Here is a 288,358-nt window from a genome sequence, read left to right as displayed (position 1 = left end):
TCTCAATCTGCCAACCTTTATAATCTCTATCATCTTTCTCCCCCATCCCTCTCTTCCCCTCTGTGACTGATTGTTCACATCTTTGGCAGGTACTGTAGGCTCCCCTGACCTATTTCAACGACAGGAAATACATGTTTTGATGTCATTTCATCAATTCCATAAGGCAGTGTCTTCTTCTGCTCCTTCATAGCCTCTGTTTCCCTTCCGTTTCTGATTTTCTGCTATTGCTCTAACAATTCCCCCAGTTTCATTATCTGCTCTGGCCTCTAGCTCTCAGACGTCTATTTTCCTTTTTCTCACCCAGTCAGTCTCAGCTTTAATCCTTTTTCTCTGCATCTTCCTAACTGTCTTTTTTTGTTCTCTCTCACTCTCACTCTCTCTCTCTCACTCTCTCTCTGTATCTCTCCTAATCTGTCTTTCTCCTCTCCTCTGGTGGGGTTTCCTCCCGGCTCTTATGGCTCTACTTTTCTCTCCTTTATCAAACAGGAAGTGGCTCAAAGTGGCATCCTGTCCCACATACACCAGGCATGAAAATACTCAAGAAAATAGGTTGACAACTATTTATGAAATATTCAGTGGACACTGCCAAGAGCTCACTCTAACACGGCTTCAATATTTAAGAGCCATGCGTTACAATTATTTTAAGTAATGCACATCACAGAGTTGCACAACTCTACAAATATTGTCTGTTTATACTACTCTGTTGTGGCTGACCCAAGTTTGAATGTTTTATAGATTTTTGATAGGTCATGACATGTTTTGAAATTCAATAGCAGAAAATTCAACAAAGACAACATGACCTTATGGGAAAAATGTGGATTGATCAGTGTACTCTTCTCTGTGCTGCTGTGTGAAATCAGACAGATGTAGCATTCAACAAGAGGTAATTACTTTGCCCATTATCAATTCCATCTCTGTTCCCATAAACCAATATTTGTCAAATACTGGGACCACACAGGCATGCCAGCTATGCTGCACGCACAGACCAGCTACAGGCTGAATCAAGTCTAATCAACACACTCTGGCAGAAGGAAATAAAGAGTGAGGAGATAGAGAGACAAACAAAACAGAAATTAGGAGAGAGTACACCTATAAGTACACAGGCAGAAAACAGAGACATTGTGAAAAGCAAAAATAAGGGAGCAGACAAAATGTAGTGGTTCGTTGCTGATTCAACATGCATGGTATTTTCTGTCTAAGAGGAGTGCAGAAAGTAAAAAGGGTTGTGTGGGAGGAGGGCTGTGGTTGATAAGGAGGAACAGAGACAGAAACGTTACAGAAACCAGACCTCCGTCATGAGGTGGAGATAGTTGGAGACAGAAGGCTAGTCATGCCAAGGAACAAAACAAAGTCAGCCCATATCTAATGCAATTGGGATTCGTCTTTCCTTCCAGCTATTCTTACGTCAGAGTGACGCTGGCCAACAGGTGAGTCAGGTGACCCATGTCAGGATGAGTCTAAGGAGTGTGTGTGTGGGGGGGGGGGGGGGGGGCAGTTATGGTTAATGGTGACTAAGCAGGATATAGATCAAATCTATCACCTGGCTAAAGTGACGTTGGACTAAGAGAGAGAAGAAGAGATGAGCTGCCTGTGATGTAGACAAATAAGTTCCGACCAGGACAAAAATCCCACCATGATGAAAATGACATTTGGCAGTCCTCCTTTGCCTTGGGAGATGAAAATGATTACTGTAGCACAAGCCTTTCATTCTGTCCCCCTAACACACACACACACACACACACACACACACACACACCCTACCCGGTGAAATTCCACACCTTCCCTCTGTTTCTGCCTCAGGTTACACTGCAGCATATGAATAGTCTTTCCAGTAAAAGCTGATGACAAAAACAAATTAACAATGTACACATTAAATTGCCCTCACTTCGCCAATAAACATGTAGCAGAGAACATTTCATAACTTGTCATGCGGATATAGTCTGACAACATAGTACAGCTCAATGTCTGACTAATCTACAAGAGGAAACATACAAAATGTATTCAACAATAATGATTGAGCACTTTATCCATAGTTTCTTCATTATTGTTGTGTAGACTCAACATGATCTGTGTTGTGACCAGAGAGGAGAGCTTACTGGGACTGCACCAGCAGCAGACAAACACACACACACACACACACACACACAGGAGGCACATATACACACGCGGCTGGTATAGCTGGACTGTTATTTCAGCCTCTTTCTGTCTCTCTGTCAACACCTGACCACATGACCCCTGACCCCACAGCCAGCTTCCTGCTTCATGGATTAGAGCCCAAATGGAGTCCATCTGACCAGGAGATAGAGCTGGATCAGAGCCCAAAAGGAGTCCATCTGACCTACAGCTTAAATTTCCCTGTGACATTATGAGATGGGGAGGGTATTCATTCTATTCTGATGCTCGACCCTGAGACGGGAACAGTATGTAAGTCTCCTTCCAGTATCTTCTGTCATATCAAGGACCAACATTAAGAAATATGCAACACCAACTGAAAGATTGCTATAGAGGATATGGAAAGCCTCCCTGATCTTTGTGGTTGAATCTGTATTTGAAGTTCACTGCTCGACTGAGGGACTTTACAGATAATTGTATGTGTGGGGTACAGAGATGAGGTAGTCATTCTAAAATCTTGTTAATCACTATTATTGCACACAGAGCGAGTCCGTGCAACTTATTATGTGACTTGTTAGGGAAATGTTTACTTAATTTAGGCTTGCCATAACAAAGGTGTTGGATACTTATTGACTCAAGACATTTCAGCTTTTCAGTTTTTGTTAATTTGTTAAAACAAAATCAAAAAACATAATTCCACTTTGACATTATGGGGTAGTGTGTAGGCCAGTGACACAAAATCACAATTGAATCTATTTCAAATTCAGGCTGTTATACTTTCTGAAGGCACTGTAGGTATTTCTCTTTTCCTGGTGGGACAGGGCAGTGTGCAGTGCAATGGCAATTACGTGGTCCGTGGATCTGTTGGGGAGATACGTGAATTGTAGTGGTTCTCATGTGGAAGAACAGCTGAGATTACTGGTGGGAGAAGAGAAGGAGAGATTATGGTATTGGTTGTCCTGCTGGCTAATAAGGGGTGCTAACCCCGCTGTACCAATCCTCTTACTGGCAACCCTATGTAATACTCACCACCCAGCACAGCACACAACAACAACAGCAACCAAAACTGGAGCATGAACGCCTCCAGAAAAACCATAGTACTTAGTCAGCTCTGGTGAAATGCATACATTTCCATCAGGAACACTCATGATTTGGTTAGTGCTCTGACCATGTGACTATGGGGTTGTACATAGTCTACAAAACTCCAGTGATTCACAAACGGGGATTTAATTTTTTTTTTTTTTTTTTACAAACGCTCATTTTAATCAATAATAGCTGAATCATTGTTGTTTGATCCGTATTAGTAATTCAATGACTCACCCTATGCTCTCACTCTGATTGCTTGTGATGTATAAATCAATGAGGGGGAACGGATGTTTATGTCTAATTCATGTAACCGTTTTCATGACTAATTCAGCCTCTGGTGCAGTTTGAAATAGCAGAGGCCCAACAGTATTTCAGAATATCTTCAGGAACGGCAGCACAAGAAAAATGCACCCTCTCCATTGCCTCGCAAAAAAAGGCACCTATTGGTAGATGGGTAAAATAAAAAGTAGACATTGAATATCCCTTTGAGCATGGTGAAGTTATTAATTACATGTTGATTGTTGTATCAATACACCTAGTCACTACAAAGATACATATGTACTTTTTGCTGCATACATTTTCCCTGACACCCAAAAGTACTCATTACATTTTGAATGCTTAGTAGGACAGGAAAACTGTCCAATTCACACAATTATCAAGAGAACACCCCTGGTCATCTCTACTGCCTCTGATCAGGTGGACTCACTAAACACATGCTTTGTTTGAAAATTATGTCTGTGTTGGAGTGTGTCCCTGGCTATCTGTAAATAAATAAAAAAACATGAAAATGGTGCCTTCTGGTTAGCTTAATATAAGGAATTTGAAATTATTTACACTAACTTTTTAGACTTAAGTATATTTTACCAATTACATTTACTATTGATACTTAAGTATATTTAAAACCAAATACTTTTAGAATTTTATTCAAGTAAAAGTCAAAAGTTTGGACACACCTACTCATTCCAAGATTTTCTACATTGTAGTAACCAAAAAAGTGTTAAACAAATGAAAAAATATATCATATTTGAGATTCTTCAAAGTAGCCACCCTTTGCCTTGATGACAGCTTTGCACACTCTTGGCATTCTCTCAACCAGCTTCATGAGGTAGTCAACTGGAATGCATTTCAATTAACAGGTGTGCCATGTTAAAAGTAACTTTGTGGAATTTATTTTCTTCTTAATGCGTTTGAGCCAATCAGTTGTGTTGTGACAAGGTAAGGGTGGTTTACAGAAGATAGCCCTATTTGGTAAAAGACCAAGTCTATATTATGGCAAGAACAGCTCAAATAAGCAAAGAAAAATTACAGTCCATCATTACTTCAAGACATAAAGGTCAGTCAATCCGGAAAATTTCAAGAACTTTGAAAGTTTCTTGAAGTGCAGCCGCAAAAACCATCAAGCGCTATGATGAAACTTGCTCTCATGAGGACCGCCACAGGAAAGGAAGACCCAGAGTTACCTCTGCTGCAGAGGATAAGTTCATAGAGTTAACTGCACATCAGATTGCAGCCCAAATAAATGCTTCACAGAGTTCAAGTAACAGACACATCTCAACATCAACTTTTCAGAGGGGACCGTGTAAATCAGGCCTTCATGGTTGAATTGCTACAAAGAAACCACTACTAAATGACACCAATAAGAAGAAGAGACTTGCTTGGGCCAAGAAACACGAGCAATGGACATTAAACTGGTGAAAATCAGTCCAAATTTGAGATTTTTGGTTCCAACCGCCGTGTCTTTGTGAGACGCAGAGTAGGTGAATGGATGATCTCCGCACCGTGAAACATGGAGCATGGAGGAGGTGTTATGGTGTGGGGGTGCTTTGCTGGTGGCACTCTCTGTGATTTATTTAAATTTCAAAGCACACTTAACCAGCATGGCTACCACAGCATTCTAAAGCGATACGCCATCACATCTGGTTTCCCCTTAGTCCCTTTATCATTTGTTTTTCAACAGGACAATAACCCAACATACCTCCATGCTGTGTAAGGGCTATTTGACCAAGAAGGAGAGTGATGGAGTGCTGCATCAAATGACCTGGCCTCCACAATCACCCGACCTCAACCCAATTGAGATGGTTTGGGATGAGTTGGACCCCAGAGTGAAGGAAAAGCAGCCAACAAGTACTCAACATATGTGGGAACTCCTTCAAGACTGTTGGAAAATCATTCCTCATGAAGCTGGTTGAGAGAATGCCAAGAGTGTGCAAAGCTGACATCAATGCAAAGGGGAGCTACTTTGAAGAATCTAAAATATATTTTGAATTGTTTAACACTTCTTTGGTTACTACATGATTCCATATGTGTTTTTTAATCATTTTGATGTCTTCACTATTATTATACAATGTAGAAAATAGTAAAAAATAAAGAAAAACCTTTGAATGAGTAGGCGTGTCCAAACTTTTAACTGGTACTGTATATCAAAGTGTCAAATATCTAAGTTGAAAACTGAATCAGCTTTTCCTCTATGATTTTGCCTGTGCTTAGCTCTATTCTGTTTATTTTTATCCTTAAAAAAAGTCCATAGTCCTTGATGACAAGCATACCCATAACATGATGCAGCCACCACCATGCTTGAAAATATGAAGAGTGATACTCAGTGATGTGTTGTGTTGGAGTTGCCTCAAACATAACACTTTGTATTCAGGACATAAAGTTAATTTCTTAGCCAATTTTTTTGCACTTTTACTTTTGTGCCCTATTGCAAAAAGGATGCATGTTTTATAATGTTTTTATTCTGTACAGGCTTCCTTATACAATCTTTATGGGCTTTCAGTATAGTTGTCTAATGTTGGTGGAGCAGGTTAACCTCTTGTATTTATACTCCTGAATCACTATGATCAAAACAAGTTTATCTTGAGTGTACTTTTAACAGAGCTGAGATTTACTTTAAAGTGCATTCACTCTACTGCTTACAGCCTTATACCTAGCAAGTTGTTTCATGACAGGGCCTAACTATACTGGCCCATATACCATGTAGAAAAAACATGTCATTGAATTTTTAAAATGTATTTAATCAGATACACTACATGACCTGCTCGTCAAACATCTCATTCCAAAATTATAGGCATACATATGGAGTTGGTCCCCCCTTTGCTGCTATAGCCTCCACTCTTCTGTGAAGGCTTTCCACTAGATGTTGGAACATTGCTGCAGGGAATTACTTCCATTCAGCCACAAGAGCATTAGTGAGGTCGGGCACTGATTAGGCCTGGCTTGCAGTCAGTGTTCCAATTCATCCCAAAGGTGTTCGATGAGGTTAAGGTCAGGGCTCTGTGCAGGCCAGTCAAGTTCTTCCACACCGATCTCGACAAACCATTTCTGTATGGACCTTGCTTTGTGCATGAAGACATTGTCATTCCTGAAACAGGAAAGGGCCTTCCCCAAACTGTTGCCACAAAGTTTGAAGCACAGAATCGTCTAGAATGTCATTGTATGCTGTAGTGTTAAGATTTCCCTTCACTGGAAGTAAGGGGCCTAGCCCGAATCATGAAAAACAACTCCAGACCATTATTCCTCCTCCACCAAACTTTACAGTTGGCACTATGCATTGGGGCAGGTAGCGTTCTCCTGGTATCTGCCAATCCCAGATTAGTCCATCAGACTTTACACAACTTCGGCAGACGCTTGGCATTGCGCATGGTGTTCTTAGGCTTGTGTGCGGCTGCTCGGCCATGCAAAACCCATTGAAGCTCCCGACGGGCAGTTCTTGTGATTAAGTTGCTTCAGAGGCAGTTTGGAACTCGCTAGTGAGTGCTGCAACCGAGGACAGGCGATTTTTACACACTACGTGTTTCAGCACCTGGGGGTCCTGTTCTGTGAGGTTGTGTAGCTTACGACTTCGCGGCTGAGCCGTTGTTGCTCCTAGACATTTCCACAATAATAGCACTTACAGTTGACCGGGGCAGCTCTAGCAGGACAGAAATTTGACGAACTGACTTGTTGGAAAGGTGGCATCCTATGAGTTCAAATCACAGGTGAATATGTTGAATAATAATTACTGTATAAATGAACATGCACATTGTAAGATCTATGTCAAATGTGTAAGTTAAAAGCACTGTGTGTGTGTATTCCTAACCTTGCCACTAGACAAAGATTCATGAATGGATCAGTGGTTCACCAATCAGGGCCTTGATTGGCTTGGCAACAGGTGTAAGGACCCATACATTTTTGGGAAAACATTTCTTTGGGACCATCAGGCAATGTCCTGACAACTGATACACAGAAATGTTCCTGCAACATTCTCATGAAACGTGTCTAGAACATTAATATCTTATATTCTGAGAACATGGCAACTGTGTTCTGTGTGTGTGTGTGTGTCTGGTAGGACGTTGATGGAATATTCTCCTAACCCTCAGAAAACTGGACACATGAATGTTCTTGCAATGTTCCCATAAAACATTTCTAGAACATTAATATCTTAGTTTCTGAGAACATGGCAACCATGTTCTATGTATGTTTGGGAGGACGTTGATAGAATATTCTCCTAACCCACAAAAAACTGGGCACATGAATATTCTTGGAACGTTCGTATATCTTAAGTTCTAAGAACAGGGTAATGATGTTCTGGGTAAGTTCTATTTGACAATAAGTGAATAGTCTCTTGGAACTTGTCCTTGCACATCATTCCTATGAAAACGTTAGTTAATGACCTAATGAGACTCTTAAAGGAATGTTCTGTAAAGTTGTGGGAATGTTTGATGTTAGCTGGGAAGACTCATTTACAGGATCCCAGTTCACCTGACCTGGTTCCATCACATCAGCCAACCATATGCATGCAGAAGCAATGCATTCACAGCATTTCCCCGTCTCCAGTTTTCAAGCGCTACTCACAAATGATGCCCTTCCCCCAACACACACATGCATGAGAAGACAGATTTTATCACGTGCTCCAGCTCTCACCCCATATAATCTACCCCCATTGTGTAATCGCCTTTACATTTTAAAATATTTTTTAATGATCTTTATCAAACTTTTTTTTCCACATTTTACCACATAATAAATTTATTCATGTAAACACAAATCTGTTTTCACATCAATACATGACTTCATTATTAGGCTACTTAACATGAGTTACATATTTAATAGTGTCCTTGGAAGTTAGTAGTAGCTTTCTTTTTCTTTTTAATTCCGTTTTGATTTGTTTAAAAATAATGTTCTTAGGGACTGGCCTTTACCATGCCCATATGAACCCTAGTCTGTTTCTCTCCTCCTCTCCTCAGATCCCCACAGCTTCACCACTGGGTGGGTCCATACCTTACATATTTCATGACTCATATACGCAGCCGAAGTCTTAATGGAGAATCCTAGTCGAATTATGGGCTCTGGGGTACAATGTCTCACAGATGCACAAGCGCTGGTTAAGACTCTCTCTCTCTCCTCTCTCCCTCTCTCTCTCCTCTCTCCATCCTCTATCTCTCTCTCTCTCTCTCTCTCTCTCTCTCTCTCTCTCTCTCTCTCCTTATCAATCAGTAGCTTGACCATTGGATTTAGAAGGCCCGGGGGATCTCACCTCTAAATTGTTCTAATACCTGTAACTTGGGCTATTATTGCATGCTGTTATGTTCACATGTTAGAGAAAGCTCCTAACTATCAGACAGGCTGGGGGACGCTTAATGGTGTGACACCTTCATTAAAAGGGACATTAACAAAGCCATGTTATTACCCTCCAGATCCAGAAGCCTAGGGTGCATTTTGATTTATTTTCCTCAACATTCAAGGCATTGCATACCTGATAGTCAGCCATGATAAGGACAGTATAATTCAAATCTAAACCAATTAAATTTTGTCATTCTCTTCCCATTTCCTTGGTGACTCTTTACTTTGAACACTGTGATCCTAGAGTATATACAGTACCAGTCAAAAGTTTGGAAACAACTACTCATTCAAGGGTTTTTCTTTATTTTTACTATTTTCTTGATTGTAGAAGAATAGTGAAGACATCAATACTATGAAATAACACATATGGAATCATGTAGAAACCTTTTTTTTTTTAACAAATCAATATATATTTTATATTTGAGATTCTTCAAAGTAGCCTCCCTTTGCCTTGATGACAGCTTTGTACACTCTTGGCATTCTCTCAACCAGCTTCATGCGGTAGTCACCTGGAATTCATTTAAATTAACAGGTGTGCCTTGTTAAATGTTAATTTGTGGAATTTCTTTCCTTCTTAATTTGTTTGAGCCAATGAGTTGTTTTGTGACATGGTAGGGGTGGTATACAGAAGATAGTCCTATTTATGTCAAGAACAGCTCAAATAAGCAAAGAGAAACGACAGTCCATCATTACTTTAAGACATGAAGGTCAGTCAATCCGGAAAATTTCAAGAACTTTGAACGTTTCTTCAAGTGCAGTCACAAAAACCATCAAGTGTTATGATGAAACTGGCTCTCATGAGGACCGCCACAGGAAAGGAAGACTCATAGTTACCTCTGCTGCAGAGGATAAGTTGCAGCCCAAATAAATGCTTCACAGAGTTCAAGTAACAGACACATCTCAACATCAACTGTTCATAGGAGACTGCATGAATCAGGCCTTCATGGTTGAATTGCTGCAAAGAAACCACTAATAAAGGACAACAATAATAAGAACAGACTTGCTTGAGCCAAGAAACACAATCAATGGACATTAGACTGGTGGAAATCTGTCCTTTGGTCTGATGAGTCCAAATTTGAGATTTTTGGTTCCAACTGCCATGTCTTTGTGAGACACAGAGTAGGTGAACAGATGATCTATGCATGTGTGGTTCCCACCATGAAGCATAGAGGAGGAGGTGTGATTGTGTGGGGGTGCTTTGCTGGTGACACTGTCAGTGATTTATTTAGAATTTATGGCACACAGCCAGCATGGCTAACACTGCGACAATACACCATCCCATTTGTTTTTCAACAGGACAATTTATTATTTTATTTTTTTATTTCACCTTTATTTAACCAGGTAAGTTGTCATTTACAACTGCGATCTGGCCAAGATAAAGCAAAGCAGTGCGACACAAACAACAACACAGAGTTACACATGGGATAAACAAACGTACAGTCAATAACACAATAGAAAAATCTGCATACAGTGTGTGCAAATGAAGTAAGGAGGTAAGGCAATAAATAGGCCATAGCGGTGAAGTAATTACAATTTAGTAATTCACACTGTAGTGATAGATGTGCAGATGAGGATGTGCAAGTAGAAATACTGGTGTGCAAATGAGCAGAAAAACAAAAACAAATATGGGGATGAGGTAGGTAGTTGGATGGGCTATTTACAGATGGGCTGTGTACAGGCTGTGTACAGCTGCAGCGATCGGTAAGCTGCTCTGACAGCTGACGCTTAAAGTTAGTGAGGGAGATATACTGTAAGTCTCCAACTTCAGTGACCCAACACACCTCCAGGCTGTGTAAGGGCTATTTGACCAAGAAGGAGAGTGATGGAGTCCTGCATCAGATGACCTGGCCTCCACAATCACCCGACCTCAACCCAATTGAGATGGTTTGGGATGAGTTGGACTGCAGAGTGAAGGAAAAGCACCCAACAAGTGCTCAGCATATATGGGGACTCATTCAAGACTGTTGGAAAAGCATTCATTGTGAAGCTGATTGAGAGAATGTCAAGAGTGTGCAAAGCTGTCATCAAGGCAAAGGGTGGCTCCTTTTGAAGAATGTAAAATATAAAATATATTTTGATTTGGTTAACACTTTTTTGGTTACTACATGAATTTTGTAGTATACTGGAAAATACTATACTACTACTGTAGTTTCCCCCTCGATCGTGTAGTGCTTGCCATAGAATGTTGTAGTATACTGTAGAATATCATACTACACACTTATCTCTTGATCATGTAGTGCTTACTTTAGAATGTTGTTCTATAATGTGTTTAATACTATACTACACACTGTAGAATCCCTCATATACGTAGTGTTTACTTAATTTTTTTGATCAACTGATTAAGCTTTACTACTAACTGCTAGCTTTGTCGATGCTGTTTTGATTTGAACGTGAGGTCCTTGGGGAGATCATGCCAGGGATTTCCTCTGAAGTTCCCCCTCGATCGTGTAGTACTTATTATACATTTTATTTGTAGAATGCTGTAGAATACTATACTCCATATTGTAGTATCCCTTGATTGATTTTATTTGATTATTTAAAAGCACAATACAACCACAAATGCATTTATACATTTCCATAACACAAAAAAAGTTTACAATTTATTTCCATTGTGGTCCTAGTTCAAACATCAAACATGTTACACATTTACAGCTAACCCACATGAAAAAAATGATATAGTACACTATGGTCTAAATACTGTTGTATTACTATATTTATAAACTCTAGTATTCACTGTAGTGTTTTTGTGGACATGACTGTAGTACACTGTAGTATCAAATCACATTTTATTGGTCACACACATTTTTAGCAGATGATATTGTGGGTGAAGAGAAATGCTTGCGTTCCTAGCTCTAACAGTGCAGTAGTATCTAACAATTCACAACAATACACACAAATCTAAAGTAAAAGGACGAGCAATTTCGGAGTGGAATTGACTAAAATACAGTAGAATATAATACGGTATATACATATGAAATGAGTAACACAGAACAGTATATAAACATTATTAAAGTGACTAGTGTTCCATTATTAAAGTGACCAGAGATTCCATGTCTATGTACAGTGGCTTGCGAAAGTATTCACCCCCCTTGGCAATGGAATTAAAATAGATTTTTGGGGGGTTTGTATCATTTGATTTACACAACATGCCTACCACTTTGAAGATGCAAAATATTTTTTATTGTGAAACAAACACGAAATAAGACAAAAATAAACTGAAAACTTGAGCGTGCATAACTATTCCCCCCCCCCCCCCCCCCCCAAAGTCAATACTTTGTAGAGCCACCTTTTTCAGCAATTACAGCTACAAGTCTCTTAGGGTATGTCTCTATAAGCTTGGCACATCTAGCCACTGAGATTTTTGCCCATTCTTCAAAGCAAAACTGCTCTAGCTCCTTCAAGTTGGATGGGTTCTGCTGGTGTACAGCAATCTTTAAGTCATACCACAGATTCGAAAATTGGATTGAGGTCTGGGCTTTGACTAGGCCATTCCAAGACATTTAAATGTTTCCCCTTAAACCACTCGAGTGTTGCTTCAGCAGTATGCTGAGGGTCATTGTTCTGCTGGAAGGTGAACCTTTGTCCCAGTCTCAAATCTCTGGAAGACTGAAAGAGGTTTCCCTCAAGAATTTCCCTGTATTTAGCGCCATCCATCATTCCTTCTATTCTGACCAGTTTCCCAGTCCCTGACGATGAAAACCATCCCCACAGCATGACGCTGCCACCACCATGCTTCACTGTGGGGATATGGTTCTCGGGGTGAGGTATTGGGTTTGCACCAGACATAGTGCTTTTCTTGATTGCCAAAAAGCTACATTTTAGTCTCATCTGACCAGAGTACCTTCTTCCATATGTTTGGGGAGTCTCCCACATGCCTTTTGGCAAACACCAAAAGTGTTTGCTTATTTTCTTCTTTAAGCAATGGCTTTTTTCTGGCCACTCTTCCGTAAAGCTCAGCTCTGTGGAGTGTATGGCTTAAAGTGGTCCTATGAACAGATACTCCAATCTCCGCTGTGGAACCTTGCAGCTCCTTCAGGGTTATCATTGGTCTTCATGGTGCTGCTAGCTTGGTGGTGCCCCTTGCTTAGTGGTGTTGCAGACTCTGGGGCCTTTCATAACAGGTGTATATATACTGAGATCATGTGACAGATCATGTGACACTATGATTGCACACAGGTGGACTTTATTTAACTAATCATGTGACTTCTGAAGGTAATTGGTTGCACCAGATCTTATTTTGGGGCTTCATATCAAAGGGGGTGAATACACGCACCACTTTTACGTTTTTTATTTGTTTCATTTCACTTCACCAATTTGGACTATTTTGTGTATGTCCATTACATGAAATCCAAATAAAAATCCATTTAAATTACAGGTTGTAATACAACAAAATAGGAAAAACGCCAAGGGGTATGAATACTTTTGCAAGGCACTGTATATAGGGCAGCAGCCTTTAAGGTGCAGGGTTGAGTAACAGGGTGGTAGCTGGCTAGTGATGGCTATTTAACAGTCTGATGGCCTTGTTATAGAAGCTGTTTTTCAGTCTCTCGGTCCCAGCTTTGAGGCACATGTACTGACCATGTCTTCTGGATGGTAGTGGGGTGAACATTCTGTGGCTCGGGTGGTTGATGTCCTTGATGATCCTTTTGGACAGCCTGTGACATCAGGTGCTGGAGGGCAAGCAGTGTGCCCTCGGTGATGCGTTGGGCAGACTGCACCACCCTCTGGAGAGCCCTGCGGTTGTGGGCGGTGCAGTTGCCATACCAGGTGGTGATACAGCCTGAAAGGATGCTCTCAATTGTGCATCTGTAAAAGTTTGTGAGGGTCTTAGGGGCCAAGCCAAATTCATTCAGCCTCCTGAGGTTGAAGAGGCGCTGTGGCGCTGTCGTCACCATATTGTCTGTGTGGGTGGACCAATTCAGATCGTCAGTGATGTGTACGCCACTGCGGTCCCATCGACGTGGATAGGGGCATGCTCCCTCTGCTGTTTCCTGGTGTCCACGATCAGCTCCTTTGTTTTGTTGACGTTGAAGGAGAGGCTATTTTTCTGGCACAACTTCGCCAGGACCCTCACCTCCTCCTCCTCAGGCTGTCTCGTAATTGTTGGTAATTAGAGCCCACAGTCCTTGGGAGCGAGTCACGTCGGTGGCACTATGTTATCCTCAAAGCGGGCGAAGAAGGTGTTTTGCTTGTCCGGAAGCAAGACGTCGGTGTCCGCGACATGGCTGGTTTTCCCTTTGTAATCCGTGATTGTCTGTAGACCCTGCCAAATACATTTGAAGTCGGAAGTTTACATACACCTTAGCCAAATACATTTAAACTCAGTTTTTCACAATTCCTGACATTTAATCAGAGTAAAAATTCCCTGGCTTAGGTCAGTTAGGATCACCACTTTATTTTAAGAATGCGAAATGTCAGAATAATAGTAGAGTGAATGATTTATTTCAACTTTTATTTCTTTCATCATATTCCAAGTGGGTCAGAAGTTTACATACACTCAATTAGTATTGCCTTTAAATTGTTTAACTTGGGTCAAACGTTTCAGGTAGCCTTCCACAAGCTTCCCACAATAAGTTGGGTGAATTTTGGCCCATTCCTCCTGACAGAGCTGGTGTAACTGAGTCAGGTTTGTAGGCCTCCTTGCTCGCACACGCTTTTTCAGTTCTGCCCACAAATTTTCTATAGGATTGAAGTCAGGGCTTTGTGATGGCGACTCCAATACCTTGACTTTGTTGTCCTTAAGCCATTTTGCCACAACTTTGGAAGTATGCTTGGGGTCATTGTCCATTTGGAAGACCCATTTGCGACCAAGCTTTAACTTCCTGACTGATGTCTTGAGATGTTACTTCAATATATCCACATCATTTTCCTCATTTTCCACAATAGTGATAGTGATAGTGTATATTACTGTAATCCTCACTCACAGCAGGGCTCCACCTCCCTGGCACGTAGGGGCAGTACAGAGACTCTATGCCCATAAACTGGCACCGAGAAAGGGATGCTTGGATCCCATGGTAGGGGTGGAAGCCGTGGAGAGAGTCAGTGAACCACCGGCCAAGAATGGTATCTAAAATTTGAGAAATGGGCACAACATCTGAGATGGGATGAACCAACTAGCCAAGCTTGAACATTATCATAACACACTGAGGGTTCTCTGAGGGTTCTCTGAGCTACCATATTGTGTAACCCCAGCCCAGTGTAGAAGTGGTTCTCAGGACAAGGTTGCATATATGATGCATATGTATTTCAAGTGTTTATTCTAAAGCTAAGCACATGCAAATGAGGACATAACTCTGTGTGTGTGTGTGTGTGTGTGTGTGTGTGTGTGTGTGTGTGTGTGTGTGTGTGTGTGTGTGTGTGTGTGTGTGTGTGTGTGTGTGTGTGTGTGTGTGTGTGTGTGTGTGTGTGTGTGTGTGTGTGTGTGTGTAAGAGACTTATACACACAAGCCTTCTATAGAAGAAGAAGGCAGACCAGCTTTAGAAGCAGTCTTACGGACATTAGCTGGAGCTGAAAGTGGGGTAGATTTTGCAGCTTTAATTACTAGAGGGATTTACCCCTGAAAGGCTCCTGCCTGAATTGAAAAGAAGGAAACAAAGAAGAAAGAAAGAAACAAAGAAGTTGTTTGTTGATGTTGCTGTTACTGTATTATTAGTACTTGCTAGCACGTAATACCCTGTGCATGTTTCTCTGTATGTCTGTCTGCTTGTCCTCTTCCTGTGTGTGTCTGTCTTTTTTGTTTTCCTATTTCTCTGTTTCTCAGTATATCACAGTCCCCCAGTGTGTGTGAGTATCTGCCAGTGTCTCAGTGTTTATCAGACTCCCCCATGATATTCACTCACAGTTCAGAGTCCGACCCAGTGGGCAGCTGCTCACGCCTGTCTCAGTCCAGGGCACCAGCTGTGTTCCAACGGACCACTAGCCTACTAGGACAACTGGCTCCAGCAAATCAATGGAGCTAACAAGCTAAGGCTCTCATCCAGCTGCAACTCTGCACACATGCTGTCCTCTCCATGGACATGAATGAATTATTCAATACACTCCAGTCCTTTTAATTTAGCTTTTTTCTATTTGATCCAGCATGGGGCGGCAGGTAGCCTAGTGGTTAGAGCGTTGGGCCAGTAACCGAAAGGTTGCTGGATCAAATCCCCGAGCAAAAATTGGTCATTCTGCCCCTGAACAAGGCAGTTAACCAACTGTTCCGAGGCTGTCATTGTAAATAAGAATGTGTTCTTAACTGACTTGCCTAGTTAAATAAGAAAATATTCAATGTTTATTGAAATCTGACCTCTGGAGCCTTGTTGTTCATCAACTCAATCACTAAGGGCTCGATTAGGAAATGACGTACTTCTCAGTAGTGCTGAGATGTGCTGTGACAGTCCATCTGTGCATATCTAGAGTGCATTATAGTGCACTACAACAACATAATAAAGTATGTGGTAATCATCACTATAAAATACAGTATAGCATATTACATCATTATTGACATGCTTGTACTATGATCTGGGTAACCAACAGTACTGATAGGTTGGTCACTCCCAGCCTGTGTTAAAAAGACAAACCCTGCCCACCTTTGTCAAGAGAGTAGTTCATTACAGGACATAGAAGGTCAGGGTTTGCAATAACAACAGGGTGGGAGACTTCCTATCAAACTTGTGATGTCAGTCAAGGGATTTTTCAATGAAAGAGGTTAGATAAACACAAGCAGCCCTGGAATTGCCCAACTCTGGCCTGAGGTACTCTCAATATTTGGCATCCGTCGTGGGAGGGTAAATCCGTTGTTTCCGTTAATTACGGCTCCTGGCCTGACATTGTTATTGTCAGACAGTGTAGGGTTGTGAGGCAGACAGGTCAAAGTGCAGAGGAAGACACATCTCATCTGATTGGCTGGCTTTCTCCTTATCTCGGTGATTTAAGGCCTTTTACGGTACATATTTCCAAACGGAAAGTCTGAAAGTTTCCCAGAAAACAAAATGGAAAGACAAGCACCCGAACCGATAGACACATACACTCACACATTGACCCTCACTGAAATAATAAAATACCTCAAGAACGTAATAAACAAAAGGAAGCTCATATGGTAAGAAATTGAAGTGATAGGACCATTTTTCTCAAGTGATGCTCTACCAGCCCAACTAGTATTGTTTGAGTGTGTCTCAGATGTTTTTTCTGCATTCACCTGTTCGTTTACGAGCTTGATACATTATTAAAGGAGTTGCTTTGCACGCCTCCTAAAGTGACACGTTGGTGTCTCTGAATGCCCTGTCAGAGATCCAACAGAAACGGGTTTAGGCATGGCTCTGCACTCCTGCCCTCCCACGCTATGACTTTACTGTTGCAAAACAGTAGCAAGCACAGACACCTTACTAATAACCTTGTTTGCCATCGTCATCTAAAACATGGGAATCTTCCTTTCTGTTAGTGGTTTAGATAGGCTGACGTGTTATATTGTCAATATGTTTTACACAATCTATAAATATCCTGTTTCGCCGGCATCATCCGCCCTATATCCCCTGCCAGACTGGCACTCGTTCGTCCCTTTCAGCTGATCTAAAGATGGTTTCACAGTTCAGCTTTTAAAGATTATGGTTAGAAGTTGCTGATCTGACTGCAACGAGAGCCATAGGGGCTCTAGTTGCGTATTGTACTGAACAGTACCATTTAAAGGCTGTATTTGTATGTACAGAAAAGGCTAAATATGCCTCCGCGTAGCAGGTAAGTGTAGCAGGTAAGTTGTGATGTGATCCATGTGGAGTGCTAAGTTAAAAACCACACTGTTCCCCGGTTTTCCCACAGGAAACAGCACCCAGAGCATGTACACTCACACACAGAGACCCCATCTGCCCCTTGTCCCTAATCAGCTTATCACTGTCTGTCATCCTCCCTCCCGCCGGTGGGTGAGTGTGTCAGGGCTTGACATACATTAGCAGAAGCCTTCTTATAGGAACTAGGGCTCAGGAAGTCTTCAGTTTACAACACCAACTCCCCATGGCCCCCTGTTTAACCCAGGCCTCATAGTCTAAAGTCAGACTCCACACACACATACACACACCCACAGAACAGAGACATACACTCAGCAAACATGCAGTACACACTAAGACGGCTACATTTCCACATGAGTGTGTGTGATTGTGAGCAAATGCAGATGTGTGTGTGTCTGTGTGTTTTCCCCTTCCAGAGCCCAGCTGATCTCTCAGTCAATATGGACATATGGCCTCCTCTATGCCTTCCTCACTCACTCTGCCTGAGAGCTAGCTGATCCCGTTTGTTTGTCTGTCAGTCTAATGGGAAACGACAGAGCATGGGAAAACACAGGAAATATGCTTGAGTTTACTCCCTGTCCTGCACTCCTTCAACATTCGCCTTGTGTCTTGAAATGGCACATTTCACGTCATAGGATCCTCTACTTTTGAAAAGCTGTTGAAAGAAAATTTGAGGGGCCAATAAGGCATACTAAAAACACAATGGCAGTAGTCCCTGCCTTGTCTGTTGTCCTTATACCTGTGTTCCTTACGACATCAGTTGTTTACTAAACAAAACACTGGTCTTCCCAGACCAAGGGAGTCTGCTCCTTCAGTATAAGCCCTAAAACCCAGCATATTGGCATGCAGAAGGTGCACTCTCTCGCCCTTCCTTTCCTCCCCCACTCCTCCTCTCTCTCCACTGAGGGCTGGACATGAATCACTGCTGACCAGAGTGACAGGTGGTTGGTGCCACTGGGCGTCATCCCAGCCTCAGGGACAATATTTATCGCTTTGTTTATGGATCCATAGCACATTGCTGCCCCAATACCATCAACACTATAACCCTCCCCAAAACTACTTAAACCTGCACCCTAAATCAGAACACATCCTTGGGTGAGGAGGTGATGTTGAAGTAACGTGCCATGGGACAGGGTTTGGCAGGCAGGGCCACTGTGGAATTCAGCAGAATTCAGCAGCTGGGTAACAGCCCCGACTCGGCCCCCTCCCCATCTATTCCCTATTCATCTTCCTCTCCGTCAGTATGGAGAAATGCTCCATTGAAGACAACTGGGTAAAGTAGGCAAATAAGCTTCCGTAAATGGAATGTAATTCCCTTTATATGCGCTTTTCTCTCTGTGTATTCTGATCTTGAACTTAAAACCTTTTCTCAATAGGGGGGCGCTATTTTCACTTTGTAAAAAATCGTGCCCAAATTAAACTGCCTCGTACTCAATTCTTGCTCGTACAATATGCATATTATTATTACTATTGGATAGAAAACACTCTCTAGTTTCTAAAACCGTTTGAATTATATCTGTGAGTAAAACAGAACTCATTTTGCAGCAAACCTCCTGTCAGGAAGTGAAAAATCTGAAATCGAGGCTCTGTTCCAAGGCCTTCCTATTAATTTGCCTGAAATCTATGGATCTACATGCACTGCATACGCCTTCCACTAGATGTCAATAGGCAGTGAGAGGTGGAATGGGGTGTCTAGCTTGATCTGAGGCCGAACAAGAGCTTTTGGAATGACGTGACCAGAATTTTCATTGTCTTGGAAGGCGCGAGAAGGGACCCCAGATTGCGTTCTGAAAAGCTTTCGCTATAGACGTTAGATATCTCCGGCTCTGATTTTATTTGATATGTGTTAAAAACATCATAAAGTAGTTATTTTAAACCGAGTTATATCAGTTTATTGAACGTTTATTGCGATTTTCGGCATTTTCTTTTCTTTGCGATTATGTGAAGTTGGGCACGTTTGTGCCACATGGCTAGCTTTGGTTGCTAATTCGACAGGAGAAGAGGACATTCTACAACCAAACAACGATTATTCTGGACAAAGGACAACTTGTACAACATTCTGATGGAAGCTCATCAAAAGTAGTGTTGTAGAATGTCCTCTTCTCCTGTCGAATTAGCAACCAAAGCTAGCCATGTGGCACAAACGTGCCCAAGTAGAAACCATTTATGTTACTTCGTATTTCTGTTGAAAATGTTTAGTCATATTTTCCGCCCTGATTTTGGGCGCTGTCTCGCTATAACGTAAGCTGTATGTCGTACTAAAGTTATTTTTAAAAATCTAACAGCGGTTGCATTAAGAACTAGTGTATCTTTCATTTGCTGTACAACATGTATTTTTTAGTAGAGTTTATGATGAGTTATTTGATTAGATTAGGTGACTCTCCAAGATTTCTCCGGACAACTTTTTGCAATTTGACTACGTATTCACATTGTAAAACCACGATTTGTACCGCTAAATATGCACATTTTCGAACAAAACATATATGTATTGTGTAACATGATGTTATAGGACTGTCATCTGATGAAGTTTGTCAAGGTTAGTGAATAAATGTATATCTTTTGCTGTTTTTTTCGCTATCGCTACCTTTGCGGTGAATGAATGCGGTTGTGTGGTTGGCTATTGTAATGCTATATTGTGTTTTCGCTGTAAAACACTTAAAAAATCTGAAATATTGGCTGGATTCACAAGATGTTTGTCTTTCATTTGCTGTACACCATGTATTTTTCATAAATGTTTTATGATGAGTATTTAGGTATTGTAGTTATTCTAGCTGCTTTGGTGATATTTGTGATTGTAGCTGCAATGTAAAACTATGATTTATACCTGAAATATGCACATTTTTCGAACAAAACATATGCTATACAATAAATCTGTTATAAGACTCATCTGATGAAGTTGTTTCTTGGTTAGTGACTAATTATATCTTTATTTGGTCGAATTTGTGATAGCTACCTATGCGGTAAAAAAATATGCGGTTGAGTCTTTTGCTATCGTGGTTAGCTAATAGAAATACATAGTGTTTTCGCTGTAAAACATTTTAAAAATCGGAAATGATGGCTGGATTCACAAGATGTGTATCTTTCATTTGGTGGCTTGGACTTGTGGTTTCATGATATTTATATGCTAGTATTTACTTGTGGCGCTATGCTAGGCTATGCTAGTCAACTTTTTTACTGATGAGGATGCTCCCGGATCCGGGATTGTGACCAAGTAGAAGTTAAGCATGAGAATAGCTTATGCCGTATTCTGACCTTGACTTAATGCCCTAATAATTCTACCACCTTTACGCTCGAGGAAACTATGAAAAAAATCGAATTTATTTTTCAGATAGAAATAACACCATTCTCCGTGCACTGTAATTTACAAATTCATAAGAGTTATTGATAAGAGCTATGTAAATGAGTAATGCATTTGGATAAGGGGATTGTAAAAAAATAATGACAATTTAGATCTATTTTACCTTCTGATCTCTGGAGACAAATGTGAAACCAGTCATATGGCAGCAAACTGAAGCATATCAACTTTCCCACAATAAAGTTTATGAAAATGCTGTGCCATTATGCATAATTTAAATTGTACGGTCTTAACTTGGAAGGATGGGCCCTCTCGAATGACTTAATTATAGGCTACCCTGACTTCCTCTGTTTCTATCATGTTAAATATTAGCCACTGTCAGTAGGCCTAATAACCACACATACTCAACTGCCAATTTACTGTTAGTTCCCTTCAGTTGGTACAGCCTACATAATCATATCATTTATTTTGTTCTTCTGTTTAAATCCCGTCTCAGGCATGTGGTTGTTTCTGAGGATCATTAGTAATAGTTGATAATATAAAAAGACATGTAGGCTAATTAAATCATTATGGAGCGGAGCGCAGACCAAGCCATAACAGTTTGAAGCCAACGCACGGCGCAATATTTTGCTGTGTCAAAGTTCCATGGTTAGTGCAGGCAATAGACAAGGCTATAGCCTACTACTGTACACTAGTCTCCCTATTACAATTATATGTACACTAATCTTCCAACATTACCATGGGTTGAAGAATGCAGCATTTTTCAGAATGAATCAAACCCTTTTCTTTTGTGCATGAAAGCTCTCCTAACCCGTTTATGATTCATAAATACTTTCCTAACCCTAATAAATCTACAAGATCAGAATATTTGTAAAAGTACCAATTGGTGCTGAAACGAAGATGAATGTCTGTATTTACATGGCTTTCTTTCATTGATCCCTAATATTCTGAACCTGTTCTCGAAATATATTCTATTGAGTGTGACGACAAAAGTCTAACTAAAAAAGGTACACCATGTTTAAAAGGAATGGCTTAAGATAAATGTACTGAAAACACAGCAAGTGGGACAGTTTAACAGTTGAATTATATTTATTCAGCACGCGCAAGGGAACCACGTCTACAAAGGTCATTACGCACCTGCATAAGGTAGGTCTAAACACCAACTAATGAGAAGTGCGTAGGAATGGCGAGCGTAACAAAGGCAAAATGTTCTACGGCGGAATCGGGCCCAAACAGCACCAACACTCTTCTGGACCTGTGCCATATCAGGAAGAAAATAGAACTGTAGCATGATGTACTCAATAAACAGTTTTTCATTCTAAATAATGGATGAGAGACTATAGAAAAACAAAATAAATAAAAAACAAACTTGTCAAAAGGAACATGGGAGTGCTGCTGTCAATTCATGCAAAAAGGAGATTTAGAAACAGCTGTGGGTGTTCCTCTGGACCCGCATCACATTGAAAATCTCAGAACTCGGCAAAGCTGACCTGTAGTCTCTAAAAAACAGAGTCTATGTCCATATGCCGTCACAACGACCTTAAGACATTCAACACCATTGAATATTTTGGTAGGCATTGAAAGCATAATCACTGACCAGGGAAATAGTTTTTTCCTAAAACTTTATTCTTTATTGACATGTTAAGAAAGACACCATGTTGCAAGTTGTAGCTTGACTCTTCTTTGGGCAGCCAGACACTGCTGACCTCAAAAGCACATCAGACTGTGGAGCTCAGTCCTAGACCCACACATCATCTCACCACTGAGCCCTCCATCAGTCTCCTCAGAGGAACAGGAAATCACATAAATAAACAGCCTCCCCTCTTTTCCCTTCACACAGAGCAGAGTGCCAGGGCTGGGGTCAATTCCATTTCAATTCCAGTCATTTCAGGAATTTGAAATGGAATTGACTCCAACCCTGCAGAGTGCATATTATCATTACACATACTTCAGAATTCAGTTACACACAACATTCACACTACTGTTGTGCGGGTGGCTGGTGCCTGGATTTTGTGTGCGAGTTTGTCTGTGTGTATGTTCACATAGATACAATCAGATTGCACTTTTGTACAAAGCTTGAATGCTATGCACCAGTTGTTGAATAGTACGATTACAATAGTTTTGTAACAACTTCAAATTGCATTTTTAAAAGACATATTGGTCCATCTTCTCTGCAGGCTGTCGAGGACACGCAGAACCGAAGTCACCTTCTGTTTACTTTCAGAGAATTCCCTCTTTCCTACTCCAACCATCCTGATCCCCAATCCATTGAGCAGTGACCTTCCTCACCCAGACAGCACCCCTACACTTACCACAAGACTCTCATCCGCACCCAGACATACTTCTTCACTGAATAAACAGAAACTGCACCAATGCTTGATTAGAGACCATGTTCACCTGCAATACAGAAGGTGACAATGCAGTACACAGCTACAGACGTTACTCCGTCGCAGACCTGAACACGTCTGTTTTCACGGTGTATTTGTGAGTACAGGTGATTGTGCTTTGTTGAGATGACCCACAAATATATTGACTTTCACTTGCATGCTGGAAAGCAACATCAACGGTATTAATGAACAGTCTTAGAGCTAAGGTAAAAAATAAAATAAAAATACATTTTGTGGAAGGTTTCATGTTTCACAGTATCAATGTGGTTCTTGCAGTATCAAGTCTTACTTGCTCTTCTCACACACACACACACACACACACACACACACATGCAGCCTATTCTTGAATCATCAGACTAGCTCCAACCCCAGTGCAGACACAACTGGGCTCTGGGACCCGCTACACAGCCTCCTTAGTACCTGTGTGACAGACTGACAGACAGCAGGGACCACAGCATCACTGGTCTACGCTCATCAACATCATCCTCAGCATTCAGTCATTTCTATCCCTGACATGATTGCTTTCAATGTTTGTTTGAGAAGTGTGATTGCTGGTCCTGCTCTTCTAGGGAAGCAGTCCTGACCTGCAGCCCAGATGAATTCATGTGCTCTCCAACTTTGAAAGATTGATGGTTCAAAAATAATGACCACCCCAAAAAGGTATATTCAAAAAAATTACATAAGGCAACAGAATAACAATGTCGTCCTTGAAACAAAAAACAATATATACCAAAGACCCCTCAATGGTCTGTGGGATTTATCAATAAATAAAAATAAAAAACACAATGTGGGGCAGGCCTGGGTATCATTCCAGAGCCTCCCTGTCCTGTCTCTTTCCTCTAAACATTGGACACAGTATTGGAGTCCCGCGCCTGGCGGATCCCGTATAGCCACTTGATGACGCGAGCGTTCCTCTCGATGACAGAGATTCCGTAGGGGACACGCTCCCCGGGTCGGGCAGGACCCTCCTCGTCCTCCCCCTGTTCCCGTGCCTGCTCACACTCAGAGCTGGGGGTGCTGACACTGCGCATCTTGGACACAGACACAATGTCTGAGCTGGCCCTGGCGAAGCGCTCCACTCCCCCCATGCCCTCTACCTCCTCTGGGTGCAGCCCACAGTAGTTGAAGAAGCGCTCCAGGTCGGCTGTGGCTCGTGAGTACCGGTCGCTCAGGTCAGACTTGGAGCGGTGTAGGGAGGGGTGTTTACGGGCCGAGCCAGGACGAGACCCCCTGGAGCTGGCTGAGGACAGGCGGGTGAAAGCAGGAGAGGCTGGGGGCATCATGCCGGCCCCAAACACCATGGGGCTGGGAGGCAGGTAGGGTGGGGAAGAGGGGAGAGCCTGCATGGGGGTGGGGGACAGAGGTTGAGTCTGGGGCTGCTGTGGAGATGGTGGGGCCTGTGGCTGGGCTACCTGTGGCTGGGCAGTCTGTCTGGGCTTGATCGGAGGCCGGAGCTGGGTCCTCAGGGGCTTCCTCACCTCAGCCTGGGGCCTAACATCCACCCTGCGCACCGTCACTGAGTTTGGAGTGCTGTAGGGCACTGGCACCCCCACCCTGATGCCCCGTGCTGGGACAGGAGGTGGCCGGCGGCTGGGCTCGGCAGGGGAGGCCTGGCTGTTGTTGTTAAAGGGAGAGGTGGAAGAGGAGGATGTGGAGGAGGTGTTGCAGTTATTAACATGTTTAAAGTCGTTCAGGACTCTGTTGCTCCTCTCCTGGTCAACTAAGAGTCTATTCCCCATGCTGTTCCCCCCTGATGGAGAGGAAGGGACGGGAGACGGGGAGCAGTGCAGGGGTCCATCACACACGTTGATGAGGTTGTTGAGGATATCCAGGTTAAGAGGGGGTCCCCTCCGCCACCCTACCCCTCCTATCCCTCCTCCGTTCTCTGAGTCGGCCGGCCGCCGCGGGACCTTTCGGGCCGGGGGGGCGTTGATCCGACACTGCAGCATCATGCCTGGGGACAGCAGAGGCTTGCGGATGATGGGTGGTTTGACAGGCTCCTGCCTGGTGAGCACCACCTGCTGGCTCTTCACATACTTGGCCTTGTCCGCCTCCAGACGCTCCACCGCACTCAGCTTACGGGCTCCAGGCTCCGCGGGCCGCCGGAAGTAGTCGGGTCCCTTGTTGAGGATGCGGAAAGGCATGGCTGAGGTGAAGGGGACCCCCACCAGGCACCCGTCTGAGGGCCGGAGGGTCTCTACAGGCATTCTGGGGTCTGAAAGAAAAGCAGAGAGAAAGGTAAAGAGTGTGAGACAGTAATGGTCAACATCCTTTTCGTGCTCACAACTGTCTTAAACCAGAGAAAATAGGTGTTTTGCATGGCCCCTTTTATCCCCCCCTCCATCCCACCCAAGGCCCAATTAACTTTCTTACCGGTTTATCTGCTACTGCTCTTACTTCTCCTTTTCTTCACGTCGTCCCTCTGGTCTATCTGTCCTCTTCACTGAAAGGCTAATTGTGGGACAGGGTCACCATGGTTCACATTCCACATCAGTCCGGCTTAATGACCCAACGGGGGCAGGTCCTGGGGTTAGCCTAGCCTAGCGGCCGCTGGTTGGTAACTAGATCACACAGGCAAACTGACAGAGCAACTCAAACTCCTGATCCTTCTGTCCGTCCCGGTAAAGCAACAGATCAACTGGCAGCTCCACAGATTCTCAGGGATCCTGGAGTGAAGCTCCAGCAGGGCTCCTGGAGAGGAAAGAGCGAGAGAGAGGAAGACTGTGTCAGACTAACAGGAGAATCGCCCTGTAACGTTACTGCTCCACATTAACAAACGCACACGGGAGCACTCTTAAGCAAAAGGACAGCAGACCGGCCGGCTTTAATACGCCATCCGACTCCTCCCCTAAACACACTCACTGCCTCCGGCTGCTGGGTCCCAATGCAGCCAATCACAGGCCAGACTGGGAATATCAGCAGGGCAGGGAGGGGTGGAGGTTGGAAGCTACGCTGCTATTGGCTTTAGTCAAAGGACTCTGACCAATTGCACCCCTCCCCCACTGACAACAAAACAAACTGAATTTTCATTCAAATTAAATTATTTGAAAGGGAGAAGAAAAAAGGGGGAGAGATGTGGGTAAAAAAGCTGCAATATTTTACATCGAGTTGCATCAAACAGGGTCTTATTTCAACATCCTCAACTGCTCCACTTGTTCTGCTCTTTGTTCAACACTATAGCCATACAGTGAGAAAGTATGTGAAGAAATATGAGACGGTAAAGACATCAGCTGATCATGTTTTATATCCACTCCAAGCCTCAATCTCAGGAGCATCACATCTTCCTGGTAAAGATTTGACTTTAAGTACTCTTAAATACATGTGGAGAAAGAAGAGAATTGCTCCCTTGTTGTTCCCACGTCTATCCTCACAGCCGATTACAGCTGCTCTCGTCCACCAATTCTGTCTCCTCCTTTCTTGATCCCCAGTTTCAGAGGAATTGAAAAGCAATTCCGAATGTAATTTTTTTTCATTACAGTTACACCATCAAAGCCCCAGATTACATCACACTGAGTGTTACTGCTGGCTGGGCTCATCTCTTTCCCCTCATCATCATCATCATCACTAACACCACCACGATCATATTCCTCAGTACATTTTTTATTCATCTTTTAATAGCCTTGCTGTCTCCGAGCCCATGTCCCCCCTCTCCAGCAGCATCAGAGAGAGAAAGCAGGACCGACAGGCAGCAGCACATACTACTGTAACACACTGCTCCTTCCATCCTCTGACAAACCAAAGGAGAAATCTCCACCGAAATAGAGCATAGAATACTAGTAGGAAATGCCTCATCCTGCTATAAAATAATAATGTAAAATATAGTATGACCCTGAGTCTACCAGTCAGCTACCAAAACTTAGGGGAATGGATAGATAAGAACATAGGAATGGAAAGGTTAGTGTACAGTACAGTGTGTAAAGACTCAAAGGGTCTGTATAACAAGTGAGCCGTAGGGAGCACGGAGAGAACAAAAAAGAAATAACAGGAAGGATGTGACTGTAATCATGACAGTGGCACATAAAACAAGGTTGCATTGCCTTGTGCAGTTCAATCTCTCCTCACACACAGCTGTCTCGAAGAGGCAGGTCTGTTAATAGCTGGCACAGTTGCTCAGGCAGAGGGGTGAGGAGGCTGGCAGGCTCTCTGGTGTCTGTGCTAGACCCCGACCCAGTCATCATTCACATCCACAGTTACAGTACAGCTCTTCAAACATGCAGGCGAGGCTGCAGCCCTACAGAGCCACTGACATACACATGAGGGCAGGACACTGTCAAACACTCCAACACAGCAGCTGCTGGTCAAAGGCTAGAAAATCTCAGAGAGTACCCTTTCCAGAACCCATATTTTCATTCAGACAAGAGACTCAGTAACCCCCCTGACCTAAATCAACTGCCCAATTAACTACCACAAGCCTGCTAGGGTCTGGTTACCATTATTGTATGGTTACACATACTGGATGTAATCACACAAACAAATTGTTGTTCTGGTAATTATCATAAACCTCTCCTGTTCCTGGTGATGAGAGGGTAATCATTTTCTTCCTGGACAGTGCCACTGCCTACCACCCATATAAAACCCACCCTAACAGATGGCATAATCCTGAAATCCACTCTCCATCCCCTCGCTTTGTTATCTGTGCCCCCAGCCAGTGATACGGCTATGAATCCCAAATGCTGTGTATTAACAAGGAAGGTGTCTAAACACAACCTACCCATCGCCTCCTGAAGCACCAGCAATTGTCATTCAAAGGTAGATCCACGGTTGTTGCCGCATTTACAAAGTGAAGATTTACCCCAGTGTTTTACCCAAAAGGCTCAGACTTTTGTTTCCATCACAGGCCAGCACCCGTGTCTCACTGGGCCATGGATCCAGCAGACCTGCTCTAACTTGGAGCCCAGGCAAGGCCCTGGGTACTTCAAAGCTGGCATCTACATAACAATACGGCTAAAGTTTTAAAACCCGTCACAAAGAAAAAGTCTTGAATGATGCAGAGGTTGTTGATTCTGGTCGCCACAAGTCTTTAGTGTAACACTCCTGATGGAAACACAATAACACTAGCGCTAACATTGACATAAAACACTAGCGACGCCCTGGTGTGGGGATAAAGGCGTTCCTCATGCTTCCCAGAATCAGTTCGGAAGAGTTTGTGCATATATTATGACGTGTTTGTTCGTTTTGGGCTTCGGACAGGGTTGTCGTCAGCTGTTCGGGCACACAAGGCAAGCCAAAGTTAGGCAGCCGAAGTCTACGACCCTTTGTCTGATTGGTCAACAGTAGGGATTCTTCAATAAAGTCTGTTGTCCTTCAACGAGAGACGACTAGTTTATGTAAAAATTTTCATTGAGAAATCCTGCACCAAACATCTTAGTTGTAAAATTGCACGACTAAGATCTCCTTGGCAAAAAAGCCAATTAATGACAGACTTCTTGAGTTCTTAGATTAATTGTGACTATTTTAAGGAAGTGTCCTGGCTACAGCGTCTCAAAATGGACAAACAGTACTATTGCCACTTTCTTCTCATTTTTCAAGCGACGGTGTTTTAAGGGAGTATGTGAGCCACTCGTTCGGGTAGCCAGCTGAACTAAAGCAGTCTCATTGAAAAAGCACCAACACAGTGCAGGTCCATAACCTAACAATGTATTTTGGGTTTGGTTGTGTAAAAGTCAATGTCATACTGTTAAAAAAAATCTGTATTGTTTATCACTTGTTTTCTTTGGTGCAAATAAATTCAACTTTAACTAGTTCCTGCCCCAGGCTGAGGTGTGAACTGATCTAATAACAAGAGGCCCTGAGCAACTGTACAGGGGGGGGGGGGGGGGGGGGGGGGGGGGGAGAAAGGGCCAGGAATACCTCCTGTCAGAAACAAAAACGCCTCCAATAGCATGGCATGCTGCCTGCCTGGCTGAACATTCAACTACATCACTCACTGTGGTTGGAACGACCACAGACATGGAGAATGGAAATAGCCTGGTTAAGGAGAGCACAGCTAACAGCAATATTCTACCTCTGTTTCGTTGGGTGTACAGTTTTTCCATCCAGCTGATGATTAGTGGAGAATGCTATGCCTTATGAGAAAATCACATGAAGCCACAGGTGCTCCATCCATCTGTGGTCAGCGCCAACCCAGTAGGCTCTGGCTGAAAGGAAAAAGCAGCCCACAGAGTACATGGCAAGAGAGCCATGAGGGGTAATTACAGGGGAATTATGTGACTGGAAGCAATTTGCTTCTCCCATAATATCCATCACGTGACAGAGACAGACAGAGACAGAGAGCAGGGGGTTTAAGAGACAGTGAGGAAGAAGGCAGGACTGAACAGAGTTATGTTTACAGAGGAATTCCTGAAGAATACAGCCTTACAATTCATATGCTTCAAAATAAAAGGGCCTCCGTCAGGCAGTGGTGCTATTGAAAAGGGTTAAAGTGGCAGACAGTAGTCTTGGAAAGCAGTTTCAAGTCAGGAGCCAAGCGAGCCGGCCAATCAGGAGTCAGTTGGTTTCCCCCAGTAGCCTTGGCCTGCTGGACATTGACCTCAGAGTGAAGGACAACAACAGGGGTGCCACCTTCTACAGAAGAGTCACCACAGAAAGAGGGGGAAGCGAAGCTGCCATTGGCCGTGGTTTCTCAGGTAGGCTACATCCCACATATAGAAGGAAGCAGTGACACATTTCACAACAGGAAACGTGACCGAGATGGATATACAAACAAACACAGTGAGATGGTGTGACTGACTGTCTGTCCTGCTGGACTGAGAGGCTAGAGGACCCTGCAGAGCTGTGAACTCACCTCACTCTGCAGAGCTATGTATGTATAGGCCTTTTCCACTAATCTAACAGGCCGACTACAGAGCAAGGAAATGTATAAAATGTCAGACTTGATAACCTCACTCACAGCAACAATAAAACCTGTAAAAAGACCAAAACCAAGATAGCTCTACTAAAAACAACCATTGGCAACCCAATGGATAGCACAGAGCCTGATTGTCCCCACTAACCCCACCACCAACTGTACTCCAGATTTATGGTCACCCAACAGTTCAGAGGTTATCAACCACTGTCTCCAGGGGGTGATTTAAGAGGTTTAACTGGAGTAAAGAAGATACGTTTTCCCAGGAGAGGACTGCTGCTGCAACTCCACAGTATCAGCAAATCTCACAGTATCTAAAACCTCTAACCTTATGGCATAGGGTCAATGTCTATATCCTCCACACACATGCTGAACTGCATTAAAGTTAGACTAATGCAGATTGGGCTGAGATGGATGGCGAGAAACCCCATACTAGAGTGTCTGCCACTCAGGGTACAAGTACAGATGTTCTGTGCCTGCCAACACCCCCGCCCGCCCTAACAATCACACTCCCAGCAGGACAAAGTCAGAGAGTCAGATTAGAGCTAGTCATTAGAGCATAACTCCCCCTCTAACCCATCACTGTCTGTCTATGGCTTCAGGATACAAAATCCCATTCACAATTACATACACTGGAGAGCCCAACTGACCGTCTAGTCTACTGCTCCCCACCCCCCTCACACAGACAGACGTCGCACGCAAACATGCACACACAAAATACATCCTTCACACAAATACACACTGACCCATCTCTCGCTAACCTGAGCAGTGTGCAGTGTATAACCGTGTGTGGCCTAGGCTAAATGAGGTAATGAAACAGCAGGTGGTACAGCGCTCCCTAGGGGAGCTAAGCTCTGTAGCGCAAACATACAAAGACATCTGTAATTTGTCCACATTAGCCCACTAGGAAAAAAGAGAAAGGGGTTCAAAGACAATTCTGAACCAAGAGAAAAAGAAAGTAGGCCTACGAGGAAAAACACTCATCAGTCATGTTGACAGAGGATTAGACAGTGTTCCATATAGCCCTAAGTTGCCCTAAGTTACCCTAACAAATCAAAGTGTTCCAACTCAATCTCAATTGTCATCTCTCTGTTATAAATGTTCACAAGCATTCATGTTTCTCTGAAAACCCTAGAGCTCCGTGTTCAGCCCCCTGCTGAGCAACCTTACGACCCTGCGTCACTCCTCATCATGACTAATCTTAATGTTAGATAACACAGTATAGACAACACAGCCGTGGCCTTTACTGTGGTAGCTCAGCCTAAGGGGAAAGAGATAGGGAGTACAAATCCCCCCTCAGCAATGAATGCATTCCAAAATGCAGGCGCGGGCACAATCACATAGACATGTCCCTAGCCAGCCAGCCAGTAATCACAGAGACGTGATGCTGGGGAAGAGAGTGGCCGGGCTGTCGTCGGTGGTGCCTCAGTGTTGGCTTTGGCAGAGAACCCCACTTTCCCACAGATACACACACACGCTTCGCAGTCATCCAATGATTAACCCCTGGAATCCAGGGTTGTTTTGCCGTATGCAGGCAGAAAGCTCAAAGTGCCCCTGAGAGAGTGGGGATTTTCTGTTTGTTTTAGCTGAAGGCCAGAGGAGATATGGCCTCTATACACTAGCCTATACACACAGGCTGACAGCAGAGACAAAACATTCACCAGCCAACATGTGATTCTGACTTAAAGCGACATTATCCCAACTGCCCTACATCATCATGGTTTTCAACATGCTCATTCTCAAATGCATTGTTGGCAAGAATGTGTTTACTCTTATTCTTCCACACATACTTTCACCCAATTAGGGCCAGAGATGATTGTCTTGGAAGCAGAGCTGACAATTTTTATAATCAAGGCCAGTATTTAGGTTAGGAAAAATCAAGCAACCATGAGACCACAGGAGCCAGAGAGGATGGACAGCTGCTGTGTCTTGATGGATAGAAGTCTCCATACATTTGGTTTTCACTACAGTTGAAGTCGGAAGTTTACATACACCTTATCCAAATACATTTAAACTCAGTTTTTCACAATTCCTGACATTTAATCCTACTAAAAATTCCCTGTCTTAGGTCAGTTAAGATCACCACTTTATTTTAATAATGTGAAATGTCAGAATAATAGGAGAGAATGATTTATTTCAGCATCACATTCCCAGTGGGGTCAGAAGTATACATATACTCAATTAGTATTTGGTAGCATTGGCTGTAAATTGTTTAACTTGGGTCAAACGTTTCAGGTAGCCTCCCACAATAAGTTGGGTGAATTTTGGCCCATTCCGCCTGACAGAGTTGGTGTAACTGAGTCAGGTTTGTAGGCCTCCTTGCTCGCACACGCTTTTTCAGTTCTGCCCACACATTTTCTATGGGATTGAGGTCAGGGCTTTGTGATTAAGACTCCAATAGCTTGACTTTGTTGTCCTTAAGCCATTTTGCCACAACTTTGGAAGTATGCTTGGGGTCATTGTCCGTTTGGAAGACCCATTTGCAACCAAGCTTTAACTTCCTGACTGATGTCTTGAGATGTTGCTTCAATACATCTACATCATTTTCCTTCTCATGATGCCATCTATTTTGAAGTGCACCAGTCCCTCCTGCTGCAAAGCACCCCCACAACATGATGCTCCCACCCCCGTGCTTCACAGTTACGATGGTGTTCTTCGGCTTGCAAGCCTCCCCCTTTTTCCTCCAAACATAACGATGGTCATTATAGCCAAACAGTTCTATTTTCGTTTCATCAGACAAGAGGACATTTCTCCAAAAAGTACAAACTTTGTCCCCATGTGCAGTTGCAAACCGTAGTCTGGCTTTTTTTAATGGCGGTTTTGGAGCAGTGGCTTTTTCCTTGCTGAGTGGCCTTTCAGATTATGTCGATATAGGACTCTTTTTTTTATCCCCTTTTCTCCCCAATTTGTGGTATCCAATCGCTAGTAATTACTATCTTGTCTCATCGCTACAACTCCCGTACGGGCTCGGGAGAGACGAAGGTCGAAAGCCACGCGTCCTCCGAAGCACAACCCAACCAAGCCGCACTGCTTCTTAACACAGCGCGCCTCCAACCCGGAAGCCAGCCGCACCAATGTGTCGGAGGAAACACCGTGCACCTGGCCCCCTTGGTTAGCGCGCACTGCGCCCGGCCCGCCACAGGAGTCGCTGGAGCGCGATGAGACAAGGATATCCCTACCGGCCAAACCCTCCCTAACCCGGACGACGCTAGCCCAATTGTGCGTCGCCCCACGGACCTCCCGGTCGCGGCCGGCTGCGACAGAGCCTGGGCGCGAACCCAGAGACTCTCGTGGCGCAGCTAGCACTGCGATGCAGGGCCCTAGACCACTGCGCCACCCGGGAGATAGGACTCTTTTTACTGTGGATATAGATACTTTTCTACCTGTTTCCTCCAGCATCTTCACAAGGTCCTTTGCTGTTGTTCTGTGATTGATTCGCACTTTTCGCACCAAAGTACGTTCATCTCTAGGAGACAGAACGCGTCTCCTTCCTGAGCGGTATGACGGCTGTGTGGTCCCATGGTGTGTATACTTGCGTACTATTTTTTGCACTAATGAACGTGGTACCTTCAGGTGTTTGGAAATTGCTCCCAAGGATGAACCAGACTTGTTGAAGTCTACAATTTTTTTTCTGAGGTCTTGGCTGATATCTTTTGATTTCCCCATGACATCAAGCAAAGAGTCACTGAGTTTTAGGCCTTGAAATACATCCACAGGTACACCTCCAATTGACTCAAATTATGTCAATTAGCCTATCAGAATCTTCTAAAGCCATGACATCATTTTCAGGAATTTTCCAAGCTGTTTAAAAGGCACAGTCAACTTAGTGTATGTAAACTTCTGACCCACTGGAATTGTGATACAGTAAATTATAAGTGAAATAATCTGTCTGTAAACAATTGTTGGAAAAAGTACTCGTGTCATGCACAAAGTAGACGTCCTAACCGACTTGCCAAAACTATAGTTCGTTAACAAGACATTTGTGGAGTGGTTGAAAAACCAGTTTTAATGACTCCAACCTAAGTGTATGTAAACTTCCGACTTCAACTGTATACTGAAAACTTACAAATTATATGCATCTAGTTACAAATGGAATGTGCTTCAGGTTGATATAAATATCATTCACATTCTGGAGTACAAAAGTTATTTCCCTTGAGTCAGTTTGGTTACCTAAAATAACAACCAAGCACCTGGTGTAGAAGCAAACACAAACCACGTCTAAACACTCCGGCTGTTTGGTCAGCTCGTCCAGATAATCCTAGTTTACTTACTTGTGTGTGTTCACAAGCGGAATCCTCAGCTGAGTCGCAAAGATCTGGACCAGAACACTGGAGAATCAAGCACTCTAGAGTGAAAGCTGACTATGAGAATGTAGAGCATGCATCTGGGTCCTGAGTGAGTGTGTGTATGCGGAGTTCTGACTGAACACAAACCTGTAGAGGCTGGTTCACTCCCTCACTGAAATACTCCTCCTCCTGCGCTCACTCCACCCTTTGCCTTGAATCAGGAAGAGCCACTCTGGAGGCAGGAAGCAGCCAGGCAGGGCCTCTTCCTCAGTCACGTGAGATCCCTTACACTTTCTTCCCATTTAAAGGCTTAGCCTAGACACATTTTCCTTTACCTGTTACAGATTAGCAAAGGAATGGTCCCAGTGAAGGATTCCAGTAAACTGTCAAACAATTTAAAGCATAATTTTTAACCACCATAAAATAATTTGTCCCTAACAAACACATGAACAAATAATCTCTTACCCGTTCTATGGATTTTCACTTTCCCCAGAGGTTATTCCAGCTGAAAAACACCTCTGGTCTGTTAGACACAAAGTGATATACCTCAAAGAGAAATCTGGGTGAAAGACAAGAAAATCACGTGCCGGTGTGGCTGAGGATATATCCCATCATTAATACTTCGTACGGCTAGGGGTTCCTTGACAACATGCTGAAAAGGTAGAGCGCGAAATTCAAAAATATTTTAGAAATATGTAACTTTCATACATTCACAAGTGCAATACACCAAATTAAAGCTTAACTTCTTGTTAATCTACCCATCGTGTCTGATTTCAAAAAGGCTTTACAGCGAAAGCACACCATATGATTATGTTAGGTCAGCGCCTAGTCACAAAAACACATACAGCCATTTTCCAGCCAAAGAGAGGAGTCACAAAAAGCAGAGATAAAATTAATCACTAACCTTTGAAGATCTTCAGATGGCACTCAATGTTACACAATACATTTGTTTTGTTCGCTAAAGTTCATATTTATATCCCAAAATCTGTTTACATTGGCACGTTATGGTCAGTAATGTTGTGCCTCAAACATCCGGCGAATTTTCAGAGAGCCACATCAATTTACAGAAATACTCATAAACTTTGATAAAAGATACAACTGTTATTTACAGAATTAAAGATATAGTTCTCCTTAATGCAACCGCTGTGTCAGATTTCAAAAAAAAAAACACACCATGCAATAATCTGAGTACGACGCTCAGACACAAAAACAAGCCATACAGGTACCCGCCATGTTGGAGTCAACAGAAGTCAGAAATAGCATTATAAATATTCACTTACCTTTGATGGTCATCAGAATGCACTCCCAGGAATCCCAGTTCCACAATAAATGTTTGTTTTGTTCGATAAAGTCCATAATTTATGTCCAAATACCTTCCAAACTCACGAGGCATGGGCAAGTCAAGGCGAAAGTTCAGATGAAAAGTTCAAAAAGTTATATTACAGCTCATGGAAACATGTCAAACGATGTATAGAATCAATCTTTTGATGTTTTCAACATAAATCTTCAATAATGTTTCAACCAGAAAATTCCTTTGTCTTTAGAAATACATGTCGCTCTCACGGCCATGCGCGTGACCAGCTCATGGCACTCTGCCAGACATCTGGTTGAAACAGCTCTCATTCCCCCCTCCTTCACAGTAGAAGCCTCAAACAAGGTTCTACAGACTGTTGACATCTAGTGGAAGCCTTGGGAAGTGCAATATGACCCCATAGACACTGTATATTAGAAAGGCAATGAGTTGAAAAACTACAAACCTCAGATTTCCCACTTCCTGGTTGGATTTAGCTCAGGTTTTCACCTGCCATATGAGTTCTGTTATACTCAGACATCATTCAAACAGTTTTAGAAACTTCAGAGTGTTTTTTTTTTATCCAAATCTAATAATAATATGCATATATTAGCTTCTGGGCCTGAGTAGCAGGAAGTTTACTCTGGACACGCTTTTCATCCGAACGTGAAAATGCTGCCCACTTTCCCAAATAGGTTTAAGCCTGGTTGGCCTGTGTTACAGCAGCAGTCCTACTGGGAATACATGGAAATGACTAGGCTATGCACCCAGCCCTGTGTGAGTTGATATATCCAAGTCCATTCATATCAGCAGCTTTATGGCTTCCTGTAAGCAAGGCCCAGACTTTACAGTACTTCTCTTCTACAGTCCAAAACATGCACGTGTTGCTTATTTATGGCCAACCGATGTGTAGGGTGGGGTGCTATGGACAGGGCTCTGCGGGTAGAATTATGAAACTACTCATTTTCCTGACACAGCACAGTGAGAATCGCACTGGCCTTCCACTCAAAAATCACACTAGCTAGCTGTGTGTATGGTAAAGAACATCAACACTAAAATAGTGTAATATTTATGTCATGGTTTAAAAACGTCCAGTTAATAACATTTTATTCCACCAAATAATGTCCTCTATCTCAGGGGCCCATTAAAACAGAGCACAGCGAGACCAGTCCGATCAGAGAAATCTGTCTTGCCTCTCCGAGTATGTCATCTGCAGAACTCCAGCGACGAACATCCCTATGATCCCACACCGCCTCCTAAAGCTGAACCCCCTGCAGACAGACCGTCAAGTTACCTCGTCTCTCCTCCATCCTCTGCTGCGTTGAAACCGACACTGGTGCCAGGGCAACAAGCTCAGCAGAACAACTACTGAACATCAATAACAACTTCCAAAGTGTACCCAGTGGCTATGGTAATGTATCACCATGGGAACCCAAGTGTAGTTGAGCGTACCCGACAACTGCTCCTGTTCCACCTGCGCTAGCCGCAAGGTAGGTGTCGGAGAGGATTAAATAGAGTGAGTCTATGATTGTTATAGCGGGAGAATACCAGCTTATGAACAGCTACTGTATGGCTGACTGCTACTGCTCTATCAGATTCTCCATAACAATCCATGTTCTGCATTATTTTTTTAGTTGAGAGTGAAAAGGGATATGGGGTGCAGGTTTACTATTAAAGCAGCACCAGCCCAGCCCAGTTCCCACACCAGATAAGCCTGGCCTCAGGGCTCACACACACACACACATTCCACAGGACAGACTGTAAACCAGTCTGACGTGCTCACATTACTGTTCCATATTACACATCAGCATGCCCAAGCACGCCCTAGCTCTAACTGCTGTGGAACACACACACAACAGCTGTGACAGTCATTGAATATTGGATTATGGTAGTTGACCAGCAAAATGGCTGTGGCCACCACAATAACCGTCCGAACATCAAAAAAAAAAAAAAAAAAGTTTTTTTATATATAAATAAATGGCCCGGAGGCCGGACATCCCCAACCTTGTTTAAATGGACCAACAAAAAAAAGTGCTTCTCTTTCAAAAACAAGGACATTTCTAAGTGACCCCAAACTTTTGAATGGTAGTGTGCATGCACACACTACATTCAGAAAGTATTCCAATCCCTTGACTTCTTCCACATTGTTAAGTTACAGCTTAATTCTAAAAAGGATTAAATATTTCTTTCCCCTCAATCTACACACAAAACACCATAACGACGAAGAAAAAAAAAAACAGGGTTGTAATAACTTTTTGGCAAAAATAAATATTAAAGACCCTTTGCTATGATACTTGAAATTGAGCTCAGGTGCATCCTGTTTCCATTGATCATCCTTGAGATGCTTCTACAACTTGGAGTCCACCTGTGGTAAATTCAATGAATTGGACATTATTTGGAAAGGCACACACCTGTCTATATAAGGACCCACAGTTGACAGTGCATGTCAGAGCAAAACCAAGCCATGAGGTCGAAGGAATTGTCCGTAGACAGGATTGTGTCGAGGCAACAGATCTGGGGAAGGGTACAAAAAAAATTCTGCAGAATTGAAGGTCCCCAAGAACACAGTGGCCTTAAATGGAATTAGCTTGGAAGTACCAAGACTTTTCCTAGAGTTGGCTGCCCGGCCAAACTCGGTCGGGCGGGAAGGGTCTTCGTCAGGGATGTGACCAAGAACCCGATGGTCACTCTGACAGAGCTCCAGAGTTCCTCTGTGGAGATGGGAGAACCTTCCAGAAGGACAACCATCTCTGCAGCACTCCACCAAGCAGGCCTTTATGGTAGAGTGGCCAGACGGAAGCCACTCCTCAGTAAAAAAGGCAAATGACAGCCCGCTCGGGAGTTTGTCAAAAGGCACCTAAAGGACTCTCAGACCATGAGAAACAAGATTCTCTGGTCTGATGAAACCAAGATTTAACTCTTTGGCCTGACTGCCAAGCGTCAAGTCTGGAGGAATCCTGGCACCATCCCTACGGTGAAGTCCTTGGTGGCAGCATCATGCTGTGGGGATGTTTTTCAGCGGCAGGGACTGGGAGACAAGTCAGGAGAGGGTAAGATGAATGGAGCAAAGCACAAAGAGTTGGGCGAAGGTTCACCTTCCAACAGGACAATGACACTAAGCACACAGCCAAGACAACGCAGGAGTGGCTTCCGGACAAGTCTCTGAATGCCCTTGAGTGGCCCAGCCAGAGCCCGTACATGAACCTGATCAAACATCTCTGGAGAGACCTGAAAATAGCTGTGCAGTGGCACTCCCCATCCAACCTGACAGAGTCTGAGAGGATCTGCAGAGAACAAATGGGAGAAACTGCCCAGGGTATGACACCTCAGCTTGGCACAAGAAGATTCAAGGCTGTAATCGCTGCCAAAGGTGCTTCAACAAATCACTGAGTTTAGGGTCTGAACACTTATGTAAAATCATTTTTTTTTGTAAAAAAAAACATTTTTGGTTTGTCATTATGGGGTATTGTGTGTAGATTGATGTGGGGAAAAAACGATTTAATCAATTTTAGAATAAGAACGTAACAAAATGTGGAAAAAGTGAAGGTCTGAAAACTTTCCGAATGCACTGTATATACAGTACCAATCAAAAGTTGACACCTCATTCAAGGGTTTTTCTTCCTTTTTCTATGTTCTTCATTGTAGAATAATAGTGAAGACATCACAACTATGAAATAACACATGGAATCATGTAGTAACCAAAATAAGTGTTAAACAATTACATTTTAGATTCTTCAAAGTAGCCACCCTTTGCCTTGATGACAGCTTTGCACTCTTGGCACTCTCTCAACCAGCTTCACCTGGAATGCTTTTCCAACAGTCTTCAAGGAGTTCCCACATATCCTGAGCACTTGTTGGCTGCTTTTCCTTCACTCTGCAGTCCAACTCATCGCAAACCATCTCAATTGGGTTGAGGTCAGGTAATTGTGGAGGCCAGGTCATCTGATGCAGCACTCCTTCTTGGTCAAATAGCCCTTACACAGCCTGGCGGTGTGTTGGGTCATTGTCCTGTTGAAAAACAAATGATATGCCCGCTAACCGCAAACGAAACGGGATGGCGTATCGCTGGAGAATGCTGCGGTAGCCATTGATGGGCAATTTCTTCAACACACGATCATGTCTATCTAATGATCAAACATACATATATGTAGTAGAAAGGAAACATACTCTTTGTTTAAGTATTACAATTCTCCTTTAGTAATACAATTGTAGGCAGTAGTTGATACAGAGTACAGTATATGATAGCTCTCCCCAGGTTCTGCAAAGTGTCTAAGACATCCTGTAACTTATATAGCCTCCCCAGTTCCCCTTGCGTGACTTTCCTTGGCAACATTTTAATAAATCTAACCTCCCCCTGACAGCAGCAACCATCTTGTCAGCAATTAAAAGCTCAGAAGTGGGTTTGACCGAAACTTGAACTTTCATGGCAAGTATAAGGTCATAACAAGGTGAACGAGTCTAAGCATCTTCTGGCAGCTGGCTGTTTTCATCAGGTCTGCGGCAGCCTTGTGTTCTCAGAAAACCAGTAGTATTCTCAGAACCTCAGACAGCCACAGTGGGGCCCAGACAGGAGTATGAGAGTAGGCGGTTTCCACCTTCTGATAGTGTCTGAAGGGCACAACTCAAAACAGGTGTTCACACACACAGAGAGGTCTCCTGAGAGGAGACCGTACACTATCATAAAACAACTTATTAACCCTTTAAAAATGGCATGAGGCCTTGGTTTAAGCCCTTCACCATGCTGGTTAAGTGTGCCTTCAACTCTAAATTAATCACTGATAATGTCACCAGCAAAGCACCCCCACACCATCACACCTCATCCTCCATGCTTCACGGTGGGAACCACTCACTCGGAGATCATCCATTCTCACAAAGACACGGCGGTTGGAAACAAAAGTCTCAAATTTGGACTCAGACCAAAAGGACAGATTTCCAACGGTCTAATGTCCATTTATTGTGTTTCTTGGACCAAGCAAGTCTCTTCTTGTTGCTGTCATTTAGTAGTGGTTTCTTTGCAGCAATTCAACCATGAAGGCCTGATTCACACAGTCTCCTCTGAACAGTTGATGTTGAGATGTGTCTGTTACTTGAACTCTGAAGCATTTATTTGGGCTGCAATTTCTGAGGCTGGTAAGTCTAATGAACTTAATCTCTGCAGCAGAGGTAACTTTCTTTCCTGTGGCGGTCCTCGTGAGAGCCAGTTTCATCATAGCGCTTGATGGGTTTTTGCGACTGCATTTTCAAAGTCATTGACATTTTCTGGATTGACTGACCTTCATGCCTTCAAGTAATGGACTGTTGTTTTTCATTGCTTATTTGAGCTGTTCTTGCCATAATATGCTTCTACACCTGCATTGCTTGCTGTTTGGGGTTTTAGGCTGGGTTTCTGTACAGCACTTTGAGATATCAGTTGATGTACGAAGGGCTATATAAATAAATTTGATAATATGGACTTTGTCTTTTACCAAATGGGGCTATCTTCTGTATACCAACCCTACCTTGTCATAACACAATTGGCTCAAACGCATTAAGGAAAGAAATTCCACAAATTAACAAGGCACACCTGTTAATTGAAAAAACATGAAAAAATTGTCATGACGGGAAATCTAAGTATTTACACTGAATAAAAACTGTCCCATGTTTCATGAGCTGAAATAAAAGATCGCAGAAATGTTCCAAACTCACGAAAAAGCTTATTTCTCTCAAATTGTGTACACAAATTTGTTTACATCCCTGTTAGTGAGCATTTATCCTTTGCCAAGATAATCCAAACGACAGGTGTGGCATATCAAAAAGTTGATTATACAGCATAATTATTACACAGGGGCATCTTGTGCTGGGGATAATAAAACTGCACTCTAAAATGTGCAGTTTTGTCACACAACACCACAGATGTCTCAAGATGAGGGAGCATACAATTGGCATGCTGACTGTAGAAATGTCCACCAGAGCTGTTGCCAAAGAATTTAATGAGCCGCCTCCAATGTCATTTTAGAGAATTTGGCAGTACATCCAACCAGCCTCACAACCGCAAACCACGGGTACTGCGTTGTGTGGGTGAGCTGTTTGCTGATGTCATCATTGTGAACAGAGTGCCCCATGGTGGCGGTGGGGTTATGGTATGGGCAGGCATAAGCTAAGGACAATGAACAAAATTGCATTTTAATCAATTGCAAATGAAATGCACAGAGATAGCATGACAAGATCCTTAGGCCCATTGTCCTTCCAGTCATCTGCCTCCATTACCTCATGTTTCAGCATGATAATGCACGGCCCCATGTCGCAAGCATCTGTACACAATTCCTGGAAGCTGAAAATGGCCTGCATACTCACCAGACATGTCACCCATTGAGCATGTTTGGGATGCTCTGGATCGGTGTGTACAACAGCTTGTTCCAATTCCCGCCAATGTCCAGCAACTTCAGTCATTGAAAAGGAGTGGGACAACATTCCACAGGCCACAGTCAACAGCCTGATCAACTCTATGTGAAGGAGATGTGTTGCGCTGCATGAAGCAAATGGTGGTCAAACCAGATACTGACTGGTTCTGATCAACACCCCTACCTTTTTTTAAAGGTATCTGTGACCAACAGATGCATATATGTATTCCCAGTCAAGTGAAATACAGATGAGGGCCGAATGAATCTATTTAATTTGACTGATGTCCTTATATGAACTGTAACTCAGTATAATCTATGAAATTGTTGCATGTTGCGTTTATATTTTTGTTCAGTATACCTGTGACTTGGCATTCTTGCATTCCCCACAAAATAATCTTCAATACATAACAGATTTTTATGCCTAGACTAATCGTTCAGTAGATAGTTGTGGGTGTTTTGTTATCACTGTTGCCATCTTATTCGCCCTTCAGTCAAAGCTTTAGCCATCTTTTCGGCATGTCATTATAACTATAATACATTCTGTTTGGCTTACCTCTGATACAAGAAAAGAGAGATGCAAAAATAATCTCAAACTCCAAACTGAGTAGGGCAGTAGACAGACAATCTCCTCGGTCCTCAGCTCAGTGTCAAGGGCAGAGTCACTGACCCCATTCCAAAGTGTTCATAACTTAGGAGGGTGAGGGGCCATGAGACCACTCCTCTCTCCATGCTGTAGTTAGGGAACCTATTCTTTACCCTCAGCCTGCCTGAGAATGTTGTATAGGAATCACTAAAAATGTATTGAATAGGGCAGCGTTGGAGTGTGTTGGGATGTTTTACGGGTGGCTTTTAAAACATGGTGTGTTTTAATCTGACAGTTTAGTAGTTAAAATTAAGTTGCATAATGCTGTGGTGAGTGGACTGGTGGATTACTTGGCTGCCAGCGCAATCTCATCACATGGTAGATAACACAGACAGAGTCAGCAGCACTGACAACAACCAGACTCAGTCAGAGAGAAGGCCAGCCTAACAGTCAGCCACTGAGTGATATGACTAACATCTTCACATAACTATTACCCCAACAGAAATGTGGGGGATTTCCTATTCAATCCCACAAAATGACAAATCACCCACACTTTTTCTAATAGCCTACTCTGTCCCATTCCTACTATGTCAAGTGGAGCAGAGCACAGAGTTTGAAGTCAGGTCTTTTTTAATTAAGTCTGAGCTCATAGGCCAGAAGGTCAAAACAAGCAAGGTAATAACCCAGATTGTTAGTTACATGTTGATATTGTGAAATCTGGTTGGGTTACCCCAAAGACAAAATTTTACTCTGTGTGTGTGTGTGTGTGTGTGTGTAGTTATTCAAGGCCCTAACAGTGTGTGTGCGACAGTTATTGTAATAATACGGACATCTGCTACAGGCTTTAATCTGACAGGATTTAGGACAGACAGGCCAGAAATGTGTGTGAAAAGGATACTACTGCAGCTCCAAAAATTCATTACTAATCAACTGGGCCAGAACGATACCAGTATCGAAATATTTTTTCATGCCAAAAATGAAAACAAGCATACCAAACTCTTTCTTCCTTTGAAAAGCTACTGTAAGTAAAATATGTTGTTCTAGATCTTGAAAAATAAAAGAAACGTGACTCGATGACAACATAATGATGTATGTTTGTTTGCACCATTAGGGCTGTGTTGCTAAAAAAAAGTTAAATCTGCTTCGTTTCCCCCCTCCCCACGATATTAACAAGTACCGTGATACTGGTATCGTCCCAGACCCACTAAAGAAAGTACAAATATTTACTGTTGTTAAAACTGAGCGTGCAAATCCAATATAGGAAAGATTCTGCCATAAATGAATTCTAAATAACATCCATAGAAATACACTGTTGCAACTTGTCTGTGTGTAGGCTACATTATGGCTTAATAAAGCTTTGCTATGGTTAACGTTAATTGCTAAAGCTCGGAATCACTCTGGCACTTCCCGACGAGTTAAAACATCAAAGGTTCCTGATAAAGTTAAGAAAACACATGTTGGTACCCAGTCTCACCACTATTGAGGACGTAGCCAGCAGGCTCCCTTCTAGGGAGCAGAACTTCAGCCCTTGCCTTACACAGAAACCAGCGTGCAAATATACCAACGGGGACATTGAGAAGTAACGTTAGGCCTAGCCTAGTCCGCTTCCTTCCCGAAAACACCCCATTCATTTGACACCCACCTAATGTTCTGCATGGAGGTAACACCCAACACACCTATCCCAACAGTTTGAGGATAACAAGTCACATAGAACACGCACCATAAAGGAATGTGTTAAATTAACCTACCTATATGGTCCACTACTAATGCCAGACACACAGGTCACCTTTCCAGTCAACACAAGTTAGCCAGTTGGCTGACACAAAATTATTTTATACCTTTCTCTAGTCCATTTGCTTGGAAAAAGGTGTGCAATCACAAAAACATGAAAATAACACAATGTAAATATGGTTCTAAAACCCTACTTACTAACGTTAGATAGCCCCATTCTCATGCCTACAGTCTGTCATTCATTCTGCTTGTAGAAAGCTGAATTGGAATGCAAGGAAATACTGTGTAGATAATTTACTCACTGTGTGTTTTCGATGCTTTATCTTGCTACAGTAGATTTATGTAAAGGAATTCCAGACTCGTATGATAACGCTACAGGTAAGTATCCATCGTCGGCGTGGTTGTAGATCAAGTGCATAAGTACGGGTATTCAATATTGGCGCGGAAGATACCAACTCAAGTCCATTTAGTGGCAATATAAAAAAAAGTCAGGTGTAATTTGTCTTCAATAATCAAAACCCTACAAATATCATACATATGTTTTTAAGAACAAATCCGATGGTATTGCTTTAGATTAGGACTAAATGTTGTAAATATTGCATAGACGTTCAAGGCATGGGATCTTGTTCACCCCTCATTATGTCCCAATTTGGTATGCCCACAATCCGCCATTGGTCAGTTCCCAGTTTGGAAGATGCATTGTCGACTGCTAGGAGACCGCTCTGCGCAATAAAATGGCGTAAAATCAAAGTTTATTGGTTGCATACAGATTTGTGTTATCGCATTTGCAGCCAAATACTTGTGTTTCTAGCTCCAACAGTGCAGTAATACCTATAGCAATAATATAATTAAAATAAACAATATACAAATCCATAAATGTGTTTAAGGAAGAAAGAAATTAAGACATAATAGAATGAGCAATGTCAGAGACTGGAATAGATATATACAGTACCAGTCAAAAGTTTTGACACACCTATTCATATAAGGGTTTTTCTTTATTTTTTACTATTTTCTACATTGTAGAATAATAGTGAAGACATCAAAACTATGAAATAACACATATGGAATCATGTAGTAACCAAAAAAAAGTGTTAAACAAATCCAAAAATATTTTACATTTTAGATTCTTCAAAGTAGCCACCCTTTGCCTTGATGACAGCTTTGCACACTCTTGGCATTCTCTCAACCAGCTTCACCTGGAATGCTTTTCCAACATAAGGAGTTCCCACATATGCTGAGCACTTGTTGGCTGCTTTTCCTTCACTCTGCAGTCCAACTCATCCCAAACCATCTCGATTGGGTTGAGGGGTGATGGTGGAGGCCAGGTCATCTGATGAAGCACTCAATCCCTCTTCTTATTGGTCAAATAACCCTTACACAGCCTGGAAGTGTGTTGGGTCATTGTCCTGTTGAAAAACAAATGATAGTCCCACTAAGCGCAAACCAGATGGGATGACGTATCGCTGCAGAATGCTGTGGTAGCCATGCTGGTTAAGTGTGCCTTGAATTCAAAATAAATCACTGACAGTGTCACCAGCAAAGCACACCCACACCATCACACCTCCTCCTCCTTGCTTCACGGTGGGTACCACACATGCAGAGATCACCCGTTCACCTACTTTGCGTCTCAAAACAACGTCTGGGCATACTGCCAAATTGCAGCTACTGATAAGTGAGGATTTGTACAGTCAGCCACTTGCATGAACAAATAAATTGGTTTATAGAACAGCACATGAATATAACACAGAAATTAGTTATAAGAAAAACACAATCATTAACATTTCCCTTACAAGACCAAAGGACAGATTTCCACCGGTCTAATGTCCCGGGTGGCGCAGTGGTCTAGAGCACTGCATCGCAGTGCTAACTGCGCCACCAGAGTCTCTGGGTTCACGCCCAGGCTCTGCCGCAGCCGGCCGCGACCGGGAGGTCCGTGGGGCGACGCACAATTGGCTTAGCGTCGTCCGGGTCCGGGTTAGGGAGGGTTTGGCCGGTAGGGATATGTGGATATTGTAAAGTGTATATTGTAAAGTGGTTGTTCCACTGGATATCATAAGGTGAATGCACCAATTTGTAAGTCGCTCTGGATAAGAGCGTCTGCTAAATGACTTAAATGTAAATGTAATGTCCATTGCTCGTGTTTCTTGGACCAAGCAAGTCTCATCTTCTTATTGGTGTCCTTTAGTAGTGGTTTCTTTGCAGAAATTAGAGCATTAAGGCCTGATTCACGCAGTCTCCTCTGAACAGTTGATGTTGAGATGTGTCTGTTACTTGAACTCTCTGAAGCATTTATTTGGGCTGCAATTTCTGAGGCTGGTAACTCTAATTAACTTATCCTCTGCAGCGCTTAATGGTTTTTGTGACTGCTCTTGAAGGAACTTTTAAAGTTATTGACATTTTCCAGATTGGCTGACCTTAAATGAAGCTGACGGATGATCTAATGTTTTGGCAACAAACTGCATTAATTAACTAATTGAAAATTACCTAAACTCAAATAAGAGAGCGATGCGACCTTCATTATTTACCTGCGTACAGAAAGGATGGAACAGAGAAAAGAACACTTGCTTCTCTGTTCCTGTGGGAACAATAGATGTATTATTCTCAGCATGAATGTGTTTCTTGCTTCCGTTATTAGATTAGGAAGAGAAGCAAAAACATTTGGATAAGGGAGCCTAGAAGACCTTTGCACAACAACGATGATGCAATTAGTATGTTTGCCACATCAAAGAGTAGACAGGATAAGGAATCGGGGAGTGTGTGTGTGTGTGTACCTCTGTGGAGAACTGCATCAGATACTTATGGATGTATCTATATTATCTTATTGGCCTATTCTTGTTCAGAGTGGAATGGAATGAATAGCTTTATTCCCCTAAAAAAGGCCTGTAGTCTCTGCCCTTAAGGAACCTTTGCCATATTGCCCACGTCTGTAGCTTCAATTGATTATCTAGACACAAAACAGGAAAACAATGGAGCGCCAAGTCTAGGACCAAAAGGCTCCTTAACAGCTTCTACCCCCAAGCCATAAGACTGCTGAACAATTAATCAAATGGCCACCCGGACTATTTACATTGACCCCCCCATTTGTTTTTACACTGCTGCTACTCGCTATTTATTATCTATGCACAGTTACTTTACCTCTACTGTACCTACATGTACACATTACCTCGACTAACCTGTACCCCCGTACATTGACTCGGTACCAGTACCCCCTGTATATAGCCTCACTATTGTAATAAAGTTTGATTTGATTTGAATCAAGGTGATTATGATGGATGAGCATGATGATGGATGAGCATGGAAAGAGGAGTGGCAGGGCTGATGTTGACGACCCCACCTACCTCTTGCAATATGGTTTAGAGTGCTCATTAGTGGGATGTGGGCTACTGCCATGGAGCCCATTGTCAACAGCAGTCTAAACTGTAAGGAGGACAGCCAGAAAGGACATGCCTCTGAGAACCACCGAAGACAAAGCACTAAGTCCCCAAGGTCCTTGGTCCTGACTCCTGGCTGCCAAACCCCCTTCATGATATAACACATATCACCCCCTCCAAAACCGGCACAAAACTAGACACAATGCTCTCTGGACTTACACAGTAGATGAGGAGGAAGTTGCATGTCTGGGGAAATACTGGGGATTTTAGGTCATTTAGAGAAGCAAAACATAAAAGCATTGATATTTTATGTAATCTGGATGGTTAAATCTATCACTGCTGTTTGTCCAGGATAGGGATGTACAGTACTGTACTTCCTCTTGAGTAGAATATAATTCAGTGACAGGCAGATCCTCATTTTTTGCGGTTACGTAAGGGATAATCAAGGAGGGGCGTTGCGTTCTATGGAAAAATTATGAACAACGTGTAACTAACCTTCCATGGAGTTGCTTTATTTTCCAGAGAACGCATAGAGCCACAAGTTCATTATCCCTTTTATACCATGTCTATAACTGAACATATTTGCCCCTATACATGTGTTAATTTGCTTCTAGAAATGTGTTCAACATCCACTGAAGTGGCTAGCAAGTTTACCAGATAGAGACAGTGGTTGCCTCGGTAACCAAACAAACATATTTGCTCGTTTAGTTAGCTAACCAAATTAGTCTTAGCTCACTATTATGAGAATCGAATTCAACAAGGGCAATGTTTTAAATTCCACTTTTGCTTTCAAAAGCAGTTTGAACATAAACATGTAAGAATGAACTAAAGCCATTGAATTCTACCATGCAAATGTACTGTGCGTTCTAGAATGTTTTTCAAGCCAATCAGAAACGAATATTCAACAATGCCATGGTATAAATTATGTCATGATCTTTTGTTGTTTTATCTCCCCCTTAAAACACATGAACATTGGACATTCTTTAGAAATATTTCAGAAATAAAGTGCTTGGTAAGGTTAAGAAGATACAGGACAAAACTGCGACAGATTCAACAAGTTAACTCACATCAGTTAATTCCTTTCTTAGGCAACACATAACTTAATCTATAAAAGGAAAACTCACAACAACGATATTGACATAAAGCACCACTATTTCCTTTCTTAGACCGACACAACTACATCCAGCTATAAAAGGAACTTATTCCACACACACATCCAGTCGAGGACCAATAAAACACTTGGGGGCCTAGATATTGTTTACAATGCACCTAAGCCAGATGATTGTGTTTTCAATGACTTCCAGTTAACTGGAGGGAACCTGCTTCCCGGTTGACCTAGAGCCAAGCCGCTGGACATCAGAGAGGAGGAAATCCTTCAGGCACTGTGCGGACACCTCGTCATCACTTCTATCAACACGGCTGTTTCTTTAAACCCCCAGCGTGTGACAAACAGGTTTCTCACATACAATAGTTTTTATTTTGATTCCAGAGAGCTGCTTTCGCATGAACCAGCACTCTTCACATCTCACAAATACATAATTAGTTAGGTGTTGTAATAAGAAGATGTATGTATCTCTAGCTCATAATCTTGGGCACTTAACGATGGTTAGCAGTTTCCGGGATAACACACAAATTCCTCTTGCACTACAGTATGAATGTGTAGATTTATGGCCTAAATAAAACAATGTTTACAGTGGAAAAAGTTAATACATTTTGTATCACTGTCAACATACTTTCCTTTAGTACGAGATTAATCATATTTTAGACATCCCAGAAATCTGGTATCAAGATTTAATTGAATTGGGGCCCATGCTTTCTAACATGCTGACCAAACCTCCGGTGTGGTGTGCGCGAGTGTTGCAAAATAAATATTTTTCAATAATTTCATCAAATTGCTCACGAGCGTTTGCTTAGCCAGGCTCGAAAATAGAACTTGGTTCTATATTAGAACTTGGTTCTATTTTAACAATTGATGTGCTGCATGTCCGACTCTCCCATCTACTCATTGGTTTTTAGGCACATACTAACCCACGTGGGTGATTGAAAGATGAATGAGGTCCACACTCCAGTCCAGTTGATGGTTGTAATGGTTGCCAACCGCCATATAAAATCTGCAGAAGAAGAAGAAGGAATGAAATAGGTTTCCCCTTTAATTTGTGGATTAATTGTTGGAGTAGAGAACACATGATTTTGTGTGACTCAAAATGGATCAAAATTCTACAAAGATCCAGCAAAAAAAGGACCATATGCATTTCAGGTAAAATGACAACCCAATGTTCATCTCCGAGGACAAATTAGCTAGCAACAGCAAGCTAGCTAATTGCCCTGGAATATTTCATGTGTATTTCGACCTGTCCCCAAATTCATATAGTTGGATCACAGTTGGTTTTGGTATTTTAACCTGTGTGTCATGAACGAGCCAGTTTGGTCAGCATGTGAGTTTGTAAAGCATGCAATCAAGGATAATGGAAAACAATTGACATGATGGGGAAACAGGTCTAGATGTGTACAAAAAAAGGTGTTTTTCACAGTCCATTAGTTTTCCTTGGAAGTGAGAGGAAGTATGAATACTTTCCATTGTCGGGAATAGAGATATGATCTGGGCATGGATCAAAACAAGTTTAGCCAGGCCTGGCCTGGCAGAGGCCTACATAGGGCGGTAAAATGTTGGTAACTTTCCCAAAATTCCCTGGTTTTCCAGAATTCCTGGTTGGAGGATTCCCGGATTTCCTGTATATTCCCTCGTGATTCCAGGTATCTTCCAACCAAGATTTCTTGAAAACTGGGGAATTTGGGGAAAGTAACCTGAATTTTGCAACCCTAGGACTACATAAATCCTCCCGGCGATGCCCTGTTCCTTGGTAAGCTGTGGTATGCTTCAGCTTTCCAGTCTGATCAGGTTTTCCAGTTATACTTCTACCAGCAGGCATCAGCAGACAACATCAGTCATAGGCATGAACTACAGGACTAGAGTTACAAAATTCCAGTAACTTTCGAGAAATTCAGAGGTTTTCCAGAAATCCAGGTTGAAAGATACCGGATTTCCTTGCTTATTCCCTTACAATTCCGAGAACTGGGATTTCAGGAAAACCAGTGAATTTTGGGAGAGTTAAAGAATTTGAAACCCTATACAGGACAGCCCTAAGCATAATCTCATCTGCCATAATGCAATCTGGAAAATCATAATGTAATGATACATATCTAATAGCACCTCTTTCGATGCGTGTCGCCTGTTGCTCCCTTTTCTATCTGTGTGTTGTTTTTATCTCTCCACTCCATCAGGCCTAAACCATCAAAGATATTTATAACTCTGCTTTCCTCGTGTTCTCAGGCTGTGTGGCCGGGTCTGAAGGCCAGGCCGGGACGCTGGTACTCTGTCACAGCAGACAGCTCCTCTCTCTGTGAGCTTCCGTCTGACTCACAACCCGGTTTTCTCCTTTCTTCCCATAAGATATTTATAGTATGTACTATAAATGCAGGTTAAAAATAATGTCTTTGTTTTAATATTGTTTTTATTCAGTTATATAATCACAAGAAGTGACAACTTTTCCTGGATATCAATGATAATATTCTTGGAATCGGCCATTCTTGGAATCTAGCATAAATATTGCTGAGTTCTTGTAACACCCAACACTTCCCTTAACAACAAGGAGTCTAATGTGTGTTAAGCATACCACATCATGCAATTATTGGCCAGGTACTATTACTGGGCATGACAGAAGAAGAAATATAACAACACATTGACTCAGTATAAACAGAGCTGTGAGAAGAAACAAGATATACAAGAAAATACAGTAACACTTAATTTTAAGGGGTTCTTATTACAGTGTAATTACACTGTAACAAGTATTGTAGTCCATTGTAATAATATATAGTTACACTGTAATAACAACATGTAACTGGAGCTAATTGCAACCTTTAATTAGAGGTAACAAAATGCTTATTACCCTGCTTGTTACAAATGGGCAAGTTTCCACTAAATTCCCCAATTTAGTGTTTAGTTCCATCTCAGCTGCATCCGATTAAGTAATAATTGTCACAAGGTTGTATTCTCTTGTGGACAGATGCGCTGGGTGTCCGAGATTACAAAGGTTGGAAGCTCAATAGGTTCTAATGACCTACCCAGGAATGTGGTCTACCATACGGGTGTCATCCCAGATTATAATAACAAATAATTTATCATTAATGTGTACGTTACCCATTATGATAACTTGAACCTCCTTGCCATCCAAGTGAGAGGATGAACCCACAAGTACTGTAACGGCTTTCGTCGGTGGAAGGAGAGGACCAAAGCGCAGCGTGGTTAGTGTTCATCTTAATTTAATAAAAATCAAAAAACAGAACACTTCAAAATACAAAACAACAAAAGTGAAAACCGAAACAGTTCTATCTGGTGCAGACACACAAAGACTGAAGACAACCACCCACAAAACCCAACACAAAACAGGCTACCTAAATATGGTTCCCAATCAGGGACAACGATAAACACCTGCCTCTGATTGAGAACCATATCAGGCCAAACAGAGAAATAGAAAACATAGAAATACCAACATAGACTGCCCACCCCAACTCACGCCCTGACCAACTAAATAAAGACAAAACAAAGGAAATAAGGTCAGAAACGTGACAAGTACACAACAAAGTAAAGTGCATTCGGAAAGTTTTCAGATCCCTTGACTTTTTCTCAATTTTGTTACTTTACAGCCTTATTCTAAAATTGATACAATAATTTTTTTCCTCATCAATCTACACAAAATATCCAATAATGACAAAGTGAAAACAGGTTTAGACATTTTTGCAAATTCATAAAAAATATATATTTTTTAAATACATGATTTTAATTAGTATTCAGACCCTTTGCTATGAGACTCAACATTGAGCTCAGGTGCATCCTGTTACCATTGATCATCCTCGAGATGTTTCTACCTGTGGTAAATTCAATTGATTGGACATGATTTGGAAAGGCACACACCTTTCTATATAAGGTCCCACAATTAACCGTGCATGTCAAAGCAAAAACCAAGCTCTATGGTGGTGGCAGCATCATGCTGTGGGGATGTTTTTCAGCGGCAAAGACTGGGAGACTAGTCAGGATCGAGGGAAAGATGAACGGCGCAAAGTACAAAGAGATCCTTGATGAAAACCTCCAGAGTGTTCAGGACCTCAGACTGGGGCAAAGATTCACCTTCCAACAGGACAACAACTCTAAGCACACAGCCAAGAAAACGCAGAAGTGGCTTCGGGACAAGTCTCTGAATGTCCTTGAGCGGCACAGCCAGAGCACAAACTTGAACTGAATCGAACATCTCTGGAGAGACCTGAAAATAGCTGTGCAGCGATGCTCCCCATCCAACCTGACAGAGCTTGAGAGGATCTGCAGAAAATAATGGGAGTAACTCGCCAAATACAGATGTGCCAAGCTTGTAGTGTCATACCCAAGAAGACTCGAGGCTGTAATCACTGCCAAAGGTGCTTTCACAAAGTACTGAGTAATGGGTCGGAATACTTATATTCATGTAAAATTTCAGTTTTAATTTTTTATACATTTGCAAAAAATTCTAAAATCCTGTGCTTACTTTGTCATTATGGGGTATTGTGTGTAGACTGATGACGAAAAAAATAAATGCAATCCATTTTAGAATAAGTTTGTAACCTAACAAAATGTGGAAAAAGTCAAGGGGTCTGAATACTTTCCGAATGCACTGTACATCTGCATAAGTACAATGTAATTGCTAGGTGTTACACAGGATTGTCACGCCCTGGCCTTAGTTATCTTTGTTTTCTTTATTATTTTGGTTAGGTCAGGGTGTGACATGGGGGATTTATGTGTTTACCTTGTCTAGGGGTTTTGTATGTTTATGGGGTGTTTTCTAGTCTAGGTGTTTGTATGTCTATGGTTGCCTAGATTGGTTCTCAATTAGAGGCAGCTGTTTATCATTGTCTCTGATTGGGAACCATATTTAGGCAGCCATATTCTTTAGGGATTTCGTGGGTTATTGTCTATGTATTTGTTGCTTGTGTCTGCACTTTATATATATAGCTTCACGTTCATTTTGTTGTTTTGATTAGTTTGTTTAAGTGTTCTTCGTTTCGTTATTAATAAATAGAAGAATGTATTCGTATCACGCTGCGCCTTGGTCCTCCTCTCTTCCACATTATGACGAACGTGACAAGGATTTAGATAGTTAAAACAATCTAAGTCAGCTTCTGAAAGCGCCTTCCAAGTGAGAAAATAAACACACTAATACACCATAGAGTAATATCTGCATAAGTGCAAGGTTGTCGTTAGTTATTAAACAGGATTCAGCTATTTAAAGTCAAGTGTAACTTTATTGTTACCTATTGAGCAATTTCTATATAATTACTTCATTTGTCACATGCGCCGAATACAACAGGTGAATACAACACCTTACCGTGAAATGCTTACTTACAAGCCCTTAACCAACAATGCAGTTGAAGAAATAGACTTATGAAAATATTAACAAATGAACTAAAGTAACACAATAAAATAAAAATAACGAGGCTATATACAGGGGGTGACGGTACAGAGTCAATGTGCGGGGTTACAGGTTAGTCAAGGTAATTTGTACATGTAGGTAGGGGTAAAGTGACTATGCATAGACTATAAACAGCGAGTAGCAGCAGTGTAAAAACAAAGGGGGGGGGGGGGGTCAATGTAAATAGTCCAGATGGCCATTTGATTAATTGTTCAGCAGTCTTCTGGCTTGGGGTAGAAGCTGTTAACGAGCCTTTTGGACCTAGACTTGGCGCTCCGGTACCGCTTGCCATGAGGTAGCAGAGAGAAATTGTCTATGACTTGGATGACTGAAGTCTTTGACAACTGGACCGTACGCACTACCCTCTGTAGCGCCTAACGGACGGATGGCGAGCAGTTGCCATACCAGGCAGTGATGCAACGGGTCAGGATGCTTTCGATGGTGCAGCTGTCTACATTTTTGAGGATCTGGGGACCCATACAAAATCTTTTCAGTCTCCTGAGGGGGACAAGGTTTTGTCGTGCCCTCTTCACAACTGTGTTGGTGTGTTTGGACCATGATAGTTTGTTGGTGATGTGGACACCAAGGAACTTGAAACTCTCTAACTGCTCCTCTACAGCCCTGTTGATGTTAATGGGGGCCTGTTTGGCCCGCCTTTTCCTGTAGTCCACGATCAGCTCCTTTGTCTTTCTCACATTGCAGGAGAGGTTGTTGTCCTGCCACCACACTGCCAGGTCTCTGACCTCCTTCCTATAAGCTGTCTCATCATTGTCGATGATCAGGCCGACCACTATTGGGTCGTCAGCAAACTTAACTTCTCTAGGGTATGTGGGACGGTAGCGTCCCACCTCGTCAACAGCCAGTGAAACTGCAGGGCGCCAAATTCAAAACAACAGAAATCCCATAATTTAAATTCCTCAAACATACAAGTATTTTACACCATTTTAAAGATACAGTTGTTGTAAATCCAGCCAAAGTGTCCGATTTCAAAAAGGTTTTACGACGAAAGCACACCAAACGATTATGTTAGGTATGAGCCAAGTCACAGAAAAAGACAGCCATTTTTCCAGCAAAAGAGAGGAGTAACAAAAAGCATAAATAGAGATAAAATGAATCACTAACCTTTGATGATCTTAATCAGATGACACTCATAGGATTTCATGTTACACAATACATGTATGTTTTGTTCGGTAAAGTTTATATTTATATCCAAAAATCTGAGTTTCGGCGGGACGCTACTGTCTCACTTGGCAAAAAGCCAGAGAAAATGCAGAGCGCCAAATTCAAATTAATTACTTTAAAAATGACTATAAAAATCAAACTTTCATTAAATCACACATGAAAGATACCAAATTAAAGCTACACTGGTTGTGAATCCAGGCAACATGTCAGAATTCAAATAGGCTTTTTGGCGAAAGCAAACGATGCTATTATCTGAGGATAGCACCATTGTAAACAAAGAGAGATAAGCATATTTCAACCCTGCAGGCGCGACACAAAACGCAGAAATAAAAATATAATTCATGCCTTACCTTTGACGAGCATCTGTTGTTGGCACTCCAATATGTCCCATAAACATCACAAATGTTCCTTTTGTTCGATTAATTCCGTCGATATATATCCAAAATGTCCATTTATTTGGCACGTTTGATCCAGAAAAACACAGCTTCCAAATTGCTCAAAAGTGACTACAAAATATCTCAAAGGTTACCTGTAAACTTTGCCAAAAAATTTCAAACTACTTTTGTAATACAACTTTAGGTATTTTTTAACGTTAATAATCGATAAAATTGAAGACGGGATGATCTGTGTTCAATACAGGATTAAAACCAACTATAGCTCGCTTTCTGGTCACGTGCTTCTATCTAACAGGACACCTCGAGTGACTCTCGTTCAAGATGGCCGTACTTCTTCATTACACAAAGGAATAACCTCCACCAATTTCTCAAGACTGTTGACATCCAGTGGAAGCGATAGGAACAGCAAGCAGGTCCCTTAGAAATCTGGTTTCCCAATGAAACCTCATTGAAAAGAGAGTGACCTCAAAAAAAAATCTGAATGGTTTGTCCTCGGGGTTTCAACTGCTAAATAAGTTCTGTTATACTCACAGACATGATTCAAACAGTTTTAGAAACTTCAGAGTGTTTTCTATCCAAATCTACTTATCTTCTGGGGATGAGTAGCTGGCAGTTTAATTTGGGCATGCTTTTCATCCAAAATTCCGAATGCTGCCCCCTACCCTAGAGAAGTTAATGATGGTTTTGGAGTCGTGCTTGGCTACGCAGTCATGGGTGAACAGGGAGTACAGGAGGGGACTAGGCACGCAACCCTGAGGGTCCCCAGTGTTGAGGATCAGCGTGGCAGATGTGTTGTTGCCTACCCTTACCACCTGTGGGCAGCCCGTCAGGAAGTCCAGGATCCAATTGCAGGGGGGGGGGTTTAGACCCAGGGTCCTTAGCTTTGTGATGAGCTTTGAGGGCACTATTGTGTTGAACGCTAAGCTGTAGCCAGCTTTCTCACATAGGTGTTCCTTTTGTCCAGGTGGGAAAGGCCAGTGTGGAGTGCGATTGAGATTGCGTGATCTGTGAATCTGTTGGTGCAGTATGCAAATCGGAGTGAATCTACGGGTTCTGGGTTGATGGTGTTGATGTGAGCCATGACCAGCCTTTTAAAGCACTTCCTGGCTACGGATGCGAGTGCTACGGGGCGGTAGTCATTTAGGCAGGTTACCTTCGCTTTATTGGGCACAGTGACTATGGTTGTCTGCTTGAAACATGTAGGTATTACAGACTCGGTCAGGGAGAATTTGAAAATGTCAGTGAAGACACTTGCCAATTGGTCCACGCATGCACCGAGTACACCTCCGGGTAATCTGTCTGGCCCCGCAGCCTTGTGAATGTTGACCTGTTTAAACGTCTTGCTCACTTGCTCACATCGGCTACGGAGAGCGTGATCACACACTCGTTCGGAACAGCTGGTTCTCATATGGATACTTCAGTGTTGCTTGCCTCGAAGCGAGCATAAAAGGCTCACTGGGCAGTTTGCGGCTGGTTTCCCTTTGTAGTCCGTAATAGTTTGCAAGCCCTGACATATCTGACGAGCGTCAGAGCCGGTGTAGTAGGATTCACTCTTAGTCCTGTATTGACGCTTTACCTGTTTGATGGTTCGTCTGAGGGCATAGCAGGATTTCTTATAAGCGTCCGGATTAGTGTCCCTCTCCTTGTAAGCGGCAGCTCCAGCCTTTAGCTCGGTGCAGATGTTGCCTGTCATCCATGGCTTCTGGTTGGGATATGTACATACGGTTACCGTGGGGACGACATCGCCGATGCACTTATTGATGAAGCCGGTGACTGAGGTGCTATACTCCTCAATGCCATTAGATGAATCCCGGAACATATTCCAGTATGTGCTAGAAAAACAGTCCTGTAGCGTAGCATCCGCGTCATCTGACCACTTCCGTATTGAGCGAGTCACTGGTACTTCCTGCTTTATATTTTGCTTGTAAGCAGGAATAAGGAAGATAGAATTATGGTCAGATTTGCCAAATGGAGGGCGAGGGAGAGCTTTGTATGCATTTCTGTGTGTGGAGTAAAGGTGGTCTATAGTTTTTTCCCCTCTGTTGCACATGTGACATGCTGGTAGAAATTAGGTAAAAACAGATTTCAATTTGCCTGCATTAAAGTCCCTGGGCACTAGGAGCGGCGCTTCTGGATGAGCATTGTCTTGTTTGCTTATGGCCTTGTACAGCTCGTTGAGTGCGGTCTTAGTGCCAGCATCGGTTTGTGGTGGTAAATAGATGGCTACGAATAATATAGATGAAAACTCTCTTGGTAGATAGTACCTCATGATAAGCTGTAGACCACACTACCTCAGGGGAGCAATACCTCGAGACTTCTTGAATATTAGACATCGCGCACCAGCTCTTGTTGACAAATAGACACACACCCCCACCCCTCATCATACCAGACGTAGCTGCTCTGTCCTGCCGATGCACGGAAAACCCAGCCAGCTCTATATTATCCGTGTTGTCGTTCAGCCACGATTTGGTGAAACATAAGATATTACAGTTTTGAATGTCCCATTGGTAGGATAGTCTCGATCGTAGATCATCCTGTTTGTTTTCCAGGGATTGCACGTTGGCCAATAGAACAGATGGTTGAGGTGGTTTACCCACTCGCCAAAGAATTCTCATAAGCACCCTGACATCCGCCCCGTATTCCGTATTTTCTTCAAGCGAATGACGGGGATCTGGGCCTGATCTCGGGGAAGCAGTACGTCCTTTGCGTTGGACTCATTAAAGAAAAAATATCCGGCCAGTTCGAGGTGAGTATCGCTGTTCTGATGTCCAGAAGCTCTTTTCGGTCATAAGAGACAGTAGCATCAACATTATGTACAAAATAAGTTACAAACAATGCAAAAAAACAAACCAAATAGCACAGTTGGTTAGGAGCCCGTAAAACGGCAGCCATCCCCTCTGGCGCCATCTGTTTGAGACCTTACCAAGTGAAAATACCTACAAAGAAAAAATGAGCTTCTACTTTAGTCAACTTTATTGCAACATGTAAAAATACCTTACATTTCTTACAAAATAATAAGGATTTTAAAAAATGGGATTGTTTTTTCTTCCCTTTTTAACATTACAACTAACAATAGAACTTACAATCACCAACTCTGTCTGTCACGCCCTGACCTTAGAGATCCTTTTTATGTCTCTATTTTGGTTTGGTCAGGGCGTGAGTTGGGGTGGGCATTCTATGTTTTGTGTTCTATGTTTTCTATTTCTGTGTGTTTGGCCGGGTGTGGTTCTCAATCAGAGGCAGCTGTCTATCGTTGTCTCTGATTGAGAACCATACTTAGGTAGCCTTTTCCCACCTGTGTTTTGTGGGTTGTTTTCTGTTTTGTGTTTGCACCAGACAGAACTGTTTCGTTTTGTTCCACTTTGTTATTTTGTTTCAGTGTTCAGTTTGAATAAATAATCATGAACACGTACCACGCTGCGCTTTGGTCCACACCTAATTCAACAGACGATCGTTACACTGTCTCTGACTGACTTCATCGGTTTCTTTCTTGCAATCGTTTTCATATCTTGGGAGAATCTGTGGTAGTGAAAAATAATGTATGACAATTTAGCAAAGACACTACATAACCCATAGTTATTATCATGATTTCTATAGTTTAGGCATATAGTTAGCTACCTATCAAGTTGTTGTGTTCAGATAGCAATAATAGTGCTTGCTAACACTAATAAGTTAGCTAATGTTTAGCTACATTGAAAGGAACTAATGTTACTCATTGTGTGTTGACACAAGTGGCTAGCTAATTAGCTAGCGTTAACATGCTGGGTGTGTCTCACGTAATACCATTGGGTAACGGATATCCTGAGAACAAGGTTCAGGGTGGCGCTCTATCTTTATATCTTGACAGTAAAATAAGCAAGGAGATAGACCAGATGCTTTTCAACTTTCTTTGGAGAAACCGTACCCATTACATCAGGAAAACTGTTGTAATAAACACTTATGAGAATGGTGGACTGAATTTTCTGGACTTTACTACTTTAAATAATACTTTTAAGATTGGATAAAACAATTCCTAAGAAGACCCACTTCTATCTGGAATTTTATTCCTCATCATGTCTTCTCTACTTTTGGTGGCCTTAACTTCATGTTGTTTTGCAATTATAATATTGACAAAATTCCAGTGAAACTTTATGCTTTTCATCAGCAGGTTTTCTTGTCATGGTCCTTAATTTATAAACACAATTTTTCTCCACACTGATATTATATATGGAATAATCGGGATATATTGTATAAAAATACTTCTTTGTTTTTGGAATATTGGTTCCGAAATAATATCATATTGGTGAGCCAACTGGTAAATGCAGAGGGTCTTTTACTCAGTTATAAGGAATTCTTATCACTTTACAAGGTCCCTGTAACACCTAAAGATTTTGCAATTGTTTTAGACGCCATTCCCTCAGGTGTTGCTCTGTTATTCAGGAACGTGTCATGACCTGACCCTCAGAGCCTATCTTCTATTGACCCTGTTGACTCATCAGTAGGAAAGATTTGTTTCTCTTTTGGTCCATTCAACAACAGAGCGATACGGATCTTGTTTCAGCAGGATGTTGTATCTATACCTTATGTCATGCCTTATTGGAATGGATTTATTGATAATATCTGTTGGAAAAAAGTTTGGATGTTGCCACACACATACCTACTTGTTAACAAAATTAAGGAAGTTTCCTTTCAAATGATTCATAAATATTATCCTGCCAACCACTATATGAAGAAGTTTAAGGAAAACATCAACTCAAATTGCTTCTTTTGTAATGACCTCCCAGAAACAGTGTTGCATCTTTTTTGGCATTGTATTCATGTAAGAAAACTGTGGCAAGACATCAGTAGATTTATAATTGAACACATTTATGAAGATTTTACACTATTGTGGAGAGATGCACTGCTTGGATTCTTTACATACGATAGAAATAAGCTGAAACATTTTTATGTAATTAATTTCATTATTTTTGGCCAAATTTCATATACACAAATGTAAATTTACAAACAAAAAACCACACTTTCTTACCTTACAAAAAGAAATTGAACTGTATTTTAAGACAGTTAAATACTCTACTAACAAAAAAGCTGTTAGAATTGTAAGTTTATGTATGTCCCTTAATTAAGGTCCTTGTGTAATTGTAATGTGATATTGTACCCCCTAGCTCGATTGTCCATTATATATAATCTATATATACTTGTGTTCCCTTATGTACTTTCTGTATTGATTTGTTGTTAATAAAAATATATATATATAAAAAAATAAAAAATAAAAAAAGAGAACAAGGTTCAGGGAAGATAAGACCATCGAGCCCAGCTAACGTTAGCTAGTTAGCTAGTTAGCTAGTTAGCTAGTTAGCTAGTTAGCTAGCGAGTAGCGACCATAGCATATTTGCCTGTTTAGCTAGCTAGTCAAGTCCAAATGTTGGAATGTTCCAAATGTTGGAATGTTCCTCAACAGTGAAACCCTTGCAAGGTTGTATGATGGAATAAGAGCTTGTCAAATGACCATTTTAAGTGCATTTATAAACCACTATTCAACCAAGATAAATAGGCTTACAATTCGTTTTTTTGATGGTTAATATAATTTATCCATTGTCAAATGCACTGTTAAATGATTTAACAATTTAAAGTATTTTTGTATGTGAACCATTTGTGAACCCATGTTTTTGGCATTGGGCCTGGGCATCAGACTCCAGAGCCCTTTATTGCAGAGTTGTGTCAATGAGTGGTCAGTTTACAATTGGCTAACACTTATCACCTGATTTGTACACGCAGAAATATGCTGCGTTGTGATACTATCCGAAACTTTGACATTTGTAACTAGCATGGTAATGTAACAGTTTAACTTTACGTCCGTCCCCTCGCCCCGACCCGGGCGCGAACCAGGGACCCTCTGCACACATCAACAACAGTCACCCACGAAGCATCGTTACCCATCGCTTCACAAAAGCCACGGCTCTTGCAGAGCAAGGGGAACCACTACTTCAAGGTCTCAAATCGAGTGACGTCACCGATTGAAACGCTATTAGCGCGCACCACCGCTAACTAGCTAGCCATTTCACATCGGTTACATTAACAAACATTCGTTGTTACACCCCTGTAATTACAGACTGCAATTACCACCAGTTACATGCTATTACAGTGTAACTATTAATTATTACAATTAATTACACTCTAATAAGGACCCCTTAAAATTAAGTGATGGCAGATTGGCAGACACTTGATACAAAACTGACAGACTTTCAGGCAAAACAGAGACAGTCCACACTAGAGCTGAAGAAACGTAATGAACTTGGTTTGGGTTTCGAAAACCTGAGCAGAGAAGAAAATGCCCCAGCAGCAGAGCATCCCAGAGAACCTGAACACAAAGTTCTTTAGGGTTTTATAACAGCAGTCCATTACCTTCCCACTCTGGAATGGGAGAGAATAGAAACACTGACATCACACAGTTCTACAGCCACTCATTCCAGCTCCACTAAAACTCAGAGGCATATAAAAACCAAAACAAGCTTACCAACATGTGGGAACAATGTTGAGGGGATTCTGGCATGTTCTGCTATGTGTTGGAACCCATTTTCTGGTATTTATTTCACAAAATAAGAATCCTTTGTTCAATTATACAGGTAGAAAGACGCAATACTTTCTCTCCCTTTAATATCCCCATGCTCTGCCCCTCCCCCCTTCTCCCTCCACCCCAACACCTCAGTATCCCTCTCTCTCTCCCTGCCTGGGCTTGGGCCTGCCCTGGTCCCTAGGGGTCTTCACCACACAGCCCCAGTGGAGGGGGTCAGCAGATGCTAAGCTGCCAAGGCACACTCTGAATTAAACAGATTCACCCACCCACTCCCCCTATCATCACAGGGACCTGGGGAGGAGGAGGGGCTCAGAGACAGGGCCTACAGAGACAAAGTCAAAGCTGCTGACTGCTGTTGTGTTGACATTATATCCACAGTCAAGGTACTTGAGTGTCTCTGTGTGTGTTTGAGACTTTGCACGTTGAGGGCTACTGATTTGTGTGCGTGTGTGTGTCTCTAATGGGGTAACAGACCATCAGGCCTGCTCGTTTGTTGGCAGAGTAGGAGGCTGGGGGTAAAGGTCTTGTCAGTTTAGGGTCAGGTGATCACAGTTGCGACAGATGGAGATTTACAGCCAGTGCAGAGAGGTATGAAGATAGTTATGGATAAATATCTACATTGCTACAATCTATTCCTGTAATATGTCGAAGTTCTAAAAATATGTATTTAGTGCTGTAAAGCACAAAAACCCAGAAACCCATCAAATACACAATTTCTCTGAATTTCTGTAGAATTTGAGTCAGTGTTTCTTATCATATTTATATTTGCATAAATGTAATTAAAACAGTGGCTTTATAGATGATGAGAAGCCTACAAAGAGTGGTGATACATTTAAATCTACTTAGCTAAAGAGCAAGCCAGGGTGACTCAACATCTGACAATAGCATAAAACTGTGCCAAAGGTTAAAACAAAGTATTTTTTGTTGTTGTCCATCCCTCTCTTTTAGCCACACGCCCCTCAGTGCCTTCCTGCTATCCATCCACCTCCACTTTCCTTCTCTCACCAGACAACCAGCTGCTTCTCCACACCTCCATATGGGCAAAAGCAGTGCCCCAGGAGAGAAGGATGAGGGGATAGAGGGAGGGATCGGATGGGTGTGACTAGACGCCTCAGGTTCAGAGGTCAGACCTGCATTCACCGGGGTTCTTTGTGTTCTCTCTCTGTGAAGTCACTGAACCCCCCCACACACACACTAACACACTCCGGCCAGACACACACACCCACAGACACTCATTACTGGGTCGATCAGCAGAGACAGGGTTCAGAACCCAGGGGACTGGGCCATGATCACAAAGGGGGCCCGGGAAGAAAAACGTCATGATGACCCCCTCCATCCTCACCAGAACACTTGCCCTCATCCCCCAATACTCTCTTTCACTCTCGCTCTCCCTACTTTAATATGGGACAGATGTGTGGCTGAAGCTGTCGTAAGGAACAGTCGAGACTCGATGCATAAGGACCCTAAACCAAATGATGAATTATGGATGATAAAGGAATGAATAATAGATCAGAGATAATATATTTGTCCTGAAGCTGTGTAATTATGGCTGACACTCCACTATGAACGCCACTGAATCAGCACTGAGCAGTGACAACAGTGCGGACAAGTTTGGATTGGATACTTGTTTATGACCTTTTAAGCCATTAGTTCAGCCAATTTCATAATATCTGCTGCACCTATACTTCACTAATCTTTGGAATTTACAGCAGAATCCCAAAGGAGTGCGTGTACAGAATATCATCAGCTCTATTTGCTGACCTGAATAAAAAACCTTAGCAACAGAAATGTATTGCTTTTATAAAGATTATTCTCATCACTCATGTCAATACTATTGCTTAAATCCACAGTTGACAGTCAAGGCACGCAAAGCGTAGAATGATTGACTAGAATAAATTACAAGAAAGAAAGAAAGAAAGAACTAGGCCACTCTATGCAGCAGACAGACCACATTGCACAGTAGAGGGGGCAGGGGGTTGTTCACAGGAAGGCCATGAAGTCAGTAGGCCTAATCCTGTACCAGACGACAGGGAAAAGGTCCGACTACAGAGATATGACTGCAGAGATGTGACTACATGTGTTAGAGGAAGCACATAGTTTACCAAATACAGGCAGAGGTGAGATAGGAGGGGGAAATTAAGATGAATATGTCTGAAAAACAGCATTTTAGGGGGTAAAGCAAAGGTGTCTGAATGGTGAGAAAAAGAGACTTGGTTCATGCGACTGTCTCCTGACAGCCCCACAGGACACAGTCCTATAGACCGAGAGCTGTCCCATTCATTTATTCTTTGGAGAATTCACTATCCCAGTAACCAGACTAATGTGTGAACAATTTCATAATTGAGATACAAAATGAAGCAATAACATGCGACACATACAGTACCAGGGTCTTCCCATTCTAGCCCGAACCACATTGGGCTGTTTGCAGCCTTTCCCAAGCTCCTGATCTCTCTCCAGGTCACCTGTCTCAAAGTGATCTAATGGCATTCCACAGAGAATTCTTGGCTATTTCCCAGATACACCTCTTCTCCTTTATGTTGTGTGGTGAGTGGGAGGTGCCAACATGTGACTGTGAGTAGAGTGCTTTTTAACTATTTGTTTGAGTGCATTTAAGTCAATGTGAGGGTACACCGTACAACACCGTAAATACATGTCGAGTGGCTGCCTTTATGTGCACGGTGGAATACGATAAGCGAGTGTGTGTGAGTCTATGAGTGTATATTTTTTGTGTATTAATAGATTGTTGTATTTTGACACCCAGGACCAGTTCAGTAGGTTCAAAATCAAGCCCCTCTGACACAGAAACTGTGCAAACAAATGAACACATGCATGGCACAAGCACACACACACACATACAGATACGCAAACACACACGCCCTGGAGCAGTGGCCTTGTTTGCTTCTGAACCGACAAAGTTGAAAAAAATATGCCATGTTCGCTAGCACAACAGAAGAGCAAGCAGAGTGTATATTGAACATATATTTTTATTTTTGCTATCCACACTTATTCTGTACATACAGCAACATACCAGTGGCCCCCATCGCTATTGCAGTGACATCCTGACCTAACTCATCAGTGTCTACAGGTGTGCAGGAAGACACTCAAAGAGCTGCTCCAATTCTGGACATAACCCAGTGACCATACAACATTCCTTCTCACTTTAGGGAAATCCATTACCACCAATTAAATTAAAGCTGATTCATTTCCACCATGTTTCCTTCTTTGAACCCATTTAAAAACAAAGAGTGACAGAATGGGTGGTTTGTCCTGTAGATTAATTGGGATAAAGATTCTCCAGACCCTCTGGTGCTTTCCCCCTGCATTGTGTCCCAGGTGATTATTCAGAGGCACAGGACACTCTCTGACACCCAAAGGAAGGCCCCTAACTCTAAGGCCATGCACAGAATGGACCTTACGCTGCCTTGGCAATGGACACAAGTCTGCAAAGACCAACTCGTCTGAAATACTAAAGGCTGAAGAAAAAAGTCCAACTGCCACGTTTTACTTACAAACTAATTTGATTTGGTGCAGAAGTTATATTGTTTTGAAGTTTATCTATTTTATTGTGTATGATGTAATACAATGTAATGAGATAATTTCATGAGTTAATTTAATGAATTAATAAAAATCGATGAAAAACAGTAGCCTAATCCGGTATGGCACAGCACTTGTTGCCAAATATTTTAGAGCCACATCAAGTAGAATGAAGGACGCTAGTCTTTGCCCTCAGGCAAGATGCTTAACCCAATTTGCGTCATGAGGTAGATCATATGTAAAACTGCAAACTAGGTGACTTGCCCTGGATAAGAATGACAACTGACAATGTTATTGTGGTGCACCAGAGCTCCCCCTTCCTCTAGTTTATTTTAATGAAGAGAAACCAACGCAACAAACAGTGATGAGGCACTAATCGAGGTCTTCCCTAGACTCACAACAGTGGCTCCATGGCACATTCATCATTATCCAGGTCCACATCCCCATGCACGCATCGATATCCCCTTAGAAAGGGGTTCCAGGGAAGGGAAGGGAAGGGAAGGCACAACCCGAAAAAGAGCACAAAGCAGCAGGGCAGAATATGGCAGCAGAGGGAGAACAAAAATGAACCAGCCTCGGGATGCTTATGATGGGAATTTGACCCACTTACCCATCAGGCCACCGGGCTTCAAAGGAGGGGACAGTCCTGTGCTGCCAGGGCCAGGGAGCCAACATGGGAACAAGCTCTACAGGAGAGACGACTCAGCTAGCCTGTGCATGTAGGGGCCACCATGACAGCCTCAGCTAGAGCCAGAGCCAGGTCTGCTCCCAGAGATAATGTACTGTATAGTCTGATGAAATCTCATGGATGACTGAGGCGGACCACACAGACGTGTGGAAGAAAACCTATAGCACTAGACCCATGATGTATTCTCTGTCTCTGGGATGCTGCTTACCTGTGGTAATTTGGTGCATGCTCGATTCAGTGTACATCACAGAATGTGTGATGATAAATTGTGACTTATTTCATAAAGTACTGGAAATAGAGGAAGTCATTAACACATTGCCAGGTTGGGGTTGACAATTTCCTGATGTACACAGACACTCCACATTTTTAGTATCGGTATTCATTCTATAAAACTGGAAGTTGCCACAGAAACCAAATTCTCTAAACAGGGTAAATAAAATAAAAGCAGTATTTTTTATGAATAAGGACTAGATAATGGATAATGGAGATAATGGAGAACTTTAGAGCGTTGCCCTTATAGCAGCAGTCACTACGCAGAGACATACGTGTCAGTAACCAGTGGGTTGAACATTTATTATCTCTTCACATCAGATGGATGTTGTAGTGAGTGCGGTTTAGGGATCTGCCTTTAGGGTGGTTAGCAAGCGTGGCGTCTGTCATTTGCTTGTGTGCCAGATTGACTTCAAACTGACAGTCAGGGGCTAATTCCTCCTTCAATCTTCATTTCTGCCTTTTTATTGTTATAAAAAGAGACAAGAGAAACGTGAACAAAGAGAAAAAAAAATGCAGAATGGCATCCGTGTTTCCTCTGGAGAGAGGAACGCTCAAATCTAAAATTCTAATGGGGGAGGCAGTGAGAGGCAGGAGGTCACAATAGGGGGGTGGGGGGTGGACAATAGGGGAATCGAATGGGGGGTGGGGTGGATGTGTGCACCGTCACGGTTTATGCTTAGTTTCCATGAATGAATCAGGGGGACACGTGCCGCATGCATGCATGTGTGTGTGTTAGTGGGGGTCCATGGCCTGTGACGTTTATGTCAGCCCTCTGTTTTGTCCTCGCAGCTGTTGTTAATTTCATGCCCAACAGCCAACGTAACATACATGTCATAAAGAAAACCCCAAAACCCTCACCTCTAATATCACCACATTCACATCCTGTAGCTGTACCATAGAACAAGAGATTATTTATGAACATGTGTGAGCATGTGACTATGATGAGTTGTGTGCGAGTGTATGCCTAAAATATCTATTCTAAAAAGAAAACTCAAGTGGATTTTTAGCTCAAAGTTGAACCTTCCATGTAAGACTGAGACAGAGATACAAGTAAACCATCTACAGTGCCTTCAGAAAGTATTCACACCCCTTGACTTATTCCACATTTTGTTGTGTTACAGCCTGAACTCAAAATGGATTAAATTGATTTGTTTTTCTCTCACCCATCTACACACAATACCCCATAATGACAAAGTGAAAACATGTTTTCAAAATTTTTGCAAATGTATTGATAATTAAAAACAGAAATATCTCATTTACATAAGTATTCACACCCAAGAGTCAATACTTTGTAAGAAGAACCTTGGCAGTGATTACAGCTGTGAGTCTTTCTGGGTAAATCTCTAAGAGCGTTCCACACCCGGATTGTGCAACATTTGCCCATTATTCTTTTATAAAATTCTTCAAGCTCTTTCAAATTGGTTGTTGATCATTGCTAGACAACCATTTTCAGGTCTTTCAGATTTCCAAGTAGATTTAAGTCAAAACTGTAACTTGGAACATTCACTGTCTTCTTAGTAAGCAACTCCAGTGTAGATTTGGCCTTGTGTTTTAGGTTATTGTCCTGCTAAAAGGTGAATTCATCTCCCAGTGTCTTGTGGAAAGCAGACTGAACCAGGTTTTCCTCTAGGATTTTGCCTTTGCTTAGCTCCATTCCGTTTATTTTTTATCCTGAAAAACTCCCCAGTCCTTAACGATTACCAGCATGCCCATAACATTATGCAGCCACCACTACGTTTGAAAATATAAAGAGTGGTACTCAGTAATGTATTGGATTGGATTTGCAGTTTTAATTTAGTGCCTTGTTGCAAACAGGATGCATGTTTTTGGAATATTTTTATTCTGTACAAGCTTCCTTCTTTTTACTTAGGTTAGTATTGTGGAATAACTGCAATGTTGTTGATCCATTCTCAGTTTTCTCCTATCACAGCCATTAAACTCTGTAACTGTTTTAACGTCACCATTGGCCACATGGTGAAATCGCTGAGCGGTTTCCTTCCTCTCTGGCAACTGTTAGAAAGGACGCCTGTATCTGTGTATAGACTGGGTGTATTGATACACCATCCAAAGTGTAATTAAAAACTTCACCATGCACAAAGATGTCTATGTTTCCCCCCCCCTTATCAAAAGGTGCCCTTCTCGCGAGGCATTTGAAAAGCTCTCTGGTCTTCGTGGTTGAATCTGTGTTTGAAATTCCCTGCCTGACTGAGGGGTGTGTGTGGGGTACAGAGATACAGTTGAAGTCATAAGCTTGCATACACCTTAGCCAAATACATTTAAACTCCGTTTTTCACAATTACTGACATTTAATCCTAGAAAAAATCCCTGTCTTAGGTCAGTTAGGATCACCACCTTAATTTAAGAATGTGAAATGTCAGAATAATAGTAGAGAGAATGATGTATTTCAGCTTTTATTTCTTTCATCACATTCCCAGTGGGTCAGAAGTTTACATACAATCAATGAGTATTTGGTAGCATTGCCTGTAAATTGTTTAACTTGGGTCAAACGTTTCAGGTAGCCTCCCACAATAAGTTGGGTGAATTTTGGCCCATTCCTCCAGACAGAGCTGCTGTAACTGAGTCAGGTTTGTAGGCCTCCTTGCTCGCACATGCTTTTTCAGTTCTACCCACAAATTTTCTATAGGATTGAGGTCAGGGCTTTGTGATGGCCACTCCAATACCTTGACTTTGTTGACCTTAAGCCATTTTGCCACAACTTTGGAAGTATGCTTGGGGTCATTGTCCATTTGGAAGATCCATTTGCGACCAAGCTTTAACTTCCTGACTGATGTCTTGAGATGTTGCTTCAATATATCCACATCATTTTCCTTCCTTTTGTGAAGTGCACCAGTCGCTCCTGCAGCAAAGCACCCCCACAGAATGATGCTGCCACCCCCGTGATTCACAGTTGGGATGGTGTTCTTCGGCTTGCAAGCTTCCCCCTTTTTCCTCCAAACATAATGATGGTCATTATGGCCAAACAGTTCTATTTTCGTTTCATTAGACCAGAGGACATTTCTCCAAAAAGTACAATCTTTGTCCCCATGTGCAGTTGCAAACCGTAGTCTGTCTTTTTTAGAGCGGTTTTGGAGCAGTGGCTTCTTCCTTGCTGAGCGGCCTTTCAGGTTATGTCGATATAGGACTTGTTTTACTGTGGATATAGATACTTTTATACCTGTTTCCTCCAGCATCTTCACAAGGTCCTTTGCTGTTGTTCTGGGATTGATTTGCACTTTTCGCACCAAAGTACGTTCATCTCTAGGAGACAGAACGTGTCTCCTTTCTGAGCGGTATGACTGCTGCGTGGTTCAATGGTGTTTATACTTACGTACTATTGTTTGTACAGATGAACGTGGTACCTTCAGGTGTATGGAAATTGCTCCCAAGGATGAACCAGACTTGTGGAGGTCTACAATTTTTTTCTGAGGTCTTGGCTGATATCTTTTGATTTTCCCATGATGTCAAGCAAAGAGCCACTGAGTTTGAAGGTAGGCCTTGAAATACATCCACAGGTACACCTCCAATTGACTCAAATTATGTCAATTAGCCTATCAACAGCCTCTAAAGCCATGACATAATTTTCTGGAATTTCCCAAGCTGTTTAAAGGCACAGTCAACTTAGTGTATGTTAACTTCTGACCCACTGGAATTGTGATACAGTGAATTATAAGTGAAATCGTCTGTCTGTAAACAATTGTTGGAAAAATTACTTGTGTCATGCACAAAGTAGATGTTCCAAAACTATAGTTTGTTAACAAGAAATTTGTGGAGTGGTTGAAAAACCAGTTTTAATGTCTCCAACCTAAGTGTATGTAAACCTCCGACTTCAACTGTAAATAGTCTTTTAAAAATCATGTTAAACACTATTAGTGCACACAGAGTGAGTCCGTGCAACTTATTATGTGACTTGTTAAGCACATTTTTACTTGCAATAACAAAGGCGTCAAATACTTATTGACTCAAGACATTTCAGCTTCTAATTTGTAATTAATTTGTAAAAATGTAGAAAACACATAATTCCACTTTGACATTATGGAATATTGCATACACCAGTGACAAAAAAATCTCAATTTAATCCATTTTAAATTCAGGCTGTCACACTACAAAATGTGGAAAATGTCAAGGGGTGTGAATACTTTTTGAAGGCACTGTATAGTAGACAGGATCAGGCCTATCACACACCTTGTTATATCCAATAAGGCTCTTGTGTTTCACCACTGGTCAAAATATAAAACTGATCATCCACTTCCGATTGAGAAAAATAACATTCTGACTAATTCCTAATAACTCATGGGACAGCCTCAGTTTATCCACCAAATCCATGGAAAGCAAATCCCAGTAGCCTTATCTTTGTATCCAGGACTAGAGCTCTGTGAGTACATGTTTTTGGTCTCTGACAGCCTCCCGATAGACAATTTAATACAATGCCAACAGATTACATTTATCTATATTAGGCATACCTGACAATGCTACACCAATAATCCCTGGCAATACGGTTGATTAAGGATACAATCATGCTGCCATCTTGTGTCTAAATGTAGTAACCACAATTAAATTGCAGTACCATTGAGAAGTATAATAACTAGCATGAAGATTTAAGGCTGAACTTTTTCACTATTTATCCATTTTGTATTTCTAACAACCATTGGTCTGCAGCACACTCCTTCCTGTTAGTGAATAATCATGTACTATAAGTTGAAGCACATGAAAGCATGTACACATCACATCGACTACATCTTCATTTTCGTCTACCATTGCAGTAAAAACAAAACGTGTCCAGCGCTAGTGAAAGATCAGCAAGCAGATTGAGTGTAGTTACATAATACAAACCATCAACATATAAGACAAACAGTGAGAGGGTTACTCCAGAGCACAGGATGCTGTTGAGGGGAGGACGGTTCATAATAATGACTGGAATGGAGTGAATGGAATAGTATCAAACCGAGTATTTGATGTGGTCGATATCATTCCATTTATTCCGCTCCAGACATTACTATGAGCCCGTCCTCCCCAATTAAGCTGACACTGGTTGCTTGTGCTCCAGAGGTAAGGTGACCTCTGAGGGTTATGTAATGTACCAGCAAAAACACTGTTTATCAGTGAATCGGAGGACAGTTACAGTTTTACAGACTGTCTGAATCTCATTGGCCGGCTCTGCGTTGATGGGCTCTGAGTTAATTAAGCAATAATGCCCAAGGGGTTGTGGTATATGGCCAAAATACCACGGCTAAGGGCTGTTCTTAAGCGCGACACAACGCGGAGTGCCTAATACAGCTCTTTGCCGTGGTATATTGGCCATATACCACAAACACCAGAGATGCCTTATTGCTATTATAAACTGGTTACCAACATAATAAGAACAGTAAAAATAAATGTTTGTCATACCCGTGGTATACGGTCTGATATACCATGGCTGTCAGCACATCAGCATTCAGGGCTCAAACCATCCAGTTTCTATTATAGATTGTATTTTTATTTCAAGAATCTGACTATATTTTGACTAGTATTTTTGTCATTAGTTTACATTGTTCTGCTAAAAGAGCAAAGTAAATTGTACTGCCAAAGAGGGTATGGTTGCTGTAACATTGACCTTGACCAAAAAAGACTTTAACAGCTGCTGTGTATGGTTGCTGGCTGAACAGCAACAGCATACAGTACTGTGCAGCCAGCCTGTCCTTAACTCACCCCTCTTGCCACTCCCCTCCTTTCCCCTCAGCGCCCTCAATCATTGGTTGCCCTCCTGTGAATCACATACTAGCAGCCAAACAACTGCCAGGGGTAATACTGGCCCAGGTCCTGCATGGCTAAACCTAAATCAGTCCTGAACTTGATACAATGTCGTCCCTCATCTTTCCCTTATCACAAACTGTGACGGTTCGCATTTTCTCACACTCTCTTGGTCACACTATTTCAGCCTTTCGCATGGCCTCTCTGTATCTCACTCTCTCTAGGGATGTTTTACTCTTCACTGTGAAAGCAACTCTTCTTTAAGATCCCTCCTTGTATAAACTGACCCAAAGTTGACCTGTCTGCATTCCAATGGTTCCCCCTTTCTGTCACTGTGGAGTTTTCTGTAAGATCTGCGAAGGTGGAAAGGAGAAGATTATTAAAGAGAGTGAAAGAGAGAAGTCAGTAGCCTCAAATATAGGGTCTGTGAAATATATTTGACAGTGCAACCCTAGCCCTGGTCCAGTCTGCCAGTAGCATCACATGCTTTCTCAGATTGTTTACTTGCACTCCTTTAGTCTCTCTCGGTCTAAACTCTCACCCGCCTCCTCCCTGCCTCTAGCCCTCCCCTTCTCTCACCCGCCTCCTCCCTGCCTCTAGCCCTCCCCTTCTCTCACCCGCCTCCTCCCTGCCTCTAGCCCTCCCCTTCTCTCACCCGCCTCCTCCCTGCCTCTAGCCCTCCCCTTCTCTCACCCGCCTCCTCCCTGCCTCTAGCCCTCCCCTTCTCTCACCCGCCTTTCCTGGTCAGTGTGATTGTTTGTTGGTGATAAGATCCAAGGGTGAGACACAGCGACAGTGCGCCAGAGCAAAGTGAAGAGGGGTTGCTCTTATTTGGCCATCTTTTTTCCCCCTGAAGGTCCACTCTCAGGACAACTGTGAGTAGCTAAAGGCTTGCGAACTTCTGGGTTCAAAGAGGACTGGCTGTTTGGGTCAGGTAGCGGCGGGGTGGGGCGGTCATTTAGACCCTTTACTTGGGTCAGGAGCGGGCATGCAGAGTTAAGTGAACTCTAACACAGATTCTGTAGACTTCTAGAATACAAAAATGTTTCAAATGCGCGACAGGCATGATCATTGTTAACATACCAACTCAGGCTGTTGTGGGAGGGAAAGTGAAAGGGATTGTGTTAATAGCATGCAGTGTTGTATTTGGATACAAATAATTGTAATCTCTCTCAATGCCTTTTGAGATGATGCATTAGGGCATTGGCCATATGTGTCAACTCAAGACTCCGCAAGTTAAATTTGTAAACATCTCCACCACAGAAGACAGACACAACTCCATATTTGGACATCAATTCACACTGTACTCCTTGATAATATGTCTGCACAAGATAGTTTCTTTGTGCATTTTGTAGAGAACAACACTCAAAAGTTATGTCAAACTCTTTTGCATAAAGGTCTCATAAAGTGGGTAATGTAATGGATGTGTCTGTTTGACAGTCCACCAAACTGTGTGTGGAGGTCATTAAGGACGTGGCGACATGGTTGCTGATGTTGACCAACTGCCAGTTTCCACCATTTGTATTGGCTTCAGTGTGTGTGTGTGTGTGTGTGTGTGTGTGTGTGTGTGTGTGTGTGTGTGTGTGTGTGTGTGTGTGTGTGTGTGTGTGTGTGTGTGTGTGTGTGTGTGTGTGAAAGAGAGAGAGAGAGAGCAACAGTCACCTTGCCATGCATGCTAATAGAGCTTATCTGAATCTGAGAGAGAGAGAGACCATATTAGACTCTTGCAATACAAAAAAATTAGCTTAGGGGTATACTATGATGAAAGACAGATCTACTCAGGGTGTTCTAAAGCTAGCCAGCTTCAGTTAGCTTCACATTCCAGCTCAGGCTTAATCCGTATTACGAAGGTGGATATTGCTCGTCCGCTTGCCGCAAAAGATGCCCACATACTAAGTTTGGTTTGCTCCTGGCAGAACTCAGCTAGGTGAAAGTCAAGCATACTCAAAGAACTTCGCTTGAAAAAACACTCTTGAGACGCCGTAACAACAACAGCCAGAATTAATCTAAATCTGAAATTCATTTGAACGTTTTTTGCCTAGGAGGTCTTAGTCACGCAATTTTATATCTAACTTTTTGTTTGTTGCAGTATTACTCAAGTGAAAACTAGTTGTCTTGTTAAATGACAAGAAAAACTTCATTGAAAAATCCCATCCATAGTTCCCACTCCTAATAGGAGTAGTACTGTTGACCAATCACTGACGAAGGGGCCTAGACTTCGGCTACAGAATTCCGACTTGCCTCAAGGAAAGCTGTTTTGACTGGGAAGCCTGCGAAAGGCTTAACTCTAACAGTCTTGTAACTGCATGTACATGTCACACATGGCTAGTCAAATGCCAAACTCTTGTGTTGAAATCAAAATGAAAGAAAAGTTATCTTGCAAATTCAGCAGGCTATGGTGTGAAATAAGCTTTTAAAAGTGCTGTCTTTATTTTATTACATATCGTTAATGCCTTCTTTGTACTTTGGTGTGCTCTTAAGGATCGGACCCTTTTTTCAATTTCCGCCTTAAATGACATACCCAAATCTAACAGCCAGTAGCTCAGAACCTGAAACAAGGATATGCATATTCTTGATACCATTTGAAAGGAAACACTTTGAAGTTTGTGGAAATGTGAAATTAATGTAGGAGAATATAACACATTAGATCTGGTAAAAGACAATACAAACCAGAAAACATCAGTTTAATTTTTTTTTTTTACATAGTCTTTCAAATACAAGTTGAAGGCCATACATTGAGATAGGATTCAAGTTGTAATTTAGAGATGTTGTCCACAAGATGGCAGCAGTGTGTGTGCAAAGTGTGCAGACTGATCCAGTAAAGAATTACATCACTACACAATATTTGTGTCAAGTCTGCCAGGAGTTTGCCCAAATGTGCCGAATTGGTCAATTTATACATTTTCAAGTACATAACTACAGAGAATATACAAAAATGCTATGGTAATAAAAAAAAAATAAGTTTACACACTCCCAGGAATGTCATATATGATGGATCATTAGCTTCCCTACAGAAAATACACTAACCTTCACACATCTAGATGGCCGTGTGGGGTGGGTGTGGAGCCAGAGACAGCAGTGGGGTCAAACTGTAGAACCCAGTTCCTAAAAATTGATTTTATCAAACAAAACTATGCTACATTTTATCTCTGGGACCCTCATGATGACAAATCAGAGCAAGATTACTGAATGTAAGTACTTTATTTACCTTCAGAGGTGAATGTATCAAACCAGTTGCCTTGATAAAAGTGTTTTGTTGGTGTGCACTATCCTCAAACAATGGCGTGGTATTTTTTTGCTGTAATAGCTGCTGTAAATTGGACACTGCTAGATTAACAATAATTTAAGATTTCTGCCCATATAAGACATGTCTATGTCCCGGAAAGTTGGCTGTTGTTTACAACATCATTCTAGTCAAATTATCCCATATTGAGCAACAACTATCACGGTTTAGGGACACCGATCCCGTAGAGGTTAATGCACAATAATAAAAAAAATCCCCCCACTCTTATGATAAAATAATTTTATTACAAAAGTTTTACTGTGCATTAAGTTTAAAATGCATTCTGTCATTACTAAATGTGCAATGTGATAGGTACAGTGGGGCAAAAAAGTATTTAGTCAGCCACCAATTGTGCAAGTTCTCCCACTTAAAAAGATGAGAGAGGCCTGTAATTTTCATTATAGGTACACTTCAACTATGACAGACAAAATGAGGAGAAAAAATCCAGAAAATCACATTGTAGGATTTTTTATGAATTTATTTGCAAATTATGGTGGAAAATAAGTATTTGGTCAATAACAAAAGTTTATCTCAATACTTTGTTATATACCCTTTGTTGGCAATGACAGAGGTCAAACATTTTCTGTAAGTTTTCACAAGGTTTTCACACACTGTTGCTGGTATTTTGGCCCATTCCTCCATCTAGAGCAGTGATGTTTTGGGGCTGTTGCTGGGCAACACGGACTTTCAACTCCCTCCAAAGATTTTCTATGGGGTTGAGATCTGGAGACTGGCTAGGCCACTCCAGGACCTTGAAATGCTTCTTACGATGCCACTCCTTCGTTGCCCGGGCGGTGTGTTTGGGATCATTGTCATGCTGAAAGACCCAGCCACGTTTCATCTTCAATGCCCTTGCTGATGGAAGGAGGTTTTCACTCAAAATCTCACGATACATGGCCCCATTCATTCTGTCCTTTACACGGATCAGTCGTCCTGGTCCCTTTGCAGAAAAACAGCCCCAAAGCATGATGTTTCCACCCGCATGCTTCACAGTAGGTATGGTGTTCTTTGGATGCAACTCAGCATTCTTTGTCCTCCAAACACGACGAGTTGAGTTTTTACCAAAAATGTATATTTTGGTTTCATCTGACCATATGACATTCTCCCAATCTTCTTCTGGATCATCCAAATGCTCTCTAGCAAACTTCAGACGGGCCTGGACATGTACTGGCTTAAGCAGGGGGACACGTCTGGCACTGCAGGATTTGAGTCCCTGGCGGCGTAGTGTGTTACTGATGGTAGGCTTTGTTACTTTGGTCCCAGCTCTCTGCAGGTCATTCACTAGGTCCCCCCGTGTGGTTCTGGGATTTTTGCTCACCGTTCTTGTGATCATTTTGACCCCACAGGGTGAGATCTTGCGTGGAGCCCCAGATCGAGGGAGATTATCAGTGGTCTTGTATGTCTTCCATTTCCTAATAATTGCTCCCACAATTGATTTCTTCAAACCAAGCTGCTTACCTATTGCAGATTCAGTCTTCCCAGCCTGGTGCAGGTCTACAATTTTGTTTCTGGTGTCCTTTGACAGCTCTTTGGTCTTGGCCATAGTGGAGTTTGGAGTGTGACTGTTTGAGGTTGTGGACAGGTGTCCTTTATACTGATAACAAGTTCAAACAGGTGCCATTAATACAGGTAACGAGTGGAGGACAGAGGAGCCTCTTAAAGAAGAAGTTACAGGTCTGTGAGAGCCAGAAATCTTGCTTGTTTGTAGGTCACCAAATACTTATTTTCCACCATAATTTGCAAATAAATTCATTAAAAATCCTACAATGTGATTTTCTGGATTTTTTTTCTCATTTTGTCTGTCATAGTTGAAGTGTACCTATGATGAAAATTACAGGCCTCTCATCTTTTTAAGGGGGAGAACTTGCACAATTGGTGGCTGACTAAATACTTTTTTGCCCCACTGTATATACAGTTGAAGTCGGAAGTTTACATTACATTACATTGTTTACAGACAGATTATTTCACTTAATCTCAATTCCAGTGGGTCAGAAGTTAACATACACTAAGTTGACTGTGCCTTTAAATAGCTTGGAGAATTCCAGAAAATGATGTCATGGCTTTAGAAGCTTCTGATAGGCTAATTGACATAATTTGAGTCAATTGGAGGTGTACCTGTGGATGTATTTCAAGGCCTACCTTCAAACTCAGTGCCTCTTTGCTTGACATCATGGGAAAATCAAAAGAAATTAGCCAAGACCCCAGAAAAAAATTGTAGACCTCCACAAGTCTGGTTCATCCTTGGGAGCAATTTCCAAACGCCTGAAGGTACCGCGTTCATCTGTACAAACAATAGTACGCAAGTACAAACACCATGGGACCACGCAGCCGTCATACCGCTCAGGAAGGAGACGCGTTCTGTCTCCTAGAGAGGAACGTACTTTGGTGCAAAAAGTGCAAATCAATCCCAGAACAACAGCAAAGGACCTTGTGAAGATGCTGGAGGAAACAGGTACAAAAGTATCTATATCCACAGTAAAACGAGTCCTAAATCGACATGACCTGAAAAGCCGCTCAGCAAGGAAGAAGCCACTGCTCCAAAACCGCCATAACAAAAGCCAGACTAAGGTTTGCAACTGCACATGGGGACAAAGATCGTACTTTTTGGAGAAATGTCCTCTGGTCTGATGAAACAAAATAGAACTGTTTAGCCATAATGACCATTGTTATGTTTGGAGGAAAAAGGGGGAGGCTTGCAAGCCGAAGAACACCATCCCAACTGTGAAGCACAGGGGTGGCAGCATCATGTTGTGGTGGTGCTTTGCTGCAGGAGGGACTGGTGCACTTCACAAAATAGATGGCATCATGAGGACGAAAAATGATGTGGGTGTATTGAAGCAACATCTCAAGACATCAGTCAGGAAGTTAAAGCTTGGTTGCAAATGGGTCTTCCAAATGGACAATGACCCCAAGCATACTTCCAAAGTTGTGGCAAAATGGCTTAAGGACAACAAAGTCAAGGTATTGGCGTGGCCATCACAAAGCCCTGACCTCAATCCTATAGAACATTTGTGGGCAGAACTGAAAAAGCGTGTGCGAGCAAGGAGGCCTACAAACCTGACTCAGTTACACCAGCTCTGTCAGGAGGAATGGGCCAAAATTCACCCAACTTATTGTGGGAAGCTTGTGGAAGGCTACCTGAAATGTTTGACCCAAGTTAAACAATTTACAGGCAATGCTACCAAATACTAATTGAGTGTATGTAAACTTCTGACCCACTGGGAATGTGATGAAAGAAATAAAAGCTGAAATAAATCATTCTTTCTACTATTATTCTGACATTTCACATTCTAAAAAATGAAGTGGTGATCCTAACTGACCTAAGACAGGGAATTTTTACTAGGATTAAATGTCAGGAATTGTGAAACTGAGTTTAAATGTATTTGGCTAAGGTGTATGTAAACTTACGACTTCAACTGTATATAATAAAACAAATACGCAAATTAATATGATTTCATTGGTCCTCAACTTGCGGCTCAGGCACTTCATTCAGGATAAATGGTGTTAGCCCTCAGTTAGCCTGCCCTGGAGCAAATTACTTCTGAAGGCGTTGTTTCCATAGAAATGTACCTGGCTAAAAGGTGTGCCACTTTCGTGGTGTCGGTTATCCCAAGTTGAACTCAGAGTTGACCAAAGTTATCTCGGTAACACCTCAAACTTGTTTCGTAGTATACCCCTCTGATATAGTTTACTGTAAGCCTGGAAATGGGGTCTAAAGTTGTAATTAACTGTAGGTGTCCAGACAAAGCCTGGATTTTAAGTTCATCCAAGGCCGCTTACGGCACCATAACAAGACCTTTAAACCTACCTACCATAAATAACATATTGGTGCCAAGCAACTTCATGGTCTCTCTCAAAGAGTCCATTATCAAATCAAGGGTAATGAGGCGTTGAAATATTCATACAGCCCACTAGACAATAAAACACTATTGTTTTGTGATTTTAAATTAAATAAGTTAATTAAATCTATTTTAAAGGCAACAAGCCAGTTGTGCATGTAACTTCTGTAATTTGTTTACATTAAGTTTAGATGTGGCTAGCCCATAGCCACAGGAAGTAGGCTGCAGCACCCCCTGATAAATCAGGAGTTGAGTTCCGAGGGAGACAATGGGGCGAGGGTGAGTGGCGTCAAGTGCCAGTGGGGTGAGCAGTATTCCAGTAGCTCTGGAGGTGAATTGGGTGAGAGTGAGGATGAATTGTGTAGGGAGGAAGGTGTGGAGAAGGCTTCTATGTCCGAACCTCGCAATGGAGGTCATGAAGCAGATGATTCTGGTCCAGTAGGAGTGACATGTTTGGAGAAAGTTGACCCCTGCCTTCTGGCTGATCCATATGTGGTGTCAGGTTGGGTGGAGAAGAGATTGGGGACTGTTTCTGCCGTCCAGAGAGAGCAGGCGCTCCGCATCACGCGACTAGGGACAAGAACTGTGAATTGCTTTGCTCTCCGGAGCAGGTCGCTGTTGAAAGTAGTGATAACAGGGGTGGCATTAAGTGCTGAGGGTGAACTGAAATTGAAGATTCCCGGTGTCTGGGACCCCCATTTGGTGCGACGCAGACCCGGTGAGGGGAGTGGTGAAACAGAGAAGACACCGTCTATTCTGCTGAGTTTTGATGAGAGCTTTTGTCCCGAACCAATTACAGTGTTTTAAATGCCAGCTTATGGTCATGTTGCAGCAGTGTGTAGGAGGGAGATTCCTAGATGTGAGAAGTGTGCAGGAGGGTATGAGACAAAGGAAGGTGTAGTATAGGTGGAAAAAGTTGTGTGTGCTAACTATAGGGGTCTCATGGTGCTGGAGATCAGAAGTGTCCGGTGAGAGAAAGACAGGTTGAGGTTGCCAGGATCTGAGTAGTACAGAATGTGTCGTATGCTGAGGCAGTGAAGAGAGTAGTAGAGGAAGATGTGTACAGGGCGAGGAATCCTGAGAGGATCCCTGTGAGTAAGCCAAGGCCAGTAGAGAATGATAGGAATAATGTGCTTCAGTAAGATTGGTTTATTAGCTTAAATAGCCTTAGTTTTCAGCTGTACCGCAAAAATGGAACATAAATCACAGAAAGTAGATGTTGTGGTGGCAGTTGCCGAGAATGACTTGGGTGTACAAGATTTTACTGCAGAAGAGTTACAAGGTGTGTTGAACGATAGTGTCCCGTCCTCCCAGGCTGTTGGCATGGTGTAGTATCAGATAGGACTAAGTAGTGGAATAGTGGTGAGGTTTTAATGGGTGTAGGGTTAGTCGGTAGGGCAATTTTTCTTCCCTTTTCCTCTTCCCTTCCCTTTTTGTGTCAGTGTTATTTTTTCTATAGTTTGCCACCCTTACAGTAGGTGGCGGCATGCACCTTTAACGCTTGTTTGCAGATGCCATAATACCATAGAAGAAGAAGGTGAGCCTGTGCTTTTTGGCTGTAATGTCTTTTTGGCTGTAATGAAATAACGTTTTATATGTCACATGCGCCGAATACAACACCTTACTTAATGCTTACCTATAAGCCCTTAACCAACATTGCAGTTAAGAAAAATAAAGAGTTTAGAAAATATTTACTAAATAATAATAAAATAAAAAGTAACAATAAAATAACAATAACAGGACTATATACTGGGGGTACCAGTACCAAGTCAATGTGTGGGGGTACAGGTCAGTTGAGATAATTGAGGTAATATGTACATGTAGGTAGGGGTAAAGTGACTATGCATTGATAATAAACAGCGAGAAGCAGCAGCGTAAAAAAGGGGTGGGGGGGTCAATGCAAATAGTCCGGGTAGCCATTTGATTAACTGTTCAGCAGTCTTGGCTTTTGGACCTAGACTTGGCGCTCCGGTACCGCTTGTCGTGCCATAGCAGAGAAAAAGTCTATGACTAGGGTGGCTGGAGTCTTTTAACATTTTTAGGGACTTCCACTGACACCGCCTGGTATAGAGGTCCTGGATGGCGGGAAGCTTGGCCCCAGTGATGTACGCACTACCCTCTGTAGCTCCTTGCGGTCGGATGCAGAGTAGTTGCCATATCAGGCGGTGATGCAACGTCAGGATGCAGCTATATAACTTTTTGAGGATCTGAGGACTCACGCCAAATCTTGCTCTGCTTTTGCAAATAGCCTTTGAAGTTCCTATTTCATCAGTAACCAATTTTTGTTACGTCATACCTAGTCACCATGAGAGGGAGGAGACATATTTTGACGGGGGATAAATCTTGTTCCGTCTCTGTTCCTTACCTGTCTTTCAGATGCTTCACCTGACAACAGGACGTGTGGGGTGCTTGCTTTCCAAGCAAGCGGTGGTGGCACTGACGAGCAGTGGTGCGAGGATGTCAAGCCATGGCCACCACGGTACTATTCTTTGATCAGCTAATTTATTGCATTTACACATTTTCCCATGGTGCAGAGAAAAAAATATACCGTTTTATAATGCTATTCTACACATTTTGTCATGAGGCTAAGAGAAAATGTTACCATTTTAAAGGACATTTCCTGCAATTCTACACTTTTTGTCATGGACCAGATCTTTTTTTTATTGGTGTTTAATAGCTCATCTCAACATTTGTCCACATTTTGTCATGAATTTTGCAGCTTTAAAGCTAATTTCCTGCAATTCTACACATTTTGCTACCATATGCTATCTGGAACTCCCCCCAAAAAGGAATATGGGGGCCCCGTGGCACGTGCCTTGCGTGCCTGTTTCGTAATCCGTCCCTGCTTACCACCCAGTGTAGTCTTCTTCTCTGAGGTCCATTATCTCACGTCAGATAGCATGATGGCCGTCTGCACTGATCTGATTTGGTTGAGGGACAAGAGTCACGTAGGAGTGACACTATCTGACGTAAGACAATGCTCTGAGGTCTATAAACCTCTAAACCCCACCTTACCACCGCTCCCTTTACCTCAACCTCCCCTTCACTTATCTTGTGTCCTATATCTCATGTACTGTAGAGGTGTCCGACTCGGTGGACATGTCACAGCCAATGTACTGGGATCGTCTGGACACCCCTCTGCCAGACAGACCATGGAAGGATGTCCTCGATTCTACGGATAAGAGCCTGAAACAGAAGGAGAAGGGTCCCTGGACTGCACTGTCCAAGGAGGAGAAAATCGCCTGTAAGCCCCTCTCATTCCTTCTCATGTCACAGCCTTTAATCCTGCTATTCTTAATATTTCTCCTTCTGTATCCCAGTGTACAGGCTGAAGTTCAACCACACCTATCCTGAGATGAAGAGGCCCTCCCATGAATGGAAGACTGTGATTGGTGGGATGTTCATCTTCTTTGGCATCACTGGTCTGGTGGTCTTTTGGCAGGGCCACTATGGTAAGATTTCTCATGGTTGATTGCTAAAATTGATAGACTTCCTCAAGCCATTATCACATGGATGGGCAATTGTTCCATCCTTAAACTTGCTGTTCTTTTTCTCTTGTGTGTCCCACAGTGTACCCACCCCAACCTCATACCTTTGGTGAGGAGTGGCAGGCTAAGCAGATCCAGAGGATGTTGGATATGCGGATCAACCCAATCGAGGGCTTCTCTGCCCAGTGGGACTACAAGAACAAACAATGGAAGTAAAGGAAGGGAATAGACCACTGCTGGAAGGAGGAATGTTTCAACTTGACACCTTGAGCCTCTGTTCAGCCACCATAACAGCAATCCATCCATCTGAATCCATTCTCTTACTATTTAAGTAATAAATAACAAAAAACTGGTTGTTTCCTTCTCTTTCCATCTAAGAAAATAACAGTATAATATTATGGGCTGCCGGTCCTCAACCTAATTTCTGCTTTAGTGTTCCTGTGGTAGTGTCTAGTTTGGCCCTAAGTGAGTATTGTGAGATGTGCCATTGCCTTGGTGGTCCTGACACATTCAACACTAACAAAGGAATTTCTACTCCAAAATGGTCCTCCGTATTGAATGTATAAACACAACTCAATGACAAAAAAAAGATTAAATCAATCCTTGTACCTTTGTGTTTTCATTCCCTAAAATCAGTTCTAAAATTGCAGAGAAAATTAGCATTTTCTGTAGAAAACAATTAAAAAGTCTAGGAGTGAAGATGGATGGCAAACAAGTTGAAGATCATGTATGGCCAAACGCGCTGAGCAGCTTTACTACAGGCAAGGGACACCATTAAATTAACTTACAGAATAACCTTTATTTGGATGTTCTCCTACAGGAACAAGTCATGATTTTTGTTTTGAGTTTTCCTTAATGAATATCTTCTGGCCTTTCCCCTTATCCCTCCCAAACCACCAAAATAAAACGGCAGTGTTCTCTCCATGTTCAAAATTGGTCGCTGCATCTAATCTAAGACATTACATTGGAATCGTAAAACATAGAAACAGACTATACACCATGGAGTTACTTGTTTTTTCTCTAAAATCAAATCACATTTTATTGGTCACATAAGAGGATTATCAGATATTATTGCGGATGTAGCGAAATGATTGTGTTTTTAGCTCCAACAGTGCAGTAATATCTAACAATTTCACAACAACACACATCTAAAGTAAAGGAATGTAATTAAGACTATAGACTTAGACTAAAATAAAGTAGAATAGAATACAGTATATACACATATTTTGCATTATTCACCTCATATGTCAACATGTAACGCAAAAAAACAACTAACAATTACTTAAATACACAATGCAAAGACGAAATTTAAGACCATTTCAAGAGACTTTACACCAAATATCATAACATTTTAAAGTAAATGTTACTAAGCTATGATACTATTCTAATTATTATTTAACCGACTTTAACCCAGTTGCAGCCGATAGTATTTTTCAGTTACAACACGTTTCTGGCGTCCTTCTACCGTTACACAGGTGTTTGGTGCGCCCTAACGCTCGAAAACCCAGTTGGCCAGCCATGGGCAAAGCTGTGTGAACTCCAATTCCGACGCTGTGTTAGAAAAGTCAACAATCATCGCTGCGAAAAGGTTTTTGAAACATATGTCCCTTATCTTCCATATGAGCGAGAAAGAATCTTTCAATGAAAAAAAAGACACTTACTGTAACGTTAACAGACTTACACAGATCCACACGTTGTGTGCCTCCAGTTGGCCAACTACACTTCCTCCCCAGTTACGTTTACACACAGGTGTTCAGGGCATGCTAGATAGCTAATTAGCACAGGTGGTCACCTCTTCCATCTGTCTTCCGTAAACAAGCATTGTAACATGGAGATATGGCCGTGAGGAAACACTAACCCGTTAATGGTGTGTAGTAATTTAACCTTTTGTTATTTCTCGCTCATTTGTAAGTTCTGCATTCACTATTGGATGCGGAAAATAAGAGGGGAAACCCAAAATGGAAATAAACAAACTTAAAGGACCGGCACTTTCTACCATTCTTCTTGAACAAACCATCTCCCTTTTCCCTCAATTTTTAACCGACTCAAGCTGACCCTCTTCCTCCCCTTCTCTCAGACCCCTGCCTCTCTTTTTCCCCTCCATATTCCAAGTATATGTCTCCTTATGATAATAATGCACTTCTCCTGACATACATCTTGTTCTTGCCTTCTCAAGGGACGCCATTTAACCGGCTGTCACAATCTCCGTACAATCAGCACGAACACCTCGGTATGTAGCGCTTAACAGTGCATCCCACTTATAAAGAAGCTGCTTCGTCTTGATGTTCTTCTTTATCAAACACTACCGCGATGCTTTTCCATTTCAAACAAACGCTCTTCCAACCACCATCTCGCTTCATCCACTGTCCGTTGACCCGCTTCCTCAACCGAAGAGAATGTTCATTCCCTTTTGAGTTTAACGGCAGTTGTCATTCAATGTGTTGCATTACAGCCACCAACTGGACTATAATATAAATCCAATGAGAAAAAAAGTAATAAAAATTACAAATAAATAAGTAAAAAAACTAAAACTAACCCTAGACTCATTAAAAACCCACTACCCCATTCAACTACTTTGACTCCATCTGCTCCTGCACCATGCCAACGGCCTGGAAGGACAGGACACCACCACTCAACACACCCTGTAACTCTTTTGAAGTCACATCTCGTATACCCAAATTATTCTGTGCAGCTGCCTCCACAACATATATTTTCTGGGATTTGCATTCCATTTCTGCAGTACAGTTGATAACCATTGCCATGAACACTAAGAAACAAACCTTACTGAAGCATATATCACTCTTTGGCCTTTCCCTCTGTGCTGGACCCCTATAGTTGACATGGGCACCCCTACATTTGACACACACAAACTTTATCCACCGAAACTACACAATCCTTTGTCCCATGCCCTCTTGCACACTTCCCACATCTTGGAATCTCCCTCCTACAAACTGCTGTGACATGACCATAAACGTTGCACCTGAAACAGTGCAGTGGATTCGACACAAAAGCTCTAACAGGACAACTGATATATCCTAACATGACTGTCAGATAAAGAATGACTCAAAAGGACTGAGCTACTCCTCCGTTTCACCATGCTTACCACCTGGTCTGTGTCGCATCAAACAACAGGCATCACAAACACCAGGAATCTTCAACTTCAATTGCTTCAACTCCACACCTAACTCTATCCCAGAAATCACTCCTTTCAACGGTGCCCTGTTCCTAAGATCAAAATAGGTGTGCGTTTCTTCTGGTCAGAAGAAACACAAACAAATATCACAAGTCCACTACTGGTTACCTTCATTGATTCAGAGGCGAAATATACGCACACCTATTTAGGTGAGGTGCTGGCTAGCGGAGTAGAACACTTAAAAAATTAAAGGAGAGACGCACACTCTTGGAGCTCATATGCAAAAATGTAATAACCTAATGTCCAACATTTCGATAGACAAGATGTCTTCATCAGGGTATAATTACAAACACTGCGGGGTGACTAATTTATATAGTGTCAAAAGACACACACAGGTAGGTGTCTGTAATCATGGCCCGGTGTGGTCTGATATCATTGGTTAATTGTTATATATTAAAATAGCATACAAAAAACAAATCGATAGCATACGATCATAGATACAATTTGGCTACATAGGCCTACAAACATTTACAATAGCAAAATCACAATAATGGCTTCAGATCAAAGTCTACATTGAGACTGAAGGGAGCAAGGGTCTTTAAATTAAAGATCCAGGCAGCCTCTCGTTTTAACAATAAATTATCGAGATCACCCCCTCTCCTAGGGAGGGTGACATGTTCAATGCCAATATAGCGTAGGGACGAAATCGAGTGGTTTGCTTCCAAAAAGTGGGACGCATCTGGGTAAGTTGAGTTTTTGGACCTAATGGTGCTTCGATGCTCCGAGATTCATACTTTTAATTCGTTCTTTGTTTTACCCACATTGTTTTTACCACAAGGACAAGTTATAAGATAAATAACTGCCTTAGGGGAGCACGTGATAACGATGATTGTGATTTGTTTCCCTGTTTGGGGGTGTTTGAATGATCTACATTTATAAGTACCATTGCATTGAGCACAACCATTACACTTGTAGTTTCCATCCAGTTGGGGTGCAAATAGACGTTGTGCAGGGATATCTTGGGGTGGTAAAACAGAGTTTACCAATTGATCCCAGAAATCTGCCTCGCGAGAATATGACCAAGGGAGGGTCGAAAACACATTACCAATACTGTCATTGGATCTTAGAATGTGCCAATGTATGTGAACGATTCCAGATCAATTGGATAAAACAATTCCTAAGAAGACCCACTTCTATCTGGAATTTTATTCCTCATCGTGTCTTCTCTACTTTTGGTGGCCTTAACTTCATGTTGTTTTGCAATTATAATATTGACAAAATTCCAGTGAAACTTTCTGCTTTTCATCGGCAGGTTTTCTTGTCATGGTCCTTAATTTATAAACACAATTTTTCTCCACACAGATATTATATATGGAATAATCGGGATATATTGTATAAAAATACTTCTTTGTTTTTGGAATATTGGTTCCGAAATAATATCCTATTGGTGAGCCAACTGGTAAATGCAGAGGGTCTTTTACTCAGTTATAAGGAATTCTTATCACTTTACAAGGTCCCTGTAACACCTAAAGATTTTGCAATTGTTTTAGACGCCATTCCCTCAGGTGTTGCTCTGTTATTCAGGAACGTGTCATGACCTGACCCTCAGAGCCTATCTTCTATTGACCCTGTTGACTCATCAGTAGGAAAGATTTGTTTCTCTTTTGGTCCATTCAACAACAGAGCGATACGGATCTTGTTTCAGCAGGATGTTGTATCTATACCTTATGTCATGCCTTATTGGAATGGATTTATTGATAATATCTGTTGGAAAAAAGTTTGGATGTTGCCACACACATACCTACTTGTTAACAAAATTAAGGAAGTTTCCTTTCAAATGATTCATAAATATTATCCTGCCAACCACTATATGAAGAAGTTTAAGGAAAACATCAACTCAAATTGCTTCTTTTGTAATGACCTCCCAGAAACAGTGTTGCATCTTTTTTGGCATTGTATTCATGTAAGAAAACTGTGGCAAGACATCAGTAGATGTATAATTGAACACATTTATGAAGGTTTTACACTATTGTGGAGAGATGCACTGCTTGGATTCTTTACATACGATAGAAATAAGCTGAAACATTTTTATGTAATTCATTTCATTATTCTTTTGGCCAAATTTCATATACACAAATGTACATTTACAAACAAAAAAACACATTTTCTTACCCTACAAAAAGAAATTGAACTGTATTTTAAGACAGTTAAATACTAAGTGTATGTATGGTCCTTGTGTAATTGTAATGTGATATTGTACCCCCTAGCTCGATTGTCCATTGTATATAATCTATATATACTTGTGTTCCCTCATGTACTTTCTGTATTGATTTGTTGTTAAAAAAATATTTATTTATTTATTTATTTATTTTATTTTAAAAATATATATATATAATAAAAATTTTAAAAAGTTTGTTAACGATTCCTTTAATTTGTTCAGAGCACTTTGAATAGCGGGTAGATAGAATGCAAGAATGCTTATTTTTGCGAGACTGACCTTGAAAAAGGTCATGTTTTGAATTTTCTCAATGGCAGTATTAATCTGACCATTTTGTACCCCCTCTACTTGAATTTTCTTTGCCGTTTGTAAATCAACTCACGACTCGTAGCTGTATAGTCCGTTTGTTTGTGTTGTTGGTCTTGGCTAGCTTAATGTTCTGGTCAGTAGCGAGCTAGTACTCACTTGAGTGACTGCTAGCATCGTCATGAAAAGGGGCATGAGTGAAGACATACAATATTATGTTATTCTAAGTAGTGAGAACACTAGGAAGCAGACCATTTTGAAAAGTAATCTTTGGACATGTGGTACTTTTCTTAAATGTAGTTTTGTAATTTACTAAAACAAATTAGAGAACAAGAAAATTGCGTTTGAAAAAGGTAAAGTTTTTGCTGTGAGCCAATGGTGTAACCTAGGTAACCACAGGTTGTTTTTCCCACAGGTGAACAGGGTCGCGACATTCTATCTAATACCGATAGGGTCTATACCATTTAGGCTCGGAAGGACGTGGCCCATTATTTACCTTGTTACTTGGCAACGACCACAATGGTGTTTCAAACAACTGTCAGTCAAGGCGAGCTCATGAATATAAACTCCCCGCCTACTCAACCTGTTCTTTCAGGCGTCCTGATAGTTAGATGGTAGAAAATGTACGATTTCTTCAATTCTGAGCATTTTAATAGTGTAAAAATTTGATGGTTGATGTTTTGGTCATGCAAAAAAAATTATTGGGAAGTAGGACGGGCTCCTAACCAATTGTGCTATTTTATCGACGACATAGATAATATACAGTTGGCTGGTTTTTCCGTGAATCGGCAAGACAGAACAGCTGCCTCCGGTAAGACAAGGGGTAGCAGACTGTGTCTACTTGTCCATTACAGCTGGTGCGCGAAATCAAATATTAAGGAAGTCTCAAGGTTTTGCTCACCTGAGGTAGAGTATCTCATGATAAGCTGTAGACCACACTATTTACGAAGATAATTTTCATCTATATGCTGGCACTAAGACCACACTCAACGAGCTGTATAAAGCCAAAAGCAAACAAGAAAATGCTAGTGACTGGGGACTTTAATGCAAGGAAACTTAAATCCGTTTTACCTCATTTTTATCAGCCTGTTACATGTGCAAAAGAGGAGAAAAATAAAACTCTAGAGCACCTTTACTCCACACACAGAGTCACGTACAAAGCTCTCCCTTGCCCTCCATTTGGCAAATCTGACCATAATTATATCCTCCTGATTCCTGCTTACAAGCAAAATCTAAAGCAGGAAGTACCAGTGACTTGCTGAATACGTAAGTGGTCAGATGACGCAGATGCTAAGCTACAGGACTGTTTTGCTACCACAGACTGGAATAAGTTCTGGGACTCATCTGATGGCACTGAGGAGTTTACCACATCAGTCACCGGCTTCATCAATAAGTGCATCGATGACGAAGTCCCCACAGTGACCATATGTACATACCCCAACCAGAAGCCATGGATTACAGGCAACATCCGCACTGAGCTAAAGGGTACAGCTGCCGCGTTAAGGGGGGGGACTCTAACCCAGACACTTAGAAGAAAACCCGCTATGCTCTCAGACAAACCATCAAACAGGCAAAGCGTAAATACAGGTCTAAGATTGAATCCTACTACACCACCTCCGACACTCGGCGGATGTGGCAGGGCTTACAAACTATTAAGGACTACAAAGGGAAGCCCAGCCACGAGCTGCCAGTGAAGCAAGCCTACCAGACGAGCTAAATGACTTCCATGCAAGCAACACTGAAGCATGCATGAGAGCACCAGCTGTTCCGGACGACTGTGTGATCATGCTCACCATAGCCGATAAACAGGTCAACATTCACAAGGCCGCAGGGCCAGATGGATTACCAGGACGTGTACACCGAGCATGCGCTGACCAACTGGCAAGTGTCTGTAATACCTACATGTTTCAAGCAGAACACCATAGTCATTGTGCACAAGAACACCAAGGTAACCTGCCTAAATGACTACAGACCGGTAGCACTCACGTCTGTAGCCTTGAAGTGCTTTGAAAGGTGGGTCATGTCTCACATCAACACCATCATCCCAGAAACCCTAGACCCACTCCAGTTTGCATACCACCCCAACAGATCCACAGATGACACAATCTCTACTGCACTCAACACTGCCCTTTCCCATCTGGAAAAAAGGAACACCTGCGTGAGAATGCTGTTCATTGACTACAGCTCAGTGTTCAACACCATAGTGTCCTCAAAACTCATCACAAAGCTAAGGACCCTGGGACTAAACACCTCCCTCTGCAACTGGATCCTGGACTTCCTGACGGGCCGCCCCCAGGTGGTAAGGGTAGGCAACAACACATCTGCCACGCTAATCCTCAACACAGGGGTCCCCTCTGGGGTGCATGCTTAGTCCCCTCCTGTGTTGGAGTCGTGGCCAAACACAACTCCAACACCATCATTAAGTTTGCTGACAACACAACGGTGGTAGGCATAATCACCGACTACGATAAGCCTATAGGGAGGAGGTCAGAGACCTGGAAGTATGGTGCCAGGACAACAACCTCTCCCTCAACGTGATCAAGACAAAGGAGATGATCGTGGACTACAGGAAAAGGAGGGCCGAGCACGAGCCCATTCTCATCGACAGGGCTGTCGTGGAGCAGGTTGAGAGCTTCAGGTTCCTTGGTGTCCACATCACCAACAAACTATCATGGTCCAAACACACCAAGACAGTCGTGAAGAGGGCACGACAACACTTATTCCCCCTCAGGAGACTGAAAATATTTGGCATGGGTCCTCAGATCTTCAAAAAGTTCTACAGCTGCACCATCAAAAGCATCCTGACTGGTTGCATCACCGCCTGGTATGGCAACTGCTCGGCCTCTGAACGCAAGGCGCTACAGAGGGTAGTGTGTACGGCATAGTAAATCACTGGGGCCAAACTTCCCGCCATCCAGGACCTCTATACCATTGATCCCCCCTTTTTTATGCTGCTGCTACTTTATGTTTATTATCTAGGCATAGTCACTTTACCCCAACCTACATGTACATATTACCTCAATTACCTCGACTAACCTCTATCCCTGCACATTGACTCGGTACCGGTACCCCCTGTATATAGCCTTGGCATTGTTATCTTATTGTTGCTCTTTTATTTTTTACTTTTGTTTATTTGTGACAAATAACATTTTATTTTATTTTACTGTGCGGGACCTTTAATCCACTCAAACATCAGTAATACAAAACACAAACAAAAAACTCTGTCCTTCAAAATACACTCAGAGCCCTACTCAGATCTGGTGACATGAGAGGACGGAACTGCTGCTCCAGTCAGCAAGCCATCATTCCCAAGAAGTGTTCAGCTGCAGATACAATGATTATTGATCTTTCCACTCCCGCAGTGCAGGTTATCGACATAGCAATAAATGCCAAACTATTTACTTTCTTCACGACAAGGGTATCTGGATCCTGCACCTTGTGAACGGCACCCATAGCACTGGACTGTGGTGTCTCCAGGACTACCAAACCACTAGAACATTCTTTAATTTTCTAGCTGACTCGGCATAGGAGACACGCTGAACATTTCTTATCCTAGCCATCTCTGCCTCCTTCACCCTTATAGGACATTCAGAGAAGTCATGTGCATGCTTCCCACCACAATTGCGACATCCAACGTCATCATCTTCCGCAGGAAAAATAATCAGTCAAGTCATGCTCTCTGCAAACACTTGACACAATGTCATGCCCAAATGGTTTGCAGTTGGAACACTGCAGTAACCTGGGGACAAATGCCCTCACAGGGTAACTCACATATCCCATCTTGACATGTGTAGGGAGGGGCTCCACATCAAAAACAGTAACACAGACATGCTCTTTATCTTTCTTTTCAATCGTCAAGCCCCAACTACTTCAGAAATGTTCATTCTTCTCAGCCCCAACTTCCACAAAGACTCCAGAAATAACACCCTTGATTGGTGCCCTGCTCTGAAAATCAAAAGCAGTCTTTCTCCTTGATTCTGTGAGGCGCAATACACGCTCTGTTTGTTTTACCAAAAAAATCTACAAAATTCCACACCTGGTCCCCCTCACAGATTCCACACAACCCATCACTTTCTTCACCATCTTGGCAACATCAAAGCGGATGTTCCAGGTACATCTTCCCATCCTCAAACTGCACTCCTACTACAAAACTGTTAAGTAGTTGTGACATGAGGAGTATGCTAACTAGACAGTGTTTTAACTGTGATTTTAGCTCTCTTTATCCATGCTTTAGCGACTGTAGTCCATCCAGTATTTTCAGCACCCTCATTGTCATCTTTGCTAGCGCCATCAAATTCAAAGTCAGTATCCGCTTCCGCCATTCTCTCTCACACTGACAGATCCCAACATCTACCGTTGGAGTCATGAAACCCACAATAACGTCTGCTAAATATGTGTATGTGACCAATAACATTTGATTTTAATTGATTTGAGAAGGGTTAGCCTTGCACAGGTGAGAGTGATTAGTCAATCAGTGCATAGCCTTTAAACAGGTGTCAGAAGAAATTCTTAATCACTTTCTGAAGGTGAGCTTGTGGGCTGTAACTTCAGTAGCCAGTTAGCCCATAGATTTGACTTCTTCTGTGTTTGCAAATTAGTCTTTGAAGTCCCTAAAGAAACTAGGCCATTTCATCTCAACCTTTGTTATTGCGCAGAGCGGGAAGGCCTGGGTTATTGTTAAAATACCTGGTCACTTTTGTACTTATCAGTTATGTGGAGACGTATTTTATTGGGGGTTAAATATTGTTCTGTCTCGTCCTCACCTGTCTTTCAGATGCTTCACCTGACAAAAGGATTTGTGGGGTGCTTGCTTTCCAGGCGAGCAGTTTTGGCACTGACAAACAGTGGTGCAAGGATGTCAAGCCATGACCACCACGGTAATCATTGATGTTGAACTGCATGCATAATTGTCTGCTGGAATAATTGATTTAATATATTTTTTCTAATGTATTAAAAAGTCACTACACAGCCTAGTTCAGGTCTCTCCAACCCTGTTCCTGGAGATCTACCCTCGTGTAGGTTTTCACTCCAACCCCAGTTGTAACTAACCTGATTCAGCTTATCAACCTGCTAATTAGAATCAGGTGTGCTAGATTAGGGTTGGAGAGCTCTGGTGTTGTGTAGACGCTTTTATTCAAGCTAGGTACATTTGAAATGGCATGGCCTGCTGTGCCATTGCATTTATTATCAGCAGATGGTGGTGTTGACTTTCAAGTACTGAATGGTGCTACAAGCACATACCTGAGGTCTTCACCGCAAACTCTCCCACACATACTTTCTATCAACAATGTGTCCCATCTCCTGTACTGTAGAGGTCTCCGACAACTTGGACATGTCCCAGCCAATGTACTTGGATCGTCTGGACACCCCTCTGCCAGACAGACCATGGAAGGATGTCCTCGACTCTACGGATAAGAGCCTGAAACAGAAGGAGAAGGGTCCCTGGACTGCACTGTCCAAGGAGGAGAAAATCGCCTGTAAGCCCCTCTCATTCCTTCTCATGTCACAGCCTTTAATCCTGCTATTCTTAATATTTCTCCTTCTGTATCCCAGTGTACAGGCTGAAGTTCAACCACACCTATCCTGAGATGAAGAGGCCCTCCCATGAGTGGAAGACTGTGATTGGTGGGATGTTCATAGTCTTTGGCATCACTGGTCTGGTGGTCTTTTGGCAGTGCCACTATGGTAAGACTTAATTAAAGGTTATTTTAACATTTGGAGCATGCTCTCCAGATGCCTCATTCCTTCAACCTTATGCCATGTCTAAACTATTTTATGCTACTGCATTTCTCATGGTTGATTGCTAAACTTCCTCAAGCCATTATCACATGGATGGGCAATTGTTCCATCCTTACACTTGCTGTTCTTTTTCTCCTTTGTCCCAGTGTACCCACCCCAACCTCATACCTTTGGTGAGGAGTGGCAGGCTAAGCAGATCCAGAGAATGCTGGATATGCGGATCAATCCAATCACGGGCTTCTCTGCCCAGTGGGACTACAAGAACAAACAATGGAAGTAAAGGAAGGGAATAGGCCACCGCTGGAAGGAGAAATGTTTCAACTTGACACCTTGAGCCTCTGTTCAGCCACCATAACAGCAATCCATCCATCTGAATCCATTCTCTTACTATTTAAGTAATAAATGACTAAACTGGTTTCTTTCTCTCTCCATCTGAGAAAATAACAGTATAATATGGGCTGCTTGTCCTCAACCTAATTTCTGCTTTAGTGTTCCTGTGGTCGTCTGTCTGATTTGGCCTTAAGTGAATGTGTCAGGACCAACAACAAAAAAAGACTACTTTTGTTTTATCCCCTTGCTGTGAAACTCAAGGCATATTTTGTTAGAGGAATTTCTACTCATGGTCAACTGTTCAAAGTATCAGTGTGTACACATCAAATCCTTGTGCCTTTGTTCTCCTTCCCTAAAATCTGTTAAAATTGCAAATAATGTTAGTTCTGTAGAAATAAATTCAGTGTTCTCCATGTTCCAGATGGGTCTTTATTAGTTTCATGTAATCTACACATTACATTGGACTTGTATGACAGACCATTCAACATGTTCACTCCTTTAAACCATGGGTATCAAACTCATTCCACAGAGGGCTGAGTGTCGGTTTTTGCACTTCCCTTGTCCTTGATTGAGGAATTAAGGTCACTAATGAACTCTCCACACCTGGAGCATAATTGAAAGAAATCCTGCAGATACTTGACCCTCCATGGAATGAGCTTGACACCCCTGCTTTTTGCTATCAAATGGGGAAATAACTATTTCAGCAGTTTAAACACAAATACAATGGATACATTTAAACAAACAGCCCCAATGCAGAACTGAAAAACATGTTTGGAAAAACTATAAATTAGGCTGCTTGTGTAAATGCAGCCATATACAAAGATGGAATTTCAGGCCATTTGAAGGGATATTATACTTTCCCCTAAATATCTTAAATAACATTTCAAAGCCACTTTATTTCTTAAATATGTTACTAAGCTATGATACTATTCTAAAATCATTGTTTTAAATAACTAGTATACATAGTGTGGTGTCAATGCGGTTTAGATTACTTCTTGTACCTCCTGCAAACATTTGCCATAGAGTCCATTCTACACAATCTCAGGTGGAGGGAACTTTAAATAACAAAAAGGTAACATTGCAGAAAAGCCTGCAAGCAGCTTTCTGTGGGGCACACACTAGAAAAATATATACTGTATTGGAATGTATCATCAAATCAGATCTGTGATGAAATGGTGTGTTCATGATCAGTTGGCGAATATTTATCTAAAAGTAGCATTTAGTCATAGGTAAAGTGAAAACCTTGACCCCTGGAGAATCCAATATGTGTTAAGACAGACTGAAAAATAATCAGGTAGAGAAGAGCATCAAGACCCTAAGCAGGGTGATGGCATACCTGAACACATGCTCCACATCAGCAGACTCACGTAAATACCCTGGAGAGCACTGTACGTCAGGCTTTGTCTGTTTCCTAATGAAACCAAAGTTATTCATTGCCAATAGAGAAAAGCAGACATGTGACATGTACTTTTAAATCTGTTATGTCACCAACATTTTGCAGGAAATGCATAGAAAACGTGGGCTGAATAAACAAACTCAGAGCTTTGACATAAAAATATAGGAAAAAAAGTTATGCCTTCAGTCCAAACATAGCTCTGCTACACTTTTCAAATAAAATGTGGGAAAAAACCACTGCAAGTGTGAGAGCATCAATCCAGCTTTGAAACAGGAAACAGCTGCAAACAGGAGCCTCTGGCTGATGTAAGTCTGGACTGTGTTTTTAACTGTACCTGCTACACAAGACCCCCTAGGGCTCCATTCCCTGAAGCAGAGATAGGTTAGAATGTGAGTAGATGGATTGCACCCATCTCGCCTCTCTCCTCACCTAACTGTCAGCTCAGGAGCGTGACACCATAAAATCGCCAGATGACAAACACCCTCCTGACTGACAGTATTTAAATTAAAGATTTTGGAAACTAAGGAATGGTTTTCCTCCGTCTCTGTCGACTAGGTTTGACAGGAGATGTGCTCTGAACAGCAGGTGCGCCTGTGTTGAGTGACGCACGCCCTCAGCTGCCGTGACAGGGAGAACAGAAATGAATGTGCCACATTGTGTGGAAACGAACGCACGGAGACAGAGGTGGCAGGTTGAATGGGTCCCGCCCTGAAGCTTGCCTGCCAACAGTTTCTCATGTCTCAAGAGCTATACGCACGTTAGTCTAAAGGATCTGTTAACCCACTAAATAGCGTTTCTGCTTCATTCATCTATCTTATTAGTGAAACAAATCATTAGGTTGTGTTGCAAGTTGTAAATACTGAACAATCTTTTCCTCCATTATAAAAAGAAAACAGCCTTTGTACCAACAGCTGCTAGAATAAATACTCCTCTTCATCACTGGCTCTTGGTTTGTTGTGCACCTTGTGTTCTGTCTAGCCAGGGCGGTGTGTGTGTCAGGTACGCATTTACCACCATCAGGACAGGAAATTATCACTTGGGTTTTAATGGTTTAAAAAAATAACACACAAACCAATGAACACACGTGGAAAATTGTATCACCTCACTCATTTCAGGCCAATGCGCCTGACGTGGTGCACTAGTCAAGATCGAAAACTGTCTCAATCACTTTTACACTTAACCACTCACATACAACTTAGATGAAAAAAAACAACATTTACAATTAACAACATATTGAGCTAGTGAGTGTGATATTGGCTGTCTTCTGGCTAGGTTGTTTGGAGTGCACTGCATCTACAAAGCAGCCATGTCAAAACTACACTGAGGTGGACAGATGTTGATTTTCAGTGCTATTTCCCCCCCCTTTTACAGGTGGCAAGTTTTTCCTTCTGTCAGTCCAGATGGCGACCATCATACTGGTGGGGGTTAGAGACCATCAACAAGACAAACCTCAGATGGGATTTACTAGCCCCATCAGCACAGACTTGCTATAGATGGAGCACATCATGCAAAATGAAAGTAAATTTGTAAAATCAAATGAATACAGCAATTGGAGAAGATACAGGCAAGAGTAAAAAGGAAACTGAGGAACATTTGGTCCAAGACAGTTAAATCACCTCCATTTTCTTGTGTTTTAGGGTGTTGCAGGAAGGTGTTTGATGAGGGTAACATTATAGTGACCATCATTCTCTCTTTAATCTCAACAGTTTGTCAGAGAGACCTCAGTGCATTGTGGGATGTAAGGTTAAACCGTAAACATGTCCTTTCTTGGCAAATAAAGGAGAAATACGAAAGTAAAAAAAGTTCCTTCATTTCCACCCCCTACAAGACGGCGTCTGTGCTTGTCGTTCTCACAGGCGTTTCTGAGCAATGAGTGACCCTACGATGACTCCTGTAACCAGTGTCATCCCCGCCAGCAACCACTTCTTAAAGCTCTCCTGAGACTTCCTGCTCTCAGCTGCAGCGTCCTTCCCAAAGATCTCTGCAAACCGGTCCTGGAGACAAGAGAGAGAAGTCGTTAGTGCTTAAGAGTTTTAGATTTAGATCTCCAACAGCCAATGGCTTTAGCTAGTCCAACGTAAAACAAAAAATACATACGACAAAAATACTTAGCATTTAAAAATATGACTTACATTACTACATATACCTTAACTAGGTCAGATAAAACAGGGTAGCAGTGTTGTGCCATTTGTTTTGCTTGAGTAATTTGAGATGGGTTCCATGTGATCATGGCTCAATACAATACTGTGCATGGCCTGGAATTCATTCTGGATTTGGGGACTGTGAAGTCTGGTGGGGTAAGTACACACATATATAAAAGAAAGTATGTGGACAACCCTTCAAATTAGTGGATTCTGCCATTTCAGTCACACACGTTGCTGACAGGTGTATACAATTGAGCATACAGCCATGCAATCTCCATAGAGAAACATTGGCAGTAGAATGACCTTACAGAAGAGACTTTCAACGTGGCACTGTCATAGGATGCCACCTTTCCAACAAGTCACTTCGTCAAATTTCGTTTAAAGTTTGTGGTAAATCATTAGTAAAAATAGAACAGTAAAGGGCCAAGACAGCTGCTTTGCGGATTACCACACTTTATATGTTTTACATTAGAGAAGCTTCCATTAAAGAAAACACTGTTCTATTGGACAGATAGCGCTCAACCCATTATAATGCAGAGGATGGAAAGCCATAACGCATCCGTTTTTCCAATAACAGATTATTTTCAATAAGATCAAAGGCTGCACTGAAGCATTGGATCTGGTCAAATTATCAATTTTTGTTTGTTTGCTAGGAGCCAGCAGCAATCTGATTGTCTGAGGACCATCATTTTTCTCCAGGCTCAGATTAAAGATAAGGGGAGTGGCAATATAGTCTGCTACCATCTTCAGTAGCTTTCCATTTGAGTCGTCAATAAGAGATGGCTTCTCATTATTGATGGACCAAGATCTTTTATGCATGAATATGATGGCTCACGTCAATCAACCCACGGAGCCTTAACAGGTCTAACAGTCAGTTTCTTAACTTCTTTGGGATTGGTGTCCCGTCCACAGGATGGTTGAGCAAACGTAGGCTAATGCGATTAGCATGAGGTTGTAAGTAACAAGAACATTTCCCAGGATATAGACATATCTGATATTGGCAGAAAGCTTAAATTCTTGTTAATCTAACAGCACTGTCCAATTTACAGTAGCTATTACAGTGCACAATTTTGAACATGAAAAGTTAATAATAAAACAAATTCAGCACATTTGGGCAGTCTTGATACAACATTTTGAACAGAAATACAATGGTTCATTGGATCAGTCTAAAACTCTGCACTGCTGCCATCTTGTGGCAAATCGAAATTGCACATGGGCTGGAATGATACATTATGGCCTTGCTCTTGCATTTCAAAGATGGTACATAAAAAACAACCCTTTTGGATTTTTGTATCTTTTACCAGATCTATTGTGTTATATTCTCCTACATTCCTTTCACATTTCCACAAACTTCAAAGTGTTTCCTTTCAAATGGTACCAAGAATATGCATATCCTTGCTTCAGGCAGTTAGATTTGGGTATGTCATTTTAGGCGAAAATTGAAAAAAGGGGCGGATCCTTAAGAGGTTTTAAAGACATGCTCTGGAACTTTGGCGAATACTAAGTATTTTTTTTAACCTCCCACTCTAGGCTGGATGTGCCAATGTGTAATAAAAACTCTGGGCCAGCTCCCTAGGAATTCGAGTTCTAGTCAATGAGCTTCAGGCCCTCGCCATTTGAGTGACAGCTAGCAAGATGCGCAATGACGTGGTGCCCATATGTGACGTAGTATGCAATATTCAGGGACCACTTCTGGCTCGTGAGTGCCATTTCCAGAACTACTACAAAAGTACCGGAGTCGCTTTAATAGGTGCATGTCAATAACTGGAAGAAACATTGTTAATGCATCAAGTGCAGCGTCTGAAAGCTCCTCATTACACACATCAGACCAAATAATTTTTACATCTTCAACATTGGAGTCACTACAAAACCTCTTGTATGATCTCTTATACACTATTTTGAGACACAGCCTTTGGAACTTTGGCTTTTCTAAATATAGCCACTATATTATGGTCACTTCATCCACTGGGTCTGGATACAGCACTGGAAAAAAGTTCTGCAGCATTAGTAAAAATGTGATCAATACATGTAGATTATATAGTTCCTGTAGTCTTTGTAAACACCCTGGTAGGTTGATTAATAACCTGAACCAGATTACAGGCAATGGTAAATCAGTGAGAAGCTTCCTCTTGAGTGGACAGCTTGATGAAACCCAGTCTATATTCAGGTCATGTTAACATCATATACACTATCAAGCATTGCACACATTATCCAGATATTGATTGTTAGCACTTGGTGGTCTATAGCAAAATAAGAGGCTTTATATGAGGAAGGTGAACTTGCAACCACAACACTTCAACAGCATTAGACATGAGATCCTCCCTAAACTCAACAGAATTAGGTGAAATTACACCCTTTATCATATAATGCAGTAATCTTAAATCGGAGCCAAATCGGATTAGAAAGTAATCAGAATTAGTTGGCAAAGCTTAATGTGTCTTTTGAGACAAGTTACAACCACATACAAAATCAATCCCCACCCCTCACAACTACAAGTGTCCCTACACCTCCAAGCTACAATAGTAAGGTACTAGCAAGAAGCAATGGGCTAGTGAGAGCGGGGGAAAAAAGTGTTTGGACATTTTCATCAATCATCGCTTCGATACTACAGACAAAAATATAAATGTCACCAGCACCTCCACTATCACAAAACCTCCCCATGCCGTTAATTTGAACTGCAGTAACCCCCAAGTGAATAACTTTCCTTGTTGACAATTTCACCACCATCGTGTCATCCTTAGCCCACCCCTTCCAGTAATTCATTCGAGAACAACCCAGAACATTGACATAACATTCTGCAGTTCTGGCTACAGCCACAAGAGGGTACAAGCTCACATTGGATGATTCATCCGCTTGTGTCTGGCACGGATGTTATGGCTTGCTGGGGTGGGTGCTTTAGTGCAGTGAATAGTGGATGGTCTTGACTTGGCAGTAAACTAAATAAAAAATAATTCTGAAACAAAACGGATTACTATAAATCAAATAGTTGACATAACTGAACATGCATATGGAGACTCAGAAGAGCCCAATCAGACACAGCCTCAAATAAGACAGAATCATTGGAGACATTCCAAACATGCTGATTTGATTAAAGATGTGTGGTGTGCGTCTGACACCCCGCTTCCTTCCGCTCTAACAGGGTGATACATCATCACTCCTCCTCCCTGCTGACTTCAACAATACAGAAAACTTAACAATGGAATATGGGAAGAGGGAAGCACAGAAACAGCAGGAAAGAGCCAAGACGGCTATGTTTGTGTGTATACATGTGTGGTGGCAGGTAGCCTAGCGATTAAGAATGTTGGGCCAGTAAGCAAAAGGTCGCTGGTTCGAATACCCGAATCGACAAAGTGAAAAATCTGTTGATGTGCCCTTGAGCATGGCACTTAAACCTAACGGCTCCTGTAAGTTGCTCGAGATAAGAGTGTCTACTATAATGAATGCACGCATGTGTGAGAGTCTGGTAAAGGGCTTCTAAAGAACCGAGAGATTGATTTCTTAGGAGAGGTCGTTTCTGAGAAAAAGAGTGGGGCGGTGACATGGCGGGGGCAGATAACAGAGCAATAGAGACGGAGAATCATTTTTATCAGGGCCAGAGAGGTAACGAAACGCTAACAATGACCAGTCTTAAGGACCTTCAGCTAGCACTACCAGACAGACAAGACTGCAGAGCTACAGATACAAACATACTCCCATGAATACTGTCAATTACACCCAAAGTGTTCACATTCATCACTGCACACTTGACTAATTGATTCCGGTGGAAACACTTGTAAAAAAACAACCAGGGGCAAACCAAGTTACTGTAGGCGTGTCGTGTGTGTGAGTAGATTCTAAAAGGAATGTCAACATTTAACTAGCACAGGAACCAGCAGCACTTCACAAGAGGTGAAGCCATGGAGAGTATCACTCCCCGTGAGAACTCCTTGAAGAGGTATGGGAGGAATGTTGTGGGTGTAGAGAATAAAGATTGCAGTTTGGGATTACGATAAGGCATGTTAGAGTACAGAGACAATTAGTGACAGGTGGAATCAAACGTAATTTTTTTTTCATGAAATATACTAGATTTCACTTTACCTCTCCCAAATAGCTACTTGTCACTTTCTCCCTACTTTTCTACCATACCATCTATGTTCATATGCATCTTTGTTTGTCTTGCACAATGGAGCAATAGTACTCAGATCTCTAAGCTCCACACTGCTTCCTGCGATCCATCATCATGGCAGCAACATACTCAACCCTGTAGTCATCAGTGCTTATCGATCTCTGAAGCGCATTGTACCTGCCCAGGCATGCCTATAACACACACACACGATTGAATCTATATAGGCCTACTGTATAACCACACTTTCCTAGAGAACTGGGTTTTGAAAAGGCCTACATGTTAAATTACAGGCAGTAAATCACACATTGTAATATTTATGTGTACGCGTTTGACTGGTTCGGTCTCAGTCACTACTGCAAGGTAGCTAAGCCTAAACTTGCTCACTCTCTCCATAAAGACTTTTCCACCTGTTCCCCAGAGATGTTAGGTGCTAAGCAGCACCTGTTCCCCAGAGATGCTATGTGCTAAGCAGCAGCCATTCTAAAAGGTGTTTTCCAACCTCAGGTTCTCTCTGTGTTTTTCAACCGTTAGCTGAAGAAAGAAAAAGGCAGAAGAGGGAATGAGTGAGAAGGGTTTGTGGGACAGAGGAAAAACAAGATTTCATTTGAATGTTGCCATGGTTACCAGAGAGCAGCTGATCGGTGTGCTCGGATCTGATAGATTGCCCAAGGCTAGATTCCTGAGAGGACAGAACATTAAGGCAATCAACACCGGCCCCTGAGTTTGTAATCGGTTACTTCACTGTTGCACCACCATCATGACCTGTAACCATGTCTCCATGGTGAAACACTGTCCACTAGATTAGTCAGAATACTTCAAATGTTTTAATGAAATTTGTTACTTTAGAGACTTTAAGCAATATTTGGAGTCTAAACCGAAGTGTTCCTCTCCATAATAGAGCCCTTAATTCCCCAGAGAGAGGCTGAATTGGCAAGAGCCTCTCAAACAACTCAGCAGCAGCTGATCTGGTCAGGTCTCTTTCAATAGAAGCGTCAGTCTGGCAAGCAAAAGGGAAAACGGCAGCAGGACATGGTTGCTAAAGAATTAAAACAATGCCAAAGGGGAGCGTTCCATTTAAATGCAGAAAGTAATCCAGAATGTTCAACTACTTCTGTGAACTCCAGAATACTGGCATGGCCCTGGGCACCGAGAGGCCTCTGAATAGAAAAAAAGACAGAATCAGCTTTAAACCAGCCCAACGAAAGACAATGGAGGGTTGCAAAACCTATTGGTCACACTGGCCGGATGTCCTGTCAAATGCTGCATTCTTCAGTGATTGGGCTGGAGATCTGAATTGAATCCAGTACTTGAGTAATGAGTACATCACCTCATAAGAAGGACATGTTTTGAATTTCCTCTGACCTTTGCTGAGTCATAACGAACTAAGTCTCTCTGTGACCCAGTTGTGTGACCCTAGACAGGGTGCTGGTTACAATCAAGAGCTGAGGGGGGATTTTAACATAAGAGGATGACAGTGTAAGGAACAAGCCGTCACTAGACTGGCTATAGTCTCGTCCAAAGCAATTCCTGCTCAACTCTTCCTGCATATTGCAACACACAGGACATGTTGTGCTTCTGGTGCAAAAGTACAGTTCCACATCACGTCAGAGTTTTTCTTTTTCTTTTGAGTAACCGTGGCGTTTTAGGACATTTGAGGTCATCTTGCTGCTGGCCAAATATGGTGAACTGAATATGCTCATATTGACCACAGTTTGACCCTTTATCTGCCATCATGTGATGCTGCATTGAAGCATACAGGGCTAAACTAGACTAGAGTTGAGGCACTGCGCCCACCCTCAGAAAACAACTCACCATGCCTGTCGGCAGATCATAATTAGCTATGAGGACTGGCAGACAGTCATCCTCCAGAGAGTGTGAGAGTCGGGCTTGGGGCACTGCAGTGTGGGGGAGGGGGATGGGTTAATAAACCAGGCAAGTCCCCGGGGGTAGGTTCTGTTCTGCCTTTAACTTTGCCTGCTCAAGGAGAACACCATCTAGCTATAAAGACTGGTGTCTGATTAAACACAAGAGTCCACACTAAGCAACTCTGCCATTCATGCCCCTTTAATTAAAACACCCACGCAAGGGTGAAGTTAGAGACAACAATACTTTAGCTAGGATGTGGTCTGGTAAGGAGGTAAATAGGGATCAAGGAACTTGAACCCAGATGAGGTCCTATGGTGACATCCCAGGTGGCTGTCACAGTTACTGTAGGTTCTACACATGACGGAGCTGGCATTGAGGGTCTGACCCCTTTCTCTTCTTCTAATGGGTTTTTGTATCTGTGTCCCTGCTGATTCATCCGGAGGTGAATCCATGAATTAAAGAGGAGATTAATGAGTCAGGACATTCAGGCTCAGACACCAATCTGTTCCCCTTCTCACTGGGTCTCACCAGCAGCGCAGACCCCATTCTGTCACCACTGCACAGTCTAGGAAAAAAGGGACCACAGCCGCCACAGATAAATGTGTCACCAGCAGCACCACAAACTTGAACCCCCCAAAAACTCGCCCCCACTAACACCCTTTACAAAAAGCGGCAAAGACCTACCATCTGTCAGAGAGAAAAAGAGGGGGAGAAAAGAAGAGACCATGATAGTGTATGCCAGAGGAAGAGATTAATGAAATAGTGAGGGGAGCAATAAGGGCAGGAGCGGAAAAAAAAAAGAATCTACAATATGGCTTTGTTGTTATTACCTTGTTATTCGACTGGTTGGCAATGATCATGATGTTAATAGTCAGCTTTATCGTCATTACAGTGCCATCAGATTCTGTCATATTTGCTGGGCACCATTATCACCATCTGTCAGTTTTATACATCACAGCTACCACACTAATCCCATAATCTGATATCAGTTATGAGAAGAGAGAGCGAGAGAAGAACATGCTAAAGAGAGGGGTCAGATGTAGCCTATACAGTCGAATAAAGCAGCAAATAAGAGAAACAGCAAGAAGCAGATATTCAGAGGGACAGATATTCAGAGGCAGATATTCAGAGGGACAGAGAGAGGCAGATATTCAGAGAGGCAGAGAAATGGAGAAAATGAGGGAAGGAGAGTGAGAATGAGGGAGGGGGGGAAAAGAATTGCTCATGACCTGATTTTCCACACTAAGCCTGCTCAGAACTGGAGCAGAGAGCAGCAGCCAAGCAGGCCCAATGTTTCCACCAAGAGTGCACCAAAAAACAGACTGCTGCTGCTCTAGTTCTATACAACTAACACACAGCAGACATTCATGGTGTCGCTGAGTCATTCTGGCCCCATCTCAGGTAGCTAACTAATGCTGCTCAAACAGTCCTGGTTGTATGTCTCCAGGGCCCAGCAGTAGCAACAGTAATGCATCTGCTGCCTGTAGCCCTATTAGCATGACGGTTGTACAGTAGGTTACATGATGCCCCAGACTATGCCTGCCAATTGCAGAAGACCTAGCCACCACCACCCTGCTGCACACGGAGCCAGATCAGCACAGCTGGATGTCTGGAGCGCCGTACAGAATCAGATGCATGCAGCCATATTTAGAGCACAGTGATGGCTCATTGCTCAGTGTGGTGATGCTAAGTTGGATGGCGAGCTGCGTTGAAGTACACCAAGTGAGCCAGTAGTGCTGCAGGTCAGTCTTCCACATCGCTGGCTGATAGAGGCTATACATTGCCACCAGAAAGTATTTCTACCCCTTGACTTATTCCACATTTTGTTGTGGTACAGCCTGAATTCCAAATTGATTTCTACAATACCCATAATGAAAGTTAAACCATGTTTTTAGAAAGTTCGGCAAATGTATTGAAAATGAAATACAGAAATCTTATTTACATAAGTATTCACACCCGGAGTCAATACTTTGTAGAAGCACCTTTGGCAGCAATAACAGCTGTGAGTCTTTCTGGGTAAGTCTCTAAGAGCTTTCCACACCTGGATTGAGTTCAAGCTATTTCAAATTGGTTGTTGATCATTGCTAGACAACCATTTTCAGGTCTTGCCATAGATTTTCAAAAAGATTTAAGTAAAAACTAACTCAGCCACCCAAGAAGATTCAATGTTGTCTTGTTAAGCAACCCCAGTGTAGATTTGGCCTTGTGTTTTAGGTTATTATCCTGCTGACAGGTGAATTAATCTCCCATTGTCTTATGGAAAGCATACTGAACCAGGTTTTCTAGGATTTTGCCTATGCTTAGCTCTGTTCAGTTTATTTATCCTGAAAAACTCTCCAGACCGTCGCGATTACAAACAAGCATACCCATAACATGATGCAGCCACCACTATGCACCAATCTAAGTAACATAATAAAATAAATCGCCATCAAAATCCATCAGTTTTAGCTAGAAATCGGGTTTTTATTTGGCATGGGCTGCATCTCAAATCCACCGCATCCGCCAATGTCGGCCTTCTGCATCATGAAGGTGGCCGAGCTACAGCGGTGTTTGTCAGACCATGATAAATGGTAGCGTCCAAACATAAGAAAAAAAAGGTAGCGTCCAAACGTTTGGGGCTACAAACTAATATGACCACTATGGAAATATGAGACGCTCACAAACACGATGTTGTGTTCCCCAAAAGTGTCACAGGTCGCATCGGAAGTTGGTACCGCCGATGTGCCAACTGTCTGTAGCATTCGAACCGCTTGGGCTACAAACTAATATGCCCCACTATGGAAAGGGGAGATTCTCACAAACATGGTGTTCTCCTTTTCGCTCTAAGTGGAGATATTTGCACCAACATTTAAAAACATTTTTTTTTTTTTTTTTTTAATTCAGGCTGGAACAACAAAATGTGGACAAAGTCAAGGGGTGTGAATACTTTCTAAAAGGCACTGTAAAGCGAGAGGAGTTACCGCTAAATGGATGGCACCATTGGACAAGACCTCATTACGCAGACGAACTAACACATACGAAGTCAGACCAGAGATCCACTGTTGTCAACACAACCATCTACACGGAAAGTATTCAGACCCTTGACATTTTCCACATTATTACGTTACAGCCTTGTTCTAAAATATTATTTTGTTCTCATCAATCTACACACAATACCCCATAATGACAAAGTAAAAACAGGCTTTAAAAATATTTGCAAATTAGTTCAAAATAAAACAGAAATACCTTACTTACATAAGTATTCAGACCCTTTGCTATGAGACTTGAAATTGAGCTCAGGTGCATCCTGTTTCCATTGATCATCCTTGAGACGTTTCTACAACTTGATTGGAGTCCACCTGTGGTAAATTCAATTGATTGGACATGATTTGCAAAGGCACATACCTGTCTATATAAAGGTCCCACAGTTGACAGTGCATGTCAGAGTAAAATGAGGTCTAAGCCATGAGCTCGAAGGAAGTGTCCCTAGAGCGCCGAGACCCAGATCTGGGGAAGGGTACCAAAAACATTTCTGCAACATTGAAGGTCCCCAAGAACACAGTGGCCTCCATCATTCTTAAATGGAAGAAGTTTGGAACCACCAAGACTTTTCCTAGAGCTGGCCGCCTTGAGCAATCGGGGGAGAAGGGCCGTGGTCAGGGAGGTGACCTAGAACCCGATGGTCACTCTGACAGAGCTCCAGAGTTCCTCTGTGGAGATGGGAGAACATTCCAGCAGGACAACCATCTCTGCAGCACTCCAATCAGGTCTTTACGGTAGAGTGGCCAGACCGAAGCCACTCCTCAGTAAAAAAAGGCACATGACATTGAAATTTGCCAAAAGGTACCTAATGACTCTCAGACCATGAGAAACAAGATTCTCTGGTCTGATGAAACCCAGATTTAATTATTTGGCCTGAATGCCAAGTGCCACATCTGGAGGAAACCTGGCACCATCCCTACGGTGAAGCATGGTGGTGGCAGCATCATGTTATGGGGATGTTTTTCAGCGACAGGGAGACTAGTCAGGGTCGAGGGAAAGATGAAAGGAGCAAAGTACAGAGATATCCTTGATGAAAACCTGTTCCGGACCTCAGACTGGGGTGAAGATTCACCTTCCAACAGGACAACAACTCTATGCACGCAGCCAAGACAACACAGGAGTGGCTTCGGGACAAGTCTCAGAATGGGCTCTGGCTGGCCCACTCAAGGTCTGACTTGAAACCGATCGAAAATCTCTGGAGAGCTGAAAATAGCTGTGCAGCGACGCTCCACAGCCAACCTGAGAGCTGTAGATCCTCTCAAGAGAATGGAAGAAACTCCCCACATATGGGTGTGCTAAGCTTGTAGCGTCATACCCAAGAAGACTCAAAGCTGTAATCGCTGCCAAAGGTGCTTCAATAAAGTACTGAGTAAAAGGTCTGAATACTTATGTAAATGTGATCAGTTATTACACACACTTATAAAAACCTGCCTTCGCTTTGTCATTATTGGGTATTGTGTGGAGATTGATGAGGGAAAAAAACAATTTAATACATTTTAGAATAAGGCTGTAACGTAACAAAATGTGAATGAAGTCAAGGGGTCTGAATACTTTCCGAATGCACTGGATCCCTAGAAACTGACTAGTGTCTTGTCCCCTGGATGCATCCTGCAATCTCATCCAGTCTGTAGCGTACAGGTGATGGTGGCTGGATCCCCGTCCAACCCCGGAGGAGTGGAGTGCCCAACCTTACTTGAAGGTGAGTTGAGCGGAGCCCCCCCATCCGCTCCCCCTACAATCCCGGTGCAATGGATTGGCCCAGTCTCTCCTTCTCCCCTCAGCATCAAACCTACTGCCTTAGACTGATGGTTTTGTGACAAGGCTGAGGGAGACAGAATCACACCATCTGTTTACTGCCATTTTCACTCAGTCACTGACACGCCATCACTCACACTGAACATCAACACAAAAAAATACATGGATGGAAGACTGAACACACAAGGAAACAATTTATACTCAACATAAAACACAGGCTTGGGAAAAATAAGTGTGCGCACACATAATGGGGGTTGTTTTTGAGCACACAATACTGTTACCATTGAACAACTGCAAACAAGGCTGTGAGTATTCTGTGCACTGTGGAGGTTAGAGAGACAGACAGTGTCCAGATCATATACAATCTATTGATGACAATGACTGTCACTACGCGTTTACATTGCAGCACTTTACCTGTAGGGACAGCTGGGCACAGCAGATAGCAAACCGCATTACTGTGTGTGTGTGTGTGTGTGGGGGGGGGGGGGGGGGGTACGTGTGTGTGCAGCCAGAGGTCCTTTGTTAAAGGTGGGCAGGTGAATGGTCTACATGGTTCTATTCCTTCTCATGATGCAAAGTACAGCACAAAAAGCTAACACATTCCCTCAAATGTTATTTTAATTCAGAGACAACATACTAAACACAAGTCATATTATGAAACGTACACACGAAAACACAAATGGTGACCAGGGATGCAAAGGTGGGAGGGGGTTATCAGAGGCTTCATCTATCAGGGGTGAGGTGGGGGAGGATACAATCAGCTGTGATTGGTGATCAAGTCAAACGGAGCCAAAGAAATTAGGAGAAATGGATGGATGGTCGGATTTATAAACAAACGGAAGAACATGATGGTGATCCTATGTGCATGGTAATGAGCACATGTGTATTATTTCAAATGCCACTGAAGCAAATATGTGCTGCGTATAAAATGCCCACAGAAAGACAATGGCAAGAGCTCAGCTGTTCCAGACAACAGAGTATATATAGGATATGAATACAGTCTGATGTAACAGTAAAATATGACTTATATGATGTCATGTGTTAGGTAAAGGCTATGGTTGAGGTAAAGCACTTTCACAGGAGAGTCATGAAGACCTCAGAGACAAAGGATAAACGCAGGAAATTGAATAGTTTCTCTATTTGCGTCCTCCCCCTCTTCCCAGTCCCAACTATCATTCTCAGAGCTGCTCTCTCCCACTGACATTCCAAATGAGTTATCCATTACTACATTATTAGTCTGCCAGAGCAAGGTCCGAGCATAGCCCACCCCCCCAAACAATATATTTTTTGTTATATGCTGTTGTTCTGACCGCACTAGCGTAGCACACACCCCTGCAGGGGTACACCTGAAAGACAGGCCCCCATATAGCAAATTAACACTTTCTTATTACAGGAAATATATTATGACAATGTGTAGATTAGCTCTAAACTGTATCTGACTCGTGGCAAAATGTGTAAAATGGCACAAGATGATCTATACAACTGCAAATTTTTCTGGGGCAGAGAGAAATTTGCAGTTGTATAGATAATCTTGTGCCATTTTACACATTTTAGAGCTAATCTACACATTGTCATAATATATTTCCTGTAATAAAAAAAAAGGTGTTAATTTGCTATATGGGGGCCTGTCTTACAGGTGTACCCCTGCAGGGGGGTGTGCTACGCTAGTGCGGTCAGAACAGCATTTACCGAGCACATCCAGATACTATTCACCCATAATTGGTAATAACCCAAACCCCCTCTGGCATTCTCTCACCCTACAACCCGCCTACCCCACCACCTCTCCATCCCTCCTGTACAGGCCATATAGCAGTAGGCTACATTACATACACGTGTTACATAGCAGATGTTATTGCGGGTGTAGCGAAATGCTTGTGTTTCTAGCTCCAACAGTGCAGTAATATCTAACAATACACACAATCAAGTAAAGGAAAGGAATGAAGAATATATAAATATATGGACGAGCAATGTCAGAGCAGCATAGACTAAGATACAGTAGAATAGAATACAGTATATATATATATATGAGATGATTAATGCAAAATATGTAACATTATTAAAGTGACTATTGTTTCGTTATTAAAGTGACCAGTGATTTCAAGTCTATGTATATAGGGCAGCAGCCTCTAATGTGCTAGTGATGGCTATTTAACAGTCTGATGGCCTTGAGATAGAAGCTGTGTTTCCAATCTCTCGGTCCCAGCTTTGATCCCAGCTTTTGATGTTCTCTTGCTAGAACAAAAGATATACCTGCTGCGTTCCGCCGATCTTGCCGTTTCTACTTGTTGAATCGCCCTTCTCGTCAGTGGCTGACAACTTGACTGAGCTAATCAGAGCGCACAAAACCTTGACTGAGCCGACAGGAGTGACAAGTAAGAAAGAGGGCATTTTGTCCAGTGTAATCCACCTGCTTTTCATCAGAATTGTTCGAACTAAAACAGTATCTGAATACCGCCCAACCCTACTAGCTAACGTTCGCTAAACGGTTTGCGCCTCCATTTGCCAGTTAGAACATCGCTAGCTGTTCCATTGACTCTCGGCAGCGAAACAGGCAGCTGCTTCATTCAAAAACAAATCCATTGTGATTTAATTATGTTGCTAGCTACACTAGTAATCTAGTGGTGGCCATCTGCTAGTATCAATATGGGCTTACTAGAAATTCTAGCTAGCTAGCAACATTAGCGCAGCTTGCTAGTTCGCCATCTACAGCAGGCACCAGCAAAAAATCTCTTAAGGTACTGCCAACTTGTGGTCTGGAGTATTTTAACGAGGCTGATTGGCATACGATCTGAAGAACAAAAAGTTGTCTGCCGACACTCCAGGCAGAGGTGCTAAGTACCTCTCTGCAGTCAGTATCCTTGGTGTGTCTAAGGCTTAACACGTTTCCCTCTCACTCAATGAGGATTCCACCTCACTCCCGGTCCTTATTTCTCAATCTACTGACTCCTTCCATTCACTTTCAAAACCTCTTTCTTTCCTCTTAGTTCCCTTATCTTACACAAATAATTTAAAAAAAATGGGAGTCAGCAGGGACATTTGTGGTAACCGACCTTCTCAAATAGTATTGGAGTACCCCTGGACTAGCCGCTCTCTCTTATGACACAATCGGGTAATAGCTTCTCTATACATTCTACAGCTGCCAACAGCTGTGTGTGTGTGTGTGTCTCTTTGTTCCTGAGGACAGGAACAAAGAGAATGTGTAGGTGGTTCAACAGGTTAGTGTGACAAGAGAAAAACCACATAAGAAAGTGAGATAGAAATAAGTAAATGAGTGGGCATTTGTTATCGGGAAATAGGGTATTTTTTTTCCCTTTCCCCACCCCCCAGTAGTGCAGGGATGTCCCAGGTGCTACTCACAGAGGCGAGTGTGTGTGGGTGATTGTTCTCTTCATATCATAGAAACCACAGACAAATTCAAATCTCTCTTAGCTACTTTAGAGGTGTGTGCATTTTGTGACCAGTATGGAATGATGAATTGTGACAGTCCCTGTATAAGCGAGATACAAACAAACTGAAGTTCAGATGCGTGTGTGTGTCTACCAAACTACACACTGAGGAAATTACATCTGACCGAGGTGCTATTCCAACACCACAAGGAGAAGTGAAACCAAACTACTTGACTGAATCTGCTTGACTGAACACACTATTCCATTCAATATTCTGGCCATTCATGTCTTCAGCTCAGGGCAACATTCAACACCTGATGACAGCAAGAACAATGTTCAGATTCATTAAGGTGCTTGGGGGAAAGAGCTCAGGCGTAGGAAGGGACATGTGCTTGGGTGTTTTATCAGCATTAATTGCACAAACATTAACACAGCCTGGACTTTGTTTAAATAGAGACCTTGAAAGTGATGAGTTACTATTCACTTTAAAAGCTTCTAGTGGTTTGAGGCATTTATTCTCGTGCTTCTGGGTGTGATGGCGGAATATGACAGATGCAGAGCTGTGTGTCAGTCATCTGCCTGTTTTAAAATGATTTAAAATCAATTTCAGCTCTGCAAGCAACAGAAGACACCATCCAATCTGATGGCCCCTACCCACACAATGTACCTAATCAAATGCCAGTTTTCATAAGACCCATTCGTTTGAGACTGTTTCAAAATCCCCTTCCCATTCCACACACAATCATATGTCAGCCCACACAAAGAGAAAGAGCTGACCTTAAGTGTCCTCCTTCCATCCCATAACACACACACCCACCCACCAGGAACAGGACAACCCCTCTCTCAGCTGACCCAAGAGAAAATACTGCTTTCATCTGCAGGCAGCTGGCTCAGAACAGAGGAGAAAGTGAAACACAACCAGGGGAAAACAAAGGGAGATCTGTAAAGCCTAGCCTAAGCCTATACTTCATCCCACCCATGAAGACTTCGATCTCAGCCATAAGAGCTCACTTCGATTCAGCTGAAAACTCAATGAAGCTGATCAATGCCCAGCTGACCAGAGGCAAACATCTCCCCCCCCCAATCTTCTCTCTGGTTCTTTCTCCTTGGGTTCTCCTTGGCTGACAAATCAGCCTCTCATATCAGAGGTCAGGCGCCAGATACACACAGCTCACACAAACTGACATGATGCAACACAGAGACAATGGGTGCTAATGTGCACAATCTGATCCTGTTATCAACGACCTCTGAAACTGATGCTTCAAAAAAAAAAGAGCTAAAATGAACCCCTGCCCTTTCCCCAAAACACATCTTTCAGTCATGACTCACCCATCCTCCTTGGCTCTGGATCCAGGGCTGAATGTGGTTGTCCAGGTATACAGTCATCCAGTCTGCAATCCGTCCCACTAGTGGGCTCATCTCCTTGTCCACACACTCTACACAGAGGGCCCCTCCGAAGGCAAACAGGCCCACCACACGTCCCCAGTTCACACCGTCACGGAAAACCTCATCCATCACGTTCTCGAAGCTCTGGTAGGCTGTGGCCGGCGTGATGTGCAGCTGGGAGGACAGGTCACTGAATGCTCTGGCATAACGCAGCTCAAACTCGTTGGCAGAGTCCCGCAATGCCTCTTTCACTGCGTCCAGGCCCATTGTCCGCTGAGGGGACGAGGGGGTAGACTGTCGCGGTGGAGTCCCAGGACTCGTCCCGTTCACTGTGCCGTTGGGGTGTGTCGTGACTGCCGCCCCCCCTTCCACCTGTCCCCCTTCACCCCCCTCAGTCCGACTGGGAGCTTCTGTGAGCCCAATGTGGTTGAAGGGGTAGTCTCTCTGTGATAGTTTATAGGTAATATAGTATACCACCAGTTCTCTGTTGTTGTAAGTCATAATTCGTTTCCTTGGGTTTCTTCTTTGCCCCCGGGTCTTGGTTTTACTTGCTAATGACACGCCCCTTCAGATCAGGCCTCTGTATTGTTTTTCAAATCGGTGTCATTCTTTGTATTCAGAAAATGGACGTCTTGAAGACAAAAAAAACAAGGCTGGTGCAATGGCTCAGACCCTGTGGTAAGAGAACAATGGAGATCTTAATGAACATAATTCATCACAATAAGCATAGGTGGGTTGGGGAGGAGGGGCGCTGTAGTGGGCAAATTTAGACCTCGACAGGTGGGGTCAAAGTGCATCGCTTTAATTGGGGATGAAACAGATGGCAATGTTTGTCATTACCTGCCTGCCCCCACAGACAACATCCCTTTTCCCCAAGGCATTGGAACGGTCGTGACAGGGCATGGTGCTCTGACTTCCTACAGACTTTATTTTAAACTGCATTTATTTATCTTTATTTTACCAGGTAGGTTAATACACATTCTTATTTGCAAGAATAGCCAGTATGAGATATATATATATAAGTATGAACACATAACAGTTACCCTAATGTTACTTAGTAACCTGTAGTCAAATAAGTATTAACAGTGACTTCAACTTATTTTCACAAGTAAACCCCAAACTAAGAACAAAAACAATTACAAAAACATTTTTGTTGACAGGGTTGGAGAATAACCGATTACATGTCATCAGTTCCATACAACCTAATTACAAACGAACTAAACAGCTACATCACCTGCAAAACTACTGTATTCAGATAAAAGATACTTCAGAAACTAGATTACGTCTTGGAGAACATTAAAATTCAGAAAAGATGTTTGCGAGAAAAAAAATTCTCAATTACATTAAATTCAGTACTGAAAAAAGGTGCAAGTTCAAGTTTGTTCCACCTGAGTGAACCTGACAACAAGTCAGAGACCACTATGATGACACACCAAATGCATTCAATGGATCCTTTTTGTTTTCTTCTAATGCCTTTTATGGGTAAAGCAGGGATTTTTCTGCCAATGAACACCTAAATCCAAAGTGTAATTTTCAAGATGGAAAGTGCAAACTTGTAATGACTACAACCTGATATAAAGTATGTAAAAAATAAAATAATGGACCTATATATATTTTTCATAATATAATCTTTGAGAACTAACAATCACCAAAATAAAAAGCTGGACAGTCAGGGAGAATTGGAAATTCCCAAAACAATGATTTTGTTATTATTTTTTTGCAAAAAATAAAACAGCATTAGCCAAGCCAAAATGAATAGAATTGCAGAAAATGGGTTTTAAACTTAAATTCTCTCTCAGCTCCATGGCAAAATTTGTAGAATTGCAGGAAATGGTCTTAAATACTAAGAAATGTCTCTACACGCCAAAATGGGGGCCTCTAAAATCCAGCCCGAATGGGCTGCCACATTCACCAACTAAACCCATTTTTTACCCAGAAAAATACCTGGAAAGTAATGCAAAAGTAACTGAAAGCAATCCGATTATTTGGCCGAGTTTGAGTAATCTCAAAATTACATTACTGATCATTTTGGAACAGGTAACTAGTGACTGGAACAGATTACATGTATAATGTAACCTAACCAACCCTGTTTGTAGATACCCTATTTCTTCATAAAACATTTGATTTCTTCATTACTTTGCGCATTCGTGCCAGTAAGACCACTGTTGGTCCTGAACCCTAACCCGTCACAAAATAGCACGTGGGAGAAACGAGGTGCATCTATTTACCTCATACACACCTTACCTTTTCTAATTGTAATAATAGTGACATTTTGGACTATCTAGTACGGCTGGAGCGTTAAGTGACTATTTTATAAGTGGGAACTCCAAGCAAAGATTACTAAATCGAAAATAAGAACACTAGAAATGACTAGTTAGTAGGTTACTTTGTTGCATTGGCTGTACTATTGAGCGTAATAACTTTACATAAGCCACCGCTAACCAGCACGTGTTGCTAAATTCTCAGAATTCCATGGAGCGTTTAATATAACTTTTATAAAATAAAATGACAGCCCGTCCATATAATTTTGAGGGAAAATAATACTGAAAAATTTGTGACTGACTGAAAGTAACCTTCCAACTTTATCAAAACATAACTACAGTAATTCGTTTGTATTGAGGTTTCAAGGTGGCCATTTATTTTCGTCTGATTTAGCGAAGTGTTGATTAAAAAGCCAGTTAACAGTACATATAACAGAACGAGCTAATGTTATTATCACGTAGCTAGTTATAAACAAGGGAGTCAAGACGGTCTACAACGGACATTGTTATCTTACCTACCTACACCAAAAGTGGAATATCTTCAACGGCAACACCTCACTGAGCTGCTTTAAAAAATCCTATTGTACCAGTCCTGCTGTCAAAATCCGAGAAGGGAAATGAACTATTTCGATGTGGTATGAGTCTCTATCTGTCGTGAATCTCGTGCGTGCGCCCAGACTTCTCAATCCAATACGTAACTAAGGCTGCGTTTAAACAGGCAGCCCAATTCTGATATTTTTTCCACACTAATTGGTCTTTTGAACAATCTGATCTGTGAAAAATATATTTTGTGAAAATATCTGATGTGATTGGTCAAACAAACAATTAGTGGTTTAAAGATCAGAATTGTGTAAACGCAGCCAATCCCCATTTTCCACCAATCAACACTTATGTCGGAGACCTTTAACAACTGCACACACCCACAGGAATATGGCTTGTTGGGTAACATTGGCTATGGTTTTTACAATTTTAACATAAAAGGTAGTTGGCTACATTTGCAATATGCCGATTTAACCTAATAATTTTAAATGTCCCAGCTATAATTCGTCGCTAGTCATCTTGTATGACTATCTTGGGCTTGTGATTTGCACCAGAAATGTCTATTTTTGCTACTGAAACTGGTCTAAATTCACAAATTCTTTGCATAAGACCTAAGGGAATGTAGCTAGCTCGCCTAGCTAAGCTTGTAATATACATGTCATATTTCCTCTGACTAGCTAGCTAACGTCTTTCCCATTTAATTTGATAAGAATGGCTAGCTAGTAGTGCAGTGGTTCTTTAGCTGACGTAAACATTTTCTCATACAAGCTAGCTAGGAGGTAACGTTAGCCACTAAAAGCCGCACATTCAACCTGATTAGCTAACCAATACGAAACGCTTACTGTAGAAACTTGAATTGTTGGCACAAAGTCCAAAACGAAATCCAAACATCAGCAAATAGGATCATATCCGACATTTCTGCTGGAGCAAGAGGAGCACTCGCAGACTGACTGGCTAGCTAACCAGCAGATCTGACCCGCTTGCTTACAACTGCACTAGGGTCTGACAGGCTTCCCATGTAGATTAAGAGCCAATTTATGCTTGATCTGAAAATGTGGTTGGAGGTGCTGTATGGATGGTGTGAAGCACTTGCAGAGCCTCCTGAGGCATGCAGAGGCAAAATTGAGCACCATACTGCATCACCCAAATTCTGGAAAAATGTGGAGGGTTCCAATATAGCTCTGCAATGTCGTGATTGATTGATGGTAGATGGGGGCAGGAGGTTCTGTATAAACACAAACTCACTTCCTTGACAACATCTCTGTTCTGTGAAGCGCAAGAAGTATTAATGCCCTGACTTGTGCAGATGCTATATCACCGTAAATGCTGCACGGCCAAGGCAGACATCACCGAACTGGCATGAGATATGGCTTGGAAAACGTACCTCAATCCAGGGATGAAAAATGCGCTGTACTCCAAATTATCCCAACTGTTACACCGAGAAGATTGTACTAGATTAAGACCGTTTTGTCATTCAGAGGAAGACTGTCTGACCCTAGTGCTGCTGTAAGCAAGCAGATCGGATCTGCTGTTCTGGCAAGCTTGCTATACATTTTTTGTTAACTAACATTACTGTAAAAAGTATTGGGCTAGGTTAGCTGGCTAAAGCTGACATTACTAGATAGCTGTTCTGCCCATAGACATTGAATGATGCCTACTTCATCCAACTCCACGAAAAGCTGCCTGTGTGGAATAAACTAGCCAGCTGGCGAGCTATAGAGACGTAGGGAGTTTAGGAAGTTAACGTTAGCTAGCACCCTACCAAAAGAGGGTCAATCCTCTTCGACCTAACATTTTCATAATCAAAAGACAACTCACCGGTTCCAAACATACTGGGGGTTTACATGATGAAAATGAATGCACATCTCTTTCTTAATAAACGTTTGAGTCTTTACAGAAGTAAATGAAACATACAGATTTAGCTGTACCAGAACATGGACTGTAGCTATACCATAGATTGTGTTCATTTTTCTGTGGCTACACCCCAAACAAAGGATGTTACAAATTTCCATGGTAACCTTTGTTACCCCCAAATTGCATTCGACACATTCAGACGTTTGGGGGATTTACAGCGCCACACTGGTCATCTTTAGAAACGCATTGTCAAAAAGCTATACACTAACCTACAACAGTTGAGATTATTTCACACTTTCCATCCACTGAAACAACCAACCCAAGTCAAAAGTGCTGCTATAGATCTGAATTCAAGGTTTATTGAATACTTCACCAAATGCTTGGAAGATTACATCACAATATGTATAGCACTTATATGTATATTTATTTTACAGTTTGTATTTCTCCCATATACTGTGTATTTATATATAGATCCCCATTCTTTAGGGAAAAGTAGAATTCCATAGTTGGAAGGGGGAGGAATGCTTCTCAAAAATATTTAAATGCATTTCAAATAATTGCATACATCCTTGTTTAAAAAAAAAAATGTAGACAGTATTAAACTACAAATGGTAAAGTGGAGAGCTATACACCGACATGTTTAGGAGTAACGTTTGGTTTTGCTTCATTCTTTCTCCTGTCTGGTGTATTTTCACTGACAGGCTGAGAAAGTACTGGAAAGTTAATACATGAGAGGGCTCTGTTCACACAGACTCCATAGGTGTAAAACTGAACAGGGAAAATAGAAAAATAGAACCGTTTGATGGGATAATAAAATCTCATCCTTGCTATATACCATGGGCTTTGCCTTGTAGATCTTTACAGGACAATAGAATCTAGAAAATAGCAATTCATTAATTTTTGCGCTCAGAACATTGGAACCCTCCAATACTCAGTTTGGGGAGAAAACATAGGAAATGTGAAAAAGAACATGCAGTAGCCTTTCAACAAGTCCCTCAAGTAAACTGGCATGTAATAATCACTATAAAATAACAAATGAGTAAAATAGGGAATGTTAAAACAGGCCATAGTGATTCACACGATGTAATTAATGGGGAATGGTGGCAGGGGAACAACCCAACAAGTGCAGCCATAGGGCTTATCCATTAGGACTCTCTCTGGAACCCGTGGAGCCCCGAACATAGCAAGCCATTCCCATCAATGGTCATCCCAGAGTGGGACGCTCAATACAGGTTGTACTACAATACAAATAACACAGGAGGCCAAAAACCAACCACCAATAACATCAAATGAAGACATTTTACATAACGAAAAGGGACAGTAATAGGGATGAGCCTTGGTATCAGGCCTATCAGTTACAATATTTTTGGATCAGATCAACAAGCGCATCACAATGGGAGACACTGAGGATACTTTACTGTATTATCATTTGCTTATCGACGCAGGTTTCCAATGAGCCTCTCTGCCAGTGAACATTTCAGCATATTCAGTAATTATTCTTTATTTGCTTTAGCATTTGGATATGCATGTTTGTTCAGTCTTAAAAACAGAAAGTAATCAAATCAACAAATGGGACAAACAAAATCAGGTACAGGATAGATATATATATATATATACACACACACACACACACACACAGTGCCTTCGGAGAGAATTCAGACCCCTTGACTTTTTCAACATTTTGTTACATTACAGCCTTACTTTTTTTTTTTTTTTTAAATGTTCCATATCAATCTACACACAATACCCCATAATGACAAAGTGAAAACAGGTTTAGGCATTTTTGCACATTAATAAAAAAATAAAACAAAATTGAGCTCAGGTGCATCCTGTTTCCATTGATCATCCTTGAGCCGTTTCTACAACTTGATTGGAGTCCACCTGTGGTAAATTCAATTGATTGGACATGATTCGGAAAGGCACACACCTGTCTATATAAAGTCCGAAAGTTGACAGTGCATGTCAGCAAAAACCAAGCCATGAGGTCAAAGGAATTGTCCGTAGAGCTCCGAGACAGGATTGTGTTGAGGCACAGATCTGGGGAAGGGTACCAAAAACATTTCTGCAGCATTGAAGGTCCCCAAGAACACAGTGGCCTCCATCATTCTTAAATGGAAGAAGTTTGGAACCACCAAGACTCTTCCTAGATCTGGCCAGCCCGGCCAAACTGAGCAATCTGGGGAGAAGGGCCTTCGCCAGGGAGGTGACCAAGAACCCGATGGTCACTCTGACAGACCTCCAGAGTTCCTCTGTGGAGATGGGAGAACCTTCCAGAAGGACAACCATCTCTGTAGCAGTGCACCAATCAGGTCTTTATGGTAGAGTGGCCAGACGAAAGCCATTTCTCAGTAAAAGGCACATGACAGCCCGTTTGGAGATTGCCAAAAGGCATCTAAAGACTCTCACACCATGAGAAACAAAATTATCTGGTCTGATGAAACCCAGATTTAACTCTTTGGCCTGAATGCCAAGTCACGCCTGACACCATCCCTAAGCATGGTGGTGGCAGCATCGGGGTGGCAGGGTAGCATAGTGGTTAGAGCATAGTGGTTAGAGCGTTGGACTAGTAACCGAAAGGTTGCAAGTTCGAATCCCCGAGCTGACAAGGTACAATCTGTCGTTCTGCCCTTGAACAGGCAGTTAACCCACTGCTCCTAGGCCGTCATTGAAAATAAGAATTTGTTCTTAACTGACTTGCCTAGTTAAATAAAGGATAAAAAAAAATAAAAAAATCTTGCTGTGGAGATGCTGTTGAACGGAGCAAAGTCCAGAGAGATCCTTGATGAAAACCTGCTCCAGAGTGCTCAGGACCTCAGACTTGGGCAAATGTTCACCTTCCAACAGGACAACAACTCTTAGCACACAGCCAAGACAACGCAGGAGTGGCTTCGGGACAAGTCTCAGAATGTCCTTGAGTGGCCTAGCCACAGCACGGACTTGAACCTGATCCGGCATCTCTGGAGAACTGAAAATGCTGTGCAGCAACGCTCCTCATCCAACCTGACTGAGTTTGAGAGGATACAGGTGTGCCAAGCTTGTAGCATCATACCCAAGAAGATTCAACAAAGTACTGAGTAAAGGGTCTGAATACTTATGTAAATGTCATCAGTTAAAAAAAATGTTTTTAATACATTTGCAAAAATTTCTAAAAACCTCTTTGCTATGTCATTATGGGGTATTATTGTGTCGATGGATGAGGGGGAAAAACGATTTAATCCATTTTAGAATAAGGATGTAACACAAAATGTGGAAAAAGTCAAGGGGTCTGAATACTATCTGAATGCACTGTGTGTGTGTGTGTATATATATATATATATATATATAATAGCATCAATAAATAATTGTAGTTAATTTTCCATTACATTTGACATTTAACGTCAGAGTGTTGAGAAACAGCTAGTAGAGCTCTGTCCCGTCACAGTGCTTTTCTCCCAGCAGGGGCTTCTAGGGGGAGTCAGTAGGGCACCGGAACTTATCACCAACACTCCAAACAGGAACTGATGACTCTCAAAGCATCTGCCCCTGAGGGTAACAATCTTTGCTTCGATCTCTTGCATCACTACACACTCCCCTACTTCTGATAGGGGAGCTCTCATACACCTCAGAGTCCCACCAGCCTCCCCGTTCCATCTCCAGACCCTCCTAGGGCGCCGGGGGCCGTGGCTGGCCCATCTCAGGAGCAGCGATGTGGAAGACGGAGCCGATGCGGAGGAAGAAACGGCGTAGGACGGCGCGGAGCTCTGGGATCAGGTCAAACTGCATCATCTCACACAGGTGCGGGTAGTAACAGGAGGCATGAGGCTTGAACTGAAGAGGGGGGAAAAGAGCAGGCTATTTAGCATCGAACAGATATATGCAAATTAAGCTTAGAGTGGAATGTGATGTCAAAGAGTGAATTGTTTGAAATATGGTCAAAGTTGAACGTCAACATTGTTTGTTTAAATACGACCAGGTAATACACCCGTAGGTGGGATTTGCAAAGGGGAAACATTTGTTAATCAAAGTCAGAATGACCCCTAAAGCTGCATACTTCCTGTTCATATCTGATTGATATGTGCACAGAAACTTGTTGGTACCTAAGCTAGTGTCCTTCCTTTTGTTACTCAAATTTACATTTGAGTAATTTAGCAGTCACTCTTATCCAGAGCACTTAGAGGAGCAATTAGGGTTAAGTGCCTTGCTCAAGGGCAGACAGATTTTTCACCTAGTCGTCTCGGGGATTCGAACCAGCAACCTTTCGGTTACTGGTCCAACGCTCTTAACTGCTAGGCTACTTGCTGCCCCAAATCAACTTGAATATGATTCAAGAATTAAGAACAATGCTAAGGTTAACTGATTGTACACCCTATACGGGAAATCTGCACTGAACCCGTGAGTCTAATTCAGAGATCCTTAATGTAGCCGAGGTATCCCAAGGCCCCGGGGGCAGTCCCTGGTCTGCCTGCACACATCTGATGTCCTCTTTTACATACCCAGGTCATTACAGACAAACTGTCAAATAATCTGTCTCCTTCCTCTATGGAAGTCAAATTCATTGCCTAAGGGGAAAGGAGGCCAATGAAGGGCTGTCCTACAGCTCAATAATCAAGCCATTTTCACTATTAGGTTACTCCAATTGGACATCAGGGGAAATGGACAGTCTTCTTTTCATCGCTTTTACTGACTTGGGGTAGATCATTGAAATGGTGCTTGCAGACAGTCCCTCACAAACAGTCTTCATAGGGTAATATTACCATTTTAAAAAACAGATCAATCTTGTGGGGCAAATATTTCAGTCCATGTGTATGTGCCTTAGTGTGTAACTTGTGAATAAATGAGTGTGTGCCTTGATGTCGGTCAGTCGAAGAGTCCTGGTGAGCAGCAGGAGGAGCAGGCTTGTCCAGGCCTCTCTGTGGCTCTCAGAGGTCAGGCTGATAAAGTAAGCCAGGGCCTCGCTGCACACGCTGAGGAGAGGACAGGACACACAGGACCAACATTACCACACATCTCACTGCCAGTGGGGGAACTCCCCCACAAACCATTGATGAAGACCCTATTACAGATGGGCCAATCAGGAAAACTAAGGATGACATGATGTAATCAAATTAACATTCAAGCTAGTCTTGTTGTTCAAGTAGCACAAGTAACTTTACATATATATATATTTTTTCTCCCCAATTTCATGGTATCCAATTGTTAGTAGTTACTGTCTTGTCTCATCGCTACAACTCCCGTACGGGCTCGGGAGAGACGAAGGTCGAGAGCCATGCGTCCTCCGAAACACAACCCAACCAAGCCGCACTGCTTCTTAACATAGCGAGCATCCAACCCGGAAGCCAGCCGCACCAATGTCTCGGAGGAAACACCGTACACCTAGCGACCTGGTCAGCGTGCACTGCGCCCGGCCCGCCACAGGAGTCGCTAGTGCGCGATGAGACAAGGATATCCCTACCGGCCTAACCCGGACGACGCTAGGCCAATTGTGCGTCGCCCCATGGACCTCCATTGACCACTGCGCCAACCGGGAGGCCCCAACTTTTACATATTTAACAATAATAATACATGGTCTTTATATAGCGCTTCTCAAGGACCCAAAGTCGCTTTACAATTGTAAAGACCTTTCACAACATGATCCCTCCCACTGTCTTTCCCTCTCCAGGACACTCACAGCAGCAGTCGTGTCTGGATGTCAGGCCAGGAGTCCTGGAGCTGCCGGTCACAGTACATGCGGAACAGAATACGCAGGCTACAGGCCAGGCTACTGGTCTCCTGCTTTAGCAGATTGGGCTTCGACTTCCCCTTAAATCCTGAGACACAGAGAGAGGCAGACAGCCAGACAGACATATGAAAGTAGATACCACAGAGATAACAAGAGAATCCTGTATCTCACATGACAGATCTGAACACACCAGACACACAGACAGTTGAACGCACCTGCTCTCCAGAGTGCAGTCCTCTGCTCGTTGTTAGAGTTGAAATCTCTGGCAAAGGTGTGTGACTCCAGCAAGCAGTCCAGCAGCTTGAAAAGGTGCTGGGAGGAGAGGTGTCTGTACATGCCCTGCTCCCCCTGCCCAGGGTCCCCTTCCTCTGCAGCCTCCTCCAGAGCATCCCTCTGGGAGAGACAGCACAGAGTCTAGGTCAATCCTCCCAAAACACTCTACTAAGTTGATGCATAAAAGCCCTGATTAAATGTGAATAAGGGTCATGACTTCAGTTTCGAGCCATTGTAGTTTAGCTCCATTATGAAAAACCTGTGCAGAAGCCATATTTTCGGCATCTTCCTTCTTGCTGGTTGCCGGGTAGAAGACAATGTTGTCAATGGTCTGGATCAGCTCCAGCTGCACCACACACTTGATGAGCAGTCCAGCAAACAGCTTCTGGTCTGACACTCCTACCACAGACACAGAGTACAGCGGCATCAGGAAGACAGATAGGAACCCACGAGAGACTGAGGTCAAATGTGGAAAAGTGGAACACGACAAGGAGGAGGATGAGGTATGTATAAAGATAGAAATGTGAATTGAGGTGAGAAGGTCAAAAGGTTTCTGTAATTCGTTGCATACTGGCATGGGGTTTACCCTTCCAGGTCTCATCGCTGGCAGTGGACATTTGGCTCTGACCTCCTCTCTCTGACAGGGCTCTGTCATAGCTGCTCTGGGATTGGGTGTCAAAATCTACATCCTGTAGTATGTTTGTGAGAGAAAACAACTCATGACACGAACAAACGGCAAGATATTTATTTTCAAAAGTCAAATCACTGCCATATACTCATGTGTGTCTATAGTCAGGCTCAAAAGCTTTAATTTGACTGTCTGAAGCTTCATAAATGTATTGTTTGCCCACCATATGTTTCCCATCACCAGCTTCCTCTTCCTGACCAGCTGGTCGCCATGTCAACAGGCTGTAGAGAGGAGAAAATAGAATGTGCACATCATCAGTCATGTGGTCTATTGGAGGAAGGGTTTCCTGTGTCCATGACTTACCATGGCCTGCTGAATGTTCTGCTCATGACTACAACATCTGACATCAGACTTGTTCTTGTAATGCAACGCAAATACAAGATCAGAATTTCTTACTATAACAGTGCGTTTTCTGTTTATGTGTGCAAATAAAACACATTGAGAATTACTGTTGGATGCCTGTTTATGGTGATGGATTGCAAAAGTGAAAACAGGGTGACAGACAGGCCGGCAGCAGAACTCACACGTGTGGGCTGGTGGTCTGGAAGATGTCCAGCATACAGGAGCAGGTGACGTTCCACACCTCTGGGCTAAACTTCTCCCCATTCAGGATGACCAGGTTCTCTAGGCAGTTAGTCCCTGACCGGGCCAACTGCTCATTATCTGGGGTAGTGGAGAGAAAATAGTGGTGTCATTCACCATTACGTCACCCAACTTCAAATTCCTGGTAAATGTTTCAAAGAATATTACAGTGAATACAGCTTGAATTGAATTAAGTGTGTGTGTGTGTGTGTGAGTCAGCTGCTGTTTTGTCCCCTCTCTATGGTGTGTGACTGTATGAGTCAGCTGCTCTCTTTTCCCCCCTCTCTCTGTGGGGAGTATAGAACCCACCTTGTCTGACACACCACTGCAGCTGAGTGAAGATGTCAGCCAGCAGGACTTCACTGAGAGGCTCATAGAACTGGGTGAAGACGTCACAAATGGCGTACAGGGCGTGGTTACAGGTCGTGGTCATCCACTCATGCTTCTACAATAAATCACAAGACACAAAATACACACAGACGAGCAACACAACAAATCACGAGGTTGAGTGAGTGACCGGTGCAAAAGCTAGTGTTAATTACAGAAATGCCTACTCAAAACAGTCCTACAGTGGAACCAATGACAATCCCTACAGCCTCTCACCTCCGTCTGCTGCTCAGGGAGCTTCATATTGTCGAAGATGCGGAAGACGATGCGGAAAAGGTCGTGCCACCAGTGCTTTTCAAAGGTGTGTCCATAGCTCTTCATAATCTCAAACATCACAGTCAGACCCCTGTGACAGAAAGACACACACGTCAAGCGTACATGAATGCCTATTGGGCTCAAAGCATTACATTTGTGGTGCCTCTACACATGTAGGGTGAGCTAAGGGTTAGATTCCTTACCTTGTCCTGATGTCCAGCTTGCAGCGGTTGATGATGCAGGACAGCTCAAAGAGGATGGGGAACCAGCCTCTCACCCACACCCGGTCCCCTGGGGCCACGTTCATGTCATCACTGGTGTACTCCCGCAGAGCCTGGGGACAGACAGGGAAGACCCATCAGAGGAACATTATCCTGATGGACTGGCACCATCATGTACTTAACCATGATGCAAATAAAGAATCCACTCCAAAATGCTGTTCGGTTGCAGGCTTGATTAGAAAGCACTTTGTGATCTAGGTTTGGGATGTGCTTTGGAATTCTGTGGGATGCCTACCTGCGGCCGTTCAGCCACATATTTAGCACAGTGGCGTATGAGCCGGATGGCCTCCATACTGGTGTCAGGGAAGGCAGCGTTGCACACAAACTCAGACAGACACTTCACTGCATCCTGGAAGGAGTCTATGGCTGCTGCAAAGTGCTGCTGAAACGTGTTCACTGGAGAAGAGAAAGGAGAATTACTATACAGCAGTCCATTTCTCTCCCGAGCTGGCCATGCCCTTTGAGACAAAATTATGGTTGAGCCCCAGTCCTAACGTGTCGGTACTCACTGACTATGTGGCCAGTAGTCTGGAAGGCCAGCTCCACAATGTTCTCGTCGTGATCCGAGGCGGCCTGGTGGAACACAGAGAAGATGTTCTTCCAGCCGGAGCGGATGTTGGCTGCCTGGGAGTTGACCATCTGGGCCACACAGCGGATCACCATGTCCCTGATAGTGGGAGATCTGTGGAGGAAAGAAAGAGAGGGACAAAGAGTCAAGCATTTGTGGCGAGTGTGTAGGCTGGATTTGGTTCTGTGCTGGCAGGGTTTTTCCACGTCATATCCCCTAGATTGTTCCAAATCACCTCTGCATCTCTCCTTCTACTCCTCTCATATTTTCCTATCTCCCTTCCCTCTGGTCCAGTCTCTACCTGTTCTTCTTCACGATGTGTTCAAATGGCCGGAGGAAGTCCTTCTGGAAGCGGAAGTTAGCCAGCTCTCCTTTCTCCAGGAACTTCATGGACAGCTGCCTCAGAGAGTCCACGGCAAAGATGGCCACGTCCTCGTTGGGGTTGCAGCCCACCTGGTGGAGGAGCAGACGCACAGTCAGTACATAGCAGGGCACAATACTTTTTGTTTTTGCGACCCTTTTGACTGGCTGTGAAAGTAAAAACGTACTTGTCACATCAGTGTGAGCTGAACATTCATTGCATGGTCACCACACTCAAGTTTCAAAACTTCCTATTTTTTGGGGTGTCGAAAACCAGTATAGTGCATTCTCCTCATGATTCCTGTAATGAAAGTTTCTGCCCTGCCCCTAGGCCCGTTTCCCTGGGGCCTGCTGCTGTGATGAGCGAGCCACTCTCTCTCCCTCTCCCCCAATGTGGGCTCCAGGATAGAGAAAAAAGGCTTCTGATTGTAGAACTTTTCAAAATTCAACTGCGGGAAAATACATAGCTTTGGAGGCAACTACTGTTGTTCTCAACTTTCTGTGGATATCATTTGTATTCGTCATCTCTTTAATAGAGTTCAACAGCAACTATTTTACAACCAAGATATTTGATTTGGCTTTAAGATACGAAGTGCTCGTCGGCCAATGCGAGTGCATAAGGTAGCAAGCTACAACTGCAAAGTCTTTTTAGGACATTCATTGGACTTAGATGAATACATGATTACTAGCAGTAGGTATTATATTTAGTGTTCCTGATCTAGCTAATGTGCTTTGAGTTTTCACTTCCTGATGTGGTGAATTAGCCTATGATATTAGTGCACATAAAGATGAATCTCTATTGATCAACACAATTCTGGAAATTCTGGAGGCCTATTTTAACAGTAAAATATAACAATAGCCTATTGTCAACCCACAATTCATGACAATCACTGGATTAGGTTGCACATCAACATCTTTAATCATGCATTCCTGCTTGAACATGTTAGATGAAACAACGTATTTATTGAATAGCCTACCTTCTCAGTAGTCTATTACACTGTCTGAAGCACTGTGAATGACTTTCTACGGTGATTTAGAAAAATGTATGTTGTGTAACGCCGCAGAAAAAACTAAATGGTGTGACCAGACCAAATCATTGGCTGGTGCCACCAACTGAAAAAGATAGTAGCACCATTACAGCCAGTGGAAAATGTTAGTCTGGAGCCCTTGATAGACTAAGTCTCTGCATAATCAGGTTAGATTAATAGATTTAGACTACTGCTGGACTAACAATTCTCAATGGACAATCTCAATTTAAAGTGTTTTTTTAGTCCAGGAATATGCTTAATCTGGTTCCAGGACACCTTCCTTACTGAAGATAGGAGCTCACCTTGTTGAAGTGGTCTCCGATGACCTGCCAGATGCGTGACCACTGCAGACGGATGCGGTTCATGTTGTAGTAGGAGATCTCTACTATCTTCTGCAGACTGAACATCCTCGGCTGGTGAGTAGAGGCCAGTTCATCCATGGAGACCGCACATAACCACCGCACAAAGTCCACTAGGAAAAGGACACAATCAGTAAACGCACGCATTGCCAGTCAGATATACACACACGTGGCGAAACGCACAGATCCACTTACCAACTGCATTTCCATCCAGCCTTGTGGAACCAGTGAAGATCCTGCAAACAACAAACACAGGTCAGATTTACAAGACATGTACTTCCAGAAATCACATGGACATAAATTACAAAGAACAGATGTCTGCAGCCATGGATGTACGTTGAACATGTATCTCTCACCTGTCTACAGCCACCACCACGCTCTGAGAGCTGGTCTCTCCCACTGACTCCTGGATATGAGCCATCTGCCTCCTGTCTGGACCTCCCACCAGGGTCCCTGCAACAGAAAACCCATTCCAGACACACCATTTAACATATTATGCCATTTAGCCAACACTTTAATCCAAAGTGACTTACAGTCAAGCGTGCATATATTTTACACACGGGTGGTCCCGGGAATCGAACCCACTATACTGTCATTGCAAGCTCCATGCTCTACCAACTAAGCTACAGAGGATAGGGTGTCCAATCAAAAATGCATCTTTGACCAACGGGTAAAATGATATGTTGGGTAGATAATCCTCTAAGAAAACCAATGGTCCAAACCTCATGTCTCCATCATAATCCGTTCAAAAGTTATTGGAGTTTTTAACCCTTGTAGGATGGCCAGAATTAGGGTGACTAAATCAATGGAGACCAGAGAAAATAAATTGGTCAAAAATCAGTCAAATTGCATCGCGCCAGCTAGGATGGATTCTGTGCAAGAATTAAGGCCACTGGCTGACTGGCTGGCTCACTTCCCCAGTTTGAACTCGTCATCTTTATTCTTGAATCCACAGGATATAAAACAATATAGGAGGTAAGAAGGATATCGATTTTGAGACACGAAATATAGTATTTTCATATTTTAGTATATACGCTTTATTTTTATTTGAAATTCCAATTCTTTAAAAAGTTTTCCTTTAATGATTTGTTAGAGAAAGACCCCACTGAACAATTTAGAGCATGAATATTCATACTTGTCTTGGTAAAATTTCATCACCAAAGTGCGTTTTCACCCACTCTGGGCAGAGTTGGTGGACACCCTTTAGAGGACCACATCTTCACACACTAACTGTCCCTGATTTTCAAAGCCCTGTGTGACCTACCCAGTCCCAGGGGCATGAACTCCTCTCCCCCGATTGGGAAACCCTTGATGCCGGTCTGACTGTCCCGGACCACTCCAGAGATGTAGCGTGTCTTCACCCCCGTGCCAATCAGCTGGGCCAACTCCAGCTGGCTGATACACCGCAGGATCTGCACAGAGAAACACAGGCCAAGGGTTAGAGGTCAGCCTCCATGTTCTGTTCATGACGTCTCTACCAATTCAAGTGCTATGCTCACTTTCCACTGGATTTGTTTGCATAGAGACAGACAGATATATGGGGTGGATTTCTGACTCGCAGAAGAGGAGATGAGAGGCAGGGTTGGGAAAGCCAGGTTGACTACATGGGAGAAGCCCTGACCTACCTCGTGCCAAGAGTTGCCCAGGTAGTTTCCGTCTGTGTGGGCCACAGTGATAAGGGTCTTGATGGTGTCAATGTTCTTCTGCTTCATCTCAGTGATGCTGGAGCTGGCTGTGAGCAGGGTGAACCGAGCCAAGGCTTGGACATAAGCATCCCTCTCCAACTGCACAGCGCCGCGAAGACACAGACAGACGAGTCATTCAAAGAAACAGACAAAACAGGCTTTTCTAGGAGTTTCAAGTTCATGTTGAGCATAGAATGGAGGGGGTTAACAAAATGAATCATAGTCCACGGATAGTAAAGGGTTTTGAAAGGGGATGATACATTCAATTATTTTGCTGTGGCCTCTGACCAGCATACTGAAGATACAGGTGATCCTGATGGCACAGCGGATCCCCTCCAGACACAGAGAGGCCACCTCCTGGTCATCACAGTCCTGCAGCCCCACGCTGAAGGCTGCCAGGAGAGGGGTCCACGCCAACTGCAACACACACGCAGAGCACACACTTGAATCCTTTCCCTCCGCGAAGAGCATTGGTCATACAGCCACCCTCTGGCATACATTCACAAGCATTACCCATCCCAGCCACTGCAGATGGTGGTGCAGTAGTCCTAATGATACTATATGCCATTTAGTCCATTCTTTTATCCAAAGAAACTTGCAGTCATGCGTGCATACATTTTACTTATGGGTGGTCCCGGGAATTGAACCCACTATCCGGGTGTTGCAAGCACCATGCTCTACCAACTGAGCTATGGAGGACATAGTCATTGCGAGGGTGGCTCTGCTCTGCAGTACCTTAAACATGGGCCGGACGTGTTCCAGGTGGGTGGCGCTGAAGAAGGGAGCCTGGGCGTGGCTCACAGCCTCCATCAGGGCCTTGGCTGTCTTGGCCATCTGTTCCATCTCCACGTTATATAGCAGACGACGCTGCTTCTCAGTGGCTACACCTGAAAAGAAAGAGAGTGCCTAGATTATCACATGACCAAAACATACTCTTCACGGTAACTTGTCAGGCTTACAATTCCCACTAAGCTGGGTGGTGTAGGGGTTCAGTTGATGTATAATACATACAGTTTTAGATTGTCTGTTACAGAGCCATATATTTAGAGCGTTAGGAAATTGATGTTTCTGAATTCTGATGCATTTACATGATACTACAACATTCTATGGCAGACATGTAGGCTCACCATTAAAATTAATAATACTTAACTTGTAAAGGGCATTTCCCACGCTCAATGCTAATAACATTGGGAATACTTAAACAATGCTTCATCAGTGAATGCCTTGAATGAGAACAATATTCCCAGTTCTAAAAGTTGTCCCAACTCTAAATATATCTGGCTCTGGTTTGTCATATCCCTGTTATCTCTACTTACTGTGCTTGCTAGTCTTGGGTGTGATAGTGTGCTCCTTGCTGTCCTTCATGGCGATCTTCTTGCCAGCGATCTCATCGTATATGGAGGACAGGTACTCCTCAGGCAGGTCCTTACTGTCATTGATTCCACGGTTCATTTTGATGTACTGCTCCTTGGTCATTTTGTTCTTCACCTGTACAGGTCAAATAACGGTGGGGAACAACAGCGAATACAAATAACTGGAAGTGGGTGTATGGATAGATGAACAGGCTAAATAAACTGATTGGTTGGTGTTCTGACCTGTGGACTGTGCAGGTCGGTGGTGAGCATGATGATGGAGTAGGCCAAGACGTAGGCCGTGTCTGCACTGGCAAACTCAGTCTGTCTGCAGGGGCAAGAGGTTAGGGTCAGTTGAGGTAACAAGGTGGTGCATCAGTAAACCACTGGACATTACATAATGAATATTCAAAGAGGCTACACGTCCACGCAGTATCTATAATTGAGGATGTTCTCGATGACATGTTTCCAGAGCGCGTATGCAAACTCAACTCCTCCCCCTGCAGGTAGCAAACAGTCACTGACATGTCTCCCTTACCCCTGGTTACACTCCAGATATCGGGCAGCGAACTTCTCCATGAGCCTGTCAATTTTCTGGGCCTCTCCTGGGAGCCGGAAGCCCTCCAGGAAAGCCCTCAGAGCAGAGACAAAGTCCCGGCCACAGAAGTCCAGCTGGTCCACATAGCTGTACATCACCTCCTTGTTGAAACGCACGTTCTCCCCCAGGTATTCCCCCACCTGGGTCTAAAGAGAAGAGAAAGGAGAGATGGGGAAATGATGAAGAGCTGTGCCAGAGATAGGAAACTAACAAACCTTTTAATTTATGTATTTTATATAAATATAACCATGTAAGGTAGAACTAATTCTAATTTACAATGACAACCTGGCATTTACAATGAAGATCTGGCATCTACAATGACAACCTTTTCTCGTACAAACTCGAGTCCGAACACATTACAATAACTTCCTGTTGTTGCATACTCTCTAGAGAGGCTACTAAATCAAAGTCCTTCATGTTTGTACAGTGATACAAGGTTGTGATGAGGTGCTCACTGTGTCCAGGCGCTCCTCTTGGTGCAGAAACTGGGCAATGTCCTCTGCTGTGTTTCCCAGCATGCCTTGGTCTTGTAAGAACTGGACACCTCGCTTGGGCTTTTTGTTGAAACTTGAGAGATGGAGACAAATAATCTATGGCTACTACAGATATACTGTATAACTAGATAGGCAGTGTTAATTTTGGCAGCCATTTTAGATTTATTCTTATAGTCTTTACTAAAATACCTTTTAGTCTTAGTCATATGTTAGTCATTTCATCCTTAGTTTTAGTTATATCAGTCGACTAGTCAGTCATTTTTGTCACATTAGTCAGTATTTTCCCCCATGAAATAATTCATATTTAACTTCCATCATGTACACATTAAGATAGCCTGGTTCAACTAGGCCTACTATCCCCTCATATAGCTGACACACTGCTATTGTAGTAGATTGTAACCAATGCCAGCCATGATTTACCATATAGGCTACAAAGCCTTGGCTACAGATGAAAATTTAGGCATACAGCGCTTTTTCCCCCAATCATAACCTTGCAATGAGGGTAAATAACAGTGATTCCCTTAAAAATGTGAGAATATACGCTTTCCAACAATGTCAGAATTATTAATGTGATACTGATATTCAGCAAATAGCACTAACATCTCAAATCGGGGGAAAATACAACTGCACTGGCCGACCGCGAGTGTGGCAAAACAGATGAAAAACAGCACAGACGGAAAAATAGAGCTTATGTGATCAAAGCAAAAATAGCCTATGTGAAAGTAAGAGAGTAAACATAATTGTTTCTAGTTGAGGTAGGTTACAATTGAAGTGTCCATGCTGTGTATCAATTTCAAAAGAGAGCGAGTGACAGATGTGACCGCCCGGGAGCTGTGTGGGAGTCAGGCAGATCAGTTCAATAAGACCGCGCAACTTAAACACGTTAAATCTGCCAATAAGAGGATTGCATTAAATATTCCGCATATAATTGGACAAAACTGATGAAAAGGAGCTTCATGTCAAATTGAACGTACATTAGTCTCATGTGGAATTCTCGTCTAGTCACATTTTTGCAGTGGTATAAAGTACTTAAGTAAAAATACTTTAAAGTACTACTTAAGTAGTTTTTTGGGGTATCTGTACTTTACTATTAATATATTTGACAACTTTTACTTTACTACATTCCTAAAGAAAATTATGTACTTTTTACTCCATACAATTTCCCTGACACCCAAAAGTATTAGTTACATTTTGAATGTTTAGCAGGACAGGAAATGGTCTAATTCACACACTTATCAAGAGAACATCCCTGGTCATCCCTGCTGCCTCTGATCTGGCGGACTCACTAAAAACATGTTTTGTTTGTAAATTATGTCTGAATGTTGGAGCGTGCCCCTGGCTGTCCGTAAATAAATTAAAACTAGCAAAATGTGGCCGTCTGCTTTGCTTAATATAAGGAATAAAAAAATGTGTACTTTTACTTTTGATACTTAAGTATATTTAAAACCAAATACTTTTACTCAAGTCGTTTTTTACCGGGTGATTTTCACTTTTACTTGAGTCATTTTCTATTAAGGTATCTTTACTTTTACTCAAGTACGACAATTGGGTACTTTTTCCACAACTACATCACCTAAAATGAAAACTCATTTGTGACAGTTTTTTTCATGGTATCTCGTCTCAGTATCGTCATTAGCTTTCGTCAGGAAAAATAGGTGGTTGACGAATATTTTTCGTCAGTTATTGTTGACGAAATTAACACTACCTCCCAGACTGATACTGTATATAAACCGAGTAAAATAAATAAAGTCAAAGGGAAGGACAAAGAGTGTGAGACTCACAGCTCAATGCCGTGCTCGATGACATCCTTCTGTTGTTTGATGACCTCATACTGTTCTGGGTGGTCAGGCTGGGAGGACTGGACACTAGATGACATGGTGGAGTCCAGAGAACTGACGCTGTCTCTACGAGACGCCAGGTGGTCAGGAAGCTTCAGCTCCGGACCCTCACCATCTGACGGCCGCTCCTGGCCTGGGTCACACACAGACAAACAGCAGGGTCAAGATACACACTGTTGAGGCTGAGAGGTGCAGCTAGACACACAGCCTTGGGTACTGTTGATTTTCAAGATGGAGGCCTAATGAAAGTAAGATAGTATGCCAACAGTGAAAAGCCTAAAAGGGGAATGTCCTCCATAAGGTCAAGTTTTAATATTGTAGTGGACAAATATGAGAAGAACATTGGTGCGGCCAAATGCAGGCTACTGTACAACTCGCTATTCAGGTAGGATGCATTTTTTAAACTTTATTTTAATTGTTTTCCCTAATATTTATAATTATTTGTTTCATAATTGTTGTATATCATATCATTGTTATTATTGTAGGCCCATGTATTAATCTAAACCATTTCTTTAAATATGCAAAAGGGATTTTTTTTTCCATTCAGTTGATATATTTTCGTTGGCTAAATTAAGTTCGAACTGTCTGTGTCCTCCGTATTTAATTTGAGATAAGTAGGCCTGTTGTAATATAAATATCATTAGCTTATTGCAGAAAATTGTTGGGTACGGTAGGCACTAGGCTTTCTTGGTAATTGCTGCAATATAGCGTGTTCAAAACTTTGGTGAATGTTTAAACCAGTTTGAAAGTGTTTTGTTTCATTCTGTTGGGTCTTTTTCTTTTAACAAATTAAGTTCATACTGTAATGTTGCGTTTGCCGCAATATAATATCCTGCTTGTATTTTCCCTATAAACAACGGCTTGACTTACTTTTGATACGAATCTAATAAAGTTTAGAAACATTTGTGAAGGTGTGATGTGGCTATTAGCCTTTTGTACTGCAGGACTATGAAGAACTGACTCCGACAGTTGAACTTGAGGTTGAATGTTTTAAGCCTACCAGAGTAACTCATATAATCTAACAATATAATGCTTATCTTTATAGCTTATACATGCAATGCCCTGATGCATTTAGTGCTCAAATCTCCAAGCTGAACCGTGAAGTGGACAATATTTTTAGTAAAGTAAAAAACAATAGGCTATACATTTTTGCATATGCTACACATCGAAACACAAGGTAGTGTTTTTATTATTTGTTAAAGGCTGTTTTTAAGGACACGTAAAATGTGGCTCATTTGGTCAATATCCCTCGTTTATTGATGGTGCGGACGGATGTCCTGAGTTACGCACCCAATGCAAATTTCACAATGTCCGATAAATTTAAATCTTCCCAGTCATTTGTCTGGCACAACATTTTCCTAACGGAATCCCTGCTAGACACACACACTGCTCATTACACTCACCGAGGTTGGCCTGCAGGTTGGGGTTGACATACATGTCTCTGCTCCACTCCACCATGCATTTCAGAATGGACACCAAACACTCCAGACCCTTCTTACGCAGACTCAGCTCCTGCAATATGTCTCATGTTAACCGGTCTGTCACATCATTTACAGAGCTCAAAAATACTTCCTACGCCAGAGAAACAGCTAAACGACAGACAAAATCCAAGCATGATGTCAACATATTTGAGGTAACCTGTAGAGGGGTCATCCCCAGCTCCTGGCCACTCCTCCCCATGGCAATCTTAGATAGATCGTTCACCAGCCGCTCAAAGATGTTTGCAGCGTTCAGGTCACAGTCGTAGTTTACGTAGATATCCACCACACACTGAGCATCTGGGGGTGAAGGGTTTGAAGATGGGTGATAGAATAATTTTTTGTTGGTATATGTATATTACCGTTCAAAAGTTTGGGGTCACTTAGATATGTCCTTGTTTTCCATGAAAACATACATGAAATGAGTTGCAAAATGAATAGGAAATATAGTCAAGACGTTGACAAGGTTAGAAATAATCATTTTTAATTGAAATAATAATTGTGTCCTTCAAACTTGGCTTTCGTCAAAGAATCCTTCATTTGCAGCAATTACAGCCTTGCAGACCTTTGGCATTCTAGTTGTCAATTTGTTGAGGTAATCTGAAGAGATTTCCGCCCATGCATCCTGAAGCACCTCCCACAAGTTGGATTGGCTTGATGGGCACTTCTTACATACCATATGGTCAAGCTGCTCCCACAACAGCTCAATCGTGTTGAGATCCGGTGACTGTGCTGGCCACTCCATTATAGACAGAATACTAGCTGATTGCTTCTTCCCTAAATAGTTATTGCATAGTTTGGAGCTGTGCTTTGGGTCATTGTCCTGTTGTAGGAGGAAATTGGCTCCAACTAAGCGCCGTCAACAGGGTATGTAATGGCATTGCAAAATGGAGTGATAGCCTTCCTTCTTCAAGATCCCTTTTACACTGTACAAATCTCCCACTTTACCAGCACCAAAGCACCCCCAGACCATCACATTGCCTCCACCATGCTTGACAGATGGCGTCAAGCACTCCTCCAGCATCTTTTAATTTTTTCTGAGTCTCACAAATGTTCTTCTTTGTGATCCGAACACCTCAAACTTAGACACTTTTTTCCAATCTTCCTCTGTCCAGTGTCTGTGTTCTTTTGCCCATCTTAATATTTTCTTTTTATTGGCCAGTCTGAGATATGGCTTTTTCTTAGCAACTCTGCCTAAAATGCCAGCTTCCCGGAGTCGCCTCTTCACTGTTGACGTTGAGACTGGTGTTTTGCGGGTACTATTTAATGAAGCTGCCAGTTGAGGACTTGTGAGGCGTCTGTTTCTCAAACTAGACACTCTAATGTACTTGTCCTTTTGCTCAGTTGTGCACCGGGGACTCCCACTCCTCTTTCTATTCTGGTTAGAGCCAGTTCTCTCTGTTCTGTGAAGGGAGTAGTACACAGTGGTGTACATTTTGAGCCTGTAAATCTAACTCACAAATGCTGATGCTCCAGATACTCAACTAGTCTAAAGAAGGCCAGTTTTATTGCTTTTTTAAAATCAGAACAACAGTTTTCAGCTGTGCCAACATAATTGCAAAAGGGTTTTCTAATGATCAATTAGCCTTTTTAAAATAATAAACTTGGATTAGCTAACAGAACGTGCCATTGGAACACAGGAGTGATGGTTGCTGATAATGGGCCTCCGTACGCCTATGTAGATATTCAATTTAAAAAACGGCCATTTCCAGCTACAATAGTCATTTACAACATTAACAATGTCTACACTGTACTTCTGATCAATTTGATGTTATTTTAATGAACAAAAAATGTGCTTTTCTTTCAAAAACAAAGACATTTCTAGGTGACCACAAACTTTTGAATGGTAGTGTACATAAACAGCAATGCACACTAAATGTGTCCATCAGGCTTGTGTGTGTTTTTACCTGCACATATCCGTGTGAGGGTCTGAATAACCATCCACTTGTGTTCAAAGGAGCTGGATGATGTTTCCAGGATGGTCAGGAAAATCTCCCTGAAAAACACCTGGGAGAGGTAGAGACAGTGAGGGTGGGAGTGAGGGAATTAAAAGTGGTAGTTTCATCATTCATTTTTATTTTCCATTCTGTTGCCTATTTTGAATTGAGTATAAAAGACTCAAAATCACAGATAAAATATATAAATCCTGTATCCCGAACCTCGATCTGCATCTTGAGGTGGACTTTAAAGTGGGAGAGCAGGGTGAGGAAGATGGCGAGGGAGAGCTCAAACACCTCGGGCACAGAGGACACCCCGTTTTTGGAGAGGGCCACACACAGGTACTGCTTGATGGCATTGACAAACATCTCGTGGGTGCGGAAGACGGGCCCTGCCCCCTGGAGCACAGACAGCAGCAGCTGCAGAGACACCACTTTGGAGCGCAGCTCATGAGACCTGAGGAGAAGGGGAGAGAGTAAGGGGACAGAGAAGGAGTTAGACGGGGAGAAGAGAGAGACGGGAAAAGGCAATGAAGAGGGAAAAGGAGAGATGACAAGGACATGGGGAAGAGCCAAAGAAAGGGAGATTGTGGGAAGTGTAAATGAATATTCAACAGTTTAGTATATGAAATACTTGTACAGTTTATAGCCTTACTACAATATAGTTATTTAGGTTTAAATTATAGCACGTCACTGTCGAATATGTTTGGATGCAGTGATCAGGCTCAGCTTTCATTTGCCTATTCAGACTCCCAGCTTTAGGGTTTTAGATTACAGTAACTGAAGAAGCCCAGTCACGAATGTAAAACATCCAGCTAACCTGGGTATACTGATCTTTAAAACAGTCTATATACCAAGTGGAAGCTATTTACAGTGCCCTGAGAAACTATTCACACCCTTTGACTTTGTCCACATTTTGTTGTTACAGCCTGAATTTAAAATGGATTCAAGTTAAATGTTTTGTCACTGGCCTACACACAATACCTCATGAGGTCGAAGTGGAATTATGTTTTCAGAAATGTTTACAAATGAAAAAACAAAATGAGTCATAACTATTCAACCCCTTTGTTATGGCAAGGCTAAATAAGATCAGGAGTAAAAATGTGCTTAATACGTCACATGGACTCACTCGGTGTGCAATAATAGTGTTTAACATGATTTTTGAATGACTACCACATCTCTATACCCCACACATACAATGATCTGTTAGGTCCCTCAGTTGAACAGTATATTTCAAACACAGATTCAACCACAAAGACCAGGGAGGTTTTCCAATGCCTCGCAAAGAAGGGCACCTATTGGTAGATCAGTAAAAATAATAAAAGCAGACATTGAATATCCCTTTGTGCATGGTGAAGTTATTAACTACACTTTGGATGGTGTATCAATACACCCAGTCACTACAAAGATACAGGCGTTCTTCCTAACTCAGTTGTCGGAGAGGAAGGAAACCGCTCAGGGATTTCACCATGAGGCCAATGATGACTTTAAAACAGTTACAGAATTTAATGGCTGTGATAGGAGAAAACTGAGGATGGATCAACAACATTGTAGTTACTCCACAATACTAACCTAAATGACAGAGTCAAAAGAAGGAAGCCTGTACAGAATACAAATATTTCAAAACATGCATCATGTTTGCAACAAGGCACTAAAGTAAAACTGATAAATATGTCCCATATTTGTCCATGAATACAAAGCGTTATGTTTGGGGCAAATCCAACAACGCTTCAATGAGTAACACTTCATATTTTCAAGCATGATGTTATGGGTATGCTCGTCATCGGCAAGGACTATGGAGTTTTTTGGGGGGATAAAAATAAACAAAATAGAGTTAAGCACAGGCAAAATCCTGAGGAAAACCTGGTTCAGTCTGCTTTCCAACAGACACTGGGAGACAAATTCACCTTTTAGTAGGGTTGACATACTTATCTAGTCAAGATAGTGTTTTATTTAAAAAAAATATTTTTCTTCCACTTTGACATGAGTATTTTGTGTCAATCATTGACAAAAAAAGACAATTAAATTAATTTGAATCCCACTTTATAACAACATGTGAAAAAAGTCCAGGGGTGTTAATACTTTCTGAAGGCACTGTATATAGTATTGTGTAGAGAAAGCCAGGAGAAACTTGGAGTTGGATTAGGTGATGAGAACAAGGGAGGAGTTGTGCGTTTGAACAGAGGGGAAACTTGGGCTGAAGGACTAGTGGATCATGTCTCACTTTGGGTCAGGGGGTCCGTCTGCCAGGGGCTTCATGGAGAGCTTGCAGAGGGAGCGGAAGACTAGGAAGGCGTCTTTCTGCAGAATGTGGGAGAAACGAGCAGTGTTCTGGCCACCCTGCATAGACTCCGCATCCTAAAGACAGAGAGCAAATAACTAAACAGAACAGGCTTAAACTATACAACGCAATTGTCAATATATAACTAAACTACCAAAACTATGTATAATGCATAGGGGCAAAAATAATCACAAATCACTGTTTTCTCCCATAAAACCTTTGATGTGACCCATCCTCATTCCACGGATAAGAGCTAACTCACCAGGATGTCTGTAGAGGACACTGAACCACGGTCATCCATAATGCCGTTCATTTGGTTCGTATCTGTCCTGGGTCTAGGGGGCGCCACCTCTGTCTGCTCAGGGAGATGATCCCCTTCTGTGTGGAGAGGTGGAAAAGTCCAGTCAGATACAGGTGTGTAAATGATAGACCAAGACAAGCCCCGATTAACAAACTCTGTCCAATCACACCACCTACGGTTACAACCAATGACTAACCTGGTGCGGTCTGGGGCTGTGGCTCTGGTTCAGGTGCTGGAGCCACTTCCTCTACCACCTCACTCGTTGGTTGCTCTGTTGGCTTTGAATCGACTTCTGGTTTCTCCTCCTCTCCTACTTCTGATTTCTCCCCCTGCCCCACCTCATGCCCTTCCTCGACTGGCTGTTTTACTGTTGTTGGGGTCTCTGAAACTGGATCCTCAAAAACTATTGATGAGAAAAGAACATGTGTCAAATGAATGAGGATGATGTATGCTTCAGAAATGTCATGCAATAGAAGCATATGATCGATGCTATGTATAAATATACTCAAAGCCAATACCTGGAGGTGGTGTCTCCTCCCTTTTCTCCTCTGTAACAGCCACATCCTCCTCAGTCTTGCACTCATCTGGTTGGCCATTGATGGAGGGTGTGTCTGGGGCCAGGGGCATGGTATGGAGGTCTGGGGTGCTGGCCGCAGGAGAGGGCGTCCCGCTTAAGTCTAGGGTGTGGTCTGACCGGGGGGAACCGCACATCCGCCCAGGGGAAGTGGAAGGGTTCTGATGGGGCAAACACAGTCTATCCTTCTCCTGTTCGTGAGACTCCAGAGCCTGTATAGATGCAGGGAGATGGACAGACAGGTCATGATCAATAAAACTAGTCAGAACGCCAAACAGCATGTGAATAACAGCCAATGAACAAGTCAGCCAGGAAACAATCAGACAGTTAACACACTGACAAATACACTTATGGAGAAATTATTGGTCTCCATTTCCAGTCAATCAAGATGTTTTTTCATCTCCATTACTCAATCAGCTTGCTTTAAGAGGACACAGACCAGGGTCTAAGACGGAGTTACTCAATCAGCTTGCTTTAAGAGGATACAGACCAGGGTCTAAGACGGAGTCGAGCACTTTGTTTAGATGACTGCATGTATGAACAAGTAAATATGAGAGTGAACTGGGCTGATCTGGACAGTATACTGACTGCCTGTGTCTCCATGCGGGTGAAGATCACATTGAGCATCTGTGTGAGTGTGGCCTTGGCGGTGGTCTGGTTGATGAGGTTGCGGCTGGCCAGGTAGATGTTGTAACAGGTACGCACAGTCAGTAGAACAGTCCCCTCGTGGATCTCAATGTGAGGGGAGGTCACTGCAGTCAGGAGAGCCTGGAGGAGAACAGCGGGGGTCAGAACAGTCAGGGGAAATAGAAGAAAATCCTGTCTTGCACTACCTTTGTGAATTATAGATGTTCAAATATGGTAGGAAGACTGGTCAGTCCAATAAAACCTGTTATCAACAGTGACAATACTGGTGGCTTGTATGAACAAGACAGACTTTGGACCCTCAACTTTGGAGTTCCACTATGTGTAACTTAAATGAGCTCTGGTTATGCATCACGCCTACTGTACAGCCATAAAAGACAGATTTGCCACCGGATATACCTGTAGTATAACAGTGGGGAATGGGAGGTGGGAAATAATGGGCAGCAATTTGTCCTGAGAGGCAACTAGGCTATATATGGTACATCGGTATAAATATGTAGCTATAAATAAAGGAGAGGTTTAAGATGAATGGAGTCCCTGACAGACTCACCTTAATGATTTGCAGCTGCACCCCCTCGTCTGTCTGTGGGCCCTGGAAACAGTTACAGATGGTCTCCACCAGCCGGTCGATGAGCCTCTTCCCTGGAGCACTACTGTCAGGGGCGTTGCCTGTGATGTGGCCATACGCAATGAGCTTCTGCAACGAGGGAGAAAGGAGAGACAAGAGATTGCGGAGAATGTATGCATCTCTGATATTTAGAGGCACAACTCAGAGGAATTACACAACAAGGGTAAAAACATTTGAACTTCTCCACCCAGTGGCACTTACAAGTAGGGACTTACAATTACCTTCCACCCACAATTGAGTCCCAGCTCCCTCTCACAATTACAAATGTGCGTGTGTGTACTTTAATGTGTAAACTTGAGGACCTGTAGAGCTGGGAATTGCCAGGGACGATACAAAATCATCACGATACTTTGGTGCCAATACGATATGTATTTTCGATTCTCACGATTCTATATACATTTGGGGACCCGAGTGGCGCAGTGGTCTAAGGCACTGCATCTCAGTGCTAAAGGCGTCACAACAGACCCTGGTTTGAAACCAGGCTGTATCACAACCGGCCGTGATCAGGAGTCCCATAGGGCGGCGCACAATTAGCCCAGCGTCGTCCGGGTTAGGGGAGGGTTTGGCCGTCATTGTAAACATGAATTTGTTCTGAACTGACTTGTCTAGTTAAATAAAAAAATAATATGTATTGCGATTCGATACTGTAGTTTTATTGCGAATCCATGTTAAACATATTTGATGAGTCATGGAAATAAAAGTGCTGAAAACAAAGTGGCTCCATATTTTAAAAGGATGGAGAACAAGCTGTGAAGGAAAAATACTGCAGTTTTGATGCAGGTACAGCCAACTAGCGCAAAAATAATATTGTGACATTGACAAAATGATACAATACGATATACAGTGCCTTCAGAGCCCTTGACTTTTTCTACATTTTGTTAAGTTACAGCCTTACACTAAAATTGATTAAATAAAAAAAATCCTCAGCAATCTACACATTATACTGCACAGGTTTTTGGAAATGTTTGCAAATGTATAAAAAAAAAAAAAAATGTATTTACATAAGTATTCAGACCCTTTGCTATGAGACTTGAAATTGAGCTCAGGTGCATCCTGTTTCCATTGATCATCACTGAGATGATTCTACAACTTAATTGGAGTCCACCTGTGGTAAATTCAATTGATGATTGGACATGATTTGGAAAGGCACACACCTGTCTATATAAAAAGGTCCCACAGTTGACAGTGCATGTTAGAGCAAAAACCAAGCCATGAGGTTGAAGGAATTGTCCGTAGAGCTCCGAGACACAGATCTGGGGAAGGGTACCAAAAACATTTCTGCAGCATTAAAAGGTCCCCAAGAACACAGTGGACTCCATCATTCTTAAACGGAGGAAGTTTGGAAACACCAAGACTCTTCCTAGAGCTGGCCGCCCGACCAAACTGAGCAATCGGGGGAGAAGGGCCTTGGTCAGGTGGGTGACCAAGAACCCAATGATCACTGACATAGCTCTAGAGTTCCTCTGTGGAGATGGGAGAACCTTCCAGAAGGACAACCATCTCTGCAGCGCTCCACCAATCAGGTGTTTATGGTAGAGTGGCCAGACTGAAACCACTCCTAAGTAAAAAGGCACATGACAGCCCGCTTGGAGTTTGCCAAAAGGCACCTAAAGACTCTCAGACCATGAGAAACAAGATTCTCTGGTCTGGTGAAACCAAGATTGAACTCTTTGGCCTGAATGCCAAGTGTCACGTCTGGAGGAAACCTGGCACCATCCCTATGGTGAAGCATGGTGGTGGCAGCATCATATATTTTTCAGCTGCAGGGACTGGGAGACTAGTCAGGATCGAGGCAAAGATGAATGGAGCAAAGTACAGAGAGATCCTTGATGAAAACCTGCTCGAGCGCTCAGGACCTCAGACCCAGCCAGAGACCGGACTTGAACCCGATCGAACATCTCTGGAGAGACCTGAAAAAGCTGTGCAGCAACGCTCCCCATCCAACCTGACAGAGCTTGAGAGGCTGTGCAGAGAAGAATGGGAGAAACTCCCCAAAGATAGGTGTGCCAAGCTTGTAGCGTCATATCCAAGAAGACTCGAGGCTGTAATCGCTGCGAAAGGTGCTTCAACAAAGTACTGAGTAAAGAGTCTGAATACTTATGTAAATGTCATATTTCAGTTATTTTTTATAAATTAGCAAAAAAACATCTGAAAACCTGTTTTTGCTTTGTCATTATGGGGTATTGTGTGTAGATTGGGGGGGGGGGGGGGGGGGGGGTTATTATATCAATTTTAGAATAAGGCTGTAACCTAACAAGGGATCTGAATACTTTCCGAAGGCATTGTATCATCCAAAATAATATCCCAATGTAACTTCTTCCCCCATCACTACATACCTGTAAGCAGTCCAACGAGGTGCTGACAATGCGTGGGGACTTAGATTGGCAGGCAAGCTCAAAAGGTAGCACATATTTGTCAGCCTCAATGTAGTTTGCTCGGGGCGGGACCACTGTGCCATCTCTGCAGACCAAAGGAAAGGTAAATGACAACAGGAACTATAACCTTAATATTAATGCACTGTAAATTGCTCTGGATAAGAACGTCTGCAAAATGTTAATGTAATACAGATTAAATCATGCAGGCCTCAGGACATTACAAACTTAATAAGCACTAATAACAGTGGTGACTGCTTAATAGGTGCATAAAACCAATCACCTGCCCATGAAATCCAAATACAAAAGAGGGAAAGGGGTTGAAACTTACTTTTGCTTCTCAAGCTCGATTTTAATTTCATCTGTGAAGACAAAAGGAACAACATTAGTGATGTCCGAACATTTACCTTAAAGTGACGATCCGCAGTTAAACAAAGTGTACACCCTGCCTCAGTTTTAGTAAAATGTTGAGGGATGGGCCTGGAGAAATTTTACCACTGAAATTCATAGACAGAGCTGTGGATGCAAGGACTGACCATCCAAAATATCAAAATGATAGTTTAAGGCATGTTTTGAGGTTTTGATTGTTTACATTTAGAATGTTTACAAACATCGGCGTAAACCAGGCTTATATTTTGGGTTCTGGTGGGGTACGACAGTTCAACTAAGCTCATGAGGCATTCATCATTTATATTCAAGAATCAATGTGTATATAACACTACCGTTCAAAAGTTTGGGGGTCACCTAGAAATGTCCTTGTTTTTGAAAGAAAAGGAAAATGTTTTGTCTATTATAATAACATCAAATTGATCAGAAATACAGTATAGACACTAGTCATTTACAATATTAACATTGTAGCTGGAAATGGCAGATATTTTATGGAATATCTACATAGGCGTACAGAGGCCCATTATCAGCAACCATCACTCCTGTGTTCCAATGGCATGTTGTGTTAGCTAATCCAAGTTTATTATTTTAAAAAGGCTAATTGATCATTAGAAAACCCTTTTGCAATTATGTTAGCACAGCTGAAAACTGTTGTTCTAATTAAAGAAGCAATACAACTGGCCTTCTTTAGACTAGTTGAGTATCTGGAGCATCAGCATTTGTGGGTTCGATTACAGGCTCAAAATGGCCAGAAACAAAAAACTTTCTTCTTAAACTCGTCAGTCTATTCTTGTTCTGAGAAATGAAGGCTATTCCATGCCAGAAATTGCTAGCTTGCTGCCTATCAAGCTAGCTTGAACACAGCCCGCGACTCAGTTAGCCATTGTGGCTGGGACTGCGGATTGTCCCGGGCTTGTGGCTGACCCCTGCTGTTTGTTGTTTTTTCAATCTTCCCTGTGACCTGCCCTGTCTGGAACTGCAAGGCGTAACAGCATAACCTATGTTGTTACCATGAAAGACCAAAACTGGTGGGAGTACCGTTGAGGACAGTGGTGTCTATCACAGGTGAAGGATCTTTTAAACTTACAAAAATAGTTCTACAAGCAGTTGTTACAACTGCAGTGTCTTGTCCAAATACTGGTGAGGTCAACTAATAAAAGAATGGACGACCTGACCAGAGGACCAGGACCTGAAGAACAGTTCACAGTTCCTCCAGGGTCAGCTCGATGAGTTTAAACAGGACAACGGGAAGAAGACAGCAGTTATTTAGAGAGCACATCAGTTTTGTATGTGAATTCATTATAACAATGACAGAGAAATCAGATTCTCTCAAGGGACAATCAAGGCAAAACATGGTTGTGGACGGAATTGCAGAATCTCCATGAGACCTGGACGGAGTCAAAGTGAGGACAAAGTAAGGGAAATGATCTCAGAGAAACTGAAGATGGACCATAGGAAGATTGAGGGGGAGTGCGCCCACAGGACTGTAAAACCCACCACCGGCCCAGGTGACATGTCCAAGCCGATAGTGGTCAAGTTTCTGAGGTTCAAGCACAATGTAGCTTTTCTGGAAAGAGGCAAGAACTTGAGAGGAACGTATATCTTCCTCAACGAGCTGTGTGCCAGAAGAGGAAGAAGTTATACCAGCCCTGAAAGCTGTCAGAGTGCATGGAGACATTGCTTACATACACTATGACGGGCTAATAGTCCACCCTCCCTCCCAAAAGCTTGGAAGGGATGAGAGCCAAGCCTATGGGTTCGTAGCTTCAACCACGCAGCGCACACAGAGATTATTGGACTGCTGAATGTATTAGAAAAATATATATTGCTATGTTTGCCCTTTTCCATTTTATGTCTCACTGATAAGCGACCAGAATATTGACTGGTTTTCATCCAGCTGTCCACTCAAAAGGAAGCTTCTTACTATAACCAGTGCCTGTAATCTGGTTCAGGTTATTAATCAACCTACCAGAGTGTTTACAAACACGACAGAACAAGATCATCCACATGTATTGATCACATTTTTACTAATACTGTAGAACTTTGTTCAAAAGCTGTATCCGTACCCATTGGATGCAGTGATCAGAACATAGTGGCTATATCCAGGAAAACCAATATTCCAAAAGATGGGCCTAAAATTGTGTGTAAGAGATCATACAAAAGATTTTGCTGTGATTTATGTGGATGATGTTAAAAATATTTGTTGATGTGATTAATAAAGAGCATCCAGACGCTGCACTTGATGAATTGCCTCCTCCAATTATTGATAAACATGCACCTGTTAAGAAACTGACTAAGATCTGTTAAGGCTCCATGGATTGATGAGGAATTCAAAAACGGTATGGTTGAAGGAGATGGGGCAAAAGGAGTGGCTAATAAGACATCTGACTGGCTTACTTACTGTAAATTGAGAAATGATGTGACTAACATCAAAAAGAAGAAGAAACTGTATTATGAAGCCAAGATGAATGATATGAAAAACTTTAAATGACTATAAATGAAATTAAGGGCAGAAAGACAAAAACTCCATCTTTCATCAAATCAGATGGTTTTGTGATGAATAAGAAATTTGATGTTGGCAATTATTTTAACGATTATTTCATTGGCAAAGTGGGCAAACTTAGGCAGGAAATGCTAACAATGAACAGCGAACTATCATACTCATGTACAAAAAATAATAAGAAAAGCATTGCAAGTTTGAATTTTTGTAAAGTTAGTATGGGAGAGGTGGAAAAGTATTGTTATCGATCAATAATGACATGCTCCTGGCATTGACAACTTAGATGGAAAGCTACTGAGGATGGTAGCTGACTATAGCTACTGCTATCTGTCATATGTTTAATCTGAGCCTAGAGGAAAGTCTTTGTCCTCAGGCATGGAGGGAAGCCAGTCATTCCACTACCCAAGAGTGGTAAAGCAGCCTTGCCTAGTTAAATAAAAGTTTACACTAAGAGCATAACATTTCTGCACCCTAATTTTCTAATTCTAGTCTAACCAATACCCAAATGGAGATTCAGTGAAAATAAAAATCTCATTGATTTATCAAGACCAGTCCCAATGCTTGTCTCGGAGCAGAGCGAAATGACGCCGAAATCTTACTGTTTCCAAAATCTTATTGCTTCAAATTCTATTGCTTCTAACTTAAATGCTTTTTCAATAAATAAGACCTACACCACTTTTAACAGCACATTACTCAACACTAGTGAGACTCATTTCGCCTATGGTAGGCCTTTTCAATGACGTGACTCTCCGCCAATAACTACATTTAGAGGATTGGAGGTTTCTAAATGAATATCTAAAAGAGGCATCCAATCCTCGAAATAAAATTATTGGCGGCTTTGTTTACAAATTAGTGAGAATGTCTCATCCCATGTTCAAGAATTACCTTTCTCGCTCACTAGGTTAAATGAAGAAAAAAAATCTCCAAAATATTGTAACTTTAAAAAAAATTTTTTTTAGATTTTGATTATTATTAATTTAGAATTATGGAATATCTAAGAGGCTTTTATATCTACGTTTTTTTATATAATTCTAAATTAATTAATAATAATAATAATAATATTGCTTTGTTTAAAAAGTAACAATATTTTGGAGATTTCGTTTTCATTTAACTTAGAGTGAGCGAGAAAAAGGCAATTCTTGAACATGGGGTGAGACATTCTCACTAATTTGTAAATAAAGCCAGTTTGTTATTTAGAATTCTTTATTTTTGGAGAAACATAACTTGATTATTTAGCAGACATCACTTGCTTTTGCTGGCTTGATGAAAACGATGTCCCTTTCATCTGTTCTCTAACACAGTTACCATTCAAAAACGAGCTGTTTAAGGGTGGAGTTTTGGGCGGGGTGAGGAAAGGTGTGACTTTCAGGTTACAATAGGCTATAAGTATAAAGCAGATCGCCGATTGTCCTCACTTTGATTATGATGGACAACATACTGTAGCACCATGACCAGGATCTCTATTCATTTATTAAGTGAGCAGATTAGGGCATTCAGGAGGAACGGAAAATCTACTGGAGACAATTCAATACTGGTAGACTTGGGGATTTTGGTCACAGACAGTGCTATGCGCAAACACTATCATCAGATGCCTGTTTTATGCCAAACTCGAAAGCCCAGGAAAATGAACAGGTACAGTAGGCGACAAAACTGTAAAGTAGGCCTAATAATGCTTAAATAAATCGACTGCTAGTCTTTACTGTATGCTGCACATTTTTACATTGCATTTCCATCGACTCACTGATGAATGAAGATGATGAGCGATCGGCAAAGGCCATCTGGAATCTGCTGGCATCACGACACAACATCAACATCACTCTAATCACAGTCAGAAGACAGTTGAAGAAACTTGCGTGGACTTATGGAAATGCTCCGTAAGAAATGTTTCATATCTATCTATCTATCTATCTATCTATCTATCTATCTATCTATATATATATATCTATATATATATATATATATATATATATATATATATATATATATCTGGTTGTAATTCCGATGTGTCCACAAGATGGCAGAGGTGTATGTGCAAAGTTTCAGACGGATAACTTGAAGTATGAGCTTTCTCCATGACATTTAGTGTGAAGTCACCCAGGTACATTTGTGCAAATCGTGAAGGAGACCGTTGCATTCATATTACATTTTTCTGCAAGAATATCGTCAAATCTGTATACTTGGACTTTGATTAGCTTTTCCAGTATTAATAGCCATATTATAAGTTCAACATTTGCAAAACAACCAGTTTTCATAACTTCATAACTGTCCAAAATGAAAAGGCATGCTGTCGTACAAGGTTAGTAGCTAAATGTAGGACCGATACATGGTTTCCGGATACTCTCGTAGAGCCAAGCTCATTGGCTATCTAGCTAGCTTTGTTTGACCCCGATTGGTGCTTATTTGACAAAGTTAGAGTCGTTCAAGTGAACACCGCCCGCATCATTGGCGTGCCATGAAGGCGTCGCTCTCTGACCAAATATGGTGTCCTATAGGATATACTACACCCCTAATGATATAGTGAAGTCTCGTTACGTTCTAGGATCTCTGAGAAATACATACGAATGCGATTTGACTGGTTGAAGCAACGTTTAGGGTGAGATTTTCACAGATTCCTTTCTTTGCAAATTGAACGAGTGGAAATACAAAATCGATCATGCATGCTATATGGACCTGTTTAGGATATGAAAAAGTACTTTATCTAACAAAACAACACTTCATGTTATCTCTCGGACCCTTTGGATGATAAATCAGAGTGCAAGTACACATTCCACCTTTAGAGGTGAATTTATCAAACCTATCGCGGTGAAAACTTTTGTTAGGAGCTCTCAAACAATAGCATGGCATTTTTTCGCAGTACAGTAATAGCTACTGTAAATTGGGCAGTGCAGTTATATTAACAAGAATTTAAGCTTTCAGCCGATATAAGACACTTATATGTACCGACATTTGTTGTTTCTCTAAAATCTGCGATCTTGACACAAGGCACTGCATGATTTACATTTATTGCTTGACTCGTTATGACGTTATAGTTACTTACATGTGCTTCCACCGTAATGTTTTTGTCAGACATCTTTGCTTAAAAACTTCTCTAGGATATGTGGGACGCTAACGTCCCACTTGGCCAAAAGCCAGTCAAAATGCCGAGCGCCAAATTCAAATATATTACTATAAAAATCTAACTTTCATGAAATCACACATGAAAGACACCAAATTAAAGCTACACTTGTTGTAAATCCAGCCAACATGTCTGATTTCAAAAAGGATTTACGGCGAAAGCACACCAAACGATTATGTTAGGTCAGTAGATAGCCACAGAAAACACAGCCATTTTTCCAGCCAAAGAGAGGAGTAACAAAAAGCAGAAATAGAGATCAAATTAATCACTAACCTTTGATGATCTTCATCAGATGACACTCATAGGACTTCATGTTACACAATACATGTATGTTTTGTTCGGTAAAGTTCATATTTATATCCAAAAATCTGAGTTTAGGCGGGACGCTACTGTCTCACTTGGCAAAAAGCCAGAGAAAATGCAGAGCGCCAAATTCAAATGAATTACTATGAAAATTACTATAAAAATCTAACTTTCATTAAATCACACATGAAAGTTACAAAATTAAAGCTACATTGGTTGTGAATCCAGGCAACATGTCAGAATTTAAATAGGCTTTTCGGCGAAAGCAAACAATGCTATTTTCTGAGGATAGCACAATAGTAAACAAGGACAGAGAAGCATATTTCAACCCTACAGGTGCGACACAAAACGCAGAAATACAAAAATAATTCATGCCTTATCTTTGACGAGCTTCTGTTGTTGGCACTCCAATATGTCCCATAAACATCACAAATGGTCCTTTGTTCGATTAATTCCGTCGATATATATCCAAAATGTCCATTTATTTGGCACATTTGATCCAGAAAAACACAGCTTCCAAATTGCTCAAAAGTGACTACAAAATATCTCAAAGGTTACCTGTAAACTTTGCCAAAAAATGTAAAACTACTTTTGTAATACAACTTTAGGTATTTTTTAACGTTAATAATCGATAAAATTGAAGACGGGATGATCTGTGTTCAATACAGGATTAAAACCAACTATAGCCAGCTTTCTGCTCACGCGCTTCTATCTAACAGGACACTTAATGTGACTCTCATTCAAGATGGCCGTACTTCTTCATTACACAAAGGAATAACCTCAACCAATTTCTCAAGACTGTTGACATCCAGTGGAAGCGGTAGGAACTGCAAGCAGGTCGATTAGAAATCTGGTTTCCCAATGAAACCTCATTGAAAAGAGAGTGACCTCAAATTTTTTTTTATCTGAATGGTTTGTCCTCGGGGTTTCGCCTGCTAAATAAGTTCTGTTATACTCACAGACATGATTCAAACAGTTTTAGAAACTTCCGAGTGTTTTCTATCCAAATCTACTAACAAAATGCATATCTTATCTTCTGGGGATGAGTAGCTAGCAGTAGAATTTGGGTATGCTTTTCATCCTAACGTGAAAATGCTGCCCCTTATCCTAGAGAAGTTTTAAGAAAGTCACCAGCGACGGGTGGCATAACGTCAAATTCGTCATTGGAACCACTCAATATGATTGGTCATATAAAAACCTTGGGACCCAAAAGCATAATGAGTGCTCTAACTCCACCCTGCCGTGGTCTGGAGCAATGAAGCCGTGACGCTGGGTACCTCTAAGTCCCGCGGCGTAAACTCACAACTTTTAAAGGAGGAACCACTGTATGTGTTTTGGCTTTTCAACCTCGGCCATATCGTGGATTCAGAGCTATCTAATAGAACTCAGAAGGTTTTCTTTAATGGAAGCTTCTCTGTCATACATGTCATTGAAAATAAATATTTATATTTCTTTCTTCCTTTATTTAACTAGGCATGTCAGTTAAGAACAAATTCTTATTTACAATAATGGCCTACCCCGGCCAAACCTGGACGCCGCTCTATGGGACTCCCAATCACGGCCGGATGTGATACAGCCTGGATTCGAATTAGGGACTGTAGTGACGCCTCTTGCACTGAGATGCAGTGCCTTAGACCGCTGCGCCGCTCAGGAGCCCCAGTGTGGTGTACCATAGAGCAGCTCTCTAGGCCCTCTACTCTTTTCTATTTTTACCAATGACTTGCCATTGGCATTAAACAAAGCATGTGTGTCCATGTATGCTGATGATTCAGCCATACACGCGTCAGCAACCACAGCTAATGAAGTCACTGAAACCCTTAAAGAGTTGCAGTCTGTTTTGGAATGGGTGGCCAGTAATAAACTGGTCCTTAACATCTCTAAACCTAAGAGCATTGTATTTGGTACAAATTATTCCTTAAGTTCTGGACCTCAGCAGAATCTGGTCATGAATGATGTGGCTGATGAACAAGTTGAAGACACTAAATTACTTGATGTTACCTAAGTTTGTTAACTGTCATGGTCACAATATATAGATTGAATGGTTGTAAAGATGGGGAGAGGTCTGTCTGTAATAAAGAGATGCTCTGCTTTTTTGACACCACACTCCACAAAGCAAATCCAGCAGGCTCTAGTTTATCTTAATTATTGTCCAGTCATATGGTCAAGTGCTGCAAAGAAAAACCTAATTAAGCTGCAGCTGGTCCAGAACAGAGTGGCACATCTTGCTCTTCATTGTAATCAGAGGGCTAATATTAATACTATGCATGCCAGTAGCGTTGCAAAAGTCCAGGAACTATCAATAAATTCACTGGTTTTCCAGAAATCCTGGTTAGAGAATTACGGATTTCCTGCTTATTCTGGGAAATCTCCAACTGGGACTTCGGGAAAACAAGGAATTTATTGAAAGTTCCCAGAATTTTGCCACCTTACATGCCAGTCTCTCTTGGCTGAGAGTTGAGAAAAGACTGACTGCGTCACTTCTTGTAACAATGTGTTATAAATTCCAAATTGTTTGCATAGTCAATTTATACACAGCACTGACACACACACACACATACCCCACCAGACAGGCCACCAAGGGAACCACCACCCCACCAACCTCTCATGCCACCCCACAGTTTGCGACCACACTGCAGTAGAGCACAGTACAGTAAAGAAAAGTAGTATAGTTCAGTAGATTCTGTACAATACAGCACACGAGTAGAGTAGAATGTAATATACTCTACTGGACTGTACTCAACTTTTCTAGACTGTACTGTGATGTGCAAACTTGTGAAACATTGAAGTCTATGAATGATACAGATCTTGTTTGTGGGCGGAGCTTATTAGAATAATAGCCAGAGTGTAGAATAATACCCAAACATGTAAAGGAAGATATTACATTGTTCTACCTTTGTGTACCAGTTCAGGATACATCACCATGAAGAGAATGACATTCATAAGAATGCATTTCTATATAGTACAGATCAAGGATCCATGATGACATTCTGTTACCGGATTTTGATCCACTTCTGTTACTGTAGTTCAATAACTAAAATAGATCATATCGTAGCTGACACCACATTCTTTCTGCAGACATATTTGAATCTTAATTCGGAGTAGATAATTAACAGAGTTTTTGGAGAATGTGGTCACATAAAAAACAGAATGAGATTTTACTGTCATTCTGTTACCAAACTTTCCACCTGCACTGTTCCTCAAGTAAATGTGTTTTAGTAAAATGTTCAGTGGCAATTGTAACAAAGTAGACTTCAGCATGATTTGTTAAACTTTTCAATTAATGGTTTTTGGTTGGCATACATTGAAAAAAGAGGGTCCCAGCGTCACTCTGTTACGGTGGAATTTCCCCCAGCTAACTTGCCTACATGTTCTGAAATACATTTTAACTTTTAGAAAGATAAGCTTGAAATAGGCATGGTATAATTGACTCAACAACCAAAACACGTACCTGTTTAGGTTTCCTAACTAACCAGAAAAATCTACAGTTCTTTCTGGTTGTTTTTGTCAAAGTTAGCGAGCCAACTCATTGATCCTGCTTTGTACTATACCCCTCAGAAGTGTCTCCTCTGTGACTCAAATAATTTCAGTAGCATAGAAATGACAGTATCAACCTACCCATTTATACAGTTACATTAGAAAAAACAAATCAAACGGACTTCAAACAATTGATATTATGGTGTTAGGCGAACTGAAATTAAAGTAGGCCTACACTCCCACCACCGCAAAACCCATAAACCTCCAGCTAATGACCAGACACAATCGTATCCCCTTGACATTGATCTGTCCAAAGTTGTGACACAAGGGTCTGTGCTCATAACAGCTCTGTCGAAACAGGCCTAACTGCACCACTCAATGTCACAATTTTGCTTATGTATTAGGCCTAAGCATTAGCATACAAGGCCAGATGTGATCAAGGGCTGTATCACACACATTCAGATGACCAACTGCTGCTATACCCAAGGACTCCACATACTGATATTCTTGGCAACTGCTGACACACAAAGTTGTTCTCAAGGCAAGGCATGCCTAACAGCAGAACAGGGAGCATAGACTATGGACTGAGGAAATAGCAACATTTCCGTTGTTACTATGGACAATGAAGTTGTATTGTACATCTGAACACTGCTTAATCAGAAAGGGGAGAAAAAGATGCCCTGAATCTGGCTCATCTGGGATCCATAAACATTCCATTATCTGTGGGAGCCATAAACATTCCATTATCTGTGGGAGCCATAAACATTCCATTATCTGTGGAAGCAGCATTATAATTATTGCACCACTGGACACCTCCAGTCGCTCATCTCATCTCCCCTTTAAAATATAATCAGGATATACAACTTGTGCAATAGTCTAAATGTCACAACCTAGGACACATTACAGCGCAGTAAAGTGCAAATGAACCATAGTGCCAGACAGTGTCTGTTGGAAGTGGAACCCCCCCCCCCCCTAGGACATTTAGCCTAATTGCGCAATGGCATGTGTGTGCATACACAAACTAGGGAGAACCACAGTCCATTGGCCACTCAGTTTGTGAAAAAGAGTGGCTAATATTTGTCAGAGGAGGATAAGGATTCATTGTGGCATTCTCATTATAACATGTTATCAGATTAACAATGCTCATTATAACAAAGAACTTGGGCAATGAAGTGTAGCGGTGATAGGCAGGCAGGTTCTCCCACCACCACTCCAAACCAGGATGAACGCAACATCTATGCCAACGAGAAGTATGCAATGAATAGACTAGAGCCTAAGTAAACTGTTTAGTGTACAGTGTGCCAAATATGATAGTCCATGAATGGGCTGGGTAATGTAAATATGGAGAGATTCACTTAAAGGGAGCAAAGTCAACATTTACCCACCTGATGAATCTGGAGCTAATTCAGTATGGGGTTACCTGTCTGTGACAATGTGTCGCCTGGAATCTAAGTGGTGAATAGGAAACCATTGCTTGTCTACCTGCCATGAATCATAAATAATGTACAGTGCAGGACCGGGTCAAAGCGCAAACTTGTTTGGCTCTTATTTCCATCTCAAAATAAGTGAGGGAGAGACTGGACAATAGGCTTCAAAGTTCCCGGAAGTATGCCATCACTGAACTGGAATTTCTGGTAGCTTAAAACATCTAGCTAGAAATTCTTCTAGATTAGACCAATGATGGGTTTACACACATCACTGGGTTAGACCCTGCTCAAGAATCTCGTGTTTTTTTTGGACAACAGCAACTATGCCGTGCTGAACTAGCAGTAAAAATGAACATTCAACTACATTAAAATACACACGTATATTCATTAACAGTAAAAATGTACAGCAGCCATGTCTCCAACATGTTTACCATTTAGCAGTATTGATCTCTACAAAAAAAACACAGCACAAGAGTAATGCGTGGGAGTGTAAAACTATCCCTCCACTGCTCAGTGGAAAATAATAGACGTCAGAATATCCTGATTGAAGTAAATTGCCAGCTGACTGAAGGTGACAGTGCTACGTACTGTACAATGATTGGTCCAATGGCTAGGTAGCAAGCTAACTCGTTAGCCAACTAGCTAGGTAGCTAGCTGTCAAAGTTGACATGGATTATATTGCAATCTGAAGACATAGCATATGACTGAATATAATAGCCTAGTGTTCACATGCAGTCAGATCTATGACAAGGCTCCACGATCATTAACTAGTTTTCAAAGACTGGAAGCATTGAACATTATCCTGCGTTGTGTTGGTAGCTATCTAGCCACCAATCTGGCTAATCGAACTAGCTAGCAAGCTTGCTACCTTGACAGGAGGCCATTGAACGTCTTAGCTAACTCGCTAACAAACAAAATTAACTAGTTAGCACGGAAGGGCGTTAGGTAGCTAACGTTAGGTAGCTAAAATATTACGTTGAAGAAATAACACTAAGGATGCAACGTCCACCAATAAAAAAATTAAACTCACGCACCAAGAGCCACTTGGCATGCTTTACGCAGCTGGCTGTGCTGGCTCCGCTTCAACTCCTTATCCGACAGGATTTTTTCCAGCGCCCTAGACAGAAACATGCTCTTGGTTTTTGTGCTTTCCGTCTGCTGTTGTTGTTGAGCAAGACGTTGTTGCATCTTTTGATATAACTGCTGCTCTCTCAGGCCGGCATCTCTGGCCTGACCCTGCGTAGATGCAGGCGAGAGAAATGCTAACGAAACCAGGCTATCGGTGTGTCTATCCACCGACTTTGTTGGGGCTGCTACCTCAGCACTGAGTCGCCATGTTGTTTACACGTCACGTCACGTGATTCTAAACTGATTTTATTTGACGCTTTGGCCCCCTCCACTGGATCGAATGATCCCTTCAGTTTCCCAACAAAACCTTATATACGTCATGCTGATAAGGGTTTTATACATATTTCTTACAGATAATATTTTAGCCCCGACGTGACTCGTTAGTCATACATTGATTTGGATTCCTCTGAAAGCAGCAGTGTGGCCCTAAAATATCTGGCGTTATCTAGTTAGGTAAAAAAAAAAATGGTCTTGTTTTATAGAAACATGATGGAAAGGGAAAGGCTGATACCTCGTCCGTTGTACAACTGAATGCATTACCAGCATCTTTGCTACTATGTTTCAACTGTGCCCAAGCCAATGGTCCCAAGTCTGGAACATGACAAGATATGATGGGAGCACTTGAACATGACCCTCAGCATTTTGTTACTTTTGGTTCTTGAAATATTTACATTATTTAAAATGCTGGTTTTTGTAATAATAAAGAAAAGAAACAAAACATAGTCAATGATTGCTACATTAGTTTATTTTTCCAGCTCATGGAATCAACAATTATACATGTGCATCTATATTCATACATTTTACTACTTTAAAACATTTTCATTAAATGTGATAAAAATGTACATCATATAGCATTGATAAGAAAATACTGAAAATGTTCAGTACAAATCTATACCTTAGGATTTATCTAGCAAGCAAAAATCCTTGCTCATTATCTTAAAAAAAAAAAAAAACTGACACAAAACAAAATAATTCCGAAGCCTGTTTAGTGTATTCTCTGAAATACAGGGTCTCTCCAAGAATAAAGGAATTCACAGTATGAGGGTGAAAAAACTGTCATAGTGAGTTATAATCTACCCCCCTATAAACTGCTTGTACAGAAAAACAATTGAATCAAACTACTTTTAAAAGGACAAGAAGTACCTACCAGGAATAAATGAGATCATGAACTTCAACCATGAATTAACATAGTGGATCAGTTACACAAATGAAAACATATGACTTTTCATTGCTATGCTGAAACATGATTACAAAATAAATAGCTGTGGTTACAATCCCAATGCCCGGTGTAGTTAAAACAAAAATAAATTAAACAGATTTCTAAAATTCAGCCTTTCAAAATGTCACTCGTCATGCTTTGAATGTTACAGAACTGTTTGGAATGAGACAAAGCAAATCTCAACTCTTCAGCACCGTGTGTACCATAACAGAGAATGGAGTAGTACCTCACAGTGTCAATGAGTCAGTATGATAGGGAGTGGAAGTTCAGTTCACTTAACCTACTCTGAGCAGATGTTTGATCACAGATCCAGTGTTTATGATTCTCATTAGGTATTTCTGCAGGTAAGACAGACTGCAGTCCAGCTCGGTAGAGAGGGTTAGAGGGGAGTAAGGCAACTGTTCCCAGTACATTTTGTTTCCCCAAGCAAAAGCCAAAATCAATATGAGAAATGATGCACATCAGTGCCCCATCTGCTCTCAAAGGAGTATGTTAGCTTCTATTACTGTTTACATGTTGAGTACAGCCTTAGTGTTAATTCCCAAATATACTTCACAACAGCTCAATGGCAACTAATCACACCGAGAATAAAACTACAATCTATTGGAATGAAGACGTTCTGCGGTACTCGCCTGATCAGTTTCACGTTAAGCATTTGTAGTTTGGTGCATAGCCGCGGGAAGTAGCTTGCGGGCAGGGGTGCTGCAATTTTTTTTCTTCGCTGGGGGGTGCTGCAGCACCTTCAGCACCCCTACTTCCCACAGCTATGGTTTGGTGAGAAACTGTCTAATGTTTTGGGCAAGTCTGTTGGATCTATGCTACCGGCATTCTAAATCACCTTGCTGGTGTTGACCTTCCTGAACAACCACAGGTACAGACAGACATCAGGTGACAGACATGTGACAAGGAACAGGTGAGAATACGCACTCCCTCAACTGATCCAAGTTATACAATGTGTAGCGCTAGACGAACTCCACCTTACTCAAACACAAGGTGCAAACACAGAGACTGGGTCGGTATGTGTGAGAGTGTCAAAATAGTAACTTCTTCCTGCCGACTTGGTTCTTCAACAGTCCCATCCCTCCTCTCTTGGGGCATTAGTGTCCTAGCTCTAAGTTATGTAACATCAGTCACAGTCCAGTTATTCATGTGCAATCTATACCAGTATTACATTCTTTGAAATCGGGACAAATACTGTATATAAAGTGAGGGCACTGTTCAAACACGAATGATTCCGGCCACATCGAAGTGAACTTAGATGGAAAACTGTAAGAAAGCCCACCCTATCGGTTACATGTACTTCCGCCCATACAAAACATGGACAGATGAAAAAAGAGAGAGAACATGAGGAACATACTGAGATGAGTGAAGAGTCATGGTCAGAGAAATCAGAGAATCACATATACAATCACATACTGTCACGCTTTATAGACAAAGTGGGGAAATAGCCCTTGTCATGAGGAAAGAAAAGTTCAATGAAAAATAAAAACAAGAAAGATGGATCTTCCTCACCCACACAACAACATCCTGGATTATTGACCGACGACAGTAATGTAGAGATATGGTCCTTACCCATGGGTCCTTAGAATTCCAATATGGTATGTTGCAGTACACTTATTTTCCACTAAATAAAAATCATACAGTCAATTATTTGATTGAAATAAAACAGAAAAAAAACAGCATTAAACCGTAGAGATTTTCAAAAGTCCAGTTGCTTCGCATAATTGCTTCTAGTTGGTTTTTAATGATTATCAACATTAAAAGCTTGGGGGGGAAAAAAAGACAGGAATAGTGGTTAACCCTGTTCGGATCCACACAAAGAAGCCCATAATTAGTTTTTTCTCAGACTAAAATTAGAGTATTATTGCAGACCTCTGCGCTTTGTTGGTTACTATGGTAACAGGTAGGATGGAAGCCATTTAGTTCCCACATGCTGTAATCACCTAGGGGAGGGGTTGTTGTCATTTGCAAAGTGACCAGGCAAAAGCAGATTGTCAAATGTGCTCAAGACACAGTCTCCTCTATCTAACAAGCCAGGGTAGAATAGCTAGGGAGAGGTCAGAGCATACATATGTGCATTCATTTGCCCACACCTTTCATTAAAATCAGTCCTTTCGTACAGTTCACACTACAAAAAACAAAAAAACACAACTGAGAATACCATCTCATTCCTGCCCTCAAGAGGAAGAATATAGAAACGGTCTCCCAAAATAGAAACAAATGCTTTTTGTGGTTTTGAATCAGGAGTTTCCCCTTCCACACAAACACCATGTGTAATTAATGTGTCTGTCAGTCACAGTGTAGGGAGGGCTGTGGTGATACTATGGCACGCATGCGTAGGTCTTGGCGTTTGTGTTCTTTGTGTATGCATGAAGGTATCTGAATGTATGTGCAAGACTATGTTTTTGCATATAAGAGCGAGAGTAAAACTATTTAAGTATGAATGTGTGTGTGCCGTAATTATTGTGCAAGTATGAAGGGTGTATGTGTCTACAGAGTGATGAGTGTGCCGTCCTCCTCAAGGCTCCTTCCTTCTAGGCCCCTGTCGGGCGTGCTGACCGTGCTCAGTGAACCGGTGCTGGAGGCCAGGGCTCCGTTGGCTGTGGAGCGGAGGTTCAGGTGGGGCTCGTAGCGGGGCAGGGAGGGCATGCTGCAGCTGGCCGAGGCTGCCCGTGGGATGGGCACGGCCTCCCCGTCTGCCTCTATCACCAGGTCCTCATCATCCTCATCACTCTCTAGCTCCTCTGGGTGGAAGTTCTGGATGATGTGTGCCGGGGTCGTCGCTATGGCAGCACCCGGGGTGAAATAGCCGTAGAAACTGGCGCCGCTGTCGGAAGAGCGACCCGAACTCCCGGAAGCCGCCCCACCCCCTCCGCCACTGCTCCGTATGATGTTGTTGCGCTGGTTGGCTGGCTTCACCGTCACAATGAGGTTGTGGCTGTTGGCGATCATCATGTCAGTCACCTGGTCCAGAGACTTGCCTTGCACCTCGATGCCGTTGACCTCAAGCACCTCGTCGTTGACGGCCAGCAGGCCAGTGCTCTCAGCCAGGCCCCCAGGCACCATGCGGGAGATGAAGATCCCAGGAACCTTCTCCAGGCCCTGGGGTGTGACCCGGACGCTGGAGCCGTCGCGGATGTAGAAACCCAATGGTTTCTCCTGGCCGTGCTTGTAGAGGCGCACCCGGCGGTGTGTCTCAGGGAGGATGTCCACGTCGATGATGGAGGAGACAGGCCTGAAGTCCCTGGGCAGGCTAATGATCACAGGGGGCTTCTTTCGGTTGGCATCAGGCCGCAGCAACACGGCAGCTAGGACAGTCTTCTTAGGACGGGTCAGAGAGTCCGTACCAAACGCAGAGTAGTCTGCTTCCTCTGCAAAAAGAGGGGAAAACAATCTGTATTAGAACCAACCACATCAATATCACATCAGTGCAGACGGGATCCAATATCATCCCATAAATGCTTACTGACAATCATTATCATGGTGGAACTATAATTCATTACTGACATTCTACTGCAGACTTTACTGTAGTTATGCAAAAGCGATTGTGTTGCTCTAAACCCGAGGCTTCCCTTAGCTTAGAGCCACTCCCTCCTTTCACTAGACTTGTTTCAGTGCTTTCCTCTGCCCTCCCTTCCCTGGTATTATTCCTCATGTGGAGTGAATGGAAGCGTAGACTCCGGTCTCTATTTCATGAAAGGGCTTTCTGAATTCCTCACAGGCTTACTCATGGCGACCGTGCTGCTGTGGGACATACCTGAGCATGGCTCAGAGCAGGGACAGGGCTCTATACTAGATCAAAGGTCTGGGAGGACAGAGAACCAGGCAATGGCTCTCTAATGGTTAACGACCAGCACACAGATGCTGAACATTATCATAAACATTAACTCCCTCCTGTGTTGTGTGCCCCAGTCATTCTCTTTATCTATCGTCTTTTCTCTCTTCCGCTGGCTATATATACACACAGTACTAGTCAAAAGTTGACACACCTACTCATTCAAGGGTTTTTCTTTATTGTAACTATTTTCTACATTGTAGAATAATAGCGAAGACATCACAACTATGAAATAACACATATGGAATCACGTAGGTTGTAGATAAGGATTACAGAACTCAGATTCTGACAGGTACTCCCTCCTCCCCTCCCCATATCAACAAGAAAAACAATGGATCAATTGTACAGAGAAGCAGTATCCCATTTCAATTCCCATGAGACATACATTTATTACCAGGATGAATAACTGCAAAACAAATTATAGGTTTACATATTCACAAAAACTGGGTGTTGAGTTAAAATACATGAACACACACAATAATCCAGACTCAATGTTTTTGAAGCGTCCAGCTAATACGCTACATGACCAAAAGTATGTGGACACCTGCTCGTTGAACATCTCATTCCAAAATCATCCGTATTATTTTTGGGTCCCCCCTTCGCTGCTACTGTATAAGAGCAGATATGTTCCAATGTTCAAGAGTGGAGCACTCTTCTGGGAAGGCTTTCCAATAGATGTTGGAACATATCTGCGGGGACTTGCTTCCATTCAGCCACAAGAGCGTTAGTGAGGTCGGGCACTGTTGTTGGGCGATTAGGCCTGGCTCGCAGTCGCCGTTCCAATTCATTCCAACGGTTGAGGTCAGGGCTCTGTGCAGGCCAGTCATGTTCTTCCACACTGATCTCGACAAACCATTTCTGTTTGGACACCGCTTTGTGCACGGGGGCATTGTCATGCTGAAACAGGAAAGGGCCATCCCCAGACTGTTGCCACAAAGTTGGAAGCACAGAATCGTATAGAATGTCATTGTACGCTGTAGTATTAAGAGTTCCCCTTGACTTGAACTAAGGGGCCTAGCCCGAACCATGAAAAACAGCCACAGACCATTACTGCTCCTCCACCAAACTTTACAGTTGGCACTATGCATTTGGGCAGGTAGCGTTCTCCTGGCATCCGCCAAACCCAGATTAGTCTGTCGGACTGCCAGACGGTGAAGCGTGATTCATCACTCCAGAGAACGCGTATCCACTGCTCCAGAGTCCAATGGCGGCAAGCTGTACAACCCTAGCTGACGCTTGGCATTACGCATGGTGATCTTAGGCTTGTGTGTGGCTGCTCGGCCATTGAAACCCATTTCATGAAGCTTCCGACGAACAGTGATTGTGCTTACGTTACTTCCAGAGGCAGTTTAGAACTTGGTAGTGAGTGTTGCAACAGAGGACTGCTGCGCATTCGGCTGTCCCATTCTGTGAGCTTGTGTAGCCTACTACTTCATGGCTAAGCCATTGTTGCTCCTAGAAGTTTCCACTTCAACATAATAACACTTACAGTTGACTGGGGCAGCTCTAGCAGGGTGAAAATTTGACGAATTTACTTATTGGAAAGCAAGCATCCTACGACGGTGCCATGTTGAAAGTCACTGAACTCTTCAGTAAGGCCATTCCACTGCACATTTTTGTCTATGGATACTACATGGCTGTGTGCTCGATTTTATACACCTGTCAGCAAAGGGTGTGGCTGAAATAGCCAAATCCAGTAATTTGAAGGGGTGTCCACATACACTATATATACAGAAGTATGTGTGATGTTCACACAGAGGTATGTTTACATCTACACACAGTAGGGCATTTCTAAAGGACAGGCACGCACAGGTCTGGCAGACTGGTCCCTACAGTGCAGTCAAGCATACCAGTGAATGTCTACATTTTTCTCGTCTTTCACACAGTCCCCCCAAATATCAAAGGGAAAGTCTAAGAATGAGGTTATAGTCAAGGATATAGTGTAGAATAGGAGGCCCATGAGGGCCACTCATACATCCTCAAAGACAAGCTGTTCTATAAGTCGCAAAAACAGCCATGCACACCAACTGCCGTATAACAGCCCACACAACAAACCAGAGCTTACCCTTGCTTACACACAAACACAAACACTGACACCCCCCCCCATTTGTTTTGTACACTGCTGCTACTCGCTGTTTATCATCTATGCAAAGTCACTTCATCCTTACTTTAGTTTATTTGGTAAATATGTTCTTAACTCTTTCATGAACTGCACTGTTGGTTAAGGGCTTGTAAGTTAGCATTTCACAGTAAGGTACACACTTGTTGTATTCGGCGTATGTGGCAAATAAAGTTAGATTTGATGGCTCCATCCCTTGAGTGTTTCTGACTCTAATGATCCTCTCTGTGACAACTGATGCCAGTGAAAACCAATCCCTTCTCATATCTCATTAAAGCAGCAAGCACGGCTTTCAGTCTAATTAGACTACACACAAACATGACTTTTACACACACACACCCCTAATCGAAGAGTTGACCCCTCCTAAATTCTCTCTCCAACCCGCCACCGCTGTTTTCCTATGGTCGATAAAGCAAGCGGGTGTAAATAGTCAATACTATGGCGCTAAAGCCACATGGACCCAGACTAATCATCTGTGACGCTCTTGGTGAGAGTCCCTTTGGGGGTCCCCCACTGTCATATGTCCCAGCACATTTCCCTAGGGCCGGGCCGCCGGGGTCACCGTCACACTCAGTGTCTTGAGTCAGTTTATGAGTTATCCTCATTATGTACAATGGTTGGAAGTCTGCAGACTAATAATTAAGTAAACAATAAAAATAACACCAGCAGTGTAGATATGAGTTCACCTTTATGCTCCTTAAATATGTGACTCAAACTTCAGGAATGCAATATAGTGAGCATAGTTCCTTCAGGAAGAATTCATACCTTGACTTATTCCACATTTTGTTGTGTTACAGCCTGAATTCAAAATGGACTCAATTGTCTTTTTTCACCCATCTATCTACACACAATATCCCATAATGACAAAGTGAAAACATGTTTAGAAGTGTAGGCAAATTTACTGAAAATGAAATACAAAAATCTAATTTACATACAATACCAGTCAAAAGTTAGGACACCTACTCATTCAAGGGTTTTTCATTTTTTTAAACTATTTTATACATTGTAAAATAATAGTGAAGACGTCACAACTATGAAATAACACATATGGAATCATGTAGTAACCAAAAAAAAGTGTTTAGGTTTGATATTTTTGAAAGTAGCCACCCTGCGCTCTGAAGCAGGTTTTCATCAAGGATCTCTGTACTTTGCTCTGTTCATCACCATAGGGATGGTATCAGGTTCTCTTGGCATTCAGGCCAAAGAGTTCAATCTTGGTTTCATCAGACCAGAAAATCTTGTTTCTCATGGTCTGAGAGTCTTTTGGTACCTTTTTGGCAAACTCCAAGCGGGCTGTCATGTGCCTTTTACTTAGGAGTGGCTTCCGACTGGCTACTCTACCATAAAGGCCTGCTTGGTGGAGTGCTGCAGAGATGGTTGTCCTTCTGGAAGGTTCTCCCATCTCCACAGAGGAACTCTAGAGCTCTCAGTGATCATTGGGTTCTTGGTCACCCACCTGACCAATGCCCTTCTCCCCCGATTGCTCAGTTTGGCCGGGCCGGCCAGCTCTAGGAAGAGCCTTGGTGTTTCCAAACTTCTTCCATTTAAGAATGATGGAGGCCACTGTGTTCTTGGGGACCTTCAATGCTGCAGAAATGTTTTGGTACCCATCCCCAGATCTGTGCATCGACACAATCCTGTCTCGGAGCTCTAGGGACAATTCCTTCAACCTCGTGGCTTGGTTTTTGCTCTGACATGCACTGTCAACTGTGGGACCTTATATAGACAGGTGTGTGCCTTTCCAAATCATTTGAATTCACACATTCACATCTCAAGGATGATCGATGGAAACAGGATGCACCGGAGCTCAATTTTGGTGTTTCATAGCAAATAGTCTAAATACTTAAGTAAATAAGGTACGTGTTTTTATTTGTAATACATTTGCATACATTACTAAAAACGTGTTTTTGCTACTATGTCATTATGGGGTATTGTGTGTTGATTGCTGAGGATATATATATATATTTTTTTTTTAAGTAACCCATTTTAGAATAAGGCTGTAATAGAATAAGGCACATAACAAAATGTGGAAAAAGTCAAGGGGTCAGAATACTTTCTGAAGGCACCGTAATATCTCATATTCAGGACAAAGAGTGAATTGCTTTTCCACATTCTTTGCATTATTACTTTAGTACCTTGTTGCAAACAGGATGCATGTTTAGGAATATTTTATATTCTCTATGGGCTTCCTTTTCGCTCTGTCAATTGTGGAGTAACTACAATGTTGATCCATCCTCAGTTCTCCTATCACAGCCATTCAATTCTGTAAGTGTTTTAAAGTCACCACCGGCCTCATGTTGAAATCGCTGAGCAGTTTCCTTCCTCTTTGGCAACAGAGTTAGAAAGGACAGCTGTATCTTTGTAGTGACTTGGTGAATTGATACACCATCCACTTCACCATGCACAAATGCACACTGTTTTTTTTTACCCATCTACCAATGGGTGCCCTTCTTTGCAGGGCATTGGAAAACCTCCCGGGTCTTTGTGGTTGAATCTGCGTTTACAATTCACTGCTCGACTGAGAGACCTTTGTATGTGATAACTGTATGTGTGGGATACAGAGATGAGGTAGTCATTCAAAAATCATGTTAAATACTAGTATTGCACACAAAGTGATTCCATGGAATTGATGTGACTTGTTAAGCACATTTTTTACTCCTGAACCTATTTAGACTTGCCATAACAAAGGGTTTGAACACTTGACTCAAGACATTTCAGCTTTTCATTTTAAATTAATTTGTAAACAATTCAAAAAACATAATTCCACTTTGACATTATGGGGTTTTGAGTGTAGATCAGTGACACAAAATCTACATTTAATCCATTTTAAATACAGGCTGTAACACAACAAAATGTGGAGAAAGTAAATGTGTGTGAATACTTAATGAAGGCTGTATGTTGGTAGTTTGAATGTTAAATGAATATTTAAATGAATATTTAACAACATTTCCAGGGAAAACAAAGACCTCTTTTAGCATCCATAGAAAGTAAATTTCAGCATAGCATCAACGTACAGTACCAGTCAAAAGGCACTGTATATGTGAGTTAATAATTAATCAAAACAATCAGTGGTAACTGTGTAGGAAGTAAATACAAACACTCAGGAGTTAGGTGAGGGTTGGGTACAAAGCTATTTGGTTTTATTTGTTTGTTTTTGAAGTCTGAATGCGAGTAATTTAGTGGAATCAATAGAGTTGTTAAACATTAGACCTGTGTAGGAGACATATTCAGGGTCAATTCAAATTTCAGTCATCAATTCTGGAAATAAACAGAAATAAAAATGTGATAATTGAAGAAAAAAATGGCACCCGTTTTCAAAAACTTGGAATGACTGCAACCCTGGCATACTGGATCAAATCCAATAGCTAGACCTTTTTCAGGGGTCTATACAGCTAAGCTATTCAAAATATGCTATGATTATTATGATTTCCCACACACCGTTTGAATAGAGTCATTGGAGAGAGAATGGCAAAAACAGGCCAAGATTAGAGTAACTGAGCAGTAGAGGGAGACATGACATTCAAACTCTCTCTCTTGCACACAAGTGTGTACTGTGAATGGAATGCGCTAATGCATCTCCAACCCCCACAGGTTCTGTTTAAAGTAGGGACTCTCCTCTCAGTTAAGGAGTTCCACCTCGAGTCACTACTTACTACAGCCTATTATACCCAAACAATAGTCACATAACTCACTCGATCGATCTTTGGGGTCAAGGCCCGTCTTAGGATAGAAGTGCCGATCTAGAATCAGTTTAGCCTTTTAGCTCATAATAAACAACATTATATGGACAGGTGGGACCTTGTCATAGACCAGCACTCCCACTGAGGCGCTTGATAAATACAGTGTTTAATCCCTATAAAAAGGTATCGTCATCAGCTCCTGGCCCTATTCATCATGGATAGTCAGTGAGATATTTTGTCTACATGATACCGAAGTTCTATCAACACATTGACTGTAGTACTCGCACTGCTAAAACACTCGACCAGTGCTACTCCAACTTCCGGGATGCCTACAAGACCCTCCCCCGCACTCCCTTCGGGAAATCAGATCACGACTCCATTTTGCTCCTCCCTTCCTATAGGCAGAAAATCAAACAGGAAGTACCCATGCTCAGGTCTATTCAACACTGGTCTGACCAATCGGAATCCATGCTTGCAGATGGTTTTGATCAGTGACTGAGTTCATCACGAACTGTAAAGCGGATGTTGTTCCCACTGTGACTATTAAAACCTACCCAAATCAGAAACCGTGGATAGATGTCAGCATTTGCGCAAAACTGAAAGTGCGAACCACCACATTTAACCATGGCAAGGTGACTGGGAATATGGTAAATACAAACAGTGTAGTTATTCCCTCCGTAAGGCAATCAAACAGGAAAAACGTCAGTACAAAGACAAAGTGAGGCAATTCAAAGGCTCAAACAAGACGTATGTGGCAGGGTCTACAGACAATCACGGATTACAAAGGGAAAACCAGCCACGTCGCAGACACAAATGTCTTGCTCCCGGACAAGATAAACACCTTCACCCGTTTTGAGGATAACACAGTGCCACCAACGCGACCTGCTCTCAAGGACTGTGGTCTTTCGTTCTCAGTGGCCGACGTGAATAAGACATTCAAAATGGGTTAGCCCTCGCAAGGCTGCCGGCCCAGACGGCATCCCTAGCCGCGTCCTCAGAGCATGCGCAGACCAGCTGGCTGGTGTGTTTACGGACATATTCAATCTCTCCCTATCCCAGTCTGATGTCTGCACTTGCTTCAAGATGTCCACCATTGTTCCTGTACCCAAGAAGGCAAAGGTAACTGAACTAAATGACTATCGCCCCGTAGCAGTCACTTCTTTCATCATGAAGTGCTTTGAGAGGCTAGTTACGGACCATATCACCTCTACCTTACCAGACACCCTAGACTCACTTCCATTTGCATACCACCCCAATAGATCCACAGACGATGCAATCGCCATCACACTGCCCTATCCCATCTGGACAAGAGGAATACCTATATAAGAATGCTGTTCATGGACTATAGCTCAGCATTCAACATCATACTACCCTCTAAGCTCGAGGCCCTGGGTCTGAACCCCGCCCTGTGCAACTGGGTCCTGGACTTCCTGACGGGCCACCCCCCCATTGGAGGAGGTAGGAAACAACACCTCCACTTCGCTGATCCTCAACACAGGGGTCCCCTCCTGTACTCCCTGTTCACCCAGACGACACAAGTTGTAGGCCTGATTACCAACAATTACAAGACAGCCTACAGGGAGGAGGTGAGGGCCCTGGCGGAGTGGTGACAGGAAAATAAACTCTCCCTCAACAAAACAAAGGACCTGATCGTGGACTTCAGGAAACAGCAGAGGGAGCACGCCCCTATCCACGTCGATGGGACCACAGTGGAGAAGTTCGCACTTCATCCTCAGGAGGCTGAAGAAATTCAGCTTGGCCCCTAAGACCCTCACAAACCTTTACAAATGCACAATTGAGAGCATCCCGTCAGGCTGTTTCACCGCCTGGCACGGCAACTGCACTGCCCGCAACCATAGGGCTCTCCAGAGGGTGGTGCGGTCTACCCAACACATCACCGGGGACACCTACAGCACCCTATGTCACAGGAAGGCCAAAAAGATCAAGGACATCAACCACCCGAGCCACTGCCTGTTCACCCCGCTACCATACAGAAGGCGAAGTCAGTACAGGTGCATCAAAGCTGGGACCGAGAGACTGAAAAACAGCTTCTATCTCAAGGCCATCAGACTGTTTAATAGCCATCACTAGCAAGCTACCACCCGGTTACTCAACCCTGCACCTTTAAGGCTACTGCCCTATGTATATAGACATGGAATCACTGGTCACTTTAATAACAGAACACTAGTCACTTTAAATCATTTTTACATACCGCTTTACTCACTCAATATGTATATACCTTATTCTATTCTACTGTATTTTAGTCAATGCCACTCCGACATTACTCATCCTAATATTTATATATTTCTTAATTATTTTACTTTATTTTACCATTATTTTACTTTAGATTTGTATGTATTGTTGGATATTACTGCACTGTTGGAGCTAAGAACACAATTTCGGTACACCCGCAATAACATCTGCTAAATATGTGTATGTGACCAATAAAATATGACTTTCCAAAAAGCTACAATATCTATATCTGGTGACATGATCCCTGGCGGAGCCTCCGGACATCCTGTCTGTTAGTCACAGACAGAGCAGAGGGCCATGTCAGTGTAATGTGACACCATGCTCAAGGTGACAATTTCCTTCACAGAGCAACAGGACTGTCAATCGCCTATGACCGTTAGAGTACTGTGAGTTAAAGATGAAAACACAATCAGTCATCTAAATACAGATATTGAATTGAGTTTAAATGTACATGTGAACTGAACATTTACAAAATTACATGACTAGGTGTTGAACTCTAGGGAACACTGTTTTGCATCTGTTCTGAATGTTTCTCAACAAGAACTGCTCTAGAAACAGACATATGTTGACGACAGGCCCTGATATCCCCAACATGGTGAGTACCATGGTGTTCCAGTCACAGAGCGATAAAACGGGGAGGGAGTGCGTGAGGGGGTGACTGAGGGAGGGGGTGAGTGCAGGAGAGGATAATGAATGATCATTAAAGAATGGGGGGGAAGGGTGAGGGGCGAAAAAAGAATCCTGTAGTGTTTCTATTCTGGGTTCAGTGAACTTGCCTGGTTACCCAGACTCCAAATGCTACGCCCACAAACGTTAGTTTCTTCTCCGCAATGAGCCTGGATCCGAATACCTCCCCGACCCTTGACCGAAGGCGAACACATTCGGGGGCCGTCTGATTGGTCCAGAAACAGATGGGTTGGGCCAGAGGCAGAACACACGTGGGTAAATCGGCAGTTTGAAAATGTGTTATTGGCTTGATACTCTGATTGGTTACAGACGATCCAATCACTGATGACTTGTTTTGTACAACAGCCCTCGTCACCAGACTACTTCAATGATGGCAGTCTCAGACGAAAGTATGTAGCGAACGACAGAGCAGCAGAAGAATTTGGTGCGAGTCCTCAGGCTAGCAGTTAACATACCTCCCTGGCACAGCCGAGATAAAAAGAGCCGTGTGATAAGAGACTTGAGAGAAGGAATAGGAGAGAACAGCAGTGGAGAGCATGAGAGAGAGGGGGGAGGATAAGGAGAAAAGCATTGGGAAGAATGAGGGGGAGAGAGCAATAGGGGTAAAGCCAGGCCTTTCGTAAAGGGAAGTGGGGAGCAGAGACTAGTGTGTAGGTGTAACATTTAACGGTAGATGGGAAAAGAGACGGGACAGATGTAGATGTAGAAGGGAGGTTTGGAAAAAAATAAAACCCTGACTAAGCTGCATTGCTATCATTGTCATACAATAACTAGGGGTTGTGCCGACATGGCCATACCATCACATGTACAGCTGATTCTCAAGATCTTGCACACTAATGAGAAGCAATTGAGCCCACACTACTACACTGTCTGAGCCAAGGACTACATGCTATCTGGTAAGTTTTGATTACAATACTGGGTGGGGTGAATATATGTTATATGACATACATGATTTTTTGTTAACTAGTAAATACAGCAAAGTGTGTTTAAATAATTTCTAACTTCTTAATTTCTGCTAGTTTGTTTTTGCTACCATGTGGGTTTTAGCTTGCTTGAGACTGCTAACAGTGTTAATTCACCTGTTTCCATACATGTTTCAATTTAAAACATTTATCTTACAAAGGAGTTGTTTAATCTACCTGCTTATCTATTTACAGTTGAAGTCAGAAGTTTGCATACATCTTAGCCAAATACATTTAAACTCAGTTTCACGATTCCTGACATTTAATCCTAGTAAAGATTCCCTGTCTTAGGTCAGTTAGGATCACCACTTTATTTTAAGAATGTGAAATGTCAGAATAGCTTTTATTTCTTTCATCACATTCCCAGTGGGTCAGAAGTTTACATACACTCAATTAGTATTTGGTAGCATTGCCTTTCAATTGTTTAACTTGGGTCAAACGTTTCAGGTAGCCTTCCACAAGCTTCCCACAATAAGTTGGGTGCATTTTGGCCCATTCCTCCTGCCAGAGCTGGTGTAACCGAGTCAGGTTTGTAGGCCTCCTTGCTCGCACACGCTTTTTCAGTTCTGCCCACAAATTTTCTATAGGATTGAGGTCAGGGCTTTGTGATGGCTACTCCAATACCTTGACTTTGTTGTCCTTAAGCCTTTTTGCCACAACTTTGGAAGTATGCTTGGGGTCATTGTCCATTTGGAAGACCCATTTGCGACCAAGCTTTAACTTCCTGACTGATGTCTTGAGATGTTACTTCAATATATCCACATAATTTGCATTACTCATGCTGCCATCTATTTTGTGAAGTGCACCAGTACCTCCTGCAGCAAAGCACCCCCACAACATGATGCTGCCACCCCAGTGCTTCACGGTTGGGATGGTGTTCTTCGGCTTGCAAGCATCCCCCTTTTTCCTCCAAACATAATGATGGTCATTATGGCCAAACAGTTCTATTTTTGTTTCATCAGACCAGAGGACATTTCTCAAAAAAGTACAATCTTTGTCCCCATGTCAAGTTGCAAACCGTAGTCTGGCTTTTTTAGAGCGGTTTTGGAGCTGTGGCTTCTTCCTTGCTGAGCAGCCTTTCAGGTTATGTCTATATAGGACTCGTTTTACTCTGGATATAGATACTTTTGTACCCGTTTCCTCCAGCATCTTCACAAGGTCCTTTGCTGTTGTTCTGGGATTGATTTGCACTTTTTGCACCAAAGTACGTTCATCTCTAGGAGACAGAACATGTCTCCTTCCTGGGCTGTATGGCGGCTGCGTGGTCCCATGGTGTTTATACGTGCGTACTATTGTTTGTACAGATGAACGCGGTACCGTCAGGCTTTTAGAAATTGCTCCCAAGGATGAACCAGACTTGTGGAGGTCTACATTTTTTTTCTGAGGTCTTGGCTGATTTCTTTTGATTTTCCCATGATGTCAAGCAAAGAGGCACTGAGTTTGAAGGTAGGCCTTGAAATATATCCACAGGTACACCTCCAATTGTCTCAAATTATGTCAATTAGCCTATCAGAAGCTTCTAAAGCCATAACATCATTTTCTGGAATTTTCCAAGCTGTTTAAACTTTGTGTATGAAAACTTCTGACCCACTGGAATTGTGATATACTGAATTATAAGTGAAATAATCTGTCTGTAAACAATTGTTGGGGAAATTACTTGTGTCATGCACAAAGTAGATGTCCTAACCAACTTGTCAAAACTATAGTTTGTTAACAAGAAATTTGTGGAGTGGTTGAAAACGAGTTTTAATGACTCCAACCGAAGTGTATGTAAACTTCCGACTTCAACTGTATCTGTACACGGAATTGTATTTGTTGTTATTTTACTCATCTTTACAGGAAAATGTCACGGGCACTATCTGATGTGTGGAGACATTTCACTGCAGATAATGTAGAAGGAAAAGCTGTGTACATTTGCAAATACTGAGCCAAATCATATGTGAAGAATGCAACAAAGATGCAGAATCATCTGGCCAAGTGCATAAAGTTCCCTCAGCGCTCACAACAAGCAACCTCTGACAAAAGTCCCTCTACTTTTATTTGAGATGAAAATGATTTATCAGACACCTTATCGATAGTAGCAGCCCATGGTCCTCTTGGAAACAGAAGTTTTTTTTGACACAATGGAGGAACGTAGTCAGATAAATGCTGATGAATGTCTTGCTCGAGCTGTGTATGCAACTGGTTCACCTCTGATGCTCACAGGCAATGTGTATTGGAAGAGATTTCTGAATGTTCTTCGCCCAGCATACACCCCTCCAACCAGACATGCTTGATCTACTCATTTGCTGGATGCAGAGTTTAAGTGAAGGTCAAGCAAATCATAGAGAAAGCAGACTGTATTGCAATCATCTCTGATGATCTCTGTGGGAATCATCTCTGTGGGAATGGTCAAATGTTTGTGGGCAAGGAATAATTAGCTACATCATCTCCACCCCTCTACCAGTATTCTACAAGAGCACATACACAAGGGACAATAGACACACCAGTCTCTACATTGCAGATGAGCTGAAGGCAGTCATCAATGACCTTGGACCACAGAAGGTATTTGCACTGGTGACAGACAACGCTGCGAACATGAAGGCTGCTTGGTCTATTGGCTGTGCTGCTCATGTATTGAATCTGCTCCTCAAGGACATCATAGCACTGAAAATAATGGATACACTCTACAAGAGAGCCAAGGAAATGGTTAGGTATGTGAAGGGTCATCAAGTTATAGCAGCAATCTACCTCACCAAGCAAAGTGAGAAGAATAAGAGCACCACATTGAAGTTGCCCAGCAACACCCGTTGGGTTGGTGTTGTCATCATGTTTGACAGTCTCCTGGAGGGGAAGGTGTATCTCCAAGAAATGGCCATATCACAGTCTGCCGATATGGACAGCCCCATCAAGAGGATCCTCCTTGATGTATTTTGGGAGAGAGTGGTAAGCAGCCTGAAACTCCTAAAATCTATAGCAGTAGCCATTGCACGGATTGAGGGAGACAATGCCATCCTGTCTGATGTTCAGACTCTGCTTGCAGATGTAAGAGAAGAAATCTGTACTGCCCTGCCCACTTCACTGTTGCTCCAAGCAGAGGAATCTACAGTTCTGAAATGCATCAAAAAGCGTGAAGACCCATACATACTGCAGCGTACGTTGGACCCAAAGTATGCTGGCAAGAGCATCCTGTCTAGTGCAGAGATCAACAAGGCCTATGGTGTCATCACTACCGTGTCTTGCCACCTTGGCCTGGATGAGGGCAAGGTTCTTAGCAGTCTGGCGAAGTAAGGGCTTTGGGATGGAGATGCAATATGGTAGTCGTGCCAACATATCTCATCAGCCACCTGGTGGACGGGACTTTGTAGATATGAGGCTATTTCCCCTGTTGCTTCCATCATCCTCCAAATCCCACCAACATCAGCCACCTCAGAGCGCAACTGGTCCTTGTTTGGGAACACACACACACACACACCAAAGCATGCAACAGGCTGACCAAAACTTGGGTTGAAAAATTGGTGGCTATCCAGGCAAATTTGAGGTTTTTGAGCCTGACAACGAGCCATCCTCAACAAGGTTGGAAAGTGACAGTGAAGATGAGGCCTCCGAGTCTGATGTTCAAGAGGTGGACATTGAAGAGGTCCAGGGAGAAGACATGGAAGCCTGAGAGGAGGACAACAAAAGCTTTAGTTTCTAGACTATCATTTTACAGATGTAAGTTGAAAACGTTGTTGGGAGATGCGATGGATCATTGGGGATCATTCAATATTCCTTTTCTTTAGTTGTTCAGTGAAATCATCCCATGTGAAAAGTCAACTCATTTCATTAAAGTTCAATTTGTAACTAAATAGCTTTTTTTATTCTATTGGAATGATTTAATCATTTACAATTGTCTTCTTATGATAAGGTAAAAGGTTTATGTTTGTCTCCATATGACATGGTAAATATATCCAATGCAAAAAAACATTACATTTTCAATGGTATTAATATTCATTCGCATATATTCCCACCTCTGAATATTCCCCAAAATGTGCAACCCTATTCGTAATCGTATCTGTAAAGTGACAGTTGATACTCGTGATCGGGAAAAAACTGAAGTGTTTTAATATGTCCAAGTAGATTTAGCCAAAATGTCTACATCCCTGCAAGTCTATAGACCAAACAGGCTGCAGATTAGGAGCCGCGGAGGGGGGGGGGGGGGGGGGGGGGCTGACCTGTGTCTGTGTGTCCTCAACTTGCAGTGGCTGCTATCAGTCAGAATGTACATCCACATTTTATATATTTTTTCCCCTACCCTCACCCTGCTTGTTAGATATTAAAGACACATTGATTGCTTGATAGCAAACGTCCTGGACATTTGATTGCATCTTAGTAGCAGGCTAACAGGAGACAGCAGCAGTCAATGATCAGACCGAATAAGAGAAGTGAAAGTGAATGGGTGAATTTATGAAATAAGTGGACAGAGAAATACAGCTCACTTTCCAATCAGCGAAGCAAGATCAACATACAGCCCACCCATCTCTTTACAGACAGGCAAACTAGCCAATTGAGTTTTGGCCACGTAGCACCTCACTTGACTGACATGTGAATTTTATTTTATTTAACTTGTCAAGTCAAGAAATATGCATTCCAATTACGGAATTGAAAAAAAAATACTTGGATCATAATCGTATCCAGAACATTGCCCATATCCGTTACAATACTCGTGTTGTCCGACTATTCGGTACACCTCTAACAATAACACACCCAGCATATGGGCCAAAAGTTCAAGCAATTTATCACTCATCAACTGTTTACACTAGGAATTTCTTCAGCAGTGGTGGCAGAGTTCTCCCTGGGGCATACATCTGACTCTGCCTCTCGCAGTCTCTCCCTGCCTCTCGCAGTCTCTCCGTCCCTTTCATCCACACTGGCTTGATTCTTTCTGTCCTGACTCTCTCGGTTGTCTGACTGACTGCTGCTGGTGATGCTGGACCATGCCTGTGCTGTATTTCAGTTTCCTGCTGCAGCCTGCTACACGCAGCCTCCATGGCGAGAGGGGTGAGGACAGAGGGGAAGGAGGAGCAGGCACATGAGCTAGCCTGGCTCAGAACACCTTTCTTGCTCTCACACCGCATCTCTCGGTCTGGTCCTCCTTGGGTTCAACAAAGACATGGAGCTCGGCTGTCACTTTGATCAAGACTCTGAAGAGGAAATGTTAGTGTATAGTGAGATATACATTGTATAGGGCATTGTCTGTCTAACTAGAGCTGGGCAATAGAGACAAATTCCCCTGTCACATCATGGATAACAATAGGACCGTGTAAATTAGCATTTATGAATAAGCCATAATTATATTGGACATGTTCGGGTGGCACAACAGGCTCCATTTGAGATATTAGCAGCCAAATGAGTGTTACCCTGGTAGGCTGTAGTATGTGGAGAACCAGTGTCAATATCAAGGAATTATGAAATCCAAAGATATGCATATCGTGATCAGGATAACACCCAGCCTACTAAATGCTAGTACAGTACTACAATACATAAAAGCACTGCCCTTTGACCAACATGGCAAACAATACCACCTGTACTTTCCCACCAATTGAGTCCCTCATCCCTTGCGTCATTTTGTTTCTCTTTCTCTCACACTGCCATCTCCATCTCCACAGTAGTTAGTACTAGTTCCCTCTCCCCCTGCCATCTCCCTCTCCACAGTCCCGCAGTAGTTAGTACTTGTTCCCTCCCTCCCTAGCGAGGTGGTCCAGCTAACTCCTGTCCCATGGCTCCACTCTTGTGTACGGTATGCTGTCCTGTTCAATCTGCCCAGCAGTGGTGATCAGAGGCTAGCCACATTCCACTCAATGAAGCCCCCTCCTCTTCCAGCTCCCCATCCCCCACCTAAGGCCTCACTCTGCCGCCATCCACACTGCATTCTTCACTCACTTGTTCACTGCTCTTCCTTTCGCTCTCTCATTACTTTTCTCTGTCTCCATGCTCTGTCTACTCTGTCACCCTTAAACTCAGTTATCATGTTTCATTGATTGCTTTACTGTGTGGGTAGACTGTATCGTGTACGCAAACACTATGTAGTGTTGTTCTGAGTCATAGTTAATAATTACTTTGCCAGTCATCGCTCGAGCAGCACAGTAATTCCACTCGCCCTCATAAAAACCCTCGTGCTTTTTATAATTTAAACTATAACTATGATGATATCAGTTGAACAAAACACACCCATCTTCCCTGAGTAACTGGGTTCCATCAGTATGGAAACCTGGACAGCCTCATGCTGTGAGGACAGGACAGAAGGTGAAGCGAGGGTGGAGTGTTCTGCTCTGTATGACAGACACAGATAAACAATGAATTCTATTATGACAACCCTGTGTTCCACTTGTCTGACAAACCCATTCCAGTGACAACCGATACCAAAGCTTACCTACTGTATTTGAGAGTGGTGTCTCCTACAGAGGTCTGCATTTATTAATGATAATGATGGTGGAGGTAACCACGCCAAGGCCAGGAGATTCAAACTGCTGTGGACACTGATGGGCTCTATATTAACAAACTTCACTCAATGGCACATTTTAGTGCTGGTAATAGCGCTTTAGGTCACACTACAATATTTTAGCTATTTTTACAGTGGGAATTATGAGTGCAATAGCTGGCGGTGGTGCGATAGGGATGTGTTTCGATGAATAAATAAGTTGTAGGTGGGACGAGGGCTTGACCATTCACATGCCTTTATGCATTGCATTTCTACAGAAAAAATAAATACTAGGCTCCCCTTAAATGTATTGTAGGTGGTGTGCGAGGCACGTTCGCAGTAAGCAAGATATCAATGGTGGATAGGCTATGGCATTATAGGACTGAATAATTTGAATATGTTTGTAGGACCTTTGTTAACTGGACAAGAGGCGCTCTTTGGAAGTTGGGATGGATAAGCTACAAGCGAAATGGAGTATGCAGGTAGGGCCTATGAATTGTGAATAATGCAAAAGCCTCAGGAGAAGACCATTGAGAAACCTTTTATGGATAGGCTACTTGGCTAATACATGGCCTGGAAGACACCCGACGCATTGCTGTTCAACCAGCTTTCAAGTAGGGGTAACCTACTGAGTGCTTGGTTTTTTAATCTAATGAAAACAAACAATTGTTAAAGGAAAATAACTTCACTAAATACCAGGGTCACCTGCATCATCTCATCTCTCATTCCATGATGTGCATGTAGCATGCATGAAGGGAGTTGTACACACATCCAAAATAACAGGAACTGGCTAAAATAATGTACATAGATAAAAAGGGGATGTCCGCTCACTGTTTTGCTGCTCCCTAACTTGATATTTTCATAAAGCTTTGGTGATTAAGATTTATTTCAAAGCGGTCTCACGAGCCAAACCTTTTCTTGACAGTCTTGGGTACATGGCGAATGCATTGCAAGTTGTTGGGATGAGTCTTGTACTTGATGCAGAACGTAGCGATTTCTACTAGCTGAGCCAGCTGCAAAGTCAAAATTCTCTATATTGTAAAAATGTATGAAAACAAATAGGCTTTTTGGTCTCAATTTTAAGGTTTAAAAAGTTAGGGTTAGGCATTAGGGTTAGCAATGTGGTTAAGGGTAGATTTAAAATCAGATTTTATGACCGTAGCTGTGCAAGCTAGTGACCACTCTGCAGAGCTGCCTCCAGAACAAGATTAATGACAAAAAACGTTAATCTGCGGGCAAGACAAAAAAAAAAAAAAAAAAAAAAGTCTTCATTGAGGGGAGGGAACGCAATGCTTTGTTTTAAATCAACAACAAAAAATATTGTAAAAAAATTATAATTCTAAATACAAGGGTCACGGGCACAAAAAGCACTTTTTTTCTTTCTTGCTCCATGAGTATACGGGCACTGTGCATCACAGCTGGTTAGGAGAGGTGTGAAAGTTTAAACAAAATTGGGATCGTTAATGTTAAGTTACTGCTTTACTGAAGTTGAGACTTTGCAAGCCGTCTTTCGGATGGGACGTTAAACGGGCGTCCTGAGTCTCTGTGGTCACTAAAGATCACGTGGCACATACTATTAGAGTAGGTGTGTTAACCCCGGTGTCCTGAATAATTCCTAAATCTGGCCTTCATACCATCATTGCCACGTAATCATCCCCAGCTTCCAATTGGATCATTCATCCCCCCTCCTCCCCCCTAACTATTCCCCAGGTCATAGCTATCAATGAGAATGTGTTCAGTCAACTTACCTGGTAAAATAATGATTAAACAAAAAAAAATTAAGGAATTGTGAACTGCAGCATTCCATTACGAAATACAGCTGTTGATTGCCGACAGATAGGCCTAGTGCATGGTTCTGACTCCATCTGCCTGGTGGCAGACATGCCTATACTGTGCCCCTCCCCTCTCGCTATGAAAGATACAGGTGTTTGTGTTCTCTGAAGTACAGCCACTAATCAGTCTCCTCCATTCCCCAAAAATACTGAATCTTAGGAATTGATTCCTAGTGGAAGATGTGTTTTCTTTCTACGAAAATGTCTTGGTATGTCACAGTGTTCAACAAACTTTTAAAAATATTTTTTTTAGGAGATTGGTCTGTGCACAGGCAGCTCGAGATTACTTGATTGACAGTTCTGGTCGTCTAGTGATGGACATTAGTACCACTTCAAAAGCGGCATTCCTTTACAGACAAGTAACATGCCTGTTCAATGGCGCTTCAAAACTATCTCCAGAGAAGGTCTATTTTAACGGAAAACCAATGCTTTTTTTTTTGCTGTTTAAATGTTATGCAACACTGTTCATTTGTCACATCCCTACTGGATAGGCAGCGCTTCCGCTGTCAAAATCCATTCCATAACCAACAGCGTTGCCGCTAAATTTCCCCATTCGCGCTGAATGAAGTTGTCACTTCTGCGCTCGTTTTTAAGAACACACCTCAAATATTGCCACCCCTCCCACCTCAGCACAAGCAAGCTGATGTTAGACAGGTAAATTGCAGAATCTTACGAAAGGGGTGGAAAATACCAGAGCGCTAGTTTCTGCATGCCTGAAATCGGCAACTGGCGTACGTTTGACACTTGCGCCGGCCTAGCGCCAGCCAAAAAGAGCACATTTATTAAATAGTGTTTAAGTGACGAGAACAGAGGAGTACAGCTCTCTTTCTCTGGCTGACCACCATAAACACTGTTACACTGACCTCAGCAAAAACAGTGTACCTGTATGACATGGCGAAGGTAGGGGAAGGCACACTGCTCTCCTGCTGGTCTCATTCAGTAAAAATAATACAATAGGAGTCTGTCAGAACATACTGCACTAAGAATAAATAAAGCAGCTTCACAACTGACCACATTAACTCCAACCAATTTGTCGCGCAGGCCGAAGCAACAGGGTGTCATTCATAAACATAACCCTTTAACTTCACAAGTGACAGAAAAAAAAAAGTATAAAAACTGTCATCGTATGTTGTCTGTGTGTGTGGGTATTTCCCCCAGCAGGCTTTGCAGCTCCCATCATCCCTAAACAATACCCAGGGCCATTAATACAATGGTGCACAGGCCTCTTCAGGGCTACCATGGCAACAGGTAAACAGGCATGGGACTGGTTGCACTACAGCCATTGTGTAAGATTCAGGGCTGGGATTTGCCAGGGACCTCACGATACAATATTATTACGATACTTAGGTACCGATACGATATGTATTGTGATTCTCACTATTCTATATGTATTGCGATTTGATACTGTGATTTTACGGTGATTTGATGTTCCAACATATTGCTCACCATATGTCTGCTGCAGAGGGACAAGAGAGTTTTGATCAGTCATGGAAATAAAAAAGTGCTGAAAACATATTAGCTCACCATATAAAAAGATGGAGAACAAGCTACAGTATGAATTAAAAATACTGTAGTTTTGGCACAGGTGCAGCCAAATAGCACAACAATTATTGTTAAATTGTCAAAACAATAAGATATATCGTCACAAAATATATCCCGATATACAACTCAATTTTCCCCACCATTTCTAGTAAGAGTGTTTTTTTTCTTCTTTGTGTGTTTAAATTACCATCCTCATTATGTACCAGAAATCCACAAAAGGATAGCAAAACAAGAAGTTCTCCTCCATGGGGACATTTCCCAGGTCTCCCACAAGGACAAAGACTTAGGTTAAGGGTTACACTTAGGTTTAGGAAAAATAGGATTTTGATTGGAAAACATGTGAGTGAAAGAGTGAATGAGAGAGAGAATCACTAGGTAATTTCGATCATCAATAGCTTGATATACTGAAATCAATAATTTGGACACACACTCAAATAGGCCTAAAGAAGGCAAGCCAACACTGCCCAAGAATGATTTCATACAGTACCATATATCATGTCCAAAAAGTTCACAACCCCCACAATCACCCCACATCTGAAGCCCACAAACGGCACGTGGACATACAAAGAACATCTTTCATTCAGATTATTTGAATACCCTGCATATTTAAAATGTGTGTTGCCAATATATTAACTCCACACACATTCCAGAATCCCCATCAACATGTACAATATTCCACATCCACACAGCTCATCAAAACATCAATACAATGACAACTTTATTCTTAATCTGGATTTAAAGAAAAAAGTCTCCCAATTGCTTAAAAAGTCGAGTTTACTTCCACAGTGACAAGGTCAGCCAAGGCTGGAGGGAAAACTTTCTGGCTAAACACATACAGCTCTTTTATAACCCCCACGAGTTCTTCTCAAACAAACTTACAGCCTAGAAAGAATTCCCAGACTGCAGAGGGGGAGTAAAGACAGCAATAGGCAGCCAAAGAGCACAACCTGCTCTTTCCATCCTAACACAGACTGAGCCCAGAGAAAGACACAACGCTGATACAGCCATCGTCATTTGATATTAAGAACCCTAGCATCATTTAGCCTAGCAGTCCAGAAACCATTAGTAAAAGAAGACAATACATAGACCCACATCCATACAACTTCCGATGGCCATGCAGTAGTGTTGAGTATCAACTGACATTGTTAAAACAACAAATTGACCAATATAGTTAAATTATTTCAATTCCAATTCGTTCCGTTTTTTTCCTGTGAGCTCAATGAGAAGTTTCTCAAAAGACTCATCAGATCAATCCCAAACTGTGCGATGTAACCGTGCCAACAGGCCAATATTCTACGTAGTTTAAGGGCAGAAAATGTGGTAATTAACTACAATGGCCATAATCCATTGCGTGCCTACTTATCCGGTCTGTCTGTTTCTTTTACTTCTGCTATGTTAGGTTAGTGTGGGGCAGACATGGAAAGGGAGAGAAGAGACAAAAGAATGTGTGATCGAGAGGGATGAAGAGCAGTTGCTTCGCGAGGCATCTCTACCTGTAAATACACGATCTAAGTGATTCATAGTAGGTATTCAGCAGTCATGCCTTATTTAGTTTGAATAACTACTAAAATAGTGATTTTGTCAGACAGCATAGGCAGCAGATCTATAGAGATGAGATAATGACTCCAGGTCAAATAAAACAAATACAACTAAAATATTTTATTAAAGTAAAGGAATAAATAATAATTAATAAGTGATAAGCTGGGAATTGTATTAATCGTTTTATTCTGTGTTACAGCATTCAACCCACGTTAAATGTAAAAACATTCAAATAATAAAAAGCACTAACCGCTCAGCACTACTAGGCAGTCAGAATGAACTGCTTCCTACACTGTTGGGTAAAGGCTGTGGGCAAAGATTTCAAGAGTGTGTGTGTGTGTGTGAGGGGTGAGTTGCTGCAGCCAAAGACGTTAGTGTCTAGCATGTAATTGAAACACAGGGCCCACACAGCGTGACACAGTGACCCCTGTAATCCCCTCCTGACAAAGAGGCTTAGCATCTATAGGTCATATGGCACATTGAGACAGCTTAGACTCACCCCCCACAGACCCAGTCTCTCTGGATTGACCAGATTGCACTGAACACTCAATTATGACAAAAAGGACTAAAGACTGAGTTCAACACCCATACTAAAAACAGCAATTATCACCTCATTGAAAAACGTACTGAATGGACACACACAACAAGGCCTAATTCATTGTTCAACGACTATCAAAATGTCCAGAATGCTATAGTACCATAGTGAGACAGCAGGGTATTTTACTATATAACGGTGTTGATGCACGTACCGGTTTGGATTTTTACTTTATCTTCTATAACGCATTTCAAATGTTAGGCTTGTTAAACACTACTTGAGTCGTCTCGCTCTCACTAAGCCCGCCCCATCACTCAAGGAGCGCAGTTGTTGCTCGACTCAAGGGGCCAGGATCTTATCAAATCCAGCATTCACAGCCAAAGATATGAAAATGTTATATTCATATAATGTCGGCCATGTTTTTGAATGACGTGATGTTGTTGCTGCTCTCACTGCTCCCTGTGCGCAATGAGTGCTAGTGCGCATGCAATGATGGTCCGTATAAACCAGATGCAACCCGGATATAGACGGTTCATGAATCGGTGTATGCGAACATGAGTAGATTACCTTAAACAGTCAGATATTTTGGACACAGTCTCCAGTTCTTAATATACCTCAGTGGCTTGACCACGAGATCATGTTGATCGTTCCCTTTTCAGTCTGCATGATAAATGCAGCAGATGCAACAATATGTTGATGAAGTGGAGAAATTCAAAGTTGCAGGTCTATTATGATATACTGAGAGAGCAACTTGTCACATATTAACAAGGCAATTAAAAATGCCAGACGGGCTCCTTTTTCTAACTTGATCACGATTAATAATTTGAGTGCTCTTCGATATGATTTGAGTAATTTGAGTGCTCTTCGATGATATGTGCCCGAGCCTACCACACAAAGGTACTATGGATTTATTTTCGCTGATTGACAGACATGCTCAGGAAAGTGATATCACAACTTAAGCCAACTACCTTCCTTCTAGATCCTATCCGCCGCACCTACTTCAAACGGTTTTGATTGCATATCTGAAGAAGTGCAAGCCACTGTTAAATCACTCTGTTCTCAGGCACTTTCCCCACTGCACTAAAAATGGTGAAACCCCTTCTGAAGAAAAGTTATTTAGATTCTTCAGCTCTTAGCAATTTGACAATCTCCAAGGCCGGTACAGTCTCTCAGGCCCGGTACAGTTCAGTTTATATATGTTACCCCTTTGGCAGCGTTATTGGAAAGCACAGCATTGACTTTCTCTGATACGCAGGCGATACACAACTTTACATTTCTATGTCACCAGAGGATTTTAGCTCGACAGATCAATTCTTATACTAGTGATTTAAATACTTGGATGGCTCACAACTTCCGCCAGCTAAATCAAGACGAGACCAAGGTACTTATTGTTGGAGCCAAAGCAGAGAGAGAATCTAGCCGCACATCTGAATTCACAGACAATAAAGACAAGACACCAGGTAAAAAAAAAACTAGGTGTAATTCTAGATTCTGAACAAAATTTTGGATCACACATTAGGAATGTGACCAAAATAGCTTCTTACCACCTGAGGAACATTGCCAAGGTTCGGCCATTTCTCTCTCAGGTGGATACAGAGAGAGACTCATCCATGCTTTTATTACAAGCAGGCTTGACTACTGTAAGGCTCTCCTGTCTGGTCTACCCAAGAAAGCCATTGATCAACTGCAAAACATACAGAATGCTGGACCAAGGGTACTGACCAAGACCAGAAGGAGTTCACACATCACACCGGTTTTAAGTTCTCTGCACTGGCTGACGGAGTTGTAGAATTAATTTTAAGATTCTTCTATTGGTTTTTAAATCAATCCAGGATTGTGCACCCCTATACATGTCAGACATGCTTTGAAGTAAGTCCCTCAGGTCCTCTGGCACTGACCTTTTAACCATCCCAAAGCCTAGGACCAAGAAGCAAGGAGGCAGCCTTTTAGTTACTATGCACCCAGCCTCTGGAAAGGCCTGCCAGACAACTTGAGGGGGGCTGAAACTGTTGACATTTTTTTTTTTAAATTGAGAGAGATCTTCAAACATCTTTTTAGCTTTGCTTTTCCTTAGGGTGATTTTTAAATTGTTCAGTTCGTGTCATTTAGTTTTTTTTATCTTATGTTTGTTGTGTAGTAAATATTTCAGCTTTTATTTTCAGTTTCTTCATGTAAAGCACATTGCGTTGCATTCCATGTCTGATATGTGTTGTATAAATAAAGCTCGATTTGATGACAACGATGCTGCTTTCCACTTCGCTTCTTAATATAAATCCACACACATTCTATAATTACACTATTAGTTTTTGTATCTTACAGTCTGCAAACAGCTAGTTTGTCTTTTCTTAGCAAGTTGTGGCTAAAATAAATCATATCAACGGCTAATGCTAACCGCTAGTTAGCTTGCTAGCCAGACAGCTAGCTAATAAATGTACTGAGTCCGAGCAAATGTAGCTAGCTAATACATACTGATACCAGTGCTGGTGTAGGTCTAAATCAGCATGTTGTTTGGGCAACAGTATCTTATAAATCAGAGAGGAATAAGCGAAGCATGAATGTGTTAGCTACATGAAGTAAGAGAAAATTTCATTTGTTTTGTCTAGAAGGGTACAGCTTTTGTCAAAATTGACTTTTTGTAGCAGGTTTAGGAAAACTTAAGCAGGTTATGATCATTAACATAGCAGGTTAGGATAATTAAGTTTAGGTTAGAAAAAGGGTTAGCTAAAATACAACAAAAAAAGCACAGGAGATGGAGGAAAGACTGTGGCATTACACACATGGAATCTAACAATGGAGTCGGAGAAGGAGGCTGACGTTTTACCTGCCCCCAACCGATTGTGTTTTTTTGTTTGTTTATAAATTATTTATTTTTTACATCATGTTGCCTCTCCCGTCTCTTATGACTGAAAATAACTTCTGGACATCAGGACTGCAACTACTCAACACGGACTGGCAGAATCCTTGTTTTCCCTTTAATGAGTCTGACGAGCCCGACGCGAATGATATACTGCTTTCTCGGGAACAGGCCCAGATCCCCGTGATTTGCGTGAAGAGGCGGCGGAGAAAAAAGGGGCCAGAGGGCGGGCAGCCTTCTGAAAATTCGTAGGTGATCGACTAAACCCTCACTTCCTTCCATTCTGCTAGCAAACGAGCAATCTTTGGAGAATAAAATCGACCTACGCGCAAGATTAAACTACCAACGGGACATTCAAAACTGTAATATATATATATAGTATTTTTCCTAGCTGTTTACATACCACCACAGACAGAGGCTGGCACTAAGACAGCATTGAATGAGCTGTATTCTGCCATAAGCAAACAAGAAAACGCTCACCCAGAGGCGCCGCTCCTAGTAGCCGGGGACTTTAATGCAGAGAAACTTAAATCCTTAATACCAAATTTCTATCAGCATGTAAACTGTGCAACCAAAGGGGGGGGGGGGGGGGGGGGGGGGGGGTACTCTGGACCACCTTTACTCCACAAACAGAGATGCATACAAAGCTCCCCCTTGCCCTTCATTTGGCAAATCTGACCATAATTCTATCCTCCTGATTCCTACTTCCAAGCATAAATTAAAGCAGGAAGCACCAGTGACTAGATCAATAAAAAAGTGGTCAGATGAAGCAGATGCTAAGCTACAGGACTGTTTTCCTAGCACAGACTGGAATATGTTCCGGGATTCTTCTGATGGCATTGAGGAGTACACCACATCAGTCATTGACTTCATCAATAAGTGCATCAATGACGTCGTCCCCACAGTGACAGTACGTACATACCCCAACCAGAAGCCATGAATTACAGGCAACATCCACACTGAGCTAAAGGCTAGAGCTGCCATTTTCAAGAAGCGGGACTCTAACCCAGACACTTATAAGAAATCCCGCTATGCCCTCCAACGAACCATCAAACAGGCACAGCGTCAATACAGGACTAAGATTGAATCGTACTACACCGGCTCTGACGCTCGTCGGATGTGGCAGGGCTTGCAAACTACTACAGACTACAAAGGGAAGCACAGCCGAGAGCTGCCCAGTGACACGGGCCTACCAGACGACCTAAACTACTTCTATGCTCGCTTCGAGGCAAATAACACTGAAACATGCATAAGAGCACCAGCTGTTCCGGAAGACTGTGTGATCCCGCTCTCCGCAGCAGATGTGAGTAAAACCTTTAAATAGGTCAACATTCACAAGGCCTCAGGGCCAGACGGATTACCAGGATGTGTACTGTGAGCATGTGCTAACCAACTGGCAAGTGTCTTCACTGACATTTTCAACCTCTCCCTGTCCGAGTCTGTACTACCAACATATTTTAAGCAGCCTGTGTCCAAGAACACTAAGGTAACCTGCCTAAATGACTACCAACCCTTAGCACTCACGTCTGTAGCCATGAAGTGCTTTGAAAGGCTGGTCATGGCTCACATCAACACCATTATCCCAGAAACCCTAGACCCACTTCAATTTGCATACTGCCCCAACAGATCCACAGATTATGCAATCTCTACTGCACTCAACACTACCCTTTCCCAACTGGACAAAAGGAACACCTACGTAAGAATGCTATTCATTAACTACAGCGCAGCGTTCAATATCATAGTGTTCATCAAAAAGCTAAGGACCCTGGGACTAAACACCTCCCCCTGCAACTGGATCCTGGACTTCCTGACGGGCCGCCCCCAGGTGGTAAGGGTAGGTAACAACACATTTGCCATGCTGCTCCTCAACACAGGAGCCTATCAGGGGGCGTGCTCAGTCCCCTCCTGTACTCCCTGTTCACGCATGACTGCACGGCCAGGCACGACTCCAACACCATCCTTAAATTTGCCGATGACAAGAGTGGTAGACCTGATCACCGACAACGAGGCAGCCTATAGGGAGGAGGTCAGAGACCTGGCCGTGTGGTGCCAGGACAACAACCTCTCCCTCAATGTGATCAAGACAAAAGGGATGTTGTGGACTATAGGAAAAAGAGGACCGAGCACACCCCCATTCTCATCAACAGGCTGCAGTGGAGCAGATTGAGAGCTTCAAGTTCCTTGGTGTCCACATCACCAACAAACTAGAATGGTCCAAAGACACCAAGACAGTTGTGAAGAGGGCACGAAAACTCTCATATGCAGATAACATCTATGCCTATTCCCCCTCAGGAAACTAAAAAGATTTGGCATGGGTCCTCAGATCCTCAAAAGGTTCTATAGCTGCACCATCAAGAGCATCCTGACTGGTTGCATCACTGCCTGGTATGGCAACTGCTCGGCCTCCAACCACAAATCACTACAGAGGGTAGTGCGAACGGCCCAGTACATCACTGTGGCCAAGCTTCCTGCCATCCAGGACCTCTATACCAGGCGGTGTCAGAGGAAGGCCCTAAAAATTGTCAAAGCCTCCAGCCACCCTAATCATAGACTGCTGTCTCTGCTACCGCCACGGCAAGTGGTACCGGAGCAACAAGTCTAGGTCCAAGAGGCTTCTAATCAGCTTCTACCCCCAAGCCACAAGACTCCTGAACATCTAATCAAATGGCTACCCAGAATATTCGCATTGCCTGCCCCCCCCCCCCCGCCCGCTGCTACTCTCTGTTGTTATCATCTATGTATAGTCACTTTAATAACTCTACCTACATATACATATTACCTCAACTAACCAATGCCCCCCGCACATTGACAATGTACCGCTACCCCCCTGTATATAGTCTTGCTAATGTTATTTTACTGCTGCTCTTTAATTACTCGTTACTTTTATTTCTTATCCGTATTTTTTTAAACAGCATTGTTGGTTAGGGGCTCGTAAGTAAGCATTCCACTGTAACCTGTTGTATTCGGCACATGTGACTAATAACATTTGATTTGAATCTCACATGACAGAGCTTGTTGTTTTTTTAAATATCAAGTAAGCAATTCACTACAATCACCATAGAAGAAGTTCAAGTAGCAGTAAAGAGTTACAATATAAAAAAAGATAAACATTGAAAAATAATCCTTCCCTCTGCCTCATGCTGACCTGCCCCCTGGCACTGTGCGATCCTTCTCTACACGGTATAGCCAGAAGAGGACTGGCCACACCTCGGAGCCTGGTTCCTTTCTAGGTTTCTTCCTATGTTCCTACCTTCAAGGCAGTGTTTCGTAGACACTGTGCTCCTGCCCCTGCATTGCTTGCTTTTGGATGTAAAATAAACTTGATTGATCCTTTCTTACCTTTCCTCTGCAGGAAGAGCCGTAGCAGCGGGCTAGCCACAGAGATGGCCTTGTAGTAGTTGTCATTGTTGTTTATTGGCAACAGGTCGCCGTGGACGTCGGCGTAACCCACCAGCAGGTCCACGTTGGGGATCCGGTGCACGTGCTGCAGGAGTCCATAGAACTCATCAAATCTGCCCGGCTTCGACCGGTCCAGGGAGAACCGACGGAATTCGGCCCCAAACTGGGACATATAGGAATGCGAACAGACAGAAATAGACAGAGACAGACCGCAGTTAAAAGATTGGATAGGAGGAAGGATAATGACCTTGGTGTTTGTAGAAAGAATTTTGCAGCAAACAGTTTTGACAAAGCAGAAAAACATTACACAGTGGTTAGAATAAGTAAATAAGTCAAATCTACACTGAACAAAAATATGAGGTCCTGGGCTGGCATGGTTACATGTGGTCTGCTGTTGTGAGGCCGGTTGGACGCATTATAAAAAAATTCTCTAAAACGACATGAGGCGGCTTATGGTAGAGAAATTAACATTAAATTCTCTGGCAACAGCTCTGGTGGACATTCCTGCAGTCAGCATGCCAATTACACTCTCCCTCAAAACATCTGTGGCATTGTGTTGTGACAAAACTGGACATTTTAGAGTGGCCTTTTGTCCCCCGCACAACATGCACCTGTGTAATGATCATGCAGTTTAAATTGGCTTCTTGATATGCCACACCTGTCAGGTGGATGGATCATATTGGTAAAGGAGAAACGCTCACTACTAGGGGTGTATACAAATTTGTGCACAAAATTTGAGAGAAATAAGCAATTTTGAGGATGGAACATTTCTGGAATATCTTATTTCAGCTCATGAAACATGGGACCAACACTTTATATGTTGAGTTCATATTTTTGTTCTGTATAAGTAACATAAATAAATCCCCAGCAAAATCCGTCAGTTTAATAAGCACGGCTGCATCTCAATCCACCTATATCAACCTTTCGCATCTGCGGTGGAAGGTGGCCGAGCTACAGAGGTGTTTGTCAGACCATGAGACATCCTAAAAACGGTGGTGTTCTCTCCACGACAAGTGTCACGGGACTCCTCTGAAGGTAACTTATACAAACGAATGGTAGTACAGTGCTTCAGAAAGTATTCAGACCACTTAAGTTTCCACATTACAGCCTTATTCTAATATTATTTTTCTTTATTCCCTCGTCAAACTACACACAACACCCTATAATTACAAAGCGAAAACAGGTTAAGAAACTTTTGCAAATGTAATAAAAATAAAACACAGAAATACCTTACTTACATAACTATTCAGACCCTTTGCTATGAGACTCGAAATTGAGCTCAGGTGCATCCTGTTTCCATTGATCATCCTTGAGATGTTTCTACAACTTGATTGGAGTCCACCTGTGATAAATTCAATTGATTGGACATGATTTGGAAAGGCACACACCTGTCTATATAAGGTCTCACAGTTGACAGTAAATGTCAGAGCAAAAACCAAGCCATGAGGTCGAAGGAATTGTCTGTAGAGCTCCGAGACAGGATTGTGTCGAGGCACAGATGTGGGAAAGGGTACCAAAAACATTTCTGCAGCATTGAAGGTCCCTAAGTGGCCTCCATTATTCTTAAATGGAAGAAGTTTGGAACCACCAAGGCTCTTCCTAGAGCTGGTTGCCCGGCCAAACTGAGCAATCGGGGGAGAAGGGTCTTGGTCAGGGAGGTGACCAAGAACCCGATGGTCACTGACAGAGCTCCATAGTTCCTCTATGGTAGAGTGACCAGACGGAAGCCACTCCTCAGTAAAAAGGCACATGCCAGCCCACTTGGAGTTAGCCAAAAGTCACCTAAAGACCATCAGACCATGAGAAACAAGATTCTCTGGTCTGATGATACCACGATTGAACTTTTTGGTCTGAATGCCAAGCATCACGTCTGGACAAAACCTGGCAGCCATCCCTACAGTGAATCACGGTGGTTGCAGCATCATGCTGTGGGGATGTTTTTCAGCGGCAGGGACTGGAAGACCAGTCAGGATCGAGGGAAAGATGAACCTGCTCCAGAGTGCTCAGGACCTCAGACTGGGGCGAAGGTTCACCTTCCATCAGGACAACGACCCTAAGCACACAGCCAAGACATTGCAGGAGTGGCTTCGGGACAAGTCTCTGAATTTCCCAGACTTGAACCCGATCAAACATCTCAGGAGAGACCTGAAAATAGCTGTGTAGAGACGCTCCCCATCCAACCTGACAGAGCTGGAGAGGATCTGCAGAGAAAAATGGGAGAAATTCCCCAAATACAGGTGTGCCAAGATTGTAGCGTCATACCCAAGAAGACTCAAGGCTGTAATCGCTACCAAAGGTGCTTCAACAAAGTACTGAGAAAAGGGTCTGAATAATTATGGAAATATTTTTATTTTTTTATAAATTTGCAAACATTTCTAAAAACCTGTTTTAGTTTTGTCATTATGGGGTATTGTGTGTAGATTAAGGGACATTTTTTAATCAATTTTAGAATAAAGCTGTTACGTAACAACGTGGAAAAAGTCAAGGGCTCTGAATACTTCCCGAATGCACTGTATACGGGTAGTTTTGTGCAAACAAACAAAGGGGTTAAATATGTGTCCAAAAAAAATACAATATTTCCTGAGCTCTTATACCTCATTGATATAGGACACTTCAAGACCTTATGATGTATTATTGTTTGCCATTTATGAATGTGTTATTCAATGTGTTTCTATGGTTTATACGAGTAAAGACAAAATTCAACCTTTTATCAAATAAATCTCAACCAATTGACTCACGACCACTATATGATACGTAGAGTCTTGAAGACCAGAGCATCACTCATTTAGTACAAATTCTGATTATGTGTCTTTGGCTTGTATGTGAAAATGAGTACAATCTGTGCATCAATTAAAATGTTCAAAATGCAGATGTGGGTGTGATTGTGCCTGTGTTTGTCATAGCAGTCTATAATTACAGAAATAGGGACTCACACACCCATCTGTCGCATTGATAGGAAAAATACTTATCTGAAATCTACCAAATCAATTACACTGGTGACAGTAACTCTTGTTGGTGGTACTCTATTAGTGAGGGCAGTTTACCACAAACACGAATTGTTCGACATGGTTGGAGCAATGCCTGTTGCCAAAGTGTAACATTGGAGTTGAAAGACAAGAGTTGGACCCTCCCGTCCCTTTTTTGCATTACGAAGGTGCCCCCAGCGACTAGCAGTGTTGTGGTTACTGCCGCACAGTGCGGGGGACTGAGTTTGTACGGTTGATTAGCACCCCATTGTCTAATCAGGCTGAAGACTACAAACAAATTGGGAAACTGGGGATTGGTACCACCGTCATCCTTTTCATGAGACTAATGTCTGTAGTCTTGACAACATCTCATAACATGTGCTGTTGAAAAAGTTAGTGTTTTTAATGGATGAAGGGAACCCTGCATTATTATTACTACTACTACTATTATTATGTGACATTCCAATATTGACACTGGATATTACATTTTGGGATTATCCCAATAATGGAAAATGTATCTATTTAGAAGTATGAAATATATACCTAAACTGCGCAATTACTTTTTTGTTTACTATTAGCAATCCTATGCGGAAGGAACCAAGATCACTTGTGCCTTTATCACCTGCGCACGGCACTATAAACAGCTGAATGACTTGTCAGCGCTCTAGGCCAACAACCTTCATAAACGATTAGCAAACCTAATTAACAACCTGACAGTAGGCGATGCAATCGCAGATGTGTCTCTCAGATGCTTTTGAAGCTTGTTCATTATGCTTATTTTAGTTAGTTCATTGTAAACATAAAACATTCACCCAATCAGATCATATAAAATTGTGTAACATATTGTCCAAACTCAACCACAGCAATGTGTGGTTCGTTGACAAGTATTCGCTCATTACGTGGGTGGCTGGGTAGTCACAACATTGCCTAATCTCCAAAGCTTTTGACAGGGTTCCGACCACGGCGTAATAATTTAATTCGTACAAATAAGACAATGTGGTAAAACATCCATCCATGCATTGGATAACAACACATACCTTCCTCATTCGACACTTGTTCGTTCGCTGGATAGATCACTGGCTGGCCAACTAACGCGTTAGCTAGCAAGCAAACTGGTAGAGCTAGCTGGCGCAGACGAGACAATTGAATTACAACAGAACTTGCTGACAAGCCACTTTGCAGGCTAATTTTTGCCATCATTTGCAAGTAGCAAGCTAGGAGCCTTCAATAACTCATACAATAGTTAAATAGTAGCTGTTCTATACTGGCAATTAGCTAGCTAATATTGCAAGCAACGCACCTTGCTCTTCACCTCCACGGAGCTCAGAGTTCGGTTGCTCGGCACTCGGTGGTGCTTGTTCATCTTTCGCTAGCAGGACCGCCACAGCAGCACACACTTGCCCTCGCGGGGCTGCCCTCGTCTCCTTCGCACTCCCCTATATCCCAAATGATATCAACACAGGTATTCCAGTTATCTGTGTGTCCTCATAAGACACTTTAATTCCCTCGTTTGCGTTGTCCTCCTCCGAGAATGCGACAACGCCAGCCAACCAACCTGCTGTAATTTATCTTCTCATACTCGCCACATCGCCAGCTAACCACTTCATTGTCCTGTGTGACGCTTTCACGCACCCAGGAAACTGCACTCGTTCCCAACATGCGCGTTCCCGCTAGTAAGAATCAAGTACAACTTATCTTGATCACTTTTTACCTGTAAAAATGTATTAGCTTATATGACGTAACCAAAAAGTAAATCAATGTTTGTCTCTTGTCCACATAATAAAATAATATTGTCTTACTGTTTTTCTGTTTGTCTGCATGTCCTAAATTGTGAATAAATGCCTCAAGTGTATTTTATAATGGTAAAGTGTTTTTAGTACAAACAAAATAGCCCTAAGAACAACAGGTGATATATTTCTGTCTATAAAGTAAATCAAAGATAAACATTCACAAATTCACCTTGGCCAAGGTGAGTTTGCTCCACTCCTTTCCCAAACTCCTAACTGTTTGTATCTTATGAAATTGCGATATCTTGTGGCCATCTGGTGTTAGCGCAGACAATTGTCGTCAAAAGATTAAAGTCAGCTATTTCAAATTTACGTACAGTATGAAGCATCACAGAATATGTATGGTTTATCTATTTAATGTCTTCAAATACTGTGATTTGAGATATAATATCACATCTAACATAATGTATTTATTGTTCCCTTCAACCCACTTACTGCAATATGTTTCCATTTACCCCTGTTACAGTATTTCATTGGATTCTCTTTCAAATATGGTGTGCTCCACTGCCCCTGTCCCAAGATTCACAAGAAATTGGACAACTCTCATGATGATGAGACAATCGAGCCATCAATATGAACCCCCTATAAAGATGTAAAGCTTTGTTAGAAATGGGAAAACCATGACAGCATTAAAGAGTGACTGCTCCTAAAAAGCAACCTTTTCATTTGAAAACGGCCTGTAACCGTCAGAAACATTTATTTTAGTGTCAAAATGTACTACAATGTGTAAATAGGAACATTTTGGTCATAAAGTAAGTCTCGTCAAAAACTGAGATTTGCAAGATGACAGGAAAAAATGGTATGTCATGCAATGAAGGGTACCATAACAGTTTTCCTTGGGTTGCGTTTGTGATGAGTTCATTGCGTTCAAGACAACTGGGAACTCAGATAAACCGAAGTCAAGTCATGACGTCAGTGATCTTCATGTCGGAAAGTCCGAGCTCTAGAAAGAGGCCAGATTTCCCAAATTGTAATTCTGAGTACGATGACATTCAAAATGATTTTTCCCAGTCACAGCTAGTTTTTTTTGGAGTTCCCAGTTGTCCTGAACTCAAGGAAGTCAGAGATTTCCGAGTTACCGGTTGTTTTGAACGCGGCATTATTTCAATTCTGCCCACATGCCCACAGCTGGCAGGCAGCGCCCAAGTAATCAGCAATTCTGAGCGCAGCTGCATACGACCCAGATCGTAATGCCCATGATCATTTGGTTTGACATTTGATATAGTTAGGGACCATCAGTAGCATAAATTACACAATATGCATGGGTCAATATGAAAAAATGTCAATAGTTCCACATTTCAATGACTTAAAAACCTCAAACCAATTTTAAATTGTAGAAATGCATATACAAATATAGAAATCAGTTAATGCGACAACTAAAAGATATACAACATGAAAACATGGATTTTAACATACTTAATTACAATTTTTTGGAAGGAAAACTACACTCTACAACAATATGAACGCGGCATGCAACAATTTAAAAGATTTTAGTGAGATACAGTTCATATAAGGAAATCAATCAATTGAAATGAATTCATTAGGTCCTAATCTATGGATTTCACATGACTGGGAATACAGATAACTTTTTTAAATGTAGGGGTCGTGGATCTTAACACCAGTCACTATTTGGTGTAACCATTTGCCTCATGCGGCGCGACACATGTCCTTCGCATTGAGTTGATCAGGCTGTTGATTGGGGCCTGTGGAATGTTGTCCCAATCCTCTTCAATGGCTGTGCAAGTTGCTGGATATTGGCGGGAACTGGAACATGCTGTCGTACACGTCAACCAGAGCTTCCCAAACATGCTCAATGGGTGAATATGCAGGCCATGGAAGAACTGGGACAATTTCAGCTTCCAGGAATTGTGTACAGATCCTTGCGACATGGGGCTGTGCATTATTATGCTGAAACATGAGGTGATGCAACTGTGTTCGTTGTCCGTAGCTTACGCCTGCCCATACCATAACCCCACCTCCACCATGGCGCACTCTGTTCACAACGTTGACATCCACAAACTGCTCGCCATATACGCTGTCTGCCATCTGCCCGGTACAGTTGATCCTGGGATTCATCCGTGAATAGCACACTTCTCCAGTGTGCCAGTGGCCATCGAAGGTGAACATTTACCCACTGAAATCGGTTATGACGCCGAACTGCAGTCAGGTCAAGATCCTGGTGAGGACAACGAGCAGGCAGATGAGCCTACTGCCAAATTCTCTAAAACGACATTGGCGGCGGCTTATGGTAGAGAAATGAGCATTCCTGGGGGACATTCCTGCAGTCAACATGTCAATTGCACACTCACTCAAAACTTGAGACATCTGTGACATTGTGTTGTGTGACAAAATGGCACGTTTTAGAGTGGCATTTATTTGTCCCCAGCACAAGGCACACCTGTGTAATGATCATGCAGTTTATTTATTTTTTGTTGATATGCCACACCTGTCAGGTGGATAGGTTATCTTGGCAAAGGAGAAATTCTCAGTAACAGGGATGTGAAAAAATGTATACACAAAATTTGAGACAAATAAGCTTTTTGTGCATATGGAAAAGGGATATTTTATTTCAGCTCATGAAACATGGGACCAACACTTTACATTCTGTGTTTTTATATTTTTGTCAAGTCTATTTCACTCATATTGTAATTAATTATAGGTAAAATTTCATAGAAATCTGGAAAGATTGGACAGTTACTTTAAATATCGACTTTACTGTTCTAATTACGTTAGTAGCCAGTTTATAACAGCATGAAGGCAACCTCAGATGTTTGTGGTACACGGCTAATATTCCACGTCTAATGGCTGTATCCAGGCACGTCGTGCATAACGTATAATTAAGCAATAAGGCCCGAGGAGGTGTGGTGTGGTGTATGGCGTCGTGCATAAGAACAACCCTTAACCGTGGTATATTTGCCATACAACACACCTCCTCGGGCCTTATTGCTTAATTATACCAGGTAATTTAATGCTTAAAAACAAAAGATTATGAATAAGATATTTGGCTACAGAAGTGACATTTCTTACCGATCTCTACAGCTTCCGTCCAAAAACAAATCCTTTGAAATGACATCAAAATATAGTGGAGTTACTGGCTAGCTACAAGTGGCTAGCTTAGCTAACGAACTAGCTAAATCGGGGCGGGCATGACCAGGATGACACATCGATGAACCCCCACAGATTTGAAAACTGGGAAAAGGTGGAGTTGGACTGTTTTTCGTGCCCAAAGTCGACCGTTAAAGCTTATTTCCTGCAATTCTACACATTTTACTATTGTTTATAACGTATTTTTTATTTTAAAGAAATCGACCTGGGGGAATCGACCTGTTCTGAATATTGGGGGTACATGTCCCCCCATCCCGTGGCATTTTTGCCCTATGCTTTAACGTCAAAAATACCTCTGCTGACTGTCCCTAACCTTTGATGCACTTGTCTCAATGCTTGCAGTGCTGTCTAACACTAGAGACATTACAGAGACAAAAGCTAGTCTCTAACTCCAGGGGGCGCCAGTCATAGCTCCATTTCCTCACCGCCTTACTCCCTCCCAGTCTCCCTTCCGTTCTCTGCTCCCCCTTCACTCCCTCCCTCTTCATTCCTCACCTTCCTTCTCGCCTGTCTCCCTCCCTTTCTCACACCCTTCCCTTCCCCCCTCGCCTGCCTGTCTGCCTCCCTTTCTCCCCTCCCCCTCTCTCGTTTAGTCTCCCTTCCTCCCCCCTCTCTCGCTCAGTCTCCCTTCCCCCTCAATCTGCTTAGCGCTCCTGCTGCTCACAGCACTGCAGATGAGGCCTCCACGTCCCCCAGTCTGCTAGGCCTCTCTTCCAGCCTCCCCCGCCTCACTTCAGCCTCCCCCTGCCACTCCCTCCCTCCCTCACTGCTGCTCCTCATACCAGCATAGCAACACTGAGGAAGCCAGCAAGGGAGAGGGTGCTCTCTCTCTTTAGAGGGGCAATTTCACTCCATTTTATATCCTTCCTACCAGGAGGCAAGTGACTGTCAGCCTATCTATGGTATGGAACATAAGCACAATACACTCCCGCATTTGTAACATAATGATTTCCTCATATTTAAATGATCACGACAACACAATCAAACAAAGGTAGTCAATAGGATTCAGTCACTGTGTTTTGGTTTGGCACCTGATTGATACACATAGGAGTAGATGGTGCGCCTCAGCAATGGGTTAGCCTAATACATGCATTCTCTTCTGAGCCCAACTGTTGACTTCTCATCAACATCTCACCAATGTGTGCATTTAGTTCAGATACATCATTCTCCAGTCACTTTCACTGACTAGCATAGCTCACATAGCCAACATGTGGATTCTGTTCCAGGTGAAATAAAACAATTCACAAAGCATTGGAACCCCATATATTACACACCTAAACCTTGTTTAAGATTCTCTATAAATACCTGCGATAACAGGATGTCACCACCAGTGACTGTCCTGCTTGTGGGTTTCATTTGGAACACCTAACTTGTGGTGCTTCTTCTTGAAACAGAAAATAGTCTCCGTAAAGGGGTGTGTCACATGAAAGAGAATAAGACAAAGGAAATGGGGGGGGGGGGGGGGGGGGCCAAGATTAGGAGAACTGTGAGAAGCACAATATAGCACTTTATTGTTCATAAGTGAAAAATGTAAAACAAAAACAAATACACAAATTGAAGATCACAAATTAAAACCCACAGAAAAGTAATTAATAGCAAATGCTCTCTCAGTTTCACAGGCGACAGCAAACATCCATTCTCGGGGGAAAAATAAGTAAAAGGTAGGTACATGAAAAGAGACAAAGCAAGTACAATCTAGACTACAAACACAGGGCTACAGAGAACAGTTGAAATGCCCCTTTACTCTAACCAAATGGGAGGATAAAGATATGAGAAACAGTTTTTTTTCAATAGAACCAAAGTTATTACTGCAAATAAAAAAAGTACAATCAATCAATCGTCAGCAAAGACCGAAAAACTAAAGCAATCGATTATGTTCATTTAAATTTGCATTTATATATAGATATATTATTTAGCAAAAATGTAATGGTTTTATTAAAAAAATAAACAAAAACATACAGAAAATACCAGCCACCAAAGCGACATCTATCGTCTAGCGAACCAATGTAGAACATACGAGGCTAGCTTGTATACAGAAAGAATAGCTAATATTGTATGAGTAGATCTACAGCAACTTCTCTCCAAACATGTCTAAAAGACTGTACAAATATACATGAGCTATTCCTGCATGACTACATGAAACATTTGGGATAGTCTAGTTTTACTTCAAACCTAGTAACTCGTAATGACTCAAATGTTTTTGCCACACTGTAACTTGTGGCCAATTGGACAAGAATAAGTACTTATTTGAATTTTGTAGTAAAGTAAATAGAAGGCAACCCATTTCCTATCGTTTGGTGCACCTTCAGTGTTTTCTTTTTTTTCCCCCTGGAGGAAAAGTTTAATCTTTGTTCACAAATCTTATGTCACTCCTAACTACTTCTCACTGCAGAGCAGCTTCAATTGGCTTTTGACTTGACCAAACGCCATTGGATGGCTTGTTGAAGTGAAAAGGGAAGCTCTCCTTAACACTCTCCCCTTGTTGTCCCTCATGTCACCATTGACCATTTCCAGCTCTAGAGTTCTGGTGAGGCAGAGTTGTTGGCATGGATCAAATGTTAGTAACTTATCTGTGTGCGTGTTATTTGTTTATGTGTGCGTGTCCATTAGTCAGACCTGCTGCTTGCCGAGTTGAACACTTGTTTTTCCACTTTCCGAGTGTCCCAGTTTGGCAATAGCTTCCTTCCCTTTAACCCGTCTCTCCGGCAACGCCGAGGAGCCATATCCATTCTCAACATGACCCTCTTCTTCCTCCTCATCCTCCTCCATACCCTCTAGGTCTGAGCTGGAGTGGGCTCCTGTCCCTGACACCTCTCCCTCTGTAGCCAGCCTGTCATTACCCGTGGAATTCAGTTCTACTACTCCAGTTTCATCATCCTCTTCGTCACCATCATCTGTTTCATCCTCATTGCTGTCTGAGTCAATAGCGATGGGCTCTGAGAGATACTGTGGCCCTCTCTGTTTTAAGGTGCTTTTGATTATCTTGTTTTGGTCACTCTTGGCACCACCGTTGGGCTGGGTGGTGGCACTGGCCCCACTGTCAGACCCTGCTGGCGTACCCTCCTGGAGTGTAGTACCATCATTATCCGCAGCTCTCTCTACGCGCAGGATGGCCTGCTCAGACCGCCCAATACACGTCCTAGACGTCCGCCTCTCTAATGCCTCTCCACTTTCTTTGCCCTCAGACAAGCACTCAGGGTCAAAGGTCAGTTCGTGGCTGAGCCGACTGACCTCCCGCATGTTGAAGCCGAGCAACACCTTGGCCTTCTGGGTCTCACAGTCCCGCGTGCATATCCTCCTGCGGTTGGTGAAGTGGCTGGAGATGTCAGACTTCCACAACCACAGACTGGCTGCTAGCTTCTCCACCTCCCTACGCATTGGGTAGGGTTCACGGTTAAAGTACTGCGTCAGGAAGGCTTTCCGCGCCTCGTACGACTCATCCTCGTGGCCTTTGGGGTCAAGGACCAGGTTGACAGGATCGTCTGGGTTCTCTACAAAAGCCGCAGTGCCCTCATGCTCTCCAGGCAGCAGCTTACGGCGCTTTGGGTCGTTAGGGTCACAGTTCTCAAAGCCAGCCCGTTTGAGGGCAGTGCCCTGAGCCTGGGAGACCCTGGGAGAGGGTGCAGGCCTGTTGTCTTGCCCGTTCTGGGTCTTTCCCACACCACGGCAGTGCACCAGGTGCAGTGTGATGGTGGAGGCAGTCATGTTGCTTGTGTACACACCCAAGCAGTGGATACATTTGTAGGTGAGTTTTTTCTCCACTGGGTGCACTGTTTGGATAACCTGGTGCCTCTCTCTCAAGTGGTGTGCCAGTGCATCAGAGATGGGGCCCTTGAGGATGGAGAAGCACAGCGGGCACAGAGTCTTGCCCACGTCTTTCTTGTATGGCACAGCCGCCTGAGGTGCACTCTTGGGAGGCGAACCATCTTCGGATTCAGAGGGCATCTTTGGGGGTTGGCTGGGCACTGTCCTCTTGCCAGTTTGTGTGGAAGAGGAGGCACTCTGGGCATGGAAGGCCACTGACTCCTCTGGTGCGTCTCTCATGTTGTAGGTGGTGACAATCAGCTGGACATTCTTGGGGTTGCCCTGCTGCAAAGTGAGGTCAAAAGTCAGAGGGGAGTCAGTGCGCGGCCCCACCGTCTCGTCCGGGTGGGACTGTCGCATGTGTGCCACAATTTTCTCCACGTCGTTGAAGGTGGCGCGGCAGTGCGGGCAGGACAGGCCGTGGATCAGCATGTGGTTGAGGAGTGTGTCGCTGGGCAGGTAGCGGTTGCAGTACAGACACTTGCTGGTGAAGTTGTGGATCTTCATGATGTAGTTGGCTACTGCAGGGACCTTCTCCGCCTTGTGCTCCTTCTCAAAGTGCGAGCTGTACACATTCTCAGGGAACAGCTCGTTGCAGATAGTGCAGATCTTCCACTTCTGGGTGTAAGACGTGCCCAGGACTGAAGTGCCTCCCTTCCCCTTGGCCGTGACTGAGGCCACCGTGGTGGCAGCTGCCTGGACCCGGGAGTTCAGCTGGGTGGGCTTGAGTGTAGACGAGGAGGAACTCACCACTATGGGGCTCCGCAAGCCACCAGGGAGGTTCTGTTTGGCAGCCTGCGAATGCTGGGGCACAGAGACCTGTGCGTTGCCGGGTAGAGTGATTCTCACCTGCTGCCCGCCTATAGAGAAGGACTGAGTTGTCCCGCTCTTTAACCCAAAAGCCCCCTGCTTCAGGTGAGACCCAGACAGGAGTCCCGTTGAGCTTAGGCCTGACTTTGGGATGACGATCCTGCTGAGCTGCTGGGTGGGAAGGGAGCGGACTCCCCCCACTATGGTGGTCACCAGCTGACCTTTGGGTCCTACACCAATGACCGTCTTTTCCCCCGGCTTGGGGGATACCATGATGACAGGCTTGACCCGTGGCACCACCACGTTTGTGTGACCAATCATGGCAGTCACCTGGTAACCAATGCGCTCGTGGTCCTCAATAACATGCTGCACGAGTGCCTCATAGGTGCGTAGCACAAAGAGGCAGCGCTTGCAGTGGATGGTGTTGCTGTTAGCATTGACATTGGTGTTGCTGCTGCTGTCTGTGTTCCCTGTGCCCGCACCTGCTGCAGCACCGTTAGGTGTGGTCTTTTCCCCAGGCTTAATCAGGTAGGGTGCGGCCACATGCTGAAAGTGTTCTCTGTAGATGTGCTTGCGCACCACGTTGTAAAGCGGGTCCCTGTAGGTGCACTTCTTGCAGTAGTACACCGCCTGCTCGATGCTCTCTCCAGGCCTCTTGCCCAGCTGCATGCCATCCTTCAGCCCCTGCATGCCTCCGGGGCCCTGTCGCACCACGTTGTTGGGCATGTGGAACAGCTTGATGTGCGTCTCCAGGGTCTTCTTGTTCCCATTGTAGGTGCAGTAGGGGCAGTTAAGCAGGATGCGGCTCTCGAAGTCCTCACTGTGGACATTGCGGAAGTGGCTCTTGTACGCTGAGAAGAACTTGGAGGAGAAGGGGCAGCCGGAACAACAGAAAGGCTTTGATCTGTAGTCCTGGGAAACAAGGGGAAAATAAGACGACAGCGGCAAGTCAGTTGTTGATGTTTATCAAATGTAAATACATAATTTATTGAAAATAAGCAGACACAATAACAATACAATGAACAGTGGGTTCCAGTGAGCCACTCACCTGGGCTTTGGTCAGTGAAGGATCCCACATACACACATCATCCCAGGTGGTGTGCTTGATGTAGAACTCATTAGGGACATAGTCTTTGTAGTCCTAAGGGGAGAGAATGACAATCACAATTAATATATACATCAATAAAAATCAAGTCAGATAGAGGTGATTTGCTAGGAGGGGTTATAAAGGCCACAACCTTTGGGAATGTTATTATGGTTGTGGACTGGGTTTAATATAACATCAAACTGACAAAGTGATGGATATCATAAACATGAGAAATTTGACAACTCCTGTGTTGATGGCTGAAACAATGACTGATTGTTTAATGAGCTATTACTTCTTCATGTTTGAAAAACCAGTATGGTCAAATGAATGATGCTCATTCACAGATAATAGAACTCCATGTGCTGCTCACCTCAATATGGTCTTTACAAAACTCCAGGCCGATGTCTCCCAGAACCCGCTTGACATTTCTTCTGGCTTTCCGTAAGCTGCCCAGGTTGTTGACCGGGAGCTGGAACATACTGGCCACTTGGAGAAGGGAGGGACACAGGTGTGACTAATAGGTGAGGTCAGGTAGGTCAACATATGTACTAAGCATTGTTGTAGAGAGCAGAGTTCCGCAGACCCAACACAAAAACCTTAGTGTTATCCTGGGTGACCGAAACACACCCCCCCCCCCAAAGAATTACACTAGAGTTACATTAACATAATCACTGGAGTGACTAGTGCATCTATGGGGGGGGAAAAGGCCACAAGAGAACCAGCTGTCTGTCAGTCACCTTTCCTCATAAAACCATCAATGGTTTTCCTCAGCAGCATTACTCATCATGTCTATCCATAATGACCCTACCACCATCTTTATGTCTGTCTGGACTGATTGGGTTGTTTTATATTCCAGTCAACGCTAAACAATCAAAACACTGCAGAATGGATTCTCTACTCAGGTCAAAGGTTAGATAGGACTAGATGCTTTAGTGACAAGCAGCATGAGACCAAACACTCTTCCCCTATCCAGTGATGTCATAGCTCTAGTTGTATGTTCCAGAAGATGCAACTATGGTACAGTGCTGCTGAGCTGAATGCCGTCTGGCTGGCTGTCTGTCTGTCTGCCTTGCTGGCTGGGCTTACTCCCTCCTATGCTTTCTCCCATCGCTTGTAGATGGCGCTAGAGGACAGCTCCGCCTCCATTATGTAAGGCTTCCATTGCTCTGCCTGCCCCCTTTTTGCAGCCTCTCTGCAATCACGGAATGGCGCCTCCTATTGAGTCAGCAGCAGAGCCCAACATTTACAATATGTCTGCAGTGTATTTTTGGGGGGGAGGGGAGTGGGGGCTGGGTGGGTAGCTGGCAGAGAATAGCCACTCTACAGCTGAGGCGAGAGGAAGAGGAGGATAGCACAAAAGGAGATAGGCCTAATGGGTAAAATATAGACTATCTAAAAAAAAATCTTTCAGTGTGTTCTGTCCTCAAAGCAACAATGACGACATTCCCTCTGGTCACCATAAGATCCTCCAAACTCACATTGTTTACAAAAATAAAAGTTGATTGTATCAGTCATACCCTCTTTTAGCAAATTGTTACCTATGACCATACACACACCAAATGGAAGGGAATTGGCATTTAAGCAGAACACCTATCTAAATGACCAAAAGGTTCAATCAGGATCACCATATTGTTTCTCCTGATGGCCCTCACACAGGGACCATGGGAACATATGGTTAAATCAACAGAGTACCAGTATAAAACCAACCTCGAAGACTATGTTGACACCTTATAAAAGTTGCTGGCAACATATCAGATAGCCATTATGATAATTGTGAGGTGAATAACGTGAGGTGAGACTACTTAGCCATCTGACGTCACTTGTGTTACAACATTCAAAATCAAATGTGCGACCTGCAGATCACAACTCCTTGTCACCTATACACACGCTGTAGGCAAGTTGCTGAATGAGTCTGACTAACGTACCAGTTAGCTGCCAGCTAGATTATAACACCGGGTTCAGTTATATTTTAAATAATGGGGGAAAAATACCATTACATTTGATAAAGGTCAAATGTGTCTATTAACTAGGAGAGTGACGTTAGAGTAGGTTACGAGCTATCGTCTCCCTACTTCAATTTGGCTAAATGATGGCTTTGATTGAAGTCAATGATGAATATCGTATATGGATGGCTATCTGGTCGACCAATGAAAGAGGATACAATTATTTCTTACACGATTAGCTATTACGTGAATCATACCTCATGGTTCTACACCTTAATAACGTCTGACTTGGTAATACTGTTACCAGAACGATAGCTGATTGCTTCCTCTCAGTAGCTAGTCACCCACCACAAAGGGAAGCGCAAGTAAAACACAGCGAGCTAGCAGCTGCTACATGAGTACTAGAAAGGAGCCCCGCACGAGCTCTTCAGTAGGTGCTGATTTTGAGCGCTACTCGGTGCCCAAGTTTAGCTGGCCAAAAGTGGCACAATGTCACCGACAACTTATGATATACGGTATCATAACACTCCACGTAATACTGTTTAATTTGTTATCATCAATACATAAAGCTTAAGTCTACATTGTTCGCCGACCTTAGCGAGGAACGAATAGCGGCAACGCATCATCGTAGTTAACCCTCCTAGCTAGCGAGGTTGTATGAAAAGCGGAGTGTGACGAGTTTACCTGGTTTGAAATACGGTGGTCCCGTTGGTGTAAATGATTTCAATTACGAGAAACGGTGAGACAAATCGTTGGGCACTCTCACGTCCCCTCCTATTCCTCCAAATAAGCAGCCGGGAAAACCGCCTTGCCGTCTACTCTGCAAGCGGTCACACCACACCGTGAGTGAGCTCGACTCCTCTCACTATCCGACACAGAGTATCCTTCTCGGATGCCGGGGATGAAGTGCCGCTGGAACTCATTTAGCTAGATAAACATCGAAAATGCCCATTGCAGGAAAAGATAAAGTAGCGTTGTTTTAAATATTACGACGTAGTTACCCCTCATCCAAAACGGTGTAAACTCTGTGAATGTTTACTGATAATAATGCATACCCATCTCTTCCCTATAAAGACAATACACCCATCCTAGACTATAAACTGCCCTATCCAAAATGGCGCAATTGAAAGGGCGGAAGTGACATATGTTTGATTAGCATAAAAAGCTAATTGCGATATCAAAATGAGTCGAGACTTATAAAACTAAATTACTGTGTGGTAATCAAGTCTCTCTTACCGTGCAAGACAGGCCTCAGATTTTGGCCTCGGTCGTTCTTCAACGTCTGTCAAATTCTATGCCTGGGGGATTGGGGTAAACAAGCTCGATCTGCAATTACCAGATTGAACCAACAGGAGGCGCCCTCTAGTTGAGCGTGAACGCATGCGTTAGGACTAACTACAACTGGCGCCCTCCCCTGCAGAGGGTCGGATGTATACAGTGCCTCAGTACTAACACAGTGCCTTTGCACTTGCCCAATGTCAGAGTGCTATGAGAACAGTAGGTGGCGCTGTTCTATGCTGGCACTTAACTCACCGGGACTACTTTCCTTAGAGACTGGGCAACTACCAAGCCTGAGAGCATATTGTTCTCTGTCCATTTTAGCTTGGGCCCCTTGGCGAGATTGGGGTGGGGGTGGATGGAGAGACCTCATCATGTGAATACTGGATTTCAATTGATGGGTGATAGCATGACATGGATAGTATAACATGGCCTCCTTGGAGGTCTCTCAGCTCTTTGCTGTGCATGGCTTGTCTTCCAAGTAGAGGTATTCTCGGATCCGGACGGACCTGAGGACAATCAGACCCGGACGGACCCGATCATTATTTAAAAGGGGGACCTAGACCCGTACCCAAACGGGTCTGGGTCTAGACCAGACCCATTGGGGCGGCATGTAGCCTAGTGGTTAGAGCATTGGACTGGTAACCAAAAGGTTGCAAGATCGAATCCCCGAGCTGACAAGGTCAAAATCTGCCGTTCTGCCCCTGAACAAGGCAGTTAACCCAATGGGCTGTCATTGAAAATAAGAATTTGTTCTTAACTGACTTGCCTAGTTAAATAAAGGTAAAATAAAAAAAATTGGGCCCGAGTGACAAAAAAAATGTTTATCAGCCAAGTTGCTCTTCTGGTTAATGAATAGGTCTTTATATGTCAATAAATTCACCTTATTAGCATAAAATAAATATGCTACAGGCCAGTGGTCACCAACCTTTTCTAAATCAAGCTTTTATCCAAAGCGAGACCACTTTGAGTCAAAATGCAAGCCGAGACCTACCGCTCAGATTTGTTTTACAAACGTAAGCCTATGCAATATTAACCAATTAAAAACAGTTACGTAGCAATGAGGTTTGTGCAGTAGGCGATAGGCCCAATACATAATCAATGCATATTGGCTAAGCTTAAATTGCCCTTCCAATGTTGTTCTTTTCAGACCATTTTGCAATTATATTTCTGGACTGATTTCCTGCATCTGATGGTCAGTCTGAGGGAAGGGAGGGAGCAGCGGTGAAGCTGCCTCTCACCCGAATCACCGACACTGTCCCTTCGCTGTATTTGTCGAGTCTCTCTCTCTAGTCATTGTTTTAAAAGTTTTGAAATCTCACATCAACTTTGCTGTGCATTCGAGGCTTAATTTTACAGTCTATGGAGCAAACTGTGTAGATACAGTGATCTGAGCTATGTGATTGGCCAGTGGTAGGCCTATAACTGCACTTGATTTGCTCTTTGCTGGGTAGGCGAAGTTCTACCTTCAGACACATGAAATGGTTCAAAATGGTAACACTTTGCCTTTCTGGCACTTGGGCTGCTGAATCAAGTCTACCAAGTGACAACAGTGCAAAAAAAATAAAAATAGGAACCAAGGCTTTATCGTTGGGGTTTTTACAGAAATGTTTTGTGATTGACTAGGAATTCCATGGAGATCGGTTGGTGACCACTGCTCTAGGCCATGCAGAGCCGTGGTCGGGTCCATTCGGGTCTATCAGCTGTAGTTACATACATTACCTTCAGAAAGTATTCACACCCCTTTACTTTTCTCACACTTTGTTGTGTTACAGACTGAATTTAAAATGGATTAAATTGAGATTTTGTGTCACTGGCCTACACACAATGACTCATAATATCAAAGTGGAATTACATTGACTTCAGAAAGTATTCATACCCTTTGACCATAGCCGCAGGAAGTAGTTTGGGGGTGGGGGTGCCGTTATATTTTTCCGGTGTGGGGGTGCTAAGATTTATTTGTCAACGGCGCCACAGATGGCTATCTCGGTCTGCTAATAAAGGACTAGTAAAGGGTCAGTGCACTACTTTGGTGATTATTATTTTATGTTTAAATATATACAGTACCAGTCAAAAGTTTGGACACACCTACTCATTCAAGGGTTATTCTTTATTTTTACTATTTTCTACAATGTAGAATAATAGCGAAGACATCAAAAGTGTGAAATAACACATATGGAATCATGTAGTAACCAAAGAAGTGTTAAACAAATCAAAATATATTTTATATTTGAGATTCTTCAAAGTAGCCACCATTTGCCTTGATGACAGCTTTGTACAGGCTTGGCATTCTCTCAACCAGCTTCATGAGGTAGTCACCTGGAATGCATTTCAATTAACAGGTGTGCCTTGTTAAATGTTAATTTTGTGGAATTTCTTTCCTTCTTAATGCGTTTGAGACCATCAGTTGTGTTGTGACAAGGTAGGGTTGGTATACAGAAGAAAGCCCTATTTGGTAAAAGACCAAGTCCATATTATAGTAAGAACAGCTCAAATAAGCAAAGAGAAATGACAGTACATTATTACTTTAAGACATTAAGGTCAGTCAATGCAGAATATTTCAAGAACTTTTAAGTTTCTTCAAGTGCAGCTGCAAAAACCATCAAGCGCAATGACGGACCCGATGAGAACCGCCACAGGAAAGGAAGACCCAGAAAAGGAAGACCCAGAATTACCTCTGCTGCAGAGGATAAGTTCATTAGAGTTCACTGCACCTCAGATTGCAGCCCAGATAAAAGCTTCACAGAGTAACAGACATCTCAACATCAACTGTTCAAAGGGGACTGCGTGAAGCAGGCCTTCATGGTCTAATTGCTGCACAGAAACCCCTACTAAAGGACACCAATAAGAAGAATAAACTTGCTTGGGCCAAAAAACACAAACAATGGACATTAGACCGGTGGAAATCTGTCCTTTGGTCTGATGAGTCCAAGAGAGATTTTTGGTTCCAACCGCCTTGTCTTTGTGAGACGCAGAGTATGTGAATGGATGACCTCCGCATGTGTGGTTCCCACCATGACGCATGGAGGAGGTGTGATGGTGTTTGGGTGCTTTGCTGGTGTCACTGTCAGTGATTTATTTAGAATTCAAGGCACACTTAACCAGAATGGCTACCACAGCATTCTGCAGCAATATGCCATCCAATCTGATTTGCGCTTAATGGGACTATCATTTGTTATTCAACAGGACAATGACCCAACACACTTCCAGACTGTGTAAGGACTATTTGATCAAGGAGAGTGCTGCATCAGATGATCTGGCATACACAATCACCCGACCTCAACCAAATTGAGATGGTTTGGGATCAGTTGGACCGCAGAATGAAGGAAAAGCAGCCAACAAGTGCTCAGCATATGTGGGAACTCCTTCAAGGCTGTTGGAAAAGCATTCTTCGTGAAGCTGTTTGAGAGAAAAATATAGGAAAATGTAGAAAAACCCTTGAATCAGTAGGTTTTCTAAAACTTTCGACCAGTAGTGTAAACCCATCAAAATATGAAAGTAATGAACAGAAAGGAGTTAATCAATCTACAATAATACATAGGAAGAAGTTTGATGCTTCAACATCTTTATGTATGATTGGAGATCCATCTGAAGCAGAGGCAGTGAAGATGGAATATTTTAATGTATTACTTTCTGTGCTTTGACTTGTCAATAATCAACTACTCATAGAAAGGAGCATAGTCTGTCCATTTCCCCTTCTCTCATTTTTATCAGTGACATGTTGCATGGGGACCTCGCGAAACTGCACTGTTCAAGCAAGCCCCCCCCACCCCTGAGAGAAAATGTTGCTGTTTTAAAGCAAATTTCCTGCAATTCTACACATTTTGCCATGGGGCAGAGAGAAAAATATGCAGTTTTATAGCTAATTTAATGCTATTCTATACATTTTGCCATGAGGGTGAGAGAAAATATTGCAGTTTTAAAGCAAATTTCCTGTAATTCTAAACATTTTGCCATGGCTTATGAAGTGTTCATTTGCTATCTGGGAGGCTCCCTGAGTTATAGGGGTTCCCCAACCAAAATAAAAGTTTGTTTGATGCTCCCTAAAGCTTGGGGGCCCCAGCCTCGCGTGGATTGTGGGGGTGCGTCCTACGCCACTGATTTTGATGTAGGTTAATTACTGCACTAAAGGCCATGACTGAAAAACTAAAAAGCAGTGCTGAGTCCAAACATAGAGAATCATAAATCATGTTGTTGCGAAGAGAGTAAGCAGTCCTTTCAGGAACGACACTATTTCATTTCCTCCCAGTTTAGACTCCCCATAAACACGATCCACAAACGAAATTGGAACCTGTTTGGAAGAAGGAAAAATATAGTTAAAGGGATAGATTGGATTTTGGCAATGAAGAGTCAGATGAACTCCAGGATACCATTTTTATGTATCTGCCTCCAGTATGAAGAAAGTTAGAGGTAGTGTTTCCGATATACTTCCAGTCATTGCGCTAACGCTAGTTAGCAATGTACACTAGATAGCAACTTCCTTCAAACTGCACGCAGAGACATAAAAATGGTATCCACAAGTTAATCTGGCTGTGGGAAAGTAGATAAAACTCTCTCTTTAACTAAGCTACATACAACCTATTGACATGATAAACAGAACATAATACAACAGATGTATAATGTATTCCCAGAGGATAGCACTTAAAAGTATTAATTAAAACACTGTGTCCAAATGTGGTCCTCAACGGTAAAAACAAATCAAATATCTCATGATTAAGAAACTTTAAAAAATTACACAAAACCCACAACACAAAAAAAACACACAAAGGATTAAAAGGCCTCACCTCTCCAATGGTGTAGTTCAGCTGTCTAGCACGGACAATCATCTCCATCTGAAAGACGTAGCCTTTGGACACACACCTCTCCACCAGACTCTCCAGTACCACCTTCTTGTAGAGCCTGAGATCACCATGCATAAAAAACAAAACAGTGAGATAACACACACTGGCACACTGATAAAAGGAAGAAGTTGAAGCCAGAAGTTTACATATACCTTGGCCAAATACATTTAAACTCAGTTTTTCACAATTCCTGACATTTAATCCCAATAAAAATTCCCTGTTTTAGGTCAGTTAGGATCACCACTTTATTTTAAGAATGTGAAATGTCAGAATAATATTACAGATAATTATTTATCACATCCCCAGTGGGTCATATGTTTACATACACTCAATTAGTATTTGGTAGCATTGCCTTTAAATTGTTTAACTTGGGTCAAACGTTTCAGGTAGCCTTACACAAGCTTCCCACAATAAATTGGGTGAATTTTGGCCCATTCCTCCTGACAGAGCTGGTGTAATGGAGTCAGGTTTGTTGGCCTCCTTGTTCGCACACGCTTTTTCACAAATGTTCTATATGATTGAGGTCAGGGCTTTGTGATGGCCACTCCAATACCTTGACTTTATTTCCCTTAAGCCATTTTGCCACAACTTTGTCTATTTGGAAGATCCATTTGCGACCAAGCTTTAACTTCCTGACTGATGTCTTGAGATGTTGCTTCTATATATCAACATCATTTTCCCTCCTCATGATGCCATCTATTTTTTGAAGTGCACCAGTCCCTCCTGCAGCAAAGCACCACCACAACATGATGCTGTCACCCCCGTGCTTCACGGTTGGGATGGTGTTCTTCGGCTTGCAAGCATCCCCCTACGATCTTTGTCCCCATGTGCAGTTGCAAACCGTAGTCTGGCTTTTTATGACAGTTTTGGAGCAGTGGCTTCTTCCTTGCTGAGCGGCCTGAACGGCCTTTTTTATGTCGATATAGGACTCGTTTTACTGTGGATATAGATACTTTTGTACCTGTTTCCTCCAGCATCTTCACAAGGTCCTTTGCTGTTGTTCTGGGATTGATTTGCACTTTTCACACCATAGTACGTTAATCTCTAGGAGACAGAACGCGTCTCCTTCCTGAGCGGTATGACGGCTACGTGGTCCCATGGTGTTTATGCTTGCGTACTATCGTTTGTACAGATGAACGTGGTACCTTCAGGCGTTTGGAAATTGCTCCCAAGGATGAACCAGACTTGTGGAGGTCTACAATTGTTTTTTCTGAGGTCTTGGCTAATTTCTTTTGATTTTCCCATGATGTCAAGCAAAGAGGCACTGAGTTTGAAGGTAGGCCTTGAAATACATCCACAGGTACACATCCAATTGACTCAAATTATGTCAATTAGCCTATCAGAAGCTTCTAAAGCCATAACATCATTTTCTGGAATTTTCCAAGCTGTTTAAAGGCACAGTCAACTTCATGTATGTAAACTTCTGACCCACTGGAATTGTGATACAGTGAATTATAAGTGAAGTAATCTGTCTGTAAACAATTGTTGGGGAAATTACTTGTGTCATGCACAAAGTAGATGTCCTAACCAACTTGCCAAAACTATAGTTTGTTAACAAGAAATTTGTGGAGTGGTTGAAAAACGAGTTTTAATGACTTCAACCTAAGTGTATGTAAACTTCCGACTTCAACTGTAGGTGTGATTGCTGTGCCTGCTGTTCTTCGCACCTATTTACATTTAGCCCCTTACCTGAAGCTGCCAGTCAGGTCTGATGCCCCAGGTCTCAGCAGCACCTGTGTGACATAGTTTGCTCCCCGACTGTTAGAGAGGGAGGGACACACACAGACGAGAGTTTAATACTGGCCTTCTGTATAAGCAGAAGAAAATACAGCCAACAGCCTACACTACCATTCAAAAGTTTGGGGTCATTTAGAAATGTCCTTGTTTTTGAAAGAAAATTTAAAAAATTGTCCATTAAAATAACATCAAATTGATCAGAAATACAGTGTAGACATTGTTAATGTTGTAAATGACCATAGCAGCTGGAAACGGCTGAAAGGAGTATCTACATAGGCGTACAGAGGCCCATTATCAGCAACCATCACTCCTGTGTTCCAGTGGCACGTTGTGTTAGCTAATCCAGGTTTATCGTTTTAAAAGGCTAATTTATCATTAGAAAACCATTTTGCAATTAAGTTAGCACAGCTGAAAACTGTTGTGCTGATTAAAGAAACAAAAGATGTGACCTTTAGACTGGTTGAGTATCTGGAGCATCAGCATTTGTGGGTTTGATTATCAAATCAAAGTTTATCTGTCACGTGCGCCGAATACGCGCCGAATACAACAGTGAAATGCTTACTTACAGGCTCTAACTAACAGTGCAATTTCTAAGTAAAAAAAAAGGTATTAGGTGAACAATATATTAGGAAAGAAATAAAAACAACAGTAAAAGACAGTGAAAAATAACAGTAGCGAGGCTATATACAGTAGCGAGGCTATATACAGGCACCGGTTAGTCGAGCTGATTGAGGTAGTATGTACATGAATGTATAGTTAAAGTGACTATGCATATATGATAAACAGAGAGTAGCAGCAGCGTAAAAGAGGGGTTGGGGGGGGGGGGGGCACACAATACAAATAGTCCGGGTAGCCATTTGGTTACCTGCTCAGGAGTCTTATGGCTTGGGGGTAAAATCTGTTGAGAAGCCTTTTGGTCCTAGACTTGGCACTCCGGTACCGCTTGCCATCCGGTAGTAGAGAGAACAGTCTATGACTAGGGTGGCTGGGGACTTTGACAATTTTTAGGGCCTTCCTCTGACACCGCCTGGTGTAGAGGTCCTGGATGGCAGGCAGCTAAGCCTCAGTGATGTACTGGGCCGTACGCACTACCCTCTGTAGTGCCTTGTGGTCGGAGGCCGAGCAGTTGCCATACCAGGCAGTGATGCAACCAGTCAGGATGCTCTCAATGTTGCAGCTGTAGATCCTTTAGAGGATCTGAGGACCCATGCCAAATCTTTTTCGTTTCCTGAGGGGGAATATGCTTTGTCGTGCCCTCTTCACGACAATCTTGGTATGTTTGGACCATTCTAGTTTGTTGGCGATTTGGACACCAAGGAACTTAAAGCTCTCAACCTGCTCCATTATCAGCCCCGTCGATGAGAATGGGGGCGTGCTTGGTCCTCCTTTTCCTATAGTCCACAAACATCTCCTTTGTCTTGGTTACGTTGAGGGATAGGTTGTTATTCCGGCACCACACGGCCAGGTCTCTGACCTCCCTATAGGCTGTCTTGTCGTTGTCGGTGATCAGGCCTACCACTGTTGTGTCGTCAGCAAACTTAATGATGGTGCTGCAGTCGTGCCTGGCCACGCAGTCGTGGGTGAACAGTGAGTACAGGAGGGGACTGAGCATGCACCCCTGAGGGGCTCCAGTGTTGAGGATCAGCGTGGCAGATGTGTTGCTACCTACCCTTACCACCTGGGGGCATCCCGTCAGTAAGTCCAGGATCCAGTTGCAGAGGGAAGTGTTTAGTCCCAGGATCCTTAGCTTAGTGATGAGCTTTGAAGGTACTGTGGTGTTGAACGCTGAGCTGTAGTCAATGAATTGCATTCTCACGTAGGTGTTCCTTTTGTCCAGGTGGGAAAGGGCAGTGTGGACTGCAATAGAGATTGCATCACTTGTGGATTTGTTGGGGCGGTATGCAAGTTGGAGTGGGTCTAGGGTTTCTGGGATAATGGTGTTGATGTGAGCCATTACCAGCCTTTCAAAGCACTTGGTCCACATTGGTGTGGACGTGAGTGCTACGGGTCTGTAGTCATTTAGGCAGGTTGCCTTAGTGTTCTTGGGCACAGGGACTATGGTGGTCTGCTTGAAACATGTTGGTATTACAGACGCAATCAGGAACATGTTGAAAATGTCAGTGAAGACACCTGCCAGTTGGTCAGCACATGCCCGAAGCACACATCCTGGTAATCCGTCTGGCCCCGCAGCCTTGTGAATGTTTACCTGTTTAAAGATCTTACTCAAATAGGCTACGGAGAGTGTGATCACACAGTCGTCCAGAACAGCTGATGCTCTCATGCATGCCTCAGTGTTGCTTGCCTCAAAGCGAGCATAGGAGTGATTTAGCTCGTCTGGTAGGCACGTGTCACTGAGCAGCTCGTGGCTGTGCTCCCCTTTGTAGTCTGTAATAGTTTGCAAGCCCTGCCACATAAGACGAGCGTCGGAGCCGGTGTAGTACGATTCAATCTTAGCCCTGTATTGACGCTTTGCCTGTTTGCTGGAGTTCCTCTGTCCAGTGTTTGTGTTCTTTTGCCCATCTTAATCTTTTCTTTTTATTGGCCAGTCTGAGATATGGCTATTTCTTTGCAACTCTGCCTAGAAGGCCAGCATCCCGGAGTCGCCCCTTCACTGTTGACGTTGAGACTGGTGTTTTGTGGGTACTATTTAATGAAGCTGCCAGTTGAGGACTTTTGAGGCGTCTGTTTCTCAAACTAGACACTCTAATGTACTTGTCCTCTTGCTAGAATAGACTGACGAGTTTTAGAAGAAATTTCTTGGTTTCTGGCCATTTTGAGCCTGTAATCAAACCCACAACTGCTGATGTTCCAGATACTCAACTAGTCTAAAGGCCAGTTTTATTGCTTCTATAATCAGCACAACAGTTTTCAGCTGTTCTAACATAATTGTAAAATGGTTTTCTAATGATAAATTAGCCTTTAAAATTATAAACTTGGATTAGCTAACACAACGTGCCATTGGAACACAGGACTGATGGTTCCTGATAATGGGCCTCTGTACACCTATGTAGATATTCCATAAAAAATCTGCCATTTCCAGCTACAATAGTCATTTACAACATAATGGACAATTTTTTAAATTTTCTTTCAAAAACAAGGACATTTCTAAGTGACCCCAAACTTTTGAATGGTAGTGTAGATGTAGCAGACGGGAGTGTGCCCCTGCAGTCACCTGATGAGTTTCCTGCGCAGGTCCCATCCGTATACGCCCCCATTTCCTCTGTATCGGGTGCCTGACACAAGGTCATACCCGCCTTCTCTCTGTTTCCTTGGAGACAAACACATTCACATCAGATACTTGGTTACAGACGATCACATTGTAGAGATGTAGATTGCTAGCAGACATACTATATTCAGAATTCTATGTTCTACATTTTCCCCAAAAATATACACATTCACATTTTGCGATGAATTAAAATAGATTACTTACTTTATGAATTCTGGAATAAATTTAGGCTGCAAGGAAAGATAAAATTATGTATTTTAGGATGTATGCATTCAAAGGATTTCATAAAAGATTATCCTGGCAATTAAGCATTTTGATACAAATATCCAACCAAGCAATGTAACACCACAAGTAACCTCCTGATTAGAAAAAGGGACTAGAAAATAGCCTGTTCTTGGAAAAAAATGTAATTGTTATTATTGTATGTACAGGGTCCGGTGCCATTATCCCAACCTGCTTCTCTGATAGTGTATTGTCCAGATATACAGGAGATCCACTCACATGATGGGAGAGGTCTGCATCCATTATGAAGACATAGTTCCCTCTGGCATGTTTAATGCCATGGATGTAGGCAGTTCCTGAATGCAGAATTAAAAGGACATTACCTGACATGTGTACCTGAGATAGTGTTCAATAACACTGTGTTCACTCTGATGAATGAGTATGTGACACTTACCTAACCCTAGTTTCTTTGCTCTTGGTCGAAGGAGCTGAAAAATAACCACAAAGAGCAGAGAGTGAATGAGTGTCTTGCTATGCCAGCAGGTACGTGAATGTTAAAGTATATACAAAAATAACAACTAATCTATTAAATTCACTTACTATCTTGTCCTCTCCGTATATCTTCTGCAGTTGTTCTGCCACCTCAAGTGTCCCATCTGGACTTCCATCATCAATGACAATAATCTCGTACTCGTATCCACTGTGAATAAGTAAAAAGACGTTTCAACCCATCACACAACAAATGCTAATCTGACATTTGATGAAAACAGGGACTTTACAATGAGCTCTATCATAGTTCCAGTTACATTTACATTTACATTTAAGTCATTTAGCAGACGCTCTTATCCAGAGCGACTTACAGCTTGAATTTCAGTCAGTCTTTCAAATATGCAATATCTGTTCAAATTGTGTAAGTTATATGCTATATTCTCATAAAGGTACAATCTGCAAAATGTTATTGCAGTCTTTGATGTCTATAGAGTAAAATGTTGCATGTTTACATCATTGCTTGGCCCACCCACAACTGCCTTTTGTTGTTATGAAGACCGCAGAGGTAAGACAGCTGTAATAAGCTCATACAGGTATTTATATAAGTCATATTCCACACACACACACACACACACACACACACACACACACACACACACACACACACATACATACAAATCAGAGGGTATGTCATTAGCTGAAATAATCAATGAGCGGCTGGTAATCAAAGCAACTGATGGGTGGGTATAATTTGTGATACGTTCCAACAGGAATCTGTTCCAAAAACGTAGTAAATACAAAGTTGTATAGCGGCAGAATAAGATACCGGGTAGGGAATGGGCTTTTTAATTAAGTTTTTCACTCACCACCTTTATTCCCGAAAAATGTCTGTTCTCACTCTGGTAGCCTATGGACAAACATTAAGAATAAACTACGTGGTAAATTGATGCCTATTCGGCACCTAGTTAGCTAGGTGAATTGATCATGCTACTTTGGATGCGTTGTTTGTTGGTAACCATGTACTTTAGAAGTTTTTTGGAACAGATTCCTGTTGGAACGTTCCACAAATTATACCCACCCGCAACAGATTGCAAAAGTAAGCCATTGACTATCCCAATGAGGGCTGTCCCCTCTTGGCAAATCTGATTTTAGTGACAGCTCATCACTGACATCTTGTCAAACACTCCGGACAACATAACCTGAAATGATCTACCTTTCACCGAAGTATTTTACCAATAGCCACACAATAAGCGGTAGATTCTCTCGTTCATTGTAAGTGGGCAACAGCACCGAGTATTTATCACCATCTCCCCGGCTTTGCTGTGAACCTTTTCGGCTTGCCATGTTGGTTGGAATGTTGTTGAGCCGGATGCGGGTGCGTGGTAAAATATTTACCCCTGCAACAAATTCTTTAAATTTGGTTCCTAATAATATACATACCACTAGGTGGAGCCACATACAGTAGTTATAAATATATTTGACTGTACGGGATTTCTTCTTATTCTTTGGCATTGGGTTGGCGGATCGCATCCAACGTTCAATGTGCATTTATCACCACCTACTGTACTGGAGTGTGAGGCCAGTCACAGACTAACTACATTAAATGATCTTCATTAGTCATGTTCCTCTAACAAAGGGAAATAGAGCCCTAGACACTACTTCCCTCCCCCCACTACACCACCCAAACCCCAAACCCGTCCAGCCTCTCTAACCCTTTCACACAATCTCTCCCCATCTACGTCATACAATTCACAAAATATCAACACATGGTCCACCGTTTCCTCCACTGAACACTCATCACACAGACCTGTTTCATGTCTCCCTATCATCCACAACGTGGCATTCAAACCTGTGTGCCCAAACTGTAGTCTACTCCACACAACTTCCTCTCGCCTACATCCCATGCTCCCCCCTCTTCCTTTACTCACCGATATCGACATGCAATAACATTGTCTCCCCTTACTACCAGCATCCCACTCCATTTGCCAAAGACTGAGCCTTTTTGGCCAGATCAAGGACTTGACTTCCCTGCGGCCCAGTTGACCTGAATATCTACCCCCTCTCTCCTCACTGCACTGTCAGCCACCACATCAACCTTCTCATTACCCTCCACACCCACATGGGCGGGAACCCTACAAAAGTTTACCACCACTCCATCCTCTCCAACAGCACTATCATCTCCACAAACACGTCTCCCCTATCCGACCTGCCTGCCTTCACACTACTCAACACTGCAGCCGAATCAGAGCAGATCATCACTCTGAGTGGTTTCACCTCCTCCTCCCATCTCAAACCTAGAATCATGGCTATCAACTTGGATGCATACACTGACACATAATCAGTTAACCGCTTACCTACTCCAACATTGAAATCTGCAATATACATCCCTGCCCCCACCTTTCCACTGACTGGATCCTTTGAACCATCTGTATATATCCTTAAAAACAAATAAAACCGATTATCTATATATCTCTCCAAACACCATCTCACGTCCTTACTCCATTCTCTCCTGCCCTCAATCATGTCCACACCTACATTTGTTTTGGAACAGCCACGGAGCAACGTTCCCCAATGCCATTGCCGGCCCTATCTCTCTCTCCCCCAGTCGATATTCTACCACCTTCTGCCCGATTGTCCACCCGTATGCCCTCTGCTTACACCCTCCTCTCTCCCAGCATTCCCCAGTTGACGTGACCACAGGATGTCCTTCTGAACTCCCTTTCAACCTCGCCCAGTACGTTAATGTTTGCCCCGCTTTATCCTCAGTGGCAGTTCCCCACTATCTACCTGCAATGCCTCAACAGGTGTTGTCCTGAAGGCACTACACACAATCTGAGGGCCCTTGACTGTATCCTTTCCATGCACTGTAGTGCCGTTTTGGCTGCCGATCCATATACAAAGCACACATAATCCAAAGATGACCTAATCACATCCCTGGGTTGCTCCTCTTTTCAGTTCGCTGCAGCTAGCGACTGGAACGAGCAGCAACTAACACTCAAACTGGACAGTTTAATCTCAATCTCTTTATTCAAAGACTCAATCATGGACACTCTTACTGACAGTTGTGGCTTCTTTGCGTGATGTATTGTTGTCTCAACCTTCTTGCCCTTTGTGCTGTTGCCCAATAATATTTGTACCATGTTTTGTGCTGCTATCATGTTGTTGTCATGTTGTGTTGCTACCATGTTGTGTTGTCATGTGTTGCTGCCTTGCTATGTTGTCATCTTAGGTCTCTCTTTATGTATTGTTGTGTTGTCTCTCAAGTCGTGATTTGTGTTTTGTCCTATATTCATATATTTTTTTTTTTAATCCCTGCCCCCGTCCCCACAGGAGGCCTTTTGTCTTTTGGTAGGCCGTCATTGTAAATAAGAATTTGTTCATAACTGACTTGCCTAGTTAAATAAAGGTTAAATTAAATTAAAATCAATAAATCAATGTCTGGTACATATATAACAGTGTTTGTCTATCCGACCCCCAATCATATCCTGCCACTGCCCTTATGAGGTTCAGCACCTTCCTACACTTAATTTCAATATACTCAACATGTCTCTTCCACGTTAGCCTCTCATCAAACCACATACCTAAGTACTTAAACTCAGACACCCTACCTATATTCTGACTGTATATTTTCAGCCTAAGATCTTTAACCTTCCTCCTAGAAAACACCATAAAGCAGGACTTGGACACAGACATCCTAAACCCTCATGTTTGAGTCCAATCTTCCACAACTCCCACACTTTCTTGCATCTTCATTACATATTTCACATTCCCACCTCTCTTCCATAGAGCCCCATCATCAGCATACAAGGCCACACCCACTCCCTGTCCCACATCCTCTAATATGTCATTGATCAGCAGGGTGAACAACATCTGACTTGCCACACTTCCCTGAGGAGTACCATTGTCCACTTCTAACAGCATTGACAATTCTGACCCACCCACACCCGTAACAATCCATGATCCAGTTATACAGACGTCCCCCAACACACTCAGCTTGATCAACAACCCTTCCCTCCACATGGTATCATAAGCTTTCTCAATGTCAAAGTCAAAATACACAACAGTCATCACCTCTTTTATTGTCAGGGCCTTGGCTATCTCTGTACTAACTGTCACCAGGGCATCCATGCCAGGCCTCCCTCTCCTGAACCCACTCTGTGCTACGCTTATCAAACCCCTAACTTCCAAGAAATACATCATCCTACTCACTATCATCTTTTCCATCAACTTACACGTTGGATGTCAGTGTGATAGGCCCGCCCGGGATCTTTACCTGGTTTTACAAACGGCAACACCATCGTACGTTTCCACCCAGCAGGTATCACCCCCAGTCATCCACACCTACCAAAAAACGACCCAAAAATGTATAAATCAAACAGCTTTTCTGTTACATTTTTTTTTTACAGATCGGATCTTCTGGCGCCAGTACCCCTTGTAAATCTTCATCTAAAATCCTGAAGTCCCAAAATCTTTTCTGCCACAGCCACAATAATGTCCAGTTTCTTAGACTTCTTTGAGACTTGTACTGTACAGTTTATAACTGTGGCAATGAACGCAACAAAATCCACCTTTTTAACACACAGGGTATATTTTGTCTGGAAGCAAACATTTACTGCAGGCTGTGGTGTATCCACTACCAGATCTTCACTAGAATCACTTCTTTTCTCAATTCTTTTAATCGCCTCCCCATAGGAGATTCGATTGACCGCTCTAACTTTTGCCACCTCAATCTCCTTCACCCTTACAGGGCACTCCAGGACCTCAGGATCATGATCCCCACCACAATTGCAACAAAATAATGAATGAAAAACTCAGTGTAGGCTATAGATAGAAATTGCACAATAATTATACATTCAGGGATTTTTTAAAGATATCGTTTTATTTTTATTCAACCCGCTCGCCACCCATACCCCCTTTATCCACACACAATATTTCATGACCCTAAACCTGCCGTGACTGCGGGTTTTGAGTCAACCATCTCATCACTACTTTGCATGACCATTGGGGTGAGGCTCGGACTTGGTCAGTCTTCCCTACACCTGCCACCGCAGGTAAATCATCCCCACTCCCGTCAGGGTTCAATCTCCATCAGAGACAGCAGAGTATGGTTTGTAGGCCTACTTGGCACCATTCTTCCTCACCTTCCCTCTACACTTGGCTCTTACTGTTCCTAGCTGTCCATAACCACTTCTATCCATTCTCATGCCTCGCCTTCATCTGCTGTATTGTTTCCAGAACACGCGCGGATGGCCTTCAACCAATACTCAACTTCGGTTCCTTGGCCCAATTTACTAGTCTGGCTTTCTCTGGCCTCTCCCTGCTGGTAAAACGTGGGCTACTCTGCATCCGAGCTCTTGCATCAAATATCATTGATGAGGTATATTTTAGCAATAAGGCATGAGGGGGTGTGGTATATGGCAAATATACCACGGCTAACGCCTGTTCAAAGATGCAACGCGGAGTACCTGAATACAGCCCTTAGCCGTGGTATATTGGCCATATACCACAAACCCCCGAGGTGCCTTATTGCTATTATAAACTGGTTCCCAGTGTATTAACAGAAGTAAAAATACATGTTTTGTCACACCTGTGGTATGTCAGCCAATCAGCATTCAAGACTTGAACCATACAGTTTATAATGGATAATACAGATCATGCCAATATTCAATTCAATTCACCAGTAATAGTAGCCTATAATCATTATCTCATTAATGTCAAAAGTGGTCCACTGTTTAGGGATTAAGAAAAAAAGAGTTCAGGGAAGTTTACTTTTATAGGTCATGATTTTATTACTCTCAATTGGCTTCCTGCTGTTTAAGTATTTAGACTACCATATTTATGTAAAAGCTGGTCTAATGCTGGTCTCTCATGCGCTCTCTCTCACACACACACACACACACACTTCGGAGTAGAAAAAAAGTAAAAAACATAAAATATTTTCAAGAACACATGGCAACATTACAACTGCCAATGGCCGTTTACACACATGAAGCAGGAATTGTAAACAGGGCTTTCCTGTGAGACAACATACAAAATGTAATACAGGAAATCTGTATGTTAGTGTATAATGAGAATAACAAGATTCAATTTATCATATACAGTATATCTATAAAATAATTAAGACATTCTCACAGTATATCATTTGTTTGAAACAAAATATAGTTTTTTTTACAAAATTAACTCTTTGGATTAACATTTTGAGGCAGTTTAGGTAAAAAAAAAAAAAGCTACAGATAGTAACCATATTTGAATTTATGCTAAACATGTAATATGTTACAGTGCATGAGTACAAAAACATGGACATAGTAAGGAACAGCTTTAACATTTTCAGTGCGAAGGTGGTAACATACATCAGTTAACTATAACAATAGGCCTACTGTCTACCAAGATATCCACTACATAGCCTCCATTAAAACATAGGCCTTTACAATATGTTAGCGAGTTTATTAACAGGTAGACCTATTCAAATACTTAAAAATGGACTTTTCATCAGTTTGTATGTAAGTGGAAACACATGATACATTTGTGTTTCATGAGAAGGAGAAGAGAAGTAGAGGCACCATGTCAACTTCCTTTTCCCCTGAATAGTGGCGCATGCGTCTCTGAGTCACTGACTAGCTCCAATGCACCAAACACGCTCCACTGTGGTGCTTCGTCAGCTCCAGTCCCAGTCTGTCCATCAGGTCTAATGACACAAGTGCTCTATGGCCACTTAAAATGAAGGAGATGACAGGAGCTGGACCACAATGTCACAAGAAAATGCAGCTTCCACTGTGTGCTCAAGGCTGGTATCCAAAATATGGGTCCTCTGAAAAACGACATGCAGTCAAAACATTAAAATAGCATGGTAATATCTTCAAGCACTGTAAATGGTCCTAGATATGGCTGTTGTACCTGCTTGTGTCTGAGCACCTCTATGACAGCCACTGCTATCACAAACACCAGGGGGACCGATCTCTCCTGTCTGCCCGACTGCTCCTGCGATGCCCGGAGGTCCCGTCTGGCCATCCTCTCCTCTAGGGCCGGGACTGCCCAGCTTGGCCTCTCCTGGGAGACCTGCACAAACACAATCACAAAAAACCCTAATCACTAAGTTGACAGCAGCAATTAAACTTTTGGGACCATTTCTTGATTTTTCTGCTCATAGAGAGACAGCTGATGAGTGTACCTGCAAATCCTTTGATTCCCTGTGGTCCCTGGACATTGGGCCCTAAGTTGCCTTTCTCCCCGGGGGCACCTCTACGTCCTGAAGGAAAGAAGGAACCACTGATGAGAGACACTTATCACTTAAGAAGTCTGACCAGAACTGAATATATACAGTACCACCACCACCACTAGTAATTATCAATATCATTAGAAGGAAGAGAAGGCGTAAAACCCAAGGCCTCACCCTGCTCTCCTGGGTATCCAGACTTCCCTGGTTCCCCACTAGATCCCAGTCTTCCCTGGTTCCCCCTCTGTCCTGGTGGGCCCTTTCCCCCTGGTATACCAGGCTCTCCTGGGGGACCCACTGGCTCCTCAATGGGCACAGGCTTACGGCTCATCTCATTCAGGAACAAATCCAGCTTCAGCACCTCGTCTGAAAAACAATCATGAGTAAGTCTACACAGATACACACACAACTATGTGCACTTCCTCAAACATCAGCATTGCAGTACGTACTGTGCACCAGTTGCTCACAGGCCTGTGTGACTAGCTGGAAGATCATTGCCATGGACTGAGGCTCTCCCTAAAACACAGAGCATGTCTGTCAATCAATCAAGAGAGCACAAACACATTTTCTTGCACAGAGACAAACTTGCATGATAAAAATGTACCTTCTCTCCCCTTTCACCTTTATTCCCAGGAAGACCCTGTCAATAGAAAGGGAAACTACGATCAACTAGTTGATAACCATTATCGCTACAAATACAAATTTGGTTCACCTCAGACAATGGATTATCACTTCATGAGTTAACATTGAGCATACTGAAATTGTGTGATGGCGTGATTGTTGTTTTCAACAGTATATTGGATGCGACAGTCCCAGGGTATGAAGCTCCGTTTGTGCCTCAGTACTTACTGTCGGCCCCACCCCCCCTAAAGGTCCTCTCTCTCCAACAACCCCTGGGTGTCCTGGCATACCCTGGAAACCCTGAAAACACAGATGGGTGGATTAGGGGAGGAGCAATAGAGAGAGAGATCACTAGAAAAGCAATGACAACTATGTCTCCGCTTGACATTCATCCCATTCTTACCCTAGGTCCAGTAATCCCTGGTCCGCCCATGTTCCCCTCAACTCCTCTGATTCCCTGAAAAACACCGGGGAGGCAAAGGTCAGGGTCAGTGCTGGCTTCAGACTGATACACATAACTAATAATACAAACACTTGGAGTCTTGAGCTCCAGGCATGGATTGTGGAACGTGTTTGAATAAGGGTTGAGATTGAGCTCACCTTGGGGCCTGGGGCTCCTTCGTTCCCTTTGGGTCCAGGAGGACCTGGTAAACCCTAAAGAAACACAGGGATGAGGATGGAAGGGGGGAGGAGATTATAGGGAAGGAGAAGGAAGGAAAGTGGAGGGATCAAAGAAGAAAACCATAATGCAAACTACAGCACAGTGAATCAAATGTTGGAAGACAGGTAAATCTGTTTATTCAATGGGAATGTTGTAAATCAGACTCACCTGCCCACCTGGCTTTCCCACCTCCCCCTTCCCACCCCTAGCCCCTGGAGGTCCCTGTAGAGACGGATCGGGCAGAGAGGTCAAAAGTGTTGATATTGTTGTAATCGCATAAAAACACGGCACAGATCTGCAATATGCTGACATTGCACAATTGATCACAATAACATATTTTTCCAATTGAATCAGGGCAAACATGATAGATGCATTTAAAAAGCAATGTAGCACTTTCTAAACATGGAGAGCGATAAGGATGCTCTAAAATAATCATTTAAAATTGACCCACCACTTTGCCCTGAACTGTCAATCCCCGAGGGCCACGATTTCCCAGGGGCCCAAGAATGCCTTCTGACCCCAATTTCCCTGAAGGGCCTATCTCACCCTGAGAAAAACAGGAGTGGAGAACAGAGGTTAAAATATAGGAAAATCTGTCACCATCACATTCTGACAAACATGAGGATGACAGTACATGTGAAAATAGGCTATGATGCAATACAGATGGTGTTCAGCTGTGTATGGTGAACTGTTCAGGCGCTTCTGTATAGGCTTCACAAGTGTCACGACCTCTGACCTTTTGGCCCTCCTCTCCCTTTTCACCCTTTTCTCCACGAGGACCCGGTTTGCCCTAAAAAACAGGGACAAGGATTGTTGCATAATAACCTTAGGATCAGTCATGAAATCATTGCAATTGCTAATCACTTCACAACTACATTACAGTTAACTGAATCCATTTATTCTGATTTAATCATAATGTAACACTGTGACTCACAGGAGGACCAGTGACCCCAGGAGCTCCAGGTATGTCGGAGGTACAGGTGCAGGCATAGGCAGGGGCGGGGCAGCTCTCCTCATCCCTCTGAGATTGTCACACAGGCAGGATTACAGTCAATGAAGTTACAGTGATATTCAGGGCAGGACGCCAGAGGGCCTCCGCTTCTAATGCATTCATTAACTCCATATTCCTCTAGACGTCGGTATTTATTCATTTCCCATGACCTTTAATAGAGAGTTACTGTGTGTCACTAACCAGGCCTGGCAAATCACAGCAGGTGTCCTCTAATGCCCAGGTGGTGTTGCACACAATCTCAAAGGACTGTAGCTGGAACTGGAGGAGGCAAAAAAAAAGCAACAAAAAAAAGAGTCTGGTTACTACAGTATATGTTATGTGTGGGTAAAAGAAACAGTTTTGTTCCAACTAACCGGGGCAGAGCCGCTGTGTGGTCCACGGGTCTTCATCAGTTTGCCCAGTGTCTCAAAGCCGTCAGTGGGCAGAGTCCCCAGTGGCCGTGCGGGCCTCTCACCCACATGCTGGCAGTCCACAGACAGGGATACGCTCACCTGGCTGATAGACAGGTGGATCTGCCAATCACAGAACAGAAGGCTGTGTTAGAACGACTCGTGCTGTATGTCACAACCATAGACAATATATTAGAGTTCTATATCTATGGTCACATTCTCTAATCACCATCTAAAACTCAGCATTGTCTTGATGTTGAACTGCCCCTCGTCCTCGTTTTCTCTCCCCCTTTCTTCCTTCTATTTATCAAGTATTTTTTCTCTCGTTCACCTTGTGGAAGCTTCCGTAGAACAGCCTGTGGACCTGTGGCTGGTCGAAGGTGAGCTCCTGAACCTCCCCTCTGTAGTCCAGACTGAAGTACAGCAACAGTTTGCTCACAGCTGGGGGGCACAGAGAGAGAAAGGAGAGAGAAGGGAGAGAGAGAAAGGGAGAGAGAGAAAGGAGAGAGAAAGAGAGAGAGAAAGAGAAGGGAGATGAAAAACAGTTTTTTGGGGGAAATGATCCACCGTATGATGAGTAAACAATCTTCCCCCTAAAGTCAGACTGCGGCGTCCCTGCCCATCTTCAGAAAACGTCTGAAACCCTACCCCTTTGAAGAGTGTCTTAAATAACTCACGGTGCCCCCCCCCCCCCACACACACACAAAAAAACACTTGTCTTTTCCTACTGGCACTGACTTTGCTAATAAATACTTTGTTGAGGGAAAATGTACTGTGATCTATTGTTGTCTCACCTAGCAATCTTATCATGAATGCACTAATTGTAAGTCGCTAATGATGGCTGAAGCAAATTTAGTGAGATCCCTGAGCACAACAAACAGTAAAAACTACAAATCCCTCAAAATGGCAGTCCTCAAGCCCATCCCTCTCCTCAGACTCACGGTCCAGCACCACGCCCATCTTGGGCTGGAAGTCGTTGTCGGTGAGTTGCCAGAGGGCAAAGGGCTCCCTCGGGGTGTCCTGTAGTAGACGGAAAGCTATACTGATGGTGTGCTCTGGAGAAAAGCCTGCTGGGTGGATGAACCTGTGGATGGGACAATATAGAGATAAGTGACCTGTGTGTGTGTGTGTGTGTGTGTGTGTGTGTGTGTGTGTGTGTGTGTGTGTGTGTGTGTGTGTGTGTGTGTGTGTGTGTGTAAATGTCTCACCCTGTGCTCTGGGTCAGTTGGATGTCTCTGTACACAGTATAGGTGTGTAGAGTATTGAAGACAAAAGGCTCAGCAGCCACCCCCTCCACAGATGAGTAAGCCCTCTGGGTCAGACCAAAAGCCTCCATCATATCGAACCCTGGTGCAGAAACACACACAGACTGTCTCACAAACCCATGAGTATATGACAAAAGCTCTTTACTTTACAAACATAATTTTCTTACCTTTTACAATGCTGTTTCTGATGGTCACCTCAGGGCATACTGTAACACAAGAGGGCAGTGTTTAATCACAAACAAAGTTATGTTACAGCACTGTCAATATAGCTCTGTTCTGTACAATTAACTATAATATAAAGAAGTACCTTCATTGCGAATTGGGTGCAGTCTGGGATGAATGGGGATTCTGGCTGGGGCCGATGCTGTAGGGGTCAAAATCCAAATGCTCATTACTTCTATCTAGTTCTACTTTCATGAATGTGTAATGTTAGGTTGAGAGTGTTACACGCCGCTCTATCCACTCTATGACTAAGTCAGGATAAATCAAGAGGATTGTACCCCAGTGATCTGTTTATATCTACAATCAATCCCCGAGCTGACATGGTAAACATCTGTCGTTCTGCCCCTGAGCAAGGCAGTTAACCCACTGTTCCCCGGGCGCCGAAGACGTGGATGTCGATTATGGCAGCCCCCCCACACCTCTCTGATTCAGGGGTGTTGGGATAAATGCGGAAGACACATTTCAGTTGAAGGCATTCTGTTGTACAACTGATTAGGTATCCCCCTTTCCCAATAATGATGTTATACAGACCTGTGGGGTGGAGAATGGAGACTGCAGCTCCCTCTACAGTGTCGAGGCGGGAGTGCACACTGATGCGGTACACAGTCTCTGGCTCCAGCTCAGTGAAACAGTAGCTGCTGCTTGATGCATCCACTATCTCCTGCTTTATCTGCTTGTCTGGGCTCCCAAACACAGTAGGGACAGAGAAAAACATACACCACACACAATATCCTTGTAAGAAACAGCGATGGATGGTAGCTCCAAAACCAAGATCCCTGACTAGCCGTGTCACTTCGAGATGTGCTAGAAAAGGTCTTGTTACCTTTGAAAGACTGGATGGCAATGCGGTAACCGCTGACTGCTGAAACAGGCCTCCAAGACACACAGATACTGGAGTGATCAGACCTCATCACACTGACACTGCTCACTCGCAGACTGACTGGAGAAACAGACATAGAGAGACAACTGACGGGATGTCTGCGTACACTAGAGCATGCGAGACCATGCATTCACAGGTGATAGACTATTAATGAGAGTTAGTGTGTGAGTGACTCACTGGTCTTGCCCTGTGCGGAGGCGCTCCCTCCCTCTCGGTTGCGGTACTCCGCAGTGACCAGGATGCTGTAGCGTGTGTCAGGTAGCAGGGTCTGCAGCAATGTTCGTCTCTCGCTGCCTGAAACCAACACCTGCAGAGGCATAACACTGTAACAACCGACCTAACCTGTGTGTGTGTGTGTGTGTGTGTTACTCACAGTGCTCTCCTGTGTCTCTCCTCCCGTCAGGGCGGTGTAGGAGACATGGTATTGCAGTACATGGGCATTGGGAGGAACCCAGCTCACCAGGAGACTGACTGCAGTCTCCTCTGAGATGGACACACTGGAAGGGCCGCCACCTGACACTAGGACACATTAACACGTGCTCTTTAAGCTGAGAACTACAACACTACATCCCAATATTACATATTGATCCGATTAACATCTCCAGGTCTGTGACAACGTGTGTATTTTGTACTCACAGGTGCTGTATCGTATAGCCACTGCCTCACTCTGTGCTCCATCGGCGTAGAGGGCAGACAGTGAAATCTGATACTCCTTATCTTCCTGCACCCCCTCCAATATGGCCCCCTCGCTGTCCCCATCCACCCTCAACTGAAACACACACAGCAAATGTAACACTAAAATCCATGCAACACAGCGCTGTATTGGCAATGAAATATGGTGCGTCTTAATAGATAACAGACAAGCTGAGGTTCCTCCGCATACCTGTCTGAGGTCCCCTCCACTGAGTGAGATCCATTTAATCAGGTAGGAGACAACATCATCGGCGGCTGACTCCCATCGAACTGTGATGTCACTTTCTGAGAAGTTTGTGACTCTGAGATCAGAGGGGGCTGGTACCCTCACTGACAGAGAGACACAGAGAGAGGGGCAGAGGGGAGGGAGAAACCACAATCTCTGTCATATGCACAGGTCATGTATGGATGTGGAAATGTGTGTGTGTGTGAGACGTGCTAGGTTTCATGATCTTACATGTGGTGACGTTGGCTGTGAGCGGTGAGGACAGGCCCTGCTCATACTGTGACTGCACCGACACCAAGTATCTAGACAGAGAGGACAGGTTCTGTAGCAGCACTGAGTTCACACCTGTCACCTCCACCTGGAGAGAAGAGAGGCGAGCGGGAAAGTGACAGACAGAGAGAAAGAGATACTAAATTAAATCACTCAATCAAGGAAACATCTTAAAATAAAACAAGTTTGTTGAGTAGTGTGTGTTTTATTCCACAGTAGTTAAATGGTGAGCACCTGTTTGACGTCACTGCCATGGTTGGTGCTGCAGGTGATTCTGTGACCGGGAACATCGACCACTCCAGGAACCCAGCTGACCCTGACCATGCTGTGGCTCACATTGGGAAACTGCATACTGACGGGGGAGGGCAACGGGTCTACAGATAGAGAGAAGAAAGGATTTTCAGTTTATTATTTAACCTTTATTTAACGAGGTAGGCCAGTTGAGAACAAGTTCTCATTTACAACTGCGACCTGGCCAAGATAAAGCAAAGCAGTGCGACACAAACAACAACACAGAGTTACACATGGAATAAACAAACATACAGTCAATAACACAATAGAGAAAAAGTCTATATACAGTGTGTGCAAATGTGGTAGGATAAGGGAGGTAAGACTATAAATAGGCCATAGTAGCGAAATAACTACAATTTAGCAATTAAACACTGGAGTGATAGATGAATTTGCAAGTAGAGATACTGGGATTCAAAGGAGCAAAAAATAAATAAATAACAAAATAACAGTATGGGGATGAGGAAGTTGGATGGGCTATTTACAGATGGGCTATGTACAGGTGCAGTGCTCTCTGAGCTGCTCTGACAGCTGGTGCTTGAAGTTAGTGAGGGTATGGGTCTCCAGCTTCAGGGATTTTTGCAATTCGTTCCAGTCATTGGCAGCAGAGAACTGGAAGGGAAGGCGGCCAAAGGAGGAATTGGCTTTGGGGGTGACCAGTGAAATATACCTGCTGGAGCGCGTGCTACGGGTGTGTGCTGCTATGGTGACCAGTGATCTGAGATAAGGCTGGGCTTTACCTAGCAAAGATTTATAGATCACCTGGAGCCAGTGGGTTTGGCGACGAATATGAAGCGAGAGCCAGCCAACGAGAGCATACAGGTCGCAGTGGTGGGTAGTATATGGGGCTTTGGTGACAAAACGGATGGCACTGTGATAGACTGAATCCAATTTGCTGAGTAGAGTTTGAGGTTATTTTGCAAATTACATCGCCGAAGTCAAGGATCGGCAGGATAGTCAGTTTTACGAGGGTATGTTTGGCAGCATGAGTGAAGGATTCTTTGATGCGAAATAGGAAGCCGATTCTAGATTTAATTTTGGATTGGAGATGCTTAATGTGAGTCTGGAAGGAGAGTTTACAGTCTAACCAGACACCTAGGTATTTGTAGTTGTCCACATATTCTAAGTCAGAACCTTCCAGAGTAGTGATGCTGGACGGGCGGGCAGGTGCGGGCAGCAATCGGTTGAAGAGCATGCATTTAGTTTTACTTGCATTTAAGAGCAGTTGGAGGCCACGGAAGGAGAGTTGTATGGCATTGAAGCTCGTCTGGAGGTTAGTTAACACTGTCCAAAGAAGGGCTAGAAGTATACAGAATGGTGCAGAGAGTGGGATAGAAAGAGTGTGAAATGGGAAGGACGCATATCTTTCAAACTTCACGCGTATCAGTACTGTAACATTGTCTGGGTTAACAAAGAGTTAATAAAAGGTTGATTGGGGCCTCCTGAGTGGCACAGCGGTCTAAGCCACTGCATCACGGTGTTGTGGCATCACTACAGCATGGGGTTCGATAGGGCAGCGCACAATTGGCCCAGCGTTACTTGGCTCATCGCGCTCTAGCGACTCCTTGAGGCGGGTCGGGCACCTGCAAGTTTCCGCCGACACATTGGTGCAGCTAACTTCCGGGTTAAGAAGAGCGGCTTGGCGGATCATGTTTTGGAGGACGCTTGACTCGACCTTCGCCCCTCCCGAGCTCGTTGGGGAGTTGCAGTGATGCGACAAGATCGGAATTGGATCGCAATTGGATATCACAAAATTGGGGAGAAAAAGGGGGAAAAATTACACACACAAAAATAAAACAAATGGATTGAATGTTAATAATAGGCAGTGATAACATCCTCACATGTGGTGGCGATGGCGGTGACAGGGTCACTGGGGTCCTCGTCATACAGGGCGTACAGGGTGACAGAGTAGTCTGTCACTGGCATCAGACCACCCAGCATCACATCAGTCTGGTCTGCCGCAAACTTCACCTGGGACAGGGATTTAATACACAAAATGATCCTAACAAACACGTCAACATATTACACACGTCACTCGTCACTGCCATCCCCCAGTAACCTCACCTCCTTGGCATCGTCGGGCTCTCCGTGGCTGAGGGAGGAGTAGAGAACCATATACTGAGTGGCCCCCGCCGTGGCACCCCAACGCACCCTCAGACTGCTGGGGGACGAGGGGGTCACCTCCAGACCCTCCGGCATGGCCAGGGGCACTGATGATCCAGGAGAGGAGCGAAAGAGAGAGAAGGAGACGGTAGAGGGAATGTATCAGAAGTTATTCCCATGGTTTTGTCTAGTTATTTGCATTATGAAGTACATGATATGTGAGGAATGTGGCAGATGGGTTCTGCCTTACATGTGGTGATGGTCCCTCTGAGGGCCAGACCAACGTTGTCATCGTAGACAGGAAAGATTGATATGTGGTAGTGGGTCTGGGAGGAGAGTCCACCCAGCAGAACACTGGAGACGGTCCCATTCACAACCACCTGAACACAGACGCCACACAGATCAAGTCACTCATAGCCAAAACCACCAAATAGCTACATGTTCACACAACTGATTTTTTTCCATGACTAAAGTTCTAGAGCTTCATAACTGCAATGACTTGTAAATGCCGACATTTATGAGAACATTCTGTCTATCTCTGACCTCCTGTGGGCTCTGTCCCTCGGCGCTGTGAAACACCACTCTGTACTGCAGGACAGGTCGGGTCGGTCCAGTCCAGCTCAGCTGCACCTCCCTGGGGCCCAGCTCAGAGAACTTCAGGTCTGTGGGGCTTGGGTAGTAGAGCACAGGGTCCTCTGTCGGCCTTTCGTTTCCTACGCAGTAAACAGAGAAGGAGGAAACTCTACTTGGTATTTCCTTACAAAAAGAGAGTTTTGTAAGAGTTTGTATAAACATATGGATGAATGTACTAAAATACTAAACTCACTCTTAGCAATGCTGCGCTCCTCTATCTTCCCACAGAGGATGTGCACCAGTCGGTCCACCAGTTTGCTGAGCAGAGGGAAGTCATTCACATTGTAGACGTTGATCTCCAGAGGCTCAGACGCCACTTGCCTCAGCTCTGATTCGTCTGCGTTCTTTACACCTGAAAGACACAGGGACAGTCCTTTTTTCACACGGCAATACATTCACGAACAGACACACAAATTACTGACAAACACAACCAAGCATAAATAACATGCAAAAAACAAACAAACAAAGCCACAAACTCCTGTACTTCAGGCTGCACCACCAGGGTAGATCTCACCTACAGCGATGATCTCCACGCCTGTGTTCTTCAGCCGGTTGGCTGCAGCGATGGCGTCATCCTGCGACTTCCCATCCGTCAGGAGGATCAGGAAACGAGGGGTGTCCGGCCTCGCCCCCGACTCTTGTCTCAGGTTCTCCTCCAGGACATGCAGCAGAGCCAGGCCTGTGAAGGTGTTGCCTCCCTTGTATCTGAAGTTCCTGACTGCCTCCAGCAGTTGCTCTTTGGTAGTGAAGTTGTTGAGCTGCCACTCAGTGCGAGGGTCTCCACTGTACTGAGAAAGGGCTGGGAAACGGAGGGGCAATAAACTGTTAATATCACTCCACACGACAGTTATTGGTGTCCCGTGAAGTATAAACCTAACAGAGGAGAGTTCTGTTATAGGGCTAGTATTTACAGCTGCAGAAACAGGAGAGAGGCCAAAACAACCTGGATTTAGATGAAAGAAAATGTAAAAAACAGAATCATTAAGATCAAAAGACTTCTGCCTGGGGACGTCTTATATATGTGGCTTATTATTATATTAATTATGAGATCACATCACACACCCTTTCATAAGAAACCCAAAACGCTAATTCAGCAGAAAGAGTCTGCTGTGTCTCACCTATCTGCACCCTGTCTGGGCCGATATGGAAAGGCGTGACTAGACCCTCCAGGAAGTCCCTGACACGTCTGAAGTTGGTGCGTCCAATGCTCCAGGAGCCGTCCACCAACATGACCACGTCAGCGGCTGCTGTCGTGTCACACTCAAAGGCCTTCCGAGTGGACACCACTGGATTAATGAAGAAACACTCTTAAATCAAGAAAACTGGCTGATCCAAACTAAGGAAAATGCATTAGTAGTAGTATTAGAAGTAGGTGTGTGTGTGTTACAGAGGAATACAGGAGAGTGCGAGCACATTTCTGCTCCAGAGGCCCTATCATTATCCTGTCCTCTCTGTGCTCCCCTCCTCAGGAAACACTGTCATCAGATCTGAAATTGCCACTCACTGGAATATTTTTTCTATGATTGCAGTGCTGAGGATGACAAAGTAAAGCCCAAACTCCTCTTCTAGGACTTAACTTTATCCTTTAGCGTTAGAAGAGTGTGCATACTATGGGCTCTAAATAAGGTACTTCACTTACAACACTGAAAATACATAGACAGGCTTTTTAAACAAAACATTTTGCCTGGTACATCTTGAAGTAACACTAATAGTGTTTTTACAAACTGTTTGCTGTAGGTGGGATGGACGGGAGTTAGTGTACCTGTGACAGGCTGAGTGGGGATTGTCTTCCTGACTTTCTCCCTGTCGGAGTTCTCATCCTCTACTGGTTTCCCCTGAGTTGTCCCCTGCTCCTCCTTATTGTCCACCTTGGAGCGATCCTTCTCTTTCTTCCTCTTCCTCTTCTCTTTGGGAGCCTTCTCTGTCACCAACTCATTATTCTGGGTAGTTGTTTCTGGAGTAGTTGGAGGTTCTACAGATACACAATTTGACAGTTGGTAGTGTTAAAGAAACAACGTCTATGACAGAAATTCCAACAGCATAATTATTTCAGGCCACCAGTTGTTATATGATGGCAAACATTCAGGAATAGGTCATATTAATATCCAATCTCCAGTTCTTATGAGACATTGTTAAGATACAGGGAACTAGGAAAAGCCCTTTGTACCGTCCCTTAGCCCTCCACCCCATGTCCACTCCCTGTTTCCTCTCAGCCATGTTTCTCTCCAGTGCAGTCCATCTCCCATGCTGGACAGGGCAGCTTACAGTTGTGGCACTGCATCAGTGCTCTCATTACAGACCTAGTGTGACAACGCAGGCGCCTCTCCAGGCTCCTACCCCCACCCTGCCAGTTAAACACACATAATGACAGAGCCCTTGGCGAAACAGAGAGGAGAACACACTATCAACTATGGGGAGGATGTGAGGGGATTGTGTTTTGTATTTTCTCTAAGTGCCACTGTTGCCACACACAAACAAAGCAATTATCAGACCTGAACATATTAGATACGGTATGCATACCTTTTTCCAACAGCACTGTAGTGTGACGTATACAATTACGACAGTAAACAGGAAGTGAAATAACCCTCGGAACATAAAATCCTGTAACAGCACATTACTTGCAGAACTGATTGAGGATGACCATTATATTAACTTCAGTGCTTATTGGCCTGAGTAAGGTTCCTGGGCATTGCTCTATGGCCATCAAATTCAAATCTGGACCTAAAAAACAATTCCACTGCTTTCCCCCCATTATAATCAGAGACTGATTTAGCCCCGTCACCAGGTAGATTCAATTAATTATCAAGTATAACAGAAAAACAGTGGCACTCTCGACCTCGTAGGTTAAGATTTTAATACCCCTGCTCTACAGTGTAAAATCCTTTGACCTAAAAGCACTCCCTGGGTGAGAACACACCCTACCTGTAGTGGTGGTGGTGGTTGCCGGCTCATGGTAGACCACAGTGGGTACAGCTAGCAGGGCCTCTATGGGGTCATCCAGTTCACCTGACCCAGACCCCCCTGGTAGGGCCTTCCGCCGCTGTTCACGACTGCCACTACGGACCAACTCCTCCTCTCGCAAGCCCTCAACTGGCAGGATAGAGAGGAGAGCAGAAGGACAGAAGAGAGGAAATAGAGCCATGGATAGACAAATGAAGGAGGAAAAGATGGTGGAAGAGAAATGACAGCAGTGGTTGAACAGGAAGGAGAGGAAGAGGAGAAAGAGTAAGAATTGAGAAGGAAAGGGGAAATGTGGAACAGCAGATGAGTAAATGAATCTAAAATAATTGTACATTCTAAACATACCATTTTTATGCAGAGCTTGACAAAAATAAATGCCAGCACATACACAGCACCGGGAAAAGGGCAAATGTTGCCTCGAGAAAATGGTAAGTGCGACAGAAAATGAGTATGACATTTCTATGGAAATAACAAGTGGGGCTTGGGGTTTGAGAAGAGGCCAGGAAGGAGCTCCCAGACTAGGATCATTATTGAATGATAGACAGATGTTTTCCAGTCAACACCAAAGTCTGACTTGTCCCAACGCGCTTCCGTTGACACTATCACTGAAAGGCTGGCAACAACAAGAAACATTTTGAAGGGCATTTTGTTCCTATAACAGCTTTTTACATAAACCAGATTTCCATCCAACCTTTTTATGTGACTAAAGTACATTGGATAAAAAAAATGTCATGACATATGCCTGATGGAAACAGAACATTTTTACATAAACTTTCCAAATGTCAACATAAACAAAATACACTAGACAAGGTGGGATCTTTTTGTGTCGGTGGAAACGCTTTTATACACAAATATTGATATAATAACCATCATATCGAAGTAAACTTGGGAGTCACGCGATGACATGTTGTGTGGTCCTCCCACTACGACTCCTCGGGAAAGTATGCAATTTATTAGGCTACAGATGAAATAAATATGGGCACTGGGGACATGTCCCCCCACATTGTGAAATTGCATTTTTGTCCCCACCAGTTTTATCATTGGAATGTGATACAAAACCAGGCAAAGGTGTGCGTTAGGACCATGCGGAAGCCTCCGAGCGGTCGGGTAGGCTGTTTGGAGTGTTTATCCAACTGAATAATAATTATAATTTATGTCCCCTCCACTTCTAAAAACAAAGTTGCGCCCCTGGAAATAAATGATGAACTTCACAGTGCAGTGAAATTGCAAGGTGATGAGCTTGATGCTCCTTTACAATAAATATCGATGGACATGATAATTGAGGCTTGGTTGCAGTTTGACAAATAAAAATAATCTTGCTCTGTTATCCATAATAACAATCTCATCATGTACAGTGCTGTTGGCTAGAGTCCACATGCCAATACCAGAGTGGGCACACTTGCTATATAAACACTTTTTTTTTTGTGAGAAAACAGTAGTGTTGAAAATGCGATGGAAACCCATTTAACTTGTATTTTTTTTTATTCGGTACATGGGAGTTTAACAGCAAAATGCATTTTATGTGGACTACATCATCACGCACACCCTTTAAACTGCAACAAGTCAATTTGATTGCAACATCTCCGGAGGGAAATTTAGCATATTGTTTTTATGCAGATTCTAGAATATTTGCATGTAAATCTGTCGTCAATTGGATGGAAAACCTAGCTTCTGTCTCCCTCCCGCAATAATCACAACCTGTAATTGTGCAAGAATACTCTTAAAATGCGTAAATTACAGACAGTCCTTTGTGAAAGAAAGGCTGATAGGTGTGTGTGGTTACATAGAAAGTAATGATACGGAAGTGTTCGCACACATTAAAATGTCAAAGGCACACAGGTATTTAGACATTCCCAAATAACTGGGGGGGAAAATGTACTGCAAATGTCTGAATGTGTTGGGTCTATAAAGGCTTATTTTGTCAACCCACAGGCATGATATGTCTTGTTACCTGACAGAGCATAACAGTTGCTTTGTAATGACCAGTTCACCAACCAGAGATAACGTGAATTTGGTAAAGCCCACTGAGGTCAACTGCGTTTTTTAAGGGAATTCGCAAAATTCCCTTAATGCTTTGAGAATTCCTACGGTGGTGGGCATGAGACATAGGCCTACACTAGTGGGCATGAGGGCCTATGTCGTCACTCTTGATCTTTGTATCTGTACAGCTCTCCCTTGCTGTGCCCTTCACTCTCTCCTTCTCCGTATAGTGGTCATCTTTCTCTAACATATGTTACTCTTTCCTTCTCGCTCTCATTTCCCCATACCGGTCATTCCAAACATTCACCTAACCTCCCACTCTATCGAACACTCTCTCCCTCCAGTCCCCCCTTACTGTAAACTCTCCCTCTCTGGCTCTTTATCCATCTTCCTCCTGTCCTTCACACCCTTAATTTCATAGTCTCTGCTTCCTCTTTAATACTAATCCTACTCAATATTAACCTCCACCTTTCCAAACTCCCTCCGCCATTACATTCCTCCTAACATCATTTCATCTCCCTCTTTTAAGTCATCTGCATTCCTTCTCTCCCCCCCTGTTATTCCTCCTCGCCTCTCCTTCCTGTTCAACACTCCCTCTCCCCTGCCGTCTCTTACTGGTGAAGCGTCTCTTGGCGATGAGTTTCTCCAGTGTGCCGTTGAGCACTAGGACCTGGAGGGCGTATTCTTGGCCGGAGTCCAGGCCTGCCACTGTGGCCCGGCCACGCGTGGTCGTCAGCATCAGCTCCGGCTGAGGCACCTCTGGAGGACAGAGACATCAACACATCACAGACAGTCTCTCAGATTGTTACAGAAGTGAGAGAGCAACTGATAGACCGACACATACAGCTGGTGTTTCCACAACAAATGGTAGAAAGAGATAGTGAGCAGAAGAAGGGGAAAAAAATTGACAAAAAGATGTGCAGCGTTTTCATAAAAAGGCAAAAACTCGACAAGGAAGAGAGACGACTGTTATCTTGTTGTTCTATAAAAAGAATGTGTGAGTCATGACCCAGAAGGTGGTTGGATAAACCACAGCATATCTCCCTAAGCTATCAGGTGAGAGCCTCCACAGCCAGGTGTGCTCACGCTGCAGCAGCCAAAACATCAAAAAGATCAATTGTTCCTTGAGGCTTTGTTAACAACATCAACTGAGCCAGATATACTATACTCCTTTTCCCTCTTCTAGCCCACTGCCACTTCTCTTCATCATCATCCCCATCTCTCCAAAATCCATAATGTCTCCTTGTGCTTCTTTCATAGTGGTCCCCTCCGCTCTTGCTCTGTTCCCCCCTATCTCCTCATCTCACACTCTAGAAAGCTGCAGGGTAAGCAGGCATGTCTCATGTCTGTTTCACTGTTAACAGTCTCTGAGTCTTACTATCACAGACCTGTCTGGACACAGCTATGACAGAGAAATGGAGATACAATAAAAGATAATATGACAGTGAGAAACAAATGTGGAAGGGGGGGATGGACAGAGAGCTGACACAATGAGAACATACTCTTGTGAAATAATGTTTCACACCTATTTATTATATAACATGAGAATGTAAATAAAAGAGAGTTGTATAAGTAGAACAAAGGAGAGAGACATCTAGCTAAACAGAGTAGCAGGGCAGCCCTTGTACCCTGTGGCTCTGTCAGATTGACCAATGAATGGTTTCCAACTAAATTAGAGTGAGGAGGTGTTTACTAGCCAGTGGCCAGTGCTTTGATCAACTCTGGCTCTAGTTAAATAAAGGTTAAAAAAAAAAAAAAAAAAAAAGAAGTGGTCTTGGTTAAATATGTAATCCGTAGTATCGTAGGGAAAACAGCACCACTGTCCGCCCCCATGGCCATTGATTTTGTTTTGTTGTCAAACCAGAGGTGGGGTGCATCGCTAATCAGTGTAAAAAAAAAAAAATGCTGTACATATGCTGCTGTTCTAACGCGCGTGCAATGACTTCAGAGGGAAAAAAACACTGTTAGTTGTTTGCAGTAACATCTTTGTTGTTTTAATATCGCAAACAGACGTGACAGTTTCACCATTAGGGTTTCCAGCTTCGAGTCATCGTGACCCAACATTGTCAACTCTTAGTTAGAATCAACCTCACAGTACACACCAGTACTGCTGTCTCACCTGAGATGGGCTTCACGCGGACCTTGTATCCCTGGACCGGCCCTTCAGCCTCTTTCCACTTCATCTGCAGCCGATCCTGAGACAGCACTGTCAGCTTCAGACGCCCTGCAGTGTAGCCAACACACATGCGCACCCACGTTAGGAATAGGTCCACATCTAACATCAAATCAATCAGACAAATCAACAATCAGACTGCAGTTCAGAAGTATACCCGCCAGAGCACAGAACAAAAACCAAACAATCAACTTGTGATTGGAACAACTGATTTTTGTCTCACACAGACAAAAGCATAATCAACACGAGGCACTTGAAATATGAACATTTATGCAGTGATTACTTGTTGTGAGAGACCAACTGAGCTGTGTATCTGCTGTGGAAGTGATTCTGGGTACGAGTATGGCGGTGAACTTGGCAATGGGTGGTGGTGGTGAGGGGGTTGCAGGGGTGGTGGGCTGTTCTAAGATCAAAGAAACCCCCCCCCAAATGAATTTATTAGTAGGTTCTAAACCTTTTTCAGACATCCAATTTTGGAACAGGAGCCTCCCATCCCTCTTCCTCCTTCACTAATCAAATCAGTCTCTTGTTTTCAGGTCATCTACATAATTTCCAACGGGGGATTCCCAACAATCCTCTTCTTTCATGTGTCACTCTCTGTCCTCCTCTCTCCTCTCCAGCTGCCCCTGTCTGCTCAAAGCAGGCCTTGTGTTCTCCACTGGGATAGCAAGAGGGACAGGAAATCCGTTTAGGGCCTGAGGTTGAAGGTCAGTTTGAAGGCACCTTATACACAACGTCATGGGGAAAACCGAAGACATTGTAGAGGAGTGCAGATATGAATCATAGCACTTACTGTTGATGCCTGACTTTAGGCACAGTCTTCATTCAGGGAGGTGGGGGCTGGGACAGGGGTAAGGGGCAAGGGTCTCTGTTCACATGGAAATTCTTTAGTAGTGTCCCACTGTCTCTGCATCTAGTTCTGGCAGAGGATCAGAGGGGAACTGGAGACTGGGGTCAATGCCCCGCACTCCCATGAATAACAACAACAGCCCAGAGATCAGTCATCACTGCACTGGGAGCTCTGAGGGAGCAATGTTGCATACTGATAATGAAACATAAAAAAAGGTACACTGAAAAATCTGGCAAAATTTATTGTTTTGTTTAAACCTATGACTAATATCTGCCAATAATATTACCCGGTCATTATTATATTATATGATTATCGGACACAAACGGCTTAGTGTGTGTGTGTGTGTGTGTGTGTGTGTGTGTGTGTGTGTGTGTGTGTGTGTGTGTGTGTGTGTGTGTGTGTGTGTGTGCAACAAAAAGGAGTGAATGAGTTCACATTAGTGTCCTGGGAGTTTGTGTAATTGCTAACATGAGTCTGCATGTCAGACAGACATCTACATGTCAGTCTAGAGAGATTTCACAATGCCAGGGGATTTGTATGCTTCTACAGCTAGAGCAAAATATCCATTGAATACTATGGTCACATGGTACAAACATGATCTGATACATAGTAGTGATGATGTATTAGTAATGAAGTACATGGTACCTTGGCTATGGACTCCAGAGTTCATTAGCACCAGGAGAGTGACCAGGTAAGGCACCATCAGCGCTGGGCAGCCAGGTCGGAGACAGTGAAGAGGCATGATGACTAGAACATAGAAACCTGAAATAGGAAGGCAAACAATGGTTATAGTTAATAGCTAATAGTAGAGTAAATAACGATTTGATTATGGCCAATATTGGTGAGTACTGTGCGTAGGTCAAAACCTGTGGGAGCACAAATGAGAGTTTGTCAAAAGCCATTTTGTCAAACTTTAATCTCGAAGAAACCCACTTAAGCAAATGGATAAGGCAGGTAGTGTGACTAGGACAGGCACAATTACCGTATAACCAACAGTTATGGATGAAGACGGTCATTAAAATATAATAAGTCATAACTGAACAAACAGCTGACTGAAGATGGGTCGTCACGAGTTACAACGTCATAAATCCTGCTTATTTCTTAAAATCAGATTTGAAACCGAACCACACTGCTAACCTTAAATTAAGACCAAAAAGCACATTTTTGTTTTCATGATTTTTTATGACAGAGCCAATTTTGACTTTGTGGCTGCACCATCTAGTGGAAACCCTGAAAACGTGATGCTCGAGCATGTGTGTGGTTGAGTCCGTTTCGGCATTAACATCGACTCTTAACAACCAAGGTTATGTCTGTAATCAAGGTTCAGTGAGCTATTAGATCACGCCAATATGGTATCCTTCCGCTTGACAGGATACATTCAAAGTAAGAATTTCAGATTAGTCCCGGTTACCGGGTAGTGCTGCGGTTGACCCCATTAAACACGGCCCTCTCCAGACCTGGTTGGCGGCAGCAACATTGACTCGATAGTACCTAGCAAAAGTGCTAGACGACGTCCAACTGGTCGATGCACACATTTTATTAAGGGGACAGGGCCCACGATGTAGCTACTCCTCTAGTAGAATGTGCCACCACAGCAGACAGCAAAGGGCAGCCGGCCAGCTGATACGCTGTAGTAAAAGTGTCCACAATACAATGTGAGAGTTTCTTTCGGTGGAGTTCTGAAGATGAGCCTGTGAACATAACACACAAACAGCTTAGTCTGTGTAACGTACAGTTGAAGTCAGGAAGTTTACATACACTTAGGTTGGAGTCATTAAAACTCATTTTTCAACCACTCCACAAATTTCTTGTTAACAAACTAGTTTTGGCAAGTCGGTTAGGACATCTACTTTGTGCATGACAAGTAATTTTTAAACAATTGTTTACAGACAGATTATTTCACTTAATCACAATACCAGTGGGTCAGACGTTTACATCCACTAAGTTGACTGTGCCTTTAAACAACTTGGAAAATTCCAGAAAATTATGTCATGGCTTTAGAGCTTCTGATAGGCTAATAGGCTAATTGACATAATTTGAGTCAATTGGAGGTGTACCTGTGGATGTATTTCAAGGCCTACCTTCAAACTCAGTAACTCTTCGCTTGACATCATGGGAAAATCAAAAGAAATCAGCCAAGACCTCAGAAAAAATTTGTAGACCTCTACAAGTCTAGTTCATCCTTGGGAGCAATTTCCAAACGCCTGAAGGTACCACGTTCATCTGTACAAACAATAGTACGCAAGTATAAACACCATGGGACCACACAGCCGTCATACAGCTCAGGAAAGAGATGCGTTCTGTCTCCTAGAGATGAACGTACTTTGCTGCGAAAAGTGCTAAATCGGTCCCAGAACAACAGCAAAGGACCTTGTGAAGATGCTGGAGGAAACAGGTACAAAAGTATCTATATCCACAGTAAAACGAGTCCTATATCTCCTATATCGACATAACCTGAAAGGCCGCTCAGCAAGGAAGAAGCCACTGCTCCAAAACCACCATAAAAAAGCCAGACTATGCTTTGCAACTGCACATGGGGACAAAGATCGTACTTTTTTGAGAAATGTCCTCTGGTTGTATGAAACAAAAATTGAATTGTTTGGCGATAATGACCATCGTTATGTTTGGAGGACAAACGGGGAGGCTTGCAAGCCGAAGAACACCATCCCAACTGTGAAGCACGGGGGTGGCAGCATCCTGTTGTGGGGGTGCTTTGCTGCAGGAGGGACTGATGCACTTCACAAAATAGATGGCAGCATGAGTAATGCAAATTATGTGGATATATTGAAGCAACATCTCAAGATATCAGTCAGGAAGTTAAAGCTTGGTCGCAATTGGCTCTTCCAAATGGACAATGACCCCAAGCATACTTCCAAAGTTGTGGCAAAATGGCTTAAGGACAACGAAGTCAAGTTATTGGAGTGGCCATCACAAAGCCCTGACCTCAATCCTATTGAAAATGTGTGGGCAGAACTGAAAAAGCATGTGCGAGCAAGGAGGCCTACAAACCTGACTCAGTTACACCAGCTTTGTCAGGAGGAATGGGCCAAAATTCACCCAACTTATTGTGGGAATCTTGTGGAAGGCTACCCAAAACGTTTGACCCAAGTTAAACAATTGAAAGGCAATACTACCAAATACCAATTGAGTGTATGTAAACTTCTGACCCACTAAGAATTTGTTGAAATAAATAATTGACATTATTCTGACATTTCACATTCTTAAAATAAAGGGGTGATCCTAACTGACCTAAGACAGGGAATTGTTACTAGGATTAAATGTCAGGAATTGTGAGAAACTGAGTTTAAATGTATTTGGCTAAGGTGTATGTAAACTTCTGACTTCAACTGTAAGTGTCTAGTGTCCTCACTGGGTTCAGCACACTTGGGTGAAAAACCCAGCGGACAAATGTAAGTGCCAGTTCACATGTCTGTCAGACACGACCTTCGGCAATAAAGAGTGGATAGGCCGGAGGATAACACTCCCTTTGTCTGCACCCACTCTGAAACATTCAGCGCTCACTGAAAGAGCATGAAGTTCACTAACCCTCTTAGTAGAGGTAATAGCCAACAGGAATGCCACCTTCATGGAAAGGTGCTTCAAAGACGCTAACCCCAGGAGCTTGAAGGGTGGCCTAGCAAGTACTGACAGCACCACGTCAAGGTCCCAGTTTGGCACTGAACAGGCCTTAGTTAGACTTCTGCATCCAGCTCCCTTCACAAATTTGAGAGCAATGGGTGGCCATCGTAATGTCACCGTGAAATTGTAGCCAAATACACTCTCAAAGTAGATGCCGCTGCGTCCACTCGCTGCCATACCTCTGAACACTGCCCCACAACCTGCTGGCGAGGCATCGGTGCACACTTGCTCCCGGTGGTGGACTGTGTTCAGTATCACTCCCTCCAACAGGAAGGAGTGAGAGAGTCTGAAATAGTTACTCCGAATGTGTCCTGCCGCGCATAAGGATATCATATTGGAGTGACCGAATATGGGGGGGGCTTTACTTGGCTCATCGCACTCTAGCGACTCCTTGTGGTTGGCCGGGTGCCATCAGGCTGACCTCGGTTGTCAGTTGAATGGTGTTTCCTCTGACACATTGGTGCGGCTGGCTTCCGGGTTAAAGCGGGCAGTTGTTAAGCGCGGTTAGGCGGGTCATGTTTCGGAGGACGCATGACTCGACCTTCACCTCCTGAGCCCGCAGCAATGAGACAAGATCAAAATTGGGGAGAAAAAGGGGGTAAAATACCCAACCAAAAAAATGTTGATTCTAGCGACAAGTACAGCTACTTTTCAGGCTGCCTTTGGGGAGTTAACACAAAGGGTTTAAGCAACTTTTCCCACTCAAGAGTGAGAGAAGCTGTCTGTCCAACACAAGTCACAGCAACGGCACACACACAGGCAGAGAAGCACAAGGGGAGGGGGTGTGCGGCGGGAGAGGCAAAAAAACGCTACGTCGGGAATCGCAGGAAGGAAAATTGGTGCTGTGGCAGCGTTGCGGCAATGGCAAAATGTCGTTTAGCGACAAATCAAGGAGCCAATAGCGGATCTCACTGAAAAATTGTTGACAACACTGAGCTAACGTCGTTTCCCGCCGAACTGCGCATGTGCAGGCCGTCAATATAAGTTGAACATTTTTGGGCCAATTGTGCCCCGCCTCATGGGTCTCCCGGTCGCAGCCGGCTACAACACAGCCTGGGATTGAACCCGGGTCTGTAGTGACGCCTCTAGCACTGTGATGCAGTGACTTAGACCGCTGCGCAACTCAGGAGGCCTATGAAGTTGAATTTGACTAAAATGTCAATATGTCAGTTTGTGACTATCATGAGGTTGGAGTAATAACATGTTCAACTACTTAAGACATTGTCTTGAATCTAGGTTGTGCCTTTTAGATTTTGAGAAAAGGAACTAAAAAAAAAAACGAAGGAAGAATTTTTCACTTCTCTTATTGACTTCTCAAACCCCAAACCCCGGTCTGGTCTGCTTCGCAAGTGTTTCCGGAAGTCTCACGATGTTGCCTCTCTGGGTTTATAAACAGCACACATAAAAACAGAATGAATAGAACAGGTTTGGAACCTTTAACCCTGGCAATTTGACTGTTACACTCACAATAGACGTGGTAAAGGTCTCAATGGAACTTGACCAAAACAATGGAATTGCCATAGAAAACGCGTGGGGGAAAGAGCCATGGGGGAAAGATCCCAAGTCTCCTCATTGCCCACCAGCAAAATTAGTCTAGATTTAGGCTATTGTTTATGTGTATTTTACACTATATTGAGGTAAAAATGTTCATGTCATCTTTACCATTCAACTGCATTACAGTTAAAAACAACTGACTACCATTAACGATTTCTGTATGCTAGCTATGCTAACCAGTTTATACAAACGGGAGTTCGTATTTAGCAGTCACTTCTTCTAAGCCTGAAAAGGGACAACTTCTGCATGTTATGCAGCAAAAACACACCAAAATATAAAAATTGGCCTTACGTAAGCACATTGTGTCCCATTCCACAACCTAAATCATGACAGATTCGACGAATATCCTATATGGTGCGTATGTAGAAATCACTGGGGAAGCCAAGACAATAAAAAGCCATATTACAACCTGTTGTGATATTTGCTTTATAACCCATTTGTATATACGCCACCGTGATTTACCAAAAGGCCGTGACAACAGTCACACAGTGGCGGAATAAATTCAACTACGCATACATTTTGTCATCACAAAACCGGAGAGCCACATTGGTCTGGATAAGTCCACGTAACAAACAGTTGACCTGTAGCATGGTCAAGAAAGTTAATGTATTTGACAGTTTACTCTACAACTACTGATTTAGAACCACAGAGTTACCGCAAGTCAGCACAAAGACAACATGAGCCCTGCCTCCGCTCTTCCAGCACCATTTCAATTTAAACATAATCAAATCAACAAGGTAATATTATGCTCAGTTTAATACACTGAAAACAAACTTAGACACCAAAACCAATTAAGTTGGCAAAACGGTCTATGGCTCTGCCATTGAGTAAACCTTTCATTTTTGTTTTCATAGGCTACCTAGCTAAAATGATTGCTAGCCTAACTTCCTCACATGGGCAAAAATGAACCAGCTAAGTTAGCTAGCTAGTTAATGTGAGCCCACTAGGCTACATATTGACCTTCAATCATCTCAGGTCAGTGGAACAATATGCAAATGTATGGTTAGATCAGAATCACCATCATAATCATTGGCCTGTACAGAGAATTAGGTCAAAACCACAAGTCCAAATCCAGACCAGAAACAGACGTTTGTCTGAGAATGATGACGTTTTGCTCAGGATGGTATTTGATTTGTGTGAAGCAAAATCCAAACTGTCGTTTTGCTGTGGCAGGACAATCCACATTTGAGCTCAGCTCAACACTGATTGGCTAATTATTTTATTTAAAAAATTACCACGTGAGACGTAACGTTTGCTGGCGCCAATCAATCAAATGCTAGTGCAGCAACATGTCATACTCTTTTGTTCCAGACAGCATCAGATACATGGAATACACATACTGAGACAGAGGGGCGCTTTTCCCCCTTGTTCAGAGGATTTCTCGAGTGAGATACAGCCACTTGTGAATTAATGGAAAATTATGAAAACATGGTCAAATATTTGGGGAAGCCTGGCTTCCCTTGGCATCCATGAATACATGACACTGTTTGTTAGATCAGATTTGTTGGATGTGCGCCAATCTGGTCAATAGAACATCTGATTTCCATTCTCCTTTAACGCATCTATGGCTGCCTGGTATTGTGATGAACATCACAATGGAAATTATTGCAAATTTGCTGTGAAATGATGTTACTGATGTGGCTCAAGCAATGGCAGTTGAGTTGAATCAACGAATCACGGCACATTTTAGCACATACTTCCTGCTTTGCTGCCAGTCCAGCCATTGTGCTGTCATTGACTTGAATGGGGATGCCCATTCTGTTCATTCTCTTTATATGTCAGCAAATACAGACAGGAGCAAAGGAGGAGAAAACGTGCGTAAAAAAAATATACATATATACACTGAACAAAAATATGAAACGCAACATGTAAAGTGTTGGTCCCATGTTTCATGAGCTGAAATAAAATATCTCCAAAATGTTTCATTCACACAAAAAGCTTGTCTCAATTTTTTTGCACAAATTTGTTTACATCCCTGTTAGTGAGCATTTATCAAGATAATCCATCCGACAGGTGTGGCATATCAAGAGGCTGATTAAACAGCATGATCACTAGAAAGGTGGAATTTGGGTTGGGGACAATAAAAGGCCATTCTAAAATGTGCGGTTTTGTCCCACAACACAATGCCACAGATGTCTCAAGTTTTGAAGGAGCATGCAATTGGCATGCTGACTGCAGGAATATCCACCAGAGCTGTTACCAGAAAATGTAATGTTCATTTCTCTACCATAAGCCGCTTCCACCATTATTTTAGAGAATTTGGCAGTATGTCCAACCGGCCTCACAACCGCAGACCATGTGGAACCACACCAGCCAAGGACCTCCACATCCGGCTTCTTCACCTGTGGGATCATCTGAGACCAGCCATCTGGACAGCTGATGAAACAGTGGGTTTACACAACCTTTGTTTCTGACAGTTTGTGCAGAAATTCTGTCTCCGGGAAGCTCATCTGCGTTCTCGTCGACCTAGCCTGGGTCTTGACCTGATTGCAATTCGGCATCGGAACCAACTTCAGTGTGCAAATGCTCACCTTTGATGGCCACTAAAGAAGTGTGTCTTACGGATGAATCCCGGTTTCAACTGTATCGGACAGATGGCTGACGGCGTGTATGTCATTGTGTGGGCGAGCGGTTTGCGGATGTCAATTTTGTGAACAGAGTGCCCCATTGTGGCAGTGGGGTTATGGTATGGGCAGGCATAAGCCACGGACAACAAACACAATTGCATTTTATCGATGGCAATTTGGATGCACAAAGATACCGTGACGAGATCCTGAGGCCCATTGTCATGCCATTCATCCACCGCCATCACCTCATGTTTCAGCATGATAATGGACAGTCCTTTCTCGCAAGGATCTGTACACAATTCCTGGAAGCTGAAAATATCCCTATTCTTCCATGGCCTACATACTCACCAGACATGTCACTCCTTGAGCATGTTTGGGATGCTCTGGATTGAGTTGAGTTGAGTTGAGTTTATTTTTACAGGGACAGTGCACATTAATCAACGTTTCAGTAAAAGTGCCGGTTTTAGCCAGCCGGCTAATTTTCAACCGCAGTCCCTGGGCAGGTTATTAAAAACAATTACAATATAGACAATAGCAACATAGAACAAGACATAGCAACATAGGACAAGCAAGACGTAGCATACAGACAGAGCAACATAGAACAAAAAGCAGCAAGACAAAATTCATAAAAGCGACAAAGTGTTTCCACACCTCACCATACAGACAACAGACATGGAAAGCGGCAACACACAGCTAGGGACCATGTTCACAAATCTGATTGACCTTTAGCCATGTCTTCAAGCATTTTGTGAAAGTGTGATATGTGGTGCAGTTATGTGTGTCTGATGGCAGTGTATTCCAGACATGGGAAGCTCTCACAGAAAAAGCGGATTTACTAAAGGTGCTTTTCCTTAGGGGAACTACACAGTCACCTCTCATGGCAGACCTTGTGGATCTGCTGCCATATGTTTGGGTTTTCTGTTTAACAAAAATACTGAGTGGAGGGGGAGCCAAGCCATTTAGGATCTTGAATACAAGACATGCATCGGTGTATTGCACAAGATTTTCCCAACTCAGGAGCTCATGCTTTCTGAGGATGTGACAGTGATGATGGCTATTGGGCTTCCTATCAAGCACTTTGAGAGCCTGTTTGTAGACAGACTGAATAGGTCTTACTGTTGTACAGCAAGCTTGGGCCCAACTAGTCAAGCAGTATGTTAAGTGGGGGAGTATCATAGATTTGAAGTACAGTTTTGCTACCTCTGTAGTCAAACAATTTCGTATAAATCGGAAATTAGCTAGGTTGAATTTGGTTATTTGAATTACCTTTTTCACATGCTTTTTAAAAGAGAGGTTGGAATCAAGTATGATGCCAAGGTACTTAAAATCAGATACCACCTGGAGCTTCTCCCCTGACACATAGACATCTGGCTCAGTAGCATCTGTTGCCCTCTTTGTGAAGAACATGCAAACAGTTTTTTTCACATTGAGATGCAAACACGAGTCACTGAGCCACTTTGTAACCTGGACCATTACAGTAGTGAGTTCTTGTGCAGCTTGTTGTTTGCTCTTTGCATGCACATATATCACTGTATCATCTGCATACATTTGAACTTCAGACCCAGTACAGACAGAAGGCAGATCATTAATGTACAGGCTGAACAGGAGGGGCCCCAGTATTGACCCTTGGGGCACGCCCACATCATAGCTAAGAGTGGGCGACAGCTCATTGCTCACTCTGACACACTGAGTTCTGCCTTCAAGGTATGATTTCATCCATCTCAAGGCATCGGGGGAAAAGTTGAACTTGGACAATTTTGTGATGAGAATCTCATGGTTAACAGTATCAAAAGCCTTCCTTAGGTCCAGAAACACAGCCCCAACAACGCCCCCTTTGTCCATCTTGGACTTCACATTTTCCAGAAGAAAGCAGTTGGCCGTTTCTGTGGAGTGTTTCGCTCTGAAGCCAAACTGCATGGAATGTAATGTGAAGGGGCTGTTGTTGAGGTGGGCAATCAGTTGTTCTGCTACACACTTTTCAACAACCTTTGACACCACAGGTAGTATACTAATGGGCCTGTAGTTACTCACGTCAGCAGGGTCGCCTGATTTAAAGATGGCCGTTATTATGGCCGACTTCCATACCCTTGGAAACAGCCCGAGACCAATAGATGTGTTGGTGACCTTAGTAATGGGGCCAATGAGTGACTCTTTGTAGTTTTTAAGAAAGGTAGAGTCCATCCCAAACACATCTTTGGCTTTAGAGTTCTTTAGTGAGCTAATCACCTTTTCCACCTTTGACTCAGAAACCTCCCTTATGATGAAGACAGGTTGAGCATCATTTACTAGCACTGAGCCCAAGAAACCAGTGGAGGGGTTCTGTGTCAGTACCCTGACAGAGTCAATAAAGTAGGAATTGATGTTTACAACAGCGTGTTCCAGTTCCCGCCAATATCTAGAAACTTCGCACAGCCATTAAAGAGGAGTGGGACAACATTCCACAGGCCTCGATCAACAGTCTGATGAACTCTATGCAAAGGAGATGTGTTTCACTGCATGAAGCAAATAGTGGTCACACCAGATACTGACTGGTTCTGATCAACGCCCCTACCTTTTTTTGAAGGTATCTGTGACCAACAGATGCATATCTGTATTCCCAGTCATGTCAAATCCATAGATTAGGATCTAATTAATCTGTTTAAATTGACTGAGTTCCTTATATGAACTGTAACTCAGTCAAATTTCATCTTTGAAATTGACACCTGTTGCATTTATATTTTTGTTCAGTATATACAGTACCAGTCAAAACTTGACACCTACTCATTGCTGGGTTTTTGTTTATTTTGACTATTTTCTACATTGTAGAATAATAGTGAAGACATCAAAACTATGAAATAACACATCATGTAGTAACCAAATGTTAAACAAATGAAATACATATTTTATATTTGAGATTCTTCAAAATAGCCACCCTTTCATTGATGATAGCTTTGCACACTCTCGGCCTTCTCTCAACCAGCTTCTTGAGGTAGTCACCTGGAATGCATTTCAATAACAGGTGTGCCTTGTTAAAAGTTCATTTGTGTCATTTCTTTCCTACTTAATGCGTTTGAGCCAATCAGTTGTGTTGTGACAGGGTATGGGTGGTATACAGAGATGGTATTTTACCAAATAGTGCTAAGTCCATATTATGGCAAGAACTTCTCAAATAAGCAAATAGAAATGACAGTCCATCATTACTTTAAGACATGAAGATAAGTCAATCTGGAAATGTTCAAGAACATTGAAAGTTTCCTTGTGCAGTCGCAAAAACCAAGCGCTATGATGAAACTGGCTCATGAGGACCGCCACAGGAAAGGAAGACCCATAGTTACCTCTGCTGCAGACAATAATTTCATTAGAGTTACCAGCCTCAGAAGAGACAGCCCAAATAAATTAAATACTTCACAGAGTTCAAATAACAGACACATCAACATCAACTGTTCAGAGGAGACTGTGTGAATCAGGCCATGGTTGAAATGCTGCAAAAAAAACACTACTAAACGACACCAATAAGAAGAAGACATTTGATTTGGTCAAGAAAAACTAGCAATGGCCCTACCAAGCAAAAAGGCAGTAACTGCTCGTAGCGTGGAACTGAGAAAAATTGCTATTATTTACCTTGGTCTCACAGTAACTTTATGCAGTCACTGCTAATATGACCCCCACAATAGAGGCAGGATACTTGTATACATGATTAAGCATGTCTTTAATGTAGAAAAATTACATTAACACATTTGACCAAATGAGCAGTTACTGCCTTTTTGCTTGGTAGGGCAGATCTGTCCTTTGGTCTGGAGTCCAAATTGGAGATTTTTGGTTCCAACCGCCGTGTCTTTCTAAAACGCAGAGTAGAAGAACGGATCATCTCCGCATGTGTGGTTCCCACCGTGAAGCATGGAGGAGGAGGTGTGATGGTGCTTTGCTGGTGACACTGTCAGTGATTTATTTAGAATTCAAGGCACACTTAACCAGCATGGCTACCACAGCATTCTGCAGCGATACGCCATCCCATCTGGTTTGCGCTTAGTGGGACTATCATTTGTTTTTCAACAGGACAATAACCCAACAAGAGGTCGACCGATTAATCGTCATGGCCGATTAATTAGGGCCGATTTCAAGTTCATTAAAAAAAAATAAAAAAAAATAAAATAAAAAAAAATCGGTAATCTGCATTTTTGGATGCCGATTATGGCCGATTACATTGCAATCCACGAGGAGACTGCGTGGCAAGCTGACCACCTGTTAAGCAAGTGCAGCAAGGAGCCACGGTAAGTTGCTAGCTAGCATTAAACGTATCTTATTAAAAACAATAATTCTTAACATAATTACTAGTTAACTACATATGGTTGATGATATTACTAGTTTAACTAGCTTGTCCTGCGTTGCATATAATTAATATGGTGCCTGTTCATTTATCATCGAATCACAGCCTACTTCGCCAAACAGGTGATGATTTAACAAAAGTGCATTCGCGCCAGGGTATTTGCAGCAGTTTGGGCCGCCTGGCTCGTTGCGAACTGTGTGAAGACCATTTTTTCTTTAAAAACACTGTAATTAATTTGCCAGAATTTTACATAATTATGACATAACATTGAAGGTTGTGCAATGTAACAGCAATATTTAGACTTAGGGTTGTCACCCGTTCGATACAATAAGGAACAGTTCCGTATTTCACTGAAAGAATAAACGTTTTGTTTTTGAAATTATAGTTTCCAGATTTGACCATATTAATGACCTAAGGCTCGTATTTGTGTGTTTATTATATTAAGTCTATGATTTGATATTTGATAGAGCAGTCTAACTGAGCGGTGGTAGGCAGCAGCAGGCTCGTAAGCATTCATTCAAACAGCACTTTCCTGCGTATGCCAACAGCTCTACGCAATGCTTGAAGCATTGCGCTGTTTATGACTTCAAGCCTATCAACTCCCGAGATTAGGCTGGCAATACTATAGTGCCTATAAGAACATCGAATAGTCAAAGGTATATGAAATACAAATGGTATAGAGAGAAATAGTCCTATAATAACTACAACCTAAAACTTCTTAACTAGGAATATTGAACCACCAGTTTTCATATGTTCTCATGTTCTGAGCAAGGTACTTAAACGTTAGCTTTTTTTTTTTTTTGCATGGCACATACTGCACTTTTCCTTTCTTCTCCAAAACTGTGTTTTTGAATTATTTAAACCAAATTGAGCATGTTTCATTATTTATTTGAGACTAAAAATGTATTTTATTTATGTATTATACTAAGTTAAAATAAGTGTTCATTGTTCATTCAGTATTGTTGTAATTGTCATTATTACAAATATATTTAAAAATAATAATTTAACTTACAAAAATAATATATATATATATTTTTTTAATGTTTTTAAATAAATATATAAGTATAATAATAATTTAAAAAAAAGATTTAAAACATATTTTTAAAAGTAAAAAAAAAAAAGTTTTTTATTTTTTTATTTTTATTTTTTAAATCAGCCGATTAATCTTTTATGTGTAACTTTTTTTAGTTACACATAATTCCATATGTGTTCATAGTTTTGATGTCTTCACTATAAGGGTTGCACATTTTGGGGAATATTCAGAGGTGGAAACTTTCCGTGGGAATTAATGGGAATATGTGAAAATTAACAGAAAATATATGCGAATTAATATTAATACCATTTAAAATGTTTTTTTTGCATTGGATATATTTACCATATCATATGGAGATAAAAGGTTTCTATGTAATCATAAGTAAACATAATTGCAAATGATTAAATCCTTCCAATAGAAATAAAAATAAAAAAAATGTTACAAATTGAACTTTAATTAAATGAGTTGACACTTCACATTGGATGATTTCACTGAACAACAAAAGGGAATATTGAATGATCCCAACGATCCATCTCTCAAAAACATTTATCTGTAAAATGATAGTCTAGAAACTAAAGTTTTGGTTGTTTTCCTCTCAGGCTTCCATGTCTTCTCCCTGGACCTCCTCAATGTCCACCACTTGAACATCAGACTGAGGCCTCATCTTCACTACTTCCCAACCTCGTTTTCAGGCTCAAAAAGCCTCAAATTTGCCCGGATGGCCACCAATTTTTCAACCCTTGTATTGGCCAGCCTGTTGCGTGCTTTGGTGTGCGTGTTCCCAAACAAGGACCAGTTGCGCTGATGTTGGTGCGATTTGGAGGATGATGGAGGCAACAGGGGAAAGAGCCTCAGATCTACAAAGTTCCTTCCACCAGGTGGCTGATGAGATACAGTTGAAGTCGTAAATTTACATACACTTAGGTTGGAGTCATTAAAACTAGTTTTTCAACCACTCCACAAATTTCTTGTTAACAAACTATAGTTTTGACAAGTCGGTTAGGACATCTACTTTTTGGAGAAATGTCCTCTGGTTTGATGAAACAACAATATAACTGTTTGGCCATAATGACCATCGTTATGTTTGGAGGAAAAAGGGGGATGCTTGCAAGCCGAAGAACACCATCCCAACCGTGAAGCACGGGGGTGACAGCATCATGTTGTGGGGATGCTTTGCTGCAGGAGGGACTGGTGCACTTCACAAAATAGATGGCATCATGAGGGAGGAAAATTATGTGGATATATTGAAGCAACACCTCAAGACATCAGTCAGGAAGTTAAAGATTGGTCGCAAATGGCTTCCTCCAAATGGACAATGACCCCAAGCATACTTCCAAAGTTGTGGCAAAATGGCTAAAGGACAACAAAGTCAAGGTATTGGAGTGGCCATCACAAAGCCCTGACGTCAATCCTATAGAAAATTTGTGGGCAGAACTGAAAAAGCGTGTGCGAACAAGGAGGCCTACACACCTGACTCAGTTACACCAGTTCTGTCAGGAGGAATGGGCCAAAAGTCACCCAACTGATTATGGGAAGCTTGTGGAAGGCTACCCGAAACGTTTGACCCAAGATCAACAATTTAAAGGCAACGCTACCAAATGCTAATTGAGTGTATGTAAACTTTTGACCCACTGGGAATGTGATGAAAGAAATAAAAGCTGAAATAAATCATTCTCTAAACTATTATTCTGACATTTCACATTCTTAAAATAAATTGGTGATCCTGACTGACCTAAGACATGGAACTTTTACTGGGATTAAATGTCAGGAATTGTGAAAAACTGAGTTTAAATGTATTTGGCTAAGGTGTATGTAAACTTCCGACTTCAACTGTACATGCATGCACACACACATTTTTTTTCATTCCAGCCCCCGTCCCCGCAGGAAACCTTTTGGTAGGCCGTCATTGTAAATAAGAATTTATTGACTTGCCTAGTTAAATAAAATAAATAAATAAATGTCTACAAAACCCTTGAATGAGTAGATGTGTCCAAACTTTTGACTGGTTCTGCATATATATATATATATATATATATATATATATAAAAAAAAATGTAAACTGCTATTCGAACGGTTATTATGGTGACCGCAGTCATTTGGCTGGCCAATTACCATCATCCTTAATACCAGGACCATCACTGCCCCAAGTGTCCCTCGCTTTTCCCATGGGAACATTGAAAATGCTGAGTCCCACTGACACCGAGGCCAGTACAGATGCTTAAATACTGTCTGCCCGCCATTAGGACAGCCCTCTAATTTGAATGGTCTAATTACACAGACAGACACCACTCTAAGACCCATTATACTGCAGGTGTCTGACTGAGGTAGGAGACAGGGAGGGGCATCAGAGCTGGGTCACCAGCATCAAAGCATGCAGTGATGTGAGGCTGATAACATGAAGAGACACTAAACTGAGAGGACAGCTGTGTGTGTATCAGGAAACTGTTGGGTGCATGTTTAGGCATGCAATGGGCACCAGTCCACACGAAAAACTGTGTTCAACAACCATTTTTAAATTTCAAAATATTCAGTAATATTATTTTACCCTCTTCTGCAGAAGACAAAGGCCTAGCTTACATATGACAACTATTTTCCTATATATGTGTCCAGTATACTCATCCTTTCCAGCCAGAGGGCCTTGACATGTAGCTGCTTGCCTGATTGTTGTAAAACTTTATGTTTCGTCACACCGGGGTAGAGGGCAAATCAATCGACGGTTCTGTCGTATTTCTTCCATACTTCTTGTCTGTCAGACACTGGACAGAACAAAGTAGGCCTACTGTTATGTAATGAAAACGGTTCTCCTGTGCATACCAGAAAGAGGAAAATAATGGTCTATACTAGAAATAAGGTGTTGTACTGCCAGTGCTTGCTGCTTGGCCTCTCACAAAACAGCTTTTGGTGACTATTGTCAGGCCCTGAGCCCCATATACAGCACTCTGGTTCCAAGTCAAACATGCTTTGGGAAGCACGTCTCCGTGCTGCTGCAACTTTGTTTAATGCCCTTTCACATATCTACCGGCACCTCTGACAGCATCATGCCCCCACTTCTGACAGCAGTGTTGCAAACTGGGGTTAGGTAGCACGACCGGGACTCGAACCCGGATCTCTCTGGTTCTGCAGCAGGCATGTTAACCACAACCCCAATATAATTATTTGCCCAGGTGATTTCTTTGTTAATTAATTCCATACATACTTGCCTATTTCAGTAGACCTCGCAGGTGGATGGGGTCGCTTCCTATAAACCTAGGGCGGGAGAAACTACAAGGCGATTCATCCCGGCCATACAATGTTGCTCCACCCCCGCCATTGAAATACATCCCGAGTTTCACGCTCCTCTCAAAATAGAACCGATAAGCGATGTTGGGGCTGGGCTACATCTTTGTTTCAGTCTGTCTACCTGCCGTATGCGAGTGAGAGAGCAAACCAGGCGCGACTGCGAAGCATGTTCTGTGACTCACCTACTATATCATGTAGGCTAATATAAACTAGATGTAGGCCTACAATGTAACAATGAAGTTGCAACAATGTAACATGTTACAGAGCCAATCAGCCTACCTGGGGTCGCAAGTTACGTCCAGGTTATTCCTTCAGCGCGAGTTGAGACTTTTGCATTCCAAAGGTGAGGATGTCAACAGGCAGAACTTCCGCTAGCACTGCTTTGCTCCCCCATCAAGTGCTATCTTCTACAGTTGGGAATGAAATATGATAGCTCTACACTGCAGGCAGCCCTCCTACACCCTAACATGGGCGTGGTGCACTGTTTCAGAGAAGTATAACTTACCAAGAGATCAGCCCTTACTTTCATGTTTGACATAACATGCCTAGTCAGATCCTCTCCTCATTTAGCACATAAGAATAATATTTAATAGAATATCGACATTATTTAATTAATTGTTTCCTTTGAATTTAGTATACGTGCTGAAGCTGGGGTGCATGCGACCTCGGGAAAAATGTGGCAACTGGCAGGTTAATACAGTATATGAAAGGCGAGAAAGTAATGTAAAAAAGTGTTGTTTTCTGAATATGACTGAATAAGAGTTCTTACACAAAAACATTTACTGGACCCAACACCCAATGAAAACAGTAAATGGCAAATGCAAAAGTGAATGTAAAGATAAAACGTTGTAAACATTAGGTAAACATTATCATTCATGGTCTACTCTGGTTATAAACCCAATAGAGATGACAGTTTTACCACATATCCATGTCAGTCAGAGACTGAGGGCAGGTCATAAGGCAGTTCGGACAAATGCCAGATGAGCTGGTCCATCTTTTGCTCTGTGGCTCTGTCTAAATTGGGGGTTTTGCACAGAATGAAAATTATTTGGCTAATAATGGGAGCCTCGAGAAAAAATTGGGCCGGTATGGGAGCCTCAAGGAAAATAATGGGCCGTTATAGAAATGCATGGGCCGATTTCTGATCCCAGTCCGTCCCTGTTGTCAGTGTTACCACATTTCCAAACTCAGTGACAGGGCCCATCTCTGTCTACCCAGTGAATTGTGCTCACATGACCACAGGTTTTATAAGTTAAGTCAACTCAATCAGATTGATGAGAGAGAGCTCTCTCCTCATGAAATGAGATTCCAAATGAGAAAATCTAATAGAGGCAGCTGAAGGCCTGGCAGTGCACATCATGTTAAATCAGATTATATGGTCGGCCAGCAGGTGAGGACCACATAACAAACAGAGTACAGCTATTTGAAAGACCTCGGTGAAGAAATTATGCATACAGTTCTGAATAATTGTGCAAATGTTTTATTTAATTTAAGAACATACAGTACATAGTAGCAGCAACAAAAGCTGTGCTTACCCAATTCAATATTAACAAATGACAACCAAATTGTTTAGAAATCGCTTTAACTCAAATAATCTAATTTAATTAGCATTTGACAATGTGGAGTCATGTGTAGCTCAGTTGGTAGAGCATGGCACTTGCAACAACAGGGTTGAGGGTTCAATTCCCACAGGGGACCAGTATGAAAAGGTATGACAACTGTAAGTTGCTATGGATAAGAGTGTCTGCTAAATTACTAAAATGAAATATTTACACACTCGTCTCTAACATGGAGGGTTAGCATTTCCGAACGTTGAACTTACTTCACCTGCCAATTTTGTCCCTATGTGGGATGTAATTTAATACAAAATATCCACAGGGAAGTATTATCAACACGGCCTTTAGTACACTGGTCTGTATATCAGTTTGTATTTCCTGTTTTTATTTTCAATACTTATGCAATTCGCACGTGACTAACACTTGCCCAATATGGCCGAGCCGAACCACAGACCGAACTGCAAACAGCTATTGTTTACATATTGTGCAGCACGTGCAATGAGTCAAGAGATTGAAAATACAAGTGACAGAACCTACGGGCACCGCAAAGTCAGGTAAACAACACTTTGCTGTGGATACCCTATCTCCACCTACCGCCAGAAGGACCAACAGCACGTACAAGCAGTAAAGTATGTGTAAATATAATTTTATTCAACATTTTGGCTTATAGAGAATATTGTTTATTTTTTTAGGGCGACTTTGGTCAGACTGACAATCATGGAGTAACCATGGTAACAGTCTGATGTTTAGGCAAGTGGTCCTCCATTTCTAGAAACATTTATCATTATAATGGCACATATGGTTTGGTCATTTCACATTATAAGGTAAACACTTCTCTTTCACATCACTGAAGGCCCTGAAAAGGCAACAGTAAATGCATTTGATAAAGTTTAGGTTGTCCGTCCGTGTTACTGTCGGTAATGCTCAGCGATTTTGGACAAATGCTGAAGAGAATGTTGGCTGTAGAGGGTTGGAAGCCTTCCTTTCTGTTCCTCTGTGGCCTCTCTGAAGAAGGCCAAAAGCCAAAACACGTTGGCTATACTTTTTGCAATAAATACACTTTTTTATTTAATTCCATTTGTCCTCCAAGTGTTCCAGAATCTCCTCTCAACCTCAGTTTGCTCCTCAACTCATGCACTTTGGTTGGAAAGGGAGGTAGAGGCAGTGATCCCTTCTCTTTGCCTCTCTGGAACAAGACAGTCAGTCAGCCATCTTGTTTGATTCAGAGTAGAATCTCCTGCTCTTTATCATCATCAGCAGCTGTCTCCTCCCCCTCGTCTTCCATATGACATAATAGGGGTACTTCCAGATCTTGGCTGTTTTTAACGGGCAGCTGTCTCAACGAGTTAATTTTACCTGGAGTACATTAGAAAAAGGACACCCAATTACTGGATATGACGGACAGCTTGTTGAAATACCTTTCCATTAGCCTCGGTACCTTCAGTAGCGCTGGCTTGATTAACAAGCAATTAAGACATATCTAATATACAGACTACACCAGGGATAGATTGACAACAATTTGCTTTCATTTTACAGTGTAGGATACCACATATAGTAATGGTATGAACACTTACTTTTGGAATAGTATGTCTTCAGCCCCACATGCAGGGAGATGCCAGAAACACAGACAGCGAAACCCATCAAGTTGAGTCCACTCATCCTGTCCCCCATCAGGCCTGCTGCCAGCAGCAGAGTACACGCCTCCTAGTGAGGACAGGGAGGGTACGTTAGGGGGAGATGAAAAACACACTTTGAATAAAGAGTGTAGGGGGGATGAAACAAGGAGTGCTTGAGACAGCGGGAGAGATGGTGCAAAAGGAAGCAATTCAAGTGAGGGAGCTGAAGGGATACAGAGAGGGTAACTTGTGATATACTGTGTTATCCTCCTTACCTTAAAGATCCCTGCTATGGATAAAGTGAGACTGGAGGTCTTTGAGACAAGCAGGAACTCGGAGAAGCCCAGGCCAAAGGCCAGTGATCCGCCTATACTCAGCATGACCAGAGTGTAGAGCAGGTGAGAGAGCTCATTCACACGGAACAGCTTCTCTGAGGTACTTAGGCTCAGCCCTGCAGACAGAATCAGATGGAGAGAAATGGATAAGTACTGACACACAGATAGAGGCACTTATGTCATGCCCAGACTGACAGGCATGGACTATCACAAACAGGTTAGAGAGAAGCATAGTAAAAGTCTTACCTTCGTTGAAGAGGAAGAGCGGGAAGAGGCCCATGAACATGAGCGGCTGTAGATGGTACATGGTGTCTATTGGGTTCTGGAGCCCTGTGGGAGTGGAATGTGGAAGAGTGGGGTTACTGGGCTGAATGCCTAATCAGGGAATAAAAGGACAAGTCCAAACAACAACACAATGACGCTTGGTAACTAGTCTCCCTAGGCAGAAGGTTTGCCTCCCACATTAACCATGTTCCGACATCCACTGTTTCCCGGTTTGGGATATCTGAGACTAGGTGTTAACTAACCCAGCTCTGCTTTCTGCATCAGGACCTGTGTGAGGGTCCACCGGATCCCGCCGATGAACGATGCCAGCAGTACCATGATGAAGCCCTTCAGGTTGAACTGGGTCGACTTGAAGGTGAACATGAACAGGCCGCTGGCTATCAGAAGGACCACCACGATCAGGTATGGGTTCTGTAAAAACAGAGTAACTTGGGGGTCAGAACAGAAGCCTTTCGTCCACATGCATACATTATGCACTTCCTCATCTTCTCACATCATACACATCAAGGGCATGGAACCAGAGTACACAACCATAAATAAATAAATAAATATAATACAAACACATTTCACAAAGTGCATATACACATAGTTAGATACACCTGAAGGGAATGGAACTTCCTCCTATGCATGAAAAGAGAATCCATTCACTGAATCCTATAGCTCGTTAGAAAATTGGAAAGTCAGTGTCTTGGTGGGAAGATTGCAACCACAGAGACTTCAATTAGGCAAGTCTTGCCTTTGTAGTAATGAATGATTCAGATATTACACAGAGTGTAATTTGTGAGGGGGTGTGGTAAGAAAGCCTTCAATGAGAATGGCCTAACCATGTGAGCGGCTACGGTACACCTAGATGTAAGGGATATGCATCTTTCTCTTTCAAGGCGATTCGATACGTATCTAACGTTCGATACATGTGCTCCGATACAATACAGGAACAATAGTCTACATTTTAGTTGAAAACGATTCGGGTTGGATTCGAGGAATGAACCGATGTGATACAATGCACAAACATTTGATGCATAAACACATTCATTTTCCATTCTAAATAAAAAATTGCTGCTGATGGAGCTCATGAGCTGGGCCTCTTGAGCCGGATCTGTCTGAGCGTGTGTGTGTGTGTGTGGTGTAAATTATGTCTATTTCTATGATGTATGTATGCACCTGAGCTGAGCCATAAGGGAAACGACAATGCTTTACCCTGTATATGACCATATACAGTGCCTTGAGAAACTATTCACACCTCTTGACTTTTTCCACATTTTGTTGTATTACAGCCTGGATTTAAAATGGATTAAAGTTAAATGTTTTGTCACTGGCCTACACACAATACTCCATAATGTAAAAGTGGACTTATGTTTTTCTACATTTTTACAAATTAAAGAAAAATGAAAGGTTGAAATGTCTTGAGTCAATAAGTATCGAATCCCTTTGTTATGGCAAGCCTAAATACGTTCAGGAGTAATTATGTGCTTAACAAATTGCATGGACTCACTCTGTGTGCAATACTAGTGTTTAACATGAATGACTACCTCATCTCTGTACCCCACACAAACAATTATCTGTAAGGTCCCCAGTCGAGCAATGAATTTCAAACAGATTCAACCAAGCCAATGGTGACTTTAAAACAGTTACATTTAATGGCTGTGATAGGAGAAAACGGAGGATGGATCAACAACATTGTAGTTACTCCACAATACTAATCTAATTGACAGAGTGAAAAGAAGGAAGACTTATTTTTCATTTCATACCTGTTGTACTTTTAACATAAATACAGAACATTGTACTTATTTTCTTCAAAGTTCAGCAACATTTTATTATAAAAGTCAGGATTTGATCGCGGATTTTGACAATGCACCATTTAAAAGTAATTTCCGATTGAACTGACATATGCAGCGTTTACTGTGAATGTGGTCTCTGCGAACACAGGAACACTGTCTTTCAAACATGTAGTATGAACAAAGAGTGAATTTTAAATGCAATTGTCTGTCATGCAACACCCATAAATACTACTGGATAAACAATGACCAAGAAGAAACAACAAGAGTTAGCCTATCTCAAGTGAAATTGACTTACCGGATGCTCTAGTTTAAAAACCAATGAGAAGAAGAGGATGAAGAGCACCGCAGAAGACTTGGTCATTGTGTACCTGGAGGAAACATACAAAGACATTCTAATGCCATTCAGAACATTGATGATCAAAGTTAGGTAGATACATACAGTGCCTTCAGGAAGTATTCATACCCCTTGATTTATTCTACATTTTGTTGTGTTACAGCCCGAATTCAAAAATGTATTAAATAAATAAAACAGCTCACCCATCTACACACAATAACAAAGAGAAAATATGTTAAGACATTTTTCAAAATGTATTGAAAATGAGATGCAAAATTCTAATTTACATAAGTATTCATAACCCTGAGTCAATACATGTTAGAACCACCTTTGGCAGCGAATACAGCTGTGAGTTTTTCTGGGTATGTCTCTAGGAGCTTTGCACACCTGGATTGTACATTATTTGCATATTTTATTTTTAGAATTCTTCAAGCTCTGTCAAGTTGGTTGTTGATCATTGCTAAACAGCCATTTTCAAGTCTTGTCATAAATGTTCAAGTCGATATAAGTCAAAACTGTAACTAGGCCACTCAGGAACAATCAATGTCATATTAGTAAGTAACTTCAGTGTATATTTGGCCATGTTTTTTAGGTTATTGTCTTGCTGAAAGGTGAATTTGTCTCCCAGTGTTTTTTGGAAAGCAGATTGAACAAGGTTTTCCTCCAGGATTTTGCCTGTGGTTAGCTCTACACCGTTTCTTTTTATCCTAACCCTAACCCATAACATGATGTAGCCACCACCATGCTTGAAAATATGAAGAGAGGTACTCAGTAATGTGTTGTGTTGGATTTGCCCCAAACATAACGCGTTGTATTCAGGACATATAGTTAATTTCTTTGCATTACTTCTTTTCACTCTGTCAATTAGGTTAGTATTGTGGAGTAACTACAATGTTGTTCAACTCTAACTGTTTTAAATTCACTACTGGCCTCATGGTGAAATCCCTGAGGGGTTTCCTTCCTCTCCGGCAACTGAGTTAGGAAGGACGTCTGTTTCTTTTTAGTGACTGGGTTGATTGACTCACCATGCTCAAAGGGATATTAAATGTCTATTTTTGTTGCGTCTTCCAATCTCTTAATATGTGTCCTTTTTGCAAGGCATTGGAAAACCTCCCTTGTCTTTGTGGTTGAATCTGAGTTTGAAATTCACCACTCGACTGAGGGACCTTACAGATAATTGTGTGTGTGTGGGGTACAGAGATGAGGTAGTCATTAAGAAAATTATGTTAAACCCTATTATTGCACAGAGTAAGTCCATGCAATTTATTATGTCACTTGTTAAGCACATTTTTACTCCTGAACTTATTTAGGCTTGCCATAACAAAGGGGTGGAATACTTATTGACTCAAGACATTTTTTATTAATTTTAAACATTTCTAAAAACATAATTCCACTTTGACATTATGGGGAATTGTGTGTACTGTAGGCCAATGACACAAAAATCTAAATGTATTCCATTTTAGATTCAAGCTGAAACAAAATGCAGAAAAAGTAAAGGGGTGTGAATACTTTCTGAAGGCACTGTAGTAAACACAAACACACACACACACACTTACAAGCTGATGGTGATGAAGAGGAAGCTCCAATTGGAGAGTCCAATGTCCAGCGCTGTTGCAATGGCTGAAAGAGACAGCTTTTTAGGACTGTTGATCATATCATGGCACACTGTTTTATTCCTACTAACAAAGGGTTTCTTTCTTACTGACAGGAAGGTGAAGAATGCCTCATGAGATTAGTTCAACTGTTGTACCCCATCAGAGGGGTGTAATATACTGTACAACAATATAAATGCAACATGCAAAGTGTTGGTCCCATGTTTCATGAGCTGGAATAAAAATTCCCAGAAATGTTCCATATGCACGAAAATATTATTTCTCTCAAATTTTGAGCCCAAATATGTTTACATCCCTGTTAGTGAACATTTCTCCTTTGCCAAGATAATTCTTCCACCTGATAGGTGTGGCATATCAAGAAGCTGATTAAACAGCATGATCATTACACAGGTGCACCTTGTGCTGGGGACAATAAAAGGCCACTCTAAAATGTGCAGTTTTGTCACACAACACAATGCCACAGATGTCTCAAGTTTTGAGGGAGCATGCAATTGGCATGCTGACTGCAGTAATGTCCACCTGAGCTGTTTGCCAGATAATTTAATCATACTTTCTCTACGATAAGCCGCCTCCAACATCGTTTTTGAGAATTTGGCAGTACGTCCAACCGGCCTCACAACCGCAGACCAAGTGTCACCACACCAGCCCAGGACCTTCACATCCGGCTTCTTCACCTATGGGATCGTCTGCAACCAGCCACCCGGACAGCTGATGAAACGGAGGAGTATTTTTGTCTGTAATAATGCCCTTTTGTGGGGGAAAACTAATTCTGATTGGTCCTCCAAGGCCCACCCATGGCTGCGCCCCTGCCCAGTCATGTGAAATCCATAGATTAGGGCCTAGTTAATTTATTTAAATTGACTGATTTCCTTATATGAACTGTAACTCAGTAAAATCTTTGAAATTGTTGCATGTTTCTTCAGTATACAAAGCAGGATCAATTAGTTAGTCAGCCAACTTTGATTAACAACCAGAAATAACTTGATTTTCTGGTTCATTATGAAATGTAAACTTAGATATGTGTTTTTGGTTGTTGAGTCGATTAGACCATGCACATTTTCAGCGCATCTATATTTAGGCAAGTTATATGGCTAACTCATTGATCCTGCTTTGTAGTATACCCCTCAAAACCACAAATACAGTATATGGTTGTTTTACGCCTTTGTTTGTATCCACTACAAGGCCATGGTGCTTTACCTATGGAACAGCAAGAGGAACTGCCCCTCCCTACCTAGGCTCAAACCCTACACCCCAACCCGAGCACTCAGTTCTTCCACCTCAGGTCTCTTGGCCCTCCCACCCCTACAGGGTGGCAGCTGACCATCCATGATATCAAAATTATAGTTTAAACCAGGTTTTCAGCCTATACAGTTTTTGTTTACAATTACTCCCGCTCAGCCCAGTCCAAGCTCTTCTCTGTCCTGGCACCCCAATGGTGGAACCAGCTTCCCCCTGAAGCTAAGACAGCAGAGTCCCTGCCCATCTTCTGAAAACATCTGAAACCCTACCTCTTCAAACAGTATCTTAAATAATCCTCCTCCTCACCTCGACCCCCCCACACAATTTTTTAAAACAAAAATAACTGAACCAGCACTTGTACTACTTGACTTACTTTCTATGCCTGTGCTATGTGGTTATCCCACCTAGCTATCTTAAGATAAATGCACTAACTGTAAGTCCCTCTGGATAAGAGCATCTGCAAAATGACTCAAATGTAAACAAACACTGTATAGGCTGAAAACATGGTTAAAACTATAATTTTGATCTCATGAATGGTCAGTCCTTCCATCCATAGCTCTGTCTATGAATTTGAGAGTGGATACATTTCTCCAACCCCATCCCTCAGCTATTTACCAAATAGGTGGCGGGTGTGACCACTGTTATAGTTTGAACTGCAGATTGCCCCTTTAAGATGTATTTAAGTAGTTCCAGCCAAGATTAGTAGAGAGAAAAGTAGACAGTGGTATCTTATCACACAGACGGACTATGCCTTTTATTATGCAGACTGAAGTCCATGTTGATTATATCGTGTCACATACAACTCAAACTGTTTGGCATACATTCCTCTAATATATGCACTCACCGACTGGGGCAACCTTTGTGAGGTAGTCTGTCCAGTTCAACATGACCCGAGGCTTCCCTGTCCAGCATTGCATGGCCGAGCGGGTCAGGGTAGAGAGACAGAATATTATGGTGAGGTGGACCAGAGTCATGAACAGTGGGTAGTGGAAGCCCTGAGAGAAAGGGATGGGAACAGTAACAGTGAGTTAAGCTACATGGCACTGCATGCAAAGCAAACATACCAAGTACACAATGTTATGTCACATGAGGAGTGTGAGCCAGTCTCAGACTGACCTTCATCAGCCACTTGTTATAAAAGGTGATGCCGATGGAGAAGACATAGTAAACGAGGACCAGGCCCACAGTGCGGACAGCCCGGCATAGGAACTGGACAGGGCAAGCCATGGTGCTGCTTCACCCTTCCCCACAGGAACTACTGCAGAGGCACCGTCTTCAAACAGGAGCAATGTGCTGAAAGCTGGGAAGTGAGAGAAGAGGGAAGAGCGAGAAAGATGAGTCTTATCAGTGAGTAATGAGCATACTCCCAGCTGTATGTTAACACTGACACAGCCATAGTGTGTTGTGGCGATACTGTACATGAACATGCAGATTATTTTCATAATTAACATTGTAGCTATAATCTCAGATAAGCCTATGTTGCCAAGCTAAATAGATGCATTGCTGCTGATGATGAAGGCACTGGAAAACATAAACCTGAGCCATATGGCATGGCTAACAAAGCACATAAAATATGGACGGGCAAGCCACTGGGGAAGACAGTGGATAACTTGTTAGCTGGCTAGCTACAATGTCTAGCTGAACCACATATCGTATGAAAACATTTTAAAACTCTAGCTATTGTCTGGCTGAACTCACCTGCTGGCGAACGGCGGCGAAAGCAGGTAAACTAGCTAACTAACGTTAGCTAAGCAAAGTGTGACCGGTCCTGTTAACTGCTATACAAAGCTGCGTCTAAATAACGTAACGTTGGCTAGCTAGCTTAGCTATCAAGCGATGCATGTAAACACATGTCTGTATAGAGTAATTGAACATTGTTTTACTTTCCAAATTACAGTAACGTTACTTTGTTGTTGCCAGTTAGTCCACTCTACACACGGGCCACGGCATCGATTCATCAGTACAAACCGCAGGCTCTACGTGGACTGAGCACAGCCAGACAAGCGATGCACTTGATTTTGCTTGCCCGACGCGCGTCGGTGCTTGGTGGAATGTAGACCTTGGTCCAATGCAATGGATCACTCTGCCTACCCGGCCCGATGGCTGACCTGAATCAAGTGCGCCCGACTCCAGAACTGCAGCTAGGTGGCAGTATTTTTGTTTTTCCAAGCAAAACAACGTAGCCAGTTACTGTAGCTACTTCCGGCAACTACAGCGAAGAAGAAATTGACAATTTGGTTGAGTAGTCGTTGTCGTGACCCTCTGTGTTTGTCATTGTTATAAAGTGAAAAAGCCGCCACAACGCAACAAAAAATAAACGGCCAGGACTCCAATTGCATCTAACCTGCACGGTTTGCGAAATATCGTTGTACACACTGGGCTTTGTAACTAGCTAGATAATCCCATAGCCAGCTAGCGTAAGCTACAATTGCTAGCTCTAGTACACCGTTGGGTCTGTGAGGATGGCGGAGGAGGAAGACGAAGTTGGTTTTGACGAGGATTTGGATGACGGGGCGGGTGGAGCCGATGGGAACCACGGCAAAAGGAAAAGGCTGTTCTCTAAAGAACTTCGGTGTATGATGTATGGATTTGGAGATGACCAGAATCCCTACACCGAGTCAGTGGACATCCTGGAGGACCTTGTGATCGAGTTCGTCACGGAGATGACACACAAAGCCATGTCCATCGGACGCCAGGGCCGTGTCCAGGTGGAGGACATTGTTTTCCTTATCCGGAAAGATCCAAGGAAGTTTGCCAGAGTGAAAGACCTCTTGACGATGAACGAGGAGCTGAAGAGAGCCCGCAAGGCCTTTGATGAAGCGAACTATGGCTCTTAGGGCCTTTGGTAGAGGGATTTGGCCTTCACCACAAATACATGTCTTCTTTCCCTTTTTTAAACTTCTCTTTCACATTGTCCAAGCTGTTTATTCTGCTTTGATCATTGGACATGTGTTTTTGAGGATTTAAACTTTGTTGTTGCAGATGTGAACATAGAGTGTTCATTCACCACCCACTTGTGACTAAAGATATGTTTGTGCTCATGTGAAATGCTTATGCCTTCTATAGACATCTTTCTATTTTTATTTAACAACAACAAATTCTTATTTACATTGACGGCCTAGGACCAGGGGCAGAACGACAGATTTTTACCTTGTCAGCTTGGATTCGATCTAGCAACCTTTCGGTTACTGGCCCAATGCTCTATCCACAAGGCTACCTGCCGCCCCATTAACATACACACATCTAATCCTAGAAAGTTGTTTTATTTATGGTATACTGTGCTGTATCCACAGAAGGACATCACATTGCAGTATGAATCATTAGGTCCTGTGAGGAAATGTCTCTTAGGTGAGAATTGTTGTCCTGTTTATCAGTAAGGATAGTGACGTAATGGTGGAATGGACATTTATGAATAAAGTAACTTCCAATCCTTGACACTTTCATCCATCCTTTACTGTGAGATTTCAGGACATGGGCCAGAGGGGAGTTCAAATATAGACTTTCTGTATTAATCCATGGATGGGTTCTCTTTCATGAAATGTTTCACTTTCGCTACACTTGCAATAACATCTACTAAACAAATGTATGTGACCAATACAATTTGATTTGATTGCTACACGTTGAGACAATGGATATAGCTTCAAAACTTTAATAAAATGTTTTGTTTAATTTGTGCAAATGAATGCACAACTTCTGTAGATGGACCTTATTGTGCATGGAATAAAACCCTCTGAAAGTTACTTTAATTATCTCCGCAGGACTAAGGGCTCAGACACCTAAAAGGTTTGCTAGCCGAGAGTACTTAGCACATCTGAACCTGATTTGTGAACCGAGTGTGCACTGACTTTACATGTGAAATGTTGGCAGTCAGACATTACAGTGGGTGGTCCTTAAAACACAGCGTGCTGGACGATCGGCAGATGAACGCTAGATTTAAATTAGGTGTGATGTGTGCAAGCCTTAAAGGTACATTTCTACATTTTCTAACGTCATGTTCATCTCCACCACCAACCCAACATCAACATATGTGAAAATGGTGCGTTTCTATGTTTTGTATTAAAAAAAGAGGAAAGTAAATATTCATACTCATTGACTTATTCCACATACAGTTGAAGTCGGAAGTTTACATACATTTCAGCCAAAGACATTTAAACTCAGTTTCACAATTCCTGACATTTAATCCTAGTAAGAATTCCCTGTCTTAGGTCAGTTAGGATCACCACTTTATTTTAAGAATGTGAAATGTCAGAATAATAGTAGAGTGATTTATTTCTGCTTTTATTTATTTCATCACATTCCCAGTTGGTCAGAAGTTTACATACACTCAATTAGTATTTGGTAGCATTGCCTTTAAATTGTTTAACTTGGCTCAAATGTTTTGGGTAGCCTTCCACAAGCTTCCCACAATAAGTTGGGTGAATTTTGGCCATTCCTCCTGACAGCTGGTGTAACTGAGTCAGGTTTGATGGCCTCCTTGCTCACACATGCTTTTTCAGTTCAGCTCACAAATTTTATATAGGGTTGAGGTCAGGGCTTTGTGATGGCCACTCCAATACCTTGACTTTGTTGTCCTTAAGCCATTTTGCCACAACTTTGGAAGTATGCTTGGGGTCATTGTCCATTTGGAAGACCCATTTGCAACCAAGCTTTAACTTCCTGACTGATGTCTTGAGATGTTGCTTCAATACACCCACATAATTTTATTTCCTCATGATGCCATCTATTTTGTGAAGTGCACCAGGCCCTCCTGCAGCAAAGCACCCCCACAACATGATGCTGCCACCCCAGTGCTTCACGGTTGGGATGGTGTTCTTCGGCGGTTTTGGAGCAGTGGCTTCTTCCTTGCTGAGCGGCCTTTCAGGTTATGTCGATATAGGACTCATTTTACTGTGGATATAGATGATTTTGTACCTGTTTCCTCCAGCATCTTCACAAGGTCCTTTGCTGCTGTTCTGGGCTTGATTTGCACTTTTCGCACCAAAGTACGTTCATCTCTAAAAGACAGAACGTGCCTCCTTCCTGAGCGGTATGACAGCTGCTTGGTCCCATGGTGTTTATACTTGCGTACTATTGTTTGTGCAGATGAACGTGGTACCTTCCGGCATTTGGAAATTGCTCCCAAGGATGAACCAGACTTGTGGAGGTTTACAAAAAAAAATCAGAGGTCTTGGCTGATTTCTTTTGATTTTCCCATGATGTCAAGCAAAGAGGCACTGACTTTGAAGGTAGGCCTTGAAATACATCCACAGGTACACCTCCAATTGACTCAAATGATGTCAATTAGCCTATCAGAAGCTTCTAAAGCCATGACATCATTTTCTGGAATTTTCAAGCTTTTTAAAGGCACAGTCAGCTTAGTGTATGTAGACTTCTGACCCACTGGAATTGTGATACATTGACTTATAAATGAAATAATCTGTCTGTAAACAATTGTTGGAAAAATTACTTGTGTCATGCACAAAGCAGATGTCCTAACCGACTTGCCAAAACTAGTTTGTTAACAAGAAATTTGTGGAGTGGTTGAAAAACAAGTTTTAATGACTCCAACCTAAGTGTATGTAAACTTCTGACTTCAGCTGTAGGTGTCCTTTGCGAGGCGTTGGAAAACCACCCTGGTCTTTGTGTTTGAAATGTACTACTAAACAGATAATTGTGTGTGTGAGGTACAGAAATGTAGTCATTCAAAAATAATGTTAAACACTATTATTGCACACAGAGTGAGTCCATGCAACTTATGTGACTTGTTAAGCACATTTTTCTCCTGAACTTATTTAGGCTTGCCATAACAAAGGGTTTGAATACTTATTGACTCAAGCTTTTCGTTTTTAATTCATTTGTAAACATTTCTAAAAACAAAATTCCACGTTGACATTATGAGGCACTGTGTGTAGGCAGTGACAAAAAAAATCTACATTTAATCCATTTTAAATTCAAGGTTGCAACACAACAACATGTGGAAAAAGTCAAGGGATGTGAATACTTTCTGAAGGCAGTGTGTTTACAATGACATCATCGGTGTGCTTTTAACCAATTTTGAGTAGGCATTGCCTACTAATTGGCTGATGATGTCATTGGAAACTTACTGTATCTTCCTTTATCTTCCATAGAAACGGGTCATTTTCACGTGTTGATGTTGGGATTGTGCTGGAAATTATGAATATGACATTGAGAAAATGTTGATGTTTGTCCTTTGTTCCATAACCCACTGTATCAGTAATCTATTTTCATAGGGATGAATTTGATTACCTAAAGTTCCGTTTGTATAATGATGAAGAATTTAAACTTGGCAGGAGGTTCCGGGTGGCATATCATTTCAAAATATTAGTTTTTTAATTTGTGTTTTGCCATAAATAAATATGCCTGATCTAGCTTTACTGCTGTCTAATCTGTTATGTCTTATGGCTGTGTGGGTCAAAGAAAAATTGAAAAAAATATATATATAAAATATTTTTTTATTGATATTCCTCAAAACAATACCGTACAGACCATAATTATGTCAGACCAACTACCAGTGAGCATGTGTTTATTCATTTATTATCTCGGTTCAAACAATAGTTTGTTATTATAGTGAAGTGGCAACAGTTGGCCTTGGTCTAAGCAGCTATCACAAGCTGCCCATCTAGACTACATCTAGACTGAACTCCCAGCTTGAGGGTGTTGAGGTGGTAAGTGATCCACTGACCCATTCTGTGATGTTGCAGTGAATTTCACATCCCGGCTTTTCCCTCCTGATTTGGGGGAACAGCAGCAGCTTGGCATCAATGGGGCATCATAATCACACGCAAGAAGGGCTCAAAAGCCCTGGTTACCCCCACCAGGTGCCTGTCTGTTGAAGAGGTTTAGTTTAATCGAGGTGGACGAACATAGGCAATGGACCAGTAAGGGGCGAAGAGTGAGGGAGAATTGCAGTGGGTCAAAAGAGGATCAGAATAGGTCAGCAGGGGGTCAAAGGGAGGAGGAATGTCCTTGAGTCTCTTTTACTGGACATTTTCCATCATCTTGAGGAATTCTGAAAAAGAGTGACAAATCCATTATGAAAATGATAATTTAAATCACAGTGATGTAACTCATGGTTAATAACAGGCCTAACATTCATTATGAATGTTCATTATCTAACTTCAAGCACCAGCTGTCAGAGCTGCTCACAGATCATTGCATCTGTACATAGCCCATCTGTAAATAGCCCGTCCAACTACCTCATCCCCATACTGTATTTATTTATTTATTTTGCTCCTTTGCACCCCAGTATCTCTACTTGCACATTCATCTTCTGCACATCTATCACTCCCGTGTTTAATTGCTATATCGTAATTACCTCGCCACTATGGCCTATTTTATTGCCTTACCTCCCTTATCTTACCTCATTTGCACACACTGTATATATACTTTTTTCCTACTGTATTATTGACTGTATGTTTTGTTTATTCCATGTGTAACTCTGTGTTGTTGTATGTGTCGAACTGCTTTGCTTTATCTTGGCCAGGTCGCAGTCTTAAATGAGAACTTGTTCTCAACTAGCCTACCTGGTAAAATAAAGGTGAAATAAAATAAATAAATGAAAATGAAAATGCTGGTCAATATGTAGGCTAATTGTCCAATCAGCATCACCATTATTATTATCAAAGGCGTCGTGGCTTTGTCATACCATCAAAGTCCAGCATGCCATCAGCGTTCTTGTCTCCATCTTTCAACAGCTCATCAATCTCCTCCTCTGAGATTTGCTCGCCTGTGCTGCGGATGATGATGGCGAACTCTTCTCTGTCGATGTAGCCGTCGGCATTCCTGCGTAAGCAACACACATTGGAGGGAGTTTAACAACCTGTCGACATATGAACGCTGACTGTAATTGTACACAAGGTAAACTGTAAAACGTAACCCCTTCTCCCTAAAACAGGTGACATACTTGTCGAACACACGGAAACATTCCGCCAACTCTCCCTCAGACTTTCCGGCCTGGTCCTCCTTTAAGAGCCTCACCATCATGACCAAGAACTCCTCGAAGTCGATGGTGCCGCTGCCTATGGTGAATGTTCCGATCGATTATGCATCAAGCTCGAAAATAACAGGTAAGTACAACAATATGAAGAGGTATGTATCATGCTCAGGTCACCTGAGCATAACACGGGCATAAATTACCCAAAAGTAGCCTAATCACACGCCAAACTTCACACGTACCATTTAAACTATATAGCTTACATACATTAATGTAGGTTAATATATAGTATATTTTAGATTCAGCCGTTGCTCACCATCCTCATCGACCTCCTCAATGATTTCATCCAACTCCTCTCTTGTCGGGTTCTGGCCCAACATCCTCATGACCTGACCCAACTCCTTGGTACTGATATCACCGCCACCGTCGGTGTCGAACATGTCGAAGGCAGCCTTGAATTCTGGAATGATGATACGTATCGGGACACTAATTCTTGTATTCATTAGACCTGACACATTTAACTTATTATATTAACGGCAACATGGTTTTGCGATGGACCTACTCACCGTTAAGCATCTCCTCGCTCAAGAATGAGCGGGCCTCCTGTTGTGCATCAGTCTAGAGGAAAAACAGCGCCACATTTGGCAGGTCATAGTAGGAGTGACAATTTCTCAAATTTTTGGGGGGGCAACAGTGATGTTATCAGATGAGTGTATTTTTGTCGTATTGACATTCACAAAGTTATCCCCACAAAAGGGTTAGCCTTAGCCTATAGGCATACTGACAAATTTGCCATGCTATTTAAGGCTCAACACATTACCCTCCTGTATATGGCCATACGGATATACATTACGACGGAATTTGTCGCCTTAACACAATCCACACCCGGACAGCCTTGCTCCCGGACCTTTTAGGTTGTGTGACAGTCTGATACTCGGTATCTACTCAATAAGCACCCATAAACCCATAGCCTATCTAGCCTGCGCCTGCTGAACATGCGTAACTTTCCTAAAGTCATGCTCCAGAAATACTGCTATAAATACTCAATATTATTTGGTTAATTAATTAAAGTTAGTGATTTTTATTAATCAAGATGAGATCCTGATAATCATGGTCTAAGGAAATGACTACTGTTTTAATCGTTTTATACCTTACATTTTATGAAATAGTAAACATGACTGCAAGAGACAATACATTGTCAAAATGATGGTCCCAAAAAATATTTCCAAAGTAGGCTAATTAATCATCTTAATTGCCCATCCAAATGTAACGTTGTAAATGTAACCCTATACAAACTCGCTGTTTATTATGCTGTTATTCATGCTTTTATTCATGTAATTATGTGTTCAAATGATTGGTCTTACCATGGTTGCGAATGAGCTTTCCCCCAAATATCCACAGAAATAAATCCCAAAGGAGTGGTCAATCCGTGTGCACCCCTACAGAAAGACTAAACCTCAAGTGAGAGTTTTGACACACTTTAAACTGGTCACTTAAGACACACCCCCGGGTGCTCACAGGACTCCAGATTTAGAATCTTGAACTTGTAGGGTTCTGAGGCCCCCAAAAGCCAATCGAAATCTGGAGTGGACAGTAATGGTCTTGAAGCTGCAAACATTTCATTGACGGGGTAAACGTAGCAGTAAGAAAGTTTTCAGGTACATGTCACTATTGAAAGGCAACATTTGTCTTGTGATTGTAAGTGCAGCAGGTTTGAGGTACCTGCATGTAACAGTAGGCCTAGGTATTCCCTGTCAGACACAATGTTTTTGCTTATCAACCTAAACAAATTCTGGTCTCTCTGGTCCCACTCTCAAAGTAACAACATTACGCCTTCTTTTGCAGATTTCCAGAAGGGAACAAAGCCAGCCCTTTTAAGCAATATCTGAAAATAGTCCATTCTGAAACGTCATTTCTAAAACAACGTGTAGTTGATCTTTAAGCATGCACTCGTGAGTTCAAGCAAATATGGGGATTGACAGTTTCCGTACTGTAAACTAAAGGTAGGCCTCTGTATTGCTGATAAAGAAGGGTGGGCCCAGAGTGGGTTGTGGCTGTGGGATGGCATTTCATTCTGGGTGTGAAACCCTAACCCTGTGAAAAAGTGCTGCAGAGCTGGTAGCTGGCTGTGCCCTGAATAGCAGATGATTTTTGGTTGTACGGGGAGCCCGCCTTTAATCACAGTATCATATCCAATAAACAGGCCATCCACTCAAGACCTGACTCTCCTTGTATGGTGGAAGTTTCCTGCGTTTCCTGGGGTTGGATAGGGAGGAGGGGTGGGATACAGGAATATTATGATGAGCAGTTACTCGAGGTAGAAGGGGATGTCATGTTGTTAGTGTTGGGGGGGTTAAGGGCTATATACTCAGTGAGCGGAGGATATCTTCCACTAGAAGGATTTGGTTAGGTGTAACTAGCTACACATTTAAAACTTCTAGGTTCTTATTCAGATGCCTTCAAGATAAGCTGTTGCATCTGGCAGCGTTGTCAGAGCCCTAGGGGATGGCATCTTACTGTACTGATCTGGTATTTGCATCCTCGGGACCTCTTCATGGAGACAGCAGTGTCAGAGCATTCTTGTTGCTGTTGAGTGCTGAGAGCTCTTTTTTGATTATCATGGATGACATCAATCAAGTGATGAGAAGATCATTGCTATCGCATGTTGCATTATATACGCAGTTAGAGGCCTTTGAAAGTTTTCTGTGTCTACTGTCTTTATTTTAGTCCTCCTTTCTTTTTTTGACTTTGCATGCTCTTTTACCTCATGTTGTACGCCTATTTCTCTTTCACATATTTTCATGAGTCTTTCAAGATTCATCACAAGAAGAACAAGAACAAGCACCTCAGCAGGATTAGGCAGAGACAATCAAGATGACAGGTTTTTATGGACTTTGGAGCTAAAGTGTTTTCAGGAACCAAGGACACTGACTGTATAGTGGGAATAGTTGTCATATGGGCATAGGAGAGCGGAGGAGAAAGTGGAATGTTTTATATTTTTTTTTATTATTTTTTTTTCACCTTTATTTAACCAGGTAGGCCAGTTGAGAACAAGTTCTCATTTATAACTGCGACCTGGCCAAGATAAGGCTAAGATAAGATAAAAAACAACACAGAGTTACACATGGGATAAACAAACGTACAGTCAATAACACAATAGAAAATCTGTATACAGTATGTGCAAATGAAGTCAGGAGGTAAGGCAATAAATAGGCCATAGTGGCGAAATAATTACAATTTAGCAATTAACACTGGAGTGATAGATGTGCAGATGAGGATGTGCAAGTAGAAATACTGGTGTGCAAAATAGCAGGGGGGAAAAAAAAATATATGGGGATGAGGTAGGTAGTTGGTTGGATGGGCTATTTACAGATGGGCTGTGTACAGCTGCAGCGATCGGTAAGCTGTTCTGACAGCCGATGCTTGAAGTTAGTGAGGGAGATATAAGTCTCCAACTTCAGTGATTTTTGCAATTCGTTCCAGTCATTGGCAGCAGAGAACTGTAAGGAAAGGCGGCCAAAGAGGTGTTGGCTTTGGGGATGACCAGTGAAATATACCTGCTTGAGCGCGTGCTATGGGTGGGTGCTATGGTGACCAGTGAGCTGAGAAAAGGCGGAGCTTTACCGAGCAAAGACTTATAGATGACCTGGAGCCAGTGGGTTTGGCGACGAATATGTATCGAGGACCAGCCAACGAGAGCACACAAGTCGCAATGGTGGGTAGTATATGGGGCTTTGGTGACAAAATGGATGGTACTGTGATAGATTGCATCCAATTTGCTGAGTAGAGTGTTGGAGGCTAATTTGTAAATGACATCGTCAAAGATCGGCAGGATAGTCAGTTTTACGAGGGTATGTTTGGCAGCATGAGTGAAGGAGGCTTTGTTGCAAAATAGGAAGCCGATTCTAGATTTAATTTTGGATTGGAGATGCTTAATATGAGTCTGGAAGTAGAGTTTACAGTCTAGCCAGACACCTAGGTTTTTATAGTTGTCCACATATTCTAAGTCAGAACCGTCCAGAGTAGTGATGGTGGAAGGTGGGCGGGTGCGGGCAGCGATCTGTTGAAGAGCATGCATTTCGTTTTACTAGCGTTTAAGAGCAGTTGGAGGCCACGGAAGGAGTGTTGTTTGGCATTGAAGCTTGTTTGGAGGTTTATTAACACAGTGTCCAAAGAAGGGCCAGATGTACACAGAATGGTTTAGTCTGCGTAGAGAGCGACATCATTGATATATACAGAGAAAAGAGTCGGCCCGAGAATTGAATCCTGTGGCACCCCCATAGAGACTGCAAGAGGTACGGACAACAGGCCCTCCGATTTCACACACTGAGCTCTATCTGAGAAGTAGTTAGTGAACCAGGCGAGGCAGTCATTAGAGTGATGGTGGCACATTATGTTTGGCAAAGGGCCTGTTTAGGCACATTTTCAAGGTAAAACCAAAACTGAACGTGAGAGATAGTTTCTGAAGACAGACATACAGATCAACAGAGAAATTGTAGACAATGATCCACTAACTCTAACAACATGACAAGGCGTTGGAAATGTACGTTAAAGATGAAAGTAGGTTTATTTTGAAAGCACTCTGCACAGGGTTGTCACGCAAGAAGGGTGAGGGGAGAGACACAGTGGGAGGGGTGTAGCATTTCTTGAGGGAGCAGGTGTAAGGGGGCAGCTGGGTGCGAAGTGTTCGGTGGCAGGGAGGGGAAGAGCCTTCGTCTTATAAGGGTTGGACAGATATGTATAGCCACAGAGTCAACATGACTGAAAAGGTCAGTGTCTAGGATAGGGTGAAGAACCTCTACGTATTGTCTTTTATCAAATGCCCTTTTCACTCTCCTGTAGTGTTTTTGGGTACTCTTTGATGTTTGTAATTGACAAGACTCAAGAGGGTGTGTATTTCAATTTTTATTTTGAAACATAGTTGTTATTTTCTTCAAGCAGAAGTGGCAAATGGAAAGGGTCACAAAGGAATGTTGGTCTTGTTAATTTTCAGCAATTCTGGAACACAGAATAATTAATTTGTTAATTTGATCCTCTCCCACTTAAGCCAATCCCTTATTCCTTTCTCAGTGATAGCAAAGCACCCACTGTATCATCAATTCATTTTTTTAATTTTTTTATTGAACCTTTATTTAACTAGGCAAGTCAGTTAAGAACACATTCTTATTTACAATGCCAGCATACCCCGCCCATACGACACTGGGCCAATTGTGCACATCCTATGGGACTCCCAATCACAGCTGGATGTAATACAGCCTGGATTTGAACCAGGGACTGTAGTGACACCTCTTGGACTGAGATGCAGTGCCTTAGACCGCTGCGCCACTTGGGGACCACAACCCTTACCCAATGATATATAGTAACTCCCCCATAACCCTGTATGTGTCCAGTCACCAGAGGATGAATGTCTTATGAGCATTTTCATGTTAATGATTGGATATGTCATGTCTCGGTGGTACTTCTGTGATCCCAGACCTCAACACTGTATTCTCTTTTGAATATTAGTAGTAGAGAAACCCAGAACAGTGGGATTTGAGTTTAGTCATGACTTGTGTTCATTAATAATAATTAACAGAAATAAACTTGCCTACACACATTACCATAGTGCACCTGCTTGTTTGTGCTATAACATCCTGATTAAATATTCAACATAATATGTCAACAATAGTCTATGTGTGTTTCCAGTCAAATTATTTACCCACAGACTGCGTGCACAAATTTGCCCGTTAATCCCAAACCAATCACTAGTCAAAGTTGATGTTATTATTGACCATTAGTCATCTACCAGTTTCTGTTTCATAAGCACAATACATTAATATGAATGTTATTTCCATTGGAGAAAATTGAGCCTGTGTATGAGTACGTGTGTGTCTTACCATCAAAATCAATCCTGTTGTCTTTGTTAAGGTCTGCGTTTTTCATTAGCTCGGTAAATTCCTCCTCATTGACTGGCTTTCCAGTGGTGGCCATTATGTCATTAAACTCCTCACCATCGCCATTTCAGTTTAGATAAATCAGAAAAATGTAACACACAGCTGCTGTATTTTTCCTGAACTAAAAGGGAAATTAAGCCAATTGTCATTAAAGGTTCATAATGAGGCAGGTCCTTTGGCCGGCCATCCACCAGATACCTTTTGGTATTCCTAGTTATTGAAACAGGTTGAGAAACTTAAGGTTACTTTCGTAACCCCAGGTCTTTGAGAATATGAATGAGATGTACAGTGCCTTCAGAAAGTATTTAGACCACTTGACTTTTTCCACATTTTGTTGTGTTCCAGGCTGAATTTAAAATGGATTACATTTAGACTTTGTGACATTGATCTACACTCAAAACCCCATATTGTCAACGTGGAATAATGGTTTGATAAGTATTCACCCCCTTTGTTACGGCAAGCCTAAATCACTTCAGGACAAAACATTATCTTAAAGCTACAAAATGTAACTTTTTGGCAGACCAACCAAATTCACATAGAAATGTGAGACATGTTCTATGTGCTCTATTTCTATGCTTCCCATTCTTAAGTTTTGTTTTTGCGTCTTTTACTTTCGTTTTTGTACACCAGCTTGAAACAGCTGAAAATACAATATTTTTGGTGATTGAAAATATATTTCACAGCGGTTTAGATGGTAAAATGATTCTCTACACATTGCTTATTTTGTCACATAAACTGAAATTATTCGAATTTAAGCAACCAGGAAATGGTGGAGTGATTTCTTCATATTGCACCTTTTAACAAGTCATCTAATAAGTTGCAAGGACAAACTGTTTAACATAATTTTTTAATTACTACCCCATCTTTGTACCCCTCACATACAATTAATTATCTGGTGAGCAGTGAATTTCAAGCACAGATTCAATAACAAAGACCAGAGAGGTTTTCCAATGCTTCGCAAAGAAGGGCACCTACTGAATATTCCTTTGAGCATGAGGAAGTTATTAATTACACTTTAGATGGTGTATCAATACACCCAGTCACTACGAAGATACAGGCGTCCTTCCTAACTTGACTGATAGGAAGGAAACGGCTCAGGGATTTCACGGTGAGGCCAATGGTGACTTTAAAACACTTACAGAATTTAATGGCTGTGATAGGAGAAAATGGAGTATGGTTCAACATTGTAGTTACTCCACAATAATAATCTAAATGACAGAGTGAAAAGAAGGAATCTTGTACAGAATAAAAATATTCCAAAACATGCATCCTGTCTGCAATAAGGCACAAATTTGTCAAAGAAATTAAGTTCTTGTCCTGAATATAAAGCATTATGTTTGGGGCAAATCCAACGAAGCACATCGCTGAGTACAACTCTTCATATTTTGGCTGCATCATGTTATGGCTATGCTTTTCAACGGCAAGGACTAGGGAGTTTGTTTAGGATAAAAAGGAAAGGAATAGAGCAAAGCACAGGCAAAGTCCTATAGAAAAACCAAGTTCAGTCTGCTTTCCAAATCAAATCAAATTTTATTTGTCACATACACATGTTTAGCAGATGTTATTGCGAGTGTAGCGAAATGCTTGTGCTTCTAGTTCCGACAGTGCAGCAATATCTAACAAGTAATATCTAACAATAGGGCAGTGATGGCTGTTTAACAGTCTGATGGCCTTGAGATAGATGCTGTTTTTCAGTCTCTCGGTCCCAGCTTTGATGCACCTGTACTAACCTCGCCTTCTGGATCATAGCTGGGTGAACAGGCAGTGGCTCGGGTGGTTGTTGTCCTTGATTATCTTTTTGGCCTTCCTGTGACATCGGGTGCTGTAGGTGACCTGGAGGGCAGGTACTTTGCCCCCGGTGATGCGTTGTGCAGACTGCACCACCCTATGGAGAGCCCTGTGATTGTGGGCGGTGTAGTTGCCTACCAGGCGGTGATACAGCCCGACAGGATGCTCTCAATTGTGCATCTGTAAAAGTTTTTGAGGGTTTTAGGTGACAAGCCAAATTTGACATTATGGTGTATTTTGTGTAGATCGTTTGCAAAAAATGACAATTAAATCCGTTTTAATCCCACTTTGTAACACAACAAAATGTGGAAAACATCAAGGGGTGGGACGTTTTTATCTCTCCCAGATCTGGTTCACCACTTCAATCCGAGTCTCCAATCCGCTCCTTCATTCAGTACTCCTGGGACATGAGCCACGCGTAGTGAGAGTAGGTGTACTCTGCTTCACACTGGCGGTTGATGAATACCCCCACGGTCGTATTGTCTGTCCGGACCAGGATGTGACAATTCGAAGGCAGGGTAGAACGTTTTTCAAGGAAATAAACACAATCCGTTTACTGCTCTTCCTTCGTAAACTGCACCCCACCCTGTGAGTGGTGTCTGCCGTCACCACCTTGATACTACCCCTAGGGGTTAGCCAGAAACAAATATCGAGGGGCTCTTCCAGTGACAGAGAACTAAGGGACATTATGAGGTTACCATTATCTTTTGATTGAGGTGACATCATGTACACAGACATTGGTCAGATACCCAACGCTGGAAGTCTCCCATTCTCAGTAGTCCCAGTGGTGGAGATGGTGGACGCCACAATCCCAGCACTCAGAGACGCGTTCTAAGCATGACCGAGTGTCCCATGTGGAACAGGGAGAGGCACTGTCGGCAACGATGTGATGCGGTGGTCCGATAGTGTAGCCCGATAAGAGAGAGAACTCAGATTGACACCTATGTATTCTATTCTCTGTGTGGGCACCAAACAGCTTTCTTTCTGGTTGATCTTGAACCCTAACTCGGTGTGGTGGGTTACAAGGGAAGCCGTGTCTCGTCCCATGATTCTCAAATGTTCCATTTTTAGCACCTTACTTTCATTTAGCATTTCAGTCTAGAACCAATTATCCATAAACAGGACGCACAGTATTGAAAAGGTCCATGATAGATAATCAAAATCAAACAACATTATTTTATGTCTTTACATGTTTAATAAAAATATTGATTATTTCCAAGAAGTCATGAAGGAAGATGGGGCTATTTATTTGCTCCTTGAACCATTGGTTCAACAGGAACAATATGACAGAGATTTAAAACACCTCCAGGGGGAGTTGATAGTCAATCACAGCCATGTCCCACCACTCTGCCACAATACTGATTCATCCATCTTCAACAATTCCTTGTACTGACCCCCTCTGGCTGCCATGGTAAAGATCCTTCCAAAGTCATGACTAGTCACTATGGTTACCCCGTGACACGGATATAAATATGCAGGCATTCCACCTATCAATTACTCACTTTGTCACTTTCAATCACTTTGTCACCATCTTCTGTCTAGCCAGCACCACTGTCTCAGTAACGTTTGGTGACCATGGTGGCTTTGAAAAACCTAACCAACATCGAACACAACGACAACGTGAATTGAAATGCATACAGAAAAAAGACAAGTGTTTGTGTGTGGGCCACAACAACATAATATGAGCCTTAAACATCAAAATCCATACCAGGTATCCATCAGTCCAGCTTCAGTTCCACTCCATTTCCCACAATGAAAAAATATCTGAAAATATTTTTTAAATCTGATCACATCTGTGGAAAATCAGAATGAGCGAAACAATCCTAAGACATCTGCTCATTAAAATATAATCATCTTCTTTTCCCTCTTTGTTTCACCCTCTACGGACTCTTTCTACAGTATGTTGGCTGGCTCCGCTGCAACAGACAACAGACAGGTTAATGGAATTGCAGGGAAGAGTGGCTTTCTGATACATGGTTGATACACAGCTTTATGAGTACGCAATAAGTACGCCCTCATCTAGCTACTCTTTGTCTGAATATGATCCGGATTGGGCATGAAGCACTTGCTGCTTACTTCAATCCCACACAACCTCCACCTCAGTCATACCGCCTACCCCTTTCCTCCTTAAGTTCCCTCCTATACGCCATATTTAACTTAAGGACAAGAGTAGCAGTCTCAATGACATTTATTATGGCAAGGGTTCAACTGGCAATCTTAACAGTAGATCTAACACACACACACACACACATTAGGATAGTGTTCTATGTGGAATGGGCTGGGCATGAGGCGGGGGGGATTTGTACCGTCTCCCTCACATACATGTGGGCTACCAGCTCTGTCTGTTAACCAAGCGATCAAAGTCAACAACCACCCCTCCCAACACACGCACACACAGTGCTAAATGTACAGTCCTAAATTCAGTCATAAGCTAAGGTACTCATACAAAATACATTACTACAGTTTCCACAAACAAATCCACTTGCACATTGAGATGCCTTAAAGCACATTGACACATACTTAGATGAAATTCAATTGTTATTTAGTCATATGCACAGGGTCACAGGTGTACAGTGAAACACTTAAGCTCCGATCTCCAACAGTCCAGGTGTAAATGAAACAATAATATAATAATATATACATATTTACAACTGTGACAATGAAAAATACAAATGTCCTTTAGGGTGTGGGCAGGGTAATTATCCCATGAGGAGGGGGGGGGGGGGGGGGGGGGGGGCTGACTAGTGGTGGCTATTCCGCAGCCTGATGGTCTGGGGGTAGAAGCTATTGACCAGTCTGTTCATTTGAGCCATGCTCATGCTCCTGTACTACCTGCGTCTGAGCGAGGTGAACATGCCGTGACTCGGGTGGCTGAGGTCCCCGATGATCTTCTTGGCCTTCCTGTGACACCAGGTCTTGTAGGTGTCCTGGCGACCCGTCATTCAGGGCAGGTGGGGCAGAGCCCACCTGTTTTGAGACCACATTTTTAGCAGAAAAATAATTTAAAAAATAAATATTTCTTGGGGCTTGACTGTTTTGCATGTTATTTTGGCATTAATATGTGCCACATATCAGTTTGCAAACGATGTAATTTTTTTAATATATATCATTGAGTTAATAAAGCCGCATACAAACATGGTCTCTTTTTTTCATTCTTGAGGAAGGCAGCTCCAAAATGCAGGTGTTTCAGCCGAGCTCAGTGCTTTCTGTGGTGGTGGGGCAAGCCAGCAGAAAATACGGAGCGTTGTGCCGTGATTGGCTCAGTGTTCTGGCACTCATGGGGACACTACGTCACCGCCAAGTCTAAAGGTAGACCTCGAAAATTCTAGCTCTTGGGTGCTGCCATAGAGTTACATTACAAGTGCCCATCCAAGAAGGCTCAAGGTCATTGGCCACAGATAAAATGACTTCAAATCACGTTATATGTACAGTATCTTTGATTGGACATATCATGTCAACATGCTACTTTCAAAATCTTAGCTAGCAGTCATCATCATGAATCAAGTCGACAATCTACTGGCAAATCCTTTTTAATCCTTGTCATATGAAGATAAATAATTATAGATAAAACGTATCGGTGATCATCGGCCATTGGACATACACATTACACAACAAGTTGGAAATCGCAAATTCAACACTGAGTGGTTTGGAAGGAATCAGTGACAGTGGCTGTGTGGTCCCAAATCTGGGATTAAGGGTCTCTTTTCCAAATTTAAAATGATAAACATTCAACATTAGCCATGCTGTCAATGAAGCATGATTTGTGCTGCGCTCAAAACAACTGCTAACTCGGACTTGAGAACTTGACTTCAGTGAGTTGAAGACAACTGGGAAGTTGGGAATAAACGAGCTCCGGTTGGGAAAATACATTTTGAACGGTAATCCAACTCGGAATTGTAAATCCGGGCTCTTTCTAGAGCCATGACCTGAAGATCAATGATGTCATCATGATGTGACCTTGTTTTTTTTCAGAGTTCCCAGTTGTTTTGAAAGCACCATAACACCAGAGAATGACAGTCACCAGATCTCAACCCATTTGAACACTTATCGGAGATTCTGGAGCGGTGCCTGAGACTTTGTTTTCCATCACCATCAACAAAACACCAAAGTATGACATTTCTCGTGGAAGAATGGTATCCCTCCAATAAAGTTCCAGACACTTATATAATCTATGTTCTGGCGGCCCAGCGCCCTTTTAAGACACTTTATTTTGGCAGGTACCTGTATATGACTGTATATTACAAAGAGAAGTCAGTTTGCACATGCCTTAAATAGGCATAATATCCTGAGAGTGACATGACATGATTCAACCACAGAGACATACACTGAGTGTACAAAACATTAGGAACACCTTCCTAATATTCAGTTGCACCCACTCAAATCGTCGGGGCATGGACTACAAGGTGTCGAAAGCATTCCACAGAGATGCTGGCCCATGTTGACTCCAATGCTTCCCACAATTGTGTCAAGTTGGCTGGATGCCCTTTGGGTGGTGGACTATTCTTGATACACACGGGAAACTGTTGTGTGTGAAGAACCCAGCAGTGTGGAAGTTCTTGACACACACAAACCGGTGCACCTGTCACTTACTACCATACCCTGTTCAAAGGCACTTAAATATTTTGTCTTGTCCATTCACTCTGGATGGCACACATACACAATCCATGTATCAAGGCTTAAAAATCTGTCTTTAACCTGTCTCCTCCCCTTCATCTACACTGATTGAAGTGGATTTAACAAGTGACCTTAATAAGGAATCATAGCTTTCACCTGGATTCACCTAGTCAGTATATGTCATGGAAAGAGCAGGTGTTCCTCATGTTTTTTTACACTCATTCTATATTACAGTAAATGAAACCACTCTATTTAACCTCCTTCATTGCTTTAGTCAGAGGGTTTTGTACAGACACAGTAACAGCAGAGTCCCTAGCTGAATACATTTAGATATTTAAACAGCCTCAAAATTATAACAATAGGAATTATCACTAGTCATAGAAATAAGACAATTTGTCCAACAATACTTTGGCTGCGTTAACACAGGCAACCCAGTTCAGATCTTTTGCTAATTACTTGGCATATTTGATACCAATCTGATCGTTTCACTAATGTGTAAAAAATAAACAACCTCATGGAATCTGATCTTTTCAGTTCAGATTTATACCACATCCATATGTGGATCTGAAACCTGATATAATTCTGATGCTCCATATGCGACCTCAGTCCAGATGGATTTTTTTTGTGGCTTTCTTTTTGGCTTTTCCCACATGTTCTGCCAGTACCAAGACAACTATCCCCAGATTTAAAGGAACAATGACAGGAAA

General features: G+C 42.6%; 12 protein-coding genes across 18 annotated transcripts; 3 read left to right on the top strand and 9 right to left on the bottom strand.

The window, feature by feature from the left end:
• Positions 1-22,456: 22,456 nt before the first annotated feature.
• LOC120059359 (protein FAM110B-like) lies at positions 22,457-44,751 on the bottom strand. Of its 2 annotated transcripts, none has more exons than XM_039008359.1 (3): positions 44,656-44,751; positions 25,612-25,929; positions 22,457-25,453 (listed from the first exon to the last, which is right to left on the bottom strand). In XM_039008359.1, exon 3 carries the CDS (start codon positions 25,443-25,445, stop codon positions 24,078-24,080), a length of 1,368 nt encoding a protein of 455 aa, XP_038864287.1. In that variant the 5' UTR covers positions 25,446-25,453; positions 25,612-25,929; positions 44,656-44,751; the 3' UTR covers positions 22,457-24,077. The 2 variants fall into 2 exon arrangements, with proteins under 2 accessions (XP_038864287.1, XP_038864286.1); XM_039008358.1 differs by lacking the exon at positions 44,656-44,751 and adding an exon at positions 34,354-34,503.
• Positions 44,752-73,315: 28,564 nt separating this feature from the next.
• Positions 73,316-83,783, top strand: LOC120059357. Its single transcript, XM_039008357.1, has 5 exons — positions 73,316-73,448; positions 82,072-82,174; positions 82,775-82,939; positions 83,016-83,147; positions 83,266-83,783. The coding sequence occupies exons 2-5, from the start codon at positions 82,072-82,074 to the stop codon at positions 83,397-83,399; spliced, it is 534 nt and encodes a 177-aa protein (XP_038864285.1). The 5' UTR covers positions 73,316-73,448; the 3' UTR covers positions 83,400-83,783.
• A 10,380-nt stretch (positions 83,784-94,163) lies between these two features.
• On the top strand, positions 94,164-94,986 carry LOC120058926. The gene is made up of 3 exons (XM_039007674.1): positions 94,164-94,317; positions 94,394-94,525; positions 94,726-94,986. Exons 1-3 carry the CDS (start codon positions 94,173-94,175, stop codon positions 94,857-94,859), a joined length of 411 nt encoding a protein of 136 aa, XP_038863602.1. The 5' UTR covers positions 94,164-94,172; the 3' UTR covers positions 94,860-94,986.
• A 334-nt stretch (positions 94,987-95,320) lies between these two features.
• LOC120059356 (bcl-2-like protein 1) lies at positions 95,321-117,743 on the bottom strand. Of its 2 annotated transcripts, none has more exons than XM_039008355.1 (3): positions 117,612-117,743; positions 113,912-114,641; positions 95,321-98,299 (listed from the first exon to the last, which is right to left on the bottom strand). In XM_039008355.1, the coding sequence occupies exons 2-3, from the start codon at positions 114,467-114,469 to the stop codon at positions 98,156-98,158; spliced, it is 702 nt and encodes a 233-aa protein (XP_038864283.1). In that variant the 5' UTR covers positions 114,470-114,641; positions 117,612-117,743; the 3' UTR covers positions 95,321-98,155. The 2 variants fall into 2 exon arrangements, with proteins under 2 accessions (XP_038864283.1, XP_038864282.1); XM_039008354.1 differs by lacking the exon at positions 117,612-117,743 and adding an exon at positions 116,749-117,100.
• Positions 117,744-121,860: 4,117 nt separating this feature from the next.
• On the bottom strand, positions 121,861-157,805 carry LOC120059355 (brefeldin A-inhibited guanine nucleotide-exchange protein 2-like). 3 transcript variants are annotated; one of them, XM_039008352.1, is made up of 39 exons: positions 157,526-157,803; positions 145,617-145,647; positions 145,250-145,373; positions 142,836-142,982; positions 142,229-142,408; positions 141,585-141,852; positions 141,263-141,469; positions 141,028-141,143; positions 140,709-140,842; positions 138,707-138,941; positions 138,455-138,554; positions 136,708-136,847; positions 136,473-136,581; positions 135,013-135,202; positions 133,193-133,304; positions 132,678-132,883; positions 132,383-132,467; positions 132,104-132,275; positions 131,523-131,674; positions 131,076-131,204; positions 130,728-130,886; positions 130,367-130,514; positions 129,459-129,555; positions 129,298-129,338; positions 129,046-129,215; positions 127,657-127,808; positions 127,297-127,469; positions 127,023-127,183; positions 126,710-126,840; positions 126,468-126,597; positions 126,174-126,309; positions 125,807-125,945; positions 125,446-125,503; positions 125,181-125,283; positions 124,854-124,993; positions 124,537-124,714; positions 124,271-124,409; positions 123,449-123,566; positions 121,861-122,430 (listed from the first exon to the last, which is right to left on the bottom strand). In XM_039008352.1, the coding sequence occupies exons 1-39, from the start codon at positions 157,677-157,679 to the stop codon at positions 122,266-122,268; spliced, it is 5,529 nt and encodes a 1,842-aa protein (XP_038864280.1). In that variant the 5' UTR covers positions 157,680-157,803; the 3' UTR covers positions 121,861-122,265. The 3 variants fall into 3 exon arrangements, with proteins under 3 accessions (XP_038864280.1, XP_038864279.1, XP_038864281.1); XM_039008351.1 differs by having other exon boundaries at positions 125,166-125,283; positions 157,526-157,802; XM_039008353.1 differs by lacking the exon at positions 123,449-123,566 and having other exon boundaries at positions 122,268-122,430; positions 125,166-125,283; positions 157,526-157,805.
• A 540-nt stretch (positions 157,806-158,345) lies between these two features.
• On the bottom strand, positions 158,346-195,115 carry LOC120059354 (partitioning defective 6 homolog beta-like). 2 transcript variants are annotated; one of them, XM_039008349.1, is made up of 3 exons: positions 194,781-195,115; positions 190,455-190,677; positions 158,346-162,209 (listed from the first exon to the last, which is right to left on the bottom strand). In XM_039008349.1, exons 1-3 carry the CDS (start codon positions 194,841-194,843, stop codon positions 161,329-161,331), a joined length of 1,167 nt encoding a protein of 388 aa, XP_038864277.1. In that variant the 5' UTR covers positions 194,844-195,115; the 3' UTR covers positions 158,346-161,328. The 2 variants fall into 2 exon arrangements, with proteins under 2 accessions (XP_038864277.1, XP_038864278.1); XM_039008350.1 differs by lacking the exon at positions 194,781-195,115 and adding an exon at positions 194,518-194,619.
• A 4,744-nt stretch (positions 195,116-199,859) lies between these two features.
• adnpb (activity-dependent neuroprotector homeobox b) lies at positions 199,860-207,328 on the bottom strand. 2 transcript variants are annotated; one of them, XM_039008348.1, is made up of 4 exons: positions 207,253-207,328; positions 204,444-204,559; positions 204,035-204,127; positions 199,860-203,898 (listed from the first exon to the last, which is right to left on the bottom strand). In XM_039008348.1, exons 2-4 carry the CDS (start codon positions 204,549-204,551, stop codon positions 200,983-200,985), a joined length of 3,117 nt encoding a protein of 1,038 aa, XP_038864276.1. In that variant the 5' UTR covers positions 204,552-204,559; positions 207,253-207,328; the 3' UTR covers positions 199,860-200,982. The 2 variants fall into 2 exon arrangements, with proteins under 2 accessions (XP_038864276.1, XP_038864274.1); XM_039008346.1 differs by lacking the exon at positions 207,253-207,328 and adding an exon at positions 206,701-207,115.
• Positions 207,329-211,158: 3,830 nt separating this feature from the next.
• On the bottom strand, positions 211,159-219,193 carry dpm1 (dolichyl-phosphate mannosyltransferase subunit 1, catalytic). Its single transcript, XM_039007673.1, has 9 exons — positions 219,023-219,193; positions 217,921-218,020; positions 217,775-217,808; positions 217,600-217,676; positions 217,303-217,328; positions 217,045-217,140; positions 213,825-213,893; positions 212,079-212,193; positions 211,159-211,585 (listed from the first exon to the last, which is right to left on the bottom strand). The coding sequence occupies exons 1-9, from the start codon at positions 219,151-219,153 to the stop codon at positions 211,481-211,483; spliced, it is 753 nt and encodes a 250-aa protein (XP_038863601.1). The 5' UTR covers positions 219,154-219,193; the 3' UTR covers positions 211,159-211,480.
• A 4,386-nt stretch (positions 219,194-223,579) lies between these two features.
• LOC120059348 (collagen alpha-1(XX) chain) lies at positions 223,580-259,023 on the bottom strand. The gene is made up of 41 exons (XM_039008342.1): positions 258,907-259,023; positions 242,895-243,011; positions 241,346-241,450; positions 239,842-239,985; positions 237,208-237,375; positions 236,048-236,257; positions 235,404-235,571; positions 234,800-235,084; positions 234,479-234,637; positions 234,196-234,365; positions 233,903-234,032; positions 233,614-233,759; positions 233,391-233,520; positions 231,496-231,635; positions 231,223-231,349; positions 230,956-231,095; positions 230,709-230,841; positions 230,446-230,591; positions 230,250-230,379; positions 230,016-230,132; positions 229,724-229,870; positions 229,278-229,334; positions 229,138-229,176; positions 228,914-229,052; positions 228,647-228,789; positions 228,037-228,146; positions 227,670-227,828; positions 227,497-227,574; positions 227,239-227,325; positions 227,041-227,094; positions 226,756-226,851; positions 226,473-226,526; positions 226,244-226,297; positions 226,047-226,100; positions 225,872-225,943; positions 225,627-225,662; positions 225,472-225,538; positions 225,200-225,388; positions 224,978-225,055; positions 224,704-224,865; positions 223,580-224,617 (listed from the first exon to the last, which is right to left on the bottom strand). The coding sequence occupies exons 2-41, from the start codon at positions 242,989-242,991 to the stop codon at positions 224,589-224,591; spliced, it is 4,749 nt and encodes a 1,582-aa protein (XP_038864270.1). The 5' UTR covers positions 242,992-243,011; positions 258,907-259,023; the 3' UTR covers positions 223,580-224,588.
• Positions 259,024-260,097: 1,074 nt separating this feature from the next.
• slc35c2 (solute carrier family 35 member C2) lies at positions 260,098-269,464 on the bottom strand. The gene is made up of 10 exons (XM_039008343.1): positions 269,082-269,464; positions 268,500-268,683; positions 268,228-268,378; positions 266,088-266,151; positions 264,493-264,565; positions 262,662-262,830; positions 262,381-262,464; positions 262,075-262,250; positions 261,758-261,887; positions 260,098-261,539 (listed from the first exon to the last, which is right to left on the bottom strand). The coding sequence occupies exons 2-10, from the start codon at positions 268,608-268,610 to the stop codon at positions 261,406-261,408; spliced, it is 1,092 nt and encodes a 363-aa protein (XP_038864271.1). The 5' UTR covers positions 268,611-268,683; positions 269,082-269,464; the 3' UTR covers positions 260,098-261,405.
• A 133-nt stretch (positions 269,465-269,597) lies between these two features.
• taf13 (TATA-box binding protein associated factor 13) lies at positions 269,598-270,818 on the top strand. The gene has a single exon (XM_039008345.1). The coding sequence runs from the start codon at positions 269,846-269,848 to the stop codon at positions 270,218-270,220; it is 375 nt and encodes a 124-aa protein (XP_038864273.1). The 5' UTR covers positions 269,598-269,845; the 3' UTR covers positions 270,221-270,818.
• A 3,010-nt stretch (positions 270,819-273,828) lies between these two features.
• Positions 273,829-276,776, bottom strand: LOC120059351 (troponin C, skeletal muscle-like). The gene is made up of 6 exons (XM_039008344.1): positions 276,681-276,776; positions 275,883-275,934; positions 275,633-275,776; positions 275,287-275,401; positions 275,029-275,165; positions 273,829-274,392 (listed from the first exon to the last, which is right to left on the bottom strand). Exons 1-6 carry the CDS (start codon positions 276,681-276,683, stop codon positions 274,361-274,363), a joined length of 483 nt encoding a protein of 160 aa, XP_038864272.1. The 5' UTR covers positions 276,684-276,776; the 3' UTR covers positions 273,829-274,360.
• Between the last annotated feature and the right edge of the window lie 11,582 nt (positions 276,777-288,358).

This window comes from Salvelinus namaycush, chromosome 14 (assembly GCF_016432855.1).
Source record: "Salvelinus namaycush isolate Seneca chromosome 14, SaNama_1.0, whole genome shotgun sequence".
Lineage (NCBI taxonomy): Eukaryota > Metazoa > Chordata > Actinopteri > Salmoniformes > Salmonidae > Salvelinus > Salvelinus namaycush.
The sequence above is the reverse complement of the archived record's forward strand: the minus strand, read 5'-3'. Positions and strand labels throughout refer to the sequence as shown.

Bases quoted from the DNA above. Each gene is read 5' to 3' on its own strand.
- LOC120059354 (XM_039008349.1), bottom strand. From the start codon at position 194,843: ATGAACAAGCACCACCGAGTGCCGAGCAACCGAACTCTGAGCTCCGTG. The intron at 190,678-194,780 runs GTGCGTTGCTTG...TATATGTCCCAG, and splicing joins CCGTGGAGGTGAAGAGCAAG to TTTGGGGCCGAATTCCGTCG. The intron at 162,210-190,454 runs GTAAGAAAGGAT...CTCTTTTTGCAG, and splicing joins GCTCTTCCTGCAGAGGAAAG to AGGAAGCAGACTACTCTGCG.
- LOC120059357 (XM_039008357.1), top strand. From the start codon at position 82,072: ATGCTTCACCTGACAACAGGACGTGTGGGGTGCTTGCTTTCCAAGCAA. The intron at 82,175-82,774 runs GTACTATTCTTT...CATGTACTGTAG, and splicing joins GTCAAGCCATGGCCACCACG to AGGTGTCCGACTCGGTGGAC. The intron at 82,940-83,015 runs GTAAGCCCCTCT...TCTGTATCCCAG, and splicing joins CAAGGAGGAGAAAATCGCCT to TGTACAGGCTGAAGTTCAAC.
- LOC120059351 (XM_039008344.1), bottom strand. The intron at 275,777-275,882 runs GTGAGTAGGTCC...TCATCATTCCAG, and splicing joins GAGCGAGGAGATGCTTAACG to AATTCAAGGCTGCCTTCGAC. The intron at 275,402-275,632 runs GTGAGCAACGGC...CATTCACCATAG, and splicing joins TGAGGAGGTCGATGAGGATG to GCAGCGGCACCATCGACTTC.
- LOC120058926 (XM_039007674.1), top strand. From the start codon at position 94,173: ATGTCCCAGCCAATGTACTTGGATCGTCTGGACACCCCTCTGCCAGAC. The intron at 94,318-94,393 runs GTAAGCCCCTCT...TCTGTATCCCAG, and splicing joins CAAGGAGGAGAAAATCGCCT to TGTACAGGCTGAAGTTCAAC. The intron at 94,526-94,725 runs GTAAGACTTAAT...CCTTTGTCCCAG, and splicing joins CTTTTGGCAGTGCCACTATG to TGTACCCACCCCAACCTCAT.
- LOC120059355 (XM_039008351.1), bottom strand. From the start codon at position 157,679: ATGCAACAACGTCTTGCTCAACAACAACAGCAGACGGAAAGCACAAAA. The intron at 142,983-145,249 runs GTATGTAGTGAT...CCCTCGTTGCAG, and splicing joins CCTCGTTGGACTGCTTACAG to AAGCTCATTGCGTATGGCCA. The intron at 123,567-124,270 runs GTGAGTGTCCTG...TCCTCTCCTCAG, and splicing joins ATCCAGACACGACTGCTGCT to CGTGTGCAGCGAGGCCCTGG.
- dpm1 (XM_039007673.1), bottom strand. From the start codon at position 219,153: ATGGCAAGCCGAAAAGGTTCACAGCAAAGCCGGGGAGATGGTGATAAA. The intron at 213,894-217,044 runs GTGACTGCAGGG...CCTCTCTAACAG, and splicing joins CTGCGCAGGAAACTCATCAG to TCGGGGAGCAAACTATGTCA. The intron at 212,194-213,824 runs GTAAGGGGCTAA...TGGTGATCTCAG, and splicing joins GACCTGACTGGCAGCTTCAG to GCTCTACAAGAAGGTGGTAC.
- slc35c2 (XM_039008343.1), bottom strand. From the start codon at position 268,610: ATGGCTTGCCCTGTCCAGTTCCTATGCCGGGCTGTCCGCACTGTGGGC. The intron at 264,566-266,087 runs GTAAGTGTGTGT...TGTTTCCTCCAG, and splicing joins CTCTTCATCACCATCAGCTT to GTACACAATGACCAAGTCTT. The intron at 261,888-262,074 runs GTAAGGAGGATA...TGTCCTCACTAG, and splicing joins CCATAGCAGGGATCTTTAAG to GAGGCGTGTACTCTGCTGCT.
- taf13 (XM_039008345.1), top strand. From the start codon at position 269,846: ATGGCGGAGGAGGAAGACGAAGTTGGTTTTGACGAGGATTTGGATGAC.
- LOC120059348 (XM_039008342.1), bottom strand. From the start codon at position 242,991: ATGCCTCTTCACTGTCTCCGACCTGGCTGCCCAGCGCTGATGGTGCCT. The intron at 231,096-231,222 runs GTAAGATCATGA...TCTCTCTGTCAG, and splicing joins CACAGCCAACGTCACCACAT to TGAGGGTACCAGCCCCCTCT. The intron at 226,852-227,040 runs GTCAGAGGTCGT...TGTTTTTCTCAG, and splicing joins AGGGAGAGGAGGGCCAAAAG to GGTGAGATAGGCCCTTCAGG.
- adnpb (XM_039008348.1), bottom strand. From the start codon at position 204,551: ATGTTCCAGCTCCCGGTCAACAACCTGGGCAGCTTACGGAAAGCCAGA. The intron at 204,128-204,443 runs GTGAGCAGCACA...CTCTCCCCTTAG, and splicing joins TTTGTAAAGACCATATTGAG to GACTACAAAGACTATGTCCC. The intron at 203,899-204,034 runs GTGAGTGGCTCA...CTTGTTTCCCAG, and splicing joins CTTCACTGACCAAAGCCCAG to GACTACAGATCAAAGCCTTT.
- LOC120059359 (XM_039008359.1), bottom strand. From the start codon at position 25,445: ATGCCTGTAGAGACCCTCCGGCCCTCAGACGGGTGCCTGGTGGGGGTC.
- LOC120059356 (XM_039008355.1), bottom strand. From the start codon at position 114,469: ATGACTTACAACAACAGAGAACTGGTGGTATACTATATTACCTATAAA. The intron at 98,300-113,911 runs GTGAGTCATGAC...TCTTGTCTCCAG, and splicing joins TCCAGAGCCAAGGAGGATGG to GACCGGTTTGCAGAGATCTT.